The sequence below is a fragment of the Diceros bicornis genome, chromosome 21 (genome assembly GCF_020826845.1).
Source record: "Diceros bicornis minor isolate mBicDic1 chromosome 21, mDicBic1.mat.cur, whole genome shotgun sequence".
Lineage (NCBI taxonomy): Eukaryota > Metazoa > Chordata > Mammalia > Perissodactyla > Rhinocerotidae > Diceros > Diceros bicornis.
In genome coordinates this window covers 25,960,780-26,202,805 of record NC_080760.1, presented here as the reverse complement: position 1 = coordinate 26,202,805, position 242,026 = coordinate 25,960,780, and the positions used below count along the sequence as shown (strand labels likewise).

The 242,026-nt window shown below is 38.4% G+C and overlaps 1 protein-coding gene and 1 long non-coding RNA gene across 5 annotated transcripts; one reads left to right on the top strand and one right to left on the bottom strand.

Moving 5' to 3' along the window:
- Positions 1 to 26,884: 26,884 nt before the first annotated feature.
- TMEM74 (transmembrane protein 74) lies at positions 26,885 to 33,470 on the top strand. Of its 3 annotated transcripts, XM_058564796.1 has the most exons (3): positions 26,885 to 26,970; positions 28,984 to 29,025; positions 29,211 to 33,470. In XM_058564796.1, exon 3 carries the CDS (start codon positions 29,376 to 29,378, stop codon positions 30,294 to 30,296), a length of 921 nt encoding a protein of 306 aa, XP_058420779.1. In that variant the 5' UTR covers positions 26,885 to 26,970; positions 28,984 to 29,025; positions 29,211 to 29,375; the 3' UTR covers positions 30,297 to 33,470. The 3 variants fall into 3 exon arrangements, with proteins under 3 accessions (XP_058420779.1, XP_058420780.1, XP_058420778.1); XM_058564797.1 differs by lacking the exon at positions 28,984 to 29,025; XM_058564795.1 differs by having other exon boundaries at positions 28,984 to 33,470.
- Positions 33,471 to 64,720: 31,250 nt separating this feature from the next.
- Positions 64,721 to 210,922, bottom strand: LOC131419550 (uncharacterized). Of its 2 annotated transcripts, XR_009223278.1 has the most exons (7): positions 210,827 to 210,922; positions 200,262 to 200,369; positions 199,776 to 199,913; positions 185,420 to 185,474; positions 183,749 to 184,050; positions 124,339 to 124,639; positions 64,721 to 64,790 (listed from the first exon to the last, which is right to left on the bottom strand). It is a non-coding gene; the product is annotated as an uncharacterized LOC131419550 (long non-coding RNA). The 2 variants fall into 2 exon arrangements; XR_009223277.1 differs by having other exon boundaries at positions 199,776 to 200,369.
- Positions 210,923 to 242,026: the final 31,104 nt, after the last annotated feature.

Genomic DNA, 242,026 nt, shown 5'->3' with positions numbered 1-242,026 from the left:
TTCCTGACTTACTGGCTACCTTCTTGCTATGTTCCCACATGGTAGAGAGAGAGAGAGATCCCTCTGGTGTCTCTTATAAGGACATTAATCCTCTCAGATCAAAGCCCAACCCTTATGACCTCATTTAACCTTAATTATCTCTAAAAAGCTCCATTTCCAAATATAGCCACACTGAGAATTAGGGCTACAACATATGAATGATGGGGGAAAACAAACATTCAGTCCATAATAGTCACATTTATTTTATTTTTAAATTAATCTAGTCTCCATATAGTCAAATAAGCAGGAAGCTAAGAATCTCCTTCTTGAGGCCATATTCTATCCCTAAATTTTTTAAGAACACTTGTGCTTTAATCACTGCAAAAGAGTCCATTCTGCTTTCAAACACTAGGCATAGAAAACGTAAAAATCAGATTGGTTTGCCAGTAGAGCAGAGCTTTCTGCGTATATTGCTTCTGTCTCTACCACAATGATGGAGGTAACACTGGTCCTGCAGAGTCCTAAGCTTCAGTGATTCTCTAATTGCTCTCAGTTCTGAACAGGTCACAGTGGTGTCCATTATCTGGGTTCCAAGATGACAGTTCAACCACTAGAACATTGAACTGAACACAGCCCTTGCCATCAACACCTAAGTCTAGATATTGAACCTGGGTCATGAGTCCAGACTTCTCCTTCCCTTGTGAGTTTTCTTTCAAGGCCTTCATTTCTTTTCCAGCCATAAAACATTAATGAGACCACCTCCCTCTGTCAGAGCAATGCTTGCACTTTGAAAGAAAAGGGTCGTTGGTCCTTATGCATGTTTATTTACCTCTTCCCTAGCAACCGGAACCACATAGCCAGGGCTGTTACTCAGAGGAATATCCTTTCTCAAGCCCACAGATGTCTTATAATATCATTCCCCTAGGACAATGAGTACACAGAACCCTTATATTTGCAAAACTGGAAAAGCCCATTAGAATGACTCCTCTGGAGGAAAAATTATAAAGACAAGAAAGTGGCCAGAAGAGGCACATTTATTCTTCACTCACCATTATTGTTTATATCATCATCTACCAATCCTCTGAACAACCAAGAATATCTTCCTTAGGACCCACACAACTTAGAAAGTGAGAGAGTTGGGAACTATAAGTATTTAAAGTTTATTTTCTTTAATCAGTTGATATTTTCTGTAATTTTTGAGGAAAAAGAAATCATAGGAGAATTTGGGCAACAACAATCAAAAAGTGCAGCAAATAGAAACAAGACACAGAGTTAGTGAAATGGGGACAAGAGGATGATGATATTAGGATGACGGCCCTGAAATGTCTTCAGATGATATGAAGGCCTTGGGTAACTGGGCAGGCCTCATGAGAGCATGTGGCATAGACACTTCATATAAACTATTGTGTATGGCTGTGTATATGCAGGAATATAAAGGAGTCAAAGGGGCACTGCATAAACAGCACATCAGGAAAGGGTTTGCCGAGAATGGGAACATGGGCCTTTTGTTAGGAAGATACTAAAATTAGAATTAAACTTGTCTCTTGGCTCCCAGGGAGGAAGCTCCAGTTTTCAGAACAGGGGATATGTTCTAAGTAAGGGTATTGAAAGCATAGATTCTTAATATACTTACTCACAAGATATCAATTAAGATCTTGTCTTACATTTTCTACAATACTCAAAGAGCTTAGGGATACTCTGAGATGGTCCTCAGTAGTATTACTTTGTATTCACTCAATGATCCTGTTTTAAACTTGCACATAAGTATTCCTATCCATTTTTACCTTAGCTAAAGAGACTTTTAAAAATATTTTGAAGAAATTAGTCTTATGTGGTTGGTGATAACAGTGGAGCTGAGCCCTCCAGATTCTCCTTTAGAGAAGTATTTTTTATCCTGGTAGCATAAAAACGTAGGTAGGTAGGGCTGTCAAAGACAGTGTCAGTCTCTTCAGAGATTGCTTTAGCTAAAGAGAACTGCTTCACCCAAGATCATATGCTTCCCAGAGGGACCCTCAGCTAATGACTGACACAGGCAGGGATATAAAGGTCCAGCTATTACGACCCCAAGGGACAACTCTGATGAGCTATTTTAGCTCCTGAGCTTCCCCTGGGGTTGGCTGAAGATGTCACACAGCCTACTTTACAGTGTGACTTGTCCCTCAGCCCATTCTTGATTCCTCCCCCTCCGTTCCAACGAGGCTGATTATGGCAGATGCGGTAGTTCCCTCACAATATCCATTTTCTGCTTGATAATACAATTCCAAATTTTAGATGCGAATATTGCAGCTCAGATAAAAGAATTCATTTCCCAAAAGAATTATTTCCTTGCAAGTTGATATAGGCAAGGGACTATGTTTTGGCTAAGAGAATGTAAGAAAAATGTTTTTAAAAGAGGAGGTGTACCTTTTTCACCCTTCCTCCTTGGTACTGATTGGAAGGAAGCCATGATGGCTGGAGACTGGGCAACTCTATTAGACCATGAGGCAACATGGTAAGTATGACAGAGGAACAAAATAGGAGCCTGGGTACTTGATACTTGTGAAGGCACAGCACCAGCCCAGCCCCTATCCACTACTATATTCTTCCTTCGTGAAAGAAATAAACTTCCATTACTTAAGCAATTTGAGGGAAAGTTTTTTTTGTTTTTGTTTTTGTTTCACTTATAGTTGACTGTAAACTAAAATAATATGCAAGAGATATGGGGTTGGGGGAGGGGGAATCAACAAAGGGTAGAAGCAAAGGCAATTCCAAGATGAAAGTAAGCAACAATTCTGGGAAAAAATAAGACATGCTTGTCTGGTCTGGAGAGCAAACTGTTCAGGTCAGAACAGGAAAGCTGTTTCTGGGAAAAATACCTGGAACTAATAACTCATCTGACATGTTTGACTGTCCAGAAAATTGTACTGAGAGGCATTTTAAAGAGCTATTAGAAAGTGTAGGAGACTTAGATCTTCAAAGAAAATTAAGTGAAAAACAAACAAAATTTTAGGACTTCAGTAACTATAGGAGAAATAAATTGTATAAGAAATCAAAAGCATCATAGTATTTAACCTGGTTCAGCATGAACAATATTTATGTAGTCATGATAGTGAAAACACTGAATATTCTTTTTTTTTTTTTTTAAAGATTTTATTTTTTTCCCCCCAAAGCCCCAGTGGATAGTTGTATGTCGTAGCTGCACATCCTTCTAGTTGCTGTACGTGGGACTCGGCCTCAGGATGAACGGAGAAGTGGTGCCTTGATGCGCACCCGGGATCCGAACCCAGGCCACCAGCATCGCAGCGTGCGCACTTAACCACCAAGCCACAGGGCCGGCCCACATTTGAATATTCTTTTAACTAAAGATTGAAATATATTGAGCCAATGTCAAGGGTAAGAGGGGAGAGGAGGAATTGTGAGTTAAATCTTCATATACCATAATAGAATATTTTTGTTGATGAAGAAAGAAAATGCAGTATATGCATATGTTTTTTAAATTATGAAGATAAACATATAGCCAACAAGCTAAATGAGTTAAAACAGTTGTCCCTAAAGAGTAGGACAAGAGAATCAAGTGAACATCATACTATTTACATTAAAATTTTTGCAAATATTTCTTTGCATATAATACTTTGATAAAAATAAAATATTTTCAAAAAAATCAGTGAACAAAATTGAAAAGTGTTAAGAGGAAAGCCCAAAGAAATGTGAGAAATAGATAGCAGGAAAGACCGAAGTAAGTTGAAAGCCTGAGAGTGTTTTAAATATCTTTGCAATGTCATTTCTTATCACACGATATGAATAAAATCTGAGCTATGACAATTATAATTATTGCCAACAAACTAAAATTTCCCCAGAGAACATTAGCTTTCCGCCAATTCACATAAGCTAAATGTCCTGAACTTTCATTCTCAGAATTAATGTTCTTCCCAGAAGGAAAGATCCACGCTACATTCATTTCTAGACTTTGCCATATTGTGAGCTACTTCAAACTTCAATAGACATTTAAGATCCAGGATTGCCAAGGGGAGGTTTTTTCAATATCTGTTGATTACCACAGACTCCACATTAAACTGCTATACAATAAAAAAAGAAAAAGCCTCAGCCATTCTTAGGACTACTTGAAGACTTTTCGGAGGTTAAAAAAATTCATCAGGTTATCTTTTTGAGGGTTAACTTTTTCTTTCTTTCTGACCATCTGTGACATCTTTTAAAATATTTGTCCAAGAATTATGCCTTAATGACTATCTCCAGGGATCCCTGTTTTATGTTACTCTGCTTGATGGATGAAATAGCATTTTTACTGAATTTTGTCTAAAATATTACCTGGCTTTTTGTTCTGTGAGTTCTTCCTGTTTTTTTTCCCCCTTGTTTATCCATCATACATATCTCAACTATAAGTGTTATTATGAATCTTACAAATGTTTAAAGATGAGATGTGTACTTTAGTGGGGATAACCAAAAATTTATCCAAGTTTGCTTTCTAAATCAATAAACTCTGTGACAAAAGCAGTCATGCATCACTTAGTGATGGGGATATATTCTGAGAAATGCGTTGTTAGGCAATTTCCTCTTTGCGTGAACCATAAAGTGTACTTAAACAAACCTAGATGGTATAGCCTATTACACACCTAGGCCATATGGTACTAATCTTACGGGACCACTGTTGTATATGCGGTCCATTGTTGACTGAAGCATCATTATGCAGCACATGACTGTACTTAACTATTTCAAACTTTTTAAATAATGTAAATTTAGCCAATATTTTCCTTTATTTACCTATTCTTCTTCACTAGTAGGAACTATTTAGATTCAGCTCCTTCAAAAATTTTAAAGCAAAATCCTTTTAAACTTGCTTTTTATATCTGAGAAATGTTATTAAACATAGTCTTACCTGACCTCCCAACTGCTTTAAGTAGGTCTTGATTAGAGGGTCCATAATTAAAGTGTTCTGGCTAATATTGCTATGTAACAAGTTACTCCAAAAAGTTAGCAGATAAAAACAACTATTTTATCTTGCTCACAATTTTGTGGTCAGAAATTCAGAAGGCCTCAGCTGGACATTTCTTGCTTGGGGTTTCTCATGCAGTTGCAGTCAAATAATGTCTGGGCCGCATTTATATGAAGGCTCCATGGGGCTGAATGTCCCAGATGGCTCACTCACAGGGGAGACAGTTAATGGAAGCTGTTCGCTGGGAGATCAGCTGGGATGTTCATTGAGTACTTCCACACAGCCTTCCCGTATATGGGTTTCAGAGTAGTCAGACTTCTTACCTGGAGGCTCAGGGCTTCAAGTGTTTCACTTAACAAGAAGGAAGCTGCATAGTCATTTCTGACCCAGCTTTGAAAGTCACTCAATGTCACTTCTACTGCATTCTACTGGTTAGTAACGAGACACAGCCCCACACAGGTGCAAGGAGAGAGGATATAGATCCCACCTCTTGGTCAAGTCAAAAAACTTGTGACTATTTGTCTTAAACAGCCACAAGAAGTATAAATGTTGAGGTCAAGTTGTTATAGCCCAAGCTCATATTGTTATTTTTGAGACTTCATAGTAAAATAGGCTTTTTGAGCCCCTGTGCTTTTTTTTTTTGATGAGGAAGATTGGCCCTGAGCTAACATCTGTGCCCATCTTACTCTATTTTGTATGTGGGACACTGCCACAGCATGGCTTGATGAGTGGTGCGTAGGTCTGTGCCCAGGATCCAGGCCTGTAAACCCCATGCTGCCAAAGCAGAGCACGCAAACTTAACCACTACGCCCCCAGGCCACCCAAAGCCCTGGTGCTCTTAAAGAGTGCTTTTAGCCCCACTCTGTTAACATCTTTGAAGCTGTTTTCTACTTCAGGGTGTTTTTTCTCTTTGACAAATCTGCTATATTAAGCTTTTAGCAAACATGAGCATTTTGCCAAATAGATGTTACAATAGAGAGTTTCTAACCAAATCCTACCACATTATTAAAATATTTTTCCACATTTTTTTTTTTTTGAGGAAGATCAGCCCTGAGCTAACATCCATGCCAATCCTCCTCTTTTTGCTGAGGAAGACTGGTCCTGAGCTAACATCCGTGCCCATCTTCCTCCACTTTATGTGGGACACTGCCACAGCATGGCCTGACAAGCAGTGCATCGGTGTGCGCCCGGGATCCGAACCCAGGCCACCAGCAGCGGAGTGCGTGCACTTAACCACTACGTCACGGGGCCGGCCCCCTATTTTTCCACATATTGATTGCTATATTCTTCTCCTCTATATTTCCTTCCTTCTATCTTCCCTTCTCCTCTCCCTGAATCACACATTCTTCCTTTCTTACCAAATATGCTCTGACTTTTTGGTTCCACACTCTGCTAGGCACTGGGAATACTGAGATGAATAAACCATTTTTCCTGCTCTACAGGAGCTCACATTTTGGTGGGAGAGATGGGAACTGAGACTGACAGATGGTGTGGTAAATGTGATTGCAGAGATACGTGCAGAGGATTATGGGAGTGCTGAAGCAAGGCCAAAGCTCCTCAACATCTAAGTTATTCAAGAGAGAGCAGTACAAATTCATATTCGATTTTTTTTTAATAACGAGAAAGAACAGATTCAGGGTCTGAAGTACTTGACTATGACATTCACACATTTCTGGATCATGCATTTCCAAATATAAATCATCTTATCTCCTGAAAATAAGATTCTTTTTAAAATGATATTATCCACATTTACACAAACATCTGAAAATATGCCTTAATTGGAAATCAACTTATCCCTCGCCTCAATAATCAAACAATTGAGAGTCAGCTTCTTAGGGGGTAGCTGAGATAGCAGGAAAACCCCTTAAGATTGTCAGAAGTGCTAACCCACTTCAGGGATTGGATCCTCACAGCTCAATTAAAAGAGAAACAGCAAGCACATCTGGTCATGAGATTTAAAATATTTATGAGGATAAAAGGCCTGTAACAGTGTCTTTCACTATTAATTCATAGCTAGATGGAAGGAGAACGACTTCGGAGTCTTCTACTTCATTATAATTTCTATGATAAAATGTACCAACCATTTCCCTTTTGGTTTAGCTTGAGAATCAAATGAATGCTTGAATTTCTGATGATTTTAAGGTAGTTTAAGGTAGAAAGATGGGAACTTCTTTCCCTCAAGAGAACCTGGATCTTCACTGCTGTTGAGAGAAGACAGAGGAAGAGGAATTTCTCAGTGTATGGAAGATCATGAGCACATACATGCTACTTAGTAGAATGCCAGGTATTTAAAGTGATTCAATTCAGTGATTGGGTTAAGCTCTGGAGATGTTTAAGGCATCTTGTGAGTAGGTAAATGGGCTGCAAGACATTTAATACACGGGAACAAATGCTTGTGGACTAAAACACTGGGACATCTCTGGCATTTTTAGGAAGACAGGTAAGATAAAGCAAATGTTCCTTCTACAAGCTAGCCTGTACTACATGGGAAAAACTTGCAAGTAGAGATATTAATCACATGTCCCTCGGTCTGTGACATCCCAGCATCTAGCATAGTGCATGACCAGAGGGTACACTCAATAAATTTCACTAAACGTGTAAAGCAATAAATGTGATGTGCAGACTATAACATAAAAAAAAAAAAATCATCGACTATAGCTAGGCAAAGCTGAGCATTACAACAGCTGGCCAGGAGCATAACTCAGCCTCCCTGGGCACCTACAGGGAGAGCAAACAGGCCACAACAGAAGGACACACGTAGCCCACATAGGGGTCACCCCTGGAACATTGAGAACTGAAGGAGGCACACTGGAAGCCTCCTAAGCCATCACTTACATAAGGTCACCTATCCAAGAGCAGGAGACGTAGCTGACCTACCTAATATGTAGACACAAGCACAGGGAAAGAGGCAAAATGAAGAGGCAAAAGAACACATTCCAAGTAAGGGAACAGGACAAAACCCCAGAAAAGGAACTAAGTGAAACAGAAATGAGCAACCTACCCGACAGAGAGTTCAAACTAAGAGTGTTAAGGATGCTCACTGATCTGGGGAGAAGAATAGATGAACTCAGTGAGAATGTCAACAAAGAAATGGAAGATATAAAAAAGAACCAATCAGAAATGAGGAATACAATACTGGAAATGAAAAATTCATTAGAGGGACTCAAAAGCAGAGTAGAGGATACAGAAGAACGGATCTGTGAGCTGGACGAAAGACTAGAAGAAATTACCCGAGGTGAACAGGTAAAAGAGAAAAGAATTAAAAAGACTGAGGACAGTCTAAGGGACCTCTGGGACAACATCAAGTGCACCAACATCCGTGTTATAGGTGTCCCGGAAGGAGAAGAGCGAGACAAGGGGTCAGAGAATCTATTTCAAGTAATAATAGATGAAAACTTCCCTAACCTAAGGAAGGAAACAGACATCCAGGTACAGGAAGCACAGAGAGCCCCAAACAAGAGAAACCCAAAGAGGCCCACACCAAGACACATCATTATCAAAATGTCCAGAATTAAAGATAAAGAGAGATCCTAAAAGCCACAAGAGAATGTCAAGTTACGTACAAAGGAAACCCCATAAGGCTATCAGCTGACTTCTCTGCAGAAACCTTACAGGCTAGAAGAGAATGGCACGATATATTTAAAGTGCTAAAAGGAAAAAACATTCAGCCAAGAATACTCTACCCAGCAAGGTTATCATTCAAAATGGAAGGAGAGATCAAAATTTTCCCAGATAAGCAAAAATTAAAGGAGTTTGTCACCAAGAAACCAGTGCTACAAGAAATGTTAAAGGGACTGATTTAAGGGGAAAAGAAAAGACCACAAATAGGAAAAATTATCTATTTCCATGATTAGAACGTAATGGATACAAATGCACAACAAAGAGGTTAGATATGATATCAAAAACATGAGGGAGGAGGGGAGTTAAAGAGTAGAGCTTTCAGACAGAGGTCAAACTAAAGTGACCATCAATTCTGTATAGAAGAAGAAAGGAACAGAGAAGGACTACTAAAACACTGAGAAAAAAAAAAAAGTTAAAAAATGGCAGTAAGTACATACTTATCAATAGCTACTTTAAACGTCAATGGACTAAATGCTCCAATTAAAAGGCATAGGGTGGCTGACTGGATAAAAAAACAAGACCCATATATATGCTGCATACAAGAGACACACTTCAGACCTAAAGACACTCACAAACTGAAAGTGAAGGGATGGAAAAAGATACTCCACGCAAATGGCAATGAAAAGAAAGCTGGGGTAGCAGTACTCATATCAGACAAAATAGACTTTAAAACAAAAACTGTAAAAAGAGACAAAGAAGCGCATTACATAATGATCAAGGGAACAATCCAACAAGAGGATATAACACTTGTAAATATCTACGCACCCAATGTAGGTGCACCTAAATATATAAAGCAATTATTAACAGACATAAAAACAGAAATAGACAGTAACACAATAATAGTAGGGGACTTGAACACTCCACTTACACCAGCGGATAGATCATCCAAACAGAAGATCAACAAGGAAACATTGGCCTTAAATGACACACTACAACAGATGGACCTAGTAGATATATACAGAGCATTCCATCCAAAAACCGAAGAATACACGTTCTTTTCAAAGGCACATGGAACATTCTCCAGGATTGATCACATATTAGGCCACAAAACAAGTCTCCATAAATTTAAGAAGATTGAAATAATACCAAGCATCTTTTCTGACCACAACGGTATGAAACTAGAAATCAACTATAGGAAGAAAATCAGAAAAGCCACAAATACGTGGAGATTAAACAAAATGCTACTGAACAACGACTGGGTTAACGAAGAAATCAAAGAAGAAATCAAAAAATACCTGGATACAAATGAAAATGAAAATACGACATGCCAGAATTTATGGGATACAGCAAAAGCAGTTCTAAGAGGAAAGTTTATAGCGATACAGACCTATCTCAACAAACAAGAAAAATCTCAAATAAACAATCTAACAATGCACCTGAAGGAACTGGAAAAAGAAGAACAAACAAAGCCCAAAATCAGTAGAAGAAGGGAAATAATAAAAATCAGAGCAGAAATAAATGAAATAGAGACCAAAAAAACCATAGAAAAAATTAATAAAACCAAGAGCTGGTTCTTTGAAAAGATCAACAAAATTGACAAACCTTTAGCTAGACTCACCAAGAAAAAAAGAGAGAAGGCACAAATAAGTAAAATCAGAAATGAAAGAGGAGAGGTTACAACAGACACCTCAGAAATACAAAAGATTATAAGAGAATACTATGAAAAGCTATATGCCAACCAATTCGACAATCTGGAAGAAATGGATAAATTCTTAGAATCATACAACCTTCCAAAACTGGATCAAGAAGAAGTAGAGAATTTGAATAGACCAATCACCAGTAAGGAGATCGAAACAGTAATCACAAACCTCCCGAAAAATAAAAGTCCAGGACCAGACGGCTTCCCTGGTGAATTCTACCAAACATTCAAAGAAGACTTAATACCTATCCTTCTCAAACTCTTCCAAAAAATTGAGGAGGGGGGGAAGCTCCCTAACTCATTCTACGAAGCTGACATTACCCTGATACCAAAACCAGACAAGGACAACACAAAAAAAGAAAATTACAGGCCAATATCACTGATGAACATCGATGCAAAAATCCTCAATAAAATACTAGCAAATCGCATACAACGATACGTTAAAAAGATTATACACCATGATCAAGTGGGATTTATTCCAGGGATGCAGGGATGGTTTAACATTCGCAAATCAATCAACGTAATACACCACATTAATAAAATGAAGAATAAAAATCACATGATCATCTCAATAGATGCAGAGAAAGCATTTGACAAGATACAGCATCCATTTATGATAAAAACTCTGAATAAAATGGGTATAGAAGGAAAGTACCTCAACATAATAAAGATCATATATGAGAAACCCACAGCTAATATCATCCTCAATGGTGAAAAACTGAAAGCCATCCCTCTAAGAACAGGAACCAGACAAGGATGCCCACTGTCACCACTCCTATTTAACATAGTACTGGAAGTCCTAGCCAGAGCAATCAGGCAAGAGAAAGAAATAAAAGGGATCCAAATTGGAAAGGAAGAAGTGAAACTGTCACTATTTGCAGATGACATGATTTTATATATAGAAAACCCTAAAGAATCCACCAGAAATCTTTTAGAAGTAATAAACGAATATGGTAAAGTTGCAGGATACAAAATCAACATACAAAAATCAGTTGCATTTCTGTACACTAACAATGAAGTAGCAGAAAGAGAAATTAAGAATACCATCCCATTTACAATTGCAACAAAAAGAATAAAATACCTAGGAATAAACTTAACCAAAGAGGTGAAAGATCTGTACACTGAAAACTATAAAACATTGCTGAAAGAAATTGAAGAAGACACAAAGAAATGGAAAGATATTCCGTGCTCTTGGATTGGAAGAATTAACATAGTTAAGATGTCCATACTTCCTAAAGCCATCTATAGATTCAATTCAATCCCTATCAAAGTTCCAACAGCATTTTTCACAGAAATAGAACAAAGAATCCTAAAATTTATATGGAACAGCAAAAGACCCCGAATAGCTAAAGGAATCCTGAGAAAAAAGAACAAAGCTGGAGGTATCACACTCCCTGATTTCAAAATGTACTACAAAGCTATAGTAACCAAAACAGCATGGTACTGGCACAAAAACAGACACACAGATCAATGGAATAGAATTGAAAGCCCGGAAATAAACCCACACATCTATGGACAGCTAATCTTTGACAAAGGAGCCAAGAACATACAATGGGGAAAAGAAAGTCTCTTCAACAAATGGTGTTGGGAAAACTGGATAGCCATATGCAAAAAAATGAAAGTAGACCCTTACCTTACACCATACACAAAAATTAACTCCAAATGGATTAAAGACTTGAATGTAAGACCTGAAACTGTGAAACTTCTAGAAGAAAACACAGGCAGTACGCTCTTCGACATCAGTCTTAGCAACATCTTCTCAAACATCACGTCTGACCCGGCAAGAGAAACAATAGAAAAAATAAACAAATGGGACTACATCAAACTAAAAAGCTTCTGCACAGCAAAGGAAACCATCAACAAAACGAAAAGACAACCTAACAATTGGGAGAAGATATTTGCAACCCATACTTCTGATAAGGGCTTAATCTCCAAAATATATAAAGAACTCATGCATCTTACCAACAAAAAAACTACCAACCCAATTAAAAAATGGGCAAAAGACCTGAACAGACATTTCTCCAAAGAAGATATACAGATGGCCAACAGACACATGAAAAGATGTTCAAAATCATTAACTATCAGGGAAATGCAAATCAAAACTACAATGAGATATCACCTGACGCCCGTCAGAATGGCTATAATTAACAAGACAGGAAACAACATGTGTTGGAGAGGATGTGGAGAGAAGGGAACTCTCATGCACTGCTGGTGGGAGTGCAAACTGGTGCAGCCACTATGGAAAACAGTATGGAGATTCCTCAAAAAATCAAGGATAGAACTACCATATGATCCAGCCATCCCACTGCTGGGTATTTATCCAAAGAACTTGAAAACACCAATCTGTAAAGGTACATGCACCCATGTGTTCATTGCAGCGTTATTCACAATAGCCAAGACTTGGAAGCAACCTAAGTGCCCATCAAGGGACGAATGGATAAAGAAGCTGTGGTATATATACACAATGGAATACTACTCAGCCATAAGAAACGATGAAATCCAGCCATTTGTGACATCATGGATGGACATTGAGGGTATAATGCAAAGTGAAATAAGTCAGAGGGAGAAGGTCAAATACCGCATGATTTCCTTCATTAAATAGTAGATAATAACAACAATAAACAAACACATAGGGACAGAGATTGGATTGGTGGTTACCAGAGGGAAAGGGGAGAGGGAGGAGGGTGAAAGGGATAATTCGGCACATGTGTGTGGTGATGGGTTGTAATTAGTATTTTGGTGGTGAACATGATGTAATCTATGCAGAAATAGAAGTACAATGATGTACACCTGAAATTTTTACAATGTTATAAACCAATGTTACTGCAATAAACAAAAAATTAAAAAAAAAAAATCATCGACTATAGCTAGGCAAAGGGTGGACAAATTAAGTTGCCTTGTACTTGAAATTTCAATTTCATGTTATTTGGTATTATTCGAAGACAGCTTCTGTTTTATTATCCTAATCATAAATCTTAAAGAAATGCATGCAATATTCTCCTCTGAGATGACTATAAGGAATATGTATGACTTTAATAGATGCATAAAAATAGAAATGAGGGCTCTGGTGGGTTAAGATAATGTGGTAATGAGTTATTTAGTCTGCCCCCACAGTGAGGGGAAGATAGAGTAATACTGTAATGATCTACTTAATTATTTCTACAGTATTTTTGATAGATGGATGTCATAGCTTAGCAGATATGACAGTGACATTGATTCTGCACAGTGACAGACTCTTTCATTATATATTTCACAGTTCATTATAGTGTTTTTCCCCAACATTTAGGCTTCATTTCTATTGCTGCTTAAAGTTACTTTGTCTTGACTTTTAGAAGGATAGGTTTTATCTTGCAGGCTGAGACATACATTACATTCTAATTCCCATTAAGATCAAAGAAAGACAGACTTCTTACACATAAGAGCTCTGGCTCTGTTTCACAGCACTAACACTGCACATTGCTATTTGGTTCTCATTTTAGCGAAGCATCCGTTCTAGTTAATTTTTGCCACAACCTTTGCCAGATAAACAAATTCTCTTTTCCTAGGAACACTGAAATCAAAATGTTAATAAGAATTTAGGGAATTAGGCTTAGCTTGCTTATACATTTTACAAAATAAGAATGCTGTCTGTGGAAGTGCCATGTTGATGACATTTCACTATGAGTTTGTTCTTCAATTCTTCTATTATTTTCCTTTTCTTATTCTTATTCTGAAACTACCTTTCCATAAAAAATGATTGGATTGTCCTTTCTGCAACATTTCCTTCTTTTTGGTTAGGGTAATTTTTTTTTTTTTTTTGGTGTTCAATTTTTTTTTTGTTGTTAAAAGACAAAAGCATTTATTTGTAGCTATTATTATACATTCTATATCAGAACTATATGGCATGATAAATTTCAGGTTTAAGTTCTTCATTTATCACTTGATTTAGACATTCATTTATAAATATGAACTGAGCCCTATGAGTTGGAGTCTACTTACTGCCTTTGGTTTTCTTATTTATAGATATTGCTTCTACTTTATTCATACTGGAGAACTATGTTACAGCAGGCTTCAGATTATATAGGATCCTTAACCAAACACTTATTGTAGACCTATGCTGAGACAGGCACCATGCTCAAACCGGGGAGTCGGAAATAAGTTAAACCTGGTACCTACCTCAAGGAGTCTAATGAGATAGAAAAATGTATGAAAATATATCACATTTCGATGATTTCATAGGTATTAGAAAACCCAACTCAAGAGGCTGGCCCTGTGGCATAGCGGTTAAGTGCGTGCGCTCCGCTCCTGGCGGCCCAGGTTCAGATCCCGAGTGTGCACTGATGCACCACTTGTCAGGCCACCCTGTGGCGGCGTCCCATATAAAGTGGAAGAAGATGGGCACGCATGTTAGCCCAGGGCCAGTCTTCCTCAGCAAAAAAAGAAGAGGATTGGCATGGATGTTAGCTCAGGGCTGATCTTCCTCACAAAAATCAATCAATCGATCAATCAATCAAAAAGAAAACCCAACTCAAGTTGGCAATTAGTTGACTCAAGTAGTTAAAAAGCTCAAAGGCAAGAGGAAATTCAGCATGGTTTAACCTTGATTGTCATTCTGTTTTTTTTTGTGATTCTTTTTTTTTTGTTGTTATAATTTTATTTATTTATTTATTTTTTCCCCCAAAACCCCAGCAGAGAGTTGTATGTCATAGCTGCACATCCTTCTAGTTGCTGTATGTGGGACGTGGCCTCAGCATGGCCGGAGAAGCAGTGCGTCGGTGCACGCCCAGGATCTGAACCCAGGCCGCCAGCAGTGGAGCGCGAGCACTTAACCGCTAAGCCACGGGGCTGGCCCTTTTTTGTGATTCTTTAGCCTCTTCCCTTCCCCTGTGCTTCAGCTTTGTCCTCAGGCTAACTTACCTTGAGGTTCTAAGCAGAAACGGGGACTACATGCTTCCTCCATCCTCAATCATCGACCAAAATTTTGCCTTTTACCTTGACTGGATTTTTTCTGAGCCAGTTGTGGCTAAGGGAGTCCCATGTTTGATTTGGCTTGAGACTGGTTCCTTCCTTTCCCTAAACAGATTGCTGTAGCGTGAGGGAATGTGATTAGACTTACTGATTTGTGCCCTTGAGCAGAGGGTGGAGTCAATAGCCCCCAAACCACAAAGCTACAACACAAAAGAGGAAGAAGGTTACCTAGAGGGAAATTCAAGCACTGTTACAGAAGAGAAGGGTGGAAAACTGATACTAGTGAGGCAACCAGTGAATACATGACTGGGTGTAGATAGCATCAGTTCTCCACCCATTCCCACTTTCTGTGTGGATTCAGCATTTTGTTATGATGGTAGCTTGACTACAAAAGTGGTCCTGATTGTTCTACATCTCTAGCAATGTGATTTCTAGGTCCTTGCATCAAGGACCTCCTATTCCTTGAATCTGGGCTAGGCTGGTGATTTGATTTAACAGAATAATGCCTTAGAAATGATTCTGCGCAGGTGTTGAGCTTAGCCCTCCAGAGGCTTTGTGTGCTTCCACTCATTCTCTTGGAACCCTGCTGCCACTGTGAACTACCCTCGTCTAGTCAACCGGGGGGTGGGAGACCACATAGAAGAGAGACAAGCAGTTGTCCCAGCTCAGCCCAATCCAGACCAATCAGTGACCCAGCATTTGATCACAGACATATGAACGAGCCCAGTCAAGACCAGGAGGATCTGGTGGGGAGGTGAAAGCAAGGGTTATATAGGGCTGCACTTGCTTAGTCATGATTCTGAAATCCAATAAACTCTTAAAACCAAAGGGATTTTTAGCAGGTTGTAGTAAACTCTTTTGGCAGCAAAACCAAATGTGAACTTATGTAAGGCTACTTACACTCTTTCGTTATCCAATCTAGTGTGACTATCCATATTTTTTGCTGAAAAAGATATTAATGTTTGACCACAGGGTGTTACACCAGATCCCACTGGGGATTTTACAAAATGTATTTGAATGCAAAGTTTTAGCTTTCTAAATTACAAAAACAAAAAACTCAAATCAAAGAAAACCAAAACAAACAAACAAAACACCTAACACTTGAAATATATCAGGCTCAAGAATTTGGGGACCCAAAAATCCATTTTGCACAGAAACGTTTTTAGCCATCCTTTTTCTTTTTCCTCTTCCCATCCTACTCACACAGAATCTTCCCTAACCTCCTTTCACTGTGTTTTTTTCTCCCTCCTCCTCCAAAGTCCCTCTCTTCCAGCCTCTCTGTGTCTGATTTCAGCCTCCTTCCCACTCTGCCTCCCCCTACCTCTTTCCTTATATAGTACTATTTAAATCTTTCTCAGCTTCCCAGTTTGTACTTTTATATATCACCCAGCTCAGCAAATTGAAAGACATTCCTTGACATTTGCCCTCTTTAGAAGGGAAGTGAAGGTTGGAGATCAAGGGTTAAATTATGACTAATGTTCTCCCCTTTCACACATATAGACAAATAAAGATAATAACATATTACTAGTGCTCTGATAGGAGTACAAGGACTAGATTAGGCTGATGTACAAAGAAAGTAGTCGCCAATTCTACTCAGGGTGGGGAAGGGTTGTTAAAGAAGTTTATAGAGAAAATCATGCTCTAGCAGAGTTGACCTGTACTGACAAGTTGGGGGAATGAAACTCACAACCAGCTAGTCTAAGCAGAGGAGGCAGCTTTGGAAAAGGAATACTGTGGGTACAGCTGGGAATATTCAGTGAATTGCATATAGTTTATGAAGCTGGAGTGTATGCTGGGAGATGAGGAAGAAGAGTTAGGTAAAGTCCAAGTCATGAAGAACTTTCTCTGAAGTAAGCTTCTCTCAAAAATGTATAGGACTGTCAGCAGGGCAGAAATCAGGAGAAATTTCTAAAATATGAAAAGCAGATAAGATGTGATTGAAGAAATATGAAGCCAGTACAAGGAAGCTACCAAAAACAGACGGAGCAGCAAATCAACACAAAATCTCCGCTATGAAGCTGAGCACAATAAAAAATGGCCAAATATCTGAGGAAAGATATCCCCTGAAAGAGAGACCAAATTGAAGACCTTACACCCAAGAGATAGTTAAAAGAGCAATCAAAATTGATATAGGTTATAAATTTGAAAATATATATAATTAACATCCATGGAGAGTTAAGGTAGGACATCACATTTATAAAATAAGAAATAGCACAGATGGTTATGAAAAAGAAAATAATTAAATGGCTAGGAAGTGAAAAACATAATTGTTGAAATTTTAAAAATTAATAGATGGACTGAACAGTATAAGGAAAATAGCTGAAAAGCAAATTAATAGCTAAAAATAATAATATACTAACGTATTAGATCTCTTATATGTCAAGCACTGTTCATTGTGCTTTGCATACATTTTATTTAATTCTTCCTCACAATAGTCAAATAAGCAGTATTATTATGATCCTTATTTTACAGATAAGGAAATTGAAAAACAGGACTTTTATAAAACTTACTCAAAGTCACACGAGTAGTAAATGATAAACACTGGATTTGACCCAAGACAGTCAACTCTAAAGCACACTTACTAAACCACTGTACTACATATAGAAGATTGAACCGAAGAATCCCTTCAGAATGCAAAACAAGGGGATAAAAAGACAGGTATAAAGAAATAAAGGTTAAAGATAAGGAGCATAGATCTAGAAGTTGCAGCATCTAAGAGAAGTTCTAGCTGGAGAGCTTAGCGTCTTGGTGGTAACAAAAGGGAAGCAATATTTAATGCATGATAATTGAGAATTTCTTAGAACTGAAGAAAGATAAGATTCTTCATTTGAAAGGAACCACTCAGTGCTAAACAAGACAAATTTAGGCAATGGAAATTAGGTATAGGATTTTAAGAAGGGGATTGCCATGATCAGATTTTTCTTGCACAAAGATCAATCCATTGGCAGTGTTAGGTATGAATTAGAGGCTCAAAATTACTTATCAGCAAGGTACTACCTGCAAGATAATTGCAGTAGTCCAGATAAGAGATGATGAGAGCCTATACTAAGGAAGGAGAGATAAGGAAGAAGCACCAAGCACAGAATCAGAAAACTAATACTGATTCTAACAATAATGGTGAAATACTGAAGTCAAATCATATACCATAAAGTTTAATGACAAAAAAATTAATGAAGTACAGACTCCACCTAAGACACTTGTTAATGTAGGGTGTCCAATAGTAGCCTAACAGAGTTGAACCATAAAGGGCCTTGAAAATTTTAAATCAATATATGAAATATTATTATCTGATATGACTGTGAAAAATATCATTCCTTTATAGCAGTGTATCCCAAAGCTTATTTTATACAACACTAGTTCTACAAGATGCTTTGTGAAAAAGAAAAGATTCATAATCCTATAAGGTTGAGAAAACTCTAAAAACATGTTTTGCCCTTAGAATCTCAAATCCTATACCTTAGCAAATTAAAGGGTCTCAGAAGTACTATAAAAATGAGACCTGCTGAATTTTTAAAGAGTGGGATCTTTTCCTCCAGGAATATTTAGTTATATTTAGTTATATCCCATGAAACTAATATATATATAACATATTGGGGAAAATACTACTCTAGAGACATACGTTTATGCATTTATAGGAATTCAATTTAGTTATTCCTCTATGTTCAAAAGTTTGAAAAGTGTTGTTATGCTTTTTAGCCATGTTTATTTTATTGGAAAGGAGAAAGTGAGGATGGGAGAGGAAAATTTAAGTAGCAAGATAACTTAGTTTAAGTATTGGAATAATATCACTCAAAAGAATAGCAATAATAATAGTTATGATATTAAAATCTAACATAAAACCTTTACTCCCTTTAATATTAAAGGAAAGCAAAATATAGTAATTGCGTAAACCACTATCTACATAGATAGATAATCATATAGCTCTGTCCACTTTCTGAGCTCCTTTTTGGACTGCTGCAATTAAGGTGAGAAGGCTAATTATCGTGCCAAATAAGATCAAAACCTCACTGCCACAATAGAAGTTTGTTTTATGCTCACATCTAAGTCTGATATGGATCAGGTGGCTCTCTAACCTGTGACTCAGTGACCCAGGCTGCTTCCATATTATGGCTTCAAGGTCATTTTAGCATCAAACAGATAGCAGATGGCATGAAGAGTAAATGGGCAGAAACATCAGAGCCTTAACTACCTCATCCCAGAAGTTAACACACTTCATTTCCACACATGTTCCATCGACCAGAACTAGAAATGTGGCCCCAAAGAGATGCAGGGAGTGCACTTATAGTTCAGACTGTTGTGTCTTCTTGATAAATTGACCCTTGTATCATTATTTCTCTTTATCTTTGGTAAACTCCTTGTCCTGAAGCCCACTTTAATATAGCCATTTCAGCTTCCTTCTGATTGATGTTTGCATGATCTATCTTTTTCTTGTAACCTATCTATATATTTAAATCTCTTGCTTGGGTGATTATTATAAGCTATTTGACTACACTAGGCTAGCTCATCTTCAATATATTCCCCAGAATGATCTTTTTAAAATTCAAATATGATCTTATTATTATCCTGCTTAAAAACCATCATTGGCATTTTGTTGTTTTTAGAATTAAGTCCACACAACTTATCCTCAATTACAAGTCCAAAGATGATTTGTCTTCTACTGACAAATCCAATATCATTACTTGACATTCTTCCCCTCACACTTTGTAGTGTATACATAATAAACTTTTTTCAGTTCCAGTAATTCACTTCTTAATTGTCACCACTGTTCATCACACTACCTCATTCTTTTTTTTTTTTTTTCTTTTCACTAAGGAAAATTCACCCTGAGCTAACATCTGTTGCCAAACTTCCTCTTTTTGTATGTGAGTTGCCACCACAGCATGGCCACCGACAGACGAGTGGTGTAGGGTCCCCCCCCCCGGGAACCAAATCTGGGCCACCAAAGCAGAGTGTGCTGAACTTAACTGCAAGGCCACTGGGGGCTGGTCCCCTCATTCTTTAAAGAGCTAATTTCTTTCTATACTTGTTTAACTTAGATATTATATCATCTAGGAATCTACTTTGACTTGCCAATTCTGCATTAGGTACTCTTCCTGATTGTATCAGGAATGATAAAATGATCCACATTGTATCATTTATTCCTTTATCACAACACTGAGATGGCATTATATTTGCCTGTTAAATTGGCCATCCCCCGCCAGATTTTAAATTCCCTGCAAGTTGGGATATATCCATTCCGTTCACTGTTGTACATCTGGCATTTAGCATAGAACCTTTTGACATTCAATTAATACTTGTTGATTGAGTGGCTGAATTTTTGAACGTTATTAATGACTTTAACAAGGAACTTCAATGCAATGATGGGCCCATAAAACTGGATCATGTCTCTACAGAGGGATGTGATAAAGGATAGCGAGAGAGTTGAAGCGAGCTGAAACATTTCTTGAATAAATAGTAAAGAAGACCATGGTAGTATGGTATCAGGTATACTGTACGATTGTATACCGTCCCACTCTCCATGCATAACAATATGGGAAGGGAAATCAAGCTAGAGGAAACCATCTCCAAGTTCTTCTTAAGATGGGAGAACAAAATCCTTAGATTATGACATAAACTCTTAAAGCAGAGATTCAAATCAGGCGCTTGAAACCTGAATCCCCTCCAAAAGTATATTGATCTTTTTATTACAGAACTATTACATACAGAACAGTGCATGAAATAAAGAGAGTCATCTCCAGTAATATAGCTCAAAGACGTGCCCCTGTGAGCACATCTGAGTCAAGAAATTGAGCACTGCTGGCGTCCCAGATGCCTCTCCTTTTGCCTTCTCCAAATCACTCTTCCCTCCCTCCCTTGCAGAGGTAGCCTCTATCTTGACACTTATGGTAAACACGGTCTTGCTTTTCTTCATTGTTTCACCAATACCCCAAAACATTCTGATATAGTTTTGCCTCTTTTACTAACTTAATATAAATGGAATTACACATTAGTATTTTTTAGTGGCTAGCTTCTTTTCCTCATCCTTACTGTTGGGTTTTTTTTAATATTCATAGAATTTTAAAATTTATTAATTTTATCCTGAACGTGCAGATGGTATTTGGATCAGAGACAAATTGCCATTATTCACTTAAAAGGCAAATAATGGCCATATGATTTCTAACATCCCAATTTTTACCACTGAGACAATGCAATGAAAGCCAAGTCAAATGTCCTACACATACAAATTTCAAAGTCTGTATCACAGGTGAGAAACAGAGAAAAACTGATTTTGTCTGCTTCTATACAGGAGCCTTCTCCTCCCTTCCCAAAAGGAAAGAGAAAACACTGTACTCCTTGGGCACAAGAATCTCTGATTGAAACTCGACTGTTTATCCTCGATGTCTTTTACCTTCACTTTCGTATTTTTCATCATTTTGTCACTGTGTGCTTTGAGATATTGTATTCTGATCTATCTCCAATTCATTAATTCTCTCTTCACTGGGTCTAATCTCTTAATCTATCCATTGAATTCTTAATTTTGATTAGGGTATTTTTCATTGTTCATTTTCAGCTCTCTGACAAAAATTCTAAATTGTGTCTTATTTCACCGAGCACTGTAAGTATAGTTATTAAAAATTCTCCAATATCTGAAACCTCCCATTGATCTTTTTCTATTATTTTATGTTTCTGTTTGTTTTCATGCATGGGATCTATTCTGCTGTGCTTGTTTTTTTTGTTTGTTTTACTTTTTATTTTAAAATAATTATAGATTTTTGGAAAGTTGCAAAGATATCACAGAAAGACATCTTCACTCAACATCCCCCAATAGTTTTTATGTAATTTTATGTAATTATATGTAATATCAAAGCAGAAAATCACCAGTTTACCACATGTGTAGATTCATGTAACCACCACCACCACAATTAAGATTCAGAACTATTCCATCACCACAAAGATCTCCCTCATGCTACCCCTTATACTTATAGTCACACCCTCCAACCCCCACCATCCCTAACCCATGGCAACCACTAATCTGTTCTCCATCTCTATAATTTTGTCATTCTGAAAATGTTATATATATATGGAATTATACAGTATGTGACCTTTAGAAATTGGTTTTTTTCATGGTTATTTTTTATTGTGAGTCAGTGAATTTGCAAAATTGTTCGTAGAATTTGTTTGAGATGATGCTGTATTTTTTCTCAGAGAATGCTTCTTCTGCCAAGTGCCTAGTGTCCTAGTACTCTGAAATCACCTGGGTTAAAGTTTAGGGATTGACATCTTACAAATTGAGGCACACTCCCTGCGAGGGTCTATGTAACTTCTGGTTCGCACTGCTTGGATGCAGCCTTTCAGGATTCCAACCCAAAGTTTAAGGAATGGAGCAGATCCACCATGACTCTTTCCCTTGGTGGGCTCAGGACCCCAATCCCCACTCTCCTTAGCTTCTTAGCCTCTCAACTGTTTTCGCTGGAATCATCTAACATACCCCAGTAAAAGGAAGCTCCAAGATCCTGACTAGCCTCTCTGAGCCTTTCTTCTTCTCTGTATTCTAGCCTAGTAATTTTTCTCTATCTTGTTAAATTTGCATTTCTTCAAGCACGTGATTTTTATACACTTTGTCCAGATTTTATAATTATCCTCAGCAGTGAGTGGGTCTGAATCACCCAGTCTGCTATTACCGGAAACCAATGTTTCCTATAGTTATGTTCTCTTTGACCCACACATATTTAAAATTTTAAAAATTTAAATGATTTTGAATTTTTGAATAAAAACTGGGATATCTGACTTTTATTGATATCTGAATTCACTCAAAACAAAAATCAGGTAAAGCAGTGAGGGAATATTGCCCTCTTTAGGAAAAGCACTTGATCTCAATTTGGCTACAGTCTTCCCTCTCCCCTATTATCTGTGTCTAGCCACTTCATTTATTTAAATAACATGCCTGTCTCGCCCATATAAGCATTCTTGTTTAAAGGAAACTTTTAAATTTAATATGACTTTTTTTGTTGCTAGAATTTTGTTAGTAAATGAGATCTTCATTACTCTAAATTTTGGTCATTTTTATTCTTTTCTCCTATCATTTAGAAGTGCCAGCTTGTGGCACAAAGTCATAGTCCTTGTACTATTCCCATTAAATGACTGAGCCTCTATCCAACCAATTCTAAGAGTGTCTTTCTTATCTCCCTACAATCTAGCCTCTCCTGGTAACTCTAAATCCACTAAGGATATTTATTTACTATCAGTCCTTATTACTATTGCTGATGAGAGAAAACTGGAAAGCATCCTCAGTCATCATTGTAAGAGACGGATTGTTAAAAGTCCCTGTACTACTACTACTCCCATGATTCGCATGGTAAATTTACTTCTCAGAATCTATTTTTACACTGTTTAACTTAGTGTAATCATGATTGCTCTCTCATACCTCACAGAGTATAAGTAAACAAGAAATATTAAAAATTATGGAATATAAAAATCATTACTTAGACTTTAATATCATCATTTTACTAGTGTCAATCATTTTGTAAGCATCTTTTGAGAAACCACTGTGGCCCATGTGTTTTGTTGTTTCATGCCGGTGTGTAGCTTCAAAGTTATAGAAAGAATATGTTGATTCTTAAGGAGCTTAAATTTTATCTAAGAGAGAAAATACAGAAAGCAGTATAAAATGTACGTGAGATACACATGAAATACTTCTATAGATACAAAATAATAGAATAAAAGGAAGTGTATTTTGCCACTAGGATGCCAATTAGAAGAGTAATAAGAAGTTGGGGATGTTGAACAAGAAAGGCTCTTGAAAAATGTTCTTGGGTCAGATTTTGAGGAAAGTTTTAGCCATGGACTTACAGAAGAGAGAGGTGAAGCTATTCCAGCAAGTGGTATTTTTTGCAGAGCTTTTCTTTCCAGGAGCTCAGCCAGTCCACATTTATTCTTTTTCTGCAGAATTTTGAAGGAGATTTTGTAGTACATTGGCGCAGAGTTGATTTTTTTTAATGCTCAAGAATACGTAGACAGTGAAGTATACTACATATAAAAATAGGAAAGGAGAGAGAATAACGAGGATAGATGATCATCTCCACTCTCAGTTTAGTCTTGTCATTTTCCTTCACTATTCAGCAGAAATATTGCACTTCCTGCAGGAGGTAATAAGATGTTTAGTATATGGATACTGACCTTAAGGAGCTTACAATTAATTGCCAGTAGAGCTTTTGGCACCTAAGTGAGAAGTTAAACAATATGCAGTAGTTACCTAGACATACAAGAAATGTCACAAGGAAGTGGCTGAGAAATACAAAAAATAGTGCTGACAAGTCCTAGCAAAGCTCATAGCAAGCAGAATCTTTGATGGTTGGCTTGAGGGAAAAGGGCTTCATGAAAGAGATGTACCTTAGAATCATTTCAGCAGGGAAACCATAGAGGTCCTCTAATCCAACTAGATGAATCCCTTCTACGACATCACTAATGAATGGCTCTTCTTTTTTTATCCTCTCCCGTAATACAGAATTCACTTTCATGAGACATCCTATTTCAAGTTCTTAGAACGTTCTTCCTTATACTCAGCCCCAAATCAGCCTCCTTATAAAATCTGATGGTGCCATCCAGAGCTTCCCTGTCCCTGTGTCCGTCATCCTCAGGTGCTGCAGTGTATTGCAGATGTGCTGGCTTATTTTTAACTTGGCCCTCCTAGCTGTCCTGTAGGGCCTGACGTAGCCACAGCACCAGGACTACGGCCATGAGAAACCTCTTGTGTTTATCACAGTGCGATAAATATTATCACCTCTTATGTATGCTCTGCTGTGAAAATGATTGTGAAACATTGCTCAGTAGAGCGTAGTGGCAAAAAGATCCGGGTTCTGGTATCAGACAGACCCAAGTTAGAATCTTGGCTCTGCCAGTTATTAGTTCTCATACCTTGAGAAAGAGACTATACCTTTTCAATCCGTAATTTCTACATCGTAAAATGGGCACAATAATACTGGCTCCCTTACAGAGTTGATGTAAGAATCAAGGTGATAACACATTAGGATGAATAAAGACTATTATTGTCATTGGTTCTGTTTTCACCCTTTTTAATCATGATATAGAATTCCTCCTCTGTTTTACAAACTTCAAGTTTTTTAAAGCTAGTTTTTGTTTTCTCTCAGTCTCCTCCTCTGGCTAAATATCCCAAGTTCCTTCAGTGTCTTCTTATTCAATGTGAGTTCAAGTTTCTTCAACTTCTTAGTTGCTCTCTTCTAGACGCCCTGTGGCATTTTTGTGTTTCCTTTTAAATATACAGTACAAAGAACAGAATGCACCCCTGCAAATGTGGCTTGCTGAGATAGTCCTTGAAGGATGGAGGGAATAGGGGAATGGAGGAAGGATACTCTCACTGGAGAACAGTGAAATGAGCAAAGGAGAAGAAACCATAACACATATGTCATATTTATCAACAAATGGGCCTACCTGGCTAGAAAAAGAGTCATGGAGAAAAAAGATTTTAAAGGGGCTGGATTGTGAAATCGCTGGAACTATGAGACTATGGATTCTATCAATATAAAGGGAAACCAACCAAATCGTTGGAGATGAATGTATCACTTGAAAGCAAGCAATCACAGAATTCATGTGAGCTACTCACAAGCAGCAAAATGTTATAAATGTTAGAACGCTTCTTTTGTCCCTTTTAGATGGAAACAATCAATAACCCTACAATCACCCCAAAGGAGATGCTGAAACCTTGGAGATGATCCACAAACCACGCATTCCCCTTGGCTGTTGGCTGCGTAGTCCACTATGGTTACAAAGAGGATGGTGACCCAAAGAAGTTACTTTGTCCTATCCTGGGAGTCATAACTCAGCTTCAACTTCCAGGTTTATTTTATTCCTAACCCTTTCTCTTCTTGTCTTCTGGTCTTTCTTCCATTCATGCAATTTGCATAATGCTTAGAACATCTGGGGGTTCATGCCCCACCTCTGCTGGGTACTAGCTGTATGACTTTGGACAAACTACTCAGCTTCTTTTTAACTCAGTTTCCTCTTCTGTAAAAATAAGAATTTTTACAGAACTTTAAAAATTAATTGTGACCATGAAATAAGTTAATGTATCTAAAATGATTAGAAGAGATCCTGGCAATAATAAGTGCTATTTATGTTAATTGTTATTTTGGGTCATTATTATTCATAATTCAACAGATACCAGACACTGTTAGGCACAGGGGCTGCATAGGGGAACAGGATAACCCTTATCCTCAATAGTCACATTTCTCCTCATTTTGTGGGGAAGGCAATGACTTTGGAAGCAAATTCCTGGATACAGTACAATTTATTAGCTACTATTTATTGTCTTTGTAACCTTGGATGAGGCATTTAATTCCTCTGAGCCTCTTTCCTCATCTGTAAAATGAGCATTAATAAAATCTACTTGGAAGATTTGTTCCAACTATTAAATAAGATAAAATATGCATATTACCTGGCACACAATTGGAACTAAGCATACACTCCTTCCCCCATAATCTTGTGGCCACATCTGAGGCTGGGGCACTCAACTCTGAGTTTAGGAGCCAGCGCTTTCTTCTAAAGCGCCAGGCAAGAGTATGGAGGTGTAGCAGGAACTCGTCTTCAGGAAGGGCAAAAGCGAGGAGGCGTCAGAGAGAACATAAACAGGAGAGAGGCAGAGAGGCCGCCCCTGGACTACATCTCCCGGGATGCTCAGCAAGCGGGAGTGGCCCGCCCCGCCCCGCCCAGCCGGCACAGCCGGCGCTGCCCACCCCGCGGAGCCGAGCGGCGCGCAGAGCCTGCAAGTGCCGCGGCTGGTGACCGGGGGACTTTCCCGAGAAGCCGCGCAGGGACGAGCGCGCAGTGCTCCAGCCGCACTGGGTGGCCAAGGCAGGAGGTAAGTGGCGGAGAGTGGGACGGAGAGGAGGCGCTTGGGCGAGGGAGAGACCCCGGGAGCCTTGCGGAGCAGGGGAGCGCGTCCCCACTCCCTGCCCAAGGTGTCTGCCTTGCCTCGGGGTATTCGGCGAACGCAGCCCGACTCCGCGTTGCCTTGGGGGGCGGGGGGCGCGGAGTTCACCCGGAATGGATTGATTGATCGCGCGGGGGGCCCCGCTGCCCGGTGTTTGCGGCGCGCCCTCCCAGCACAGCACGCGCAGGACGGATCCCGAGGTCGCCTCCCCTAGACCAGCCTCGCCCGTGACACTTAGTTCCAATGCAAATATTAATGCTCTTAATTGATGGCAGACTGACGAGGGAAAGTGCAGTCTCCTCGCTTTGAGGTGCAATTTCATTAACCGCGCTCTTAAACAAACCAGAGAGAAGAGAAGCAGGGGACGGAAGGAAAGAGCCTTTAGGTAGTCCCCGGGGATTATCCATTCTCCACTGAGGATGGAAGCCCCGGATTACGGAGCTGCAAAGGAAATCTACTGTGCAGCTAGTGTATCTCCTATGGAACAAGCAGAGTCGCTCATTTCTTTAAAGAGAGAGAAAAGCAGGAGAAGGGAATTAAGTGGAGATTTCTCTCCCTCTTTGTTATAAATTAGAAGTCCCATAAGGGACTCTGCCGGTTTTATCCAAAGTAGTCCAGTATGATGAGTTAATTGTGCCAAAGGTTAGAGCGCCTAATGTCTGAGGAATCTGCCAGATGATTTCTCATTTCAGTAGTTGATCAAACCCGTTACCATCGCTTCGTTCACTGAGGGATCCCTGCAGTAGAGGTCTGTCCACTTGCTAAAGGAAAGCTCTGGTTCAGTTGTGGTTTTCCGGCACTTGGTGTTTTTTTTTTTTTTCTTCCTGTTTTAGCTGCAGAGAAACTTCGATAATAGAAGTGTTTTTTGTTTTTAAAACAAACTCTAATGTAGAGCAGAAAACATGTGGATTCCCCTTCCCATATTTTAAGTGAGTTGCCAGGTAGACCTTAGGTGCGCCTTACCTGTGGTTGCTTCTGTGTGGGTTACCAGCTGTTGGAGCTGTGGATTTTGAAGCATAATGAGTTCCCAAGCCATGGGTTAAATCAGTTCTTGCCCTGGACTTGGAAGCAAAATAAAAGGGGCCGTTGCTTGAAACTGCTGTACTTGCTAATGGTGGAAAGTGAATTTTTATGCCTCAGAAAGATGGCAGGGAAAGATGGGCACATTTTTTTCTGCTCAACCCAAAGTTCTATCCCAGAAGGGTGGGAGTGAGGGCACGTCGGGCATACAGAGTTCCAGAGGTAACTTTGCAAATAGCTTCTCACCTATTTGCCCCAACAGAACTGTGACCTTGTAGGTTTATAATTTGTCTTTTATTGTCACTTTACTTCTAGACTGGGTTTGTAAAAACTTATGGTGGTCAATTTCCTGTGCACGTTTGTTAACAAAGCGTGCAGAGGGAGAGGAACTCAGACCCACTCAGACCCAGGGAGTAGCGGACCTGTACTGGGGCAGGCAGCTGTGTGTGTGGAGGACTGCGTATTTTCAGGGATTACACGGTGAGACGTGTTGTCTACATACTTCCCGGTCCAGAACAGGCTGCCCTCATGTAGCAGCACGGGCATGGCTGGGAATGGAAGCACAAGGCACAAACATAGGCTCTTGTAAATGCAGGGCTGTGACTGGGGTCACTGGATTTATGAGGTGTAAGGTTAGGAGCCGTGGCTGAGTGAGCCGGCCATCTTTCACCCACTTCAGAGCTACCCAGTCAAAATTCTGAGCCCCTACTCCAGTAGAGCCCCGCTGATAGGGACATATTTGTTCACCCATGGTGATGCTCTAAAGCTAATCTGTATTAGAATGTGTTTTGAACTAAAGAGAATGTAAACACTTATAATTATACCCGAATTGTTGAGAAGTCTGTGCTTCCCCAGGTTCTCCAGAAAATCAGCAGCTCTGCTAAAAAAGGTCCTACCTTTCTCATTTGTGTCTCTATACAGGAAACTTGCCTTCTCATTTGAGGGATCCTGTCACAGAAATGTGTGAGTCCTTGGATAAATTTGGCTTGGTGACGGCAATGCTTTCTTCAGAGACACTGCCACTTCCTCCAGTCTCCTTTTCTCCCCTGACCTAAGTTTCCCAGTGTTAATCCCTGTGATAAATCAGAATTTGCCCTTTCACACTTTCCTGCCACTAGGTATCCTCTCCTTTCTTTTACCCCTTTTAGGAGGAACCAGGGCTGAAGTGTCAACAAGTGTGGCTGCAGAGGAGATGCGGGCCTCAGGAGCAGTACTCCTGGTAGAGCAGCCTTAGCTCCTGTGAGGTTCTCATCTAACTGTGTTGCTATTGGCAGAATTTCCAGAAGCTGCTGGGGGATGTCTGACTAGCTCCGATGGAGCTCCACTATCTTGCTAAGGAGAGCAGCCAGGCAGCCCTGTGTGATGCTGCGGACTGGAGTTCAGGAGGGCCTCCTGGTGACCAGGCAGATGCCGCTGCCACCAGAGCTGCTCTCTGCTGGCAGAGACACTGTACCTCGACACCAAGATCAGCCCAGATGGAAAGGTCTAAGCTTAGTTCTTCTCTAGCATCCCCCTCCTCCCCTCTGCAAGACAGTGTCATTCAGCCAGACTCCTTGCCACCAGGACCTCTCAACAACTCAGGGAACAACCAGATAGCAGCAGAACGGAAAGTATGCAACTGCTGCAGCCAGGAATTAGAAACTTCTTTTACTTACGTGGACGAGAATGTCAACTTGGAGCAGAGGAACCGGAGCTCCCCTTCAGCAAAAGGGAATAATCACTCTGGAGACCTTGGCTGGGGAAATCCAAATGAGTGGTCCCATGAGGCTGCCATATCCTTAATATCCGAAGATGAAGATGATACAAGTTCAGAAGCCACATCTTCGGGGAAGTCAGTAGACTATGGTTTCATCAGCGCCATCTTGTTCTTAGTCACTGGCATCTTGCTGGTGATCATCTCTTACATTGTCCCACGGGAAGTGACTGTGGATCCCAACACTGTGGCCGCCCGGGAGATGGAACGCCTGGAGAAGGAGAGCGCGAGGCTAGGGGCTCACCTGGACCGCTGTGTGATTGCTGGACTCTGCCTGCTCACACTGGGGGGGGTCGTTCTGTCTTGTTTGCTAATGATGTCTATGTGGAAGGGGGAGCTCTATCGTCGCAACAGGTTTGCCTCTTCCAAAGAGTCTGCAAAACTCTATGGTTCTTTCAACTTCAGGATGAAAACCAGTGCTAATGAAAACACCCTGGAACTATCCTTGGTAGAGGAAGATGCTCTCGCTGTACAGAGTTAATTCTGGTTGTGAACTCCTTGAGAGTCTGCCTTGGCATTTTGTATGAAAAAAAATCCAACATATTTCTTAAAATTAATAGTGCAGTTTATTTGCCTGGGAAGAAAAGTTTATTTCCCAAACTAACAGCCAGTGAGTGTTTTTGTTCTCTCTCTACTTTTTATTTAGAAAAAAAGCCATAAGATGCATTAAGACACAACCAGTGACGCTTGTCCTTCTAAAGAGCTGAGACTAATTAATCTGTATTGGCCCTCAGCTTCTACTTTATAGCAAAATAGATCTAATGACCCAGTGTACAAATGGTTTCTTTTACACCATATGGGATATTCTTTGGATACTAGGAGGTCCAACACACAATAGGATCAATTAGTAACCTATTTTTTGAAAAAGAACTGAAGCACTAATCACATAATAAGGCTTATATTTAATTCTCAAAAGTGCTTATTCATTTTCTTGCTAAATTTTTTCTTCCTGTAATTTGGCTAAGGGTTTTGAGTTTAAACATTTTGAAGCTTGAGGATGTTGACTATTAAGGGAAAAAAATGTATAAATACATTTGTTATAGTTAAAATTATTCCTGCACTCAGAAGTGGTAACTAAGTCATTAGAATAAACTTTCTAGTAAAAGAAAATTATGTAAATCATTATAAGACCAGTCTGAATTTAACCTGGAATGGCGATGCCAGATATTAGCCAGTGTCGCATGCCCATTTTCTAGATGAAGTAAAATTAGTTGCTGATATAAATTTCATTTTCTGTTTGTGGTTTAGCCATCATATGGTTACTTATGCTCTTGAAGTCTTTCTTGGTTCTCACACCAGAGAGGCAAAGTGTAAGACATTTTTAATATAATTCCAGACACTTAAACGTCTAGGCAGGTCTGAGTCATGACTGGCTCAGGCTCGTTCCCAGGTGACACTTTGTTGTTGTTGTTTGGAGAAAACCTCCAGTGCAATTGCAGCTAGACTCTTGGGGACTGTGCCCACAAGCAGGTGTCACTTGCTCTAGGCCAAGCAACAAGCCATTGCCCCAGGATGGCAGCAGTCCTGAAGCCCACAGCCAAAAAATTAAAATGAGAAAACAGAGAAAGGTTAAGCTCACTGATTCAGTGGGCACTGCACTCCTCACCAGGACTCAGCTCCCCCTAACGATGGTCTAGGCATCATTCTGCGCACATTATATCCAGGCCCTTAGTAACTGGGAGATCTTGCCTCATGAAGTTCAAACTTGCTTGATGAGAGGCATGATGAGCAAAGTAGTCACAACTTTGCAAAACACACACCCAGCATCCTCACTAACACACTGTCTCCATACAGTTATGGTTCAGGAAGGTGGGGGGGGAATATCAGAAATATCTTGCATTTTGCAACTACTCCTTGAGGTGTTTCCAACCTCCCACTGCAAGAGTGGTTTTAACTTCCATTTCTGTGTTACCAGGATTAGTGGGGTCATTCTTCAAGAGGACCAGAGCTGGAAATTGGGGTGGGAGGGCAGGGATGGGGAAGTAAGAAGGTGATTTCTTTGTAGATTCTAAAGCCTAATTCTAACGTCTGAAGTTTTCGTTGTTATTGAGGACTGTGGAATACGTGGGTGACTGGCTGGCGGAGTGTGTGAGTCAGGATATTTATGTGAGTGAGGTCTTGCTGGTGTCAGAGATCGATTTGATAAGTTAGGTACACTGTGTTACTAAGGGTTAAGATGAAATGCAGAAAGGAGGATCAGAGGATACTAAAAATAGAGAGGACAGGTATGTGAAAGAATTAGTAAGTAAAAAAGAAATTATATGGGCATCAGAGGAAGCTAGATGTAACTTAATTACCTTACCACAGACTATTATTGATTCGGAAATAATTGGGACAATATAAACATGATTTTTGTTTTCTCTTGCTGGTTCTTTGTGCTTTTTGAGCAAACTTTTTGTTTTACTGTGATTCTCTGTCATGGTTTGTGTTGAGGCCAGCTTACCAGCGGTACAAATTTCATATTCTGAAGGTTTATCAATTGTCAGGTTCTTGCTGGCTTGAGGACCCACTTTGGATGATGTTGAGGCAATAGGGAAATGATCTTCTTGGCAGACTGAATAGGCCTAAGCTATGTGTTGTTTTAAAAAATACATGCTTATACATAGAAGGATTAGCTGAGGGAGATCAGTTGAGTTTTGTTTTCGTTTATTGGTGAAACAGGATTAATTGCCACATTGCAGGCTAAACTGAATTAATGTGCGGCCCCATTTTCAGCTTATAAAGGCAGACAAATTTGAGAATCAAGTGTTAGGAAATTTTTTCAATTCTGTTAAACTGATGATAAAGGAGAAAAAGCCAAAGATGTTCATTCAGAAGCGTTTAATGAATCTTGCAGTGGTACCAAATTATATATAGTTCTGATGTGATCTAAAGGATATATATACACATCTATACAGATATATATATATACATCTTCCAATATATATGTATCTACTTATCCCAATTAGGAAAAGAAAGTATAAAATATTCAGGGGGAAAAAAGACCTAACAAATCAGAATATATTTCTTCTTTTCCTTCCTTAAAATTTTAAAATTGAAATATAGTAAGTAAATGCTTACTTTCAACAACATTATTTAAATCTGCTCATATATAGGGCACATCTCTTTTAAGGCCCACCATTACACCAAAAAGAAGCAATTCAGAAAATCCTCTGGAAATGTCCTTTAGCGCTATGTTGATGTAATTCAGATAACTGCCTTAACCAACTTTTCCCTGGTATTCTGTTGTGCAGCCCTAGTCCCCATCCTGTCAGTGCCCGAATTCAAGATGAAAATTAGTTGAATTTAAGATCATGGTAGCACAGACAACAAAAACCCCTGAACTTTAGACCCTTTGTTTCCAATCTGACAGAGAGGGGTTGTGGCTCTAAATATATTTATTGAGAATTACTTTGGCAAGGTCAGGTGATAAATGTTACAGACATTGAACAGACGATAGCTATGGTGTTGGTCTTGGATTCTTCATGGAGATTTGTGACCTTACATCTCTCTCTTTAACCTGGGGCTGGTTGTTATCTATGAGAGTTCTTACTGCTAGACCTGGAGAAGCAAAACTCTTTTTTCAGAGGCCATAGTTTAGGTCTTTATTTACTAGGTTTTAGAAAACTAAACTCAGAGTCGCCTTCCTAATCATAAGAGAAGGCAGCTCATTGTTCAGCTGTATGGCCCAAAGGGGTAAGTATCAGAAAGAAAGCTGCCTTTCTCCACTGCTGCTGGAATATACACTGCTAATGGACAGTTTTTAATAAACTGTTCCTTGTTAGGGCACCTTAAACTGTTTGTGGCAGAGCTGAAGCATTTTCTTTGCAATGCTGTGTGTCCTTCCCAGCCATTTGGAGCTCCTAAGCAGACCATGTAATATGATGTACTGGCCCTCTCATAAGAAAAAAATTTTCTCCAGGCTCCCCGTTTCATAGCCGATTTATAGTTTAGAGGAGTACAGAACTGCTTGGAACCGTGCAGTTCTTGGTGGCTCTGGGTGCTTTTACCCCCGTGACTGCTCTGCTGCTTGATTCTATGCTACCTAGATACTTGCCTTGATATCAATATCACATGCTTTGCTGTCTGCTTAAAGTACGAGTCCATCCCTCATGCTTATTTGTTTTAGGACCCAGTTGGACCAGTGCTGGCACATGTCCTTCAAGGTGCAAATTATGACAAACAGACTGCCCTGCCAAATTCGTTTGTGCCTTCCCTTTGCCCCTGGCAGGGAAGGATAAGTGTGTGAGTGAGCACCATGCCAGTTAAATACCAGGAATTAAGGATCTGAACCCAAGGGGTTCTATGTTTTTTCAGTTCTTTGTGACAGGCAAAAATTCTAGGCAAGAGCATTTGAACATTTCAGCCTTCATCTTTCACATGTGCGATGACAGGCACATGCAGAACCTTACCTGGATTAATCATCTAAAGTTAAAGAAAAAATTTCTATTTATCTATTAGGAAAAAGTTTTTCAATCTGAAGGTCAGATTCCATCGCAGCAATTACTGCTACTACAAAAATGTGGTCTGACAAAAGAGATTCACAACCTTTATCCATGGTTCACCTGTTCAGTAAGGTTTAATACCACCAGCTAGATTCCACTGTCACAAAGGAATAAGACAGATCCTTACAGTTCTCTGAAATGGAGTTTAACCTTTCCCAGAATTGGGCACAAAGAATGACTAGAATGAAAAGAATTATAATGAAGTCTCACTGGCTTTTATCAGTATAAAAGAGTTCATAAGAGAGAATTAACATATCATTGTCTTTCAGCTGATTTAAGCCATATCATTTTATGGTTCGTAGCATTCTATAATATTCTCTCCTTCCAACTTTTATGGGCTGGGAAATAATTTACCTGACTCGCGCACTGACACTGTAAAAAGTAAGGTGTTATTTTAAATACTTAAAATTGATTGCAAAAATCTGTGGCTTAAACTTAAGAGTGTACCTGTGGTTTATGTTTGTTAGTGTGCAAGTGTATGTACACTCAAGTCTATGTACGTATTAGGAGAATATTTTATAATTATAGAACCGTAATACCCAAAGTTATTGTTAGAATAATTTTCTTATAGGAAACTTGGCATGCCTTAACGTTGACTTCAAGGACAAGGGAAGTCTTTCATAGGTCATGAATGAAGAATTTGGAATCAACCTCAGAGGAGATGCCATAATTATATAGATCTGTATTGGTTGTTCAGCAATCCCACAAACATTTGATTTATTTTTTTAACCTCTCAATTTCAGGCTCATAAGAGTGTGGCATATTTAGAAATTATTTTACCATGAATCATTATTTTATTTCAGAGAAATATGGGCAGCAGACAGTATTTTCCTTTGCTCCAAGTTTTAGTAACTCTCTTGTTTTTCAGAAGCAGCCATTCTTATTTTCCCACTGCTATCTTCGTGCTTCCTAGCCAGGCTCCGAACAAATGTACGAGAAAGCAAAGATGGGTTATGACTATATAGTATATTGAGAGGTTTTACTTTGTGCTTCTCATTGTGCTTTTAATATTACTTTTCTTGCCAAACAAGACAAATAATTTGATGTTGATTATGTGTTTTTTGATATTCTAAAAGGGCAGTTATTAAAGTTATGGGCTTTTCTTAGGACATTTGATCCCTTATATGTTAATAGCAAGTGTGTCATATCATTTTAAAATAAAACTATTTATTAAGATGTTTTATTGTATTTGTTAAATTTTATTTAAGTTAACTAAAACTGTGATGCTGATTTGGTCTTTTTAAATTATATTTGAAATTATCTGCACCCCAAAATTAAAAGTAATATTTACCCCCGATTCATGTATAATATTCTTCTTGCTACCATATCATTGAATAATGTAAACTATGCCTTAATTTTTTTACCTTATATGAAATAGTCAAAGCTATTTGAGTTTCTCTAAATTACTCAGTATTGAACTTAGAGTGTGAATTGCGCGATGTGGGAAAAAAAAATACAGGAATAGATATTTTTAAAAACACTTATCTAAAAATCTAGAAAGCTTTTAGGTGAGAAACAAATACCAAATCAGCTTATGTCCCTGCTCTTAAACTTCTCTTAATCTAATTTTGATCTCCATTTTCATTTGAGGGATGCATCATAATTTATATTATTAAGCGGAATTTTATCCATCTTATGTATAAGTGCTGTCAAGGTTGAGAATTCTAAAGGGGCAATTTGAAGTGAGGCTCCACTTATTTAAAACAAAAATTGGATCAAGATTCTTATCTACTATAAAGGAGGAAAATCTAGTGGGGTTTTTTTTCATATATATATTTTTGCTAGAAGACTATTTTTTTGGTTAACCACCTCCAGTCATTCAGAATGAGCTATACCATGCTGCTACAATTCCAGTCTCTTGATATGACCCTTAGAGGTCAGCAGGGAGGCTCTCAGGGACCCAGTCTGATGTTCAAATTGTGCTGGTTGTCAAGGGAAAAAGAGTCTGAAAGGGTTGGAACTGGCCCTGCACATCCTCAAAACTTGTTAGCCAGGACTAGTTACAAAGTTTCACTCACGCCAGGAAATGCACTTCCAACATGTGCCCCAAAATGGGGGAGTTAGCACTGTCTGGCAGGTGACACTAATAACCGCCATAATTTCTAAGGTCTTCGTATTATTAAAGCCCATTATGTGTCAATGAACATAAAAATTCTTACATTCTCTAATGACCACTTGATCAATTTATTTTTGATACTTTTATATTGAGGGCAAAAAAAATTATTCTAAAAATGCTCCAGAGAAAGCACGATTTAATACTTATTTATTAAAAACACTTAAATAGGGAAATGATCACAATTTACCTTAAGATTACCTATATGATTTCTGTTGTATTATTTTATAGTAAAAATTAGGACATTAAATTTTAAAGCCAATACCAGTGCTTTCAGCTCATGGGCAAGAGGAATTACGTTCTTGAGTCCTTACCATGTATTGTTCAATTTATACCTTAGTCATTTAATTCTCACAACATTCCTGCCAGACAAGTATTACTTTATTTATTTATTTTTCTGTGATGGTCACCTCCCCCTTATCTGCATTTTAAAAATGAAAATCTGAAACTCAAGAATATTAGATGACAGCCACAGTTACACAGCTAATAAGCAGTGGAGAGAGGACTGAAATCTAGGACTGCTTCACTAAAAACTCATTTATTCCAGGTTAGAAGGAATATTACTCTTCTTGCAAAGAAAATCAATTTATACTAGCTGTTTTATTTTGTATTTATCATTTTACAAAATAAAATGACAGTCATGGGATTTGAGAAATAAGAAACTCTTGCTATAAGGAAATCATACCAATATCTTGCTTTTAGATATTATAGCTGTTTCTCAAAACATAAAACCAAATTAAACCCATCAAAACTTGCAGCTATTCTACTCACTGCACCCACTGAGGTTCAGATAGGCCTGTGCTGACACTTCTCCTTGGAGCTGAAAAGAAAATACAGTTATTCTTCCTACGTGCACGATAGTTCTCATAGGATTTATGTAGTCTCCAGTAAGGAATCCAAAGATGGAGAGAAAGTCATGTTTGAGTGCTTACCATGTGCCAGGCATTCTGCTTTCATGTACAGTGTCTTGCTTAATCTTCACAACACATGGTATAAGAAAGGCTTCAGAACCAGGGAAGGTTTGAATGGCTGCCTGCTCCTCTACTCTTGTCAAGTCATCTGAGCCACAGTTTCTTCATCTGTAAAATAGGGATAATACTGTTTGCTTTGCAGGACTCTGATTAAACTTAAATGAGATAAATGAGACAAGGCTGAGAGAGAATCGTGTCTGATATTCCATCATTAGATCCACTATTATCTTAAGTGGGCTGCTTTGTAACAGCAGAACCTGGGTTTTAGAAGCACTTGGGAGCTATGTTCATGTTAAGTACTGGCTGACAAATAACTGAATTGGGCCATCGTGATGATCAAAAATAATCTCCTTTTCCACCACCTCCTCCTCCTCTTCTTTCTCCCATCTCTTCTCCTCCTCCTTCATCATCAACATCATCATCTATGTGGAAACTTAATTTGGAGGTCTCTTATTTCCACCATCACAGATATGTCCAAGAAAGAAAATTTTATTTTCCTTCATGAGACAGAAAAATCAACCCGGAAAACTGTCTTTTGTTTAATTGTGAGGTACGATGTGCTAATATCTTGTATCACAATCCTCCAGACCTCGAATCCTCCAGACCAGAGCTCCAATCATCAGCATGCTATGTGACAGAAAACTCAGTTATCTTTTGAATAGAAGAGTTTCATCATAGAAAAAGTCCAACAAAACCCTTTTACTTGGTTGAAATCTTTGTTTTTTTTTTCTTTACATTCATAGTGTTAAAACTTCAAAAATTCTATTCAGTGAGCACTCTGGCAAAAGGCTGTTCTCCTTCACTGCCATTTATCCAGACCGGAGAGTTCGTGTGCTTATATCAAATTTATCTCTGAATTTTATTTAACCTTGCCTGCATTCTACCAAATTAGCACAATTAACTGCTCTGGAATACAGATGACAATAAGGACAATTGCTAAAAGTTGAATTCATTTTCCCTTGATGCTTAAATGGCATACTCAGCAATGCCCCCTGCTGCTAAATGGATCCATAGCAGGGAAACAGGGGCACCAGAGAAGGAAAAGGGCAAAGCCAGGACCTGCCTTAAATCATACCTTATACGAATGATGAGCTCAGGAAAGAATTCCCCGGTTGCAAACAGAATGAAAGGGGATTGGAAGAGACTGTTGCTCGACCCAAACAGTAATAGATGAAGCTAAGAGAGACTCTGAGAGACAAAGGTTTGTTAACGACACAGCCTTATATCAAAGATCATATTAAGGGCAGAGCTGTTTTGGACAATCTCAAAAGAGCCATCATTAAGCTGAGAAAGAGAAGCCAGGGATCAAGAAACAAAGAAAGAAATCAGGCTGGAAGCACGAAAATTTCGAGTATGGTTATTGCACGTGAAACTGATGGGAGGAAGTAGCACAGAAGCCTAAGTTTCTGAAGGCATTTCGTTGCCAAAGAAGCCTTTGACTGTTACTAGTAGGAAGCAGGCCTGAAAATTTGTATAGGCCCCAAGGAGGGCATACTCCCGACTATCCAGTTTAGTTGTGGTGATGAAGAATAAAAGACCAGGAAGAAATTCCTAGACACTTGAACAGGGGTCTTGGGGAAGAATGTACAAGTGAGTTTCCTCCAGAAAACAGCACAGAGCCTAGTCAAGGAATTTACCCACTCCTGGGACAGAAGGGCTGAATAAGGACTGCCTGACAGAGTTTCAGCATTTCTGTGGATCCAGGATGTCTTGTGGTTATCATGGCCCCGTTCCGTCATTTTATATCATAGGTGAGGTATAACTTGTCTTGTTAGTTGATAGTTTTCTAGATTCCAGAAAGACATCCAGACATATGAAGAAGACTGTGCTCCTCCTGGAGGTCTTGGGCTTGGAACTGGAGGCAATATCTGGATGGATCTTTGAGTCATCCTCCTTGGGAGTTGAGTATGCTCTGTATGTAAGGAGAAAGGACAGACCATGGCAGACCCACCACAAATCATGCCACATTTCCTTTGTATGGAGTTGTCGCTAGAGAGCAGTAGCCCGATTAGGGACTACACTTCCCAGCTCCCCCTTCATTTAGGTGGAGCCAAATCACTAATTTGCACCAATGGAGTGTGAGCAAAGTGATGTGTGTCACTCCCTGGCTGGAGTAGTTAAGAAACCTGCATACTTTTATTCGCTTCTCTCCCCAACCTGTTGACTGGATGAAGCTGATGGTTAATTTTATGCGTCAACTTGATTGGACTAAGTGATGCCCAGATAGTTGGTAAAACATTATTTCTGGATGTGTCTGTAAGGATGTTTCTAGAAGAGATTAGCTTTTGAATGGGGAGACTGAATAAAGAAGATCGCCCTCACCAATGTGGGAGGGCAGCATCCAGTCCGTTGAGGACCTGAATAGAACAAAAAGGTAAAGGAGGGGCAAATTTGCTCTCTCCTTAAGCTGGGATGTCCATCTTCTCCTGCCCTCTGACATTGGCATTCCTGGTTCTGGGGTCGTCAGACTTGGACTGAGACTTATACCATGGGCTTCCCTGGTTCTCAGACCTTTGGGTTTGGACTGGAACTATACCATTAGCTTTTCTAATGGTATAGTTTGCAGTCGGCAGATTGTAAGACTTTTCAGCCTCTATAATTGCATGAGCCAATCCCTCATAACAAGTCTGTTTTTAAATATCTATATCTATTTCTATTTATCTTTCTATCTCCTATTGGTTCTATTTCTCTGGAGAACACTGACTAATACACTTCTCAAGGAGAACTCTGAAGCCACATTGAAGATGTCAAATCCTCTATCAGCTTAGGTTAGGGGGGCTGTTTTGCTCCACAGTTATTCAGGAACCTAGGCTGATGGAAGCTCTGTCATCTTCCACACGTGGCTTCCAAGATCACTCTGGTTATCAATATTTAGTCAGCACAGAAAAAGAGACAGCTTGAGGTCTTCACATTCAACCCAGAGGTTAACTGGTTAACTGGTTAACACTTTCTTAAGGTTAAAGCTAGTAAGTGGTGGAGCTGAGACTTCCCACCCAGGTCTGACACAAAAATCCATGCTCTTTGTATCTATACTAGGCTGCCATTTACTTCTGTAGTTCTTTTCACCTGAACTGCCTGTTCTTCCCTCTGCCAAGGCCAACCTCACTGGTGATTACTCACATCATCATTGATCTCTCTTCTTTAAATGACCATAGCACTTAGGATCTGTATTTCACAATTCACTCAGTGTAAACTGCCTTATATTGATCACTAATTATTTCAGGCATTAAGTTTTTCTTTCCAATTAGACTTTAAACACTGGGAGGGCAAGGACCCTCTCTTATCTCTGTAGTACCTAGATCAATACTAATTTATACCAGCCACTTGATGATTGTTCGCGACTTGCATAAATAAGAACATGATGAATTCTCCCATTATGCCAAAAACAAGTAGTTTGGCCCCAATACTAAAGAAGCCTCTTATCCTGATTTCCAGGATAAGAAAAGAACCCAAGGAAGGAAAAACCCTCTAGAGAAGAGTCACGAAGTGGATTAAAGTTAGAAACCACAACGCAAGGGAAAATATAGAAGAACAATGAATTCCACTTGCAGAGTCAAAGGCTAAGGCATTACTTAATAAAAAGTCACTAGTTCTTAATAGTTGATATGCAGAATCATTCACTCTTACCAGGAGTCAAAACATTCAAATTAAAATATTAAACTGATATAATTTGTATCATCAAATTGGGAATATTTTTTCCTTTTTAAAAGTAATATTTACTGTTGCCATGAAAGATGCTATCTCATACATTACCTCCTGGGAGCATAATTAATACATTTCTTTCCGGAACACAAATTAATGCTATGTATCTGGAATCTTCAAAATATCCTTTGTCCCAGTATCCCACTTTAAGGAAACATGAAATAGAGATATTCAAATAGACGGATAAAAGTTTATTTACTGTATTATCTAAAAGAGTGAAATGCTGCAAACAATCTCATAGCTCAACAATAAGGGGGTTGCTGAAATGAGATAGGTCCATAAAATGGATTGCTGTAAAACCACTAAACATAATTTTCAAAGATTTTTAAGGATATGGAGAAATGCTCATAATGAGAAAAGCTCATTAAGTGAAGAAGTTTATGATACAGACCTGTTCTCAAAGATAGCATCATTCCAATTATGTGCCATATATGTGATTTATATATACATAAGATAAGAAGGAAACATTAAAATGTACAGTTATCTCTAGAGTGGGGTTATTAGTAATTTGTTCCTTTTGTTGTACTTTCTAAATTTTTCTTTCCTTTTTATTTTATAAATGTTCTTTTAACTTTTTAATGAACATTTTTGTAAAACTTACTATATGCTAACAGTGATTCAAGGGATTTACAAATATTAACTCATTTAATTTTATCCTCATAAGAACTCTATGAGGTAGGTACCATTGTTACCTCAACTTTATTGATGATGAAACTGAGGCACAGTGTGGTTCAAAAATTTCCCCAAGGTCACACAGCTAGTAAGTTGTGGAAGAAGGATTTGAGCCCATTCAAAAGACTGTGAAAAACTTTTGAAACCAGAAAACAAAATAAAATAATTTTTAATTGGAGAAAATAACAAATTATGAATTAATTATCTCGACTTCCCTGGGCTAATCTAAGAAGATAAGAAAGCAACATGAAGAATTTAGTTATCCATCAGGAAGACTATTCTGATACCCAGGATTATTACACTGGAGTGAGTTAATAAGGCAAAATCTGGGACCTTCTCAGTGGGCCATAAAAATGGCATCAGTGGTCGTCTGGCGTTAGGAATGTCGTCTGGCGTTAGGAATGTCTTCTTGCTGAGAGTAGGAAGGGGACTCTCAAGGTCTCTGCCAGGCCTATGATTCAGTGGCTCATGAAATAATACAGCAGAGTTGGATGACCCAGTTTGTTGTCCCCTAATTACATTATATTCTCATCCTTTAAAGGAGCCACATAGACGAGACTCTCCTTCCTGTAAATATAATAATTTAATATTTTTTGTCTACATCTTAGAATAACAAACATAATCTAAATATTTTCTAAGAAGAGAGAGAGAGTCCACTGTTCTCTTAGCTTTCTTGTCAGACTTCAATAAGTCGACTGAGGAAAATATAGAAGAATTTGTCAGCATATTGTCAGGTAAGTAGAGGAATTACATCATATAAATAGCTGCCATGAATAATTTATTTGGTAGCTAGATGGCATTATTTGTGCTGAACTGTACTTGATCAGTTTTCCTTCCTCTTCTTTTGAGGCTTTTATGAGTTTAAGTTTTGTGTCAGAATATACGTCAGAGGAAAAAGAAATATTATCTATTTAACAATAAAAAATATTCTAATTTGCTAAGAGACCTATAATTATTCTGAGAAGTTGTTTTTATTGTTGACTTCTATCCAATTGCAATAGGAAAACAGTTTAGTAGAAAAATTACTAATTTATTTTCTCACTATGCTAAAACATATTCGTTTTAAAAAAGGAATATTCCCATTTTATAACAGTGGGCCCACTTTGTAGCTGTTTACTCACAGATTGAACTTCCTCCTCCTAGGGGAGAGTGAATGGAAGGTAAAACTAGTCTATATAATAATAATGAGGAACTTGAGGGTTGGGCATAGGTGGCGAGGGAGGAAAGAGAAGGACAGAGGGAGAAAAGAGCAGAGGGAGAGGGCCCAAGAAAGTGGTTAGAAGCTTCAGAAGGAAAAGTCTACTTGTTGAAAAATTCCGGTTTGCAAAGATGTCTGAAGAGTTTGAAGATCAGTGATGTTACATATTTAATATTAAGCTGTTCCCTATTCCTAATTATTCTGTATGTTCTCTCTCAATGTCTTCAAACCTTTCATGCAAGTCAGCCGTATATAACAGCCTCTTACTGGTGGAGCCATGGGGATTTTAAGGATGGAGTATAGAAGAGAAGGGCAGGCCACTTGGCATTACCCCTCCACTGCAGCCCACGTGGTGGAGGCACTAGCACTTGAGGGGGATGGTCATTCCAGAACTTCATGATCTTTAGGGAAGCAGGTGAAGGTTTGAACCACATCTAAGAGCAGCAGGTAGTTGCTGGCAGTAGCAGAAAAGCAGGCTCTGGTATTCACTGACTCACCTTTAATTTCTCCCAAACCTACTGGAGGAAGGTGGTCCTTGAAAAGAGTTGTGATCGGGGTAGGGCAAGGAAGTGGAGATAGATGAAGGGTGAATGCTGCAAACACTTGTGTTAGAGGGATAAATGGTAGAATTGGGGTAGGAGACAACTATATGTCATTGTTATGTAAGTTGAACTTTATTCTATAGATAATGGAGGAACTATTGAAATTTTATAAATTCAGTTTTAGAAAAAAAACCTCAGATGATGGGGTAGAGATCAGATTGGAAAGTGGGTAAGGGCAGCTGGGAAGCAATAGGAAAGGGTCAAGGAGAAATGACGAACTAGAAGAGTGAAGGAAGAAACAGAGAAGAGGTAATAAATTAGGCATTTCAAAGATCAAACAATAAAACTGATGATTGATTTGAATGGGGTGAGGCCAGTGAGAGAAATTGCTTAGAATAATTTGTCACTAACCAAGGTATGAAAACATAGCAAAAAGCGCTAGGTTTGGCAGAAAAGATATGCTGAGTTTGAGGTATGTGAGGGACAACCAGGTGAAGATATCTGATGGTCAATGGAAATATGGGTTTGGAGTACTGGAATGAGGTTGGGTTGTGATATAAAGCTGTGTGACAATATTCTCTCGACCTCAAATTGGGGCCCAGGGTCTTTCAAATTTTCAATGGTCAGTGAATTTATTTTCATGAAAAATTTTACAAATCTAAGAATGTGGAAGTATATTGTTAGATTTTAATTAATCATCTTTAAGTAAAAGAATAAAGCCACCTGAAATCAAAATGTCCCTAGAAAATCCAGGATATATGGTCACTATACTTATATCTCATCTATTTCAAAGAAGATTGATGCAATTTATGACATTAAACCAAAGCTTAACAATAAAAAAAGATAATTTGAAATCAATCAGAAGGAAGAAAAGAGAATATAAACTAGATACCTGAAATTAGTCAATAACCACAATAAAAGTTTAAGTTAACCTTGAGGTTTCTATTAAACAAAATAAAAAAGAGACTGAAGAATATTGGATCATAGTTACAAAGTATTGATGAAGAGAAAGTCTAGATATTGATTTAGAGAGAAAAACACCTCCTGGCACAAAATTCTAAAAAGAATTTATCATGTGGATCTTTATATAAAAGACAATGAGTAACATCCGGGAAAATAGTTTTACCAAAATACAGAAATGTTCTTCAAATGGATGCTTCCAATATATTAATATATTATTAAATATACATATGAAATACATTAAAAACTAAGGACATATTATTAAGGTCAAAGGGAGGATACTTTTTCAGAAAATAAGCTACTACAGGCCACGTTGCTTTCTGATAACTTAATTAAGGAATGGAGCAGAATTCTCTTGAGGATTGGAAAGTTAACATGCTTCTCTAACTCTCAAATATTGGATTTTTCAAGGAAGCTTCTGACAAAATTGTTAAATCTCTGATCTTTGTTGTTGAATTCTCTGATGAATGCCTAGATTGTTGATATTTTGTGTGTGGATGAAAGTAAATTTCAAATGCTTCAGGTGTCAGACCTTTAGGGGAAGAGTTGAAATTCTGTTGTGAAAATTTCAGAGGTTCCTTTTTATGGTGACCCATATGGAAGTTCTTACCCTGTCTCTGTGAATGGGAGCCACTAGGGACCTTGCAAAAGTCCCTGTAACTTGGAAAATTATTTTGAATTTGTTCAATCAGCAAATTTTCATACCATAAAGAGTGGAGAATATGATTTTAGCTTGAAAACTTAGAAGGTTTATGTTTATAATTTGCTACTTTGGCCAAACATCCTAAAGAGCGTACAAGATCCAAATAAAATAACCCAATAATTAATAATCAAAAATAATAATAATAAAGTTATTTTTCATTACTGCTTTCACTGGGCACCTTCAAATATTATCTCTTTTAGAATCCTGCTGGATAAGGTCATTTAGTGTTGCCTACTTAAATATTAGGGAATGCCAGTAAATGCAAATGTTTTCATTGTTATTTAGATTATGCTAATGATACTGAAAATAATCTGCCAATGTGCTTGCTGCTTTTCCTAATACTCTGATATGGAACAAACAAGCTGGTTCTTACAAACTCTTCCAAAATAAATTTCATAGAGAGACAAGCTCCCCCAAAAGACAATTTGGTCCAAATGCTAGGATCACTTTAGAAGAGGATACCCCATTTCAGTTATTGTATATCAAATGTCAGAACTTAGGGTAGAAATATAGAGGGTCAATATGTTTAAAAGCTCTACCTCTAGGGATTGTGAAGTATTTAAGAAATCGTGGGCTCTTCTTAGTGGTAAAGTAAAGACTATCATTTACAATAATGAATGAGTTTAATAAGCTATTTTCTGTTTTGATACAAGAGGCTGTCTATGAAGAAATGGCTTTTAAGGAAACAATGTTTTCCTATGAATGATGTTTCATAGTAGAACCCTTTCTAATCATGGTATTTAAATACTGCCTGAGATGGCCTGTAGATGGATCCTAGTGAAGGCTCAGAAGGCTCTCAAATTGAAGCACAGCATCTTGCAGGCGTTCTATACCTGTATTAATAGGGCCCTTCCAGGTGGGTCTTAACTGCAAACTGGACCAGGTTTCTAAGAAATATTTTCTTATATATACCATATTGGGTCAAAAGTCGAATGACAGTGTGAAATGAAATTGTTCTGGCTGGGCTACTTATATGTTTATCAAACTTTTTTACTGGAAAACTAGCTAAGAAAGACTCCCATAACATTGGACATGAGAAATTGACTTTCTAAAACCAAGTCCATTCTTTCCCATTTATCATCTCTATTCCCTCTGCTAGATTTTTCTATTTTGTGCCCTGGTCTGTTAAAAACAAAAAAATAATACATAATTCCAAACTGCTAAGACCTTAGCTAGGTTGCGTTGTTTATGAGTGGTCACCCAGCTCTTAAAGTCCTGGATAATGAGGGCTCTTAGGAAGACTGACTTAAAATTGCAGTATCACTGATAGCTGGAGAAGAGAGTACCACAGGTTAGGCAGACTTGTCAGAGCTGAACCTCTGTTCTCAGGATTGGCTAAGTTCTGATCTCCACTTCAAACCTGGAGTCGAGTGTCAAGGGCAACGTTAGTGTAGGAACAGCAACTGTACACTACACAATCTTCAACTCTTAGACCTAATTTCAACCACAGGCAAATCAAGCATGAGAGAATATGTTGAGGTTGTGTACCTGGAAATCAGAACCACGTTGACTTGATATGATTAAAACTGAAGAGGAAGAAACTGGAATACCCAGACATATCAGAGACCTAAAAATGATATAGCAGGTGGATGAAGACTGATAAACTCAGCTTGATTGAGTTCTTATGGATTTTCCGCAGCTGGAGAACATGAGGCAGTGAGTTCATCTCTGGCAAAACTGGGACTAATCTTATTCTTACAGGTGCCTAGCAGAGTGCAGAACGTCTTTAAAGGTCAGATACAAGCTTTTTTAGCAGCCAGTAAATTGGAAGCAGAGATCAAAGCAGAATGAGAATGAGCTGGAAGAAGGGGCACTATCCCTCCAGCAGCAGTTCAAGCTCGTGTTCCCTCTGTCACCGTTCAGACATGACCTCCACCAGCTAAGCCCAAAGAGCAATCACAGCATAGAGAAATGTTCTCTCTCTTTGAATGGCCTCAGCAGGATGAGGCAGCCACATGACCTTTTGTTTTAAATCAACTTTATCCTGCATACAGAAGGGATAGGAAGTCCCTTCATCTTACACTCAAAGCAAGCCCTACTTCAGAATAGGAAAAAATGTATATGGCATCTAGGAATTCACTTTTTTGTTCAACCTCTATTCTCCTGTTCATCTGTCATAACCAGAACTTTATTCTCTCCTTGTTTAATCCTTACCTTCCCTTTATCACTCTAGGAAAGTAGTAGTATATTTTTTTAGTCAGGCTAAATATTTGGGAGTTTTAATTTGTGTCATTTTTGTTTTGTCTTGTCTTGATTATAGAAAATGTCAAGTCTATTGAAATTCCAAAAAAGCTCTGTGGCTTGTAGATGCCATCTGTACTGCTGAATTGGTCTTTCTTCTCTCATCGCTTGCAGTGATTTGCCATATCGTTGTCACCCAGACTTAACCTGACATTTAGACATCCTCTCCTTTATCTTGGTTGTGTTGTGGAGGAAGAGAGAAATGGGATATCCCATAAAATGCTATCATATTTTCCCTCTAGGTGTAGAAAGGGCAGTTTCTGAAGACTCATTTATTCTCACACCTTCCACCTTCCAGAGGTGATACAAAAAGGAAAAGGAAAAAAGTAGGTAAAATTCATGTCTCACCAGCTGCTTTCCCCCTAAGTGCCTTTTCAATCACTCTTCCACTTTCTTTTCCTAAATACTGTCATGTTCAACTGTGGGCATGAAAGAATATTTAAATAATCAGAAACCTATAATATTACTAGGGGCAAGAATTATTGTTTAATTCTGAGACTGTGCAAATAGTCAATTAACCTATACCTGCCTGTGGGATTACTCTGGAGATCATTATAATTTCCCATTCAAGAATGCAGATGCAAGAATTCAGATGCAGATTTCATTAGTTGATATAAAGATATTGGTCAGAGAATTTGAGCTTTTACTAGAGGAGTGCCTTGCACATCTGCTTTGAGTGCTAGGTGTTGGTATATATTTATTTATTCCTCAAAACACTGTAAGGGTAGACATTCTTACTCAAGTTAGAAATGAATACTTTCTGGTGACCTTCATGGTCATCCCCAAGTAATCTAAACCACAGATACCAAATTCAAATGTCAATGGTCTATTGTTCCTTTTATATTATTTCTAAAATCTCCAAAAGTAGTGAATATTGGAGTTTATTTTATTTAAAACATTCTAATACTATGCAAACCATCTCCTGCCTAGATTTGTATTTATAAGCTACATTCCAGGAGAGGATTTTTAGTGCTTTAGAAGCACAATTAACATTTTTCAGAATTATCTAAAATGCAGCTCTTTGTCTTTAATGGCTTGGGATTTGTGTTCGCTGTCTCTGACTCAGAACACCTACTTTATCTGGGCTGATTTGAGGGATAACATATGGGAGTGCTATGATGGGGAAAAGGGTTGGTTTCTTAGACTTATCAATGGGAGGATTCAGCCAGATGCATGGGACAGTTTCATTCCATGAGAAACATGGATTAGGTGAAGACGAGGAACTATCTGAAAGACTGTGGTAGGGCAAAATAAAACAATTCAGAGGAAATTTATTCTTATGGATTCTTGCATTCGTTCAATAATTTTTTACTGACTGACTACTATCTTCTCGGAATTTTGCTAGTCAATAGAATATAAAGGTAAGAAAAACCAAACCAGAAGCTACCTAACCTCAAGGAGTTTTAATCTAGTGAAGGAGTCAAATATGAATCAAATTATCACATGAAAATAGTTACAATTGATGATAAATAAAACAAAGGAAAAGGACAGAGAGATATGAGAGTGCATCATGGGGAAGGAAGTGTATATAAGGAAGTGACACTGGGGCTGAGACCTGAAGGTTGACTCTGGTGGGAAGACAAATGCTATCATTCAGGTCATTGATGGATGTCAAGGTAGGTTCTACCCACAGGGCTGAATTCAAAATCCCTAAATACTCATGAGAGCGTCTGAAAAGAGGGATAGAAGTGTAGGAGGCATTGCATTAGGTAGAGAAGGATTCCTTATTGGCTTCTCTTCCAAAAAGCCAAACAGACAGGTACCAACCCCTTTGGCTAGATCTGTTTTGTGTTGTGATCTGATGGAAACAGTGATTGACTAATCATTTTGGAAGTGAAATTTATTTTTATATTTTTTTGGAATAAACCCTTAAAATATATTTCATAAAAGAATTGCCTAACTTTTGGAAGGTTTGGTTGATGTTATGAATGTCCTCATGTAAGGACTAGATAGAGAAGAAAGAAGCCAGTTATTCCTCTGGAAGAGCTTTTGGGCTGCGTATAGTTTGGATACATAGGGAAATAGGAAGAGGGTAACATTCTTTTGCCTGTGGCTTCTGTCAACAAAGACCTTGGATGTGAGACTATCAGTTTCCAGGTCTTGGAAAAGAATAAGAGGGTCTGTTTAGAAGCTGTTAAAATATCCTCCAATAGGATGGAAAAGGCATCTTTGTTTCAGGTATGACCTAGCTGCAGAACTATTCCTATGGCTCTCATTTAAAAAGATACAATAAACAATTTTTATAGATCGTTATTAATAAGAGTTCACATTTGTTGAATACTTAACTGCGTTCCAGCCTCTGTGCAGATCTCATTATATTGATTATTTCCTTTAATCCTTACAACAACTCTTTAAGGTAGGTTATATTTAAATGATGGGAAAACTGAGGTGTAGAGAGATTAGAAAACCCAAGTAATATCTAGTAAGTGGATGATCCTGGACTGGAGTCCAGGTTTCTCACTCCAGAAACCATGCTCTTAACTACTATTGCATATAGCTTTTCATCCCCAGAGCCTAATATTGTATCAGCTATACTGAAGATGTTTATTGGATTGATGGAGGAATGGATTGATGAATGAAGAAAAACAAAAATAAGGTAAATTAATTCAATGAGATTCTCATGGAAAGGAAAAAATAAAACAGTAAAGATTTCAACTGTAGTAAAATAATACACACACACACACACACACACACACACACACACAGAAAAACCACTCACCAAGGACCGTATATAAGTAAAGAGTGGTTAAAAAGCTTCTAGGAAAGGTGCTAGATGGGTGGATTTCTTCTCAAAGAAGGGAAGTATTTAGAGGGAGGGAGAAAGAGAGAGAGACAGCCAGAGAGAGACAGACACAGGTAGACAGAGTGAAACAGAGCCCTGAGTTTTCACTTTAATTCAGTGCTTCAGGAGCTGATGTGTCAGAGCTGCAAGGAAGCGAACACCACCGCAATCAGAGGAGGCCCTTTAATTGACATAGTCCAGCCAGCTATGACCCAATCTCTGAGCAAACAAATCATCTCCTTTCCCTTCAAGAGATAATTGCATCTCTTCTAAGGAGACCTTCAGGCACTCGGCCAAGAAAAGGTTAAGACAAGTTAATCTTGCAGGCAGAGAGAGCAAGAACAAGCCACAAGCATTTGCTGCCTCACACACTCCTGCCAACAGATGCATTCTGTCAAAACCACACTCAGAATGGGCTTGCTAATAATCACCTACCTCTGCTGTTGGCAGCTCATCTCCTGAGACAGGATCTGTGACCAGCAAGGCCTGTGAGACTCAGCATTGCTTCCCTGGTGCACTTGGCTTTTCAACCCAGATCACCCATCCCAAGAGACTGGTTTGACTCTTGTTCTGCTTTATCTAAGCTGCTTGGAGTTCCACTTGGAATCATCAGATCCCTTATGGGGTCTGTACGTCAAGGTACCCTGGATGTCATAGTGGAAACCTTCTAAGCAGGGCTTTGCATCGTGCATATTAGATGATCAAGCTATATAAAATTGTTCTTATTATAGGTCAAAATATATAATGGTTCAACTCACCACATTCATCTTACCCCATTTTGACTGTACCAATGTATGTATATATTGGAATAGTATCTGTGTTCTGTTCATAATTCCAACTACTGAGTGCACAGCTCAAAGTAAGTATAAGATGGGGAAAGGGTATTTGCTCACCCCTTAGCTATTTATTTAATACCACTCGCCCCTGTCGCTACAACCAAGCCTCAGTTTCCACAGCCATAAAATAGCTATAGCAATATAGCACCTTAGAGGGTGCTTATAAGGATAAAAACAAAAAATTGAAATATAATGATGTACACCTGAAATTTATATAGTATTATAAACCAATGTTACCTCAATAAAAATAAAGATTTAGCCATACTAAAAAAAAGAGAGAGATAACTATATAAAATTACCTGCTATATAGTGGTTTTCAATAAATGGTAGCTTTCTCTTCTCTCTCTCTCTCACCTTCTTGCTTTTCTCTTTCTCTGTCTCTCTCCTTCTTCATTCTTTCTTCTATTACAGCTGGTTTGGATTTACTGTTTCAGTCATTTAGATATAGATAAAATTAACACTAAATCAGGAGTCAGGAAACATGAGTTCCAGCTTTAGATCTGCCACTAATAATTTGTGTGACCTTAAAACATCTCTTACCAACCCAGGACCTGAACTTTCCCCATTTGTTGAATGTGTGTGCTTTGTAGTGGGGGTAGGAGGAAAATTTACTTAATTATTTGTCATATAACATCAAACATCCATTAAGAATCCTCAATATCATTGACTAACCTTATATTCTATTTGGTACATAGTAGAGTATTATTTATCTTCCTATCAGCAAAACTAAGCTGGTGAAAAGAATTATTTGATAATAATTGTTAAAACAATATTATAAATACCTGCAACTTTCTCACTACCTTTGTAGAAAATATAAACTTAATTGTATTAATTCAAATAAGGATTAGATATGAAATAAAAAAGACTATAATAGTATTCAGAAGCATATTTTAAATTCTTTTCTCATGTTTCTTGATAGATTATAAAAAGACCCTAAAATTAATAATTCTCAAGTATACTACTGATTAGGGAGCCAACAACAAATCAGTTCTGGTAATTAGAACCATTGAAGCTATTTATTTGATCCTTTGGTTCATGATAGTAGGAAAGGTATCCTTACCTTGCCTTTTTATTATAATACTTGATAATATCAAAATAACTTCCATAGAGACCAGCATTAAGGTCCAGAATCCCTATGATTTTTTAAAAGGAAAAAAAAATCTGGCAGTTCCTCTTACCACTAGCATTCTCCCCCTTAAACAATATAACCAGCTGTTGAAGTCAGTTAATATACGTATTGTGTTAAAAATTCAAAGCATACACAATGAAAGTTAAATCTCATTTCCCCTTAGCTTCCCTGCCCTCCTTCACAGAATAATGTTTTTAAAATTTTGTATAAACTTCCAACTATTTTTACGCATATGCTATATAAAAGTATTTCTAAGCATCTATGTTTCTTAAACCAGTTAAACCACATCTGCATATGGTTCCACTCTTCCGTGCCTTGTTTTTCCCACTTTATATTAGGGATCTTTTCATTTCAGTGCTTAGAGAGCTACCTCATACAATGGTTGTTTGTTTTCCATTGTATGGATATACTATAATCAGCTTATCCATTTATATTTATATATGGATATAAATAAATATATTCAACCAGTCCCCTCTTAGTTATTTCAGAATTTTTGCTATTACAAACACTGCTGCAATAACCATCTTTATATATGTGCCTTTTCACATATGTCAAATATACCTATAGGATAAATCCCTAGAAATATAATTATTGAATGATAGGTATATGCATTTTAAATTTTGATAATATTGTCCGGTTGCCCTCCAAAGACATTACAACTTAAACTTAGCATGTAAAACTGGTCACTTTTCTCGATACTTAATCCATCCCTCTAACTTTTGTAAAAATTATTATTTTTTTAATAAACAAGGCATTATGGGTTAGAATTGCAATTCCCTTTACCTTTCCCCAAGACTTTCTTCACTGAGATAACAGCTATCTTAAGTTTGGTGTTTATCATTCCCACACTTTTTTTTACACATTTACTTCTCATATATGGATTTTATGCATGTTTTAAAATGTTACAAATATTTTATATACTTACTATAAATACTGTTTATACATGTGTTTTTAAGCTTATATAAATGGTGTAATATGGTGTCAATATGGCTTTTTTTAATCACATTTTATTCTTGGGATATATCCATGTTTATCTATATGGCTTTGATTCATTTCATATTTTTCACTGCTATGTGGTATCCAGTACCCATTGTTTGAATATATCACCTTTTATTTTTTCATTATCCTATGGAGCAGAATTTATATTGTTTCTAATCTTTTTGCTGTTACAAATAATACTGCAATGAACATTTTGTTCATGTCTTTTTTTTTGGCTGAGAATTTCTCTAAAGAAGTATGGAATTTTAGGTCAGAGGGTGTGAGTATCTTCAGGTTTACTAGATAATAGCATTTTGAGCCCATTTATTCTTTTACATGTGTCCATCCTTCCCCCCACTCAGGTCAAGAGAGTTAAACCTGGTGGGTGGGTGGAGTTTTTCTAATACCTCCTTTCACGGAGGACATAAACCTTAGGATCCTGGGTATATGCAGGAGTCTCATTTTGAATGCTCACTCATTGGTTTTCAGCATTCCCTTTGTTTCTGTTCTACATTTGAAAGTATATTTATTCTGTTTTTACTTTGTGTGTGTATGTTTATAAAGGGATTTTTAGGATAATTTTTCCAAGCTATTCCTGCAACTGGCAATTTCTGTTAAATTTACTTTCAGGTTATTATAAAATTCTCATAGAATTCATTAAATGATATAGCCTAGTTACTGATATCTCTAAGAAAACAGCTGCATAACTGTCTGAAAGATGTTCTGCTTTTAAAAATGTCGTTTTTAAATGCTCAGAGAGAAAAAAGAGTTTAACTCCTTTCTTGATAGCACAAGAAAAAAAGCACAATTCAACAGAAAAGTGAAACATGCAGAGTTCAGTACATAAATGATTCAGCGCTAAATAAGTAATGGTGTAGACTTGAGAGTAAGTTGCAAAGCATTTACTAAGGGGAAATTGCTCCTGATTTGATAAGGGGAAAATAAAAGACTTGACCAAGGAAATCATAGGGAAATTTAGCACATAAATGTATTGTTAATTCTGGCATCATTAGGCTCATTTTCTCTGTAACAACTACATAAATTTTAAAAGTACATATATGGCTGCCTCTTGGAGGCATCAAAAGCAATTTATTGGTTTTAAAAAAATAGAGAGGCAATTTATAGCAGTGAGCACTTAAATCAACGTTTTTAAGATCCTTTCTCTGATAAAAGTAATTAATTAACTCACACCATATATAAGCATATGCATATCCTAAAAGGCAGAAAAAGAATAAATTTTCAGAGTATTATAATATTTGAAAACTGATCATCATTTTATTTATTTTCTTATTACGAATAGTCTGTATTTAGATAAATATTGATGTATACAATCTGATGGAATATAGTAATACAAAAAGAATGTTGTATACTTCTTTAAAAAGGATTTCACTAACTTAAGGCTACATATTTGTCGTCTTTAAATTATCCACATTGAGGATGGTCCTAATCATTTAGCCTGCATAATCCTAACTAGGCATCACTGTCATTGCCAACACTAAGAAATTCCTGGCTTCTTAAATGCTGAGGTTGTAGACCCCAAATTAGGAAATGAAAGAGCAGTATATAATCTTATCCTTTTCTGGTATTGCTCCTCTGGGTAAAGTCTCCGAGTTCTTAAGGAAACAAAAATGATTAATGGAATTACTGAGTTCTGTGGTCAAAGCAGAGTTCTGCTGGGAATAATAAGCAGTGTTGGCACCATAAGATCAGAATTTATGCTATTACCGGCTGAAAAGAAACTTTCCCCAATTTAACATCATCCTTGGAGTTCCTGCAGCATGTACAAACCCAGTCATTTTGAATATAGCTGCAAGGAGATGGCAGGTCTATGCTCATGGGGAAAAACTGATTTTATTTCATGCAGTGATCTCACTCTGTTCCTTTAAATTTGCAGATATGTATCTTAGGTCATAAGGAATGAACACGTTGATTTGGCCTAAGGTGAGATAAGAGTCAGAAGCACAACAAAGACACTGATGTTAAATATATCAAGTATATACTGTAACATTACATCATCATCATGGCAGCATGAGTGGATTACTTTGTCTCTCCCCTTCAATGTTCAGTGAGTAAAACATCCATAACCCAACAAAAGCTACATTGCCCAACACACCAAGACACCAAGAGATCCACACATTGTTACATATGAAGGTGGGTGGATTGGAGCACAGGAGCAGTGGAGGTGGTGCCAAGATCTTGGTTCCCCAGCCCCAGAGAACCTGGTGGGCAGCAGTGGCGGCATGCATGTGACTCTGGCAATGAGGAGCAGAGTAACAGTAGAAGCAGAGGCCCCCACGATCCCAGGCCCCCAGCTGTGGCTCAGAGCCTGGTAGCAGCGATGGAGGTGAGCACATGACTCTGACCTTCCAACCACAACGGTGCCTGTGGCCACAAGGTAATGGGCAGTAGCAGAGGCAGTGCCCCACGAACCCAGCTCTCTCCCCACCACCTCTCCCCCTGCCACAGCGGCAGAGCTCCTGAGCCAGGTGATCCTGGAAGCAGCAGAGACATCAGCTATCCCTGTGCCCCTGGCATCAGCAACAGCAAAGCATCAGTGACCCCCACTCGAGGGAGCAGGCAGCAATCACAAGAGTACTGGTGACACCCTGAATAGAGGCATGGAGGGTGGAATGTGCCAATCCTCAAATATAGCCAGAGGCAGCTCAGGTAAGAGAAACCAAAAACTAGTGCTATAGCACCACCTATTGAAAAATAAAAGAAAGGCCTCTAATCTCCAACTGGTTGAATAGTTAGAATCAAACCAAACAAAACTATATCTAAATAAGAAAATAGTTTTCTATAACAAATGTGCTGGCAGAGGAATAACTCAGCAAGCACCAAAGAAAGCCATGGTGACATGGCATCACAAGAAAAAAAAATAACAATTCTCTAGAAATCAAACAAAGTCATGGAAGATTGTGCTCTAACTGATAAAGAATTCAAAAGAGCTGTCATGAAGAAACTCAACGAGCTACACGAAAACTCAGAAAGGTGCAGTTCAATGAGCTCAGGAATAAAATCAATAAACAGAAGAAATACTTTACCAAAGAGATTTATTTATTTATTTATTTTTAATTTTTTGTTTATTGCAGTAACATTGGTTTATAACATTGTAAAAATTTCAGGTGTACATCATTGTACTTCTATTTCTGCATAGATTACATCATGTTCACCACCCAAATACTAATTACAACCCATCACCACACACATATACCGAATTATCCCTTTCATCCTCCTCCCTCCCCCCTTCCCCTCTGGTAACCACCAATCCAATCTCTGTCTCTATGTGTTTGTTTATTGTTGTTATTATCTACTACTTAATGAAGGAAATCATACGGTATTTGACCTTCTCCCTCTGACTTATTTCACTTTGCATTATACCCTCAATGTCCATCCATGTTGTCACAAATGGCTGGATTTCATCGTTTCTTATGGCTGAGTAGTATTCCATTGTGTATATATACCACAGCTTCTTTATCCATTCGTCCCTTGATGGGCACTTAGGTTGCTTCCAAGTCTTGGCTATTGTGAATAACGCTGCAATGAACACAGGGGTGCATGTACCTTTACAAATTGGTGTTTTCAAGTTCTACCAAAGAGATTTAAATTCTGAAAAAGAACCAAATAGAAATTCTGGAGCTGAAGAACTCAATGAATGAGATGAAGAATGCATTAGAAAGCACTGGAAATAGACCAGACCATATGGAAGAGAGAATTAGCTCCAAGATAGAAACCTAGAAATGATGCAGGTAAAGGGGACAAAGAACTAAGATTTTTTAAAAATGTAGAAATTCTACAAGAATTAGCCAACTCCATTACAAAGGGCAACATTAGGATAATGGGTATCCCAGAAGGAGAGGAGAGAGAGATGGGAGCAGTGAGCTTATTTAAAGAAATAATAGCGAGAACTTCCCAAACCTGGAGAAATAAACTGTATGCACAAATCCATGAAGCTAATAGAATACCCAATTATCTCAATCCAAAAAGAACTTCTCCAAGACACATGGTAATAAAACTGTCAAAAATCAATGACAAAGAAGAAATATTAAAGGCATTCAGGGAAGAAAACCACAATAACCTACAAGGGAACCTCCATTAGGCTAGTAGCAGATTTATCAGCAGAAACTCTACGGGCCAGGAGCGAGTGAAATAATATATTCAAAATATTGAAAGATAAACACTGTGAGCCAAGAATACTCTATCCAGCAAAATTATCCTTCAGGTATGAAGGAGAAATAAAGGCTTTCCCAGACAAACAAAAGCTAAGGGAATTCATCGTCGCTAGACTCGACTTACAAGAAATAAGAAATGTTGAAAGGAGCTCTCCTACCTGAAACAAAAAGGCAAAGGAATATAAAGCTTTCAGCAAGATGATAAATAGACAGAATCAGAAAATTGCAACTCTGTATCAGAATAGGTTAGTAAAAACTTAATAAAAACATAAAAGTTAAAGGGAAGGAAGCGTTAAAAACAACTATAATCACTTTGATTTGGTAATAAATGTATTGAACTCACAATATAAAAGGGATAATTTGTGACAACAAAAACATAGAAGGGGAAGAGGAAAAGGATGAAACCTGTATAGGCAAATGAAGTTAAGATGCTATCAGCAGAAAATGGACTAGCATATCTATGAGACCTTTTGTACAAACCTCATGGTAAGCACAAAACAAAAATTCAGAGCAGAGACCCAAAACATAACAAAGAGGAAATTGAGAAAAATATCACGGAAAACCACCAAGCTGATATGGCAGACAGAAAAACACAAGGGAAAAGAAACAATGGAAATATAGAGCAACCAAAAACAAAAGATAAATTGGCAGATTTATGTCCTTATATATCAATAATCACCCTAAATGTAAATGGATTGAATTCACCAATCAAAAGACACAGAGTGGCTGGATGGATTAAAAAACTAAACCCAACCATGTGCTCCCTCCAGGAAACACATCTCAGATCTAAAGACAAACATAGGCTCAAAGTGAAGGAATCGAAAATGATACTGCAAGCAAATGGCAACCAAAAGAAGGCAGGTGTAGCCATACTAATATCAGAAAAAATAGACTTCAAGATAAAAAAAGATAACAAGAAAGAAAGATGCACATTATATAATGATAAAGGAGAAAATCCATCAAAGAGACATAACATTTATTAATATATAAACACCTAACATAGGAACACCAAAATATATAAAGGAACTATTAACAGCCCTAAATGGAGAAATTGACAGCAACACAATAATAGTAGGGGACTTTAATACCTCACTTACATCAATGGGTAGATCATCCAGACAGAAAGTCAACAAGGAAACTCTGGTCTTAAATGAAAGACTAGACCAGATGGACTTAATAGATATATATAGAATATTCCATCCCAAAGCAGAATAGACATTCTTCTCAAGTTCACATAGAACATTCTCAAAGATAGAGCTTATGTTGGGAAACAAAACAAGTCTCAATAAATTTAACAAGACTGAAATCATATCAAGCATCTTTTCTGACCACAATGGTATGAAACTAGAAATCAAATACAAGAAAAAAGCAGGAAAAATCACAAATATGTGGAGAGTAAACAACATGCTACTGAACAACTCTTAGATCAACGAATAAATCAAAGGAGAAATCAAAAAATACCTAGAGATGAAAACGAAGATACAGCATACAAAAATCTATGGGATGCAGCAAAAGTGGTACTAAAAGGGAATTTTATAGCAATAAAGGCCAACCTAAAGAAACAAGAAAAATCTGAAACAAACAATCTAACATTACACCTAAAGGAAATAAAAAAGAACAAATGAAGTCCAAAGTCAGTAGAAGGAAGGAAATGATAAAAATCAGAGCAAAAATAAATGAAATAGAGACTAAAAAGAAAATAGAAAAGATCAATGAAACTAAGAGCTGGTTCTTTGAAAAGATAAACAAAATTGACAAACCTTTTATTAGACACACTAAGAAAAAAAAGAAAGAAGGCTCAAATAAAATCGGAAATGAAGGAGGAGAAATTACAATGGATACCACAGAAATACAAAGGATTATAAGAGAATACTATGAAAAGATATATGCCAACAAATTGGCATATATCCACCAATGCCATAATCTAGGAGAAATGGGCAAATTCTTAGAATCATACTACCTTCCAAAACTGAATCAAGAAGAAATAGGCAATCTGAAGAGACCAATCAATAGTAAAGAGATTGAAATGGTAATCAAAAACCTCCCAAAAAACAAAAGTCCAGGACCAGCTGGCTTCTCTGGTGAATTCTACCAAACATTCAAAGAAGATTTAATACCTATCCTTCTCAAACTCTTGCAAAAAAAATGAAGAGGAGGGGACACCTCCTAACTCATTTTAAGAGACCAACATTACTCTGATACCAAAACCAGATAAGGACAATACAAAAAAAAGAAAATTACAGGCCAATATTGCTGATAAACATAGATGCAAAACTCCTCAACAAAGCATTAGCAAACCGAATACAATAATACATTAAAATGATCATACACCATGATCAAGTGGGATTTATTCTGGGGATGCAAGAATGAGTCAACATCTGTAAGTTAATCAATGTAATACATCACATTAACAAAATGAAGAATAAAAATCATATGATTATCTCAATCGATGCAGAGAAAGCCCTTGACAAGATTCAGCATCAATTTGTGATAAAAACTCTCAATAAATTGGGTATAGAAGTCCTTCAACATAGTAAAGGCCATATATGGCAAACCCACAGCTAATATCACACTCAACAGTAAAAAACTGAAAGCTATCTCTCCAAGAATAGGAACAAGACAAAGATGCCCACTCTTGCCACTCTTATTCAACATACTATTAGTAGTCCAGGTAGAACAACTAAGCAAGAAAAAGAAATAAAAGTTATCTAAATTGGAAAGGAAGATGTAAAAATTTGCAGATGACATGATATATATACAAAATCCTAAAGAATCCACCAAAAAACTATTAGAAATAATAAATATGGTAAAGTTGCAGGATACAAAATCAACATATAAAAATCAGCTGTGTTTCTATAAGCTAACAATGAAATAGCAGAAAGAGAAATTAAGAATACAGTTCAATTTACTGTCACAACAAAAAGAGTAAAATACCCAGGAATAAATTTAACCAAAGAGGTGAAAGACTTGTACACTGAAAACTATAAAACATTGTTGAAAAAAATCAAAGAAGACACATCGAAATGGAAAGATATTCCATGCTCATGGATTGGAAGAATTAACATAGTTAAAACATCCATACTTCCTAAAGCAACTTAAAGATTCAATGCAATCCCAATCAAAGTCTCAAGGACATTTTTCATAGAAATAGAACAAAGGATCTAAAATTTATATGGAACGAAAGTCTCTGAAAAGCCAAGGCAATCCTGTGATAAAAGAACAAAGCTGGAGCTATCATACTCCCTTATTTCAAAATATACTACAAAGTTATAGTAATCAAAACAGCATAGCCTGGCACAAAAACAGACACATACATCAATGGAACAGAACTGAGAGGCCAGAAATAAACTTACACATCTATGGACAACTAATTTTCAGCAAAGGAGCCACGAACATACAATGGAGAAAAGAAAGTCTCTTGAATAAATGGTTTTGGGAAAACTGGACAGCCATATGCAAAAGAATGAAAGTAGACCATTATCTTACACCATACACAAAAATTAACTGAAAATGGATTAGAGACTTGAATGTAAGACCTGAAACCACAAAACCCTTAGAAGAAAACAGGCAGTAAAAAGCTCTTTGACATCAGTCTTAGCAGTATCTTTTTGAATATCATGTCTGCTCAGGCAAGGGAAACAAAAGAAAAAATAAACAAATGGGACTACATCAAACTAAAAAGCTTCTGCACAGCAAAGGAAACCATCAAAAAAACAAAAAGACAACCTAACAATTGGGAGAAGATATTTGCAAATCATATTTCTGATAAAGGGCTAATATTCAAAATACATAAGGACTCATACAAGTCAACAAAAAAAAACAAACAACCCAATTAAAAAATGGGCAGAGGATCTGAATAGACATTGTTCAAAAGAAGATATACAGATGGCCAATAGGCACAGGAAAAGATGTTCAACATCACTAATTATTAGAGAAATGCAAATCAAAACTACAATGAGGGCCAGCTCTGGTGGCCTTGTGGTTGAGTTTGGCACGCTCCATTTTGGTGGCCTGGGTTTAGTTCCTGGGCGTGGACCTACACCGCTCTGTTAGTGGCCATGCTGTGCTGGCAGCCCACATGCTACAAAGTAGAGGAAGATTGGCACAGATGTTAGCTCAGGATGAATCTTTCCCAGCAAAAAAAAAAAAAAAAAAAAAAAAAACTACAATAAGAGGCCGGCTCGGTGGCAGAGTGGTTAAGTTTGTATGTTCCGCTTCAGTGGCCCAGGGTTTGCAGTTTCAGATCCTGGGTGCGGACCTACACGCTGCTCATCAAGCCATGCTATGGTGGCATCCCATGTACAAAGTATAGGAAGATTGGCACAGATGTTAGCTCAGGGACAATTTTCCTCAAGCAAAAAGAGGAAGATTGGCGACAGGTATTAGCTAAGGGCCAATCTTCCTCGCCAAAAAAAAACCCCCAAACTACAATGAGATATCACCTCACCCCTGTCAGAATGGCTATAATTAACAAGACAAGAAATAACAAGTATTTGAGAGGATGTGGAGAAAAGGGAACCCTCATATACTGCTGATGGGAATGTAAGCTGGTGCAGCCACTATAGAAAAAAGTATGGATATTCCCCCCAAAAATAAGAATAGAACTATTATATGATCCAGCCATTCCACTTCTGAGTATATATCCAGAGAACACAAAAACACTAATTCGAAAAGATATATGTACCTCACGTTCATTGCAGCATTATTCACAATAGCCAAGACTTGGAAACAACCTAAGTTCCCATTGACAGGTGAATGGATAAAGAAGATGTGGTATATATATACAATGGAATACTACTCAGCCATAAAAATAGATGAAATCTTGCCATTTGTGACAACATAGATGGACCTTGAGGGCATTATGCTAAGCAAAATGTCGGACAGAGAAAGCCAAATACAGTATGATTTCACTCATATGTGGCAGATAAAAAACAACGATGACAACAAACACACACGTAGACACAGAGAACAGATTGGTGGTTACCAGAGGGGAAGGAGGGCGGAGGGAGGGTAAAAGGGCACATGTGTACGGTTATGGATAGCAGTTAGACTTTGAGTGGTGAACACAATGTAGTCTACACAGAAATTGAAATATAAAGATGTACACCTGAAATTTATATAATGTTATAAGCCAATGTTACCTCAATAAAAAATTAATTAAGGGGATGGCCCGATGGCATAATGGTTAAATTTGCATGCTCCACTTTGGTGGCCCAGGGTTTGCAGGTTCGGATCCCGGGCACAGACCTACACACCACACATCAAGCCATGCTGTGGCAGCATCTCATAGACAAAATAGAGAAAGATGGGTATAGATGTTAGCTCAGGGCTAATTTTCCTCAGCAAAAAGAGGAAGACTGGCAATGGATGTTAGCTCAGGGCTGATCTTCCTCACCAAAAAATTTAAAAAATAAAATAAAATTAAATAAATAAGTAAAATAAAAAGAAAAGAAATAACAAGTGTTGGAGAGGATGTAGAGAAAAGGGAACCCTCATACACTGCTAGTGGGAGTGTAAATTTGTGCAGCCACTATGGAAAACAGTATGGAGATTCTCCCAAAAATTAAAAATAGAACTACGATACGATCCAGCTATTCCACTTCTGGGTATTTATCCAAAGAATACAAAAACATCAGTTTGAAAAGATATATGCATTCCTATGTTCACTGCACCATTATTCACAATAGCTAAGACATAGAAACAACCTAAGTGTCCATTGACGGGTGAATGGATAAAGAAGATGTGGTATACATATACACACACACACATAGACACACACACACACACACACACACACACACACACACACACACAAAATGGAATACTACTCAGCCATAAAAAAGATGACATCTTGGGGGCCGGCCCGGTGGCGCAAGCGGTTAAGTGTGCGCGCTCCGCTGCGGCGGCCCGGGGTTCGCTAGTTCGGATCCCGGGCGCGCACCGACGCACTGCTTGGTAAGCCATGCTGTGGCGGCGTCCCATATAAAGTGGAGGAAGATAGGCACAGATGTTAGCCCAGGGCCGTCTTCCTCAGCAAAAAAAGAGGAGGATTGGCGGATGTTAGCTCAGGGCTGATCTCCTCACCAAAAAAAAAAAAAAAAAAAAAAAGATGACATCTTGCCATTTGCAACAATATAGATATTATGCTGAGCGAAATAAGTCAGATGGAGAGACAAATACCGTATGATTTCACTTATATGCAGAAAATAAAAACAAAAACAAACACATAGTTACAGAGAACGGATTGGTGGTTTCCAGAGGGAAGGGGGGTGGGGAGGAGGCTGAAAGGGGTAAAAAGGGACATTTGTATGGTGATGGATGGATGTCCAGTTGAAGGTGGACAAAAACCAAATAGTGTGAAATTTAATATAGAATAAAACAAATAACTTTAAAAGTTCAGAAACAATTCCAAACTCTCTAATTTTCAATTATATTTTACTTTATCATTACACAGTATTTTGTTGTTGCTTTCAAGTGATTAGAAGATAATCCCTTGATCCCAAGACCCTTTTTAAGCATCGAATGAACGGCAAACAACAAAAAAGAAAAAATAATTTATTCCCTCTCATTTCTATATTCCCCAATTCCTGATATACTTTTTCTTCTCCTTTTTTTTTCTTTTTGTTTGCCCATACTCTCTCATCTAAACCTTAACTTCACTTTAATTTGGTAATAAATTTATGTTGCTGTTAATAGTCAACTTACACTCTGACCTTAGTTCTAATATGACTCTTATAAAAATATAGTACTTATTTTTTTGTGTGAGTCTCCTATCTTAAAGAAATTTATTTATTTGGCATTTATTTGCTAATTAAGCCAATCATTAGCAGAATCACAATCACTTCTTTTCTTAAACTTTTGTAAAAAACAATCTGTGAAGGTATAGAACGCAAAAGTTAGACTGTTTTTGCATTGGTTAGTTTAATGCAGAAATCTTAGGCTTGGGCCTTTGAGGAATAAAATCAATGTTGCCAAATAACCAGTTTATTACAGTGTAAAATGTTCTCTTTAGGCTTAAATTTTGAAAGACATTACATAGTTTTAAGTGAAACTTTCAACCTTATTTTCTTATGTTATATTTTAAAAATTATTTTATAGCAATCACTCTCTTCATCATACAAAGCTATTGTTATGAAAGTTTCACAGTACTTTTAAAATAGTTGCAGGCAATTTGAATGTTTCACAACCAAAGCTGGCACTCACTGATATAAAGCAGACTTAAAAATATAAAAAAGTGCTGATTTCCATTTCTGGCCATGATGGAGTAACTGATATAAGACTTATCATCTTTCTTTAAACAATTATAAAACAGAACACAATATGAGGCAACTGTTTTTCAGGCACTTAATAATAGACACAGCAGAAATGTGATCCTTGATCGAAGGTAAACACATCAGGTTAGACTCACATGTGCCTAGCAATCAGCCTGGGGACGCTTTCCTGACTTCAGTACGAGACGATGAAGTGCAAACAGAGCAGCAGTCTTGCTGACCTGAAATGGCAGAGATTAGAGTTCAGGGCTGATGAGGTGGCTTGAATTTGACCTGCAGGTCAGCAGAGAGGAGGGAAGTGTGCAGAATGGGCCCCCAGAATTCTACATGGGGGTTCCCCTTGATACCTTGGCTGACAGCTGGGATAAGTATGTGCAGAACAAGACTCTACGAAGAGCAACAGAGCAGTTGTTGTGGATCTAAGAGATACGTGGAGATACCAGAGGATATAAATGGAGGTTTCAGGCTGCTAGGAGAAGGTGGGCTTCAATCCCAAAGTGGAGAGACTGCACTGAACACTTCACGCATTCAGCTGAAACCCCTGACAGGCCAGAGTTTAGGAGTGAGGACCAAGTCCTAGAGTAAGGGCCATGTCGTAGGACTGAGGACAAAACTGAAATATTGCTAACCTAACAAAGCATAAAATCAACCCTAACAGGATCAAAAGGACCTAGTTAATTTAGCTATATGGCAGAACAAAATTTCATCTCCTTTGGAGTAAAGACAACATAATCCACACCCCCTTCCAGATATCATGGACAATGCCTAGCATACAATTCAAAATTATTAGACATGTGAAGAAGCAGGAAAATGTGACCCATAATTTAGATAACAAACAGTTTGTAGAAACAGCTATGGAATTAGCAGCCCAGACTCTGGAATTAGCAGCCAACAACTTAAAAACAGAAGATAAGGCTATTTATTTTAATATAGATTTAAATTTTAAAAAAAGTTATAGTGAGAAAACAAATGGGAAATCTCAGCAGAAAAACTGAAAGTATAAGAAAGAACTAAATGGAAATTGCAAGCTGAAAAGTATATCATTTTAAATAAAAAAGTCATTGGATGGTCTTAACGGTAAATTCAACTCTGAAAAAGAAAAGTTAACGAAGAAAGGTTAGGAAAGATCAATCACAATTATGCAAATGATATCACAGACAAAAAAGAAAAGATTGAAAAAAATAATGAAATACTCAAATATTTGTGGAACAATACCCTAACAGTGGTCCAATATACATATCCAGAAAGAGAGGAGAGAGTGAAATGGAGGAAAAATATTTCAAAAAAGGATGAAGAGAAATTTCCTAAATTTGGTGAAAAATATAAACCCCTTGGCATGTCATAGTCAGATTCTTAAAAAGCAAAGATAAGGAGATATTCTTAAAATCAGTCAGAGGGAAAAATGACGTTATATGAAGCAGAACTAAAATATAAATGAACTCTGATTTCACATCAGAAAAACTGGAGGTCAGAAGCAAATTTGTCCAGGCTATTCCTGGAACCAGAAATTTTCTGTTAAAATTTATTCTCCCACAGCAGAATTTTGGTTCTGAACATTTCTTGTTACATTTAGCTCTAACTATTTTATGTTTTTCACTGCTCTTATAAAGGAGAGCTTTTCCCTCCCATTAAATTTTCTTTGTTAGTATATAGTAGAGCTATTGATTTTACCTATTAATTTTGTAACTAATGATCATGCTGGATTCTTCTATAGTTTCTAGTAGTTTTGAGTATACTCGCTTGTGTTTTCTAAATGTATAATCATGGCATTGTTTTGCTCCAGAACAAAAAAGAATGTGTGACAGAGCCGGGATTCAAATTTACATTTCCTGATCTCAAGTTCAATGCCATTCTTCCATGCAGCAAATTGCATTTGTGAGTATACGGAATAGGCTGCATTTTGCATAGTATGGTCTATGAGATACTGAACTTGGGCCCCTCCCTAAAAATATCTTCTCTTTGTTGCTTGCCATGGGTCCTAAAAATGTTTCAACCCTAAAGAATCATTCCTTTGGGTCTTGAAAGGTGTTTAACACTCAAAAACAATACTGTTCAAGTTCACATACTGCAAAGAATAATGTTATAAGGCATTTGTCCCCCAAGTGGGTCATTCCTTGCTAAACGATAAGCTCCATGAAGGGAAGAATTACTCTTTTTACTTATGAAGCCTTCAATGCAGTACTTCAATGCAGTAGGGAGGTTTCCCTAAATGGATGTATTTGCTCAATTGAAGGGAATTGAAATATATAGAAAATGAATCCATAAGATGTTATTAGTGATTATCTGGAAAAATTCTATAATCAAATCCATTTGAGCAATGTTAGGTGAAACAATGTTTACACAGGTGGATTTACGGTGGGAATTCTCAGAGGATCTATAAATCTGCAGGTTTCTATTGCAATTCTCAGAGCAGGAGCTAGGTTTTCAAAAACTTATTTTGGCATGGAGGCTTTTCATTTTCCTCAGAACATTTTATGACTTTGTGAGTGCTGCTGAAAGGGATCATAAGTTAACCCAGCACAGTAGTAATTAGCTAAGAGAGAGCTAAGATCAAAAGCCTGTGGGGTGTGGTGTTGGGTGGAAACCTGCACAGAAGAGGGGGGAATGAAAGGAGAAGCAGGGAGACTCTAAAGATAAACTTTACCTAAATTTTCAAATTTTGCCTAATTCTCACTTTTGAACCAATGACATATCCTTTGAGGCCAGAGACTATAGATATATGATTACTAATCCAGCACCATCTCTCAAATGCTGCGACCGCCTTCTCCCTTAATAACGTCTGGGGACCAGTCACAGTCCTCAGTGTCTGTCTGCAGATCAGAGAAATCAGAAGTTTGCCTCCACTGCTGGAAATCACTGGGGCAAGTTGGCTGGCCATGTTTAGCCACTGACATGACCTAGTGGAACATACTCCTCTGTGATACTCTTACCTCACCTTTATAATTTTAACTCCCATATTTCTCCTTTATCCTGATTTCCCATCTATTTTATCTATTTTTTTTCTGTATTTTTGCAAGCTCTGTGGATTCTTTATTAGCCGGACAGGGGCATAAATAAACAAATAATATTGCCAGATACTTTAGAAGGTACTGGCCCAGTCTCTACCCTCGCAAAGCTCCTAATGCGTTGGGAGACCAACACCTAAGCAGACAATTTCAACACAATGTGACGGGTTCTATATTGGGGCAGGTACAAGGTGTAAAATGAATGTCAGCATCGTCTAGGGAAATCCAGGAGGTCTCACTTTGAGAAGATTCAATAGTTCATCGAATTTCAAATGCCAAGTAACTCTACGACCATTTGTCTCTGGGTGGGAAATGCATCCTGAAACTTTTTCAGTCAAAAGATCCTTCCCTCTGAAATGATTTTCCTTAGGACAATATTGAAATGTTGCGGAGACAGCAAGCAGAAATCTCACCAAGTTTGGGGTGACACAGGGAAATCAATCTGGCATTAAAATGTACCTCAGATATTCCACAGTGATCTTACACAATGTACTAACAACTACTTACACATATGTAAGTTTATTAAATGCTTTAATATATACCAGAGTCAGCAAATTACAGCCCGTGGGCCAAGTCCAGCCCAGCACTTGTTTTTGTATGGCCTGGAACTAAGAATGATTTTTACATTTTTAAACACTTGGAGAAAAAAATCAAAAGAAGAATAGAATTTTTTGAAATGTGAAATCCATACAAAATATAAATGTTAGTGTTCATAAATAAAGCTTTACTGGAACACAGAAACATTCGTTAGTGTATGTATTGTCTATGGCTGCTTTTGCCTTACAGCAGTAGGGTTGAGTAGTTGCTGTAGAGACCAAAATGACCCACAAAACCTAAAACATTTACTCTCTGGCCCTTTTTGGAAAGTTTACTGATTCTTGAGATACACCGTTATTCAGTCTGCACACGAACTATCGAGAAGTTAGACACGATGTCACTCCCGTTGAACAGATGAAGAAAGAGGCTAAGGAGTTTAAGTTCACATTGCTTCTGAGTGCTTATTCTAGAAAATTAAATGCAGATTTCTTGACTTCAAATAGAATCTCTTTCCACTACAGTAAACATACGTTTTTGCCATTTTGCTTTAATTGTTGTTACTATTATTGTTTGAAATTTTGTCTTGTTTTGTTTTGTTTATTTTGAGTAGGGTAAAATTTCTGGCTACTTTTGCTGAGGCAATTAAACTACCTGGCCTAAAAATACTCAAGGAATCTGAAGTGAGGTCAGGTTGACTCCAAAACCCACACTCAGAATTTGCTGCCCAGCAAGCTCTTGCCTATGGATGCTGTGAGCTCTGGATAGAGGATAACAATAAAATAATAAAGCACTAAATAAGAGGAAATGTTGAATTCCGACCAGGGCGCAGGTGTACTAAGCATTGCCCACCTTCTTCCTTTATTCTCTATCTTTTGCTAAGAAAATAGGGTTGAGCACCTTGGTTGGCATTTTTTAAATCTCTGGATAAAAACTATCTGAATAAAGGTTTTCATGTGGGTTGCAGTTCACATCTTCCCGCACATTGTCAAGCATTCTTTCTCCCCTTGGCAAGCTGCTCGGCAGAGCGCCACTGCAGGGAGGTCAAAGGCTCTATGGAGAAGACGGGGAGGATGGCACATCATTAAGAGAAAGATACAATTGCTGTGCAAGAATAAACTGAGCTGTCTGAACCTATCGGTACCATGAATTTTTTTTTTTTTTTTTTTTTTTATCACCAATGAGATAGAGGTCTCCAGAAGATTTTTCTGGGTTTCTGCTATTCTAAGACCCAAGAAAAACTAAAATAAACCAAACCGTGGGCAAGTCTACCAGGTAAAGCTGTAAAAACAACACAGCTATATATTTTGCCTTTCCTCTCATTTCTTTAACTGTTTCATTATTATATATATGGCATTCTGAAGGATTTTCAGTTTGAAAACCTGGTAGAACACTCTGCATATATTTTCATAGATGCTATTTTTTAATAAAATCAAATTCCTCTACTTTTTGTCTGTTTAATTTCTGGCAAGGCTTTTGCTGTTGTTATTTTGGCAAGGATTTGTCTGTTGTTATTTTACAGTATTTTACATAGTTGTTTTGTTCCTGAAAAAGAAGGAGGAGGAGGAGAAGGAGGAGGAGGAGGTGGGGGGGAGGGGGAGGGGGATGGGGAGGAGGAGAAGGAGGAGGAAAAGAGGCTGCTCCTAAATTATGCAAAATAAAAGAGAGTGAAGCTAGGTAAATACTGTGTAATATTGCCAGGGCTTTCTTAAGAGAAAAAGCCATAAATTCAACTTATCCTATAATTTTATCCCCAAATGTCAAATTTATTCATGTACAGTAAATGACATGAGGTCATTTGCTTTCTTTTCAACTGAGAAAACCACCTCCTGAATTAATCGAGGTTAGCCCATAACGACAGACATAGACCATTTAACATTTCCTGCTTAAAGTATGTTCATGCTGCTCCATTTCAAGGCTGTTGCTTTGCATAAAACTGTCGACTATATAAAGCAACACACAATGAGGAAATGCCACTTGTGCTGAGAGTGAAAATGGTCTTCAAATTGTTTTCAGTTATATCGCTATTGATTTATGGCCTTCTTGATTGAAGTGTTAGAGTAGGTCATTAATAATAATAGTAACTCATATTCATATGGTGCATTCTGGTTCCCAACCTACCTTCACTTGTATGCCTTCAGTTGATCCTCACAGTAAGCCTGTGAAATGAGAAGGCATGTTGTCTCCAATCTACAGTGAAAAACCCAGGCTCTCTCGGGGAGGCAAAGTGACTGGTGAGGTTTATATAGGTAATAAGTAGCTGGACAAGAAAAAGAACTCAGGACTTCTAATCCAGGACACTTTCTACAATAGCTACTAACTTAGCAAACATTTAACACGTGATATCACAGTATGAGCAAGAATAAGAATAGTATACGTAGGACAGAATAAAAATAGTTTTACAGAAGAAATCAGGCAACTTTTCCAAGTCACAGAGCTAGTAGTAGTGCTACTTACCTCTTAGGTTTGGTGTGAGGATTAATTAATCTAATGTATGCACAGTGTTTAGAACTGTGCCTCGCACAAAGTAAGAACACAATAAATGGAAGCTAGTACGGTAATAGCTATGCTGGCATGGCTCACATTATACTGAAAATGAATTTTCTTGTTTTAAATTTCCTTTTTAAATAGGTAACACAGGGGCCGGCCCAGCTGTGTAGCGGTTAAGTGCGTGCGCTTCGCTTTGGCGGCCCAGAGTTTGCTGGTTCAGATCCTGGGTGCTTACCAATGCACTGCTTGTCAAGCCATGCTGTGGTGGCGTCCCATATAAAGTAGAGGAAGATGGGCACAGATGTTAGCCCAAGGCCAATCTTCCTCAGCAAAAAGAGGAAGACTGGCATCGGATGTTATCTCAGGGCTAATCTTCCTCACAAAAAAAATTTAAAAAAAATAAATAAGGGGACCGGCCGGTGGCATAGCGGTTAAGTGCTCGCGCTCCGCTGCTGGCGGCCCGAGTTCGGATCCCAGGCACACACCGACCTACCGCTTGTCAGGCCATGCTGTGGTGGCATCCCACATAAAGTGGAGGAAGATGGGCACGGATGTTAGCTCAGGGCCAGTCTTCCTCAGCAAAAAGAGGAGGATTGGCATGGATGTTAGCTCAGGGCTGATCTTCCTCACAAAAAATAAATAAATAAATAAATAGGTAATACATTCATAAGGCACAAAATTCTAATAGGTCAAATGGGTTCACAGAGAAAAGTCAGTCTCTCATCCCTGTCTTCTAACCATCTGATTCTGCTCCACAGGCATCCACTGTTATCCATTTGTAAAGTAGCCTGCTCCCCAAGTATTTTGTTTCCACAAAATGTTGGCTATAATTAATTCTTTTGTTGCTTCTTTAAATTTAAATTTATGTGTTTTTGAATGTCATATTACACAAACTGAAGCAAGATATAAACACTATTCTGCATCTTGCATTTTGTTACTTAACAATATGATAAACGTAATTATCATTTCAATTGGGCTGATTTGAGGGTGAAAATGATGCAATTAGCAATTATGTTGGACCACAGGTGTAAACCATGACATCCCAGGCAAACCTGGATATAGCTACCTTACTTAACCGTCTATCTTAGACATCATTCCATATCAGTACATCAAGTGTGTCTTCATTATTATGTAATACTTGATACATACAAAAGAGTTGTGACATATATGTGAATTTAAAGTATAAACCCAAACCACTCATCTTAAGAACTCAAATCTTGCCTTTATGAACTCAAATCTTGCCTTTATAAGTTACACACAGGCAGGTGGCTTGTATGCCCACTCCTATCCTTTCCTCTCCTCCACAGAGGTTAACAGCCACCTGAATTTTATGTTACTAATCTCATTGCTTTTTTTTTTTTTTTTTTTTTTTTTTTTGTGACGAGGACCAGCCCTGAGCTAACATCCAATGCCAATCCTCCTCTTTTTTGCTGAGGAAGACTGGCCCTGGGCTAACATCCGTGCCCATCTTCCTCTACTTTATATGGGACGCCGCCACAGCATGGCTTGACAAGCGGTGCGTTGGTGCGCGCCCAGGATCCGAACCGGCGAACCCCGGGCCGCCACAGCAGAACGCACACACTTAACCGCTTGCGCCACCGGGCTGGCCCCCCCATTGCTTTTTTAAAAATAGTTTTATCACATAGGCACATATACCTGAGTAATACGTTATATAATTTTGCTTGTTTTTTGTATTATAGTATAGGATTATAAAGTATGAGGTCTTCAGCAACTTGCTTTTTTTTTTTTACTTAACATTCTCTTCATATTTTCATCTGTATTGTTTCACATAGCTGTAGTTTATTGATTCTCACTGATAGGTCATTTTCCATTGTATAAATATTGCATAATGTATTTATTCAGTCTTCTTTTGATGATGTTTGGGTTATTTCCAGTTTTTCTGCCATTACAAATAATGGTGCTGTGAAATTTCTTGCACATCTTTCCAGTGTACATGTGCAAGAGTTTCTCCAAAGTACAGGAATGAAGTTATTGGTTCTCGGGGTATGCATATGGTCAGCTCTACAAAACAATGCCAAATTGGTTACCAAAGAGTTTAATACCAATTTACACCCCAACCAGTAGTGAAAGTATCCATAGCTCCACACAACAATATTGGGGTACTACTGGTAAGGAAGAAAGGAAAAAATGAATATGGAGTAGGCAATAAGCAATGGCTACCACGATGTCCACCCCACATCCCAAACACTTTTTTCCCATGCACAGATCACGTACAACCTCTTCCTCAAAGGGAAGCAACCTCAAAGTCTCAGCCAACTATTGCATCCCACTCAAATTTAAGAATTTCTGGCTAATGTGCACTCCTTTCTCTGTCGGGTTCCAGATATGCCTCCTCATGGTCCAGCTACTCATAACATAAAGAGCAGCTTTCTGCACCAAGTAGAGAAAGGGTAGAATGATCATGATTAAAACAAAACAAAAATAAAATAAATTTTAAAGAATAGGAAACTACAGCAATCCCTGGTCCATAGCTCTGGGGAAAATGCTTGTCCCAGGATCTGTCACGCTTTTGCAAGGGATGGCCTTAGGGGTTGAACAATCACGGGTTGATGCCTATAAGGCCTTGAGTTTCTTTGACAAAATGATTTTCTCAAAAATTTAGGCTTCTGGTCTGTCAATTCTATATATAAAATGAGAACTAAAGATCTTGCCTACACATAGTCTTTGAACCTGAAGAGTCCTTTCTTTAACCAACTGACCTCTGCTCTGCACATCCTGTTAGTCCTTAGTTTATTGCAGCTGTCTTGAAGAAATTTAAAACAACAGTCTCTGTTTGGATGGCCACAGCATTCACCCCATCTTTTCCTTCAAACTCAAAAGCTTTCTTTGATAGAGGACTGTTAAGAAAAGTTACTTGGATCAGTCTTTGCTTTTGCTAAGGCTGCCACAGCCATGATTATAACTTCTTTTGTTTAGAATGCAAAAACAACTTATTTTTACAATTTTTCAGTATCCAAATTTAGTATCCAATTTGGATCCCAGAACACAGTCATAAAGCAACTCTCTTAGCAAGTTTGTATTCTCTCCAAAGATTGTACCCCAACCCTTATGAATCTTGGTATTCATAAACTTGTGTAGTCCTCACACTTTGGATCTAGATTGGCCCTGTAATTCACCTTTGACCACAGAATGTGGCAGAAGTGATGCTGCATGTTTTTCAAGGCTAGGTTATAAGAAGCCTAGTAGCTTACAGCTTGGTCTCTCATACACTCAGTCTGGGGAAAGCCAACAACTATGTTAGAAGCATGACCACCTTGAGATGATCATGCTGTGAGGATGTCCAATTTAGCCATGAGGAGAGGCTTCATGGAGAGAGAGAGATGCCTAGCCTCCCAGCTTTCCCAGCCATCCTAGCTAAAGCATCAGACATGTAAGGGAAGAAGCACTCTTGGATGCCCAGATCAGTCAACGCTTCAGATATCTGCAGCCCCATTCATCATCTAACATAAAATCACATGAGACATCCCATGGGAGAATCACCCAGCTGAGCCCAGTCAACCAATAAGAACCAAAGAGGTAATAATTGCTGTTTTGAATCAGTTAGTATTGAAGTATTTTATTACACCACAATAGATCATTAAAACCACTCTTCCATCTTTGCTTGTAGAATGGTCTGATGATGGTGGCAACAAGTAACTCACACACTCTGATAGTCTGAATTGCTCTACCATTTTCCCTAATACTATAGCCTGGGGAGGCATAGGCTCTAAAATACACAGGCAATAGTTTGAGCTAATTCCACAGAACAGTCGTCACCAATTTTCTAGCACGCAACACGAGTCCTTATTCTCCAGTGCCCCACTTTCTTCCTTTAGTCAATTCCATATTTTGTCTTCTGTTACTCTTAGCACCCTCTTACGATCCAAATTCTGAATCAATTACAGATTGCATTTGGACTCATGTAATGGAATCCTAATTTTAAAAGTTTAATCAAATGGCAAATTATTTTTTTGACATATCAACAAGTCGAAGATAAGAAGTTGGGGCAGAGACAGCTAGTTACTGCCTCCAATATCCATCACCTTCTTCCTTTGCCATAGCATTCATGATTTTTAGCTGAACACATAGCTACCTTGCAGTTAAGTGTGACTATATGACTAATTTCTGGTTCAGGGGCATAAATAAAAGTGTCCTATATGACTTTGGGAAAATATTTTTAAAGGGAGACAATTTGTCCTTCTTTTGCCCTTCTTTCTTGCTTATGAATTAAATGTGGATTTATTGGCTGGATTATATGGCCTAGCTGACTTCTTATTCTCAAAGTCATAAGCAACAAAATGTAAGGAGTCTGAGTGCCTAATGACTAAGGAATCACTATATGAGTTCTGGACTGTCCATCCCTGGACTTATTTACATGAAAGAGAAATGAACTTCTATCTTGTTATGCCACTATTATTTTTAGATTTTATTTTTCTCACAGCTGAAATTAATTCTAAATAATACAAGAGTCCAGGGCTGGAGCAGAAGCTCCAAAGTGTCTACAATGTTTCCGGCTGCTTCTATCTGTCTCGTCCACTACCCTTAGTGTGTGGCTCTTGTCTTTATGGCCACCTCATTCTAGCAAAATGACTGTTCCTCCTTCAGCTTTCATTCACATTGCAGGTAGAAAAACAGAAAGAAGACACAAGGAGGAAGAGGTGATCCCTATATTCAGAAAGCAAAACTCTCTAGAATCCTTAGAAGACTTCACTTCTGTCATATTGGTCAAGTTTTGACATTTGATTTACTAGCTGGGCACACTGACACCCCAAATAAAATGAAAGTTCTATTAGTAAGATAGAGGAAGAAATGGAGATTAAGGAGACCACAAGCAGGGTCTGCCACAACAGTGTGTCAGGAGCAGTGCTCAGAAAGAATGTGTTCTGAACTGGGCCGAAACCCCAACCCCTGTCTGATCCAGGCCCCTAACATACATCCTAAGTGAAGATATACAATTAAGGTCCTTTTACAAACATTTGTTAAGCTTCAGTAGTGAGGAAGGACTGGATACATCAACAGGGTGGTTCCCCAGGCCATGGTTCAAACTAGTGTCATCTCAAGAAAGAGCACATACATTTAGAAGAATATTGGGCTGAAGGTGAAACCCTGGGGAAAACTAATGAAAAGTGGCTGAGTACTGGGGAGAGAGACTCTGAAACACATCAAGAGAGATCAGTTAAAGAGATAGTAAAAGCCAGAGGGAGAAGTTTATGAAACTGATGATGGAAAATTTTAAGTTATTACATATAGTCTGAAGTGCAGCTGTGGGTACCATGCAATAAGAACTGAAAAGTGCTCCCAGTATTTATTTATTTGGAGACTATGTGCTACTTTTCAAGAATGGTTTCAGTAAAATAGAGAGTACCAAAACCAGTTTACAGGGAATTGAGGACTGAAGGGAAAATGAGAAAGTGGAGGTGTGTGGTAGACTAATACACTAGGCTCCTCTACCCAGTTGCCTTCTAAATATGTTCATATCTTCTTACAAATATAGAGAACAAAAGTTTTAAGTACATTGCTTTGAGTAAATACTATTCAGAGAATTCTTCCTCTATTGAGTTTGTTCTGTATTGTATTGTACTGCACTATATTGAAGTTTTATTAATTTATAGCTACAAAGAGCCACCCTTAGCCCAGACAGGTGATGCCTGTCCCTACTGGTCCCAAAGAGGTGAGTGTAGCTTAGTCTCTCTCTGTCAATGCTAGAAGACAATTTCAAAATCAGACTGCCTTTGATATAAAATGATGTATTTGAATATATTTTAATATTTAGTTTCCACACATTTAATTTCATAAACAAATTATGCTTGCTCTTTAAATAATGCATGAACCAGATCCAAAGGACAAATGTTCTGAGTGATATCGTATCTGGAGCACATGATAATTCTGCCAAGTTGATTTGATATGCAAGTCATTGAGAAATCATGTTAATTCAATCAAGATGAATCAAGCTAGAGCCAAAGGAAATAAAGGAACAAGATATCCAGCACTTTATACATATTAGCTTCTCATCAGTACCGTAAGAGGTTTTCATTTTGAGATTGAGAAAAAATAAGGCTTAAGGTGGTCAGTAGTTTACTCAGGAGTCCATATAAAGTAAGTAGCAGTGCCAGGATATGAACTCCCAGCTTTCTGACATTCAGGTCAGCATATTTTCTACTATACCACCCTGCTTTCCAAAGTAAACACTTCAGGGGCCGGCCCGGTGGCGTAGGGGTTAACTTCGTGTGCTCCGCTTCTGCAGCCTGAGGTTCTCCGGTTCAGATCCCAGTCGTGGACTTATTCACCGCTCATCAAGCCATGCTGAGGCAGCGTCCCATATAGAAGAGCTACAACTCTATAACTATGACACACAACTATGTATTGGGGCTTTGGGGAGAAAAAAAAAAGAGGAAGATTGGCAACAGAGGTTAGCAGAGGGCCAGTCTTCCTCAAAAAAGAAGATGATGATTTTTTAAAAAAATAAATAAAAATAAACACTTCAAAGAAAATCAGCAGAAGGTCAAAGGGGCTTTTAATAAATTGCTAATGTTTCTATTCTACTTTTATAAAATTAAGAATTTGTTTTTAGAAATAATCTATAATGAAGTACAATATTGAATTCTATAAAGAAGAAATTGGCCTATGCTACAATGAGGCCACTTACAAATTTATGTCCTCATTTATAATGAGTGTGATATCAAGGTAGATTTATCATTTCTTCTAGAAATGTAACTCAAAGTTCTGCTCCTGTAGCCCAATAGTGTGACCTACCTGCATAACAAACTGTATACATGGTAAACAGAAGTCTGGTGAAAGTTTTGCAAGGTCAAAAATTTCAAGGTTATTTAATCACTAAGCATTTAAAACAATGAAAATATTTGTCCTCCATCAAGATCTCTTTTGATAGCCACTCAGATCATTTTGCTTAACAACTTGATATTTTTCTTAGATTAAAGGTTTTATGTGTATGTTTTGCATTTTCCTGGCAATGAAAATTGTAGGTTTTATGCTACAGTGGAAATGTAGCTTCTCTAATGGGAAAGAATAATATTCTAAGAGTGGCATGCAGACTAATAATGTCTAATTATCACTAAAGTTGTCATATCTACAAATTTATGTAGGAGTACCATCAGGGAGAACAGGCTATCTATGACATTAATTCCAAGAATCATGTAATTTCCCATTTTTAAAATAATTTACAAGTGACACTTCAAGTAAAAAGAAAAAAGAAAGCAAAAAAAGCCCTGTATAATTTAAGGTAAGCAAACTGCTATAACAAGTAGATCTCAAATATAAAATGGATCAAACACAACAGAAGTTACTTTCTTATGTTAACATTCTGCTGGTGGTGGCAGGTTGCTGGTGGAGGGTAAGGTAGGGTGGCATGAGGGTCTTTCCAAGCAGTCTTTTAGAGACCAATGGAAGTTCTCCTACTCAATACATAGCTCCAAGGCCACCCTAGGTGTCAACATCCAGATGGTGAAAGGGAAAAAAGCTCATGGAGGATCACACATGGAGGATTTTAATTGGCCAGGCCTAGGAGTGGCTTACAAGGACATGCTGATTCTTTTCGGGATGCACACTCACTATCCCTCATTGCCTCCAGGTCCAGCATTGCGCAGTTGGAAAAATTCAAGGACTGAAGGAACAGCAGAATCTTCCCAACTCATGTGAGCAGAATTCTGGAGAACATGTATGGGACTAGATTCTAAGTGGTTTAGACCAAGGTAGTTAAATCATAAGATGACATTAGGCTTATTTATTGACATGGGAGGACATTCTTGGGATTCAGAATTTAATCTGTAAGCTGATGCACGTGGAAGTGGCATATGGCTTCTTCAACTAGACTGATTAATTGAAGCCTGGACTCCATGATGGCTGGCAACAAGTGATGGGGCAATGCTGGAATTTCCCTGGCATATTTTAGATAGAGGGAGTATAAAAGGCTGAGAAGAATGGAAATTAACCTATTATGTGCCAACTGTGTAGCCACCCTTAGCCATATTCCCTAGGATACGGGATCAAAGGATATTTCCCTCATCAACACATTAAGAAATGGTAAGTAGGGATATTAGTATCTTTGAAAAAATCTGTGTTAATTGTAAGCTGTAGATGGTATTGAGGGATGCCTCAAAGAAATTGAGCTCTTGAATTGCAATAGGAATATTGGGATCTTGAACTGGTAGAGTCAAAGTGATCTTAATAATCAGGTGATCACTTAATAACCAGATAAGGTGGGTGAAATTATCATAATAAACCTCAGGGGTAGAATAGTAATCAGAGTGAACACAGAGATCTATGACAATGATAGTATTTCTTCATGTGGCAGGGACTGCAGTAGACCTTCATTATCTTATCTCACTCAGGGTTATGTCACTACTTCTGCTCTATGTTATATATCACCCAAAAGTCCCTTCATCATCTTAATATTCCCCAGAATATCATGCTGGTCCATTATATTAATAATATTATGCACTTGGACATTTTGAGCAGAATAGTAAGCACCCTACATGCTTCATAAAATACATGCCAAGCAAAACGTGGAAAATAAGTGTAAGACGTCAGGGGCTTGCACATTAGTGAAATATCTCGGTCTAGTGATCTGTGGGCACTAATGTGAGAGACAAGTTGCAAGTTGCTCTTTCTAACATATCTTACCACCAAGAAAGAGGCACATTACTTGGACTCTGGATTTAGGAGGCAACATTTAACACATTTGGTGTGCTTTTCAAACCCACTAATCAAGTGACCCATTAGATTGCTGCTCCAGGTGGGACTTGGAGCAAGAAAAGGATTTCCAGCAGGTTCTAGCTGTGTTACAGACTTCCCTGCCACTTGGATCTGATACTACAGTAACCCAATGGTATCAGAAGTGTCTATGGGAGAAGAGATCCTGAATGGAACCTCTAGCAATACTGAGTAAAATAATCACAGCGTAAATCTCTACAACTTGGCGGTAAGGCCAAGCCTGCTTCTAGCCACCATTTTCCATTTGAAAAGTAATACCTAGATTTGCTACTGGGCCCTAGAAGACTGAACACCTGATGATGGGACACCATGTGACTATGTGACCCACACTGCCCATCGTGAACTGTTATCTAATCCATTGAAACATAAAATTTAACATGCTCAGCAGTATGTGAAAGGCACAAGTCAACTTCATGAGTAGATGACTCAGACTCCCATGATATCTGTTCCTACATCATCACCACACCCATGTCTTCATGGGTAGTTCCCTCTGGCCATTAACAAGCAAAAATTGTGGGCCTGGTTTATGAATGGGTCTGCATAGTATGCTGGCCTCTTTCTACACAACCTCAGTGCTTACTCAATGGACCCTTGTGCAAAGATGCCATGATGGCAAGAGTGGCAGCTGTTTATGAGCTCAAAAACTGGGGCCTCCTCCCAACAAAGATGAGTACTGGACCAGCCAATAGCAAAGCCCAATGTTGAGCTCTGCTTGGCCCATTCCCTGCAGTACCATCCAAGCACGTAGCGCCATATGAATTACTTTGGAGAACCCTTCCAACCTCAGGTGGTGAGTGGGGTGAAGCTGTCTGTCCCCTCAGGAATAGGCAGACATTCTGGTGCAGGTTTCTCTTTTCTGATTGCAGTATTGCTGTCAACACCATCATCTGTGGACATGTGATCTTAATAAAAAGTCTTATTTATCACCATATCATTTAGATTAGGACACCATCTCAGATCAAAGAATTTATTTGCTAGTAAAAGAAATGCTGCAGTAAGCTCACAGCTACAGAATTCACTGGTCTTATATGGTCCTCATAACCCAGAAGTAGCTGAATCAATAGAATAGGTGAAATAGCCTGTGGAAAACTCATTTATGGTGACAGCTTGGAGCCAACATTCTGCAAGGCTGAGCTGCTGTCCTATAGGATTTGTTACATGCCTTAAACCAGTGGTCAGTATGTAGGGCCATCTTACCAAAAGCCAGAATTTATGGGTCTTGGAAAAGGGATGGAGGTAGGAGAGGCCCATCTCTATGACCTTGGGATCTGGAGTTGGAGATTGGAATGCCTTACGGAGTAGTGCCTCCACCAAGGAGTATAGTCATTATTCCACTAAGTTGGGAGTTGAGACTGCCACCTGGCCATTTTGTATTCAAACCCTGAGCCAACAGGCAAAGAAGGAGGACATTATACTGGCCAGAATAATTGATCTTTATTATCTGGGAAAATTGGATCACTGCTGGTGAATAAGACTGGTATCCAGGGATTTACTGGGCTATTTCTCAGTACTGTCTTGCCCAATAGTACTGGTCTAAGGAAAACCATATCAATCAATAAGGACTTGTACTCTGTGGCGAAGAAGGTATGGATCATCCCAAAAGGAGAAATAAAAACAGCCAAGGTGCCAACAGACAGAGGAACAAATAAAGATTGGTGGAGGAAGAAAAACATAAATATGTATTCTTTATGACTAGCTACAGAATCAGGGACTGTAGGGCTTATTTTTATTTTAATTAATTGATTCTCTCTACGCTTTTTACTCTGCTACCTTATGTGAAGTATACTGGTGCTAATATTTTAAGTTTCAGGTAAGATTCTGACTGAGTTGGCATCACCTCAAAATGATGTGTTAGCTGAAAGAACTTTCTATTCTCCTGTGTTACAGCAAGGAGTTTCATCTTGACAAAGGACAACAGTGGATGCTGAGGAAGAAAAGGGGTAAATTGTTCTGGGTATTGACTGCTTCCCCCTACAATTCTACTCTTCATCCTTCTCACCCTTAGGGGATGACTTACGAGGCAAGATCAACCAAGCTCCCTTGTCCTCTGGCTTCCAATAGTTTCAGCCAATTAAAAGTGGATGAAAGCAGAAGTCAGGGTACTTATTCTTCCTTCTCACTTTTTGCTTAACTGTGGTTTGGCAGTGGTTGCATTCCTGAAAGACACAGCTTTTGTCAAGCAGCCTTCTTCTATGGCATTAACTACCACCCAGTTCTGGTAGCCTGTGCTTCCTTTTGATGCCCAGCTTCCTGCTGTGGCCAGTCCCAGAGTGCTTTATCATCCCTTGTACGTTTCCCTTAATCCTGCCCATACCTTTAAAAATATTTTGTTTGTTTGTTTGTTTTTTGCTGAGGAAGATTTGCCCTGAGCTAACATCCATCACCAATCCTCCTCTTTTTGCTTGAGGAAGATTCACCCTGAGCTAACAGCTGTTGCAAATCTTCCTCTATTTTGTATGTGGGCCAATCCACAGCATGCCACCAACCACAGTGTAGGTCTGTGCCTGGGAACTAAACATGGGCCGCTGAAGCGGAGCACGCCAAACTTAACCACCAGCCCACCGTGACTAGCCCTATAAATGCTATTTTTATTAAACTTTCTTTACTTACTCCCTTTTTAGTATAGCTTGTGTTTCCTATGAGGACCCTGATGGATATAGTCATATTCAAGGTGAGAATTAAAGGAGAAGAAGAAGTCAGCCAAGTAAAGGAACAAAAGAGAAGTGTTCCAGGCAGAGAAGATAGCAAGGGTTGTTGGAAGGTGAAACTAATTTAGTTACGTTAGAAAAACAAGCCTCTCATAAGATGACATTTGAGAACAGACTTGAATGAAGTTAGGGAACAAGAATACAGATAACAAGGAGATGAGTTTCCCAGTCATAAGGAACAGCAAGAGCAAAGATCCTGAACAGGGAATGTTCTTTGAGTGTTTAGAAACAGGGAGGGGGGTGACGCAGAGCTGAGTGGGTGTGGGGAGAGGGCTAGAAAATGAATCAAAGAGGTTGGAGGGATGAGTAGGGGTTGATCATGTAGGCTTTTGAGAAAAGATGTCAAAGTTTGAAATAGCTGTTATGAGAAACAAAATAGCAAGTTGACTTAGGACGAATGAAAGCATTGACAAACAGCATCAAAAGCCCCGCTGACGTTAGACGCTAGGAATTTTTAAGGATGTCGAATTAGGAAGTTGTTTAAGAGCAAAAAATGCTTAGATTAACCCAAAGCCGGGGCTTCATATTGTACAATAACAGAAAGAAAACAAGGCAAGAGATTTGAGAGTTGTGTCAAGTGAGTGATTCAAGTAATAGGCCCTAGGGTATATAGGTAAGAGAATAAAGTTAGAAGGGATCACACTGCTTGGGGGAAAATGAAATGAGATCTTTATATAGTTGAAGAGTAGGTGTACAGAGAAGAGAAAAATGAGAAAGCCTGATTTGTGGTCAGAGAGTGAGATATTGGATATTAAGAAGTAGGCAATATATAAGGATACCATATGACCCAGCAATTCCACTCTTAGGAAGATACCCAAGAGAAATGAGAACATATGTCCATACAGACACTTGTACATGAACATTTATAGCAGTATTACCATATTAGCCAAAAGGTGGAAACATCCCAAATGTCCACCAATGGACAAATGGATAAACAAAATGTGGTATATAGAACAGAATATTATTTAGCCATAAAAAGGAATGAAGCACTGATACACGCTACAACGTGTATAAACGTTGAAAACACTTGAAAACATTATGCTAAAAGAGAGAAGCTAGTCACAATACTGTACTATTCTATTCATAGGCAAGCCCAAAATATGGAAATCCATATAGACAGAAAGTAGATTAGTGATTGCTCTGGCTTGAGGGCTGGAGGGTATAGAAGAATGATAGCTAAAGGATATGAGTTTGCTTTTTAAGGTGATGAAAATGTTCTAAAATTGACTGTGGTGATGATTGTACATAGCTGTGAATATACCAAAAGTGAATTGTATACTTTAAATGGGTAAATTTCATGGTTTGTGAATTATATCTCAATAAAACTGTTAATAAAAAAGAAACGGAAAATAAATGGGACCGTCATGAAGACATGGAAGTGGGCTGCTAAAGTGGTATGGAAATGAAGGTCAAGGAACTTTAAAACTAAGATATTGAATGAGACATCTACATGGACATTGACATAGGATGATAATGGGATTAGAAGTAGAGAGACATACTCGGTCAGGTGCCAGAGTCCTTAGTGAATATAGGAGAGTCACTAAGATTTCAATAGACATCAGTGATAAGCAGAAAGAGTGGTGGTTAACTGTATGTCATTGAACTACAAGTAGGTGATATTTGTTGTTTGTGTTATTGTTAAAAATTTTTCTAAAGCATATGGTTTGGATGTCAATCAGAAGTAATAAGAATGCATGGTGCACAGGTCTGAGAGTGTGATAATAAACAGCCTCCACTTGAGACAGCTGCAAGGTCTCAAATGTCCCCCAGTTCAATGAATGCAAAGATGAACCTAGAGCATTTTGTGAAAAATTCATGCTCTTTTGGGAGGATTTTCTTTTTCTGTCCTTAACTTTTTTCTCTCATTCCTTCTTTTTGGAACAAAAAAAGTTCGAAAGGTTATAAAGAATGTAGCACAGAGGAAAATAATGGAAAGATGAGTTCGAGTAGGGGAAAGGGAGGAAACACTGAACTTAATAGAGATGATGATGGAGAAGACAAATCACTGAAGTAACTTGTATTTTGAATGGTGCCAAAGGATGACATGAAGGGGAGGAATGAAGAGATTCACTGGTTTTGAAATAGCTTGAAGTTCTGGAATGAAGAGACTAGATAATGCTTGATACCTGTAGAATGGCTAAGCTAGAGCTTTTTTTCAGCAACTGGCTTGTGCCTGGACTCTGGTTAGGGCACAAAATGTGCCATGCACTGGGCCATTCACGGGGTTATGAACATAAATAAAACACACTCCTGTATTTAAAAAACTCCCTGGTTGTTAAAGCAATGTAAATGTGGAATATTCATAGCCTGAATTAAGGCAATAAGCCATAATAGATAAATCTGGAAGACATTTTCAAAAATTTTTATTAAGTTCTGCTTTACACTCAATGAAATGCACAGATCTTAAGCGTAGAGTTTTTTCAGTTTGACAAATGAGTACACTTATGTAACCCACATCCTTATCAAGTCAGAATATTCCCATCACCTCAGGAAGTTCCCTCCCACTCCTTTCCAGTAAGTCCTCTCCTTCATTCCCCAGGAGCAACCACTCTTCTGATTTCTATTACCATAGATTACTTTTGCTTATTTTAAAATTCTTATAAATGGAATCATAAATTATATACTACTTTGTTTCTGGCTTCTCTTACTCAACATAATGTTTTTGACGTTTACCCATGTTGTTGTGTGTATCAGTAGTTCATTTCTTTTTATTGTTGTTCCACTGTATGAATATGTCTGGTTTATGTAATCATTGTTCTCCTGTTGATGGATACCTGGGTTGTTTCCAGTTTGGTGCTATTATGAATAAAGTAGTTCTAAACATTCAAGAACAAGTCTTCTGCGGATGGCTGTTTCCAGTTCTCTTAGGTAAATAACTAGGAGTGTAACTGTTGAGTCATAGAGTACATGTATGTTTAACTTTTTAAGAAACTGCCAAACTATTTTCCAAAGTAGGTATACTACTTTGTATTCTCACCAACCATGTATGAGAGTTCCAGATGCTTCACATCCTCTAAAACATTTGGTATTGTCAATCTTTTTTCCATTTTTTAATTTGCATTTCCCTGAGGATTACTGATGTTGAGCAATTTTTAATGTGCTTATTAGTCATTCATATGTCATTTTTGTGAAGGGTTTGCTGAAATATTTTGTCCATTTTTCATACAATGATATGCCTTATTATTATTGAGTTGTAGGAATTCTTTACATATTTTGGAGATAAGCCCTTTGTCAAATGTACTTAGAAATATTTTCTTCTAACCTATTGTTTATTTATTTATTTTCTTAACAGTGTCTTTTTTTTTTTTTTTTTTTTTTTTTTTTTTTTTTTTTTTTTGTGAGGAGATCAGCCCTGAGCTAACATCCGCCAATCCTCCTCCTTTTTTCCTGAGGAAGACGGCCCTGGGCTAACATCGGTGCCTATCTTCCTCCACTTTATATGGGACGCCGCCACAGCATGGCTTACCAAGCAGTGCGTCGGTGCGCGCCCGGGATCCGAACCAGCGAACCCCGGGCCGCCGCAGCGGAGCGCGCGCACTTAACCGCTTGCGCCACCGGGCCGGCCCCTTAACAGTGTCTTTTGATGAACAAAAGTTTTTGATTATAATAAAGTCCATTTATGGTTTCTTAATCCTCTCCAAGAAATCTTAGCCTACTCCAAGTTCATGAAAATATTTTCCTATCTTTTATTCTAGGAGATTTATAATTTTAGCTTTTATTTATAGTTCTATGATCCATTTCAAATTAATTTTTGAGTATGGAGTGAGGTAGTAGTTGAAGTGCTTTTTTTAATTTGGATATCCAGTTTTTCTTGCACCATTTGTGAAAAGATTTTCCTGTTCTCATTGAATCACTTTGATGATTTTGTTGAAAATTACTTGATCATGTATATGTAAATCTATTTTTAAATTCTATATTTTAATTTGTCAGATATTTTACTAATACCACACTGTCTTTACTACTGTAGCTTTAAAACATATCTTGAAGTCAGGTATGTCTAACTTTGTTAAAAGATACTTTGGATAGTCTAAGTTCTTTGCATTTCCAAATACATTTTAAAATAAGTTTGTCTATATTCTTTAAAAGCCCACAGGGAATTTAGATAATTTGTGATTATACTGAATACATACACACACACACACACACACACACATATATAAAAAATTTGGGGGAGAATGGAATATTGAGTCTTCCAATCAATAAATATAGTATTTGTTTCTATTTACGTAGGTCTTTTAACATTTCTCTCAGCACTATTTTGTAGTTTTCAGTAAAGCAATATTGTGCATCTTTTGTTAAATTAATCCCCTAGTATTTAATGGTTTCAACACTATTGTAAATGATATTTAAATTTTTTAATTTCTAATTATTCATTGTCTAACATATTTGAAAAGAAGAATTGGTGGAGCTTAGAACTGCTTTGTATAGGAGTTGGGAATGGGAGCTAAGGCAACTGGGAAGAAAGTATCAAATTCTAAGTCCACACCTATGCATCCTGTGGATCAGAAAAATCTACTGGTAAATTCTGAAACAAGTTGGCTTAGGAGAAAAAAAATGTTTTTTTTTTCCCTTATACTTCCCTTCATCTGTTTTTGTTTGGAGTAGATTCTCAGGAATAGCTATAGATGCTTTTGTAAGAATTGAGAAGAGCAATTCCTCCTGCAGGAAATAATGATTAAACTTAAAATCTTCTACAAAACAACACTCCAAAATTGAGAAAATATTCTGACATGATACAACTAAGAACAATTTTTATATGACAGACCAAACTGATCTGTTTGTTCCGCTCACCCCGAACGTAAGGATGGCTACCTGTGTTAAGTACATTGGTAATATTCAGAGGCTTAGCATAAGAACAGAGAATTATTAGCAAGCACAGTCTAACAGATGCCAGGCCCTATTTTGAGTGTGTATTTGTGCTATCACCTAATACTCCCAGTGATTTAGTGCATCCTACAGAAGAAATTTTTATTTGAAAACTCAGCACCACCCTTATTATGAACAACTGGAGGTGCACTAAATGCTCTGGCAGGCAGAAACGAGCATAGAGATTTTATGCTCCTGAGTGTGATGAGTAATATTTGCTAAATATAAATTGCTATGTTAAATCAATATGCTGAGTTTCCAACTATTGAGAACATGTATCCTGTTAACTGATCGTGAGATTATACATTTTCCCAGAAAATTCTGAACATCTTTTTTGAGAACTCTGCTTTCTACCACTTTAATGATCTTTCATCAACTCCATTTTCTTTGGACAATGATGTAAGACAGAAATTTATTCAACTCCCTACAACTGGGTAGAAAAAGCAGGAAATCTAGGGTTAAGAGATCAGCTCTAGGACACAAAAAAAGAGGCTTATAATAAGGCAAATAGATTTAGAGAAGGAATGAAAAAAATATGAAAATAGAAAAGGACGAGGAAAGCAAGGTAAGATGTTTTCTGAGTGAAGAGAAATTTGCAGGTTCTAAAATTCCACCACGCATGGCCGTGCTGGTTGAGCAAAGATCTTTTTAATGACACATGGTTATGTTATTATGCACACCCTCCCTTCTCTGATAAATTAGTTTTGACTCTGGCTGAACAAATGGATTACATCAGAACTTTTTAAAAATTCAGATTCCCAAGCCCAACACAGATCCACTGAATCAAACTCTAGCAAGGGGGGTCCTGGTAATCTATGTATTTTTAAAAGGTCTCCCAATTAAATGAATGTTATTTAAAGTTGTTAAGAATCATAGATATAAAGCTATTGTGTTTAGCTATGGATGCAACCACTAGAAGAACTAAATACTGAAACAGTCAAAAATGAATTCTTCTGGAGTATGATTCCACAGGTAGAAGTGTAGGAAAAGAGATTTAACTTCTCACATCCTAGCCCTCTATAGAGTTTGATTTTTTTTTTTTTACCATGTGCATATGTTATATTTTAAATAATTTTTAAAACTAGTAAAATTAAAAATAAAGTTCACCAGGAGACTCTAAGGAAGAGGGAGATTTGGGAAAAATTCCTGTAAGATGCAGTTTTAGAGGAGTGAATGGGACAAAATAAATAAACAACACAAAGATTTGCCCACGGCAAACTCAACTGTTAATTCACAAACACACTCTCCCTCAGGATGGACATTTAGCTCTCATGACCAGTATGGCCATACCAGTTGTTTAAATATCTAAATATTTTCCTACTGATCCTCTCCCCTGACACCTAAGACCCGCTGAACCTACCCACTTTCCAAAAACTAAAAAGTTAATGCCATACTAGGTATAGCAAAAGGTCTCCAGGACACTGCCCAAGACTTCTGGCTGATGTCTGTTTGGACTGGTCAGTGCTTTACTGGATGCTCAAAAATGTGAATGGTACCCCTGCTTTCCTCTTATCCCTGCAGACTGATGGTTAAGTTAACTACACATGCTAAGCCAAACTAAATTTTTTATTCCTTAAACAAACTGAGGAAGTCTGCATACATTTAAAACTAAAATTTATAGTTTGACACCCTGGAGGTGCACAAGGAAAGGAAGGAAAAAATGAGCACATGAATGAATTATTTAATGAACAATATAAAAGAACTTTATCTGAGCTGGGGAAACTGCATTTTCTCTGAAATATTGGTATCCAAAAGTGCAACAAAAAGCAAGACAATGGTGGAGCCAGTTGTCTTGATTGTGTTAATAAAAGACTGAGTCTTTTTTTGTCTGTGAAGGACAGTGCCAGGGTCTATATAATACATTGCTACTGTTTAAATCTTCAGAGCCCTGCCAATGAGTGCTTCAGCAGTGCTTCAGCCCAGCAAGAGCGATTGCCAAAGGGTCAGACAGAGAGTAACCCAGGGGGATTTAGACATGATGTGGGTCCAGCCCAGCCTGCCAGCTTGACTCCCCAACCCCACTCTATTGATCATGACAGGGAGCCTTGATTTTTACAGGCCTTTATTTGACTTTGTAAAGTTAAGTTTTAGAAAGACTAGCAGGCTCATGCCAAATCTGAAATGTTTTCCTTTTTAGTCACAAGGCAATGCCCCATAAGATTTTGATTCAGGTGATTAAGATACAGGTGAAGGAGAAAAATGTCTTCTAGAGACTGACGGACTGACGGGGCTCCTTGAAAATTTAGTTACTTTGGAAGTATTCCCGTGGTCCAATATAGCATCGGGACTCTAGGGTGTATAAGGTGATTCCAAGTAGTTATAACTCAACTTGTTTGTTCAATAATGTTCATTTACTACACTCTGTTCCTGCAAATTATGTGTTTGTGAGGTTTCCCCAGCTAAGCTGTGAGTTCCTTCAGAGCTAAGAAAATATGTTCCATCTTTATATCTATTGCAGCTAGCACTGGTGTCTGGCACATAGAAGTTGTTCAACTAAAGTTTTTGAAATTGACTGGAATAAAATGGAAATGAAAGAGAAGAGAAGGAAAGGAATGATATTTAGGAAATTAATTAAATTTAGGAAATTACAATTAATTTTTTGCCTCTCTTCTTGATTCTCCAAATAGGATAATATCTGTAATCTCTTATCTCATAGACAAAGCAAATTTTTATGAATATCTTTTGAAAAGTACCTTGAATCTTTTAGATGAAAGATTTTGGTAGGCAGAATGTCCCCCCTCAAAGATGTCCATGCCCTAATCCCTGGAATTTGTGATAAATTACACGGCAAAGGGGCTTTGCAGATGTGACTAAAGTTACAGGGAGATTATACTAGATTATCTACATTGGCTGAATCTAATCACTTGAGCTCTTAAAAGCAAAGCCCCAGTAGATAGTTGTATGTCATAGTTGCACGTCCTTCTAGTTGCTGTATGTGGGACACCGCCTCAGCATGGGGGGACAAGCGGTGCGTCGGTGCACGCCTGGATCCGAACCCAGGCCACCAGTAGCGGAGCGTGCGTACTTAACCGCTAAGCCACGGGGCTGGCCCCCAGAAGAGGATTTTTATAGACTCCCACCATCCCTCCCACTTACCTACCAATATCTGCCCTCACAAAGTCTACCTTCCTACCTGTTATCAAAATGAACTCTTTGTGCTGATACCTAAAGCCAGAATCTTACCTGTGCCTATAGGAGAAGGCTCTAGCAAACCCCGCTCTTCTACATCACCAATTTTTCACACTCTTCTGGATCACTGTCATAAGCACACAAACATATGACTGTTTCTTCCATCTTAAAAGAAAAAACAACTTCCCTTGGCTCTACTTTTCTCCTACCTTCTCTTTGATCCCATTTGCAGCAAAACTCCTTGGAAGAATTGCTATCCTTATCATCTCCAACTATCCCTCTTCTCATTTTTTCTTCAACCTACTTCATAAAGGTTTTGACTCCAGCATTCCTCCAAATTACACTCGTCAAGGTTACCAATGACTCCACATTGCTAAATCCAATGTTTAATTCTCAGTCCTCATCTTGCTTGACCTGTCAGGAGCATTTGACTCAGTTATCACTGCCACCTCCTTGATCTAGTGTCATCATTTGTCTGCCAGGACACCACATCCTCCTGGTTTACCTCCTACCTCCTTGGCTACTCCTCAGTCTCCTTTGCTACTCTTCCCCTTCTCCCCAAGATGTTGATGTTGGGGGCTCTAAGGCTTATTCTTCCATCCATTGCTATTTTCTACCAACACAATCTTGGTGACTTCTTCAAGTTTCATGTCTTTAAATATAACTGACATGTTGATTGCATCCAAATTTGTATCTCCAGCACAGATCTCTCTCCTGAACTTCCGACTCATAGATTTAACTGCCTTCTCAGCATCTCCCCTTCTACGTCTATGAAAGATCACAAACCCAAAACTGAATTCCTGATCTTTCCAAAAAAAACTAGCTCCTTCCCATCTCAGTTGATGGGAACTCCAACCTTTGAGTTCCTCAGGCTGAAAGCCTCGAAGGTATCTTTGACACTTCTCTCTCTCTTTCATACTCCACATGAAATCTGCAAATTCTCTTGGCTCTACAAGCAAAAATCTCCCCACTGGCACCATCTCCGCTGCTGTCCTCCTAGTCAAGACCACGGTTCTCTCTCACATGGATTACTGCAATGGACGTCTAATGGGGTTCCTGCTTCTGTCCTTGCGACTCATAGTCTATTCTCAACACAGCAGCCAAAATGACCTTTAAAAACTTCAATAAATTCAAGTTATTTCTCTGGTCAAAACCGTGCAGTGGCTCCCCATTTCACTTAGAGAAAAAGCCAAAAGCCTTAAATGGCCAACAAAAATCTTCATGAGCCGTCCTCTCTCATCTTTCCTCCTCTGACTGTCCCTTTTGCTCATTTTGCTTAAGCCACAGTGGCCCCTCACTTTTGCTTGAACATCAGACCTGCTCTTGCCTTAGCCTTGGTTGCTCCCTCTGGCTGAAATGCTATTCTCTCAAGGATCTACTTGTATAATTTCCTTGCCTCCATCAAGGCTTTGTTCAAATGTCATCTTTTCAATGAGGGCTCTCTTGACCACCCTATGAAACACTGAATGAAGTCCGTTCCCATGCCTGCACCAACCCTCTTAATTCCCCTTACACATCTCTAATTGTTTTCATGGCATTTATCATTTGTATCACATTTTATAAATGACTTATCCTTATTTTTATTGTTTATTCCTCACCTCAACCCTCCAACATGTAAGCCCCATGAGGACAAGATTCTTTGTCTGTTTTGGCATGGATTTATGCCAAGTACCTCTGACAGAGCCTGACACATAGTAGGTACATGATAAATATTTGTTGAATGAATAAAATGCATGTTCAAAGTTAATTGGGTTTGTTTACTGAGGAATTTCTCAGGACCTTTAATATACGGATATGATTTGAGAATCTCCCAACCAAATACAGTGTGCAAAGTTTTCCACACTTATTGGACCACAGAACTCATTTGTTACATAATACCCACTAACGTCTCACGTCTCATAATACTTGCATTCCACAGTTTTTTTAAAAAAAGCTACATCACATCATTTTTTAGGTCCCTTCTATCTACAAAGTGTATAAGTCCACCAAGAAATGTTTTGCAATCTTAAGTTGCTAGGCATGCCCTATCAGTGCTATTTGTTAATTGATTTACCCTACTTTGTCAGAGGTAATGTACTTTCCAAGTGGCACAAAAGGCCATCCAGTCACAGATGTGATGTATAGAATTTGACCTTCACTAATCTCATTTGTACACTTTCCTCCTGCTTTCAGTGCATTTCACTTCTGAAACCTGCAACATTCCAATTAGTCATAGAGTTTTCAGACCTGTTAGAGACCTTAGAAATGATAAAATATATTCTTGTCATATTAAAAATGAAGAAACCTCGGCAGCCAAGGAATTTTTCCCAGGCTCTCACCATTGGAGCCCCATGAAGCAGGCCCAATTAATGTGGCCCACTATGTCCAGGATAGATACAGTAGCATATTATGTATTATACTCCAAACGTACCCAGTGCATTTTTCACTTGTTATCAGATAGTACACCAAAATCCTTTTCTGATCCCTCCCTCCATAAATATATAACAACTTCACTCTAATTATGACACTAATTACATATTAGCATCTCCTCCAGGAGATATTATTTTTCTCTGAGTAATTTATAGCAGCTTAAATATGAAAAAATAAATCTCAAATTTCTACAATAACATGTTATGATTAATTAATATGATCCTTGCCACTATATCATTTTCAAAGACATGTAATTATTTCTTCCATTTTAAAAAGAAAAATGAAAAACTTTTCTTGGCCTTCTTCCCTCTCACCTTTTCTTTGATGTCATTTTTAGCTAAATTCCTTGGAAGAGTTGCTATAGTCTCTACGTTTGCTTGGTTCCAATCCAGTCTACACACCTGTCTTTGGATATCTCAGAACCAACAGTATTTTCAACATTTACTTCTCAAGATGCTAATCCTTTAGATTAATCTACTAATTTTCTACACATTGAAGATAATTCAGCTGAATGTGTTCTTAATCCCAACTCCCTCAGGAAATATTTTAAAAGAATACCAGAGGAAAAGATGAAGAGGACTGAGTAATTGTTATTGTTGGAAATTGATTCCCTGTAGAACATTCATCTGTTTAAAAAACGCTTTTGAGCCCTTATTTGCCTTTTTAGGGGTCTGAGAAACAGAAATGAACAAAGTATCTTTTTTAAGGATTGTACCATCTGGTGGAGAGGGACAGAAAAATAAACAAATACCAGGGAGTGGCTAAATAGTGCTAAATGCTATAATTAAGATAAATCAAGATGATATCCTTGAAAGATCTGAGAAGCTATTTAGATTAGGCACTCAGGGAAGGCTTAGGAATTGTCTTTAGTCTGATCCAAACAGCAAGATAGCAAGTCTCTTAAAAGACGTGAGGGAAAAGCTCTCTAGGAGAGGAGAGAGTTCTTCAAAAGCTAAAAGGAGGACTAAACTTGGTGCCTTCAAGTAAGAGAAGAAAAGAAAATGTGACTGTAGCTTGTGAATCAAACAGAACACAGCGAGAAATGATGCAAGTGGTCAGTAGAGGCCAGACCAGGTAGAGTTTGAGGGTTTGAGTTTTAGTGGATTGGGAAACCATTAGAGAGTCTTAAGCAGGTAAATGATACAGTCTGATTTCTTTTTTTAAAAAAAGAAATTTCTCTGGCTTCTGCGGAGAGACTGGATAGCAAAGGAGTGGGCATAAGAGGATCTAGCAGCTGGAGTTTGTCCAGCACACCTCCAAATATACTGTGAAGGTGTATTTTCCCTGTGCCTAAGATTTCCCTGAGTGTGCCTGAGAGGCTCGAGTAGGTGTAAGTAATTTTAACTTGTTCTGCTTTTGTCTAAAACATTAAAAACTCATTTTGAAAAAATTTAGATTTTCTTGTAATGAACATAATAATGAGTAATTTTTTTATTTCTAGAAAGAAAGGAAAGGATATAATGGTCTCTTAATTTTGTATATTTGGTTCCCCATGTGCTTAAATCACCATCATTATCACTACTGGCCTCATCTCACAGACTTCAAGTTGCCTGGGGATACACGGCACTATGTGGACCTAACCCTACAAAAATCCAACTTAACTTCATAATGTGTTCTGGGCACCCTGGAGGGTTCTGAAGATACTGAGGTAAATAAGGCAGAGTCTCTGCTCACACAAAGTTCAGAATTCAGTCATGGAGACAAGACTATAAACCAATAACTGGAATAGAACATGCGTTTTGGGAAACACGATGAGGAAATAAACATCTCTGCACGTGGGGGGTGGGGGGTGGAAAGATTGTTTGGGGAGGATTATTGAGAAAATGAGACATTTGAGCTCTGCCCAAAGAGCGGCAAACAAAGGTAGAAAGAATGGAATCTTCACCAGAAGGAATCACAAAGCAAATCATGGAGACTTTGAAAGTGCAAAGTGTGTTAGGGGAACAGCAAGTCCTACTGTGGGGCTCAGGCACAGGACCAGGCTTCATCATGCTGCAGAAAACCAATTGAACTGTTGCAAAAGTAAGTTCGCAGTGAAATAAAGTTTCACTGTGTCTAAAATAGGAAATTACTTCCTTCCTTCACTTTAGGAGAGTTCATATATAGTTGCTTTAAAAGTTAAATTTAATAATTTCTTAGGAGAAACATTTTTACATTACATTATCTTATTTCTTGCCACATGATGAGTAAACTTCACATTAACTTCCCCTTTAATATATCTTCTTTTAAACTTATTAATATTGCATTCTTGTTTTAGTGTTGAGTGTGACATCTTTCTTGTTTCATGTTTTCATTTTTTTAATAGGCCAAAAATAAGTTTAGGGCTGCTCTGGGTTATCTGGAGTGTTGATATTAATTGTAACTCTCTTCTATCTGGATTTGCTTCCGTGAAAGCCATTTATAGTTTATTGCGTCAGCAATCTTTGTCACAGGCAGAATTAATTTCTTTGAAAGGTTATGGTTTTAAAGATTCAAAATGATTGCTGCCTTGCCTATTTTAGTGAATCATTTTATATATATATAAATATATATATATGACAAAAATATATTTTATGAATTATGGGATTTACAATCTTGGTCAGCCACTGAAGGATACTCTGGTATGTGAGTTATTTAAATGTTCTGATCTTACCAAGGATAGTAAGAGCATTTTGTGAAATAATTCAAATTATTGTTAACCCAGAATGAACCTAAATTACCGTTCTGCTTCAAAATTTAAAAAATTCATATATAATGTCACATGGTTGTGAATCTGTGCGATTTAAATCACCCCTGAATCAGTTTTGCTAAAAACAGAATCCAAGGAAAGAAACATCACACAGCTCATCTGTTTCACAGGATTCTCACTCACACGGAGCTCCCTCTAGGGCCCAAATTAATTACTGCGCCACAAAGCCTACCCAACACAGGGAAGGGATGTCGATGGGCTCAGTCTTGTGATAGCAGGTTACATGCACCTCATTATCCTCACAGCAACACGTGAGGCAGGTAGGTGCTATTACTCTCCTCGTTCAGGAAATAAGAACACTGAGGTGTAGACAAATGATCAGATCTCACACAGCTAGCACATACTGATAGCAAGACTTAGAACTAGGGCTCTATAACTTGTAACCTCTCTACTAATTTGCTCTTAGCCATGATAGTAATATGAAGATGAGTGATTTCAGTGCACATAAACCAATAGCATAAGCATCAGGAATAAATAAAGCATGTTTTTTGTTCAGAAAAATACAGCCTAATGGAAGCAAAGGTTTCTGGGAGAAATGTAAATTATTATCCATTTTATGTGCTAGGTGCTGCTAGACGTTTTAACTTACATTATCTCTTTAGTCTTCAAAAATTATTACCTTATTTTTAAATGAGAAATCTGAAGATAGAGAGTAAATTAACTTGTCCAAGGTTACAGAGTGAATAATGATAAACTGGGGATTCAAATCCAAATCCTAGTTTACTCCAAAGCCCAGCTCTTTCTACTACAAACTGACCGAGCTTTTAGTGGTAAAGCTTTACAGTGTTCAGTCTTCCCCCCCACCCATCCCCATGCTGTCCACCATATTAAGCCATTTTAGAGCAACACGGAAGTCACTTGTATCATATAGAAAACCCAGGGATATTTGCTTACGACAATCCATCTGTGGTAGGCAGAATAATAACCTCCCCACCCTGAAAATATGTCCATGTCCTAATTCTCACAACCTGTGACTATTTTACCTTACAAAGCAAAGGGGAGTTTGCAGATGTGATTAGATTCAGGATTTTGAGATGGGGAGATAATCTTGGATTATCCAGGTAGGCCCAATATAATCACAAACATCCACTATAATTCAAAATTGATAATATACCTAAATGTAAAATCTAAAACTATAAAACATCTAGAATAATACAAAGGAGAAAACATATATGACCTAGGCAAACATTTCTGAGATTCAATGTCAAAATCATGTTCCATAATAAAAAAATTGTTACATACTATACATTGAAGAATCTCAAAATAAGTATGTTGAGTGAAAACTGTCAGACAAAAAATAGTGCATACCAGAGGCCAGCCCCATGGCATAGTGGTTAAGTTCAGCACATTCCACTTCGGCAGCCGGCGTTTGGGGGTTTGATCTCAGGCGTGGCCCCATACCAGTCGTCAGCCACACTGTGGTGGCAACCCACATATAAAGTAGAGGAAGATTGGCACAGATGTTAGCTCAGGGCTAATCCTCCTCAGGAAAAAAAAATAGTGCATACCATATGCTTCCATTTGTATAAAATTCTAGGAAATGAAAACTAATGGTAACAATTGTCAGTGGTTGCCTGGGGATCAGGGTAAGGGAAAGGGAAAGATAGGAAGGAAGAATTACAACAGGCCACCAAGAAATTTTTGGAAGCAATAGATATGTTCAGTATTTTGATCACAATGATGATTTCACAGGTGTATACTGATGCCATAGCTTATCAAATTACGCACTTTATTTTTTCTATTATTTTTTTTGTGTGTGAGGCAGATTAGTCCTGAGCTAACACCCAATGCCAATCCTCCTCTTTTTGCTGAGGAAGACTGGCCCTAGGCTAACATCTGTGCCCATCTTCCTCTACTTTATATGGGACACCACCACAGCATGGCTTGACAAGCAGTACATCAGTGCACACCCGGATTCAAACCTGCAAACCCCAGGCCGTTGAAGCGGAGTGTGCACACTTAACCGCTACACCACCGGGCTGGCCCCTCAAACTGTGCACTTTAAATATGTAAAGTTTATTGTTTGTCAATTATGCCTCAATAAAGCCGTAAGAAAATCAACCAATATAATTTATCATCTTAGGAGAACTAAAAAGAAAAACAAATCATTATTTCAAAAGTTGCAGAAAGAGCATTTGACAAAATTTAACACCCATTCATGATAAAACCTCTCAGCAAACTTGGAATAGTAGGAAACTTCTTGAATATGATAAAATGTATAAAAGAAAACCTACAGCCAACATCAAATTTAATGGTGAAATATTAAGGCACAGATGCCTAATCTTACTGCTTCTATTCAGCACTGAACTAGAATGTTCTAACCTGTGTAATATGGCAAGAAACAGAAATAAAAGACATAAAGATTGGAGAGGAATGTGGTAAGCTGTAATTATTCACAGATGACATGACTGGGAATGCTGAAAACTCTATGGAATAGACAAAAGAAAATTCATAGAAATAATAAGTGAATTTAGCTAGCGGGAACTAGTACAAGAATTTGGAGGTTTTTAATTTCTTTCCTAAAACAAGTTTTGCATAATGGGTGGCATTGTGATAGGCTGAATTATTGTTGAATATTCCCTTCCTCTCCTTCGATTCCATGGGAGAAATATACTTCCCTGCTGCTTTGATGTTAGACTTGACCACGTGACTTGTTTTGGTTAATGAAATGCTGGCAGACATGACACAGCAGAATCTCGGGCTTGTTAGCTGGAGCGTCTGCCATCACCATGAGAGAGGCATGCCCAGTTCAGCCCACTAGTCCCAGATAGAAAACAAGAGACTAGCACAACAGCTGCCCCACCCAAGCTGCCCCAGTCAGATCCAGCCTAGATCAGACAATCTCAAGCCAACCCCCAGAGGCATAAACTAAATATGGGCTTATGCCACTGAGATTTTGAGGTTGTTTGTTATGCAGCAAGAGCTAACTGATTTCCAGATTATCTGCCTAGCTAAATGTTACAGAGAATCTTAGTATTCTCCAGAAATAAACTATATTCAGGCAAAGAGATAAATGTATATTGTGGAGTAAAGAATAAAACGGAATGAATAGAATCTGTGGTTAACAGATTTTCAACAAGGGTGTCAAGAACATTCAATAAGGAAAGAATAGTCTTTTCAACAGATGGTGCTGGGACAACTGGATAGCCACATGTGAAAGAATGAAGTTGAACCCTTACCTCACACCATATACAAAAATTAACTTGAATTCTATCAATGACCTATATATAAGAGCTAAAACTATAAAATTCTGAGAAGAAAATATAGAGATAAATCTTCATGACCCTATGTTTGGAAAAGAATTCTAGATATAACCCAAAAGCACAAGCAACAAAAGAAAAAAATAGACAAACTGGTCTTTATCAAAATTTAAAACTTTTGTGTTTCAAAGGATGCCATTAAGAAAGTGAAAAGAGGGGGCCGGCCCAGTGGCGTAGTGGTTAAGTGTGCATGCTCCGCTTCGGTGGCCCAGGGTTCGCAGGTTCAGATCCCGGGAGCAGACCAACACACCACTTGTCAAGCCATGCTGTGGTGGCATTCCATGTAAAAGTAGAGGACGATGAGCACAGATGTTAGTCCAGGGTTGTCCTCAGCAAAAAGAGGAGGATTGGAAACGGATGTTAGCTCAGGGCTAATCTTTCTCACAAAAAAAAAAAAAAAAGGAAAAAAAAAGCAAGTGAAAAGACAACACACACAATGGGGGAAAATATCTGCAAATCATATATCTCATAAGAGATTGGTATCTAGAATATATAAAGAACTCTTACAACTCAATTGTAAAAACACAAATAACCAAATGGGCAAAGACCTGAATAGATATTTCTCCAAGGAAGATATACAAACAGCCAATAAGCACATGAAAAGATGCTCAATCATTAGTCATCAGGGAAATGCAAATCAAAACCACAATGAGACACCACCTCACACAGAGTAAGATGCATAGAATAAACAATTCAGATAACAAGTATTGGCGAGATTGAGGTAAAACAGAACCCTGATACACTGCTAGTGAGTATGCACAATGATACAGCTGCCTTGAAAAAGAATCTAGCAGTTCCTTAAACAATTAAACATAAAGATACCATATGACCAAGCAATTCAACTCCTAGAGAAATGAAAATATATGTCAACACAAACACTTATACATGAACGTTTACAGCAGCATTATTCACATAGCCAAAAGGTAGAAACAACTCAAATGTCCATCAATGGATGAATGGATAATCACAATGTAAAATATACATACAATGGACTATTGTTTGGCCACAAAAGGGAATAAAGTACTGACATATGCTACAACTTAGATGCACCTTGAAAACAGCATGCTAAGTGAAAGAAGCCAGTCACAAAAATCCACGTTATATGATTCAATTCACAAGAAAGTTCGGAATAGGGATCTTTATTGAGACAGAAAGTAAGTTAGTGCTTGCTTAGGGCTGGTGGTGGGAGGGATGGGAGAATAGGGAAGTGATACCTAAAAGGTACGGGGTTTCTTTCTGAGGTGATAAAAATGTTCTAAAATTGACTGTGGCAATGGATACATAATTCTATGAATATACTAAAAGCGACTGAATTGTATACCCTAATGGGTAAATGGTATGTGAATTACATCTCATTAAAGCTGTTTTTTAGAAGAATAAAATAGAATTTATTCTTGTCATGATAAAAAAAATTAACTACTTCTCTAGTTAACTAAGGAAATCTTTATGAAGAATTTGGGGTTTAAGACAGGCCTTGAAAAACTGAAACCAGAGGATTTGATAGATAAGAGGCGAGAAAGTAAGAATAATTTAATTGGCAGAGGAAGAACAGTGTTCTGGACATGCCTTAAAGGCAAAGAAACTTTGGGCATTTGTGACAGTGAAGAAGGGAAATGATACAGAAAAAGCAATTCTCTGGCTTTATCACAGCACTAACCACACTATTGTGTGATTATCTCTTTACAATTCCATCCAATTCTGTCTTCATTGATCACTTGTTTCAACAAGGATTATGCTCTTATTAATCGACAAAGAAGGAGGTCTTGACACACTAGTACTCAATTTCTGTTCCTGTGAAGCTTGAGGGAAAGCTCAGCGATCAGGTAAAAGGTATGTGTTGAACAGATTACTTACTAATTTTAAAAAATGACAAATTTAATGATTTTGATGTAGATAGTTTAAAAAAAGCCCAATATTAGAATTACTATTCAAAACCATGCATCTAATTGTCATGTGTTGATGTCTGCTTCAGTATGGCAGATTGAGCATATGTGTTTGCCTCTCCTTGTTCTCAAGATTACCCTAAAATTTCAGTAAAAAGTAAAGTGAAAATAATAAATCCGTGTTGGCACCTAAAATGAGTGAGTATATCATGTGCATAGTAGAAATTTTGATACATTGCTGAGAGACAGAATTTTTGTGTGTATGTGTGAGGAAGATCGGCCCTAAGCTAACGTCAGTTGCCAATTTTCCTCTTTTTGCTGAGAAAGATTAGCCCTGAGCTAACATCTGTTCTCATCTTCCTCCATTTTTGCACATGAGATGCCAACACAGCATGGCTTGATGAGTGATTCATAGCTCCACGCCCGGGGTCCGAACCTGCAAACCCCCGGGTGGCTGAATTGGAGCACACAAACTTAATCACTACACCACCAGGCCGACCCCCAGAATTTGAATGGATCATACTAATGGCAAGTCAAGAGCAAAGGAAACTACAGGGCTGCAGTGCACTAGGGAGCCATCTTTGAAGAGCCCCAAACAGCGTTCTAGGCTCTAAACTCTATTTGGACTTTGAATCAATCATCAAAGAGTTTAAGAACATTTTGGACCAGTTGGCCTCTCTCCCCTCCAGTCTAGTAGTTAGCTGGAACTTTTGCCCCCAGTTACAACCTCAAAAATTTTCCTAGGCAGGCTCCAAGATGTTGGTCTTAAAGTTGGGAAAAGAGAGCAGATCCTAAAAGAAATTCAGATCTTTAAAATAGATCTAGAATAAGGATTTTGTTTGTTTGCTTTTGGTTAATTGTGAGGGTCTCAGGCCACCTTGCTTGCTCCTTACAACATCCTCCTAGTAGGAGCTCCAAAAGACATGGGGTGGGGACAGAGATAATGAATGGTAGGGAAAAGTAAAAGAAAATTTTCCTGAATTAAAGATAGTTTTTAATCTTCAAATTGAAAGTCCCACTGAAGGTCAAGGAGAACGAACAGACAGAGGGAAAAAGACCCACACTTGTTCACACTTGTTCACATCTATAAAAGAAGATGAATAAGAGTAGTATCACATGTTCCCATCAGCAGTAATGGATGCTAGAAGCCAAAATAAAAATACCTTTAGAGTTGTGAAAAAATGGTTTGGAATCTAGAAATTTTTTACTAGCCAATTTTATCAGTCAGGTATGAACAAAACAAAGTAATTTTCAGATTTGCATGCATGGAAGAATTTACATCCCATTTATCATTTTCTGGAAAAAAAAATTCTCAAGATATACATAGGCAGAATAAAATCAGGGATGCAAAAAGGAGAAAGCTAAAAAAAGTTAAAAAGAAAAAACAGTAGTGGAACCAAAATAGTAATACAACGAAAGTAAATCCCAGAATGATGGTCATGCAATTAGAAATAAATTCACATTGCAACAGAAGGTCAGAAGTCTCTAGGAATCATATCTTCAGGATAAAAGTATGCTCCACTAGGCAATTTCACTTTAAAATCCAGAAAATTTTGAAAACATAATAAAGCTAGTTACCTCTTTGGCCAATGAAAAGAAAAACAATTGAAAACTCCGGGGAAAAACATTTCATGTGTACATGAAAATAATGATCCAAATATGAAGCTAACTAAAATTTGATGTGATTTAGAGCAATTGGTAGGTGTAAGAGAATTCATCTGAACTTTGCTCTCGAAACATTACCCTTAGAGGAACACATGGATAATGGCATTGGTTTAGAGTTTCTCCACTATCCATTAATACTACATGTTTGAGAAAATTTACCCAATAATAATTTCACAAATGGTGGTTAAAGTACTAGAATCAACCTACAGACTGCAAATAATATAACCTTGCCAATGAAGAAGCAATGACAAAAACTATGAAAAGAAGAGATTAGCAAAAAATTGTAGGAAAAGAAGAGATTAGCAAAAAATTGTAGGAAAGCTAATTGCTCAATTTTCCATAATTATCATGATTAGATAATATCTAAACAGGTTAATCAAGAGATTTAAATCAGTTGTTTGATAGTGAGAAGGTAACCATGAGTATTAAAATAGCAATATCAAGAAATGGGACATGAAGCAGGGAAGGGGAGGGAGACGTAGCAAAGTACACCAAATTCCTCACCTTTTACGGAGAGATACTGTCTAGTCACGATAAATTGGAAAATATATCACTTAGAGTTCCAGTTCTAGCCACTGGAAACATTTAAAACAGAAATGTCTGAAACTTAGAGGTTAAATTTCTGGCGAGTGCAAATGAGACTAAGAGTGGAAAGAAAGGAGAGGCTTTTACTTTTCTTTCCATATCTTTCTCTACTGTTTGAACTTATTTCATTTAAATTCTTTATTTTCTTGATACAAAAATAATAACTAAGTGTCATGTCCCCCTTGAACTCTGTTTTTCCAGTGTAGGCACATAGTTGTCACACACAATGGAAAAAAATTTCTTAGCCGAACCTAATCATCTAGAGGCAACTGGCGGACTGCTCCTTTATACACTGGAATATCGCGGTGAACAAGACAGATTTGCTTTCATGGAGGTCTTTGCTTTCATGGAATTTACATTCTGTGTGGAGGAAAAACAGATAAATAGACAAGACAATTTCAAAAAGTTCTCATTGCTATGAAGAAAATAAAACAGTTGGATGTGATAGTGGCTGGAGTGGGGATGACTAGCTGAGGTTGGGGGAGGGGAAAACAGGAAAGTCCTCTCTAAGGAGCTGACATTCAGTCCAAATCCTGCGTGAGAAGAGCTGAAACAGAACACTCCAGATAGACAGAAGAGCAAACAGAAAATCTCTAAGAATGGAAAGTGCTTAGGACTCCGAGGACAGAAACATGACCAGTGTCACTAGAGCAAAGAAAGGGAGGAAGAGAGGCAGTGGAGTTGTTGTGATGACTAATTTTTCGTATAAGTCTATGCTGGTGTGTCCCAGTTGTGATTTAATAAGATTCTGGTGAGACGCAGTACCTTTCTTGATAGAGAGGACGAGATGGGATTTGGGGAGCATGCTAGTCTCATCAGCAACATGAATACTATAAGCTTCTAGGGTTCAGGGTCCGGGGACCCTGTCTGGCTTATCCATCAGCATGTCTCCAGTACCAGGCTCACAGTAGGCATTCAATTAATGTTGATTAAATTAGAGAATTTGAAAATCATCTTTGAATTAGACGTTTTAATTTTATAACATAATTTGGGGGCCACGTGACATTTCATCTATTCAAAAACCTTATACTGGGTTTCTTTCCTATGCCACTAGGGATATAAGGATAAGAGTCTGTCCTACTCTCAGAGAGCTGATAGTCTACCTAATTTATTAGAGTTTACATCATAATTGTAGCTTAAAAACATTTGTACAATGACTACAGGTGTCATTAAACCAATTATTCATGAAGTATAAAAACTTATACTGATGTGAGAAAGGCATTTTAATGGGTTACAAAAGGGAGGGGTCTCATAACTGGTGTAATACTTGTGTCCTTTCTATTTCAAGATTGAATTTGGCCATTATTTAATCATTTCCCACAGTACAGCACACTCAACAGTTCTCATTGCTATGCTCACAAAACAATATTCGTCCAACTGTAGCTGGGCTGCCAGCTGTCTGAAAAGCTAGAACAGTTTTTTTTTTTTTCTTAATCAAAGTCAATGCAGAACATGATGATTTCATTTGAAAATAAATTTGGATACCCATAAATATTTTTTTTAATTTGGGTGCAGCTGGTCTGACCACCCTCATGGAATGATTTTGAAATTCACTTTAATCCTTGCCTATTTATAGAATCAGAGAAAGAACAAAATTTTATTCACTGAAAATTAGCTAAGGCTTCAAAGAGGTTGTATATATGAACAACATCTCGAGGTGGTAACATAAGTAGGATGAGAAGAAAGAGAAATGTTGAAATCTCAAATAATAGACGTTTGTGCCCATGATGTTATTCTTTATGAAATATATCTTTAAATATCATCATCAATGGAAGATTATACCACCCTCCAACAAACTGACACAGTTTTCTACAGATATAAGGCAAAGTGGTAAAACCTGTCTAGGGGAAACATTTGCAATATGGATAAAAAGTCACAAAAATGCAAATGTCATTTGATCTAGAAGTTCTTTCAGAGCTATATCTTAAAAGCTTCCCAAACTTATCCATCAAAGAAACTTTGACGATGCAAGTAAATGTGATTTTCTCACATTCCCATACACTTTTCCATTTACCCACCCCTGCTAGCTTCCCTACTCTCAAATGGCCTTCTGACAGCTTGAAATTTCTTTTAAATTCTGGTTTTATACTTAAAATGGATGTATATTTTACACTTCACTATGAAACTATATATATTAAACATAAAAACAATAAGTTTATTCTGTGACTTCCTGTGAAATAAGAACACCTGGGAAAATGTAACCTCCATCTGATTAGAACAAGAATAAGAATACAATTAAGCAAGTGCACAAAGATGTGCCAACAAGGATGGAAACGGCAGTCCTCTTATAACGAGATAAATCCTAAACAGTGCAGATCGGACAAAATAAAAGACTGGTCCAATAAATTATCATATTGTGGAATACTACACTCCTATTAAAAACTTTAGTGAGAAAGTATATTAATTAACAAAAATGCATAGATGATCATGACACAGTACCTAGATAATAAAAATAAATCAATTTAGCTAACTGATCCCATTTTTGTAAATATATATACCTGTATGTGTTTGTGTATTTCTCCAATTTAATGTGTGTGTGTGTGTGTATATATATATATATATATTTGCCACCATTAGAATATTTTAGTAGAACCCATATCAAAAGAATCAAAGTAAAAACATTTTAAAGTAATGTATTTTAATATGTGAGAGGACAAACTTAAGGTAGCAAATCAAGAACTGCCTATCTATACACTGATGTATTTTCAAAATATGCATTAATAATTTGTGTAATTTGTATTGGGACACATTGCATACATGATTACAAGGATATAAATATATACACAAAACATTATCAATAGCTGTCTTTGTAGTATGCTATAATGGGTACATTTCATTCATTATCTCTTTTTTGCTTGTTTATTTTCTGATTATTTCTAAAAAGAATATAAATACATGTGTAAATAAGAGTAGGAAATGTACTATTTTCACATTGATACCACATTAGTAAATGTTGAGTCACCTCAATGTTGTTTTAAAAAGTCCATAAGAATACAGAACATCAAGTAAATTATACACAAACTAGCATTTCGGCTTCAAATATTTACACAGAGCACCTCAACACAATCAAGAACTTAATGTCACCAATTCTCTCTTCCTGATAGTATTGTAGAAATCCTAGCAGATCATAGGTGTTTTGTTTCTAGCAAGTATTATGACTAATTAGCTCTTTGAACCTAGGGGCTGAAGAAGTCTACCCTCTTCCCAGGTAATACCAGTCACCTGCTGGGTTTCTTGCTACTCTGAACAATGATTTTCAGACATTTTTAATCATATATGACTGTAGATAATAGAATTTGAGCACACTGATGTATGTATGTTTATTTATTTAAAGTATATCCATGTGGTGTACCAATAAACTGTATTAATACACTGCATATTCTTTCTGTTCCTCTACTTATTCACAGTACAGCAGCCAGAAGGATTCTTTTAAAACATGTCAGATCATATCACTAGAAACCTCCAATGGTTCCCTATCTCATTTAGAACAAAAGCCAAAGTCTTTGATATGGCCGGGTAGGCCTTATACAATCTGGTTCCCACCTCTTAGTTCCCCTCACTCGCTCCATTCAAGAGACACTGGCAGCCTTGCTTTTCCATGAGCGTACAAGGCCTATTTCTGACTCAAGGCCCTGGCATGGAACGGCACCTTAGAGCAGGCTAAGAAGGGCATTCACACAGGCAGTAAAGGAGTAGCCCGGTGTGGGGAATGAGGAGGAGGGTGTCCACAAATCAGGGCAGCCTGCCATGGTGTGCCAGTGCCTGAGCAGCAAGCTCCGCTTGGTGGTGGCAGCAGCTTGACACTGGAAGTCAGAGCCTGAGCAGGGTAAGGAGGCCATCCTCATGGTCAGGTGGCTTTGTACTGTGAGTTAAACATGAGGCAGAACAAGGTGAGCATCCTCGCAGTGTCACAGGGTCTCAGAGCCCCAGTAGTGTGAGGTGGGAATTTATGCAGGAGGGGATGGCAGTAGAGATGGGAGATTTGTTGCATACCTAGATTTATTAAATAAGTACATAAAGGATATTTAGAACCAGTTTTATCACTGGTTGATATTAAAAGGGAGAAAACTAGAATGTGTGTGTATATGTATGCATGCACACACACAACATTTATTTCTTTCTCAATCTATATATGTATTAAAAATCATGCGTTCACATCGATCTCTCCAGTTCCAGTCCAACACCGCAAGGTTCATTTATACACACACACATACACACAGACACACACACACACACACACACACGTGTTCATTGCTAGATCTGTCACTGTAAGGGCTGGAACAGTGGCATCTCAGTAGCATATGGAGCACTCCCAGTGCCTATATCTTCGTTTCCAAATACTACTGTCCACTAAAAAGATCCAGGATCCCTGGGGAAATGCCTGATTTCAGCACTGAGTTAAGGAATGTACAAGAGGCACCTTTGCTATAGAAAGCAAACAAATGTTCAAAGAATGAAGGGGACATGTCAAAAGGACTCAAAAGCTCACTTCAAGGGGCTCCCATGCCCAAATTTGGAAGAAGGGCAATTTGAACATGTAAATAAAAATATTAACATGTTATAACCCATTGAATAAGGCAGGAAACTATAAGTCAATACAGATATAAATTAATAAAAGAATCAATTGATATTTTGATGAGGAATGAGGTGTTTATATAGTTTCAAAGTATCTCCCATAAAATATTTATTCATTACAAGGAGAAAACAGTAACTTTAGAGTTAAGAAGTCTGGCAGACTCCACCTGAATCAAAGTGATCAAAGTGAATATCATTAGAAATGGGACAAATTGAGAGTGATGTCAGCAACACGGCAGAGTGAGCTATTCCCTTCATTTCTCTGCCTTTGAACTACAACTAAATGGGTATTCATTGACCAATGGAGAATACCCACACAGCACAACAGGACACCTGAGAGACCCATGCAACTATACATCTGAAGATAGATGGAGTGGGCCCCAGGGAAGTGGTGGAGATAGGTGAGCGCAACCCTCCCTTCCCTGGCAGCTCTGTGTGTGCGCCTGAATGCCTTCCTGGCCAGTACAAGTGCCCATAGCACTGCTGCTACCCCAAAAGTGGGAGTTCTCCTTGGCATGACTTTGGGAAGGGGCGGTGGCAGCCCAGGGCTCGTGAGTGAATGCTTGCCTGGTTGGTGGGGGAGCCCACTCTGCCACTGAGTTCCCAATGAGTGGCCCAGGCTCAGACCCCATGAAGAAGCCCTGCCCACCAAGCAGAGAGGCCAGCACGGCTGGCACAACCATAAGAAGAGGTGGCAGCAGATATACATGCATGTGAAAGCTTTCCCAGCCGAGGGCCCATAGTACCACTGCAGCCCCACAAGTGGGAATGCACCTCAGCATGGGGGAAGCCCTGAGCCCATGTGTGAATGCTTTCCTGGTGGGTGGGACCATCCACCGTACCTGCACAAGTTCCAGCAGATGGGGTGGGATCAGAAACACAGCTCCTGCTTTCCCCCAGTGGTTGCAGGTGGACTCTGCAAACTGATACTACTACAAATGCCCCAGCAAAAGATGAGTTCATCAAACACCGTGAGAAACTACAGCAACAATTCAGAGCAGGAAGAGAATGACAAATCCCCAGAAACCAACTCTGAAGGCATAGAAATTTAGAATCTTAATGACAGAGACTTCAAAATAGCTGTCGTAAAGAAACTCAATGAGCTACTAGAAAACTCAGAAATACAGTTCAATGAGCTCAGGAATAAAATTAATGAGAAGAAGGAATACTTCACCAAAGAGATTTAAATATAAAAGAAAAAAACCAAGCAGAAATTCTGAACACAAACACAATTAATGAGAAAAAAAAAATAATTTAGAATCCTTAAAGAATGGAGCTGATATTATGGAGGAAAGAATTATTGAGTTATAGGATAGAAATATAGAAATGCTTTGGATGGAGGACAGTTGAGAGAACTAAGATTTTTTGAAAAATGAAAGAATTCTTTGAGAAATATCTGACAATTAGGAAAAGCCACATAAGGATTATAGGTATTCCAGAGGGAGAAGAGGGAGAGAAAGGAGCAGAGAGCTTGTTCAAAGAAATAACAGCTGGAAACTTCCCAAACCTGGGGAAGGAAACAGATTTACAAATTCATGAAGCCAATAGAACTCCTAATTACATCAGTGCTAAAAGACCTTCTCCACAGCATATAATAGTGAAACTGGCAAAAGTCAATGACAAAGAAAAAATATTAAGGGCAGCAAGGCAGAAGAAAATAACCTATGAAGGAACCCCTATCAGGCTTTCAGCAGATTTCTCAGCAGAACCCTTACAGGCTAGGAGAGATTGGAATGATATATTCAAAATACTAAAAGACAAAAATCTTTCAGCCAAGAATGTTCTATCCAGCAAAACTATCCTTCAGATACAATGGAGAAATAAAAGCATTCTCAGATAAACAAAAGCTGAGTAAGTTCATCACCACTATACCTCCCCTTCAAGAAATTATTAAGGATGCCCTCATCCCTAAAACAAAAAGGCAAAGGTCTACAAAGCTTTGAGCAAGGAGATAAATAGACAAAACCAGAAAACTGCAGCTCTCTTTTAGAACAGGGTAGCAAATACTTAATTATAACTTAAAAGATAATGGGAAGGAAAGCATCAAAAGTAACAATAAACACTTCAACTTAGTCACAGACTCACAACACAAAACAGAATAATTTGTCACAACAATAACTCAGAAGGGGAAGAGGAAAGGGATGGAACCTGTTTAGGTTAATGGAGATAGGAGGCTATCAGAAAATGGACTGTTTCATCTACAAAATCTTTCATACAAACCTCATGGTAACCACTAAAAAAAAATCAGAGCAGAGCCACAATTCATAAAAAAAGAGAAAACTGAGAAAATCTCCACAGAAAACCACCAAAATGAAATGGCAGTCAGAAATACAAAGGAAGAGAAACTATGGAACTATAGAACAACCAGAAAATAAGAGACAGAATGGCAGTATTAAGCCTTCGTATACCAATAATCACTCTAAATGTAAATGGATTGAATTATCCAATCAAAAGACACAGAATAGCTAGATGGATTCTTAAAAAAGACCCAAAAATATGCTACCTGCAGGAAACACATATCAGCTCTAGAGTGACAGAGTGAAGGGATGGAATATGATACTCCAAGCAAAAGGCAAACGAAAGCAGATGTTGCCATATTCATATCAGACAAAGCAGACTTCAAGATAAAAAAGAAAATGAGAGACAAAGAGGGGCAGTATATAATGATAAAAGGGACGGTCCACCAAGAGCACATAATGTTTATAAATATATATGCACCGAACACAGGAGCACCAAAGTACACAAGGCAACTATTAACAGATCTAAAGGGAGAAATTAACAGCAACACAACAATAGTAGGGGAACTCAACACCCCACTTACATCAATGGATAGATCATACAGACAGAAAGTCAACAAGGAAATAGTGGATTTAAATAAAACACTTGATCAGATGGACTTAATAGATATATAGAGAGCATTCCATCCAAAAACAGCAGAATACACATTCTTCTCAAGTGCACATTGAACATTCTCAAAGATAGACCATATGCTGGGAAATAAGGCAAGCCTCAATAAATTTAAGACTGAAATCATATCAAGCATCTTTTCTGACCACAATGCTATGAAACTAGAAATCAACTGCAAGAAAAAAGCTGGAAAATTCACAAATATGTGGAAAATAAACATGCTACTGAACAACTACTGGATCAATGAAAAAATCAAAGGAGAAATTTAAAAATACCTGGAGAAAAATTAAATGAAAATAGAACACACCAACTCTTGTGGGATGCAGCAAAAGTGGTTATAAGAAGGAGATTTATAAGAATACAGGCCTACCTCAACAAACAATAAAAATATAAAATAAGTAACCTTAAACTACACCTAACAGAACTAGAAAAAGAAGAACAAACAAAGCCCAAAGTCAGCAGGAAGGAAATAATAAAAATTAGAGCAGAAATAAATGAAATAGAGACTAAAAAAACAGTAGAAAGGATCAATGAAAGTAAGAGCTGGTTCTTTGAGATGATAAACAAAATTGACAACCCTTAGCCAGACTCACCAAGAAAAAAAGAGAGAAGACTCAAATAAATAAAATTAGAAATGAAAGAGGAGAAATTACAACAGATATCTCAGAAATACAAAGGATTATAAAAGAATACTATGAAAAACTATATGCCCACAAATTGGATGACCTAGAAGAAATGGATAAATTCTTAGACTCATACAACATCCCAAAACTGAATCAAGAAGAAATAGAGAATCTGAATAGACCAATCACAAGTAAAGAGATTGAAATAGTAATCAAAAACGTCCCAAAAAACAAAGTCCAGGACCAGATGGCTTCTCTGGTGAATTCTATGAAACATTCAAAGAAGATTTAATACCTATCCTTCTCAAACTATTCCAAAAAATTGAAGAAGATAGAACACTTCCTAACTCTTTCTATGAGGCCAACATTACCCTAATACCAAAACCAGGCAAGGACAGCACAAAGAAGAAAATTACAGGCCAATATTGCTGATGAACATAGATGCAAAAATCCTCAACAAAATATTGACAAACTGAATACAGCAATACGTTAAAAGGATCATACACCATGACGAAGTGGGATTAATACCAGGGATGCAGGGATGGTTCAACATCCTCAAATCAATCAATGTGATACACCACATTAACAAAATGAGGAATAAAAACCACATGATCATCTCAATAGATACAGAGAAAGCATTAGACAAGATCCAACATCCATTTATGATAAAAACTCTCAATAAAATGGATATAGAAGGAAAGTACCTCAACATAATAAAGGCCATATATGACAAACCCACAGCCAACATCATACTTAACAGTGAAAAACTAAAAGCCATCCCTCTGAGAACAGAAATAAGACAAGGGTGCCCACTCTCACCACTCCTATTCAACATAGTACTAGAGGTTTGGCCAGAGCAATTAGGCAAGAAAAAGAAATAAAAGGAATCCAAATTGGAGAGGAAGAAATGAAACTCTTGCTGTTTGCAGATGACATGATTCTCCATATAGAAAACCCTAAAGAATCGATCGGAAAACTTAGAAATAGTCAACAACTACAGCAAAGTTGCAGGGTACAAAATCAACTTACAAAAATCAGTTTCATTTCTATACACTAACAATGAACTAGTAGAAAAAGAAGTCAAGAATGCAATCTCATCTACAATCGCAACAAACAGAATAAAATATTTAGGAATAAATTTAACCAAGGAGGTGAAAGATCTATACACTGAAAACTATAGGAGATTATTGAAAGAAATAGAAGATGTAAAGAAATGGAAAGACATTCCATGCTCATGGATTGGAAGAATAAACATAGTTAAAATGTCCATATTACCTAAAGCAATCTACAGATTCAATGCAATCCCAATCAGAATCCCAAAGACATTCTTCATAGAAATAGAACAAAGAATCCTAAAATTTACATGGAACAACAAAAGACCTCAAATAGCCAAAGCAATCCTGAGAAAAAAGAACAAAGCTGAGGCATCACAATCCCTGACTTCAAAATATACCACAAAGCTATAGTAATCAAAATGGCATGGTACTGGCACAAAAATAGACACACAGATCAATGGAACAGAATTGAAAGCCTAGAAATAAAACCTCACATCTATGGCCAGTTAATCTTCGACAAAGGAGCCAAGAACATACAATGGAGAAAGGAAAGTCTCTTCAATAAATGGTGTTGGGAAAACTGGACAGCCACATGCAAAAGAATGAAAGTAGACCATTATCTTACACAAAAATTAACTCAAAATAGATTAGAGATTTGAATGTAAGACCTGAAACCATAAAACTCCTGGAAGAAAATATAGACAGTACGCTCTTTGACATCTGTCTTAGCAGCATCTTTTTGAATACCATGTCTACTCAGGCATGGGAAATAAAAGAAAAAATTAACAAATGGGACTACATCAGACTACAAGCTTCTGCAAGGGAAAGGAAACCATGAGCAAAACAAAAAGACAACCCACCAACTGGGAGAAAATATTTGCAAATCACATATCTGACAAGGGGTTAATCTTCAAAATATATAAAGAACTCATACAACTTACAGCAAAAAAACAACCTGATCAAAAAATGGGCAGACATTACCAACAGACATTTCTCCAAAGATATACAGATGGCCAACAGACACATGAAAAGATGTTCAACATCCCTAATTATTAGGGAAAAGCAAATCAAAACTACAATGAGATATCACCTTACACCTGTCAGAATGGCTATGACTACCAAGACAAAAAATATCAAATGTTGGAGAAGATGTGGAGAAAAGGGAACCCTCATACACTGCTGGTGGGAATGCAAACTGGTGCAGCCAAGATGGAAAACAGTATGGAGATTTCTCAAAAAATTAAAAGTAGAAATACCATACAATCCAGTTATCCCAGTACTGAGTATTTATCCAAAGATCTTGAAATCAACAATTCAAAGAAATTTATGCACCCCCATGTTCATTGCAGCATTATTCACAATAGCCAAGAAGTGAAAGCAACCCAAGTGCCCTTCTATGGATGAATAGATAAAGAAGATGTGGTATATATATGCAATGGAATACTACTCAGCCATAAAAAAGACAAAATTGTCCCATTTGCAACAAAATGGATGGACCTTGAGGGTATGATGTTAAGCAAAATAATCCAGATAGAGAAAGACAAATACTATATTTCACTCATATGTGGAAGATAAAAAAACACATGGATAAAGAGAATAGATTAGTGGTTACCAGAGGGGAAGGGGGCTAAGGGGAGGGCGAAAGGGGAAAAGGAGCACATAGGCATGGTGACGGATAAAAATTAGACTACTGGTGTTGAGCATGATGCAGTCTATACAGGAATTGATAAATAATAATATACACTCGAAATTATACAATGTTATAAACGTTTATGATTTCATTAAAATAATTGCAAAAAAAAGCAATGGGACAAATTGATATCATGTGACATCTTATAAGATGAAATGAGAATCCATCATCTTTTGTTGATATTCCTGCCACAGGTGCATAACCTGAATCTAATCATGAGGAAACATTAAACAAATTAAACTGAGAAGCATTCTGTAAAATAACTGGCCTGTAATCTTCAAAAGGCTCAGAGTCATGAAATTTAAGGAAATACTAAGGACCTGCTCCAACTGAGGAAATCTCAAGAGATATGACAAATAAATCATAAGATTTAGTAGGATTCTGACTTTGATATTTTCACTCTAAGGACAATTTTGGGACAACCGATGAAACTCAATTGGGTTTTGAGGATTAGTTGGTAGTAATGTATCAATATAATTTCCTGATTCTGACAGCTGTATTGTGGTTACATAGGAGAATATCTTGTTTGTAGAAAATACACAGTAAAAGTATTTGAGGTAAGAGAGCCACGGGTCACCAAATTACATTCAAATGGTTCCAGAAAAAAATAAACAGGTTTCTTCCCTATATCTACAACTTTTCTGTAAGTCTGTGATCATTTCAAAATTTTGAAAGCTTTTTGAAAAAAGAAAATGCAATTCAGATCCTGTCATTCCTTTGCTTAGAAATCCCTTCATACCTCTCATTACCCTCAGATACAGTTGTTGTATAATCAGGTTATTGACCACAATCCAGCCTTTCTTTCAGCTCTTGGAATGCACTATGGTCCTTCCTGTCACAGAGTCTTAGCTCTTGTTGCTCCCTTTTCCTTTTCCTGAGACATGTTTCCTCTGCTCATGGCAAAGCTTCAGGGTCTCGGCTTAATTGCACTTCTCCAGTGTAGGTACAGTTCCCCTGCTGCCTGCTCACATGGGCTCTATATTCATCCTTTGCAGGCCTTCCCATTTTGTAATTAGTTGTTTGCTCAACATATGATTATTCCTCTAATAAGCTACATGAGTTCTAGAACCTTACCTGTCTTATTTACAGTTTCTTCTGGATATTGTACAATGCCTAGTAGATAAACATAGATAAATAATAAATATGTTAAGCTTCAGGGCATTCTTTTGAAGCAGGCATTTTTCCACATTTTATCTATGAGAATACTGAAGCTTAGAAAGAATAAGTGTCCAAAGTCATAGAGTTAGTAAGTGAAAAATCACAATTAAAACCCAAGTTTCTGGCTCCAAAACCCATGCTTTAATTCTTGTTTCATACAGTTGAGCCAAAATTGGTGATTCCAGAGCCTAAGTTTATAGGGTAACCAGGAGGAGAGGGAATCCAGAGTCACAGGTCCTGGTCCAGTAGCAAACCCTGAGTGACATCCCTTTGCCCTCCTGGTTCCTTTCTCACACTTTTCTGTTTCAAGAAGCTCCCAGACAATGGCACCTTAGATTCTATGCTCTCTTCTTCTCAATGACTTCAGCCATGGTCTCTCCATAGGAGAAAACTTTTTATAAGGTAGTGTGACAGTTCTATGACTATAAAATCAGCAAGATTGTGTTCTTCAGCACAAAATGGGAATTCAAAAGGACTGATTGACTAACTGGCAAATATGACCAGTTTATAACTGTTTCTTAATATTTTGTGGCAGTGACAGAGTGATCCATACAAGTCAAAATGCAGTTGCCTGGTAGAATAGAAAAACTTATTAGGGAAAAATGAAAGGCAAATGTGGATATGATTTAAAAAATACTGTACTTTCTCTGAGTAAATAAATAGAGTTTTCTCAAAACTTTGCATGTTGTTCATGTATGGAGCTCTTATTTGCAATCCCCTTCCATTTGATGTGAGATCCATTTCACTGTGAGTGTGTGTGTTTGCATACATCTAGCCACTCAACTCCCTGGATCATGCAGTAGTCCAAAAGGTGCACACTTATGGATCTGGTGTTTTCCTCTTGTGATTCGGCTTACCTCAGGTACATAACTTAAAAGAGTCAAGGTCACTCTATCCATCTACTGCCCCATTTACCTATTTCATCTTACACTTCTATGCTAGTGCCTTGGGTGCCCCCAAGATTTTCAGGAATTCTTACACACACACATAGACACCTGGTAACTCTAGAAGTTAATACCAAGTGTAGGAGTTGGCTTGTCTGCCAGATTATTGGTGAGCATAAGTATTTGGAAAAAATACTGATAAGCTCATTTAAAACTACATATGAATAATGAAATATAATAAACATCAGCCTTAAACAGAAGGCATAATTACAGAGAGACCTTTATAAGTAATTTTCAAAAAAATAAGTTCAAAATACCATAAGGGTCAATGATTCCCATCACCTTTAGTCTTCAATTCAATGCAATAAATATTTATTGCACATCAACATCATTAAACCAACCCACAGAGACTTAACAGAGGGGAAGGGTTATTCATGTGGATGTGCAGAGAAGAGCATTCTAGGCAGAAACATTGTAAGCTCACACACCCTAAGGTGGGAGGATGTTTGAGTGTGTGTGTGTGTAGGTATAAGATTAGTATATCCTTTGGCTTTGCCCTAAGGGGTAAAAAATTAATTACTTTACCTCAATAATTTGAATTTTCCTAAATTAAACTGAACCGTGAAATTGAAAACCTATTGAAACAGATAAATATTGAGCTAATTCTTCTAGGAGAAATAGCAAAGGTTCGAGAAGTGAAGGAACACAAAGGGGAGATGAGAGCCTGGGCTCAGCTGATGCCTCTGGCGTGCTTCACGGATCAGCGATGACTCTCAGCATTTGCTACCATCGGCTGCCAGCACAGTCCTCTGCCTAGAGCCACCTATGAATTCAGGCAACCGGATTCAGAATCCTCTGAAAAGGCTGAGGCTTTGCCGTGTGGAATTTTGGTCACAAACAAGAGAAGGCTTCCAAGAAATCCATGTTATTGTGCTCCACAGAACATGGACATCTTCAGGCCATTCCGGATGACATTTACAGCAGATTTCTAATTAGCAACTGCAAGTTCTCTTCTGAGCATCTCTAATGAAAGTATCTCTGACTGTTGATGTAACAATCTCTCTTCCAAACATGGAGCATTAGATTTTATATAATACAGCTTATGTATGTATGTATGATGTATGTATGATGTATGTATGTATATACTTTTTTTTCATGAGATCCCTGCAGCCACCTTGTGAGGTACACAAAACAGGTGTGAACTCCATTTTACTGTTGAGGTATCTCGCCAGGGCATCTGCAAATACTTGGGCAGGTCGTTCACCACACAAGGAGACCAGACTAAGGGGCAAGAGAAGGCTGAGATCCATCTCACATTCTGTTCACCAAGCCTACTGCCTGTGGGGCTACACCCATGCAGAGGGGGCGCCTTTTCTAATTTGCACAAAGGCATCATATGGGCTAGAGGTAGCCCGGTATCTGGATCTTGGAGGGATTAAACGACTTGCCTAAAATCCATTCAGGAATTAACTAATCAAATTTTTCTTAATTAAATTTGCATTTCCCTATAATACACTAAAACAGACTCTGACGCATTGTTAACACAGATAAACAGCCTTCCTTCTCAGAACACTTTGCAAGCATCAAGTTCATTGATTTCCACCCCCACTTTTAGGTCATTTTCTAGTTTTATTTTGACTTTTTCTTTACTGGACAGCCTACAGAGTTTGCTAATCACAAGTCCCAAAGCATGGGACTGATTTAAGCTGTATAAACATGTGAATCTCAATTACAGAAGTAGATGGAAAGAGAATTAAATAGTATCACAACTTCATTAAAATTGATATTTCTGAATGATTTGACATGTATAATTTGGTCTCATACATTATATCAGATGGTTATAGCCTCGAATTTCAGTGATCATTGAGTAGACATTTTTACTTTGAGATTCACAAATCTTTGAGGCCTCTCAAGGAGTAAAGTGTTGACTAGAAATGTCAATTAAACCTTGCTTGCAGTTTGACATTTGTACTTCCCCTTTATTCTACATGTAACCCTCAAAAACCTGGGAGGTAAGGCATCACTGCCTCTAGGCAGCCTCCTCCCTCCTTCAGTCTGAGTTAGATGCCTCCTTCCATTCTCTGAGAGGCCCTCAAAGAGGACCTCTTCATCAGGCTGCTGCTTCTGACCATTTATTTACTTTTCTGTCTTCCTGGAAATAAATAATAACTCCTGGAGAACAGACGGCTTGTTTTCTTTGTTTTTGTGTTCACAACATCTAATACATGCAAGAGTCGATAAATGTTTGCCTTTATTGATTGAATGATTACCTGAGTGGAAGAGAAGAAAGTGTGAAGTTTGTTCCTATAGACCTAACCTCATAAATAAGGAGTGGACTTCAAACTCCATTGTTCAAAGATCTATAGAAGATATCACACAGACAGACAGACAAAAATTCAGAAGATACATGGATACACAGACAGAGAGACTGGTTGAGACAGCTCGTAACCTGCTTTGAGTCCTCAAGGTGAGCCTTACCATCACTATGCTATGGAAAGGGGAATAGGGAAGAGAGGAAAGCATGGACTAAATGGGATGGCAAGTTAAGTGGAAATGTGTGCATAAGTACATACACAGGAGCAATAGAAACGTCTATAACCACGTCCCCAGTCTGGTGAACTTGAAAGGAGGTACCATGTACTAAGAGTCTGGAAGCACAGGTTTCAGTCCCCTCCTTCATTCCCTGTCGTTACTCTCTTCACTCCCAAGATATAGACAGGCAAGTTGACTTTCCCAACCAGCAAACTCCCTATTGATAAAACAATGAGATTTAACTAAAGTCCTTTTTAACCCTGACTTTCCATGAACTATAAGAGCTTTCACTGCTATGTGAGTCTTTTATACTTAACGTCAGTGTTCCAGAAGGGGGCAGCATTAATTCACAGTAGGGAAACCAAGAAAAAGTTTTTACTTTAGCTAGTCTTCAAAGCAGTAAAGGTTGGTAAGCTGGATGAAAGGGGCATTTAAACTCTTTCTTGAATTTGGTGTTAGTACATAAGGATATCAAGAGTAGGAAAGTGGGTGGAAGCCTGGTATCCACTCTGCTGTCTGGGCATTTAGGGAGGAACCAGTCAAATAGCTCTGTGAGGAAGAGATCAGTCCTTGTTCACTCACCTGACGCTGAGTGCAGTTTCTGGCATATAGTAGTTGCTTAATAAATGAATGATTGATAAAGAATGGGGATGGAATGGGTTCCTAGGGCAAGTCTCAGTCATAGGTGTGAAGTAGGCAGATCTATCTTTGGAGTTTCTCTCCTTACACTCTGTTCTAGGACCCATCCCTCCTTCGATGACCTTAACATAGTTCTGTACCCCTGCAGCTTTTCTTACCGCTGCACTCCTCTTCTTTACATCTACTGATACATCCACTCATTTACTTAACAAATAAATTCTTTTTTTTGAGGACGATTAGCCCTGAGCTAATATCTGTTGCCAATCCTCCTCTTTTTTGCTTAGGAAGATTGGCCCTGGGCTAACATCCGTGCCCCTCTTCCTATACTTTATATGGGACACCACCACAGCATGGCTTGATAAGCGGTGCATAGGTCGACGCCCAGGATCCGAACCTGTGAACCCTGAGCCGCTGGAAGTGGAGTATGCCAACTTAACTGCTATGCCACCGGGTTGGCCCCCACAAATAAATCGAACACCTGACAATATACCAGATTTTGCTCTGACTCCCCTGCCCTGACAAATTACAGGCTAATTAGCCTTGCGCCTTAAGATATAATAGTTCCTAAGGGTAACTGTATTAGGGAGTAGGATTAAGCCTAGGATTAATCTGTATTTTAACATGTGCCAGGAGATGGACTTTATAAAATAAAAAAAGTGAGTCTCTAATACTGGACACATCAGGTGGTAAAGGTTATGGTTCAGGGTAAGAGGATCTGTTCAGCTCCTCAGGAATCCCACCATCTATGTGAGCTCCCCAAGAGAAGACTTGATGGCTTTGTTCCAAAACTGACCAAGTGGGAGGAGGTGCAAAGGAGCCTTAGAGATCACATATTCCACCTGATGCATTTTTTATATGAGGAAGTGAAGACTAGGGAGGTTGTTACTTTCCCAAGGTACTGCTGAGGAGTTGCAGAGCAAGGTCTAGAAGCAATTCTCCAGGGTCCTGTCCAGTGCTCTCTCTAGGGGTTTGCTACTCTTATTTTTATCTCATACCCACCTACTCATTGTCTGTTATAGTTTTTTTTAACGGATTTTAATTTTTAGGGCAGTTTTAGGTTCACAGAAAAATTGAACTTATCAATTTGTTCTTTCATAAATCATGTATTTGGTGTTGTATCTAAAAAGTCATAGCCAAACCCAAGATCATATAGGTTTTCTCCTATGTTATCTTCTAGGAGTTTTATAGTCTTGAGTTTTACATTTAGGTCTATGATCCATTTTTAGTTAATTTTTGTATTTTATTGGGGGTGGGCGCTAATGTAAATGGTATTGTGTTTTAATTTCAAATTCCACTTGTTCATTGCTGGTTTAAGTCAAAGCAATTGACTTTTGTATATTATCTTTGTATCCTACAACCTTGCTATAATTGCTTATTAGTTCCAGGAGTTTTTTGTTGATTCTTTTGGGTTTTCTACATGGACAACCGTGTCATCTACAACAAAGATAGTTTTATTTCTTCTTTCTCAATCTTTATACCTTTTATTTCCTTTTTTATCTTAATGCATTAGCTAGGACTTCCAGTACAATGTTAAAAGGAAGTAGTGAGAGGGGGGACATCCTTGCCTCATTCCTAATCTTAGTGGGAAATTTTCTAGTTTCTCACCATTCAATACAATGTCTGCTGTAGGTTTTCTTGAGATGTTCTCTATCAAATTGAGGAAGTTCTCCTCTATTCCTAGTTTGCTGAGAGTTTTTAAATCAAGAATGTGCGTTGGAGGGGCTGGCCAGTGGCGTAGCGGTTAAGTTCGCACGCTCTGCTTCAGTGGTCCGGGGTTTGCAGGTTTGGGTCCTGGGCGCAGACCTACACATCTCTCATCAGGCCATGCTGAGGCAGTGTCGCATGCAGAGCAACTAGAAGAATGTACAACTATGACATACAATTATCTACAGGGGCTTTGGGGCGAAAAAAGGAGGAAGATTGGCAATGGATGTTAGCTCAGGGCCAATCTTCCTCAAAAAAAAAAATTAATTAATTTAAAAAATTAAAAGAGAAGAATTTAAAAAAGAATGTGTGCTGGATTTTGTCAAATGTTTTTTTTCTGCATCTATTATGACCATTTGATTTTTCTCCCTTAGCCTTTTGATACAATGGATTACATTAATTGACTTTTGAATGTTGAACCAGCCTTGCATACATGGAATAAATCCCACTTGGTCAGGGTGCATAATTCTTCTATACATTGTTGGATTCAATTTGTTAGTGTGTTTTTCGACAGATTACTGGGCTCTCCCATGCATCTATTTCCTATTTCTCCAAAACAGGAATAATCCTTGTCCCCCGATATTCTTCTAAATGCCCTGTGCTGCCAATACGCAGGAATGGTGACAGCCCATCAGCTCAGGAGTTAAGCCTGATTTGGAATCCAGCTCTGCCACTCCCCAACTACGTAAACCTGAGCCAGTCATTCACCCCCTGAGCATTTTCGCTCACTTTTTTACCATGTATACATTTAGGACATCCAAAAATGGCATTTAAAAGCAGCTGCCCAAAATTTCGATTAGATCACTAACTTGCTTTATTTCTGTTGAGATGATTAAATCTACTATGTATGTGAAAGCACTTCATTTTTCTCTCTCTATTTTGCTGTCCTAAGATTGCACTTCCCCATAAAGCATCATCCATCAAGCCTTGCTGTGCATTCTGTTTTCTAGAAAATTTGAGCCATGATGTTTATTTAAAGTACCATTATTATTAGGAACATCATTACAGCACTTTTTTCATTCATTTCCTGTTTTAACTTACTGGCTACTCATCAAGGCTATCCCTAGGGAACAATTTATTCAGGTGAAATCAGGCTAAAAAAGGACACCAAATGCAGTTCAGAGGAAGAAAATACATCCCAAAAGGGCGATGTGAAGATAAAAGGTTTGTTTGTAAGGATGGAATAGCTGCCTCTTCTCTTTCAGGAACACCTCTGCTTTAGCAACCGTCTGCCTGGTGCTAATATTCCCGACTGAGGCCCCCATTAGAAGCCTACTTTAGGGACTGTCCAGTCACGTGGTCCCTTGAGGTAGATGCTTGGCCATAAGCACACATACACACACACACACACACACACACACACACACACACAAACACACCCCCCCCATGTGTGGCCTAGAGCAGTTTCTCCATTTCACATTTCTCAAAATTTAAGGCCATGGTTCCCCAATTTTCCTCTTTTGCAGATCCTTTCATGAAAGAAAGATCTCTTTGTCACTAAAATATAGGAATTACATAATCTCAGAGTAAATGGTCTTCCTTTCAATTAAATAAATTTAGCCCTAAGAAAAAGTTCCTACGTTACCCTTATTTTTCTCATTTTACCTCATACGAGTGAAATTTTGTCACAGACCTGTGTTTGGAAACCACTGGCAGAGGGACAACTCAGTTAATGAGCTAAATAAAGAACTGGAAAAGGCTGACTCACCTCACCAAGGTGAGGAATGTTCCAGGGTGGACAAACACCAGGAAATACTCAATTCAAAAAGGACAGTTTAGGATCAACCTCAATACTTTTGGTAGTTAAGACCACTGTGCATTTAATAGACCTTGCGCAGCAAAGCAGAGAGGAGAGTGTTGGTCAAGTAGCCCAGGCTTCCTTCTCTTCCTTTTGTGGAGGTCATCCTTACACCCTACATTGAAGGCCAACTTTTTCATTACTTTTTTGGTTATTATTTCAATATAAGTTTTCTCCAAAAATTTCTGAGGTATTATGGCCAATGCCATAGAGCACTGAGTAGGATTAACACCCATGAACATGTGTTTGTTTGTTTGTTTGTTTGTTTTGGGAACATGACTCTCCTCAGTGACTCTTGTGGCCTTGGAAGAATGTGAAGCTTTTGGTGTTTTAGGAATCATCCAGAGCAGGATCAGACACAGTCCCTACCCTTGAAGTCCTAACTTGCCAACTTTATATACACACAGCACACATAGTATTAAAAGACACAGGGCATACCAAAGGGTTAATTTTGTATTTGGTTTTAACGTCTGCTTTAATTCCCTAATAGATGGAAAGAAAGGAAGAAAAGAGGATGGGAGAGAGGGAGGGAGGGAAGAAGGGAGGGAGAGAAAATGGAAAGCAGTGGTGACGGTTCCCAGAAAGAAGTGCAATGGTTGGTGGGAGATTTATGGGAAGTGAGAGCCCGGATCCTGCCCAGCTTGTCCGGGAATATTTCCTGCTGGAGGGTTCTTTGTTAAATGCTGTCTGGTCAGCCTTTCCAGGGAGTCAGTTTTGGACTCTAATCCTCACATTTAGAATCACCAAAGCCAAGCCAAGGTTGTTTTCCAGGAACAGGGTTTTATAGGATGAGGCTACTTCATGCATTTGTGTGGTAATTGGTGAATATTCACTTCATATTTAAGAACAGAGTCAGGACAGGAAAAAAAGGAGTAATATTACCATAGCTTGGAAAGCACTCATTAAAAAAAAAAAATTCCTTTCTGTCCAGCATAGATATGGCCTTACCTGACAGTGGGTATGAAATGGTTACTCTGAAACCTCTGAACTCCTAAAGTCGTGAAGGACTTTGATTGATGTTTCAGAGTAAACATCATGACACCAATACTTATGTTTAGTAAACTACTTCTCAATTAGGAAATAGTAATAACAACAACAGTATTAGCAGCTAGCACGTATTGAACTCTTCCCACATGCCAGCTACTGTCCCAAACGGTGATATCACATTTAGTCCTTACAATAGCCCAGAAAGTTATTTAATATAATTATGTCCCTTCTGCAGATGAGAAAATTATGTCTCAGAAAGTTGAAGTAACTTATTCAAAATTAATCTGACAATAAAGGTGGAGCTAGGGTTTGAGCCCAAGCAGTCCAACTGCAGAGCCCCAGGCCTATGACCATTGTATATTTCCCTCCGTTCTAATAGTTACTTTTCTCACTACAATGGGAAATGGATAAAATATCTTTTCAGTCACTCTGAGTTTTAAAGTTAGATAGATATAGATTTAAATCTTGATGTGTGACCTTAGAAAAGTCACTGAATTTCTCGGAGTCTTAGTTTTTCATTTATACAATGGAGATAGTCATATCACCCTGCAAGATTACTGTGAAAGTGAGAGGTAATACATGGCAGCCATTCAATACACAGACAGACAGGACACAGACTGTCAAGATTAAAAAGGGAAAACATGAGACAAACAAAATACACAGAGCCCAGGCACTCAGGACAGATCTCCAGGGTGAGGGATAAGTGGTAGATTAACACCAGAAAGATTGAAGGAAGTATTTTCCCTTCAAGCAACTCAATTGATAAAGTAGACTTTGAGTATATTTGCAAAATAAGAAAAGATTTCAGATAATAACATAAAAAGCAAAACAAAACAAACAAACAAAAACCAAGAAAAGAGGATCAGTAGACGCTGTACAGAGAAAGAAAGCAAAACCCAACCATTATGAAAGATTAAGCTATGAGCCATAGCAAGCCAAATTAATTCACAAAGTAAAGGAGGAATTGAAGCTTATATCAGAACCTATCTGCCTGTCATACATAACGCAATATCCACAAAAGTAGCTTACGTTAAACCCCATGTGAAACCAGACCTAGTTTCTCACCCTATGTTGTGGAGCAGTCATCTCTGTGACTCTCTTGTTGTCTCAAGGAAGCTCTAGGTTTAAGAATCACTCTAGTAGAAGCCTAGATTGAGTGGACATCCACTGGCTATTGCAGTTAAAAATCTGATGTGCAGCGTGCAAAAACAAATAGATAACAGACCTTAGAGAAGATCACCTGGTCCAGGTCTCCAGCCTTCTTGTGCTCTGCATTCTCTAAGGAATGGAATTTCCCAGTCCCGTCGAGTTTCACAGCCTTTCCACTGTGGAAACACTAAAGATCTAAGGTGAAAAGGAAAAAAAATTAGGAAGGGTGAGAGTGTTAATGATAGCACAAATAGCCAAAGCACAATCTAAAATAGACTGAGAGGGGATCTACTCTCCTGGCAGCAGAAATATCCATGAGCATCTTGCTACCATAAGTTGGATTCTTCCACACTATAGGTCCCCATCTTCATGGTGCACTGTAATGAAAAGGTAAAATTCAGTCAGTTAAACTTGCAGTGGCGAGATTTACTTAATTGCTGTCTACTAAAACAAAATCAACAATCTTAATGTCTTTGGGAAGAAAATTACTGCATTCCCAGCCTTTTTGGAGAGACCCTTCAAAAAGGCTTTTATCCATCAAACGCTACTTTCAGAAACTGGCTTTGAAGACAGCTATTAGAATACAAAAATGGAATACAATATGATTGTGACTGTATTCCTCATTTTATCCTGTGCCCATGGTGTTTTAATCTGCTATTATCATTTGAACATCAAGCAGGCACTCAATGGATATTTGTTAAATAATAGGAAGTATTTGCTAAAGAGTTTTAAATGGCATTTCATGGTATTAAGACCAAGGGTTTTAAGACCAAATGGACCTGACTAATTCACTATCTGTGTCTTTGAGCAAGTTTTTTAACTTCTCTAAAGCATCAGATTTTTCATCTAAAAAATGTTGGTATATAGTTACCTCTTCCATTGGGTGGACATTTAGATTAATGAGTTAATTCATATAAAACTCTAGCTCAGAACTACGCTCATGGTAATTGCTAAAAAATGTTACCTACTAACAATTTCACACCTCATCTTAGGCAAATAATGTATACAATTCTTTAATTTGCCTCTTTGGCCATAAAAGTTATATATTAAGACTTTTTGTGATAGTATCAAGCATTTTGTCATTGCAAAATGACACACTTTTTGGTGGAGAATTGTGGGACTCACCAACAAACAGATGAGTAAAAAATGTCTCAGATTTGACTTGTTCATGGCTTCATGGTAGATTATTGTTAGCAGGAGATGGAAGTGGATTTAACAGCAGAGGGCAGAGCACAGAGACCAGGAGGGAGAGAATAATTCACTCCTAAGAGAAGAGCGAAAGGCCTCATTTTCTGATGCTGAGCCTCATACATCTCTGACAGGCACCACTGAAGAAGTACACATTTCAGAGCTGAGTCGTCCATAATAACAGTTACATGAGAAGAAAAGGATGGGCCCTTTTTGTTAAAGGAGGAAGTTGGAAAGAGGAAAAGAAGTGGAAAACTTCACTATACGCAAAATGGAGAAGATCAGGGTAAGGGTGTGGAGGGGCAGTGTGGAATAGTGGACAGAGCATAAGCTTTATAATGGGTTAGATCTAAATGTGGTTTTCTAGCTCAGTTATTTGCTACTTAGGCTAAGCTACTTAACAAGTTATGCTTCTCTTGCTTCATCTTTGCAATGGTAATAAAAATTGTAATTATGTCATAAGGTTGTTGTGAGGATATAATGAAACAACAATGCTGTCAAAGTGCCCAATCCATTTTCTGGTTTGTATAAGGTACTTGGAAAATACTTTTTGCACACTCTGCAGGTGAGGAAGGTACAAAAATGCTTGCCGAAGCATTGTTTCTTGCACTTGCTTACTCATTTCTTCGAACAGCATTCCTGGTAATTGTGGGAGATTTGTACTGCATTAACTTAGCTAAGCTGGAACTACATTTCCCAGAATCCACCTTTCCTTCATGTGATCAGTTCAAGCCCAGACAGGGAAGGCAGAAGCGAAGCCCCAGCTATCTTCTTCTGGTGCTGAGAAGGTTGGTAGGGCGAAGGGCACTGTTGCAGCTCCTGCCTATTGGCACTGACCCCATGGCTTCCTGGCTGGAGAGTGGCAGCAGCCAGGCCCCCAACTCCTCCAGATCCTGCTGCGTCTCCTGCTCTGGGTTCTCCAACTCCTGGCTCAGGTGTGTGTTCAGCTCCACGACAAAGTGGCACCAGCTTCTCATGATGAAAACCCTCATCATCAAAATCGGAAACTTGGAGGCAATAAGGAACCCATATGGGCTCCAGCTCATTTTGAGGGTTCCAGCTCAGACTCACAGGTTCCAGCTTGTCCTTGCTTCCCCGACTCCACAACCTTCTCTTCCCAACCACCTGCCCGTGGACATCAGCTTCCAGCACACGACTCGGAAACTAAACATCACGTAGACTATTTCTCCTGCTTCCATGTTGTGTAAAGTCAAGTCCTAATGACAAATCCCTATAAATATAAAATCTATATATCCTGGTGGTTATACTTCTCTGATAAGAGCCTTGATTGATACAGTGGGAATCTCTCTCTATGTGCCAGGAACTATGTTTTGGGCTGAGGAAACATAGATGAATAAGGTACAACCCCAACATTCACAAAAGATCACAGTTCTTAAAGGAGAAGTCAGCCATCACTCATCATACAAGAAATTATGAAGCTCCTATGGATTTACCTAATCTGGACAGTTCATATAAATGGAATCATATAATACGTGACGTATTGTGTCTGGTTTTTTTTCACTTAACATGTTTTCTAGGTTCACCCACGTTGCAGCATGTTATCAGTAATTCACTCTTTTTTATGGCTGAATAATATTCAATTGAATGGATATACCACATTTTGTTTATTCGTTGTCCATTGGTGGACATTTGAGTTGTTTCCACTTTTTGGAACTATATGGTTCCAAACTAGATAGTGATAGCTGCGCAACATGCGAACATATTAAACACCACTGAATTATACACTTTAAAACTGTTAATTTTATATTACATGAATTTCGCTTCAATAAAAAAAAACTTTTTAAGGTTATGAAGTTATAAAGTTGGTTATCTTAAGTTAAAAGTCGTTCACGTATCTATAATTGTTCAGAATGAAATTTAAGAGACTCTATTGGAGTTTGTGGGTACCAAACTAGTAAAAAGTGTATTCATTAAACTAGATAATTTTCAGTGATGAGATCAAATGCTTTCTACATTTGACTACAATCTGCTTTGTATATTACTCTTTGCACTGCTATTTTGATACAAGCCTGCCATTGACTGGCTTCTTGACGTGCACATAAAATCAGTTAGCATTCAGCCTTTGAGAATAATTCTCTTAATAGGTTACTGTTTTCACCATTTAGCCAACAGAGAAACATCTTTCCACACCACGGCATACTTAGTTAGGAAGGCATTTGGTAACACTTATCAGCCTGCACATGCCAGCAATTAGATGTCAACAGAATTTCTGTGTTCAATCCTTTGTATACAAGGAACACATTAGCCAAAATTTCCAGTCCTCTCACAACTTTCTGAACTCATCAGTTTCTGTCCTTTTACCATGGGGTGACTTTAGAGACACCAGGTAAAGGCCCACCTCATCTGCCTCCAAACTTCCCCTAGAAAGGGGACAGTTTGAAAGCAGATATTAAGATTAAGAATATGCCAGGCCAGTTCTCTTTTCCTCATGTTTCCGGAGGTACAATGAAGAGCTATTATTTGCTTAACTCTTATCGGTGTCAACTTTTCCTTCAACCGCTAACTCAGCCTTTTTGTTGCTGTTGTTTTACTTCTTTCTTACCTCAAAGATCTAATCTGAATGTCATTGTCTTACCGAACTTTCTGACCCCATCTCCCTCCACTATCCTTCTCTTGCACTATACTCCAGCCACACTGGCTTACATTTAGCTCCTAGAACATGTAAAACTCATCTCCATCTCAGGACCTTTATAGTTGCTGCTCCTTCTGCTTGAATATTCTTCCTCAACAATGTCACGTGGCTGCCCTTTTTTCATCATTCAAGTCTCACATCATTTGGTTTCTTTTCACAATGGGCTTCCCCGGCTACAGCAGCCCTCTCAGTCACACTCTGCCACATTACTCTATTTATCTCCTATTTTCTGTATCCCCTCTCTAGATCATATGATCCTTAACATAGGGACTCTGCCTGTCTAGTTCACAGCTGTTTTCCCAGAGCTTTGAACAATGCTGGAGCAGGCAGTAGATGCACAATCAATATCTTGGCTGACTGACTAATAAACTGACAGACACTAATCATGCCAATAAACGTAAAATTAAAGTATGATTCATTGTATGCCATTCCCTGTAACAGAGAATGCTGGAAAAGATCAGGTATTTATTTATGCACGCATATATGTATGTCAGGGGTTTTTTTTGGAGGGGGAGGAACAGGTTATAAGTTCAGTTTTGATACTTTGATTTTGAAGTATTATTGATATCCCAAGAAGTGATACCAAGTAGGCAATTTTGGATTAGACTGGACTTAAAAATTAGAGGTGTGGTCTAGAGATAAATTCATGAGACATCTGCTTCTCAGTGGTTATTAAATGTGGGCATGGATAAGATCATCCAGGAATAAGAAAAAGAATAAGAAGAGAGGAATGAAAGTAAGAAAGGATAACAGTGGAAAGGGAACAGAACAGGAGTGGTCAGTGAGGGAGAAGGATAATCATGCAAATGTGGCACCATATAGAAGACAGCTGTTATGGGCTGAACGTTTGTGTCCTCCAAAAATTCGTATGTTGAAGTCCTAACCCCCAACATGATGGTATTTGGAGGTGGGGAGGTAATTAGGTCTAGATGAAGCCATAAGGGTGGAGTCCCCACGATGGGATTAGTGCCCTTTTAAGAAGAGGAAAAGAAAAGGTCATGTGAGCACACAGTGAGACAGTCGCCCTCTGAAAGCCAGGAAGCAGGTCCTCACCAGGAACCAAACCTGCTGACACCTTGATCTTGGACTTCTAGCCTCCAGAACTGTGACAAAATAAATTCTGTTGCTTAAGCCACCCAGTCTATGGTATTCCATTATAGCAGCCCAAGTTGACTAAGACAAGAGTGTTTCAAGGAGAGAGTTGTACAATGTGAGAGAAGCTGCTGAGCTTAAAGTAAGATGAGGATTGAAAATTAATCCTTTGAACTTAGTCACATGGAAGTTGCTGACAACCTTTGTTAGAATTGTTTTACTGAAATGATGGGGTCAGAGGTCAGACTGGGGAGTGGCAGAAAAGAACATAAGGACTACGAGAGTATATGACTTTCATACACATACACACAAAATTGGTTTTTGCTGTATGTGACCTTGGGCAAACCTCATACATTTCTGAACTTCATGTTTATTATCTGTAACTGGAGCAGCTCATACTTATCTTGAAGATATATTCGAGGATTAAATGATATGACATGGAAAAATCCTTAGAACACCGTGAATACTCAATTGCAGATTCCTTTCACTTCTCCCACTTGAGAGCTTTTAAAATTAAATCTGTTGACCAGAATCAAACATACAAGGATAATATGGAAAGTTTTGCTAATTGTTCGATAAAATACTATGTAAAAACAGTAATTTCCATATATGCATAGAAATTGTATAGAAATTATATATGTGTGTGTGAATATATATAGGATATTTTAGTATTATTATTAATATATATTATATACATACTATATATTATAGTATATATATAACTATATATAGTACATATGTATACATAGTGTGTATATATATATATATATAACAACTGCAGAACACTGTGAATTTATGTCCTATCTATATTTCACCCAGATCTTGAGATTTTTATTGGAGACTCTATTTCCTAACTAGCATATTACCCTATCATTTGGTTCCCTATTTATTATGCTTTCTACAGGAACCATTTTACATGTTTCTTTATTCACTCTCGCTGAGGAGACTGCATTACTTCACTGGTCAATATTGCAGTGAGTTTGAATCCTTCAAAATGTCCATGATCACTTCCAGTTTATAACACTTACCAGTTCAGACCTGCTGTAGTCATTGCAAACTTTAGATGTTCATTTTAGAATCAACTCTATAGGAATGCTGAGCACAAATGCCTATATCCTCTGTTGATTTCCAATATCTTATTTTGACTACAAGTTCTGGGTGCTCCAGGCACATGCTGAACGCTTAAGAAACTATAGCCTCTCTGGTAGTTTTCATTCATGATCTCCCAGTTCAGGTGCTCCTCCTCTGAGTATGGAGGACATTTGTCACATGGGGCAGTTCCCCACCAAATCCTCTTTCCTTGTAGGGAGAAACCAAAGATATCACGTCTTTTTCTTTGCACCACTGTCAGCCAGAGCAGGAACAAATGTCCCAAGCCCAGTTAACCAAAGGCTCCAACATTGGACTGTGACTCTTTAGCAAGAGACACAAAGACATAAGGGACCATTTAGATTCTTTCATAGCAGGAGCAGCAGCCATGGTGTTCTTGTTCTGCATGCAGCAGTAGCTCTAGACTAGCCTGTTTGGGCTAAAAGACCTTGGCTTCCTCCCTACTGTCATAAAAATGCCTTAGTTCATACCCAGTGTCTATGCCTGATTCTCTATCCTCCCATTGATTCTGTGACCTGCTGCTATCCTCGCAGATTTATATACATAAATTTTTCTTCTTTTTTTTTTCCCCTAACATTAGCCAGTTAGTTTTTGTTACCTGCAATCAAAACGTTTCTAACTAATAGAGCGGTAGATCTTCGCAAGATGGACCCAAGCAAGAACCTAGTAACCATGCTTAGTGGCTGAGCTGGCACTTCCTAACAGAATTATTTGTTACTCTTGGCAGATTGCAGGGGGAAAAAACCCCACTGCCTTGCCAGAGCTTCTGTTGCCAGTGACTATCACGCTGGGGGTATTCTCCAGGGAAAAAGAACATTGGGGAAAAAAAAACAGCACTGCAATTTAGATTGCCACTCCATTTAATAATGGGGAAATGGTATTACTTTACTGGTAATTAATTTTTTAAAAAAGCCTCACAAAAAATGTCAGCTGGACTCTGTTTATTGGAATGTATCAACACATCAGACAAACTTAGTCTTGTTGATTTACCCAAGACAGCTAAGCTGACAAATTTCAGTAGAGCCTGTTACAAACCTGGCTCTGGCTTGTCAGAATTTTGAGTCAAGACCGACTAGGACTATATACATGTATATGTATTTCCCTGCCTCTAATGAGAGGCACAGACATGAAAAAGTTGTTTATCCTTTGAGCACTAAACATCACACTGAGTCCCTTTGAAATGTTAAAATTTGGAGCCATTGGTCTGTTATCTACAGAGAGAAAAACAATACTGTGGCTTCATGAGAAATGGATAGGAGAGGGTGAAATGGGAAGAAAAACACCAACAGGAATGATAAACTGGGTTTTAATGACAAATCACTTTGCCAACTGCAACTCTGGTACTGGGTAAGCTGATCTGACTTCATTAGGTGATAGCCAGCCTCCCAAAGCCATCATCAGCCTGGAAGAAAGCCATATGTGTTGGTCGCACAAATGGACATTGATTTTTCAATAAACTGGAACCCAAAGCCAACATCACTCCAATGATATCTTTTCTCAGGAGAGAGGATTTCTCGCTCAAGCCTGGCACCATGTCTCAGCTCTTATATTACAAGAATTACATGGAAGAAGCAGAGTAGAAAACATCAGCTCACTTAAGTCATGTGATAAATGAGGCAATTAAGTCAATTAGATGCACAGTTACTGAGTTATATCTGTTTTGCTTTGTAAAATATAATTTTAAATAGGATCATCTGTCTTACCATACTTGACAGCATTAGAATTCTGTGGGGCAGAAAAAATGTAGTTCATTACTCTATGAAAACAGTGTCTACTCTCCCAACTGGATAAAGTAACCTTGGTCTTTAAGTTGGAGGTTGTGATCCCTTAACTCTTTTTCTGTAAGAAGGCAGGACACATTTTATATTTGCTGTTTGTCCACAATTCTTTAAATGTATGACTTTTCTACTAGTCATCACGTGGTTGGGGGATTAGTAGACAGAACATTAATTTTTTCAATGCATGATTTGCCAGATGCATCTTTTTCTGTGGGAAGAGAGAGAGCATAGTTGCAGCAGATTTACATTGTTCTGGAAGTCACTTGATTGACTTGGTAATGAAAAGACGAGCAGGCTCCCTTGTCTAAAGGAAGAGCACCAGGACCCTTAGTGGCTTAATTAAATGCTGTTCACCACCACCCCATCCCCTTGGTATGCAGAACTTTTCACTGGGGAAGAGGTGTATACATCTGCAAAGGAGCCAACGAGCCTTTCTGGAAGGTGACCATAATAAGACCCCTTGCTTTTGGAGGCTCAACACTTCTAGAGCCTCTGAGAGATTGTGATGGTCCTATCTAAGGTGTGTGGGCAGGTCAGGATACCAGGAACCACCAGGGGAAACTAACCAAGAATGAAAGTAATACTGGACTGGTGGCCAAGGCTAGATTAGAGGCTTATCTAATTGCTTATGAGCCAAATTATGCTTTCTTTGCCCTCCACAAATTATATCTCGTTTGTTTTAAGTAGAATCAACTAAACTTATTGAAGCATTTAAAAGTCAGAATATTTCCCATGGATTACCTTGGCCAGAGCACATGCTCTGCAGTTTGCTCCAAAGCCTACCACTCACAAATACACTATTACTCTCCCTGCTTCATCCATTTCTTTTACTTTCTGGAACCCAGAAGGCAGTTGAGTTCTTCACTTTTTTGTGTGTGTGTGTGAGGAAGACCAGCCCTGAGCTAACATCCAATGCCAATCCTCCTCTGTTTTGCTGAGGAAGACTGGCCCTGGGCTAACATCCGTGCCCGTCTTCCTCTACTTTATATGGGATGCCTCCACAGCATGGCTTAACAAGCAGGGTGTTGGTGCATGCCCGGGATCTGGGCCAGCGAACCCCGGGCTGCCATAGTGGAGCGCGCCCACTTAACTGCTTGCGCCACCGGGCCGGCCCCAGAGTGCTTCACTTTTTGCCTACATGGTTGTGGGAAGAACGTGCCAATTCTGTCACCAAGTGGGGCTGAGAGTGGAAGCCCCTTCTAACCCAGCCACCTGGGAGTATGGTTGAGATACTTTGGCTGAACATGTGAGAAGAAACTGAGTTGTAGCCTTCGGAACATTCTTGGCTGAAACTGAGTGTGTGAGTTGTGAGCTCACACATGAATGGGTAGGGATCTAGCAAGGGCATCATTGCAGGAGAGGACAAGGACATCCAACATGAATTTTTTAAGATAGAATTGCTGGTCAAAGAAAATGTAAATCATAAATTTGAAAAATATTGTCAAATTGACCTTAGAAATGTTGAACCAGATTAAATACTGACCAACAGTTCATGAGAGCACCAGTTTGCATACTAGTCAGAACAGGCCATTATTGATCTTTTTAAGTTTTGCTAATCTGATGGGGAAAAATTGCTGCTTTGATTTGAATTTTACTGAATACTGGTAAATTTAAGTATATAAATGCTGGCCATTTGTATTTCTTCTAAGAACGGCCAGTTTATAACTATTGTTCATTTTTCTTATTAGGTTATTTGCTTTTCCTTATTGAACTGTAAGAATCCTTAGATGGTTCTCCTTTCTCTGTTATATTTGTTGCAAATACTTTCTTCCAGTCTGTTACTTACCTTTTAACTTTGCTGTCGGATCTTTCATTGTGCAGAAATTGTTAATTTTTATTTAGAAAATCCACTAATGTTTTTTACGGTTTTGGGGTTTAATGTCTTTCATAGATCCCCTCAGCTCCACGATTGTCAAAATAATCTCCTGGACTTCCTGTAGGAAGTCCGTAGATTTTTGTATTTGTATTTGATTATTTAATCATCTGAAAGTTATTTTTACATTTGCTGTGAGGTACAGAGATAATTTTTTAAAACACATGGATAGCTAACAACCTCAACACCATTTTCTCATTATTTTAAATCCTAATTATATTTTAAATTAACAGAGGTCTTCTTGCTTTTTGGTTCATTTTGTGATTCCATAAGGCAATTTCCTTACTGGAGATTTGGAGTTGTTGGTTACTCACCATCTTTCTCTCTGGATTCTTCAAAAATTTATAATAGATACTCAGAGTCTGATAAGGATGAAAGTGTGCAGCGTCAGGTTTACACTGCCTGGGTAGTGTCCAGTAATCTCCTGAAAATATAGAACTTCCAATATATTGTGTAAGAGGATGTCGTTTGGCTTGGGGCCAAAGTGAGGCTTTCTATTTCTTCCATACAGATCTTAGGATCTAACCATGGGGAGGGTAAGCTCTGCAAAGCAATTACTTAACCAGCTCAAAAAGGAGAATGCCAGCATCCCAAACTGAGTTTTCTCAGAGTATTTACCCCACTAGTACGTCCCTCCAAGGAGGAGCAGAAATTCTCCCTTCACTAAGGAAAACAAAAAACAAAGGAATGACCATCCCTCTCAAATTACAGTCTCATTTTTTATCTTTTTCAATTTTTTCTTTTTAGGATATCCTTGCATATTTTCTCATTCAGATGAATTTTAACAGAAACTTGTAACTTTCATTTAAAAAATCTTGCTGAGATTTTCATTAGGATTGCATTTAATTCATATATTTATTTGGGTATAATTAATATCTTCACACTATTGAGTTTGCTTATCCTGAAGCTTGTTTATTCAGGCTTTATTATATATACTTCAGTAAAATCATATAATTTTCCCTACAAAGGTCTTGTACATTCTGCTAATTTTACTCATGGGTATTTTAATAATTTTTATTGCTATTGAGTTGGATTGTTTCTCTTTTATTTTTCTAATTAGCTTTTTACTTGTGTATAGAAAAGTGTTTGATTTTTGTATGTTGACATTATATCTTTCTGTTTTACTAAAATTATTGTTCCATCCTTCTCTCAAACAATTCTATTGTTTACAAATGATAAAAGATTGAATTCCTTGCTCCAATATTTCTAACACTGTTTCTTTTCTTGCCTGTTTATGCCTAGTTTGACTTTATTAAGAATGGTATTGATTCATGAGAAATGCCTTTTTGTAATAAGTGTTTAATGTTCTCTAAATCTATTAATCTAGTTGAATTATATAAATAGATTTCCCAATGCGAAGCCATTATTACACTTCAAGAATAAATATTGTTTGGTCATTTATATTATTCTCAGAAAAAATGACTGGTTTTAATTTGTGAATATTTAACTTAAGACATTTGCACTTATTTTTGTAAATGAGATTAATCTAGTTTTCCCCATTTTTTGTTCTGGTTTTAGAACAGGATTATGTGGCTTAATTGGATGAGTTTTGAAGTTTCCAACATTTTTAATGCTTTGGAAAGATTATTTAACAAAGTAATTATTATTATCATTTTGTGTGTGTGTGAGGAAGATTGGCCCTGAGCTAACATCTGCCAATCCTTCTCTTTTTTTGCTGAGGAAGACTGGCCCTGGGCTAACATCCATGCCCATCTTCCTCTACTTTATATGGGACTCTGCCACAGCATGGCTTGACAAGCAGTGCGACGGTGCGCACCCGGGATCCAAACTGGCGAACCCCAGGCCGCCGCAGCGGAGCATGTGCACTTAACCACTTGCGCCACTAGGCCAGCCCCCAAAGTAATTATCTTTTCTTCAAAAGTTGAATAGAACTGGTTTATAAATTCATTTTGAGTGAGTGTCTTTTATAGAGAAAGCTTTTTAATATGGTTATTGATGTATTCAATTTTTACCTCTTCTCAAGTCATTTAAAGTTATTTACACTTTCTTAGAAAATCATTCATTTTTTTTGTTTTTTTTATGGTTTTTTGGAGCAAAAAGTTATTCACAGCATTCTATCAAGATTTCTTGACATTCCATATCTCTAGACATTTTTCCGTCTTTCATATTATATCTTCTCTCTTTTGTCTTTAATACACTTACCAAAGAAAACAAAAGGCTAACTTCTCATTTTATTGATTAAATCTATTATATACTCTATTTTATTAATGTCCACTTATCTCTTTATTAAGTCCTGCTCCTGTTTCAGCAGGAGTCGGTCCTTAGTGTGTGCTTTACTGGAAGTTTTTGAGAGCCACACTAGAGCACTGTGAAATCTGTCAGTTTATGCGAGCTTTTAAGCAATTGTTGAAATTAAGGAAGATACAATAAATTTAATTACAAACTACATTATCTCTAGGTGGATAGAGCTTTTGAAATCTTCTAGTCTAATTCTAATGTTTTTTTCATTTATTTATTCAAATAATATTTTTGAATAAAAAATATTCAATGCCTAGTATGTATTGCATGTTGTGCTATATGCTGAGGATATAGCAGTTAACCAAATAAGATTCCTATCTTTATAGGGTTTACAGTCTGGTGGAGGAGACAGACATTAAACAGATAAACATAAATTAATAGGTAATTTTTGATTGTTCTATGTACTTTGAAGAAAGAAATAGGGTGCTATGAAAGATAGCAACTTGGAGAAATCAAAGAAAATCTCTCTGAGGAAGTAACATTTAAGATAAGAATGATGATAGATGTTAGGTGGGCAAAGAGTGAAGACAGGACAGTGGGGGTGAAGGAAATAGCATATGCAAAAGCCTGGAGATGAGAATGATCTTGGCTTGCTCAAAAGTTAAAAGATGACAGTTTAAGATTAGACCAAATTAAATGGTGGAGGAGAAACGAAGGTAAATGTAGACCAAGACCTGAGCGTCATGGGCCTGAAGCCACAACCAGAAATTTTAAACATGATTGTAAATAAAATGAGAAATCACTGAAAAGTTTTAATCTGGAGAGTGACACAATCTAATCCATATTTCCAAAAGACCCATCTAGCTTCAATGCAGAGAACAAATTGGAGCAGAGCAAGGGTTGAAACAAGAAGAGTGGTTAGAAATTGTTGACATATGTCATGCAAGAAATAATGGTGGCTTGGGCTAGAGTGGTAGAAATGGCAAATGTACACTGATTTGAGGCATTTTACAAGATAAAATCAACAGGACTAGGTGATGACATTTTTATTATGGTAAGATACACACAGCATAAAACTGACCATTTTAAATGTACAATTCAGTGGCATTTAGTACACTCACAATGTTTGCAACCATCACCACCATCTAATTCCAGAACATTTTCATCACCCTAAAAGGAAGACTCATACCCATTAAGGAGTCACCCCCGGTTATGGGCTGACTTGTGTCCCTGTAAAATTCCTATGCTGAAGTCCTAATACTCAGTACCTCAGACTATGACTGTTTTTGGTGATAGGGCCTTTAAAGAGGTAATTAAGATAAAATGAGGTCACAGGTGTGGGCCATAATCCAATATGACTGGTGTCCTTATAAGAGGAGGAGATTAAGACACAGACACGCATAGGGGAGAGACCGTGTGAAGACAGAGAGAGAAAACATCCATCTACAAGCCAAGGATACAGGACTCAGAAGAAATTAACACTGCCAACACCTTGATCTCAGACTTCTAGTGCCAATACTTTGATCTCAGACTTCTAGCCTGCATAACTGTGAGAAAATAAATTTCTGTTGTTTAAGGCACCCAGTCTGTGGTACTTTGTTATGACAACCCTAGCAAACTAATACACTCCCCATTCCTTCCTCTCCCCAGCTCATGGCAACGACTTATTTGCTTTCTGTCTCTATGGATTTGCCTATTCTGGATATTTCTTATAAATTGATTCATACAATATGTGGCCTTTTGTGTCCAGCTTCTTTCACTTAACACAATGTTTGCAAGGTTCATCCATGCTGTAACACGTATCAGTACTTTATTCCTTTTTATAGCTGAATAATATTCCATTGTATGGATATATAACTTTTTGTTTATCTATTCATTGGTTGATGATTGGTGATGACTTTAATGTAAGGAATAAGGGAGAACACGGTGTCAAGAATGACTCCTAGATTTCTAGCTGGAGAACTGGAGTGAATTCATGCCATTTATTGAGGTGGGAATGAATGGAAGAAGAGTATATTAGAGAAGAGATTGCGAAGCTTATGTCTACCAAGGGTTAATGACTAGTGACTTGGCCTAAGCAGATCTGTGTCCTTCCACTCCATTCCCTTCTCTCTTTCTTTAACAGATCTGCATGGGTGATATAATCCAAAGCATTTTAGTGGTTTCAGCCCTTTGCCTTTTCCCATCTACAAAGAAATTAATCCTGGTCATTCTATCCCAAGAATCCTACAGTCAATCAACAAATTCCTCAAACAAACAAATTTAAAAAACTATGGGCAAAAACTTTCAACATATGAACACATAACTGAGTTTAAGTACTAATCCATCTATAGTATTAAAATTCTATCAACTAACAAAGTGATCCTTTCTCTTGGTCCCTGGAACACTCCAGTTATTTTTAAACAGTATTTTTTTCTGATGTTAAAAATAATAAATGCACATTTTAGAAAATTTGGAATATATAGAAAGAAACATAAGAGAAAATAAAAACTACTTATGATATCTCTACCCAAAGATAAGCACTGTTAACATTTTGCAATATTTTTTTTTCTGTAAATTTTATAGAAATATTTCACTAAACTCAGGGGTTGTACTCCCAAAAGAATTGTGGTTGGCAAAACAGTGATTGGCATATTCAAGGTGCTATAGAAAATATAGATTTAAGGAGAAATATTAAATTGTATTAAATTAGCTTTAAAACATAGCAAATAGAAATTCTAGAGCACATTTACTCAAAAAAAAATCTTAAATACTTGCTCTGTTAGAAAGCCCCTGTCTAAATCACCTTCTTCAGTTGTACAGGAAATATTGCTCCAGTGTCATAGCATGCTGGGGTTTTCTATTATGCAGACTCTATCATTTTTTACTTTTTGAACAAGTTTTTACTGACTTGAAACGTCTTTCGCATTCATGGTCTCCATCATTTGTTTTTGTAATTAGTCGTGAAATGGTTGAGTACTTCATCACCCTCACCCCATGCCTTGTCCTAGCCTCTCCACCATTTATCATTGGGCTTAAGAACATATCTCTTTGAGTGTGGCCTTCAATTCCTCCAGTGAGAGGATGGACTCTCTTTTCTTTGGAATATCCCATAGACTGGCTTATATGGTTTCTAGGAGGAGCTAGCAATAATTATGGTCTTCTTTTGTTTAAGAGAATCTAACAAAATTGGGCATGACGATGATGATAATAATAATAATAATAGCAGCATCTTAGGATGACATTTTCTAGGTATTTTAATTAAGACATCGTAATACAAAACTAAGTTATCTAAAAGCCAGAAGTTTCTAATTTTATATATTCTCATACAATTGGAATCTATTGTTTTCGTCATCTGCACTCTTCACTTAATATTCTATAAGAATTTCTTCTATGTGATTAAAAGTTATGCAAAAACATAGTCTTCCTTTGATAAATGTAAAGAAGAATTGATGTATTTTATAGTGTGGTGCTTTGTTTTGGCGGTAAAATAGACATCACAATTAAGTAACATCCTCTCCAGGAGAAAGGCAGCATGAAAACTGGCTTCCTACTTGCAATCTACATGTGGCCGTGGTCAAAGTACTCTCTACCGTGATCTCTTTCAAGGCTATGGTGAATTTGGGGTGCCACTGAAGGCTACTGATAGAAAAAATAAAAATAAAATGTCAAAACTTGGATCACTGTAGCTTGTCACCACTCATCGATATGAATGTACTCTTAAATGCAAGTCTTATTCAAAAGGGCCTGGGAAGACCTGGGCTAATCCAATATCATGGCTCCAAAGCCAATTCATCACATTTAGTCTCATGCCCAAGTGAAAGTAAAATGCTGACCAGTACAGAAAGATGGATTATGCGGCAAAAACACAAAGTCAAAGTAACTATCATTACTTGTCAATATCTCTTGCCATGAGGTAATGGTGGAAACATGGCTAGAGTTTGATCCATTTCTGGAAAAGAGTCATCTGGTAAGATTGTGTATGATTCATTTGTTTCAGAAAATGTCAAACTACCAAGGTTGTTTTGAAACTCACTTCAGCCAAAAATCAATTTTTTCACATTAAATTTATTATATTTTCAAATATTTTTAGAATATTTTATAACATACTTCTAGCTCACTGATATGCATAACGCATTTTAAATGTTAATCTTTCTTATCTAAAAGTATTCTGTTTTATTTAGAAAGATTAATATTTTTATGTTCACAGTCAGTATTTATACACTGGGTTTAATTATTAAAATTTTGTGAAAATACAGATTTGAGTGACTAATTATTTAGAATTACTGAGATAGAAAGAAGAGAAACTAGATTATATTTCCTTCTCTCCAAACTGGGTCACCCTAGGCTATACCACAAATTGTCTCCCAGAAACTGTATTCATCTCACAAATTTTACCTAACTAAAATTCTTGTATTCTAGCCTAGGAAAGTGAGATGAGATTCAAGAGATTTATGATGCCGTATTTCACAGCTAAAGATTGAACTATAAATTCCAGTAGCTGGAAGGAATAATTAGTTGGCCTTTGAATAACATTTTGATTTACTTTTTGGCATCTGTGACCAAAGTCAAGGTTAACTTGAAATTTCACTGCAACATCTGTAAGATTTTTCTAGTCAAGCTCATAAAGGTTCATTGATTCTTCCACTCAGTTATTCAACAACTGCTTTGTGCCAGGTGTTGGTGATAGCAGAGCAAGCAATGTAATCATTTATTCATTCTTTTATTCACCTCATAAATATTCATTGGGCACCTACTATATGTCAGGCATTGTTTTAGACGATTGAGATAAATCAATGAAAAACTTTAGACAAAATTCCAGCCCTCAAGGTATTTACATTCTAACTGGGGGGAGAGGAGGAGTTAAATAAAAGATAAACATAATATATAAGTATATTATGCACTTTCTTAGAAGGTAAAAATGCTATTTGAAAAAAATAGAGCAGGGTGATCAGGGGAAGCACTGAAATTTTAATAGGATGGTCAGAGAAGGCCTCAGTGGGAAAGTGGCATATGAGCAAAGACTTGAAGGAGAAGAGGGGGAGAGCTATGTGCATATCCCCATGGGCAGAGGGAACAGCACGTTCAAAGGTTCTGAAGTAGGAGGGACTGTGCTTGGCATATTTGAGACCCAGAAAGAAGGCTGTGTGTCTAGAGATGAGTGAATAAGAGGAAGAGTCACAGGAGTTGAGGATAGAGAAGTAAGGGGAAAGATCATGTAGGGTCCCATTGGAGGGATTTGGCTTTTATTTGGAGGCAGACAGGCAGCCATTGGAGGGTTTTGAGTGGAGGAGTGAAATGAGCTGATTTAAAGTCCCCAGGAGTGTTCCTACAAAGGGTTTTGGTATCCTGTATATATTCTCCTAATTTACTACATTCCATTTCTGCCATCCAATCCTGATATCTTTCCCTTCTCATCTATGATAAGTTCCCCCTTTAAATACTTTCTCCTTTCAATATTTCACATTCAATATTCTTCCACCTTTTACATGAGTTTCTTTTACAATTTGTATCTCCTTTTTAAGAGCCAGTTTATCATTTTTCTCTGCCTATTCTTTTTGTTTTTCTCTCTTCTTTCAAACTATTTTGCTACTACAAATAATATAAATAATGTTAGCTCATTGTCATAATTCCCCATACTAAAGTATATTCAATACTAATGTTTCCACCCATTTCCAAAAAAATGACATTCTCTGGAATGAGTATCTTTTAACAACTGTGGATAGCATTGGCCTAGGTCTGTGTCTCATTGATCTAAGTGTAGGCACACTCACCATTTCCTAATATATTTTTAACTGCTGTGTCACATCCTTTGAGTTTCTGTGTCAGCACAGCTAAATTTAAAATTTTCTGCAATTTAGCTCCCTGAGTGGCTAATAGAAAAGATATGTGGTTTTTTTTTTCCATTTCATTTCCACGCACTTTGAAAACAGAATAACGTTGTGACCGGAGTTACTTTAAATATCCTATAATATTGGGTAGAAACAGAAACAACACTCAGTTGAACACTTTGTGACTGACTGGGTTCCTCTAATTGGGATTTTAAATTGTTTATTCAATGGGCATAGATGGCAGTGGAGAGGGTTTCCTGTTAGATTTTGCAGGAAGGTCCATTGTACTCTGGTACCTGTTCAGGGCCACTACTCCCACTCCAGCAGACAAGGACAAGGCCTTCTCCCCAAAAGGGACAGAATCACAACCACATTCTGGAAAGTTTTAAGAAGATCTAGATTGCACCTTGTTTTAGTTTCAAATCTCCCAGAAGAAGATCCTGAGATAAGAATTCAGGTTCAAGTAATTTATTTGGCAAGTACAGGCAATACTGAAGAAAAGTGGGGAAGTGACACAGGAAATGGAAGGCAATCAATAAAGGACATGCTATTCCAGCTACCTCAGTGGGCAGCTGGAGCTTATTCCCACAGGGCAACTCTGGAGGGTGGTGCGAAACACGTGATTCAGAATTATTTCCTCCAAGACGCAAGGGAACTGGGGTATATACATACCACCTCCCAGATTCATTGGTCACGGGCTGTTCTGTGGCTATTAACTCCTTGGTGCTTCTGGTCTGCCACTTTTCACAGTTGGGGGGAAAGAGTTGGAAAGGACAAGTCCTTGGGCTCATCTGGAAGTTAGAAGTCAGGCAGAGCAAATGGAGATGTTTGAGTGATATGAGTTGGGCACTGATAACATCTGCTGCACATCTGGATCCACCTCTCCTCCAGGGTTGCATGTATTAGCTCACAGGTTGTCTGCTGCACAATTCCATGGAACACAATTCACACAGATGACAATGGGAGTGGTGCCCCTCTGGAGTCATGCAACTTGGCCCTGCCCATCTGAGGCCCAGTTCAATCCACACAACTATTAGTTGTTTTGTTCCATATGACATGTTAAACTGTCAACTTCTCTCATAGATGGGCTCCCACAATTAGTAATCACAGTAGTCTACCGAAAAGGCCTGACCTCAGCCACCATGGTGCAATTCCAGAAATTTCTGAATAGCTTCCATGGAGTATTAAGCCCAATTGATTCACATGAGACTGAATCTTCAGACTTACTGACCTTTATCTCTTTAGTATTATTACTTTTCATTAACTGGTCTGATTAGCCAGACATATACAATCCATGACGATTAGTGTGATATTCCTGGAACCAAAGTGAAGACTGATAGGTCACAAGAGGCAAGATGAAAAGCCAAGGATAGTTGTTCCCAGGATAATGCACTTTGTATCTTGGGTCATACTCTCTTTCTCTACTAACGTGTAGAGAAACACACATATATACACACCATTATTTAACAAATTCACGAAACACCAACAATATCCCATGTTTGATATTGGGTATATTTACATGAATAAGACACGCTTTCAACTCACATTAAGCTCATGGTATATGAAAAACACAGACATGAAAACAGACAATTATAGTACAACGTGCTGGTAACCTTGTTGAAATGACAATCTTTAAGGAGGAGTGTTTATCTAGTTTTGCAAACTTCAGGCATCAGTATTTAACTGCAATAGTTAAGTTGGATTCAGGTAATCCAGACATCCATGTTTAACAGAGTCTTTAACTTAGGACTTTATTAAAAAAAATAGGAAATTTTGAAATGTTTGAACCTATTCATTGACATGAGAACTATATAATTTGCCATACCTGAACTTCAACCAAGGTATTAACAAGAAGCCAAATACTATTCAGTAGATTTCTGATATCAGTGTTTGGCTATTCCTCACTTAAGGACTGGTAAGAAGCGTGACCAAAACAATAATGTCTGTTCTGATCTCAACTGGATTCCTCTTCTTCTAGGTTTGCTGATTTTCTGTATCTCCCACAATGTTCTCTTTTTGTCTCATACAATCTGCCCTGGGATTGTGTCATGCTGAGAGCTTACTTGAAGTCTACTTGAAGTAGAATCTTTATTATTTGCTTGCTTTTGAGTTTTGCTTCCCAGTGATGTTCTCTGTAAAATGCCTGCTCCTGTTGCTTGGCTAAGCAACTAAGCTGACTACTCTCTGGCTATGTTCTCTCTGCTAGCCACATTCCTTGCCTAGTGAGGGCTGGTTACATTTCAGTTCTACACGTCCTGAAGATTTGCTTCCTAATTGGAGCCTGTGCTCAAAATAAGCCCCTCATTTCACAGTGTCAAGCCTCTTCCAATGTGGGGTACTACATAGCAGCTTACCATTTTTGGCTCAGTGTTCTGAGGCCATGTGATAATAAAGACAGGAACTCATACTTCCAGCAGATATTGAATACTCCAAGTGTATACTGACTCTACCAAGTAGGCACTGAGTAAAACAGAAGAGTCTTACTTCCTTGATCTGTGTTTGAGGATAATAGAGACAGCTTTATAGGATTTTTAGCTAGACTAGTTAATTCTCCAAATGCTATAGTTTCTTGGGTTAGCCATAGCATTAGTTCCTCCAGCATTCCTTTATGGAATGAAGAGGATTTCATTGTGTGATTTCTTTTCAAAAATGGACTTCATAGGTAGATCTTATAATACTGTTTAAACATCCCACGAGTTCTGATGAACTTGTCAAAGTCACTATAAACTATACACATTACCATAAGTTGATAAATTATTACCAATACTCCTCTGAATATATTGCTCATTGCTGTATAGTCCATCCAGTGACATGATCATAGAAGATAAATAGGAAATGGATCACTAGAATTGACTTCCAAAAGATTTATCTCAGCATTTTCCTTTTATTCCTTTGCATGCTAAGCATTTATGCCTGGGACTAAAATCATACTTAAGGATACAGTTAAAAGAAGAACTAGGGAAAGAAAACTAATATTTACTGAGCACCTACTATGAGTTAGGTACAGCTCTTTATATATATATAATATGATCTTCATAAAATCCTTGTTGGTTATAAATTTTCTTGTATGGTTGAGGAAGCTTGAAGAAAAGTAATTTTCTTAGGATTTGAATCTATGTCCTTCAGACTACTGACGTCATGCTTTTCCATTTATGTTTCTGCTACATAAGATAAATGAAGTTGAAAAGTTGTGTTTATTTATCTTGATCTTCATGTCAAAACCACCTCTATTTCAAATATTCCAATTCATTCACTCAATAGCCAACATTTGGCATATATGCTTTGTAGGGGGGAAAGTGTTGTATTAAACCTATCCCTATCCTGCTCATTCTCTATTATTTTGTCCTAAGCAAAACATTGGTCTTGCTAAACTTCCCAAGTGCTCAAGGACATGACACTATTACAGATTTGAATTGACTTCACTTCTTTAAACTTCAGAAGGATCCTTGTTGGTTGATCTCTTTCAGACAGATTTTGGGTGCAGGAAAGAAAGTCAAACGTTATTGCTTTGTAAATTTTAACCCTTTGACTTGAAACCACCAGGATACTAAATTTGACTGGCTCATTCCAATGAACCAAACATCAAACTGGGTTCTATCCCTGTTCAAGCTTCACACAAAACAAACATTTATAGGCTGAAAAGTGGCCCTAGCACTGGACTCACATCCCAGAAAGGAGCTGCACTGGTCCCAGGATGAATCCATGACATGGTCCTAAATAGAGAGACCTACCAGCCAATCTGAAACATACTGAGAGTACGTCTCACGATGCCAGAAAAAAATCTAATCTTCCCCTGATTTCATCAATAATGAAATCAAAGATTGGATTTCAGGAAACATGTGATAACTGAGTCGATGATTTTTGTTCAGCTTCATCTCAATATTTGGTAACATTTAGGCACAGCCTGAGGTTCCTAGAGTCAAGCCATTCCTTACTGTTAAAAACACTTTTTTTCTCCTCCCTCTCTTAAAAATGGTCTCATTGTCCTTTATTTAGTCTAACAGAAGGATCCATGTAGCAGCACTGCCTTAGCTTTCCTTGGCTTCAATTATACAAACTAACCACACTCAGATGGATGGCAACTGCCGTAGCAGTGTGCCTGCTCCTCCAAATCCATGAGTGGAGTTTTTCCACCCACAATGTCAGGTACAGGATATGAACTGAGGATTAAAATTCTCTAGTGCAAATGGGGAGAAAGTTCCAATAAAATAATACAGCTTCTAAGATTAAGGTACACTGACCTCCCCCACCCCAACACACACACACATAATAGTAATAAAAACTGTCAGGTTTTTAATTGATTAATCGCTATGATCCTGGCACTATATTAACTTCCTTACATATATTATCTCATTTAATACTTTATATTTTAAGGTGGGCAATATGGAATTCATCTACAATTTATCAAATTCTTAACTACTTGAATATGTTTCTCTCTCAATTATTTTTTTTAAATCGCAGTTTAATTCGGTTGAGCTGTTGGTCGTCTCCTGTTTGCGGTCCCTGAGGGCTGTCAACTCCCAGCTGCCATGCAATACCAATTACATATTTTCAGACCGCTAATCTTTCTCCACCCCACCAGCTTTCCTGCTCCTGACCACAGAGTGACAACATCAGCTGCACCATGCTACGGAAAACAGGACTCAACATTTCAGGAGAAACAGCTCAGCTAAGAGAGTTTCCTGAGTCGTGAAAAACCTCTTAATACTTCGATATTGCATTAACCTCAGCTTCACCTGCTTTTCCTTGGGTCACAGGGATCATTAGCCATGTGAACACCTTCTATCCAGCCACAAACAGGAGCAGAATGGTTGCTTTTGGCCCAGGGGGACCTTCTCATCCTGGCAATAAGGTGGGTACAGCTCAGTGGACAACGTGGTAGAGTGGAAACCCTGTTTTCATGAAAGCCGGAAAAACAAGATATTGTAAGATCCTGAGCTAGGATTTAACCTTTGGCTCTGCCCTGAGCTCAGTTGGAGGTACCTCTCAAAAAAACATTGGATAACCTCTAGCCAAATATAAAAGAAAACACTTCTAAGAGTGAGCACTGGGCATCACCTGTCTCTGCCAATAATTCGGTCAGATGTTTTGCAACCGTGATGAACCAAGGCTTCTTTGGACCCTTATTAGGTCCTGGGGTCCTTTCCTGGTTCAAAAAACACAGCTTTGACAGTATTAATGAAATTTTTTATCTTATTATTCCAACTGTACAATCTCTTTAAAAACATCGTATCACTAAGTATAGGTATGATATTCTCAACTTCTCCAGTGTTCTTCTGTGTTATTAAGGAGCGCCATTGGTCATTCTCTGGGACTTTGATCCAGGCCTTATGAGGATTTTGAAGTTTAAAATAGAACTTAAAGGGTTTTTTTGTGTGTGTGTGTGTGAGGAAGATCAGCCCTGAGCTAACATCCATGCCAATCCTCCTCTTTTTGCTGAGGAAGACTGGCCCTGTGCTAACATCTATTACCAATCCTCCTCTTTTTTTCTCTTTTTCTCCCCAAAGCCCCAGTAGATAATTGTATGTCATAGTTGCACATCCTTCTAGTTGCTGTATGTGGGACGCCACCTCAGCATGGCCGGACAAGCGGTGAGTCAGTGCACGCCCGGATCCCAACCCGGGCCGCCAGTAGCGGAGCGCGCGCACTTCACCGCTAAGCCACAGGGCCGGCCCTGAGCTTAAAGGTTTATAAGTCAATTACATTCTGATTATTTTCTTATTTCTTTTCATTTTTGCTTCCTTTTTCTTCAACCTATAATGTATTTACTTTTTTTAAAAATTTTTCTCTAGATTGCTGGGTCTTAATGTTAAAGTGAACATGGGATGAAAAAGAAGTTTCCTGGTAATATCTCACAAACCACTGAATTCATCCATCTTTCACACATTTCTGTACCCAGACCTTCCACAAAAGTGTGGAACAGTTGCACTTTACTCTTTGTTGGATGTAACTATTTTCAAGGTTCCTTAATCTGTTTCTGAAAAATTGAACCAGTTTTACTAAAGGTATTGTGGGGAATTGAGAATGCAAGTAAAGTAGGGGAATCAAGTTTAAAGTATCAAAATAAATCACTACGAACTTCATTAGTTTTATAAATGGAGGAGTGATATCTTAGGGTGCATGAAGACGCAGCCACAACCACACAGCACTGCAGCATATGAGAGACTCAGAATCAAAATTCTGCTAATGATCTAAAGATGTCATATATTCTGCCGCATAATACCTGATACTGGATTAAACTAAGACACTCCTTTCTCTCAAAAGACCCTGCAGAGTAAATCATTCCATAAGTAGATGGTGCTTCAGACCCAATTCTTGATTAATGTTCTGAAGTAAATGTTGAACACAGCACCAGAATGACCACAAGTTGTTGACCATTTGTTCATAGAGAAATTTAAACTAGAAGGAAACTACTATATAAGTATATTTTGTCATGGAGCAAAGAAAGGACCTTTGACAGCAGGTCAAACAATTTATCCAAATTCAGAGTGCACATCTTATCATTCAGCATTTTTCTGAGTGCAGGAAAAATGGATATGAGGAAGGGAAATGAGTCTACCTACTTCTGGAGAATGCTCTATTCTCTCATTTTACAGATTACTGGCATTTCCATCTGATTTGTGGATAGCAATGATAAGCCGACAATAGAAAAAGCATACATGTGGAAATATGTTCCTCTGCTTTTGAAAATCTTACATCGAATCTTATTAAAGTTAGAAGAATAAAACTAACACATTATTGCTCCAAATCAGAACCTGCCTGGAGTCACAGGTTATTTCCACTTACTTCCAAGAATTGGAGGAGGGATGACTTCCTTCTACTCCTTCCCATGGCCAATGCAAATATCACTAGCCAAATTTTCTCTGCACTTCAGTCCAGAATAGAAGGTGAAAGTTTGGGGCTCAGTAAACTTTTCAGTAAAGAACTAAAATAAGCAATGATGATTACCTTTTTATAAAAATGTGTTTGGCAGGATAATGTGTATATGTCCTCCCTGTATCCTCTCCTTCTCAAGCAGATTGTCAACCTCTTGTAACCCCAGCCTCAGAGATTTTGGCAAGGTGAGAAACGGAAAGAGAGCAGATGATGCTTTGAGGTTCAGGAAGTCCAGGAAGAAAGAAGAGGTGATGTCTTTGATAAGCTGAAACATAGCCAGAAAAGGGAAAGAGACCTGTAAGTCCTCTGAGCAATGTCCACAAATACTCTGTGACAGCAACTTCAGAAGGTGGCACGACTTTAGAGGGGAATGCTTGCATGGTGTATGTAAGGAGCCAGGATTGTAGACACCAAGATTGCCAGGTCATAAAAAATCTCTGTACCCAAGTATAGCACATAAACAGCAGAGCTCCAAACTTAAAGTGACAACATAAACTGGATTAATGTTGTAATAGCAGTTCAACTATGACTGGTACCCATATAAGCTTCTCCAGTGTTTTGGCAACAAGTAGGATCACAAAGTTTTGGAGGATAGAGAAAGCCAGTCATATTGACCAAGAAGTTTGGATTCTCAGAATTTATATAAAAACGTTTTAATGTGGTATTTTTTGTGTAAATGTGTTTCTTTATTTTGCTTTGATGAGAGGCAAACTTTCTTGATATATAAGATGCTGTCAACATAACAAAATACCCAATATCAAAATATATTTCTTGAAAATCAGAAAAAATGGTTTCTTTCCCTGCTTCTGCCTTGGGTATGTCCTTTGACCTTGAACCAGTCATTGAAATATGTTCAGCTTCATGTTCCTCATTTAAGATGGGAATGAGTGTAGCTGTCAGTCTTACCTCATAAAGCTAGTAGATACAGGATTACCAATAGTAGTAGTAGTACCAACAGGAATTGGTGCTATTGTTGCTGCTGTTGTTTGTTTTGCTATGACATGTCTTGAAATGATATAGTTTCTCTAATAAGATCGATCAATGACTATTGTCAATACAGCAATTAACAGACATCATAGTTTCTCTAGCTGATAAATGTAAATATTGCACATAATATAAATATGCTTTTATATATTTGTACATGCTTTGATAAATTTATTAAATAACTCAAAACAAGCTTAGAGATTATATTTCTAAAAGTAGTACAATTATAAAGAGCTGTTTGAAAAGTCACTTATTAAATTCAGGAACTGACTGAGAAGGTGCCCTGGTTCATTTTTCGTCATGTGAGTAATATTCAAATATGGATAGTTTGTCTTTTAAGTGACATTTCAACAACCAAATGTTGGTGGCAAACTGATTTGAAATAGAGCATGGTGTCTTAACCAAGCAATATTTTTGCTTTAAGTCAGGGAAACAAGAGCTCCAGAACCAGGAAATGTGGAGAGAGCATGGAAAATATTTAATCAACAGTTATCCCTCTACAGGAAAATCACTAGTGCCCATAAAATGAAGCAGATGACAGTGTTGTTCTGCTTCTTAGTATTACAGGAGGAGATACTAGGCACGTAGTTTCTTTCAATTAAAGAGGGGAAAGTACATATGCTGATATCTGGGGGGCAAGGGCAGAGGAAGAGGGGCAGACTCTACATTGTACCTTCCAAAGATGGATGGGAGCTACGAATGCTACTTTTACAAACTATGTATACAAAGGGGAAATGAATGAAACCATTAAAAAATATCTAAGGGATCTGAATCTAACCAGGCTATAACTTGATATTTTATCATAACCAGATTATTATGGAAATGACTAATGTCAGTAAGTGGTTTAAGCACTGCCCAACTGACAAGCTACCTATCATAGCAATAATCTAGAAATCTATGTTTAAATATAGCGGTGAGATACTTTCTATAATCTTTGAATCTTACTTGTAATCTTTGAAGTTCTTATTTCTCATTAGCTAAAAAGAGTGACATCAAAAATTATTCAGTAATCAATGGTCATTCTAATTAAAATCTAGAGGTAACATTTTTTCCTTGCTTACTTGTTACATTGAATGAAAGGCTGCTTTTGTAAAACTACATATTTTTGAGAGAAAGATGAGCTATAGCAACTTAGTGTTTACATATTGTATATTTCCTGTCTTCTCAAAGTTCAGATCTTGGTTTCAGCACCTTTCATCTAAGAGAATGACTGAGTTGAGGCTGAATTGAGTTTGACCACACTCAACCTCAGAGAGGAGAGATGAGAGGCAAAAGTTAGGAGCAATTTAGATAGGCAGTGGTCTTTTCTCACACTATCCTCATGTAACCTGATAAAGTCACTCTAGTAGAAGCGTTGCTTTTTCCAAGTTGAAATATAAAGTTATGTGGTCAAATTATCTATGAAAATCCTACTTCTTGATTTTCTGCTCAAAGTGAGGATGAAAGGAAACATGAACGTGAAGTAAATACACTTAAAGACAGTACTTGTAAAGAGACAGCCAGGGAAAAAGATGTTTCAACCAAAGAGGCACAGGGGGTTCAGCTCCAGGTCAACTTGTGTTTCCTCCAAGTCAACAACATAAGGGTAAAAATGGGGCCACAGAACAGTGACAAATCAGGTCACTACTTTTCCGTCTTGGTATCAACAATAGCAGTGGAGAACATTTATCCCTGCTGACATCTCCCCAACTAGGTCAGGAAGACCCCAAATAGTGCTTTTATTTTTTCTCTTGTCCATCCTGTGGTCCCCTATTTCCTGTTCTCCTGATTGAGCAGCTTCTATTGCCCCTTGTAAGAGTGAAATCCTCTACTTTATTCCCTTTTTGTGGTATTCATTTGTTATCTTTGCCACCAACCTCCATTTCTCCACCTTCTAGCGAAAGCAACCAAATTTTTGTTTTGTGGGAATTCTTTCTCCTCCCTTCTCAGTCCTGTTGCTCAGGTAGGATTGTCCCCACCCTGATATATATTATCCAATAGTATATATAGCCCATCGCCCTGGTTACAATGACTCATTCAGGAATGGACATGTAACCCATTCAAGGTGAATGAAGTATGAGGAGATGTTTTCTCTGTCTTCTGTGGCAGCAATCACCAGAGACTGTGTCTCAGCCCCTGGATGGTTCAGTATATGTGAAGTCTGACTTCCTCTGCCATTTTATTAGTCCAAAACAGGCCTGCTAAGTCTAAAGCCCTGCTTTGCCACTTACTAGCTGTGTGGTCTTGGACAATTGCTTAACCTCTGTGTGCCTCTGTTTCCTTACCACAATGGGTTGTTAGGAGAATTAAATCAGTCAAAGTGTATAAAGTACTTAGAATATTTCCAGGCATGATATAAGTACTACATAAGTGTTTAAACAAAATATTCCTTTAGCCACTCAGATTGAAACCTTGTAGCTATCTTTGACTCTTCCTCTTTCACTGTATTTGCCATTCACTGAAAATTCTCTCTCTTCTGCACCACCATTCTCTTCTTCTCCAGTTTGTTATACCCCACTGGCTAGGTCCTTATTTTTATACCTATAGACTCTTTTGTGTACTTCATGCATACTTTTAATGGATAACTATGGGATTTCTTGTTCCAGTACCGCTTCTCTAAGAAACCAGCTGGCACTCCCACTCCTTTCCAAACGGTTCTGAAGGAGCTGTCTCCTTTGCACAGCATAAGTCACACCCACTAGCCCCAGCTATAGCTTACTGGTCAGCAAGTGGGCAACAAGGTTCCTTGTCTGGGAGGTTGAGACTTGCAGACCAATGAGAAGGTGACATATTTCTCTTCAGAGGCTGAAGCTATAAAATGTAAAACTGCTGTGGTAGGCAAGTTTTTGCCATGTGGAAAAAGCTGATTAACTCTGTTTTGGTTTTGTTTTGGACTTCTTTAATATGCTAATGTGCTAAGCCATGTATCTGGAGTCATTGTGATACGAAGTATCTAGGTACCCTATGGACCTCTGCTGAGGACTAACCCTGAATTCCGTGCTTCTTCTCTGCAAACTGGCTCAATTTCATCATATCCACTGTTTTTTAACTGGAGGTACTCATTAGCCTGGGACTAATGAGTACCATAGGACTGAAAGATTGCAGCATATTAACAAAGACCGCACCTCAGGAACCTGGATCTTTCAGTGTTTAATTTAATCAGCCCCCATCTAGCCTCTTCAGATTTGCTTGAGGCCATTCTGGGGCAGTATATGAGTGTCTCAACAACATTTTAAAGTGTGTCTTATTATCTCCACTTTACGGATGTGGAAATGGAGGCTCAGTTAAACACTGACTCAGGTTAGGAAATTGGTTACACGGGTAATGGAAGAGACGTAATGCCAAATAGGGATTAATGAAGTGAGAGAGCTGAGCATAGCAAAAGCCTCTGTGGCTCCTAGGGCGGGAGAAAAGGGGAAGGGTAGTGTTCCTAGATCCTAGAATCCAGGGTCACCCAGTAAAAGTTGGAAGCACAGAAGGCCTACCTGTCCTGCCGGGAGTCTGTACCATAGAGGGCAGAACTGTCCAGTGGGAGCTAGAGCAAGTGAGGAGATGCTGGAGACATAGCAGAACAAGGAAGAAAGAAGTGCTCTGGCTTCCTCCTTCCTTCTGCCCTCTAATCTATCTGAAGCTAGTTGGCAAAGAAGTCTGGGAGATATAGTTCCCTGCTATAAGACAGAAGAGAAAGGCAGTCAAATAGGAAACCAAGCAACATATATTCCCCTGTTTAAGAGATTGCAATCCAGACCTGTGCTTTGTACCATTTGGTGGGGGGCAGGGGGAGTAAAGCTAAAGTTCAAGAATTCAGAACTACAGCACAAAAGTCTATGGGTCTATTAATACTGAGATATCTGCTACTGTGGTTTAAAATCTAGGAGCACAGTTTGTTTTCCTTGTTGGAGAGGAGAGCAGAAAGTGACTCCAATTTAGAACAGACTTCTCAGAACTTGCCTGCTCAAAACTTCTATTCACTTATGCTTTTATCATTGTTATTGTCATAAAGACAGATACTAACTCAAACTATTTTAAGTAGTAGAGGCTTTATTGTATGGAAATAAGGAAGCAGGCCCTTTTTCATATGGTCTATCTTCCCAGGAGCCAAGGAAAGCTGAAGAACCAGATATCAGGAGGGGCAGAAACCAGAATAGAGCTCATGGAGGTTGGAATCAAAAGGTCATTTAGACTCTAAGGCAGCTTTGCAGCAAGAGGCCATGGATTTTCAGTCCAGATCTACACCTTCTAACTGGCTCAGCTCTTCTCTGCCTACCTCTTGTTCTCTGTCTGTTTGTCTTCCTGATATGCTCTGGTTTATTCTTTTCCTACTTGGCAGTGCAAAGTCCTAAGAGAAGTAAACTAAAGGGCTCAACTAATAACCTTTCCTCTTTTTTTGGAACAGAACTTTTGGGCACTATCACATCATAGGCTGCTGTCCATGCTACATTGGCTAACCTTGGCTCAGTTGCCCATCAAGTCTTATCACCCGGGGACAATGTATCACATGGCACAGGGTTCCATGTTGCACAACATGGTTGCCTGAAACTACCTTCTCAGCAAGATAGTTTCCCTTAGAAAATCTATGATTATAACTGCATCTTTGACCTTGGAGACAAAAAAGAATAAAGAAAAGAAAGGAAGAGACAATCCTCCTCCAGAAGGAGCAACTAGTGCATGTAGCTAAGAAAATTGAATCATAACCCACAATCATCATCAGATATCATGAAAAGAAAATATATCATTTTACTATAGTATTCTATCTTGACCAAAAATGCTCAACAATCTTATGTCAATTTATCCTCTCTGCACCCCTGAGAGATTGGTCAGTCTTGTTTGCCTACTCAAAAAAGTGGAATTGTCACACAGTTAGAACTTGTTCTCAGCACTCCAGGACATGAGTCTGTTTTAGTCTAGATCAACTAGATTTCAGCCACTGTGACACTGGCCGCTTTGAAAAACACACAGATCCATTTTACAGCACCAAAAAAATCAATCCATATTGGGAAATTAGACCTCTCCTTGCAACTATCAGTTTGAGAAATAGCCAGTGTTTCTGTGGGAGTGCAGGATGAACCTGGCTATTTTAAATGGATGACCTAAGAAGCCCATTACAGATGAACCAAGATTGGATTAGAAAAGAAATGTGAACAAAATCATCAGAGTTAATGCTGTGAAATGGCCTAAGTTCATTTGCGCTGAGACGTGCCGTTGGGCTGAATTATTTATAATGCTGCATAATGTGGTAAATGTAATGCAGGGTTTGGGTAGGATTTTGTTTAGTTGGTTGTTGGTTTTAAGCCACCAAGTCTTTAAAACCCTGATGCCCTTAAATCTGAGCCAAGAGATGGGATGTGACCACAATACGTCTTGTAAAGTCTGTATTATTCTCCTTTTTCTGTTGTTCAGTCTCCCATCTCTCAATACTGAAATGATGAAGAATAGAAGTAGTCACAGTATAAGGCCAGACAGGGTCCATTAGCATTTTATGTAGTAGATTAGACGGGTACAAGAAAGTCCTCCTCTATACCTCTCCTGCATCCAAAAGCTGAGGTTCAATTTGACTATAGCCTTAAAAGAGATGGTGGGTGGGATAGGGATGACCTAGCAAGACTAATATTCAAACTATATTCCAGAAAGTAATTATCAGTTCCTTCATACCTAATTCATGACTGTGATGCTTTTAAATTCTTGTAGGGCTCATTGCCAACATGCGCACTGACACTCAGCTTGTTATAGTTACCATGGTTCCTACATAGTGATCTAGCTATTAAGCAAATAACATCTATTAGATTACTTTTAGATAAATACCTATGTTGCCATCTGATTAATTAGATAATTCATGGAGTCTGTTTCTGAAGATGGTGGCTCTTTTAAACATTGTATAACCAGGCTCCCTCTTAGAAGAGCTTTCAACTGGAAAGTTTGGATTCATTCAGTCTAAATAAATGAAACCTGTGCCTAAAAAGCTGGTTGTTTTTATTATTTCCATGTTTTATCATGTGGCGAGTTTTTCTCCCTCTACAGTTTTCTATTCAACACCAAGGCAATAAAGACAAACTTTTTTGCAAATGCAAGTGAAAGTGTTTACTTATTCCTTATGTATAATCCTAATTGAATGATACATTCTTAGCATTACCCCTGATAGTTCATTTCTTAACAGACATTTTACATTATTGTTTTTGTCCTACAAGCATATTTTTTTGACCCAAACATCCTTTAGAGTACCTTCTCCATCTCATTACAGATCTCTGCATCAGCAACTGAGTCAGATGCTCCAAAATAGTGCTGTTATCTATTCAATGTCTATTAAGCCTTCACTGTTCCCTAGACTCTGCCACCCTCTCCTTTTTCTTGATTCCAATCTGCACACTTAGACAACCACATTCTCTAGGAGCAATCCTGATTTTGGGCAAATGGGCTTTAAGTATCTCCATTTACCATTCTTTGACGACATCATTATTCTTGCTGCCGGTCCAGCCTTACGTTCTTCCCACATATTTAGTATCTAAGTTTTTGGGTTATTAATGTACTCAGAAATCTTTGAGACTGAAAACTTTTCTTGCATTTTTTAGTTCTCTACTATCCTCTTGGCCCAGGATATCTTGCCCTTGTACCCCAGGGTGGGGCCTTTGCTTCCTACTATGTCCCTGGTGCCCACTCTCATATCCAGGATTCCAGAAGATCGCTTGCTCTCACACTCCTTATTATAATGCTATTCCCCCAGTTAACACAATTGCCCTGTTAGACCCCTGCCACCCACTCCCACCATTCCAGGCTACTGGTCTAGCTACTGTTATACAGTAATTCACCTACTGACTTCCACATTCCACTTGCCGAAATGGAGTTATTTCTACACCTGTAAATGAATCTATTTCTACCACAGAACAAGTGGTAGAAACCAGTTCCAAGTCCTGGATCCTCTCAACCTGGCCTGGCCCACTGTAATTCACTATCCACAATTAATTGTGCCTAACATAAGGAAGAAAACAAGGACATTAAGGTATTTGACCATTATCAGGAAAGAGAATCTGTACAGTTTATCAGCAAAAAAGGCTACTAAGATGGATCCAACAATCTACAATTTCCACTTGGACTCCTGATAATCTAGAGATGGCATAAATATATGAACTGTGCTTGTTGAGGCATCTATATTCTCCTTACAAGTTATTGAACTCCTTTGAAGTGAGAAGCAATATTGTAGAGTGGAAATAGCAGAGAGATAAACACTAGTAAATCCATAATCTAGACCTTGATTTGCCATTTACTATTACCTTCATCTTGAGTAGTCTCTTAATATCTCCTAGGTGTTTCTCCTAGGTATTGTGTGCATGTTATTACATTCATCATCAGCAGGTACCTGTAAACCACTGAACCTTTGAGACTTGACTTTGGTAAGTTCAAAAAGCAAAAACATAAAGGAGAATTTGTTCCAGCTTGGCTGGTTGAGGTGAATAACTCTGAAGGTTTCTCTCCATTTGGACTATTCTCTGGTACATTTGTGTAAAAGCAGAGCCATGAATAAATGGGCTAGTTTCCTGCATGTGTACTGTACCTACTCACTATAAAAAGTCAGAATCCAGTGTTTCTACTGATATGAAGTTTCATGGTGTCTATTAAAAATAACATGGAGAATGAGGACACGTGGCCGTGTGACTCGAGTTCACTTATGTCCCACCTGCAGTAAATGGGGTGAGGCAGGTGCTGGAGGAAAACAGAAAAGGGGCACCTAACCAGCTCTCTGAGGATTGGGAAGCCTTCATAGCTGAGGTGATGGCCAACTGCTCTTCATGAGATGCAGCTGGATTCCCCAGAGCTCCTATGAATGAGTCTTGAGGTCAAAACAGAAAAAAGTCACTCTACAACCACAATGAATCACAATGAAGAACTCCAATCCAGGCCTCGCCTGCTCTCATCACTGTTCACCTCTACGGTACATAACTGGGCATCTGTGGGGCCAGTCCGACCAAATGTTCATACACCCTAAAGCAAAAACTCTAATTTGAAAAATGTTGATAAACAGAATAGTTTTCCAAACCTTTTGTGGAGAAACAAAGAGCATTACGTAACAGTTTATTCACAGTACAAGAAACCTGTCTTACAAACCTCTGTAAGCAGTCCTCTTTCCCCAAAGTTCTAGTCTCCGTGGCACTGCTACATCTCTTGCTGCCTATCGCTCTGTTAAACGTAGGTCTTTTTATAGGTGTCTCTACCTCTGTCTGTCTGTGTGTTCTGTCACTACCTCTGTCTCTGTCTTAGTGTGTATTCTTTTCTTTTTTTTATTGAGATATAATTGACATATAACATCGTGTAAGTTTAAGATGTACAATGCATTGATTTGATAACATTTATATATTGCAATATGATTACCACCATAGCATTAGCTAACACTTCCATCATGTCACATAATTATCATTTCTTTTTTGTGGTGAGAACTATTACAATCTAGTCTCTTAGCAACTTTTAAGTTTATAATACAGTATTGTTGACGGTAATCACTATGCTGTGCATTAGGTCTCCAGGACTTATTACAAACTAGTTGCAAGTTTGTACCCTTAAACAACATCTCCCCAGTTCCCCCATCCCCCAGCTCCTGGTAACCACTTTTCTACTCTCTGTTTTTTTTTTTTTTTTTTTTGTTTATTGCAGTAACATTGGTTTATAACATTGTAAAAATTTCAGGTGTACATCATTGTACTTCTATTTCTGCATAGATTACATCATGTTCACCACCAAAATACTAATTACAACCCATCACCAATTTGTAAAGGTACATGCACCCCTGTGTTCATTGCAGCGCTATTCACAATAGCCACGACTTGGAAACAACCTAAGTGCCCATCAAGGGACGAATGGATAAAGAGGATGTGGTATATATCTACTCTCTGTTTTTACGAGTTCAGATTTTTAAAATTTCACATATGAGTGATATCATACATTATTTGTCTTTCTTTGTCTGACTTATTTAGCATAAAACCCTCCAGGTCCTTCCATGCTGTCACAAATGGCAGCATTTCCTTCTTTCTCATGGCTGAATAATATTCCATCGTATATATATACCACACCTTCTTTATCCATTCATCCATTGACAGACATGTGTTCTTCTGTTTAGGTGTCTCTACCCCTTTCAGTCGTGTGTCTTTCCCTGTCTCTGCCTTATGTGTGTGTTTGTATGTGTGTATATATTTCTGTCCCTCTTAGTTTCTCCCTTTCCCTCTGTCTCCACCACCATCTTCTCAACTTTTCCACCTGCTTCTTCCTCCATCCAGACTGTCCGAGACTCCAGGCTCTATCTCCCAAATCCTTTGTTCTCCCTATGGATCTATCCATATTTTTTAGTATATGAAGCAATCTTTAGCTTCTTTAATTTTCTCTCACCATCTCTCACTCCACTCAAAAAATAAGGACTATTATTTTTGGTATCCACATTTCACAAAAGATTAGAGATGAAAAATGGTAAATGCTTATAATTTGATCATCTTTTTTTCACCAGTCTCATCTCTTATTACTCCCTTCTTCGCACTCTCCTTATAAGCTATACAGAATTTCTTGCAGTTTTACAAACTCCTGCCTCCTTAGAAGTGCCTGCCCATCTTGTCTATCTCACTACACCCTCCTCCTCCCTGGATAACTCCCACTCTTCTTCTAAGGACTGAGTCATCTACCCAGAAAGGAGGCCACTCCCTTCAATACAGAATTAGACATCCCTCAGTGCTTCAGAAGCCCCCTGTGCTTATCCTTACAACACTCATTACACCATTCAGGAAATGTTAACAGGCTTGAATGCCTTCCCCATAAGGCACGGCTCCTTGGACATATGAACACATTTGTAATTTCAATGCCTGGCTCACAGCCAGTGCTCCTTAAATGTTTGTTGAGTGAATATTGAAATTCTAAGCAATAGGCAGTTATCCATGTCAATCTCTCTCTCGCTTTTTGTTTTTGTTTTTTTTTTTGTGAGGAAGATTAGCCCTGAGCTAACATCCGTTGCCAATCCTCCTCTTTTTGCTGAGGAAGACTGGCCGTGACTAACATCCATGCTCATCTTCCTCCACTTTATATGGAATGCCACCACAGCATGGTTTGATAAGTGGTGCATTGGTCCGCGCCCAGGATCTGAACTCACAAACCCCGAGCTGCTGCTGAAGCGGAGCATGTGAACTTAACTGCTACCTTACTGGGCTGGCCCCAATCTCTCTTTTCTTTGAAAGAGTCAACCTTAAACTGGAAACAAAAAGACCAATGTCTAACTACCTATAAGCCTTTTCATCTTTCTCAAATGACCTTAGCCAAGAGGAAAGACAAGAGTTGCAAGAAAGAGAGGAAAAAGACGAGGTTCAGTGGCAAATATCACCAAACACTTCTTGCACAATTGCAAACCGAAAACATTTTGGCCACACAGAGCCACAGCCTCTCTTTTAAATGGGAGTCACATAATTTGAAAAGACCATTTGTATAATGGAGGCAGTAACTTTGGCCAACAATTCTCTTGTCACTGGTTTAAGAATCTTGGAATAGGTAATTTCAAGGGAAAGGCTTAAAGTAAAGGAAAATGTATCCAAATCATAATCAAATGAAAATGCTACAGAGGAGGTTGTTGGGTGGAATTCTTTCAGGGCCCTAAATTTAACCATATGGTATTCTTTTCTCAGTATCATCCTAGTCAGTCTTTGGGAATGAAGGATTTTCTTCTTAACACTAAACCACATTTAACCAGAAAGATGGACCCCAACCCTCTTTATTTAGTTATTCCCCTGGAGCACAGACATTTTTCCACATTGCATATGTAGCATATAATAAAGTCAATGATTGTAACTTTTCTCCAACATGGCAAACTGAACTGCAAATATAAGAAATAAGCAACGGTTAACATCTGTTCTCCTCTCCCAATGAACTGAGTTACCTACACTAAATAGTCTCAGTGGGGATATCACAGCTAACTATTTCACAATGCAATATAACAAAGGGATTAAAAGGGGGCAGCTTTATGATGTGTGAATGATGTGCTTAAATTATTTTATAAACAAGCGCTCTGTAATAGAGGCACAACTATTTAACTGTAGGTTTAAATAATACCACACTAGGCATTGTTTAATCTTACTTACCTGGGTTATACTCGTTTATTAACTATCCAAACATTTACAGAGTTTCTCTAAGTGTCAAGAGACTGAGTGAGGTTTCTGCTATGGAGTTGAGAGTGTGAGTGAAGTTTTGGAGATTGTATACCAAGATGAATAAGACTTGGCTTCTAGCCTGGAGGAGCACACAGTTAAATAAAAGAGAGAGACTTGTAAACTTGCAGTTCAGCAAGGAGGAGGACAATGGCTCTTCTGGGTCCATTCCATAGATGAAACCTTAACTTTCAAGTTTGTTAAGAAAGGACTATCTTTTATATGTACCAGTATAAAAAAAATTGGCCAGATACTAGTCTTCTCAGTCAAATACCCAAGAGATTCAAGTCACTAGCACTAGTGTTGTTTTTAGGAGAAAAAGAAAGCAATTCCTTGTGCTTATACATTCATTCATTCATTCATTCATTCAAATAACATTTAGCAAGTAGGTAATATAGGTTAAGAACTGTACTTGGCATTCACATTACAATGTGGTAAAGGCTATGGTAGGAGGGATAACAGAGACAGTGGGGGCCAGAGAGAGGAGCAACAGAGCCTAACGGGAGGCATCAAGGAGAACTTCACAGAAGAATTAATACTTGAGATAGCCTGTGAAGGTAACAAGTGGCTGTCATCTTGTCCTTATCTTTAGTTTCGGACTTATTGATTTCTCTCATTAATCTCCTTTCTCTATAATTTTTTCTTCAGCTGGCTTTTTCTACCAAGCCTCCTTATTTTCACAGATCTGCCCTATCTTGGGGTAGGGAGAGGGGGGACTGGTAAAAACAAGTTTAACTTGATGCCACCTTCTAGCTATCATCCAATTTCTCTATTTTCTTTCATTTGATTATTTTTCTTGCATTAGAGCTATATACTTATTAGTTTTATTTCCTCTCTATTCATTCTTTTGGCTTCTATTCCCCACCACTGAAATGACTATTCTCTTCAAGATTGTTAATAATAATAACTACTTATGTACGGGGAGTTTTCTTATCCTCATATTCAAGTTATTAGGTATGAATCATAATTTTGGCTTTATCATTGAGGCTCAGAGAGATTGTTTGACTTGCCAGAGATTACAAAATTACTAAGTGGTTGAACCAAGATACAGATTGGCATATGCCTGGCTGCAAAATTCAGAGGTCTTCTTTCCTCCTCGTAATTCTTGTCCTCAGTTGCATTTGATATTTTGACTTTCCTTTTTGTGGAGGACATCTGTTTTTGCCAGCCTAAAATCTGATCCTCTCAAATTTTGAAACAGCATTCCAATATTCCCTTTGGAGAATATTGGTCCATCTACCCTTCTTATTCCTAATGGTTCGAAGTGGGGCTGGTGTCTCTCATCCCCAGGTCTAGAGGTAAGCATGATATAAGAGAAAGCAAATATAGGAGTCCAAAAAAATGTATGGATATGCCAGTGTTCCTGCTTATTTTATTTTAGGTTTCCCATCTCTACAACACCCTGCCTTTTTTTAGGGGGATCCCCATGCACCACTTTTAAAAACTGAACATGCTGAAAATAACTGACTGATATGATTTCCTGAAATCCTTGTCCTCCTTCCACTACACAATGATCTAGTGCTTGGCTGGTGTTCTCCCAACTCAGGCATTCAGCTCACAATTTACATGGCCAGCAGCCACCAGAAATGAGTCACAGGTTGGCCAGCCTGTTCTCTGCAATGATTTTGGGTCCTCTCATTTTCCTTCTGCCTTGTTCTCATTATCTACTTGGTCCTAGTGTCAACCAGACTCCTAGTCCTTCAGATTTTAATTTATGCTGACTAAATTCCATTCCTGAAAGCCAGAAAGTGATAGACCTTAAAATTCTCCAAGAACATGTTTTTGTTGTTGTTGTTTTGTTTTTTTATTTACCAACTAATTTTGCCTGCTCCTGGATACTTCAAAGCACTTACCAGCCCAAGATCCAGGCTTCAGGAGCCCAAACCTAGTCCTAATCCATTTGGCCAAAACCCAGGTTGGCTATCCAGATGCCTCAGAAGAGGAGGATCAGACAGTCATCGATTGGTAAATTCACATCTGTCTCTCCCATTTACGAATAAGAATTTCAGGGAAAAGAACCAGGTCCACTTAATCTCTGGATCCTCCAGTTTCTAACACCATGCTTCTTACACTGTATTTACTCTGTAAATCTTTGCTAAATTAAGCTGATTAGACCTCGTATGGTTCAGAATTATAACCTTAGAGTTTCAGTTTTTAACTATGGCACATATTCTTCCTCTAACCTGGAATGACTCAAGATTTCCCTTACATATAATTTAGGGATGCTGATTGAAACTGTCTATGAAAGGCTGTAACATTGCAACACCCTCAGGTGAACACTAGAAAATTTAATGACTATTATGTAGCAGAGAAAACCCTAAAGAAAAAAGTTTTCATTTGTCATGTATTCTGAGCCTAATATAAAAGTTTATCTTTTTTATAAAAATAATTTCAAAAAAAAAATTCTAGAGTTTGGAGAAAATTGGTTTTCATTCAGATTGGATGTAAGAAAAATCTTGGGAAGTTGAGAACTATATGATATTAGACAAGATTTAATTTCCAACAGAGAAAGCAGGATTTCTCTTGTACCTGTTTGTCGTCATTTCCTATTTTGTTAGGTGGCAGAATCTTCTTTGTTTTGTTATCTACATGACAAAAATAGGAAACAAAAATTTGTGACCCCAAGAAATCTAGCTGGATCCACTATTGTGAAATAAGTACAGTGGATATATCAAAGGGGGATGTATTTTGGTCTCTTTGACACAATGAAATGATCCTAAGAGCAGTTATGTCTCAACTTAAGAAAATCATAGAAAGATTTTTATCTGGAGCTACTGTCAGGTAGAACAATGTTTGTGAAATGATAGTTTTTTCTGATGCATGGTGTTACAAATAGTGAGGAGTAACTCTATGTGGAAGTTAATATTGGACTTTGAGGAGACTATTAAATAACTCCCCTGTTTTCCCCTCCTGAATTCTGAATCTACTGAGATGGACAAGAGAATGAGGCAGATGGAGAGCAAAACAGGGCTCTTGGAGAACATGTGGCAACAACAGACGATTCTGATCCCCGGAATTAAGCAAATGTTCTCACCCACTCACACTGAACACAAAGCAAGTTCGATACCTTTACCACAAAGTTTTCCACATGATCCACCAGGACAGATTATCTGCAGGCAGGCAGATCCCAAAGACTAAAGGAAGAGGAAGGAACTACATTTGCCAGGTCCTCTTCCAAAACTCGCCAAGTTTTACATCACTCTGCCTCTCCCAGGAAAGAGACAGTAAAGAAACTGAGAGGAAAAAATACCTTCTGCAGGAAAAGAGGATTGAGGAATAAGAGCACTCTCTACCCCTACCTACCACCAGATTACATATAATTGGCTCACTCCTGAATGTATCTGGTCCTCAGAGTAGTGTTCTGGGGAGCATAGGAGAGTAAGAAAGAATTTCCATGGAAGTGAGTTCTCCAAGAACTGCATTTGAAAATTTTTTCTAGCGATGGTTGTGGCTTTGTAAGGTCACTTTGTGAGTGTTTCTTTTTCATTGTGCCTCTGAACAACAAAAAAAATTGTCTTTTAACTTTCTCACAGAAACTTTTTTTCACAATTCTGGATGCTCAAAACTATGCTATTACCTCAATAATGATCTTTTCCCTAGAATGTATTACTTGATACATTACATTGTTGTACAATGTTTCAATTCTTAAGAACATTTCCCATTAAATACAGTAGTAACCCTGCTTACTATCCAACACATCATAAATTGTATTTATAATACTACACTAACCAGTTGTGGAATGAAAGATCTACAAAAGATCTTCTTAGATACTGACACCTTTGATGAAGACTGAGAAGGAATGGTCAGAGGTGGGAGATGAACCAGAAAGGATTTTTCTGGAATCCAACAGAGAAAATTCAAGAACTTTCCAGAAGATTCAAGATTGAAGAAGTGGTCAAGATGTTGATGTTGAACGGTTAAGCAAAATAAGGACTGAAATACATATTTGCCCCTGGCAACTAAGAAGTCACTGCATACCCCAATGAGAGTACTTTTAGCAGAGTAGAAGGATTAAAGCAACTTGTAGTGGGTTACACAGTGGGCAAGTTGTGGAAATGGAAACCACACTACAATAGAATGCAGATTTCCATTTCTAAACGTTTAGTTGTGAAAGAAGAAAGTATAAGATCTTACAGGAAAGGTTAGGTCAAGAGAAAATCAAAGTTCTCTCATAAAAATCACTACCAATAAATAAACATACACTGAAAACCTATGGTAATTAGTAAGATATACTCTACACAATGGTACCATACTGTAAAGTACTAATTTCTGTGCTCCTGATATTTAGACCATACAATATAAAATGGGGCTAAATGTGATGAACAGACAATATACGCAAGAGAGTTCTGAGTGGGCCAGGCATTTCACAAATGGTTTCATGGAGGGAATAGGGCTTGTTTTTTTTTCTTAAAATTACTTAGGATATGAAAAAAAATGGATAAAATGGACAAGGGTCTTTCAAGGTAATGATAGCAGGAACAAAGGTATTGATCAAGGTATGATGATTAGGATACAGTTGCATTTTTTAAACATCCAATCAAATTAAAATTTCCCCCATTTCCTGCTCCTCCTTCAGAAATCCCTAACAATGGCTCATACTCAACCCTTATTCTTCTCCCTCAAAAGACTGCCAAACCCGGATTAGTAGTGAAAGGAGACATGGGTCAAGTTAGAGGAAATAAAACACATTGAGTTGGTTCATGGTGTTTTTTTCTTTTTCTTTGCCCAGGCACATAATTATAACACGTGTACGAGACACTGGTTTACGTACTTTATCTATATTAACTCAGTTCATCCTCACAACAACCCTATAAGGAAAACACTTCTATTATTTCCATTTTACAAATGAGAAACTGAGGCACAGACAAACTAAGTAAACTATCCAAGGTTATCCAGCTAGCAAGAAGCACATCTGGGATTCAACCCCTGGCTGTCTGGTGCCTTGGATCTATGCTCTTAAATGCTCCTCTACCCTGCCTCTTCCTCGGCTCTCTTTAATCCTTTTTCCATCTTTATTTTTTTTTAGGTCTAAGTCAAAGTAATACATGCTCACGATCTAAAAAATTCAAAAGTACACTATGTCTTGGCATACTCGCTAGCTCTGCAGTGAACAGCTCTCTGTATAAGAATGGGGACAGGAAATGGTGAACAGACTGATGCAGCTTTCCATAAATACATGTCAAAAAAATCCCCTTGATACTGGCTCAAGACAAGGTTGACATGAGGGAAGCCATTGCAGAAAAGAAAAACTCTATTGTAACTTTGAATGACCTCTGACAAACTAACCCAGCTGGATATGCACCCTCCAGGAGATCTAACTGCTCTGTAGATTTTACTACCCCTGCTTGTGCATGTACCTCCCAGCTGTGATAAGATGATAATTTTGTTTTTTTGAGTTCCTTAGGAATGTGATGACCCACGAACAGAGAATCTATGCTGATAGCCATCATCAGTGAAGACTGAAAGGTCTGGTGTGGCACTCCTGTCTGTAACACCAGAAGGTCAACATTCCTAACCCCCTCCCCAATAACCCAATGGCCTGTATAACTGCTGTAAGATATCGTGCCCCCTTAAGATGTTTCTTTCAGACATGAGTCGGCCAAGTTCCCTCTTGCTAGCAAGCTGTAATAAAAAAGTCCTTTTTCTCCTACCACCTTGCCTCTTGACTATTGGCATGTCTTGCGGTGAGCAGAAGGCCCCACCTTGGGCGGTAACATCCTCATTTTAGCTTCATTTCTTATTCTCGCCCTTTCTCCCTGTCACCTGGGCTTCCAAGTATTCTCTAGGCATCACCAGGAAGATGAGCTGACAGTACCCCAACCATGAACACACACATACACACACGTACTGAGGCTCTTTCCTCCATGTTTTCTGGGCTACAGCTGCCTTCAGATTCTATTTCATCACTTAACTTGCTCCCATTCTGTTTCTAATTTTCAGAAATTTTTTTTGAAATTCACTTTTGATCTCCATCCTATCCCATCTTTCCTATAATGTGTTCATTCCATTTTGTGTTCCTTACTGTAATTTTCATAAAATTTCAGCCTAAAATGGAAACCACAGGGAAGATGATTTTTAAAAAAATATTAGTGATATTTAACTATATTTATAGTCTGAAAACACTGATTTAGATGAGAGGGAGGGAGGAAAAATGCAGGAAAATTTGAGAATAACCGATGAATCGATTGGTTCATTGGTTGTAGAGATTGGATTCACTGTATAAACAAAAAAGTTCCTTAGCAAGGAAAAAACACTCATTCATTCAAAAAATATTAATTGAGCTTCTACTGTGTCCCAGGCAATGTCATAAGCACTGGGAATTATAGCAGTAAAGAAAACAAACGAAAGTCCCTTTTTTAATGCATCTTACATTGTGGTGAGAGGAGACAGACAAATGAACAAAAGAAATGAATATACAAAGTGTTCGATCGTGGTTAGCACTATGGAGAAAAATAAGACATAAAAGGGAGAAAGATAGTGAGATTTAGGTGGGTAGGGGCAATTTTAAATAAAGTGATCAGAAAGGACTCACTGAGAAGGAAATATTTGAACAACAACCTGAAATAAGTAAAAGGAAAGGTAGGCAAATATCCTGGAGAAGACTGTTGCAGGCAGAGAACAACAAATGCAAAGACCTAAGGCCAAAGCAAGAACATCATATTCAAGGACGAGCAAGGAGGTAGATGAGTGAGGAGAGTAGGCAGTCATAAGGTCAAAGACAAAATGGTGAGCCTGTTGGTATAGAGCTTTGTGGGCCATTGTAAAGACTTGGGCTTTTAATTGGGGTGAAATGGGAAGACAGTTGAAATTTTGGGGTAGACAATGTGATCTGATTTATGTTTTTAGAAGAATGACTTCAGATGTTGTGTTGAGAATAGATTGTAGGGCCACAAGGGCAGAAGAAAGAGGACAAATCAGGAGGTTATTACAATAATCCAAACAAGAGATAATAGTGACTTGGCTGGCAAGGATGACTCCAAAATTTGGGGCCTGAACAACTAGAAGAATGGAATCACCATTAACTGGCATGGAAAATACAATAGAACAGCAGAATCTGACAGGGAATATCAGGAGTTTTGTTTTGAACATAAATTTGAAAAGCCTATTGGATTTCCAGGAGAGATGGTTAGTAGGCAATAAGAAGTATGAGTTTGGAGTGCAAGGAAGAGGTTTGCCTGGAGATATACAGCACATAGCTGATAAATATCAACTCATTTTCCTTTAATACAAAAACGAAGGATGAATGCTACTAAAGGCAGTTTTATAATGTAGGGAAGGAAAATTATTAGCATCTGATGGCCTCCATTTTCTCTGTCAAGGCTGAGGCAAAGTTATGTACTAAAAGAGAGTTCAGGCTGTTAACCAGTATCAAGTAAAAGGTTTGCCAAGTGACATTTAGAGCCTAGCTGGACCTGAAAATCCTAAATTTGCAGTAGTTCCAGGTTGTGATTACACAATTTTACTTCCACAATGTTCAGTAGCCCATGTGGTAAAGCAGGGAAGGTAGGTTTGAATACATTCAGGGTTAGGGAATGATTGGTGGGTGTGGAGGAAGGAAAGGGAGGCAGAAAATTAATGATTCTGGTGATGGTATCATAGAATTGATGACTATAGAACCCAAACTGAGCAATAAGCATGGATGACAGTGGTGGTAAAAAATAATAATATATTATATAGGAAATTGATGTAATATAGTACTGGGACTCAGTGGAGCTAGATACCATGTAATAAAAGTCATTTTTTGCAACACTAAGTTCCTATTCACACTCTAAAAAGTACAATGCTATATGTACAATTTATAGGACATTCAAGGAAGGAAAAAGTTTGCAGTAAAATTGGTATTTTTAATTGTTATGAAATTTCTTTCACTGCTCAGACAAATTATCTTTGCTTTTTCATTCCAAACTGGTTTCATTTGATTCAAGCCAAAATCCCATGTGATTCTTTCTAACTTTCCCTGGAATTTTTCAACAGACATAAGCATAATAACATAATTGTGGTCAGTCAAGTCCCTTAACAAAGGATAGAATGTCTTCTCATGGCATTCCAAAGAGATGACTTAGTCTAAGCTGAGTAGAGAGCAAGACAAGTAATGGTCTTAGCCATGGAGGCTCTCTGTAAGCAGATCTAGGCTTCTGTTGACTTGTTTCAATGAAATAATAATCAATATAGAAGATTTCTTCTAAGAGTTTACAAAACACCAAAAATTGAAAAGATAAATCTAGAGATAAGTGAATGTCTTTCCTATCATGCTTCCAAAATATCAGGGCATCTAACAGATTGAGATCAGGTGGGTAATGAGAAGGACTTCTCAAATTGCATTCATGGAGCTCACAGTCTGGCAGTAACAGAAACCAGCTCTGGCTAGTTTAAGTAAAAAGGGGACTGTAGTTGAAGGAGACTGAAGACAATTAGAAATCCAAAGAAGAGGTACACAACCAAGCTTGGGGAGGGTAGGAACCAGGCTGCACTGGGGACTCAGAGGCAGGAGTTGGTGAATCTTTGCTTTAGAGAGCTACCATCAACATGACAATTTGTTCAAAATTCCAAATTCTTAGTGGAATGAAACCGAATGGTCAGCCTAAGCTAGATGCCCACCCCTGGATCAATGAGCAGGATGGAGGGGGTAATTAAGCTTAGAAATAGAGATACAGTTCTGAGAGATTATTCCTGTGTACTGGAGATAGCTCCCAGAGAAGGGAAACTCTTGGACCAAACAGCCATAAGAGGTTTCCACTACAAAGAAAGATGGGCAATAAGTTAAGGAACCTCAAGGGTGAAGGATAAGAAAAGAAAGAAGAAAGTGTTAAAGGAAAAACTATAACATGGAGATTTAAAGTAATCTAAGTATCGGGAAGAAGATGGTACCTAAACTGGGATGAGAAGGATATAGACATAGGAGAGTTAGCAAGTCCAAGAAGAAAGAAAGAGCATTCCAGGAGAGACATCATCATGTGTGAAGAGTACAGAAGTGGGAGAGAGTATGGCACACTGACCATGCTGGTAGATGTCAGTATAACCAGAGCACAGGGAAGCAATATGATGTAGGAAAGTTAGATAGTGAGAAGCCACTTGGACCATGTTAAGGATTTTGGACTTGATTCTATAGGTAACAGGTAGCCGTGAAAGAGTAGCTGACAGGATCAGATATATCTGCAGCTAATTTAGTCACAACCACCTGTGGGCCACCAGACACAGAAAGATGAAGGGCTTTAGAAACTGACAGTGTGAGGACTGCTTGTGTGGTGTTAGACAAGATATTTACCTTCTGAATCTTAATTTTGGCATCTTCAAAATGCAACTACCAACATCTAGTTTCCAGGGTTGTTGTCACTATTAATAAACATAAAGTTTGCAGAATATGTAAACAATACATAGAAGCTATTGTTACTTCTCATATTATTGTCTTTCCTATTTTTTATGCTGCCACTGTTTTCCCTCATCTCCTTCCAGTTTGGCTGACATTTATTGAATAGTTATTGTATGTCATGTAAAGCTGAGTGCTTTACAAGCATTTTCTCATCTAATCCTCAAAACAATCCTCTAGGCCAAGTATTATTATTAGCCCTTCTTTAAAGATGCAGATTGTGAAATTTAGAGATGTGAGCAAACTGCTGAAGATCAGACTTCTAGGAAAAGAATTGTATGCTCCTTAAGAGCAGAAACAAGTTCCAAATTTCTACCATAGGGTCTAGTCCAATACTATACAGGCAGTGGATAATCGTTTTGTATTGGATAAAAAAGTGGATGAAACTCTCATTTAGAATTTCAGAAGGTGTAAAGAACCCACATAAAAATCCATAAGAGAGTTATAGAACTAAATATTTTTGAGTAACTTAATATAAATACATTTTGCTTTATTTATTTTGTGAGGAGATCAGCCCTGAGCTAACATCCAATGCCAATCCTCCCCTTTTTCTTGAGGAAGAGTGGCCCTGAGCTAACATCCATGCCCATCTTCCTCCACTTTATATGGGACACCGCCACAGCATGGCTTACCAAGCGGTGAGTCAGTGCGCGCCCAGGATCCGAACCTGCGAACCCCGGGCCACCGAAGCTGAGCGCGCGCATTTAACCGCTTGCACCACCAGGCTGGCCCCTGCTTTATTTTTTCATTTTGAACTTATGGATCAGTGTGTCAGTTAGCTGTTCCTGTGTAAAAAATCACTTCAAAACTTAGTAACTTAAAACAACAACTGTTTATTACTGTTCATGATCCTGTGGGTAGCCTGAGTGGTTCTTCTGGTCTGTACCAGCTTGACTGATCTCTGCTGGGCTCTGCCATGCAGCTGTGGTCAGCTGGCAGCTAGATGATCCAGCACGGCATATTAGTTTCCTATTGCTGCTCTAACATATTACACGAACTTAGTAGCTTAAAATAGCACAAATTTATTATCTTACAGTTCTGAAGGTCAGAAGTCTTGACTGGACTAAAATCAAGGTATCAGCAGGACTGCATTCTTTTGGAAGCTCTAGAGGAGAATCTGTTTCCTTGCCTTTTCCAGATTATACAAGCCACCTGCATTCCATGTCTCCTGGCCAGCAGTAAAGCATCTTCTAATCTCTGATTTCTCTCCTTGCTTTCATTCTCATATCTCCTTCTCTAACTCTGACCTTCCTATCTTCCTCTTATAAGGACCCTTGTCATTATAATGAGCCCACCTAGATAATTCAAGATAATCTCTTCATTTCAAAATCCTTAATTTAATCACATTTTCAAAGTCTCTTTTGCCCTGTAAGGTAACATATTCATAGGTTGTGGGGATTAGGATATAGATATCTTTGGAAGGAGGGGGCTTATTTTTCTTCCCACAGATGGCTTCCCTCACCTATCTAGCAGCTGGCAGCCTGGCGGTCAGGATGCCTCAGCTCTTCTCCATGTCATCTCTCTTTCCCCCAGCAGGCTAGATCAGGCTCATGAAACATGGTGGCCTCAGGGCTCTAGCTAGCATCACATTTGCTTATGTCTCTTTGGCAGAAGCAAGTCACATGGTCTACCCAGATTCAAGAGGTAGAGAAATATACCCCACTTCCTCATGGGAGGATCTGTAATATCACACTGTAAGGGCTTGGATGCAAGACAGGAAGAATTCGTGGCCATTTTTATAATCTACCATAACTAGCATAGTATGTGAGGGGCCTTCTAAGACAAGTCCATCACTGGTTAGAATAATCCAAGTCTTCGTACAGTTGTTTCCTCTGCCTAGAATGCTCAAAATGCATTCCTTTCTTCCTCTCTAAATTATTTAACTCCTTCTTATTATAGCTTAGATATAACCTCCTCCAGGAGCCCTCCTCTTCATGCTCTCATCATACTCAGTACTTACCCCTGACATAGCACTTAACACACTCTATTGAAATTACTTATTTATTTTTCTGCCTGTCAACCTAGACTGTAAGCTTCTTGGGGGCAGAAAATGGGTCTTAGTCGCTCTTGCTTTCCCAGTGACTTAGTAACGTATCCTGCATGTAGTAGATTAATAAGAATTTATTGAATAAATGTACTAACAAATGTTTTATAAACTCCATCCCTCAATTACTACTAATGTTTCATTAAAATATATTTATATTTAACAAATCTTTAATTCTTTATTTTTTTTAATACTTAGAACCCAGCTTTTCATTGATAAACTAAATAGGAAATAAAGGAATTACTAGTACTAAATTTTGGTTATAGCAAAAAATTTTCTTTGGAATAAAAAGTTAAATTGTGATTTTAGAACCTTGATATCACAAATTGATTGTGTGACATTTAGGAATTCCACAGATTGCCACCAAGTGTGCTGATTTGTCAAACTAGAAATCTTTGAGGCTGTCTTCAGTTGGGTGGCCAGTCAAAATTAGGAACCCAAGGCTAATTTAACTGGAATTCCTTCAAATTGAATACAAAATAAAAACCGAGGTATTTTGGGATGTTTCCAGGAAGGTCTTAAGGGGCTGCCTGATTCCTGTTAATACATAAGGCAGAAAGCAAAGATTTCTGAAATTACATGACTCAAGGCCCAAGATTCCAGAGCTGCAGACATAACATTAGTAAGCAGGCTGCTCCAAATTGCCAGTGGAATTAAGGAATCAAAAAGGAGAAGGTGAGTTACAAGAAACAGAGCTTGTTTGGGGAAAGGATATTCTGTATGCCTATAACCAAGAAAGTCAGGTATAATATAAGCTACAATGAAGTGTACAGATGTTCTATATGACCAAATAACCAAGAAGAACCCACCCCTATGTTATTCTCCAATGTAACATTACAATAGACCACACTTGGAATATGTGTGGGTGCCCCATATTTTTTTAGCTCAGGTAATGAATATTTGTATAACCCGAGTTATGAAGGACAAAAATGAATAAAAACAACATTGAAGTCCAAAGACAATCAAGTTAGTTAATGTTTAAATATCTTGAGAGTGTTTCTATCCCAGTGTTAAAATGGTCACTGTCACTGCACTGGATATGTTACAGATTCTCAGTTAATCATGCCTTAAAACAGATCACACTTTAACATAATAACAACAAATTCTAGGCTTTTTGAAAGTTTCTTAATGCTAAGCCTCTAAAGAGAATATACCCTAAAAGGCACATTCACATTTATTTGAAACTCGTTCATGAAATACCCACCCATGCAAATTGGATAGAGCCAATAAATTGTCGTTAATGTTGAATCCTTACATTTAAAAACCCAAAGACTTGGGCCGTCCCCATGGCATAGCGGTTAAGTGCGCGCACTCTGCTGCTGGCGGCCGGGGTTCGGATCCCGGACGCGCACCGATGCACTGCTTGTCAGGCTATGCTGACATATAAAGTGGAGGAAGATAGGCACAGATGTTAGCTCAGGGCCAGTCTTCCTCAGCAAAAAGAGAGGAGGATTGGCATGGATATTAGCTCAGGGCTGATCTTCCTCACAAAAAAAAAAACAACCCTCAATGTTACTATAAGTATGTTTAAAAAAATAAATAAATAAAAACCCAAAGACTTAATTCATTTAACCTTCACAACACCCTGATGGTTTATTATTATACTCATTTTTCAAATGCAAAACTGGGAGCAGAACATTTAGCTAACTTGTCCAAGGTCATATAATTCTTACATGGTATTTGAATCTAAGCAAGTGATTCCTGAACCTATTCCCCTAACCACAGCACTACACTGCCGCTCTTATAAAATACTGTAGATACACTTGGATGATTTAGAAACTTCCTAATAAGAGCCATTTCAATTTGACAAATATTTGTTAAGCACATATTAAGCATGAAGTTTTTTATTAGCCTTTTCCCCAAAAACTCATTGGAAATGCATATGAAGTGGTGATTTCCTGGTTTCACAATTTCTCTTAAAATAATTTTACAATTGCCATAATAACCAAGAGAGGCACGAATAATCTGAATCCACAAACTCAGATGTGTAAGAAATAATATTTATTTATTGTCATTAAATTTATTTAAATCCTTGTCTAAGCCTCCCTTTTGTTCAGCCAGCAGGAAATTCATTCTATTATGATGCTTCCCTCCTCCAGGGTTGTCAGAGGCCCAAAGTCTTACATGGTACCAGATGATTGGGGTGGGGTGAGGGGGGTCCCTTAGTCATCACTCAGAACCTCCCTATGTCCATTTCCATAGCTTTCACAGCAGTATTCTGATTGCTCTGCTGCTTCTGTGCCCCAGGTGCTGAACGTGAGAATCATGGGCAAGCCTGGGAGGCCCCATACCAGGACCATTCTCTCTTGATGCTCCAATTTTGGAGATTTTGCCATGTCTCTAGGACATGATTAGAAAACAGGCAAGCTTCCTCTCTGATCACAGACCTCTGACCATAGACCTCAGATTCCTCTCCAGCCTAACCAAAATATCTCCTTTCTTCTGGATCTCAGAGGAAACTCTCCCCACCCCCCAAGGACACCTGGCATGAACTCTTTAAAATTGAGTGTAGGTGTTCATAAAAGTCCGCTGAGTTCAAAGAACATCTTCCTTACACTTTGCAAAAAATATATGCAGCAAGAAATTGCTAAAGATCAAGCTCTCTCCTTGAAAAGGCAGGAAGGAAGAAATGTATCTATACAAATTAATATTCCAATGAATTATCCTTCCCTCATGTTACAATTGAAATAATGAGGTCACAGAGTTTAGCTCAGCCTGACCCGTGGCTCCTTTGATCTAATGATTCTCAAAGTTGATCCCTAGACCAGCAGCATTAGCATCACCTGGGAACTTGAAATGCAAATTATTGGGCCCCATGCCAGATGCACTGAATCAGAAGCTCTGGGGATGGGCCCAGCAACCTGTGTTTTAAAAAGCCTTTCGAATGATTGCGACGCCTGCTAAGTTTGAGAACCACTGGTTTAGGGTATGCATTTCTCTGTCATAACATTGACTGTATACTCTTAAAATTAGCTATTTACTTGTCTCCTCCATTAGACTAAGTTCCATGAGAGCAGGAACCATGTCAGTCTTTCACATTGTTATATTCCCACTGCCTAATACAAGGCCTAGAACACAGTGAGTGCTCATATATGTGTGTTGAGTATATTAATAAATGAATGAGTTTAGAGATGTTTTGTCTTCAGGATTATTGTTCTAGATTTACCAGATTATCATTCAGAGTACAGTCATGAACTTGTAACAATTCCTAAAATAAATTCAGTAACTTTTGATGATATAATAGCCTTTTGTGCCCAAAACTTTTCTGAAGGGAACAGAAAGCAAATGTAACTTGCAATGTTCCTGAGTATGCCTGTGCAACAAAATTCATGGGTTCATTCATTCACTAAGTATTTATTAAAAACCTATCTATTTTTAGGTCTTCTGTCTATTTTTATGTCTTTGGGAGCTAGCTAGATGAGTAAAATGCATTCTTGGCTCTCAAAAAATGTACAACTCAGTAGCTAAATTAAATTGATTTTAAACCTACTACACAAATCTGCTGGCCACCATGGATTAATGGAGAATGAGCAGATAAAGTCATGAATGTCTTCTGAGCAAAGTTGAAAGTGTACAGACCATTGGAGTTTCCCAGCCTTGGCAATGGCTCTCAAAGATCGCTAAAGCTATTAAAGAAGCATAGATAATGCATCACTCAGCTACTTAAACACTTTTGTATTTTCTTAAATCTGTTTATGTATTTCTAGCTGTACACTGAACATATTCATTTTGATGATACATGGTCCCTCCAACTTAAAATTTCTACTAACAGTTGTATTTGCTAACATTCATTGAGTTTGAGTTGTCACTGTACCAGGCACAGTGTCAAATACAAACTAGTCATTATTATCATATCATACTAACAGTATGCCCTGAGAGCAGTTGAATTCTCCTTCAGAGACCTAGGAAGCTAAGAGGTCACATGGAAAACAAAGATGAAGTTTATGAAATCCCTTAATGATCAGATATTTCCCAACTGGAGAAGAAGGAGCAGGCTTCAATGAGAGCTAGCAAGGAAGATTATTGGCCTGTGCTGCCAACATCCTAATTGGCCATCCAGACTGGTGTGCCTTAGGAGCTACCTGTCACACAAGTCTGCTCACTGTGAAGGAATGCGCACTGTAGTCCAAAGATCTCAGGGAGGGATATATAGAGCAGGAAAGAAGACAGTCCCATGCAAGATGATGGACAAAACCAAACTGTGGATGAGTTCATATGATGGGTGAGCCCTCACAGTGGTCAACCTTGAGTGCAGTGGCAGCTGAAATACACAGCAGGAGAAAGGAAAACACACCAGCCCAGACTGGCAGCCGGCGTTGGCACAGGGCTAACAGACACTGTTTGGGCAGTGGCAATGGCATGTTGCCCCTGAAAACGACAACTAAACATATGGTCTTAAAATAAAAATGAGGCGAATGGACTTTGTCATTAAGGCATCATTCTCTAATTTTTACTATTTTTCTAGGTACTTTTTGTGTTTTTTCCCAGACTTCTACAATGAATATGTATTGCTCTTATAATCAGAAAACAAATTTTGTTGGTTTTGAATAGCACTCAGATTTCCAGGCAATCAACTTACCTACCATCTTCAAAAGGACAAGTAGTTTTTTACCTTCCCTGTTACACTGTAAGCTGATGCTCTAAAACATCCTGACTTAAGGGACAGAATTAAGAAAAAAGCAGCCTAATCTGTAGCATCACGAACCGACATGACTAGGCTTTGCTTTTTCCCTAATTTGAGAAGCAAAAGTCATGAAACAGCAATTGGACAGAGAGAAAGGGCTGAAACAAGAGCATTTTCTACATCATTCCTGATTGAAAAAGAACTATATAAATGGCTAAAATGATGATGTCATTCTTTAACAAGTATGGGCAGAATAGATCTGCCATTAATAGCTTCCCTGGAAGCAATCAAGGCCTATTGTTTGAGAAATGATTTTTAACCTCACTGTTTAACATGATGTGTTCCTTGGCCATGATGCTAATTGAAGAAAGTCAGTGGGGTCATTATCTCAAGACACAACTGTGCCAAAATGACGATATTTTTCTGAACCAATGCACAGTAGTGGCAGACTCTGAATAAACTGTACAGAGGTTGATTATATAAATGATATTGCCATGGCTTTTTTTCCTAGACAAAAAAGGTGTTCATTTCACATATTTACTGCCTCAGGCCTGAAATAAACATCTAAAGTTCTTCAACAAATAAATTACAAGAAAAAGAAAGTGATGGAGAGAATAACTGTAGATTAAAATGAGGCTGACACAGCATATTTAAAAAATGTATGGTCAAAACAAAACAATATTGACTAGGTACACACATTTGGATGATGAAATCACAAAGAAAAAGAAATTTAAGAAGTGATTACTATAAATGCCAGGGTAGTAGTTACTTTTTAGGGGATAGAAGAGGTTGCAATTGAGACAGGGAACATAGAGATGTCTGCGATGACCGACAAGGTATTTCTTCCTTTTTTTTTTTTTTTTGTGAGGAAGATCAGCCCTGAGCTAACATCTGCCAATCCTCCTCTTTTTTTGATGAGGAAGATTGGCCCTGGGCTAACATCTGTGCTCCACTTTATATGGGACGCCGCCACAGCATGGCTTGCCAAGCAGTGCGTCCGTGCGTGCCCAGGATCCGAACCGGCGAACCCCAGGCCACCGCAGCGGAGCGCATGCACTTAACCGCTTGCGCCACCCGGCCGGCCCCAAGGTATTTCTTCTTTACCTGAGTGGTGATGTCAAGGATGTTTGCCTTACAATAATTTCTGTAGCCTTAACAATTAAATTAAATGATTCTTTTTAATTAGCACATCCACACAAAAACCACATGTATTTGATAGTAAATCTAATATTTTGAAAATTCCAACAGTGGTTCTCAACTGGAAGTAATATCTCTCCCCAGCCCTATTCCTCATCCAAGGAGGTTTGAAAATTTGGGGTAATGGATAGATGCCAAAATTAGTAATGAAAATTACTATGAGGGCATTTTTAGTGGCCAATATAACTGGGGTAGGGGAGAGAGGGTTGCATTAGTAACATAGGGGCAGGGTCCATAAACATACTGCAGCTCAAAAAGAGTCCCATACAATGGAAAAATTATCCCAACTGGAGTGTCTCCCACATGAAATTAACAGATCAATGATGATCACCTAATGCCCCATTATATCACACCTACTTAATAATGCTCATTTCTGTCTTTTAAGAATGGGAACACCATATGTGTGTGTGTGTATAAAAGAACTAGTATATCCATTTTTAGGTTGAAGAATTCACTTCACAGTTTTGCAAATTGTGGTTTGACTGAATATGGTTAAGTTCACGGGCTTTAGAGTCAGGATTGAACAAGTTACTCAATCCTTCTAAAATTCAATTTACTCACATATAAAGTGAGAATAATATTAGTACCTACATGTGTCAGGTAGCTATTATTAAATACCCAATTAACTCAAATCTTCGAATTTAAACCTGTCAGCATTTATTATTGTTCACAGTCTGTGCTGGGCTGGCCTGGGCTGACCTCAGCTAGGCTCACCAGGTTTCTGCAATGACCTGGAAGGGGAGCTGGGGCAGGATAGCTCAGGATGGCCTTGCTCGAGATATCCTGGCTCTTCTCTGATATATCTCACGTCTCTCCAGAAAGCTAGTCCAGGCCTGTTCAATGGTGGTGGCAGGGGTCCAAGAGACAGAAGGTAAATATGCAAGCGCTTTTTTTTTTTTTTTGGTGAGGAAGATTAGCCCTTAGCTAACCTCCGTTGCCAATCCTCCTCTTTTTCCTGAGGAAGATTGGCCCTGAGCTAACATCTGTGCCCATCTTCCTCTATTTTATATGTGGGACGTCTGCCACAGCACGGCTTGATAAGCGGTGCATATGTCTGCGCCTGGCACCCAAACCTGCAAACCCTGGGCCACCAAAGCAGAGTGTGCGAACTTGACCACTATGCCACCAGTCCGGCCCCGCTGCAAGCACTTTTTGAAGGCTTTGCTTGCATCGAGTTTGCCATTGTTCCATAGGCCAGAGCAAGTCACATGCTCAAGCCCTGAGTCAGTGTTGAAAGAAATTATTAACGGGTATGCATTCAGGGATGCTAAGGTTTGAATGTGTCCCCCAACTAAACTCATATGTTGAAATCCTAACCCCCTAAAGATGATGGTATTAGGAGGTAAGGACTTTGGGGGGTGCTTAAGTGATAAAGGCGGAACCCTCAGGAATGGGATTAGTGCCTTATAAATGAGGGTCCAGAGAGATCCCTAGCCTCTTCTGTCTTGTGAGGGCACAGAGAAAAGCACCAGCTATGAACCAGGAAGAGGGTCCTCAGCAGAGAATGTGACCATGCCTGCTGGTGCCTTGATTTTGGACTTCCAGCCTCCAGAACTGTGAGAAATAAACTTCTGTTGTTTATAAGCTACCCAGTCTGTGGCATTTTGTTATAGTCGCCCAAATGGACTAAGACAAGGGATGTGTAGAAAAATAGAGCTATTAATACAATCACCCACCACACTATATCATAGAGCTGTTTTGAGAATCACACATGCTAATAAATGTAAAACACTCAGTTCAGAGCCTGACATACAATAAGTGCTCAATAATTGTTAGCCATTATGAGGAGTAAGAGGCTACATATAACATTTCAAACTTCCTACCCAGTATAGCTGAATATAACAAGTTATGGAATTATGGCAATGCCTGAATTCAAGACTGCTTATTACTAGAGAAATATTGTTTTAAATGCTAGAGACTTTGGAAACATCAACAAGTTACTGAAAGTTTATTACTTATATCTGGGTTGACTTAGTTTGAACCTCTTGAGAAAATGCAAAACAAATACCGAGGAAAACAGCATGAAGAACATGAGTTTTCCTAGAATCTTATTAACAATGAAATAGGCTCAATAAAAAAAATTTTTTAGTGTGAAGTTATTTCTCTCCAATGAAGTTCAACAGACAACCTTGAAAACTTTGAACCTGAACCCCAAAAAGCTGAAAAGTATGTAGAGGTTTCTGAGCAGAATTCTTCATATGGTCACAAAGGCATATCTCATTTTTAAATTAATAATTGTGAAATGACATGGTGTTACTGAACCTTGAAAATAGCTTGAAAAAGCTTGAAGCAAGCAAAAGTTTTCACTGACCCTTCAGAATATGCACTGGCCCTACCTACACTTCTACTTCCATACTCAAGCATGAAACGTGCAGAGACGTGCACATAGAGATACATTCAGAGTCTGGCTGCATTAGCTGAATGTGTCTGCAAAGACAGAAGTTGGTGATGTCTGGAATCTAGAAATACACAATGACGCTATCAGGTAAGTGAGCACCAATTAATTTCCTTCCCATCAATTATTTTGCTAACTTTGCTTTCCATCCAGAAATACACAGGCAGTAAAACAGATTACATCATCAGCTTTGTTGCTAAAAGACTTGTGTCTTACACAGGTGTATTAGATTTCTATTGCTGCTGTAACAAATTACCACAAATTTATTGGCTTAAAGCAACACAAATGTATTATCTTACAGTTCTGGAGGCCTGAAGTTCTAAAATAAAGTTGTTGGCAGGACTGCCTTCCTTCTAGAGGCTCTAGAGGAGATTCTGTTTCCTTGTCTTTTTTTAGCTTCTAGATACCACCTGCATTCCTTTGGGTTAATGGCCTCTTCCTCTATTTTCAAAGCCAACAGCATCTTCAAATCAAACACACACTCTTTCTCTATCTGCTTCTGTGGTCACATCTCCTCTCTGACTCTGACTTTCCTTTTATAAGGATCTTTGTGATTATCCTGGGTCCAACCAGATAATACAGAATAATCTCCCCATCTCAAGATAGTTAATCACATCCGCAAAGTCCTTTGCAATGTAAAATAACATATTCACAGGTTCCAGGGACTAGGAAGTGGGCATTTTGGGGGACCGTTATTCTGTCTACCACACCTGGTTAAGAAGGAGATTAGATATTTTAAAAGATTATACAATCAATAAGCATTTCTTGACTATCAGCTGCAAAGAGCTGACACTTCAAATGGGGAAAGTAACATTTGGCCTTACTATTTACAAGTTTATTGTGAAGACTAAAATAATATGGAGCCCTCTTTACATTATGCATGCATGTAGAATGCAGAATATGCCTCAGTCAAATCCCAAAATACAATTATGCTTGAACTTTCACTTGTCAGGAGTAGCAGGAGGTTTGGTCTGTATTTCTTCAAGGCCTTACTCCTCTACACATTTTAATTCCAAGGAACCTCTTGTGCTTAAAAGTATCCAGGAAAGAAGAAGAGTACTTACCATCCTTACGAGCTACTGAGTAGAATCTGTGTTTGACTTGGCTGGTCACCACCAAAACACAATAGCTGAGACAAATTCTCACTTCATTTTCATTCTTTGAGGAGAGGTGGGTCCACTCCCCAGTGTAACAGCCATAGGAGCGCTGGGGCTCCCAGGTCGAAGCAGTTGCACTTCTCTCACCCAGCCACTTCCATAGGATATACTGTATCAGGCATGAGGCCTGAGTGAAACTCGGGCAGTGGTTGGTCCTGGGCAAAGTGGCTTCCAATGGTTGTACCCAGAGATGTGATGAGGACTAAAATCCCTTTATGCTGCCTACTGCTGGCTGCAGGGTTCCTTTATAGAAAAATATTTTCTGAGCTTCAGTGTAGGCCTGACCCACAAGTGTTATGGCCTTAGTTTTCAGATCTTTTGGGCCTTTTGTTCCCCAGGACAGACCATTCCCAGGAAAAGCTGAATTACAGCTGATTTCAGTGTTTGCTGCCTCAGACACAGAAAACAACGTTTGCTCTTTCCTCCTTCTAAATGCCATCTTTCTCTGACCTTGTGTTAACTTTACTTAAAGGCTCTTGTTGCCTTCTCTCATCACTGGTGTTTGGTCAGGACCGCCTTCAAACAAGAAGAGCTCTCTAATTCTGAATCCCAGGGAGCAGGAGCTGAGGAAAATGAACTGCTTCTCTCCCAGACAACTCTCTGGGATCCTCATGGAGGCTAGCCCACTGCCATTTAAAAGTTCCTCGTACTGACAGAAGTTTTGATGAATAAGACAGAAGCTCTCCTTGGACCTTTTTGTCACCACAGTGCTCTATCTGGCATATATTTGCTTACTCAAATAGGTACCAAGTTCTTTTCCAGGGTGACCTTGCAACTCTACAGAATGTGGTCAGCAATTACTTTCTCTGATTGAAAATACAGATTAATCAAATTCTGGTAAGGCTTTCTGGTTCAATGATAATGTATACAAAAGGACTCCATAAACTTTAAAAGGCTATTTAAATATAAATGGTAGAAAATTTTATCTTTATCAGGGAATGAGGAGGGACATCACAAAAATTAGCCTGCGTCCATTTGAAAGAGAATTTAGAGTAGTCTCTGATCCTCGAGGAGTTCACACTCTAATTGGAAAGATTAGGCTAATTGTTATTAAAGTATTCAAGAAAAGTGCAAAACAACATTCAATTAGAAAAGTGAGACCAACAGAAATTCAAAGTAAAAAAATCAGTCAAGGTTGCAGGCCAGAGTGGCCCGAGAGAGCTTCATGAAAAGGGAGTGAGCTGAGATTTGGATTTTAATTAGTAGGACTTGTATAAACAGAAAGTATTTTTAAAAATCTTCTAAGTGAGGAGAGATATGAAAGTTAAAAATAAACTCAATGTTGGTGAGGTGAATGAGAATTATCTTGTCTGCTGTAGAGACGTGTTTAAGGGAATAGCAGGAAATGAGGTTTGGTAAATTTGGAGAAGGTTCTACAGCACCTTAAAAAATAGCATAGCATTTAGAGCTGATTCAGGAGATCCTAGATCCTACTTCAAGCTTCTGACCAGATGAGAAACCCAAGGAAAACACTGTCTTGAAAAAAGTATAACTATGATATGCAGAAAGGATGGGAGGAAACAAGATAAGAGACAGCAGTATCAGCTAGGACATGATTACAGTTTTTTGGATGTAAAGGCTGGGAGAGCATCAGTGGGAGAAAAAAAAAAAAAAACTAAGACCAGATATACTATGGAGGGAAAAGAAATAGTTTTTGTCTTTGTTTTTTTGGTTTTTTTTTCAATTGAGTTGATATCGAGAAGAGAGAAGGAGAATTGGAGGGAGAGGTCAAAGATTACTTTTTTTAACAGACATGGGAGAGATTCGAAAGAGGCAGGCCAGTTGAGCGGGGAAGGTGAAGGACTTGGTTTAGCCATGATATATTTGAAATTATGAAGAGACACAGTGGGGGTGGAAGGCTGAGAATGAGACTAGAAGGCTGTAGAATCAGGGCTGAAGGTGAAGACAAATACATACGAGAGACCAGCTACAATGGAGCGAGAACAAGAAGGAAGGCAATCTTCTCATAGCCCCTCATGCCAGAGTGAAAAGACTTACTTGGGTGGGAGGGGGCCAGAAAACTCTCAGATCACCTCTGCCGCTCAGACTATACTGCTGAACTCTTCACTCTGAAGTGCAGTTCATCTTGGGGACCCTTGGTGCTATGAATACAATACTGCGCAGACCCACTGGCATCACCAAGAGTTTAGGGCTTGAGCTAGGTGTCCAGGTCAGCAGCAAGGTCAAGTTAAGAGAAACTCTCTCCCCAGACGCTTAAAGAAGAGCAACAGTTCACAGTTCTAAGAAGTTCTCCATTCTAAGAAAACCGAGAATGGAGAGTCCTCTGAAAATCAGCCATACTGCCAAAATAAAGGAGGGAAATGGAGGGGTTGATCATAAACAAAGGAACAGATTTGGCAAAAGCTGAATATCCTTTTAACTGGTGTGGGTAGCCTTATCCTGCAGAACATTTTCAACAGTTACAACAGGCCCACAAGACGGCTGCTTCTTTCTGAAATGGCTAACAGATTTTAGGCTAATGTATAGTATTAAGAGAGGAGAGGAACAATTTATAGGTGGAAAATAAGAGGAATATTTAGTTTAACTTAGCTAAATAATGCTAGAGCGTGCTAAGCAGCTCTTGCAAGTGCCAAAACATGATTTTTTCTTCTTGTTTTTAGGCTTGTTTCATCAGCTGTCCTTTGTTAAACACCATTTTGTTGGGGGTGCGGACAGGGAGGAGAGTTTATTATTGTGGTTTCTCCAGTTATTCTGTTCCTGTTCTGATTTCTTCACCAGAATGTTGAGTAACGTGGCCACGAAAATACTCCTGGCTGACTGCTTGCTGTTCTATGCCCACACACTTCCTTCTCTCTCAATGACCATATGAAATGTCAATGAGGAGCCTCAATTTGTCACTGTTTTTTTGTCATCTTCTACTTGGTAAATTCTTTTTCTGCCTTTGGCTTTCAGTCACTTTCTATAGAGAAAGATACTTGTCTTTAAGATTTCTGCAAAGCAAACCACCCACTCAAATCAAATAAAATAAAATACGAAACACTTATCCCATCTAAAGAATATTTAGTTGCTTCAAAAATGCACGTGTTGAGGGGTTGGCCTGGTGGTGTAGCAGTTAAGTTCGCACACCCGGCTTCAGCAGCCTGGGGTTCACAGGTTCGGATCCCGGGCACAGACAGACACACCGCTTATCAAGCCATGCTGTGGTGGTGTCCTATATAAAGTAGAGGAAGATGGGCACAGATGTTAGCCCAGGGCCAATCTTCCTCAGCAAAAAGAGGAGGATTGGCACTGGATGTTGGCTCAGGGCTGATCTTCCTCACACACAAAAAATAAATAAATAAAAATAAAAAATAAATAAATATTAAAAATGCACATGTTGAAAGGTTCATGCCTAACCTTATGGCAGAAAGAAGAGGTTTAGTTGCCCCAAAATTATATGCGAAGGTGGTAACCACTGAAACAGGGTAAGGAATGTGGCCAAGCTCCATGACAGAGCAGGAACTATCATTTAGAAATCAATATTGATACCTACTTAGATATTGATATTGATACAACAACTATAAAATTGATATCTACAAAAAGCAGGCTCACTGGGGACTAGCTAACTCTTTCTGAGAGAGAGACAGAGAGAGAGAGAGAGAAAGAATGAATAAGAACAAGGACTAGTGGGAAACCAAATGGGGTTCCAATCCCAGCTCTGGCACTTACCAGTTATACGGTCTTGGGAAAGTTATCTCATATCTCAGGGTCTCAGTTTCCTTACCTGTGGAAAGGGGATAATGGTATCTTCTTAATGGATTATTATAAGGAATACAAGAGATCATTTTCTTAAGTTCATAATTAGTGGTTGATAAGCATCATTCATTCTTTGGCTACCAACCTAAATGAGAAGCAGGTTGAGGTGAGGGTAGAGAAAGAAAAGAGGAGTACTTAGCATGATGAGGGAGGGAATGGGGATACCAGCACAAATTCTATTTGCTTGAGATATTTCTCCATGCCCAGCCATGTTTCTTTCAACACAATATTTTCACAATTGCTCATAAACTAAGATGTAAAAATCCTATTGTTTCTTGGGGAAAGAACCAGTGTAAAAAAGTCTACGATTATTATAGTAACCCTCTGAGTGATAAAAACCAGCTTCCAGAGAGACATGACAGATTTTTCACAGAAACAACCAATACTCATGGTTTTTATTTCATACAAGTCATAAATGTGTGACTTTTATTACACTGGGAGAAGGAGATTGCTGCATAATGGGGTTGTTATTTGAACACTCTTCTTCCCAAAATGGAATTACTAACTCAGGATACTCAGGCCCAGGGCACTCTGAGTTAGAATGGTTGGGAAATACACCAACCCCTCATTCTACCCATGTCAACTAGGAGAATGTGTTCTTCTGACTGTTCATGACAGGATCATTTTAGAACTAAGAGCGACCTTGGTCCAGCTCTCTCATTTTGCCAATGAGAGAATTAAGTGCAGAGTCTCCCACTTTAGATTAGTGACTTGCTCAGAACCCACACAGCAAGGAAAAGACATAGCCAAGAGGTGAATGTAGGCCTTTTCCATGAGGTCAAAAATAACTGCTCCATCGCCTAATCCTAACAGATTCAGAACTTCAATAAATATTTATTGAAGGAGCAAATAAATTCTAACCCCCAAATTAGTTCATTTTCTACTTCATGTGGCTACTGCACCTCTTCTTTCCTAAGGATAACCTTTCCTCTGTCCTACCCCACCCTCTAGTAACTGCCCATCCTTCCTCCTTCCCTCCATAGCTAACCCTTTCTTTAAAAAAAATGATTTGCACTTACTGTAGATGTGCCATCTTATCTCATTCCCCTTTGACACTGCCTGTGTTATGCCTACTGTCTGGTTTGCCCTCTCTTATCCCTCCACCCCTATTCATCTAGCTAGGAGGGCCTATTAGATTTGGTTCAGGCAACATCTATTCCTTGAAGCCTTTCATAGCCTTCCCAATCCCCTCTAGACTGAGATAATGCCCTTCTTATGTGCTCTCATAGCATCCCTGAGTGACTCAACAACTGTTACAGTCTGCTGTAGCTTTCTGTTTACTCAGCTGCATCCCTCTCTAGACTAAGTCCTGTGAAGACAAGAACCAAGTCTTATCTACCATTGAAGCCCTAATGTCACTGGGCTCAATAAACGTCTGACAAAAGACTGGAAGAATATGTTACTAATTAATTTCATCCAACTATCTACAACTCCAGTGGCCTGTATCATTCAAAACATAAGTAGAAATATTTCTATTTGATGTTTACTATCATCTGAGTTTGATTTATAAAAATGGAGGAGTTAGGAAGTAAAGTTCCTACCTTCTTCTTCCCATTAGTCTCAAACCAAATACGAGTCCCTACCTAAATGTGTTGAGCCCTTTGAGCATGATTTGGCCACCAAGTACAAAGCAAATGGGAGAGTTATTCCCACGGTGCTCCAAAAACCCTTGGAAAACTAAAGGAGGGGAAGGTTCTGGAATCATGTTTTTCCCAAGTGACATAACAAGATCAAACCACATCCAAACTGGCAACTCCCCTAGGATGCCTTTGAACTCTACTTTGGGACACTTTTTATTAAGTATCTCTACTAGTTTGCTAGGGCTGCCATAATAAAGTACCATGAACAGGGCGGCTTTGACAACAAAAGTTTATTGTGTCACATTCCAAAATCTAAGGTGTCGGCAGAATTGGTTCCTTCTGAAGGCTGTGAGGGAAGGATTTGTTCCAGGCCTCTCTCCTCGGCTTTCAGATGGCTGTCTTCTCCCTACGATTCTTCACATGGTGTTCTCCCTCTTTTCATATCTCTCTGTCCAAATTTCTCCTTTTCATAAGGACACCAGTCATCTTGGGTAGGGCCCCCTTTAATAATCTCATTTCAATTTGATTACCTCTGTAAAGACCCTATCTCCAAATAAGGTCACATTCTGAGGTACTGAGGGTTAGAATTTCAACAAATGAATTTGAGGGGGACACAATTCAGCCCATAACAGTATCCAAGGTCCTAGACAAAGGGGCTTTGCTGGGCTGATGAACAATGCCTCTTCACTCTACTCAGCATCCACACATTAAGTTTGATTTACTAGTTTTCTTAGACACTATAACCTCTTGGCGCTATTCTTCCAGCCCAAAGTGCTAGCTAGGGTATACTCCTCCATGTTCTTAGTTCTCTGCTTCTCTAAGGATCCCACTGCTACTGCATTTAACTCAAAGAAAATTTTATCTCACTAGATTAGCTTTCTGAAATGGAGCCAACAGTGTCTCCAAAGGATTAACAACAAAAGCCCTAATTTGTCGAGCATTTACAATGTTCCAATAAATGAGCTACGTTCTTTACTTTCATTACCTGATTTTATCCACAAAAAAACCTATGAAGTAGCTCTCATTTTAGAGATGGAGAAATTAGAGTTAAGAGGCTAAAGATTCCCAAGGTCTCCAGGTATAAAAGAAGCTAAATCCAGGAAGTCTGACTTCAGACGGAGAATGCTTAACCAACTCACCAAGCTATACTACTTCCCTAACTAGTGGGGCCACTGATTCTTTTCTTTGATGCTGTAGCTGAGGAAGGAACTAACCCAGAGGAGGAAGTTCTAAGCCAAAAATGGTGGGATCTGGAAATGCAAAGTTCTTTCCCAGACATCACTCTCCTCATGCATGGAAGGCCCTTCACTGTGATAGTCTCTCCCTTTGCCTGGCCTCTCCAATAGGCTTGCTAAGCATAACTAGTCTAATGGAGACATGGTGGTCTGCTAGTAGAAGCACATCTGTCTGTATGTACCTAATGAAATTTGGGAAAGTGGAAAGACTCCTATTACACAGATCCTCCTAAAGACACCCCACCATCCCTACCTCCCATGGTTAATGTGGAAAATATTGAGACAAACCTCTTCATCATGCCTATTGTGCTCAAACATACTTATGAGGATGAAAACTCCCAGCTTTTATGGATTGCAATAGACGGTGTCATCAAAAAGTCCTTTTGCATTGTTTATAACTCTAAATGATGACAAATTGGTTTGAATTAGCTCCACAGCTTCTAAACAGGGTTGTTGCAACTTTGGAGATCATTGAAGACAGCAACTTCCACTTTTGACCAGATTGTCTGCTAATATACCAAGTTAAGTGACAATACTGAACACAACTCAGAGAACAAAACTGCAGACCTTTCTATGAGCCTTTATTTGTATAGTTTCATGTGACTCCTAATAAGGCCCAATAAACAGCACCATTCCCCATCCTGAGGGCCTCCGTGAAAATTCTGGTCTCTCGTTTTTAGGTTCGTTTTTAACACATTGCACAGGGGTCCTCCCCTTTGAGTGCAAGAAGTCTTTCTCAATGTACTTTCTCAGGTACAGAAGTGGAAATGAGAGTAACAACTAACCTTACTGAGTACTTACTGCATAACAGGAACTGTGCTAGGAGTTTTTATTCATTGTCTCATTTATTCTTTAACAACCATATAAGGTCAGTATTAGCATCATCCATGCTTTATAGGTGACTTGCCCAAAGCACACAACTAGAACATGGTTGAACCAGGATTTGAACTCCATCTGTATTATTCTAAATCCCATGTTTCTATATTATATCCCACAGCACTGTAGATAATTCCTCAGATGGCACAGGTACTCATAGGAGCTGGAAACTATATCTAAACTCAATATTACCAAGCCTTTTGTCTATACCTGCTCTTACTCAAGGGACCAAACAGAAGAGTGGGGAGAGGGATGATAATTAGAAGAATTCCTCACTCTCTTTGTAAATTATAGCACTTTTCCAACTTCCTTATTTTAACATCCAACATACTATAATAATGGAGAGTGAATATGGAGTTTGCCCATTTATTATACTGGTTTTACTGAGTGGTAAACATTTTGTACTATTTTTAGATACTCAAAAGGGAAATGATAGTATTAACAAAAGAGAATAAGAGAATTCACATATTGAAGATTTTTTTAAGTTTCCATACAATGACTTCTAGCCAGTCCAAGATTGTTTAATGCCGATTAGTAATGACCATTAAGAAATCATTTATGGATTTTTTGTGAGTGTTCAGAGATACTAATGGATTTTAGAATTACTTGAGAATCTTCCTGAGGTCAAAGGAAGAAAATAAAGTATGAAGTGATGATAAAACGCATGAAGTGACTAATGGACAGGTTGTATATATATAATGGTTCCAGCAAAAAAACATTCAATTTTTACAGCATACATTTAAACAAATGGAAATCTCACTGCCATAGCCTCTTATCTTCACTCAAGAGCCAGGAAGGATGATAACATTGTGTATCACCATCATCCATATCAGATTCTCAACAATTTTTCAGCCATCAGGTCACTAGCCCTAACCACCTCTGCAGCCACTCCCACCCTCAGCTGCCAAAAATCTTATGAAAAGTAGTGGGAAAATAATACCACATTTGATGAGGCACCAATAAAATGACTTGCTCTAACATAGTGCAAATAAATACCTAACTCAAACACAGTTTTTACATGGCAAACATTAATACTGAAAATAGTCCCCCACAGCCCATCTAGGGATCAGGTATCTCTCCAAGCTTTTGCTACATGTGTAAGCCAACAAAATGACAATAAATCAAATGAAATAAAGAGCTGTGTGATATCACAAAATTTTGAATTCTAAGAGAAAAACTCAGAGTAAAATTTAATTTGAGGATTCTATTTTAAATCACACAATAGCACTCTTGATTTCCCCAATATACTGACAAACACAAATAATAATGTTTTATTGAAAATAAAGATTAGAGATAATGTAATAATGTAAATAATGTAGAAAAAAGATATAATATAAATAATAGAATAATGGATATTTTATTTTTTACTTTTTTTAATTGAAGTATATTGACATACAATGTTATATTAGTTTCAGGTGTACAACATAGTGATTTGATATTTTTATACATTATGAAATGATCACCATGGTAAGTCTAGTTACCATCTGTCACCATACAATGTTATTATAATATTATTGATTATATTTCCTATGCTGTACATTACAGCCCCATGACTTATTTATTTTACAACTAGAAGTTTTTCTTCTTGATCCTCTTCACCTATTTTGCCCATCCCCTCATCCTTCTGCCCTCTGGCAGCTATTAGATTGTTCTCTGTATCTGTGCGTCTGTTTCTGTTTTATTATGTTTGTTCATTTGTTTTATCTTTTAGATTCCGCATGTAGGTGAAATCATACAGTATTCGTCGTTCTCTGTCTCACTTATTTAACTTAGCATAATACCCTCTAGGTCGATCCATGTTGCTGCAAATGGGAAGATTTTATTCTTTTTATGGCTGAGTAATATTTCATTGTATATATGCATACCACATCTTTATCCATTCATCTATCTGTGGACATTTACATTGCTTCCATATCTTGGCTATTGTAAATAATGTTGCAATGAACATTGGGGTGCATATATCTTTTCAAATTAGTGTTTTTGTTTTCTTCAGATAAATACCCAGAAGTGGAATTTCTGGATTGTATGGTAGTTCTATTTTTAATTTTTGGAGGAAACTCCATACTGCTTTCCATAGTAGCTGCACCAATTTACACACTCACCAACAGTGCATGAGGGTTCCTTTTTCTCCACTGGATGTTATCATTTTTGAAAGAATTTTGTCTGGAGTTATTAGTGAGACTAATGAAGGAGGCTAAATGAGATGTTTAATTGTTGTTCAATAAAACCATCTTGATTCTGGCTCTCAGTAAATTAGTTCTTAATATCTAAGGTCATCAAGTCTTTTGGCTACATTATTGAGCGACTCAATTATACACTGATTATTCTTCTATGGCTTAGAGTATACATAAAGTTTATATCAAGTATACTTGACCTACTATGTACCTCTTACATACTATTCCTGTATTTGAAGAATGTGTGCTTGAAATAGGATGTAATAGGTATTTTCCAAATATAAAATCTCTTTTTTAGATATATCAGACTTCATAACTACAACGTCCCTGCAGTGAAGTTAGCTTGCATCCAGGTTAATATTGAGTAGATAGTCTTAAAAATGAATAGGTTTCCTCAAGAGCAAAATAATTCAACAAAAATTATTTTGTATAGTGGGCAACAGAGCAAGCACATTGGGGATATTAAATGATATAAAATTGATAAAGTATACCTTGCAAACATTTTGACTGCTATACCTTATCTTTAAACCTTACACTGTGATCTTATTTTTAATCTAAAGAATTCACATCTGCAATATATAATTTTATGTTTTGTTCTGAAAAGAAAATTTAAATAGTCCAAAAGAATTTTTAGTACTGAGAAGGGAAGAGTAAAGCTACTTGTGAACTGGAAAGCAATAGATGAAAACACTTTCAAGGGAATGCTGGAAAGAAATATGTTAGTGTTTAACCATGATCTCATCGCATGACTATATAGAATGTTTACCTCATCATATTTTGATTTGTTCTTTATGGTATGGACATACTTAGGGAAACTTTTTAAAAAACAAATGCAGAATGGCAAAACTTGGTGCCTTGCTTTCATGTTTCATCGCCACCCTCTCATATGTGTGGTTTGCGTTGAGTTAGTTTAAAATCTGTGAGCTCCCTCTTCCACATGATTAACAAATATGTGAGATAAGCTCCAGGGATGCAGGTCAAAGTCTCCCACCACTTGCTGCCCTGTGAGAAACACACATCTAAATTCTTATCTAGCCTCACCTCTCACCCTCCACCTCTCTCCCTCCATAGTTTTCATCAACAAGAAGGAACATTCTGTGGGAAAGGTTTGTAGAAAATCTAAATGCTTTAAAACATACCCAGAACAAGATAATTCATGTTGGTGTGGCTCTGTCTTTCTAGCATTAGCTAATAAACTATCTCTATCTTTTTTTCTGGTACTTTAAAACGTAGAGAAATAATCTAAATGAGGGTATTTGAGAAACAACCAAAGTAAAAACGAACAATAAGTAATTCCATTCAGCATGTTATGAACATACATGTTCCTCCACAATAAGAAATGTTATTTTGGTAATACCTTTATCTTTACTATGGTCTTTAACTCCACAGGAAAGGAAAACCTGCAAATATCCACTAATCAACCCGAACCTATTGAATGCCAATTAAATGTATATTCCGTAGAGATGTTATGAGAAAAATAAAAGATATAAAATAGACAGTCTTACGTTTAAAATAGAAAATATTTAAAATTCAGTTGAAGAAACTATATATTTTTAATAAGATACACATATTTATAAATACATATGCATATATTTTTTGACAGAGGACCACAGAAAGAGTGTTGGAATCCATAAAATTCATTTAAGGAGGAAGCCATTACTTTTTCTTGGGCTAGTCCAGAAAGGCTTTACAGAGAGCCAGACCTTGAGGTATGGATAGAATTTTAGTAGTTAGGGAAGAGTGGAATCGTGTGAACAAAGGTCTTAAAGTGAGAAAACCTGAGGGAGATTCTGGGAAAAGTGAAAGTAATTCACAATGGCCCCCCAAATGTTGATGCTTTAACAAGTGGTGGTCACATTCATTATTCTTCTACCTTTCTACCTGACTGACCAAGACCACATTAACTCTCTAGAGATCTTAAACACTGAAAAGATCATGGAGTCATTCCTATCCATGCACACACATATACATACACAAAACATTTAAAATAAAAGCCAGAGAGCCTTTAAAATGAATCAAAGGAAGTCAAAATTCTGATTTGTTTCATTTTGGAATAATAAAATCTATTGGGTGAGGTGTTGTTGGTTCCTCTACTTTGTTGATGAATTAAGTTTACAAAATTGTGCCTATCCTGCCACTGGGAAATCCAAGACTACAGCTGACAGAATTAACCTTAAAGAATACAATTATATCTCTCAAAGTTTTCAAATAAGAATAAGGTTAGACTTGCAGTTTCTCAGCCTCAGCACTGTAGATTTTTGGAGTCAGATAATTCTTTGTTGTAGGGGACTGCCCTGTGCATTGCATGGTACTGAGCAGCATCCCTGCGGTCTCTGCCTACCAGATGGCAGTAGTAGTTGTAATAACCAAAATGTCTCCAGATATTGTCCTCTGGGGGCAAAATCATGCCTTAAAAACCACTGAGTTAGAGGAAGGCATCAAAACTAGAGAATTAACAGGAAAATCCATCAACTTCCCTCTGAAATTTTAGAAATACGTTTCCAAGCTCTATTTGCACTCATATACTGATTGATTATTTAGGAGTGAAAAGACACTTATTGTGTGTATTATCTACTAAGGCCAGTATTGGGCCAAGAGATGGGTAGGTAGATAACTAATTATATACAAGTGGAAAGATTAACACAAATCAGGAAACCATTAAAGGCTATTCACAGCCGACATAGAAACATTATGTTATCTGCACCTGTGAGAAACTAGACACAAAACAATGAAGCCCATTAGAAAGTTCTCAGTTTGGAGGATAAGTCATTTTTTGAGACTTGTGACTTCCTTGACCTTCAAAAGCCAACAAAGGCAGCAGAACTAGTCCCCCCTTGGAAAGAGGTTTGTTTATTCTGCTTATCTACAGCCAAAGCTAACAATCTTAATGGTTTTAAAGATCTTAATGTTTCACAGCATTGAGAAAGCCTAATTTGCAGATAGAGGTATCTATCTAGAAATGAGCACACATCTTCATGAGAGTCTTGACACACAGTCAAAGCGAACTTAAAAGCATTTAGACTTAACTATTTCTAAACAATAAGTAGAGGGCAAACAAAATGGTGAATTGGTTATCTTTTTTCTCAGTTAAAGTAGAGATTAGAATAGAAAGAAAGAAAAAGAGAGAGAGGGGAAGGAAGGAAGGAAGGAAGGAACGAACGAATGAGGGAAGGAAGGAAGGAAGGGAGGAAGGGAGGAAGAGACGGAGGGAGGGAGGGGAGGAGGGAGGGAGGAAGGAAGGATGAGAGAAAGAAAGAAAGAAAAGGGAGGTGAGCAAAACAAATCTCGCCACCATAATTTCCCTGCCACTCTTTTGAGAAAAATTCTGAAAGACATTGTTTATGATGCTAGTTTTAAGTAACCTGAATGTAGGTACCACATTACTTTCATCTTTATATTCCCAGCTTATAAAACATGCCTTATCCAGTAAGTATTTAATATAAGTTTGTGAAGTGAATTAATAAGATGAAAGAGGAGAAAGAATATCAATTAGACAATCTGAAATATGTAAGTATAAAGTTTATTATAATTTAAAATCTGAATTCTCTTGTTACTATTTTCATTCACATAGACTCTCTCAGCCTCTCATTTCAAAACTTTTATCCTTTTACATGACCAAATTTTTATAGTTCTGAATTATAAAGTACTTATATAATTTCATGGGATCCCCAAAACAACCCTATGGAGTAAATACTATTATTCCTCTTTCAAAGAAAACATAGCATAATGAGCTCAGAATTTAAGTGATGCCCAAGGCCACAAGTAATTGAGCAGGAATCAACACAAGCTTCAACTCTCAAGCCACCCTGAGTATACTATACCTCAAGTGATGTCAGTCGAGAATAACACGTAGCTTGTTGAAGTGTTTCAGTTGCACATAGTGGTTAAAAAACATGCACTGGTGTCAGACTCCCAGCCCCACAAATTACCCGTTGGAGGATTGTGAGCAAGTTATTTCAACTCTCTGAATCTTTCTTGTCTGAAGAACTAAGCTGATAATATCTACCCCATAGCTTTGATGTAAAGATAAAATGAGATAATGCACGTAGCACATTTAGCACATGCCCCATTAGTAGCAATCACTGTCATATTCCATCCCTATTATAAAGGAACCTATGTCATAGCAGGTACTGTTTATGTGGAGTTCTGAGGATATCAGACTGTTTATGGCAACCCCAGCACTTTCTGGTTTGCAGAACCTCTTGTCACCATGCCCTCCTACAAACACGTACCCCTTAAAAGTTGAAGTCTCTGATTACTCAAAATTTGGGTAGATTACATGTTAAGATATATGGGAAGTCCTGGGTCTTGGAGAGTAGAAGTTGATGGTGGCATGTAGAAGAAAGCTTTCTAGCTAATTTAATAGGAAGACTTTTGAAAGTTCAGTTCCACGTTTGTAAAGTTCAGGAGGCAATATATGTTTCTTGCATGACCAGAAATAGAGTGCTTGAGTGCTTATTTTGGGATTGGCACTGTTGTAAATGCTCTACATATAGTAGCTCGTTTTAACTTGACACCCATACAGTTGAGGTAGGCTTTACTATCATCATCCTCTATATACAGATGAGGGAACAGGCACTGAGAAGTTAAATAACTTGACCAAGTTATTGCAGCTAGTAAGTAACAGAGATGATTTGAATCCAGAGCTGCCGCCAGAGTCCATGCTCGTACCCACTGCACTATACTGCCTCTCTCTGGAGTGTCCTATCATTAATCAACCACACATACACTATGAGTCTACAGAATGGTGCAAAGCACTTCTGTACTTTTTCCATCAAGTCTCCTGTCAGTTCATAGAGATGTCTGTAGCAGGTGCTGTTCATATCCTGTCCCATACTCCCTTGGCTCCCCAGTTCGCTTACAGCTACACTAAAATTCATGATTAATGGACAACTTCTCATTTGGGTTTCTCTTGATCCTTCCTGAAGGCTTTTTCAGAGACTATGGAAGCAAGACTTACCAAAGACAGGCACAATCTAGAAATGCAGGAGAATTAAAGACCCTAGGGGCAAGCTTCAAACAAAACAAAATAGGAATTGATAAGTAAATGCCCAGCCTCCCCACCCCATTCACTTTCTCGGAGGGTCCCTAGTGGAACTGAGTCTAGTTGGTCCACAGCAATAACTTGTTCATTAAAGCACCTTGTATTGGCTCTTCTTCCCTTCTTGTCTCACTTTCCACCCTCCTTCACTTGTGTTTTCTGGGAACACCTTTTAAATAAACTACCTGCGTGCACAGCCTTGTCTCAAGGTCTGCTTTGGGGTAACTCAAATCAAAACAATCTCAGCTGGGCATCTGGAAGTTTCCTGCTCTCTCCAATCCCACAAGCCCCTTGACCCAAGCTTCGTCTACATCAGACTGCCAAGGATCAGGCATCATAGGAGGAGCAGAAGCGGCATGAGGAGGGGCTACAGAAAGAGACTTTGATCCTTTGGAGTCTTCAAACTGAAACAAATCACTTCCTCTTGCTGATGTGGATCATTCTCATAAAATGTCTTTCAATATATTATGATGCAAACCACGTTTCTTTCTCTTTACTCTTCCTAAGGACTTCCTACCAAGAAGGCAGAGTAGAGGTAGAGAAGGGGTAAGAAGGGAAGAAAATACTATGCCACAAGGATTCCAAAAACCAAAAAAGAGTTATTAATGTATCTAAAAAGACTGTTATCATGGTGCCAGCCTGGTGGTGTAGTGGTTATGTTCGCGCACTCTGCTTCAGCAGCCCAGGGTTCACAGGTTCAGATCCCAGGTGTGGACCGATGCACCACTTATGAAGCCATGTGGTGATAGGCGTCCCGCATATAAAGTAGAGGAAGATGGGCATGGATGTTAGCCCAGGGCCAATCTTCCTCAGCAAAAAGAGGAGGATTGGCAACAGATGTTAGCTCAGGGCTAATCCTCCTCACAAAAAAAAAAAAAAAGATTGTCATGAATGTGCTGTTATTAGGAAGCTGAATGCTCCTACTAAGTGATATCCTTCTGAGAGACGTGATTCAGCGGAAAGAATATGCACAAACCTGGAGACATACAGACCTGAATTTGAATGCCAGCTTTACCACAAAGGATATGACATTAAGAAAATTAACTTCTTGAAGGCTGATTTTTCATACATATAAAATAGTGTGGGAATATTTACCTCCCAAAATTGTTAAAGATTTAAATGAGATGATGTACGTGAAAAATGCTAGTAGAAGTTTAATAAATGTTAGTTTCCTTTCCTTGTCTCCCCACGTCTCACCCCAACCCACAATCCCACAGAGAAAATATCATAGGAAATTTTCTTAATGATCTTCAATCTTACACACGTAGGGATCTCTGCTGCTCTGTTATGTTAACCTCCTGGAAATTATTCTAAACTTTTGTGGTCAAAAAAAATTAATCCAGTGAGCATTTCTTTTGGGGCCATCATGTCCCAAATTCTACAGGTTAACTAAGGAAAACTAAAGAAGTCAAGGAAAGTCAGGAAAGATGAAAATAAACATCAGATAGTAAAACTACGAAGTATCTGCATTAACATAGCCAAAGATGTGGGAGGTCAATTTAAGACAAACAAGTGATAGCTTCTATTAAGTGACATTGATAATAGCAAGGTAAATAGATAAGCCTCCCTATCCCTATGAAAAATGGACTAGTTTTCAACAAACTATTTTTAAAAAAGAGAGAAGAAGCAAAAGGCATAGACCATCTTTTGTCTCTGATTCCAGCATAGGCTCTCCTGCCTTTCACATTTCTCCCACAGAATCATGTGGCCCATAATTAAGTGATGCAGACATTTAAAGGATCAGCTCAAGCAAGTTTTGTAAATAAATGTGCTTTTTTACATTTTGAATAACTTAGCAAATGATCTACCTTCAAATTAAAAGAGTATGCCTGTATGCAAATAACTGCTCTCTCAGAACCTGAAGGGTGGACTCTGAGACCTCCTTTAACTCTTAATGCTTCAGCCTTCTCAGGGCAGGAGCTACACTTAAGACCCAACTAGAAAGCTGGAGAGAGGATGACCACCACAGTTACATCCATTCCACAGAGACAGAGAAAGCACAGGGAGCTGTGGTCTAAGGTTACCCAGCATAACTTATTACATACATTGCAGTGGCCCATCCACTTCTTTGGTGACCGGAAATTGTGGACAGTGGACAGGCCTCATCCCTCATGCTGAGTCACATGACAAATGCAACATTTGTATATGTATGTGGTATTCAGAGAAGTGCAGAACCTTCAGCAGGACAATATTCCATATCTCCAACCTTCAACAACTGAACTTACTCTGCTTATTCTTTGATGTTTTTATTATTACTAAGAGTTCCTAGTTTCTCTTTCTAGTTTCTATTCCTGGAAGCAGTGTTTTATAGAGGTAACAACATTTCTTAACTAGAAATATAACATCTGGATTTGAATATTTATTTTGCCACTTAACAGCTATATAAGCACTCTGTGCCTCAATTTCCTCATCTATAGAATTAGGATTGATAGTACTTATACGATAAAGTTGTTTTTAGGATTAAATAAAGGTTTAAAACTGTGCTGTAAACCATTATGTATGGTACAAATATATAATAATTTTCTTTCTTAGAAATGAACACTTGCAGAAAGGAGACCATGGTTTACTAGGTTCTTTAATGTGGCCCTTGGCATCTCACAGCATTATCACTTTAATAAATACTGGACAGTGGTGCTGACAATGATGGTCCATTATCATGGTTTTCATTTTGCTGACTGGGCGAAATGGTTTGTGTGGTTGCTAAAACTTCTACATTATGTCTGTTTTGTCCCATTAATCCATCTAAAAATCAAAACACTGCACAAGGTCAGTGAACCATTCTTTTCTATTTCAACAAAAAATAGTCAATGTAAGTAACTCCTCTCAGAGATGAGAAGGTGAGTGGTATTTCAATTACCACAGCACTTCCTGGGCTGTTTCAATGAATATGTGGTATTTTCAGTGCATCAATCCTTACAGGCTGCAGAGTTGTGGAAAAGATTCATTGAGCAACTTCAAAGAGCATAGAATCAAACCTTTACTGAGGTACTCCAACAACCACTGATAACTAGTGACAGAACTACCGACATATGGTACAAAGAACCATAATACGTTCAAGCTGGAACAGAAGAGCCTTCACAATTGTCTTTCCTTTGGTTCCTTCGGTTATAGATGATGAAACTGAGGACCAGAGAGACCAAATTGTAGTAAAATTGATTTCCCATTAACAAAGTTGAGATCCAAAACCACAGATCTAAATTAAGATAAGCAAAGATCTAAGAGGAGAATTATATCCATAAGAATACATAAAATCTAGCAACTGGTCTGGATCCCCATCATCAAATCCTTTTCAGCCATTATCACTGCTTCAAAGTATTTAAACACTGAATGCATCACATATATTATAAACAATATACGACTTACTTTTGAAATATAGACTCTGCAGTTGACGGGAGAATCACGAGTACACCAAGGGCAAAAGGCACAAGAGACTTTGAGTTGCTGTGAGTTAGGCTGTGGAGAGCAAGCGCCTGGATCATCCACTTCCATCAATTCTGGAAGCTAAAGTATAGAGGACAAAGGCTTGCTGTTTGATACAGTTTCCTCTTCAGACATTTTTAAGGCAGTAAAGACAGGAATGGAGTGTGCATTCCTTTCATTGCACTACAAATCTTAACATCATGACGCATTCAATGATATACCTACAATATCTCTAAGGAACAGGACTGTGTACTTCAACTATAAAGAGTCGACATATTTCTGAGACTCTCTCTCCCCCGATCCATACTAGTGCTCCCAATCCAAGAGCTGGGAGAACCAGAAGGGGAAAGGCTTTAGGAAAACTACATGAAAATCAATGCTGGTAAATTTCCCTTGTAATTAAGGGAGGCCCGAGGCTTTCTTTTACACCTTTGCATCCCCTCTCTGAGGCTTTGGTTCCCCACTTCCTCTTCCTCCTTCCCTCCAGTGCTCCTTGTATTTCATTTTCATGAGGTCCAGGCTCTTCTGTTAGATCATCTGTAAGAAAATTAAATTCCTGCTAAATTATTATGCCCCTCAGAACATATGCTTTTTAAATGATGACTCCCTATAAAACGAAGAGGCCATCAAAAGCCAACCAAATGAATTTTAAACAATCTGATAAACGGATAGGAAGTCTGAAAGACAGTATGGGGTAGGCGGCTTTCCTGCACTTCCTAATCAAAATCACATGCAGAAGCAACTGCTTCTGTGTTAGCTTCCCAATTTGCAGGACTTAGTTTAAAACAAACAAGTCTTAAATAATATTAGCACTGACTCCATCAAAATTAAAAAAGATACTGAAGACAACTCATGGGAGCACTCATCGGCCATGGGGCCATTTATGCCCTGAACTAGTTAAGCCTCATGAGACCAAAGAGCCAAACTAAAGAAAGATGTAAGTAAACCTCGCCCTCACCTGCTCCTTCCTACCTCAGGTCCTTTGCACATGCTTTCCTTTGCCTGGAATGCTCTTCCCTCAGTCCCTACCTTTGCCTGATTGATTCCCACTTATCTTTCAGTGCTCAGGTGATACTGAATCAAGGAAGAGTTCCCAGATGCCCAGAATAGATCATCTCCTCCTCCCACTCTAAATTGCTCTGCTCTGTCACTCTATATAAATATATATAGTCAGATGAAGTTGACCAACTCCAGACATCTTTATTTATAATAGTCATCTGAGGGGGGATCATTAACTAAGAACTTTATAAAAACAATACTCTTGGGAATGATAGTGCCTACACCACTGAGCAACAACTATATGAAGTTTATAATAAATCAGTTTAAGTACTAATCTACACAACAACTTACAGTTCCAAGCAATGGCTTAGCAACAAACTTTTGGAACTTAGCCCACTTCTAAGTTGGTACATGTTGGTATATTTTCCTATTTTAGTATGAAAGTCAGTGTACTCTAAAGATCTTATAATGTAGAAACACAGAAAGAAAATTTTTCTCCAAAAGCATAAACCTATCATAATGCCACATTCTAGTATAGCAGACCATAACTAAAAATTAAACAAGTATCGCCTATTTTATGGGCCTGATTTTTAAAAAATCTCTCCCAAACTTTCCATTAAATACTGATAAGAATTTTGGACAAAAATCATCCAAGGAAATAAAACACATTGTTGCATGATCACAGTTAAATGTCCAACAACAATTATACAATGGGGATTCCAACTAATCATAGTATTCTGCCTGATTTGATGTTATCTTGTGAATTAAAGTTACCTTTGCAGTTCTTGAGTTTCGTTTACTTTGATCTCAAAAGGAAATCATGACAAATACATAAGAAGTACCTGTGTGGCAGGCTGTGATGCACTGCCCAGATTCCCCTTCAAGAATATGGGAGCTATCTCCCCAGCTGCTGGCAGTGCTGCCTTAAGATGGTCCTCTGCTGTCAGCCTTCTTGGAGGATTGTCTCAGCTGAAGAAAACTGCTTTCCCTCAGGTCATCTCTACTTTCAGGGGAAGTCCCTATCCAATGTCCCCATCCCATCTCATTCAACGGAGGGATATAAAAGTCCAGCCACCCTGCCCCAACTCTAAAGTGTCATCCCAGCTCCAGAGCTCCCCAACGGACATGCTGAGGTCTTCAGTGGAACCACATCACATCTCAACTTCTCTGTCTGCCCAACTCTGTTTCCTTCCCCTCCCGTCCACTGCTATTCATCTCCAGAGTGCTTCCTAATGAACGTCTTGCACATTAATCTCCACCTCAGAATCTACTTCTGGGGGAACCCAACCTGCAACAACCTGGAAGTAAATCCACTTCCTAGTATACAAATGCATTTTGTTTAATAATTATCTCGGTGCTAACCACTCCCTAGGCGACAGATTTGCTGCCATGAGATATGAGGCCCCTAGGCCACCTTTATCTTGGTGATTCCTATTGGGTCAGTGACCCTCTCCTTTGAGCCATCATTGGCAACCGGTCTTTGCCTGCTGTGCAGCTTCTGCACCTTCAGGGTGTCCAGCATCTCCTGGCATGGAAAGGGTAGGGAGCAAAAATTTATTGAGCCAGTTCACTATTCTACTTGTCTCCTTCTCTCATAATCTGAGAGTAGAAAAGAATGAGCCATTTGGTTTATTTTTCCTTTCATTTAAGAGGATCCAAGATAATGACCTCTCGATATAATGTGTTAGTCTCTTATACTATTCCAATAAGGCAGTTTTTATTAGACTAGTGTAGGTCTCAGAACATTCTACTAATATAGCTCTATACTTGGAATACAAATCTAAATTTAATTTCATTTTGCTCTTGACATCTATTTGGCTATAGCATTTGTTTGTTCATTCATTCATTCACTTATTCACATATTCATTCACTTGACATATCTATTGAGGGTCTACCATGAAGCACATACTTGAATATTCCTGTTAAGTAAATACAGCATTCAATGCTCACCTGCCTGCCTTCACCAAAATGCAGTGCCCCTGTTGAAGTCGATTAAATTTTTGAGCCCTCACTCTGAGTTTCTCACAAAAGCCTCTATAATCACACAACTCAGCCATCATCAGGATCTATGTGAATTCTACTAAAACTTTGCCCACCTAGTTTACTAGCATTCAGGTGTTAAGTAAGTTTGATTCCTCCTCCTCCTTTTTTACAAGAATTTTCATAGTTGGACTTTCTAGCTCACTCTTTTTGGCATCTCTGGACCTATTCCTCCTTCTTTCCTCTTGCCTTTTTGTCTTTGCAAGTTCCATTTCTACTCCTTTTTAATCTCTGGCCACTACTAGTGCATTTTCTCCAGAAAATATTCCTAAAATCAAACTAAAATTATGTCAACTGAACTTAATATGCACTCCACGGCTATGGGACCAAGGAAAATATTGATTTGGGCTTAGTGAAAATGTTAATAGACTTTAATTTGGGCTAAAGCATAAAAGAGAGAGGAAAAGAAGGGGTGACAGTATTGCAATATGTTAGACAGAAATTATTGTATAAGTAATACCCATTCAAGATATTTTAAATAATTTTTTAAAACTAGCAGTCTGTAATATTGTGTAATTGCTTATTTAGTCTTCTTTATTAATAAAGATAATTTCAATTCATTTACATGAAAAAGAAATTCCCAAATGCACACAAACCTTACCAAAAAGTTGGTTCTCCCAATCTTCTTATATATTGCTTATTGTGTGTCAGGAATTTTGGAATAATTACTGTATTCCATGTAATACAGTATTATATGAAAGTTGGTACTCTTACCACCCCATTGGAAGATGAAGTAAACTGAGGCTAAATAAGATGAAGCAATTTGCTCGAAGGTACAGCAGGGGGATTTGAATTCAGGTAGTCTGTCCCACAGTATGCACTCTTCATTATGACATCATACTGTCCCATTGACGTACGGTCTGGAGCCCTGGAGAAATATGTCTGGCCAAATGTAAAAGACAATTGGAGTGTGTGGATTTGGACTTTTGAAGTGAACTCAGACCTTTTGGCATTTGCATTCTCTTTGTGGTGGACAAAACACAAACTTCTATTTGAAAAGGGAGAAAGAAAGTGGTCTGAATGGCTTTAAGGTTTTTGAACATCAAATAGCTCTTACCAAAGAAGAGTACAATCACTGAAGTGTGTCCGAATCAAAAAATACATGGATTTGACAGCAATCTGATTCACAGAAAACCCAGAGCCATTTCGTGGTTATCATGGTTCCAAGTTAAATAGAAAGCTCTGTCCTGCCTTCTTCTCTCCATTAATTAATTCCTGACTGGGTATTCCTGCTCTTCCAAGGGCGTGCCAGTGGACACACATTGGGGAGTGTCACCATTCAGGAAATGATATTGGCAAGACCAAGAGGTTTGGTGGGGTGGGTGGTGTGGGGGCAGGCCTGGCTGGAGCTGCCTTCTCTCATATGGCCCAAGCCAGCAGCAGCAACAACTGTAGGCACTTTAAGTCTGGAAGTTTCACAACGGGTGAGTATTTTTCCATGTCCTTCAAAGTCTGTGGATGGAGGGATGGGCAAGTCATTGTGCCTGCAACTTGGCATGTGGGCAGCTAAGATCAAAGCAAGGGGAATTGTACAAACTGTCCACTTGAATACTAAAGAAGTAAAGAAAGCTAAGCCAACTCAACCAAATATTGCTTCTTTTTCTTTGAATTCTTTATTTTTCTGATCCAGAAGTTTATGTTCTAAATGGCTGGTTAGCACAGCAGCAGAAGTGGCTCACCGTCAGGATTTTGAGATTGCTACCAGAAAACTTGACTTAAAAAAAAAAGAAGACCTGGACTTTGTAGTTTGCTGCCAGCGAAGATAATAAGCTGGCCTAATTCAAATAATCATGTCAAGTAAATCTAAGCTGTAATGATTTACAGAAGAGCACTGAGTTAGAAAGTAGTATCAGCTTGAAGGAAAAATGCACTACAGCCAGTTGCAGCTGGAACATGAAAGTCTCACAGAACACATTTCTTATCTAAAACATGAGAGTTGGACTACTTTCTCCACTGCACTTTCCCATTCTAATGTTCCATGATCCTATTTTATGTTAAATGCATGTGTGGAGCTAAATAGATCACTTTATCTTGAGTCTAGGGGCTTTCAGTAATGAATCACAAGTAGCATCTATCAATTCGTAGAGGATTCTTATTAAAGCTCTGATCTTGTAGAATATTCCAGAGCCCAATGCTGAAAGTGAGATAAACTGGACTTAACCTAGCTCAGACATTGGTTAGTTATCTGAAATTGTGCAAGCCAACTAGCTTCATTTCTTCATCTGGAAAATGAGACTAATCCTTACACTTCTAATATTTGATTCAGAAATATTCATTATTCATTATTCTTGTGACCCTTTGTAAAATTACGTTAAATGTTATTTTAATATTCCTTGAACGAGAACAATGTTAGCCAGCCCTGGTGGTCTACTGGTTAAGATTCAGAGCTCTCACCACCATGGCCTGGATTCATTTCCTGGTCAAAGAACCATACCACCCATCTGTTGGTTGTCATACTGTGGTGGCTGCATGTTGCTGTGATACTGAAAGCTATGTCACTGGTATTCCAAATACCAGCAGGGTCACCCATGGTGCACAGGTTTCAGTGGAGCTTTCAGACTAAGACAGACTAGGAAGAAGGACCTGGCCACCCACATCTGAAAATGCTGGCCATGAAAACCCTATGAATAGCAGTGGAGCCTTGTCTGATATAGCACCAGAGGTGAGAGGATGGTGCAAAAAGACCAGGCAGGGTTCCACTCTGCTGTCCACATGGTCACTAGAAGTCAGAGTTAACTCAATGGCACTAACAAAGAATAATGTTAAGTAGGTTCCAGTATCTTTAACATCCAGGAACCTAAGAAATATGGACAGCATCTTTAATCCCATTTTCTTTAACACAGAAATAATGTGGACTTAAAGAATCCTAGAGTCAATGCCCAGGAAAAAAATATCTATCAGTCATGAACAAATATTTGAAGATACATACATACACCTTTCTGGTAGTAGATGACAGATCAGTTTGTTGCCAGAAAAATTGTCACACTGGTTACTTGGCATTGTTAATTAATTAAAAGGGAGATGAGACCAAAGATGTTGCTGAGGAAGAATGAAATCAGGCAACAACACACACGAGCTCTCACGTAGCCACTCTGCCACCAGCTCTTGTTTGTGCATCATCTCATTCCAATGAGATAGTGCTCTCGCAATATCTATTCATTTGAAGAATCAGCATATTGCCTATGAGCCCAGCCGCATCTTAGCAAACTGAAAAACAAACACCCCTTGGCTCTGTAATCTGAAATATCAACTATAATTTACTAGTGACTGAACAGTCATTATGTTGAAGAGATCAGGAACACTGTTATTCCCAGATATTTTCCACAACTGGTTTGCATATTCTTAGGTTCCCTAGCTTAGGAAATTTGGTGATTCTTATTTATTGTTATTAATGTTATCTCTCATATATTAAATTTATTTAAAACCCCAGGTCTTTGAAAATAGAAATGGAAGATTTCACTAACCACAGATGTATATACTCTACTTTAATCTAAGCATTCAAATACCTTTCCAATGTGACCAAATTCTCATTTCCTTCATGCTCAAATGAAAATACTCCATATTTACATGCTTAAAAGAATCCTGAAAATTGAGGCAAATATTGACTATCTTGGGCAATAACTGTTCAGAGACTAAATAATTTATATAATCCCCACGTATATTGCAATACAATTTGAGGACAGGGTCAGGTTTTTCACGTTTTATTTAGCCTTTTCCATCATCTGACCACCATCTATCCAAGCATCCCCACAACACAAATACCGCATACTGCTAGCTCTGTAAATGCTATAGAGTGAATAACTCAATTGGCACTTTATTTCCACTTCATTTATGGTGGAGACGTTCTGTGTAAGTTTTGCCTGTGCTCAAATCCTCTAATGGCATCCCTACCACTCTGAGGAGAAGCCAAAGTCTGTGACCTGGTAACCCCCCACCCGTTTAGCTCTTTCTCACCTCTTTCCCTTCTACTCTCCTGACCCCCACCATTCCAGCTACACCAGCCATGCTTCCACTTCGAGGCCTTTGTAATTGCTGTTTCCTCAGCCTGGAAATGTTCCACCTACGATATTCCAGTGACTGTTCCCTGTTCTCCTGCTTCCTTTAAGTTTTACTCAAATGTCACCTTCTTAACAAGGCCTTTTCTCTCCACACTTCCTAAAATTTCAACACCCTCCCCACTTTGTTTTTCTCTTCGACACTCATCACTACCTGATATACAAGTTATTTTACTTATTTCTTTTTTATAGAATGTGTCTCTCAACTAGAATGTAAAATTCACGAAGGCATGGATTTGTGTTTTTATTTTTTCAGAATTTATTTGGTGTTTAATAAATACTTATTGAATGAACAGATGCATTTCTGGAAATTCATAATCACAGTCTAAAAATAGCATCTACACAAACTGGTACTGATTTGGCAGTGTAACTGTCATTATCTCCCTATGTCTTGGGGTAGAATTTCCTCAGTCCTTCTTACCAATAAGAAGGTAAGACCTCAATAAGTTTTCTTTTCTCATTTCTAAGTCCGTGTTTGTGCTACTTGGATAATCTTCATCAGAATCAACTTAGATTCTTATTGAAAAATATAGTTTCCTGGCCCCTGATTCAAATCAAAACCTCTGGGCAGGGAAGAAGATTTTTGCATTCTGTATTTTTAATAACCTTTCCATAAAGGTAATACTTAACACATACTTAAGGGTGAGAGCCTCTGACAGAAATATTTTGTGGCCCATTTATTTCTTAATGTCTTTCTTCTGCTATACTAGGGTATACATATCCATGTCTGTCTAATTACCAGGGACCATATCCATGTGGTTCTCCTTAAATTGTGTTGGGGGGCCAGCCCCGTGGCGTAGCGGTTAAGTGAGTGCGCTCTGCTGCTGGCGGCCCGGGTTCGGATCCCGGGCGTGCACCGACGTACCGCTTATCAGGCCATGCTGTGGCGGTGTCCCACATAAAGTGGAAGAAGATGGGCACGGATGTTAGCTCAGGGCTAGTTTTCCTCAGCAAAAAGAGGAGGATTGGCATGGATGTTAGCTCAGGGCTGATCATCCTCACAAAAAAAAAAAAAAATTGTGTTGGGTACAGGGACATAAATGCTTAATCAATTATTTGATGATTTTTGAAGAAGATGAAAAGAATGATAACAACCATTACAATGAAACTTATTTTGACCCTAAAACACTTCCTTTCACCAAATAGGATTTGGAGACTAAATTACTTTCAAGTTTGTTGTTTGAATGATAAAGGTATTTTCTCCTTTTCACATATGTATATCATGTCGAAGCTTTGAATATTTTAGGAATAGTTTAAGTTGAACAAGTCAGCTGCTTCCCTCATGAAGTAACTTATTTTAGATAAAATCTTCAGTTAACATTCAGAAATCAAATAAATCTTACAAATACACCTTACATTGCTCAATCTATTAAAATCTATTGAGAAACATCAGCATCACTTACTGGCATTCTCAGAAGCATTTATCTATATAACTATTTGTCTCCAATGATCAGGCCAAAAAAGAAACCATAGACGTCCCAAAAACCTTTATAAAATCTGTCTGCAAGCTGACCTGAGATTTTTACAGTGAGTGTGAGGTTTTACAGGACAAAAGGGAAATAAAACTTGTTTGTTTGTTTATCTAACTAGCACACGCACTTTTCAAACAATTTGGGTTTGGCATCACCCACAATGCATCTAGCCAAACACTTTTTCCCCTTAATTTTTATAACCAAAGAAATTTTCAGGGAAATTTAATCCACATGTTTCTGATTCATTCCATATTCAGTAATGTTTCAGTAAAAGGTATTTGATTTCAAGAACTTTGGAAACAATTCATTATCGGCAGTTCCCAAGACTGTAGGTAAGCCAGTGTAAATAATAGGGAAGCTCAAGGAGGCAGACTCAGGCATAGAAAGATTCACCCAAAACGCAATTGGACAAACAATTCTAAGGGGCCAGAAATTTTCCTCAAGGTTCTGGGAAGCTGGAATAGCCTGTTTTGACTTCAAATTCCCAGTGTGGTCAAATCAGAAGTAGTTTACCAGCAGGAGTAGTTCCATTTGCATAGAAACTCCACTCCAGAGAGTTGAGTATTCAATACCTACTGGGTACATAAATTGTGACAGGTACTGTTGCTGTAGGAAAAAAACAGACGAATAAGACATAGTGTTGACCTTAAAGAACTTCCAATTTAGTGGTGAGGATAAGACCCAATGAGATAATACCAATATTCCACCTTAAAACTTTAAGATAGACTGTCTACTGAATAGACATTTCTCCAAAGAAGATATACAGATAGCCAACAGACACATGAAAAGATGTTCAAAATCATTAACTATCAGGGAAATGCAAATCAAAACTACAATGAGATATCACCTCACGCCTGTCAGAATGGCTATAATTAACAAGACAGGAAACAACATGTGTTGGAGAGGATGTGGAGAGAAGGGAACTCTCATACACTGCTGGTGGGAGTGCAAACTGGTGCAGCCACTATGGAAAACAGTATGGAGATTCCTCAAAAAATCAAAGATAGAACTACCATATGATCCAGCTATTCCACTGTTGGGTATTTATCCAAAGAACTTGAAAACATCGATGCATAAAGATACATGCACCCCTGTGTTCATTGCAGCGTTATTCACAATAGCCAAGACTTGGAAGCAACCTAAGTGCCCATCAAGGGATGAATGGATAAAGAAGATGTGGTATATATACACAATGGAATACTACTCAGCCATAAGAAACGACGAAATCCAGCCATTTGTGACAACATGGATGGACATTGAGGGTATTATGCAAAGTGAAATAAGTCAGAGGGAGAAGGTCAAATACCGTATGATTTCCTTCATTAAGTAGTAGATAATAACAACAATAAACAAACACATAGAGACAGAGATTGGATTGGTGGTTACCAGAGGGGAAGGGGGGAGGGAGGAGGGCGAAAGGGATATTTTGGCACATGTGTGTGGTGATGGGTTGTAATTAGTATTTGGGTGGTGAACATGATGTAATCTATGCAGAAATAGAAGTATAATGATGTACACCTGAAATTTATACAATGTCATAAACCAATGTTACTGCAATAAACAAAAAATTTAAAAAAATAAAAATAAAAAAATAAAGAAGATGGGTTAAAAAATGCAAAAAAAAAAAGGATAGCCTGTCTAGTTCTCTATGTAGCCTACATCAGCAAACTCACTCGAATTCTTATACACATAAAAACACAGACACATACACAGGACTGTAATCTTAGATGTCAGGAACTAAGATCTTATTCTATTGAATTTAAAAATGTATCTTTTATCCTGCTTGGCACACAAAGCAATTTAAACATGGCACACATTTAAAATATATTTTAATAATAATAATAATAAAGTGAATAAATAAAATATAATTCATGTTCTTGCTTGTTTTATAGGTTAATCTGTGAAACTAAAAGAGAATACTATAAGATTGGAATTTATGACACTTGAGACTGGAGAGCTAAGCTGGAAAAGTGATGAGTACCTTTTTAATAAGTTATACTTCAAACTAAATTCCAGGCCATTTACAGAGAGAACACCATGGCCATGTCATTACTGCATTTGACACAGCAAGAGCTGCTGAAATAGAATTAGTAGTTACTATATTCAACCTAATCAAAGAAGAGAGTCTACCATAGAACCAACAGCACATCATTTCATAGTCATCAGGTGACCACAGTACTTCAGGCCAGAATCTAATCGTGCAGATCCTCTTAATAAAATATTGGTCTGTACGTCTCTTTTTTATTGATTGGTTGTTCTAAAATAGCATTCATTTTACACATTCTAACTTTTGATTCTTCAATTTATATATCATACATTTTATTCAAATGCATTTCTAAAATAAAATCACTGAATTTACTCTGCAGATTGAGTCATATTATATTTTTCAAAAATGGCCTCAACAATAACTCTCATCCTGCATGCTCACCTGCAATGTGATCTTGTCATGCTTCCATCAAGAATTGGAGTCCAGGGGCCGGCCCCGTGGCTTAGTGGTTAAGTGCTCGTGCTCCTCTGCTGGCGGGCCAGGTTCAGATCCCAGGTGCGCACCGATGCACCACTTGTCAGGCCTTGCTGTGGCGGCGTCCCGCATGAGTTAGAGGAAGATCAGCACAGATGTTAGCTCAGGGCCAGTCTTCCTCAGCAAAAAGAAGACGATTGGCATGGATGTTAGCTCAGGGCTGATCTTCCTCACCAAAAAAAAATAGAAAGAATCGGAGTCCATTTCTCACCCCTCCTTAATCTGAGAGGCCTTGTGACTGCTTTGACCAATAGAATAGGACTGAAGTGTCACTGTGCCAGTTCTAGGCATATCCCTTAACTGGCCTGGCAGCCTCTGCCTTCTTCCTCTTGGAAGCTGGCCACCATGCAAGAAGTGTGATTATCTCAAGACAACATTGCTCTGAGAAGCCCAAGCCCCAGGGAGAAGCCTTGTAGGATAAGACACCATGTAGAGAGAGACTGGCCTAGGCACCTGACAAGTGATTGAAGAAGTCATCGTGGTAGTAGATCCTCCAGCCCCAGCTGCCATCATAGGAGTGAAAGACAAACAACCAGCAAAGCCATTCCCAAGTTCCTCACCCCCAAAACCATGAATAAAATAAAATGATTGTTTTAAGCACTGAGTTCTGGGGTTGTTTGTTATGAAGCAACAGACAGTTGAAATGCAGACTATTAGGAAACTTCCTGCTCTCTACCTAAACCTGTACTAATATGTGAAAAGGAAGATCTAAGAGATCTAGAAGGCAAGTCAGTGCACTCAAGAAGTTTGCAATCCGGTGAGGATCAAAAAGTATATTACCACAGGAGAATGACCAACAACCAACCAAGAACTACAAAAAATAAATCATTAATGGTAACAGAATCATAACTTCTAGAATCAAAGATAAAATTAGTGCTCTGACTCAAGTACAACAGCCAGGGATTGTTTCTCACAGGTAAATTACATCTATAAATGACAATGGGTTAGAATTGTCAGAAGAGGGGAGGAAGGCCTTTTATGAGAAAAATAATATGAGCAAAAGTAGTACAGAGAAAATAAACCAAAAGAAAGAAAGTAAGGAGCGAGGGAGGGAAGAGCAGGAGGGAGGAAGGAAGGACAAAGGAAAGACAAAAAGGGATCAAGACAAGAAAAAGGGAAATTAAGGGGAACAGTAGGAAAATTGGCTTGGCTGGAATAAAGGGCCAACTGGGGTTGGGAAAGTGTATTTTGAGACAAAAACTTGTATTTGAGGTAGAGGAATAAACACAAATACTTGAACAAATACAGATATACAGTGAGCTATAACCTAAGAAGCTAGAAAAACCACACAAAGGCCTTGTTATAAACGCTAAGGCATCACACCACTAATTTGGATGTGGGTTTGATTTCACAAAGTAAAGACATAAAATAATAAGTAAGTAAATAGATAGACGTCACACTCAGTTATACCTAAACAACTGCATTTGTGTATATCACCACTGAGAGTGCCAACTGAGCCAAATATCACCAGTTAGCAACCAGCCCTGGGAAACCTTGCCCCACTGAACAAAGCTTCTAGATCTGGCTGCACTTGGGAATCTAAGAAGCAGATTAGCATATTTGGTAGGCTCCCTTGTCCTGCTGATATTCCCAAGTGACTTTTTAGTTGAACTGATGTTGACAAATTGGGAAACTTTTGCAGTGTCACTGGACTGATTTGGCTCTAGGATGGACCTTACGGATTATCTAGTTCGACCATCTTCTGCAAGTCAAAAATTGTGGTACTCAGACTCTCCCTGCTTAGTGGAAGGGCTTGAACTCAGACTCCTGCCAATCAGTACAACCTGTTTCCTCCAAAAATTTCTGATATCTATCTACCATGAGGATTCTGTCAACATGCTTAGGAGGAAGCACAGGATAGTGAACAGAAAGTTAGAGTGGAGCACGCAGACCTGAGTTATATTCTGCTACTCTCTACGAGATATTGAGCAAGTAAGTTCCTTTCTCTAAGTATCAGTGTTCTCTACTAAGAGTGGGTATTCATGTACTCAGTCATAGGTGCAGAATATATACCAGGCACTGCTCTGAGAGCTTATGTAAATGTAACAATAATAAAGAGTGACCTGATCTGACTTCTATCTTAAAGGATTACTCTGGCTGCTGTGTTGAAAATAGACTGTAAAGGAGCAAGACTGGCAGCAGGAAGACAAGTTAGGGCTTATTGCAATTACCCCGTGGGAGATGAGTAGTGACGGAGGAAGCAGAGGAAAGAGGTTAAATTCTGGATATATTTTGTCTTTCTTTTTTTTTTTTGTGAGGAAGATCAGCCCTGAGCTAACATCCATGGCAATCCTCCTCTTTTTTGCTGAGGAAGACCAGCCCTGAGCTAACATCTATTGCCAATCCTCCTCCTTTTCCCCCCCAAAGCCCCAATAGATAGTTGTTTGTCATAGTTGCACATTCTTCTTGTTGCTGTACATAGGACGCCTCCTCAGCGTGGCCGGACAAGCGGTGAGTCAGTGCGCGCCCGGGATCTGAACCCGGGCAGCCAGTAGCAGAGCGTGTGCACTTAACCGCTAAGCCACGGGGCCGGCCCCTGGATATATTTTGAATGTAAAGCCAACAAGATTTCCTGATGGATTGAATATAATGTGAGGAGTAAAGAGTTAAAGAAACTCCAAAGTTTGGGACCTGAGCAACTGGAAAGACACAATTATCATCAACTGAGATGAGAAAGGCTCTAGGTGGAAGAGGTGTGGGGGCAAGATCTAGACAGCATTTTTTAGACACTGAAATTTGAATGTCTAAAAGATAGCCCAGTGGAGATGTTGAGTGGGAATTTGGATACAAATCTAGAGTTTTATTTGGCTGAAGACATTAATATGGGACTGTCAGAATATAGACAGCAGAATCTATTTATTTGCTGCAATTGTATGGTGCAGCACCTACAGAGGGAGAGATAAGCCTTATTTAAACAATATTTTCTAGAGAGTACAAATCACCTGACTTTGTTCCATTCTGGATTCAAAAATCTTTCTTTAAAGAGTGAAGAATACTCTTATCAGTTAGTCAACTGCAATAACAACTGCAGGGATCCTTCAGTTTTAGACTTAATGAAAGATAACAACAAAAAATAATTAATTTTAAATGACTAAAAGTACATTATATACTGAATACTACACATTTTACTAAAATGTTAATTCAAGCATATACTTTCAAAGTTAATTTCATATTATTTACAGTGGGTTTCTGATGTCAGGTTCTAGTTCCTCCTTAAAAAAACTTTTATGCCTAAGAAGATGGGTTGTAGCATGTATTTCCCCTCGTGTTTTTCGGTTTCTGAAAATCGGCCTCTTTACCTCCCCAATCTTCTTCCCTACTAATCTGCACTGGGAACTATCTTTGTCATATCATGGCCATAGCAATTCAGGTTTTTCTTAGTTTTTGTCTGGGCTTTGGACCCAACTTCACTCTTACATACCAAGTCACAGGATTGTTGAGGAGCTTCCTTCTCCTTAAAGTTTCGCTGCAAAATGCTGACAGCCTGGCCACTATTCTGCATTTCTATAATCTTGGCACTCCGTGTCCTGCTGCTCCTTTGCTTTTGATCAATTATTTGATTATTCGGTTTTTTATTTCCTGTCTCCTTTCACAAAGATTTTAAGGTTGATTTCAATCATTCTTACAATCTGAAAGGATGTCATGTAAATATATGCCACAGAGCAGAGATTTCCAGACGGTATACCATGCACAGTTTTCAGGTGTGCAAACATACTGACCTCCCAGCTCTCAGGGAAGCCAGGTGTGGTTAGGTGACCCAACCCTGGGCTGGCTCCCTCTGGCCACAAGCAACCTCTTCTCTCTTCCTCAGTGTGCCATGCAAATTTAAGCATTTACTTTCTGTGCCTGACTTGATTAAGGTTTAGAAAAATAGAAAGTTGCTAGAAACAACAAGATTCCTAGTGACCAAAGCAAATAAGGAACCAGAATAAGATTTTAAAAATTGTTATAATGAAGGAATCATAATTTTCTCTGAGAAATCTCAGAATAATTTTTCCAGTGCTATTCTTTATGTAGCAGATAATGTCTTGAACAACATATCTACAGTAGACACAATGATGAATTTGGTGAAATGCTATTCAATACAATTAGTTTTATGATGACTCCAAACAATATACCATTAGTAACCTATTGTTGGTGGTGTTGCTTGATCTAAGAGGAAAATGTGGAATATTTTGAAGACTTCACGTGCTTTAGGTAATTTTCCACAAATACGAGTTTTCTTTTTTGAATAACAGTTGGTTATCAGAGTTCAAAGAACATTCTCCAGAGGAAACATTCAGTGCAAATATCCTGTTACATATTTAACAATCAGCTAGGCAGAAAGTAAGGTTAGTGTTTTCTTATGAAAGAATATAATCAAGACACATATCTGAATGAAGGGCCACCTCACTTGGATGGCCAAGAGGTTACTTACATGCAGTGCCAACATTTTCCTCTGATAACAGGCCTACTTGCAAGCTACAGATGGATGAATGGCCAATCAAAGCCTCAAACCTCTAGATCTATATGGCATACCATAAGAATTTTAGTTGGAAATTTTTAGGTAGGAATTGCCAATCATCTCTCAGAACAACAGAAAGTCAATTATAATGATTTATTATAAAGATGATGTCTGATTTTGAAAAATACTATATGTCTGATTTTGAAAAATATAGTATATGTGTGTACTTTTTGAGATGTGTCCTGTTCCCCTGGGGTTAATAAATGACTTGTCTTGCTGTACTGAATTATTGGACATAAACCAATTAAATATTGCTTGACATCTCTCAAGGTGGATGATTTCGATATCAGAGTGCTGATTTTAAACTATCCTTTCTGGCAATAACATATAGCAAGACTAACTAAATATGGGGGTTATTTCCAGGGCATGATAATAAAATCCAATCATCAGTAATTACTCAAAACAACCAGCATGTTGAGTGCTTACAATGTGCCAAACTCTGTTCTAATTGCTTTACATTTATTAACTCATTCAATCCTCAAAACTCTTTGAGGTAAATACACTGGTATCCCCATGTTACACATAAGAAAACTGAGGTATTGTGAGATTATTTCACTTGCTTACAGTCACATAATAGAAAGCAGACGAACTGGGATCCCAACTATGGCAGTCTGGCCCTAGAGCTCACGTTTTCATTATTATTTTATACTTCCTCTCAGAATAGAGAAGAATTATCTCTCTATTCTCATCACCAGAAACACCTGTCTATATCATCTAAGCAGTATTATATCATTAACCTACAATTTCAAAGGCAGAAAGAGAAAAAAAAATCACTAAAAATTACCATCATTTCTGCCATCTCTGTACTCTACTCTAGTGTTTTCTGCACACTAATGTGGTTTTGTTTTTTGGTTTTGTTCTTGTTTTGTTTTATAAAGAAGTGCAACTTCCTGATTGAGATTCAACCTATTTAGTCTTTTTCCTAAAAGGGCAAAAACCTGAGCACCGGGGCATTTCTATACAGTTTCATTAAATTTTCTCTGAATGATGAAACTCCAGGTGATTAATGTTTAGTTAAATTTCATGCTCAAAATTATGCAATCTATACTTTAAAAAATAAATTCTGCGGGGCCACCGGTGGTGTAGCTGTTAAGTGCGCGCACTCCGCTTCAGCAGCACGAGGTTTGCAGGTTCGGATCCCGGGCGCGCACCAACGCACCGCTTGTCAAACCATGCTGTGGCGGCATCTCATGTAAAGTAGAGAAAGATGGGCATGGATGTTAGCCCAGAGCCAATCTTCCTCAGCAAGGAGAGGAAGATTGGCAACGAATGTTAGCTCAGGGCTAATCTTCCTCATACACAAATAAAATGAATTCTGCAAGAAAGCTTTTAGTAAACCTGTGCAATGTTTTGGAAACACTTTGATGGCTTAGGTTTTTGAAGGTCCTTCTCACATTTGGGTAAAAAGCAAAAGACTGTCCTTGAATTAACTACACTTGTTGCCAAGGAAATCTTGGTGTTCTCTAAAAATTACACTTAGAATAAAACATTTTAAATAGGAAATTATTGCTTAACAAGGAATAGCAACAAAGGTTGATGTGGAATTCTGTCCACTGCCCAGTTGTTTCCATTCTTTCTATCAGAAAAGAGATTAACAGCTGAGATGGGAGAGAAATCACTAATAAATGGCACTGAAAAATTATTTCCTGATGTGGCAGAAAAGAGTTTTGTTGACTGCTCAGAGACATTTAGGAGAGGTCCATTTCTCTATACATAAAAACTGTTTTTTGGGGCTGGCCCAGTGGCGTAGTGGTTAAGTTTGCGCGCTTAGCTTCGGCGGCCTGGGGTTCACAGGTTCAGATCCTGGGTGCGGACCTATGCACGGCTTGTCAAGCCATACTGTGGCAGGCATCCCACATATAAAGTAGAGGAAGGTGGGCATGGATATTAGCCCAGGGCCAACCTTGCTCAGCAAAAAGAGGAGGATTGGCAACAGATGTTAGTTCAGGGCTAATCTTCCTCACCAAAAAAAACCAAACCAAAACAAAAACAAAAACAGTTTCCTAATGTTAATGGAAGAATCATGTTACAATACAAACATATATTTATGAGAAACTTTATGACAAAGAATGACTGTACTTTCTCTTTTTCAGAGACCTTTTTCTGATGTTTGATTTTCTCTTTTTACTCCTATTTCCAACTCTGCATGTTTCTGTTAAGTTTTTCTTCTTTAGGAGAGAGGGATGAGCCATGGGAGTGACTCTCATCTGCAAACAATAGATTGGCAAAGATACAGAAAAAAAGAGAAGTATCAGAGAAATTGTCACAGTTGTTCACTTGCTATCATAAAAAAATGAGGCTAGACTTAGTCGCAGAGGAAAAGGAACTGGAGAGCTGAAGATTTCATTAACAGCGTCAATTTTATTTACTAGGACAGGGGACAACTAACCAATTTACATATTAAGAGTTTTATTTCTTTCATATTAATTTAATACAATACCTGCTATCCCCATTTTTATCTTATTTCAGGCATTTTTCTAGGACCCATGGATAAAATGATCCAATGAAAGTTGGCCTCTGCCATCAAATTGTTCACAATTTAGTGGGCAAGTACACATGTATATAATAGATTTTCATTTCGTAGTCATAGACTCAGTAATGCAAAACTGGAACCAGTTCAGCAATGGAAAGCTTAATTTTGCCAATTTAAGATATTTCTGGTTTAAAACTTCATATCTTTATTGTTAACAAGTCAGTTAATTCTGGAGTCTCACTCTCTGCTTGTCTTTCCCTTCTTCTTGGGTGGCGTCTGGTTTTGCAGGAGGCTCAGAACACTGTGCTACCCCAGAAGTTGTGGGGTGGAGGGAGTGGGTGCATATCCAGTCCATAGTAATCACCTGACCTCCCTGCTGAGGTTTAATATGTCCTGCCTGGTCGCGGCCACTGGCCATTGAACCCACGTTTTCGAAAGCTGTTGATACTCATGGTCCTGCATGAATCCAGTATTCGGGCCACACAGTCTGTGTTCTACAAGTCCTCCTGTGGGCCATCGGCCGCTCTTCCCTGTCAAGACCATGGGAAAATGTTGAATGTTCTCAAAGACCACTAGAGTTCAGGGGCTGGTCTCAGGTCTTCTCTCTGTCATTCCCTGCCTTTGGCTTTGCTATTCCAACCTCTGCCCTATCCTGGATGTGGGATCTCTAAAAGATGGACAGCATTTCTTGTGGTCATCCTACAGAATGAGACACAAATATCTGCTCTTGGGTCCCCAAAACCTATCTGTAGTTTCTGTCTCAGACCACATTTGGATGGAGGGAAACATGTGAGGATTCCCTCACCTTCTTCCAAACCTTCTTTTTGTGTCTCCCTTTCTTATAAAGTTTCTCTCCCTCACCTCTCTGCCTGGTGGGAAAATTTTTTTTACATCAACAGGCAGTCACCCACACTTCGGTAAATGATAAAAGCCTGAAATCTCTAGACTTTTGAAATTCAAAGCAGGGCAATGACTCGTTTCTTTTTCACTTCTGCAGTAACATCCAATCCTGAGGACAATGCATGTAGAAAGTCCTCACTGATGGGGCCATTAGAATAAAAAATATATGGTACAGAATCTAACTAGTACTCTATCATACGTATACAACTAGTCTGTCTCTCTGCTAAGTAACCAGCTATATTTGATACAGGATTTATCTTCTTTCAGCTAACATATGTGCTATCAGTCACGTAAAGATCAAAGGGTTTATTTATAAATGTAACGGGAAGTTAAAAAGAGACTCCTCCTCTCTCGGTTTTGGTTAGGCTACCTACTCACATTTCAAAGTAAGCTGCTACACTATACAAGTAGAACTCGTAAAGATAGTGGTGGAGAACCACTTTGTGACCTTCCTATTAACTTCCACCCTAAAAAATAAGTTGGGGAGTCTGAGACAAGTTAGTAGAAAATTGGAGTCTTTCTTTGGAGAGAATTGTTGATGTGCTGTGAGATCCACCAGGCGTAAGACTAACCCAGAAAGACTCAAGAATACTTGCATAGTTTAGGGGATATGGTAGACTGTGGTATGACTCATACTTGAGCGATTTAATGGGCAAGAAGTAGAAGAGCAGAGGGCTATGCTTTGGGATAGTAAGTATATTTTTCTGTGGACTATATGTGCATGTGAAGAGGGAGAGACAGAGAAAGAGGATTAGAGACAGAGAGGGGGAGAGAGAGACAGAGAGAACGCCTTGGCCTGGTATAATCCTAAGTGAATTTTGCCTAAAAGAGCCACCTGGATGGCTGTTAGAAGCCTAATACAGAGTTGATGTGAAGGTGGTGCATCACCTGTGTCACAGGACTACAGGTGAGAGCCGCAGTGAGGAGTTGTATCTGAAAACCCAGCAAGTGAGAAAGAGTCATTCTAGCTTTAAACATCTGCCAAGACTAGGGCCAATGTCAACTCACAATAGTGCCAGTGAAGTAATACTTTTCCTGACCCTTAGCTCTTCTCCGCATTTCTAACTCTACCCTTCAGTCCTGAGGAAGCCAAAAGTGCCTAGTAAGTGGAGGAGAAAAAAAGAAGTGCTGTTAGGCAAAATAGAGAAAATGACAACTCTGCCTCCTTGCCCCTATTGGACCCTGGTCTGGAGGAGTTCCAGGGGAAAAGTTTCAATTTTAAAATAAGGCTGGAGTTTTGATTATTATATAGGGATGTACATAATAATTCCTGAACTAAAAGGTTTGGCATAATACAATGACTGCAGGACTTTTTTTTTTTTGTAATCTGAGCGTGACCAGATGAGTAACAAGGCCTGCCCAAGATTTGATCAAAATGCAAGGAAAGAATTAGCCACTTTATGTGTATTTGTTTGAGCAGAAAGAGAAAACTTTTCCACCGTACCCTATAATCATTTGCCTTAAATATTGAGATATATAACACAAAAACCCCCATCCTTCAACAAACACACACAAAAAGAAATGGAAAGGGGAGAAAATTTTTTCCAAAGTATTTTTTCTATTTTCAGGATTAAAACATTTTCCCCCTAAATTTCCCTTAAAATTACTCCCAAAATTTTAGGAGTAAAAAACATTAATAAAAACAAAACATTCTCATATTTTTAAAAACATAAAAGGGTTTTGGCTCCTGATAAGATGAAGGAAACACAGTCCATCCTGTTTCTCCCACCAAATGCAGCTATAAAACACAGACAAGACACTTGGAGCAGACATTTGAGGACTTGGAAAAGTAAAAAGTAGCAGGAAGTTGGGGGGAAATACCATAATTCAAAGTATCACCAAACTAGTGGTGAGTTCACAAGGTCATTTTCCTCTGCTATCACTTGGCCTGGACACAAGGCAGCCTGAAACCTGGAAGTGGCATCAGTGTGGAAAGAGAAAACTAGAAGAGAAGCCCTCTAGTTCTGTCTCAAGGAGCAGGAAAGGAGTTCCCCAACACTCAGAGAGAATACTGAAAATTCCCCCATAAGACTGAAAAACAAGTCAAAGATGTCTACTCCCACCACACCAATTCAACATCACACTCAAGTCCTAGCTAGTTCAATAAGGTAAGACTAAGTAGAAAGCATACAAATTGGAAAGCCAGAAACAAAACCATCCCTACTTCCTGACATGTTTCTCTATATAGAAAATGCCAAGAAATCTACAAAAAAAATTAAAAACTCCTTGAACTCGTGAGTTTAGTGAGTTCACAGCATAAAACGTCAACACTCAAAAACCAAGAGTATTTCTGGGGCCAGCCTCGTGGCGTAGTGGTTAAGTGCGTGTGCTCCCCTGCTGGCGCCCGAGTTCGGATCCTGGGCGCGCACCGATGCACCACTTGTCAGGTCATGCTGTGGCGGCATCCCGTATGAAGTGGAAGAAGATGGGCACAGATGTTAGCCCAGGGCCAGTCTTCCTCAGCAAAAAAAGAGGAGGATTGGCATGGATGTTAGCTTAGGGCTGATCTTCCTCACAAAACAAAAACAAAAACAAAAAAACAATAGTATTTCTAGATATAAGCAATAACTAGAATCCAAAATTAAACCACAAGACTATAATAGCTCCAAAAAATGAAATGCTTATGTACAAATCGAATAAAATATACAGGATCTGTTTTCTAAAAATTACACAGACACTGAAGAAAAAAATTAAAAAATAAAGACCTAATAAATGGAGAAACATTAAATGTTCATGGACTGGAAAACTTAAGAATAATAAAGAGGGGCCGGCCCAGTGGCATAGTAGTTAAGTTCGTGCGTTCTGCTTTGGCGGCCCGGGGTTCGCCAGTTTGGATCCTGGGAATGGACCTACTCACCACTCATAAAGCCATGCTGAGGCGGCATCCCACATAGAAGAACTAGAAGGACCTACAACTAGGATATACAATTATGTACTGGGGCTTTGCAGAGAAAAGAGAAAAAGAGGAAGATTGGCAACAGATGTTAGCTCACGGCCAATCTTCCTCAGAAAATGCTGCAGTGCTGGCAAACTGTGACACTACCCGCTGAGTCATTAAAAAAAAAAAAAAAGAAAAGAAAAAAACAATAATAAAGATGTTAATTCTTCCCAAATGGATCTATTGATTTAAGGCAATTCTAATCAAATCCCAGAAAGGATTCTTTTGGCGATATAAACAAATTTACTTTAAAATTTATACTGAAGGGAAGTCAAGATGGCGGCGTAGGCAGACTCTGAACTCACCTCCTCCCGTGGACACAGCTAATTTACAACTACTCGTGGAAAATTACCCCTGAGAGAGAACTGAAAACTGGATAAGAGGAACTCCTGCAACAAGGGACAACCCTAATTGAGGTGGAAGAGGCAGAGACTCCCTTCTGGAGAGAAAAACCGCCGCCTTCACAAGCCGCAGAGCCTCACAGCCGCCGGGAGCCGCCCACAGGTCCGCAGCTTCCCTGGAGGAGGGGGTCCCTGAGCTGGGGAGCGGCCCCGCTGGGGGCATTTTGTGGACCCAGCACAATCGAGACCAGCGGCATAATATGTGACTTTGCCTGCTACTAAAACATTGGGGAGGACCCCCAGAAGAGCTGGTTCACAAAGAAACTAAAACCAGCTCTTAAAGGGCCCGCGCACAAACTCACCCGTTTCAGAAAGCATGCTAAAATCACCAGAAAGAAAGGTGCACAGTGCTGTGGTGAAAAGAGACTCACCTAATAGGCCCTGAGTGCATCTCGGTGAGGGGTGAGACCTCTTCAGGGACTGGGACATCGGCGGCGGCCATTGTTGTGGCCTGGTGTGGTCATGTTGACACAGACACCATTGGAGTTCTCCCTGAGGCCTGCTAGCCCAGGGTCTGGCCCACCCGCTAGAGCACCGATTTAATCCAGCTCAGCCAGGGCAGGCAGCCCACCCTAGAGACTGGCCCCATGCAACAACAAGCCCTCAGGCAACTTGTGGGCCTGCATATATTGGTGACTGGATTCTCTGCAGCCTAGCAATTGAGCCAACTTCAGTGGGGCAGGGCGTGCACAAGGAGCAGGTGGAGAGTGTGGGGCAGTGGTGGAGTGTGTGGGGCTCCGGCCGTGGAGACACTGGGTCCGCTTCGGGAGGTCGGGGCGCGCACACGGGGCAGGACTGTGTTAACTGTGTGTGTGGACCTGTGGGCGGCAGGGCTTGTCAGCTGCAGAAGATTTGTGTTTCTCAAAGACCCACATAGGGGTTTTGCCCCACCTTCCAAAGCCTGAAAGAACTGGGTGCTCCTGTGCCTGAGGCCAGCCCCACCCAGCTGCAATCCTCAGAGAACTGACAAGAGACCTAATAGGCTAGAGGCTTACAGCAATTGTAAGGCCCTGAGCCTAACAACCTGCCACGCTGGGGGCCTACTCACTTAAAAGAAATATTGCAACACAAATGTGGTATTAGAACTTGCAGCCAACAGTGCTGGGGCTCCCCACACCTCATAAAGAGACTGAAGGGCCCACAACAACTATAAGCAGCTGAGCATTACAACAGCTGGCCAGGAGCATAACTTGGCCTCCCTGGGCGCCTACAGGGAGAGCAAACAGGCCACAACAGAAGGACACATGTAGCCCACATAGGGGTCACCCCTGGAACATTGAGAACTGAGGGAAGCACACTGGAAGCCTCCTAAGGCTTCACTTACATAAGGTCACCTATCCAAGAGCAGGAGACGTAGCTGACCTACCTAATACATAGACACAAGCACAGGGAAAGAGGCAAAATGAGGAGGCAAAGGAATACATTCCAAGTAAGAGAACAGGACAACTCCAGAAAAGGAACTAAGTGAAACAGAAATGAGCAACCTACCTGACAGAGAGTTCAAACTAGGAGTGTTAAGGATGCTCACTGATCTGGGGAGAAGAATAGACGAACTCAGTGAGAATGTCAACAAAGAAATGGAAGATATAAAAAAGAACCAATCAGAAATGAAGAATACAATACTGGAAATGAAAAATTCATTAGAGGGACTCAAAAGCAGAGTAGAGGATACAGAAGAACGGATCTGTGAGCTGGACGAAAGACTAGAAGAAATTACCCAAGCTGAACAGGTAAAAGAGAAAAGAATTAAAAAGAGTGAGGACAGTCTAAGGGACCTCTGGGACAACATCAAGGGCACTAACATCCGTGTTATAGGTGTCCCGGGAGGAGAAGAACGAGACAAGGGGGCAGAGAATCTATTTCAAGAAATAATAGAAGAAAACTTCCCTAACCTAAGGAAGGAAACAGACATCTAGGTACAGGAAGCACAGAGAGCCCCAAACAAGATAAACCCAAAGAGGCCCACACCAAGACACATCATAATCAAAATGTCCAGAATTAAAGATAAAGAGAGAATCCTAAAAGCTGCAAGAGAAAGTCAAGTTACATACAAAGGAAACCCCATAAGGCTATCAGCTGACTTCTCAGCAGAAACCTTATAGGATAGAAGAAAGTGGCACGATATATTTAAAGTGCTAAAAGGAAAAAACTTCCAGCCAAGAATACTCTACACAGCAAGGTTATCATTCAAAATGGAAGGAGAGATCAAAAATTAAAGGAGTTTGTCACCAAGAAAGCAGTGCTACAAGAAATGTTAAAGGGACTGATTTAAGGGGAAAAGAGAAGACCACAAATAGGAAAAATTATGTATTCCCATGATAAGAATGTAATGGATACAAATGCACAAAAAAGAGGTTAGATATGATATCAAAAACATAAAAGGAGGGAGGAGGGGAGTTAAAGAGTACAGATTTCAGACAGAGGTCAAACTAAAGTGACCATCAATTCTGTATAGAAGAAGAAAGGAACAGAGAAGGACTACTAAAACACTGAGAAAAAAAAAAAGTTAAAAAATGGCAGTAAGTACATACTTATCAATAGCTACTTTAAACGTCAATGGACTAAATGCTCCAATTAAAAGGCATAGGGTGGCTGATTGGATTAAAAAACAAGACCCATATATATGCTGCACACAAGAGAAACACTTCAGACCTAAAGACACTCACAAACTGAAAGTGAAGGGATGGAAAAAGATACTCCAGGCAAATGGCAAGGAAAAGAAAGCTGGGGTAGCAGTACTCATATCAGACAAAATAGACTTTAAAACAAAAACTGTAAAAAGAGACAAAGAAGGGCATTACATAATGATCAAGGGAACAATCCAACAAGAGGATATAACACTTGTAAATATCTATGCACCCAATGTAGGTGCACCTAAATATATAAAGCAATTATCAACAGACATAAAAACAGAAATAGACAGTAACACAATAATAGTAGGGGATTTTAACACTCCACTTACACCAACGGATAGATCATCCAGACAGAAGATCAATAAGGAAACATTGGCCTTAAACGACACACTAGAACAGATGGACCTAGTAGATATATACAGAGCATTCCATCCAAAAACCGAAGAATACACGTTCTTTTCAAATGCACGTGGAACATTCTCCAGGATTGATCACATATTAGGCCACAAAACAAGTCTCCATAAATTTAAGAAGATTGAAATAATACCAAGCATCTTTTCTGACCACAACGGTATGAAACTAGAAATCAACTATAGGAAGAAAATCAGAAAAGCCACAAATACATGGACATTAAACAAAATGCTACTGAACAACGACTGGGTCAACGAAGAAATCAAAGAAGAAATCAAAAAATACCTGGAGACAAATGAAAATGAAAATACGACATGCCAGAATTTATGGGATACAGCAAAAGCGGTTCTAAGAGGGAAGTTTATAGCGATACAGGCCTATCTCAACAAACAAGAAAAATCTCAAATAAACAATCTAACAATGGACCTGAAGGAACAGGAAAAAGAAGAACAAAGAAAGCCCAAAATCAGTAGGAGGGAAATAATAAAAATCAGAGCAGAAATAAATGAAATAGAGACCAAAAAAACAATAGAAAAAATTAATAAAACCAAGAGCTGGTTCTTTGAAAAGATAAACAAAATTGACAAACCTTTAGCTAGACTCACCAAGAAAAAAAAGAGAGAAGGCACAAATAAGTAAAATCAGAAATGAAAGAGGAGAAATTACAACAGACACCTCAGAAATACAAAAGATTATAAGAGAATACTATGAAAAGCTATATGCCAACCAATTCGACAATCTGGAAGAAATGGATAAATTCTTAGAATCATACAACCTTCCAAAACTGGATCAAGAAGAAGTAGAGAAATTGAGTAGACCAATCACCAGTAAGGAGATCGAAACAGTAATCACAAACCTCCCGAAAAATAAAAGTCCAGGACCAGACGGCTTCCCTGGTGAATTCTACCAAACATTCAAAGAAGACTTAATACCTATACTTCTTAAAGTCTTCCAAAAAATTGAGGAGGAGGGGAAGCTCCCTAACTCATTCTACGATGCTGACATTACCCTGATACCAAAACCAGACAAGGACAACACAAAAAAAAGAAAATTACAGGCCAATATCACTGATGAACATCGATGCAAAAATCCTCAACAAAATACTAGCAAACTGCCTACAACAATATGTTAAAAAGATTATACACCATGATCAAGTGGGATTTTTTCCAGGTATGCAGGGATGGTTTAACGTTCGCAAATCAATCAACGTAATACACCACATTAATAAAATGAAGAATAAAAATCACATGATCATCTCAATAGATGCAGAGAAAGCATTTCACAAGATACGGCATCCATTTATGATAAAAACTCTGAAGAAAATGGGTATAGAAGGAAAGTACCTCAACATAATAAAGACCATATATGACAAACCCACAGCTAATATCATCCTCAATGGTGAAAAACTGAAAGCTATCCCTCTAAGAACAGGAACCAGACAAGGATGCCCACTGTCCCCATAGTACTGGAAGTCCTAGCCAGAGCAATCAGGCAAGAGAAAGAAATAAAAGGGATCCAAATTGGAAAGGAAGAAGTGAAACTGTCACTATTTGCAGATGACATGATTTTATATATAGAAAACCCTAAAGAATCCACCAGAAATCTTTTAGAAGTAATAAACGAATATGGTAAAGTTGCAGGATACAAAATCAACATACAAAAATCAGTTGCATTTCTATACACTAACAATGAAGTAGCAGAAAGAGAAATTAAGAATACAATCCCATTTACAATTGCAACAAAAAGAATAAAATACCTAGGAATAAACTTAACCAAAGAGGTGAAAGATCTGTACACGGAAAACTATAAAACATTTCTGAAAGAAATTGAAGAAGACACAAAGAAATGGAAAGATATTCCGTGCTCTTGGATTGGAAGAATTAACATAGCTAAGATGTCCATACTTCCTAAAGCAATCTATAGATTCAATGCAATCCCTATCAAAGTTCCAACAACATTTTTCACAGAAATAGAACAAAGAATCCTAAAATTTATATGGAACAACAAAAGACCCCGAATAGCTAAAGGAATCCTGAGAAAAAAGAACAAAGCTGGAGGTATCACTCTCCCTGATTTCAAAATATACTACAAAGCTATAGTAACCAAAACAGCATGGTACTGGCACAAAGACAGACACACAGATCAATGGAACAGAATTGAAAGCCCAGAAATAAACCCACACATCTATGGACAGCTAATCTTTGACAAAGGAGCCAAGAACATACAATGGGGAAAAGAAAGTCTCTTCAACAAACGGTGTTGGGAAAACTGGATAGACACATGCAAAAAAGTGAAAGTAGACCCTTACTTTACACCATACACAAAAATTAACTCCAAATGGATTAAAGACTTGAATGTAAGACCTGAAACTATGAAACTTTAGAAGAAAACATAGGCAGTACGCTCTTCAACGTCGGTCTTAGCAACATTTTTTCAAGCACCATGTCTGACTGGGCAAGAGAAACAATAGAAAAAATAAACAAATGGGACTACATCAAACTAAAAAGCTTCTGCACAGCAAAGGAAACCATCAACAAAACGAAAAGACAACCTAACAATTGGGAGAAGATATTTGCAAACCATATATCTGATAAGGGCTTAATCTCCAAAATATATAAAGAACTCATGCATCTCAACAACAGAAAAACTACCAACCCAATTAAAAAATGGGCAAAAGACCTGAACAGACGTTTCTCCAAAGAAGATATACAGATGGCCAACAGACACATGAAAAGATGTTCAAAATCACTAACTATCAGGGAAATGCAAATCAAAACTACAATGAGATATCACCTGACGCCCGTCAGAATGGCTATAATTAACAAGACTTGAAACAACATGTGTTGGAGAGGATGTGGAGAGAAGGGAACTCTCATACACTGCTGGTGGGAGTGCAAACTGGTGCAGCCACTATGGAAAACAGTATGGAGATTCCTCAAAAAATCAAGGATAGAACTACCATATGATCCAGCTATTCCACTGTTGGGTATTTATCCAAAGAACTTGAAAACACCAATACGTAAAGATACATGCACCCCTGTGTTCATTGCGGCGTTATTCACAATAGCCAAGACTTGGAAGCAACCTAAGTGACCATCAAGGGATGAATGGATAAAGAAGCTGTGGTATATATACACAATGGAATACTACTCAGCCATAAGAAACGATGAAATCCAACCATTTGTGACAACATGGATGGACATTGAGGGTATTATGCAAAGTGAAATAAGTCAGAGGAAGAAGGTCAAATACCGTATGATTTCCTTCATTAAGTAGTAGATAATAACAACAATAAACAAACACATAGAGACAGAGATTGGATCAGTGGTTACCAGAGGGGAAGGTGGGAGGGAGGAGGGTGAAAGGGATAATTTGGGACGTGTGTGGTGATGGGTTGTAATTAGTATTTCAGTGGTGAACATGATGTAATCTATGCAGAAATAGAAGTATAATGATGTACACCTGAAATTTATACAATGTCATAAACCAATGTTACTGCAATAAACAAAAAATTTAAAAAAAATAAATAAATAAAATAAAATTTATACTGAAAAGCATAGGAACTGAAACAGCTAAAACAATTATGAGAAATAGGAGTAAAATTGAAGTTACCTCACAACCCAATCTTAAGATTTCTATAAAGCTATAGTAATCAAGACAGTGTGGTATTGGCAAAAGGATAGATACACAGATCAATGTACAGAACAGAGTCCAGAAACAGACCTTCACAAATACAACCAATTGATTTTTGCAAAGATAGTCATTTCAAGAAACACTATTAGAAAATTTGAATGTCCATATGCAAATATAAAAATGAATTGCCTAAACTTCACTCCTTATACAAAAATTAACTCTAAATGGATCATAGATCTAAATGTAAAACATAAAACTATAAATGTCCTCGAAGAAAACATACAAGAAATTCTTTTTGATCTTGGGTTAAGCAAAGAATTCTTAGACATGACACCAAAAGCACAATCCATAAAAGAAAAACTAATAAATTGGACTTTATCAATATTAAAAAATTTTGCTCTGCAAAAGACACTCTTAAGAAAATGAAAAGATAAGTTACAGACTGAAAGAAAATATTTGTAAATCACATTGTCAACAAATGACTTGTATCCAGAATATAAAAAGAACTCTCAAGTACTGAAAAGTACTGAAAAAACAAATAGCTCAATTTAAAAAATGAGCAAAATATTTGAACAAAAACTTCACCAAAGAGAATACAAGGAAGGCAAATAAGCATATAAAAAGATGCTCAACATCATTAGCCATTAAGGAAATGCAAATTAAAACCAAAATGAGATACCACTACATACCCACTAGAATGGCTAAAATTAGAAATATGGATAATACAAAGTGCAGACAAGGATACAGAGCAAAAGGAACTCTCACACATTGCTGATGGGAATGTAAAATGGTACAGCCACTCTGAAAAACAGTTTGACAGTGTCATATAAAGTTAAATAAACACTTACTACATGACCCAGCAATCCCATACCTTGCTATTTATCTCAGAGAAATGAAATTTATATTTACACAAAAGCCTATATATTAGTGTTTACAGAAGCTCTATTAATAATTGCTAAAAACTGGAAATAAATCAAATGTCCTTCAATGGATAAACACCCTGTGGCACATCCAAACAATGGAATCTACTCAGCAATGAAAAGGAATGAACTATCAATATATACAACTCAATGAATCTCAAAGGCATTATACCAAGTGAAAGGAGACAATCTGAAAAGGTTGCATATTATATAGTTCCATTTATAGGATATTCTTAAAAGATAAAACTATAACTATAGAGAACAGATCAGTGGTTTCCAGGGGTTAGGCATGGGATGAAAGTGTGACTAGGGAGGGATATAGTACAAGAGAGTTTAGGGGGCAGTGGAACTATTCTGTATCCTCACTGTGGTGGCGGGCATACAAATCGATGCCTATGTTAAAATTCACATAATTGGACACCAAAAGGGGTCAATTTTACTCTTTATTCAAAAATTAAAATAAAATAAAGGAAAGGAGAAAGTAGTTGGGAAATTTCCTACTCACTCTCTTTACTTTCTGGTAACAGACAATTGTTTGCCAACAACTGCTAGCCAGGCTAGATTGTCCTACCAGACATGCATTAAATTGTCTAGCTGAGATGTAACTCTTAATCACACAGGTCCGTTATTGAAGGTGTTCTCCAAGAATTACAAAAGAACTCCCAAAAAATTTGCCAGAATGAGAACTGCAAAAAAAAAAAAAAAAAAAAAAAAAAGACTGAGGGAAGCCAGGTTCTGTTATTTGTTATTCCTGGCAAGCTTAATTGCCAAACCAAACCCCGTCAATTACAAGATAACATTTACGTGGGATTGGGACAATTTCCCTTCCTACCAAGGGAATGGGGCACTTACCTACTGCTGATTTAAATACGTCAAACTGAACATTTTTTCTATTGAGAAAAGACCTCAATTTGTTGCTCAATTCTGATTTCAAAGTTAACTTTACCATTATAAAGACTAAAACTGGGCCTCTTTTAGATATATCATGATCACATAAAGGGCAGATTTGGGGAAAAAAATGTATAGGAAACCTATTTTTCGGTCATGCATATGGGTTGGTAAAACTATATAATTTATTTGCTGGAATAATACATAAAGTCTCAATAAAAATATAAATGTATATGTTAATTTGTTCTCAAAATGAAAACACTCAATAAGCCTAGGAAAAATATTATTAAAATAAAAATAATTAAATAAAGAACAAGACTATTTCTTAAAAGACATGTAGAAAATACCCACCCTCATAAAAGCAGGGTCTTTAGAAGTGGTTTGGCTTTAAGAAAAAATGTCAATGAGTCAGTCAAAAAGTGGAGGGCCTCATCCAGCCTATGTGGTTCTTTCTCATTACAAATGTATTATAATCTCATTTCAGTAACTATTCATAGTCTAATTTGTACCCACTAAAGCAGTTAAAACATTCCAGCTTTGAATCTCCTTTTCTGCTTTGCTGATACAGATACAACAAAGGTGAATACACATTCTGATCACTGAACAATCATGCATAACAGAATACTCAGACGCCTCCAATTATTTTACAACTAAGGTGTTTCAGGATGATGATGTCTGAGGACATTAGCATTTATACTGAGCAGGTATTTGGATATCTATTCAAGATTTAGCAGTCTCGAAAAACACTCATACGTTTTTAAAAGTGCCGCCTGGGTGGTTTGAAGGAATGAATCAAATTAAGTATTCATGTATGTGTGTGTCTGACGTGTGTGCTTATTTATCTATAGATGGAAATCTTTCTTCCTAATGGCAAGAGGAGAGATGGGCAAAGGAGGGGATAGCTGTTCTCCTTGGCAGGAAGCTCCAGACCCTGCATGGCCATTTACAGCATTTAGGGAAGGGGAAGCAATTAATCCCAAACCTTTGCAGCTGAGCTCTTCTAATCTGCCAGCACCTATACTCGTGGCAAAAGTTCTTCCCACAAACACACCTACTCCCTCTTGATCTCTGATCTGTCCACAGTGTTTTAGATAAGCATGTTATTGATTAGATTAAAGATATATGTAACAACAATATATCTGGCAAAAATACTTAATAAAGTTAGTTAATGAAGTACAAAATTAACAGTAACTAGCATAAAGATGCCAGTAAATTTCCTTTCTCTCTCCCACTGCCTCATGTTCCAAGTTGAAGTCTGGGATAGGGAATATTCTTTCCCTTTGGGAGATTTGTCTCCTTATTCTCAAGCCCTTCCTATGCAGGCTTTCTGTATGCCTTACGCACTTAAAATAACAATCCCTATTTACTGCACACCACTTGTACTAAGTACTTTAGATGTATTTCCTTGGTCCTTAGTACAGCCCTGAGGAATAGCTTTCATAAACCCCCTTCCACAAGTAGATAAGTTGAGGCATAACTGATCACAGCATCTCTAACCATTAGGAACCCAGCGGGGATTCTGGCTGAGGTCTGTGTAACACCATGCTGCTTGAGGCCCATGGGACTTCTATAGACAAGATGACCATATGTCCTGGTTTGCTCAGGACAGCCCAGATGTATGTCTGTTCTCCCAGCATCCCATCTGATTTGGCATTTTTTCCTTGTCCTTTTTGACTTTCAAAAGCGTCCCAGTTTTGACAATAAAAGATGAGATGGCCCTGCCTTTGGAACACTGACTGATATCACAAAGGGGAAAGACATGTGTCTTGATTTCTTCCTCTCTCCACAACTTTGCCCTTGATTGATTTTCCTTTTCTTCTTGGATGAGACCTGTAGCCTCTCTTGGGGCCTCCCTTCCAAGCTGGGCCTCTGACAGCTTTTCTCTATGTTAGAATTTTATAATCAAGTTGAGATATGCCCACCAAGAGACCCAACTGTAAGAATGCTATTGGTGGGTATGAGAAAAAAGGACAGTTAATAAGAGCTTCCAAAATCATGTCCTCACTAGTTTATTTTGACAAGAATTAAGAAGGAAAATTGGACTAACATTTACAAAATGCCCATAATGCAGAAAGTACTATGCCAAGACTTTTATATGAACAAATTTCTTCTTTTGCCAACGAGAAAACTGAGATTCAAAAAGATTAAGTAACCTTCCGAGGGCTGACTAAGGATCCTAACCTTCATGAGTCTGACTCATATGCCTTACTTTCCTTTCAATATGCTGCCTCCTACATAAATATAAATATAACACATTAGTGCATTAATATAAAAATGTTGCTGACTGGATTAAGTAAAATCAATACATTCTATATTCAAAGAATCTGTATTTTTCCAAGGCATTTTTGACCTATATGCTGTTTTCTGTGTCACAAAGCCATGTGTTGACATGAGATGAGCTTGTGGTAACCAGACCAATATTTATTCTTCCTTTTGTTTCCTATACAGAATTACCAGTGGTGTGCATGCCTTTGTGATCAGCTTCAGTTGTTTTGGTTTGGGATTGAGGCTCTTTCATTGGCAGAGATAATTCTGTAAATTTATATATTTTTTTAAATAGAGTTATAAAGAATGAACAAGGTAAAGCTTCCCTTTAAAATATAACACCACCAATATGTACTCACCACCCACCTACAATCAAACAGTTGGGTTATTGAAAACCAGATCTTGAACAGTTTCTTTCAGATATATGTTCTACCTAAAAAGTTCATGAAAGAAGAGCTTTCAGCTTGCTGTATATATTAAAAGAGCCTACAAAAGGCACTGAGCTGAAGTAGGGAAGTATAAGCCAGAAAGGTCATGTTTCCGTCAATTGCCCAAATTTCTCAGTGCCAGCTCAAATACAGTCTGGGCTACTTTTCTTCACAGTTTACTGTCACTAGCCTTGAGGCTGACTGTGGCCCCCTGCCAGAAACAAAAGGCATTTTCGTCTTCTTATATTCTGTTTGAGAACACAACTCCCATGTGAATTTGGTGGTGGCCCTCAATACAACCCCCTCCATTCTTCCCAACCTTCCACATATACAAAGGTTCCGCTTCGTGGTTCCTGTGGCACTTTTGTGAATCTGGGGACATTCCAAGTAGTGACTCAGAATGTCTCAGCATCCAAAACCAAGGCACCAAGCCTCTCTGGCTCAGCTGCAGAAACAGCTTGCCATTAGCCAGGTTATCCTTGGAATCCATCCTTTGCCTCCAGATAAACTAAAAGGAAACATAAAGATTTCACATGTCACATTTTTGGGACTTGCGACCAAAGAAAATCATGAAGTAGACCAAGTCTCCCCCTACAACTCCTTCCATGGTCGAGTTCCAATCCCCTTGACCCCAGGCTGGAAACAGAACTTTGGAAGGAGTGTGATATAGTAGGAAGAACACTGGTCAGGAGACTGGGCTCTGGTCCTGGCTCTGCCACCTCCTTGCTCTGTGACCTTGGTAAAACCACTGTGATGCTCAGATGTTTAGCAGCTTCATTATCAAACTAGGAAGGACTCTATGCTTTCTGAGTTTCTTCCAGCTCAGGAATTGTAGGATTTTCTGTTTTTTTGATTAACTGGTCCTTGCTAATGCACCACTCAGATAGAATTAAGCATGGTGTGGACTTCACCCTTTCCCCACTTCTAATGGCCTCTCCCATCCCTGATCATATGTGAACACCAAGCACAGTTATTTGTTGTGTCTCTCTCCCACAAGATGGAGAGCTCCTTGAGGACAATGTGTGCCTTATCCATTTCTACATATCCTTTAGATCAGACATGATGTCTGACACATAGTAAGTACTCAGCAAAAGAGGCTCACCTATTTCTGACTAGCCAATGGCTGTAACTGAAGGCCACTTATGAAAGTAGGATGGTACAACTGATTGTAAGCAGGAAAGTCACTATAGAATAGCAAGTACCCTGTATTGCCTTTCAAATCTTATCCCAATGCCACGATCTCTATGTAATCATAGGGCTACTTGTTTTAATTTTAACTTCCTCCGCACACTGTATGTGTGTGTGTGTGTGTGTGTGTGTGTGTGTGTGTGTAGTGTGTAGTGTGTGTGTGTGTGGGGGGGGAGAGAATGCACTCCCCCTAATTTGTTAAAATTTCAACTTGGAAATACTTTTCTTGCTGTGTCATTCATTCAGGTTTCACCCTTGAAAAGTAAAAACTTGTCACAGATGCTATTCTCCATTCCCTAGCCCTTCTCTACTTTCTACTACTACAGTGTATTAATTGAGCTCATTAATTAATTTGTTAATCAGCAAACTTAATGGAAGAACTCAAATTTCAAAGGATAAGATTTAGCAAAGTGAGGAAAAGTGTTAAATCAATAACATGAGTGGGTCACTAAATAATATTCTGTTCAAATTTGATTACCAACACCCAGGCTTCTAATGAGTAAACTGTGACAGTCAACATACTAGATTCCCCAAATTAAACATACTTGTCTATAATTAAATATCACAGCTTCATTGTTCCGATAACAAAATTGAAATATTTTCCACCATCATAATATCCTTAGCAGATAATGTCATTGGAATAGAATGATGTTACCACATGATAATAGGCTCTCGACGCCAAAGTCAAGTTACACTGTTTATTTTCAAAGCAGATCATTACATTGACTTTTTTTCCATTACCAAGTGATTGATGCAGCTTTAAAGGTGACCAACAAAAATTTCATCAAAAAAAAAATGATCTAACGATGGGGTTATGTGCTGAATGATTCAAATACCAAGGGAGATGCCACATATAGCAGCACAGAATCCATTTAAAAATTAACCTTTGCCAAACCTTCAGCAGCAGTTTGCTCTGCAAAATGAGAACAGCTGTCAGAGGCCCCAAAGTGCCTCAAAACACAATAAGACCTTGTGTTGACATAGTCCATTTCTTGATAACTATGGAATTCTGGAACAGAACACCCGCCAACAGAGAAACCTAGTGTGCAGCTAAAAGACATGAGCTAACTCAAACTCATCTTGATGAGCAGCCTGAAGAAATGTGGCGCTAAAAACACCAGGCCCTGCAAACAGGCTCTCACCACAAACCAAAGGAAAGCCTTCTCACACACCTCCCAGACCACAGCCATTTCAGTCACTTGGGGATACAACCCTATCGGTGAGCTCATCTTCAAATACAAGAGACAAACAATGAACACTTTTCTCTAAGACTCAAAGCACCTACACAAAGGCCTTTCAGCTGGAACATGGTCAGTACAAGTGACTGCACTATCACATTTCATCTCTCCCCTCTGGAGGAAGGCAAAGGGACAGGGTACTATCTCTACAATAAAAACGCTAGGTGATTTGACTTTGACTGGTTGACTTTCAAACCAGATTTGACATTGGAAAAATATCCCAAGTTCTGTACACTTTTCATTTTAACAAATATTTCGAGTAAGACACTGTGCTAAGGACTGCTGGAGGTAGAAAAAGAAAATAAAACAAAAATAAGTCTACTTTACCCAGATCAAGGAGCCTGCTCACTGGTATTTATTTTCTCTGCATGAAGTCATTTGGGCTGGGTGGGTTCCAGTTGAGACTACTTTGTACAGTCAGTGCTTGCTGCTTGCATAAGATATGTGCCATGCACAATATTTTTGATGATGATGTTAATTGCTGTTGAATATAACTTATTTATAATTCTAGAGAATTATACATGTGTTAGGGATGCCTGAAGCTACAAGGGCCTAAGTTACATGTTAAAGACTAACAAGGACAGATTTCTTAACTGGACAGTCCAACAGGCTGACGCTAACTGATTATTTGCAAGTATGGTAGCCACAATGTCTAAGAGGAAGTGTTAGTAAAAGAGAAAATTTTAAATGATAGCTCATTTACGAGAGAAAGCATAGTAATCCAGAGTCCCTCAAACCTATTCCAGGAGAGCATTTCTCAAGGTCACGTATTGCCCTGGGAAAGATCTTGTCCATGCGAGGCTAGCTGAGAGCTCTTCAGCCCCGACTGATGCAGCAGTCTCACAAAATCTATAGCCATCCCCTCATGCCAAGCTCTTGTCCAGCCCTCTAACAACTTCCGCTATGGTGTCCTCTGCTGGCATAAAATTCTCCTACCAATAAGGTCCCTAGTTCTGAGCATGCTTGCTTGACTTTTGATTTTTATGTAACGCCCTGTCTGGGTCTCTTGCTCCCACAGTCTTCGTGCTACTTTCTTAGCACCCTATACTTCTTTTCAGTAGCACTTATCCCACTTGTTTTGGTTCAATGTCTTTCTCATTAGACAGTAAGCACTGTGGCCTAGGAGTTAGCACCCGGATTTTTCTCTACTGTACTCCCAGTACTTAGAACAGTCCCTGGCACATAGTAGCTGCTTAATAAATATTAGTTGACTGTCTTGATCCCCACATGCACAATGTTCCCCAGGCTCTAGGACCTGTTCTTGATCAGGGAAGAAACTGAATTCTGGCTTAAAACTCAGGGGACCCATAAACAAGTCAAACTTGCAACCAAGGCCAGCTTTTATCTTGTGCTAGCTTGTAGTAATTCAGTATCTGACTTATTCCTCAGAAAAAAGCTCTGACCCTAAACCCCAGTTTTAGTTCTCTTGGGCTTGGGCCATGACTTACTTTTGCCAGTTCTCTCATGGTGTGGGAGGAAAGCTGGCTACTTGCTGACAACCTTCCCTGGTGGCCCATATTGCCTAGTCTCCATCCCTAGACTCTGCCTATCAGTTAGACTCCTCAGAAGCTTTGTCTTGAACTTCCCTGATGCTGTTTGTACAGACATCTTTCTGTTGCTTATCATCACTCTCTAATGCAAGTTAGGTTAGCCTTGGGCAACCTTACTATTGTATCAAATATATTAAAATGTTTCTATGTCCTTTGTTAGGTATAATTAATATATTATTTTGCTGTAAAATTTTTGAAAGATCTTTATAACTTGGTTTTATAAATCATATGGTACACAATAAATTCTCTGTAGTCATCGCTTATTCTTGAGAATTTTGGCAAGGTAAAAAAAATCTACAAATTGTTTTCAGATAAAATCAATAATTAATAAGAAATTTACCATGTAATAGAATAACATGATGTTATACTTTGTATACATTGAATTAAACATTTATTAATTTCAATTTTGCTGTTGTCCTTTCATAGTTGAAGCCAATACTTTTTTTTAGTCCTCAAATATCTTTATGGGCCCATGGTCCCAAGCCAATATTCTTATAGTGCTGAAGACACAAAACTGCCTTGTCCTAAAAAAACTTCCATTCCTCATTCTCATGAGCTACTGCGAAGTTCCATAGCCTGGCCTCTGCCAACCTGCTAAGACCTACAAAGCTGAACTCTTTAATGGGCAGCCGTGTCATGTAATGGATAATAAACTCCATGGTCTTCTCTTGGGCTAGTGAAATCTCCATGCTCTCCTGATTTCCCTATCATTATTAAACACTGCACAGGTTTTATAAAGACTTGGGAACCTAGTTGATGATTTTCTCTGAAGACATGTCTCCTTGCCTATAAAAGCCCCACTTATACACCATGTTGTCAAACAAGTAATTCTGGAGGCTATGTCACGTGCGTCCAGAACTCTGCCCCCAGATAACTGGTTAAAACCCAGAAATAGGTTGCTTTTGTCTCATACAGTACATATTCTATTCCCCTAACCTGCTTCTGTGCTGAGTTTGATCAAGTCACTCTCAAAAATATTCTCAAAAGGGTGTCTAGTTCTTCATCCCAGCATTGCTGCTCTGCTCTCCCAACCTCCTCAGAGTGGGGTGAAGTAACTGACTTTTTTTCTAAATGATTATTTTTTCATTCATTCAACAAATAGTTATTGAACATCTACTATGAATGAATGAGTGAGTGGACAACAAGGATGTGAGTTGGAGAGTCTGAGAGGTGCTATGACCCACTGGAGGTTCCTCAGTCACTCAGTAACACAAGCATTCAACAGACTCAGACAAAGTACTGTCTCCTGTGTAACACAGAGCCCAGGGCAGGCTTTCTCTTGGTAACCAGGCAGGCACACAAGGACAAACATGCCATACCAACTGAAGTTGGATTTGGGTCCCAAAATAGAAACTTCTGGTTATAATATTAATTTACTTCAAATTACATATGCATCTCTGAAGTATTACTACATAATATGTTTCACAGATATTGGAGATGGGAAAACCTCATTAGATCATGCAATTCCATGTTTTTTTTTCCTGGTGTCTAAATGAGTTTTCTAGTACGTACTCTATGATTAGGGGGATTCGGTTATGACCCAACTGTCAACTGTTTGGAAGCAGTTACTTAATCATGTCAGCAAGCAACAGGTAAAAATGTGCACTTAACTGAATCTTTACTGCTTGCTGTTCTTTGGGATTTCTACCCACTGTGTTATGCCCTACAAATCAGGGGTTACTTCATTCTTTTTCAATAGTAATATATTATTTATATATTTTTTTTTTTTGTGAGGAAGATCAGCCCTGAGCTAACATCCATGCTAATCCTCCTCTTTTTGCTGAGGAAGACCGGCTCTGAGCTAACATCTATTGCCAATCCTCCTCCTTTTTTTTTCCCCCAAAGCCCCAGTAGATAGCTGTATGTCACAGTTGCACGTCCTTATAGTTGCTGTATGTGGGACGCGGCCTCAGCATGGCCGGAGAAGCAGTGCGTCGGTGCGCGCCTGGGATCCGAACCCGGGTCGCCAGTAGCAGAGCGCGCGCACTTAACCGTGAAGCCACGGGCAGGCCCCTCAATGGTAATATATTGTTAATGAGTCTTTCTAATTCAGTTACATCTTCTAAAGATCTGAACATGATTAATCAATAGTTTAGTTTAAATCTCTGGGAAGTTGCTCCTCCATTCCTCCAAGGAGCCGTCTACTCATTTGCAGATTTATCAGTGAAACACAAGTGAATTGGTTCACCAAATGGCTCACAGTTCCTTTGGAACAGACCTGCTAGATATCCGTGTGGCTGGCTGCCATCTTCTTTAGGCAGATGACTAATCACTAGGAGCAATTTGCTGAGTCTGAGAAACACAGAGGTTTAGAACCCGGCATCTGCACACAGATTACCTGGATTCAAATCCTAGATCTATTATTTACTATTTGTGAGATATTGCGAATTTTACGTCATCTGTCTCTGCCTCTCATCCTCATCTATAAAATAGTGCTGGTAATAGCACCAGCCATAGGGTTGCTTGTAAGGATTAGATGAATTAGAGCAGGAAGATGGCATATAATAAATGCTCAACAAATGAAAACTGAATTTATCAAAAGGTGATGAAAATTTCTCGAGCTTTCTCAAGTTGACTTTTTTTTAATCGCTACTAAAATCCTCAAAGCAGACATTAGTATTTCCAACTAACAGATGAGCAAACCAAGCTTCACAGTCATTAATCAATCACAAAACTAGTAAGTACTAGAGCCAGGATTTGAACGAAAGTCTCCTTGAAGGTAAAATCTGAGTTCTTGACATTTATACCAACAATAATAATACAAAGCAGAATCTAAAAAATTTTATGCTGTTTTGTATCCACATATTCACTCAGCACTTATTGAGTGCATTCCATGTCTCAAAAGTGAAAAGACATGTTCTGTCCTCAAGTAGGAAACAAAGCAAAAAAAAAAAAAAATCACTTCTAGCTAAGGATGAGGGAAGACTTCACTAAGGAAATGCCATTAGGCTGGGCCTAGAAAACGAGTAAGACTTCTCCAAATCAAACAATCCAGAAATGGTTTGGAAGGAGGCTGAGAGTTCATCTGGTTCTGATCACATCCAAGACTTAAATTCTCTCCATTTTTAGTTGCTCTCATTTTACACATGGCTTCTGCTTGGATACCTCCAGAGAGGAGACAGGTATTCCATTGGTAACTCTTGAAGAGTCTTTCAATCCTGGGATTCTATAGTTCTATCATTTTAACACACTTGTTGAATTTCCTTCCAAAATGAGTATCGTGTTATATAGCAATATAAACCTAGAATTTAAGTAAAAAAAAGCCTGATTCTAAAGGAAGTCAGTTATGGGAAATGATCAAAGCAGGATATTAACATGGGCAGATTTGCATTTTCAAAGATCTTTCTAGCAGAAATGTGGAGGATGGATGGAGTTGGGGGAGGAAGGGAGATGAGATAAGACTCTAAATTAGGATAGAGCTATAGGGGTGGAGAGGAAGAAATTTAAAATATTATTGGGACATAAAACTGGCAATATCAGGGGTTCATTGAGGATAAAAAGGGATCAATCAAAAATGACTTGAGTATCTGGTTTGGGAGATGTGATGGATAGGGAAATGGAGACTAAAAAGGATGGACAAATTTGTAGAGCAAAGGTGGTTAATTCATTTCCATATCTAAGGCATTTGAGGTGCCCATATGGTATACAAGTGAAATGTTACTAGTCTAGCGATTGGAAAAGTGAAGTGTAGAGAGGGAGCTGTTACTTAGGTGACAACTAAATCCCCGTTAAAGGGCAGGATTACTTGGAAGAGGAGCTAGAGGGAGAAGAGCAGTGACCAAACCACAGGACTCCAAACAACACCAATATTGGGGAGGAAGAGGAAGAGAATTGGGAAAGGAAAGAGAAATCGTAGGAGAAGCAGAAAGAATACCAGGGAAATTTAACATATGCATTCCTCCCCCACTATGGTATTTATACACAAACACAAGTTAAGAAAAATAATTGAGAAACCTTATTTCCCTTATATAATCACTCTCACCTAATTTAAGGATTTGTTTCCCCCAGTTTTGAAACAGTGTGTCACTCACTGAGTTAGGAAAAGCAGAGAAAACTGGTCAGTACTTATTTCTCTGTTTTCCAAGTCACCAGCGCCAATTCCCTTCCCAGTTTCCCACAGTAAAAGGGGTTTCCAGGCTGTTGCTCTCTCCTGTGAATGTCCAGTACATGGTTATTTGAGCTGAGGCCCTGGCAGCATTAGGTCTCTTCTGCATCTTATTTTTTCTCTTACATGCAGCCTTGATTAAACACTCTTTGCCTCCAAGTAAGGAACTCAGTTCTTGAAAATGACGAAATGCAAAGTCTAGATTTAAATTAACTTAACTAGTGATGCTGTGTCAAGGGGTGAATCATGCCTTTTTAATAAATGAGATTCTCAAAGAAAAGTGAAGATAATGAGGGTAGCAGCCAGGGCAAAACCATCCTTTCCTTATATTACCTTCTGCCACAATTTTACATTGTTCATATCAGGAGGAAGAAAAAAAAAAACTTTGGAAGGATTATATTTGTTAATCTTTCTTCATTAGCAAAAATTAAATCAAGAAGGGCATATGTTTCTTTGATTTAGTTTCAGTATATTCAGTTTCCTCACTTCCAAAACCTTGGTTTCACCACCCCACACCCCACACCCCACAAAGTAGAATATACAACCCCCTACATTTCCTCTCCTCCTTATCTTCTTGAATTTTCAGCACCATTACAAACCATTATATAGTTCATTTATGTATAAGTTTAGAA

What these genes read in the sequence shown, in the direction of transcription:
- TMEM74 (XM_058564797.1), top strand. Translation starts at nt 29,376, where the DNA reads ATGGAGCTCCACTATCTTGCTAAGGAGAGCAGCCAGGCAGCCCTGTGT.